We start from the raw sequence: 259,068 nt of genomic DNA, 5'->3' as shown, positions 1-259,068 counted from the left end.
ATGTCTAGTTTATGAACTTTTAGCCTTGCTAAATTAGAAGCAAGGCTTCAAAATAGCTGGTGACTGCTTTTTCTAGGGCTGAAAAAGATATTTTTGGGGACACTGTTTCTGATACTGAAAATGACAGTGTTCATCCTAAGGCTAGTACATACTTCAGTTTTTCACGTCTGCTACAGTCCTCTTCAAAACTATAAGAATGATTTCTTTTGTGCTATCAATACAACACTGAGACATTTTCCTCCTTGCTTTTCAGTGAAACCTAAATAAAAGTAGCAGAGTCAATTTCAAAAAGCCACTTGGATACATTTTGTAAACACTGTGTTTTAAATTAACTTCAGCATATGTACTGGTACTCTTTGAGCATATTAACAAAAGCTGAATCAGTATCTAAGAGAGTCCCACCGCTTTTTCCTTTCTGCAGCCAGGATCAAAAGCCACAGAAGTTCTTGAGGAACTTTCTATTTGACGTCAAAGGATTTAGTATACAAACTAATTTTGAGATGTGGTTAATCTTTACCAATTCTGATACAGATTTTAGCCAATTTTGCAGTTTCAGTTAGTATGTGGCAGTGTTCAGGGCTCTTGTACTTCCATTGGCATAATTGTCTTGCAAACGGTTTAACCCTTTTGCTATTGTGAGCATCTTAATTTCACGTACTTGGCTTCCAGTGCAGGCAGGAACCACCATGAGCTTCGGCCTTCCCTGGCTGGCCAGACCCATCCAAATGCAGCAGTTGATATAACTGGCAGCCTGGTATAACCTGTGTTGAGCATCATGCCTGAAATCCTGGGCTGCCAGGTCCTGGGGTGAAATCCAGGCTGCCACGACTCTGGTGCTGGCATGGAGCATCACATCACAGCTGACAGTGCTGCTGCACAGAGGGATCTGTCCAGAGAGAGTGGCACGGCCCTGCTTCTGCTTCTCTCCCTGCCCTGACAGGTTATAGTTACAGCCATCTCTTAGGTATTTGAGGGTTGTCTGTGCAGATGGGTCAGTTGTCCTTGTATGGCCTTTGCTCTGCCATTCACAAGCAGTGCAGGTTATTCCCTGCCCCCTGACCATGCCAGCACCTGTGCCTGCTCAGTGTTGCTATCATGCAACACAGGCTTTAGAACAGGGATAAAATTTAAAGAAAATGAGAGATAACAACCTATCCATAACTGCTTTAGGAATAGATGTTGTGTTTTAGATTTGTAATTCCAGGCTCTTACAACTATCATTTTAAAAGGAAAAGAAAAATCCCAATGAACAGCAAAACTGAACCTAACATATATAAGGTGCATTATCATATAGTGTAGTAACAGTACTATATATTATTAGTATAGTATATATTGCTCCCAATGCTTAAATATTGTTCACATCTGCACATTCAACATCACTTTTAAAGCTTTCTTTTAATACTTTGCATCAAAGGAAGAAAGAAAATAAATTCCACCTTTTTACACCTCTCTGGCAAAGGCTATAAATCAATTTTTCTTTGGAGACAAATAGGTAATCTCCTATATAATCTCTGACCTTAATAAGGAGACAGAACAACCAAAAGCAATTTCTCCTGTTGTAAAACTGTGCATATATAAACATTTTAGAGAACCTGGTGACTCTTGATAGGAGTATCTGAAGAAAAGCAGAATTCTCAGAGAGACAATGAATTTCTATTACTAGGCACAAGAGAAAACTGCTTTGAGTGTTTTCAGAGATAAATTAATAGGATGTGGAATTAGTATATTTGGAGTCCTGTGCATTTCCCTACTGGTTACTGATTTCCTAAGGAAAAAAAAAATTCTGTATCATACATATGGTAAATTACATAAGGTAATCCATACCTTATTTCTGTATAGAATGCCTCCTTCAAATAAGAAATTGAAGAGGAGAAAGTTTCTAATCCTGGCCATACATTACAGGACCTGAAGAACGGTAAGTTCATACTCAGTGCAGAGCTCTGAGCTCAAAGTAAGCACAAAAACTCTTTGTATGTCAGCTCTACCCTGCTCCTCTGAAATGTGCATTAATAAAATGAACTGCATGACATAGTGCCAGTGATGACAAAGAAGGAAATAATAACAGTATAATTGATAATGCCTTCTTTCCCCCATGTAAATGATAACTTTGAGTTTTGGAATATTTTGTAGTCTAATTCCATGTTGCTGTGGTCCATGTTCAAAATGCAGGGCTTCAGTAATTTAAGGTAGATAATAGACACATTAGCCTTGAATTTTTTTATCATTTTACTCTTAAAATTCCTTTTCCTCCTTTGTTTTCTCTATTGGTAGTGAATTCCCAAGTCTGAGGCTTGCATAGGATACCTTTTGGTATTTTTCACTTAACAGAAGGACTCCATGAATAAAACAGATTTGCCACATGATCACAGAATACTCTGAGTTGGAAGGGACACAGAAGGATCATAAGTTTGGATCCTTGTACGGGCCATTCACTTAAGCTGATCATAAGATCGTCATCTTAAGTGAATGGCCCATACAAGGATCAAACCCAGCACCTTGGTGTTGCTAGCACTGTGCTCTAAGTAACTGAGCTAATAATGCACTGTGAAACCTCTTTAGCAACACTCTCAAATTCATCAAATTTGATTAATGACTCACTTGTGTCAGTGCAAATTAAGCAGGATTGACCTAAATTTAAGCAAGGGGAAAAGTTGGCCATCATGGGCCATTAAAGGCTGTGGACCAGGGTGCTCAGCAAGATTTCAACTTCAAAGCAGGCTTTCTCCCCTGAGCCAGCCCACAGCTATGTAGTGACACAAAATAAATAAAAGGTCTGCTACAACATGATGGTGTTGGTGGCCTTATCCTTCACCTCTACAGACTGCAGCATTCAGGATGAGGAGCAGAGGGTGAGTCCCAGGAGGAATTACATGAAAGAGGACAGGATGCTAAGGGGAGGTTTTAAGGGGCAGTGTGTTACAGCCAGAAAGCATGGCAGAACATGGAGATGGGCTGGAGTCACAGGACTCTGGGGAGAGGGAAGATCTGTGTGTCACCCCTCACTCATATGTGTTACCTTCTCTGCAGGCGTGTTCTTCCAGCCCAGCTGCAGGTCATTCTCCCTGTTGGAGATGAGGACAGGGTTGGAAGCTGCCCTCCTTCCTTTAGCAAACCATGCACTGCCGCCAGGGTGAGGAGTAGCATGTGGATGCTGACAGCCTGGTCAGGGAGGACAGCAGCAGCTCTGTGTGAAAGAAAGTCTAATAACTTTCCCACACTGGGCTGCGAAAAGAACCCAAACATTCCTGCACCTGTTGTTTGGGCACTTGTTTACTTGCAGAGATGTTTACGAAGAGGTGGTGTTTTGAATGACCAATCATGTCCAATTGTGTCTGTACAGTGTATAAAGAGAGTGTGCTTTTAATAAACGTTGCTATATGTCCTCCAAGAAGACTTGGAGTATTATATCATTATTTGCCATCCCAACTACAGAACAATAGTAGCAGAGGTTGTTCAAGCAGCATTGACCCTGCTGTCCTCAGGTTTTTGAATGTCCTCTGCAGCCACCTACTCCTTTTGCAATTATAAAGATTTTCTACTCTCAAATTGTCTATTTCATACCTGAGTGGTTCTAATCTTATTTTACAAGAATAACTGTGATTGCAGTGCTTTTCTTGGTTTCATCTACAGTATCATTATGCAGAGCAAAAGATTGGATTCAGCAACCAGGAGTGTTAAAAAGACCGAGGGTTTCGGGCAGAACTCTGTGAAAATGTGAATATGATATAAGCATGGAATTATTTGATTTTATTTTCAAGAATTTGGTTAGATTCTTATTTCACTTTTAATGATCATGTCTCCCGGACTCTCGATATTTCTTGTTTATAAGTCAAGGAAGCTTTTCTCCATAGGATGACACATAGAAAAAATGCATCTAGAAGAAATAGATACATTTGGTTTGTTAGAAGTATGATAGGAAGAATAAAAGATTTGATAAATCCAGCCTCAAACTTCAGAATAAATGAAAGCAAATTATATTAGCTGTTTTACATAGCAAGAAATCAAAGATATTGTATTTATAACAATATATCAATCTAATCCCAAAAATTTGCTTATTACTTAAACCTGTTCAAGTAAGGCCTCACATGTTAAAGCAAAAGATGATAAAGCAGTGGCCATAATTTTAAAAGCCAAAATACGATTTCATTTCATTATTCATAACAGATAAATTCAGTTTTGCATCATGTATCTAAATTATTTTTCTGAATAACTCTTTCATAATATCAGATGATGATATCTGTCTGATGGTAACAAATATTTTAAAGCAGTTAGTATAGAAAGAATATATTTATTATACATATTGCACTCTGAAAATTCATGGGAGTGATCAAAGCAACAATGAGAAGGGAAGAAAAGGAGATGTTATTTTAATTTTTTCTTTTGGCTGTGGTATCCTCTATTTAACAGCTCTCAGCATGAAATTCATGTGAAACACAGTATAGGCAAGCATCACTTAGACCCCCTGATGAAACTCCTGGCTGGTATCTTAGAAAAACCGCCATCTTTGGTCTTTCAAGTCTTATGCTACATTGCAAAAATATCCTGTATCTTTTCTCAAGATATTTTCCAGGGTGTTACAGATGCCAGTCTGTCATGCCTGAAAAGCTCTTGTCTTGTTCTTATCTGAGTTGGCTCTCCAAAAGAATAGTGATTGTGTCAGACACAAAACCTGATCCTTGGTTTGTGCAATGGTGTGGCTTGCCTTCAGTGTTTACAGACATTGCTATAATATTTTTGACATTTCATAAAGGCTCACATCATCCAGATCAATACTGAGCTTCCACAACAGCCAGAAATAGCTGTAATTATAAACATGATCAGATATTGAAAAGTGAACATACTCTTCTCAACATGTCAGCTTCTTTAATATGAGTGTCTTGAGTTATGTAACCAAAAAAAAGTTTATTCTATTCCATCTGTTGAAACCCTCTTGGGGTGTTTTTTTTTCTTTATCTGTTGTAACTCCAGAAGGGAGGGGGTGACTGCCATTCTGATAACAATCCAGCTGTTAAAACTGGATGGGGCATTGTTTCTTATCTCTGTTCAGTCTTTCACTATCACCATGGGGATATCTTCTGTTAATGGGCCATTAAAGCCCACCAATGACATGATAAATTACATCATCCCATTGTGAGGGAGGAGGAGCCAAACCATTTCCACTTTGATAAAAAGGAGCCACAAGTGTCACCAGACATTCAGTGTTCCCACGGGACTCCCAAAGGAAGACTGGACCCATCTCTGAACCCTTTTCTCTACAGGACTATCTCTACTTCCAGCAGGACCACATCTGCCATTTCAGGAGGGCTTACTTTTGGACTGCTTCCAACACCCTGACCAACAGGGTGTCAGGTTGTATTTCTGACTCTGTCAGGGTTTTCTAGGATTTCTTTGTTTGTTTGCTTATTCTTTTGTACTATAACATTTGTATTTCTAATATCCCTAGTAAAGAGCTGCTATACCTATTCCCAAAATCTTTGCCTGACAGCCTTTAATTGAAAATTTATAATAATTTAGAAAAGGAGGAAGGGGGGAAGGGGCTTACATTCTCAATTCCAAGGGAGACTCCAATCTTCCTTGGCAGATACCTGTCTATCTAAACCAAGACAATGAGGAATTTTGTTTGCATGCTTGGCAAGACAGAAAGGGTTCTTTTGGCCAGTAGCCACTTTCTCGATATGTAGCTCAATCTTAAATACTTAAATCTTAAAAAAAAAATGTACTTATATCTTTCTGTCATTTGATATAAATCCGGAATACTTCAGTTCCCATTCTCTATTGCTGTTGTTGCTGTGCTCTGAGATTGATGCTACGTTCCAACTGAACTGTGGATGTACTTCACTAGAAAACAGTGTGACTAAAAATGAGTAAACACAGAGTTTGTTAAAGTGGTTGGGGATCATTCATGATAAAAGTACTGTGATGCAAGTGTATATTTGCTGGCCTGGATAAACACTACTTCCTGATTTGACCAGCTGAAAGATACAGCTAAATTGACTAGAGCTTGGGTGGAAAAGACTAGACCTCTGAAGATTACTCAAACAGATATGAGACCAGATACTTAGACTTTAGATTTTTCATCACATTAAATTAAAAAAGGAAGGAGGATAATTAAAATTCCTATCTGGACACAAGTGTAGAAGCTCATGTTCATCCTACTATTCAGTTTATTCAACAGTTCTCCAGACTAATGTGGCCTTTTCAGTATTCTTTTGAAAAAAAAAAAAAAAAAAGAATGTGGAAAGTTCATATTTTATTGCTTTAGCTTGAATTCCCATGTTTGAAGAGATTGATAACACAAGGCAAACAGTCAGTGCTACTCTGTGATTTAGAATGGCCTTTTCCTTTGCCAAAATGCTGATTAAGAGAGTTCTGACCCATATTGTTTTTTATAACAGTGACCTTTCACATACACAAAAAAATGTAAGTGCTGATAATTAACCTCAATGAAATGTGACTTAAACAGATTTCTCTGATTTCCCAAGTAAAATATTCTTTTCTTCTTAGAATACCTGTGGTTGATCCTGTGTGTAGCATTGTAATTCCAAAGGTTCAGGCTAAAGACTAAACTCGGAGATGCAATTTTCAGAGACAAAGCAGGTAACTGTAAATATTTTACTGAGTATCTCCAGATTTATGTTTAAAAAACAAGTGCTTCAAGACACTTTCAACCAAACAATTCTATGATTTTATGATTCTAAGTCCATGAGTTTCGTCTTTCTTGCGTCATTAGTCTGTAAGTGTACTGACTACAGAAGTGCCCAAATTAAGTCAACATAACTAATTACTTATAGGCCTGGGTGAGCCTGGAGTTTCACCCAAGAACCAAATTTGCAAATCATCCTTTATTATTATTTAAAAAAAAAACCAAAAAAAGATCATCTGCATCTGAACCCTATGAAATTTGTCTTTGGGCATTAAAATGTGAAAATTAATTTTGTAGTATGGGTTGAACAGCCAATATTTGTGCTGGCTGATGAAAGCACCAGCTGTGAACAATCAAATCAAAATAATAAATACCTGTTTTCTCTATTGTGTTTCTGGGGGAGAAGCAGTTTATTGTACTAGCTTTTGCAGGTGGCCTTTTATTTTACATGAAATGGTTGTGGGGAATGAATTAATCAGTTTGTAGAGTTAGCTCTTGCAGAAAAAAGATACCCACTAAAAAGTATATTATTATAAAAAATATTTGTCAATTTTTTTTGTCTGTTGGATAAAGTAGGAAAAAAAATTGTAAAATTGACTCAGAGATAAACTGATGATTTTGGATGTGTCAAATTGACAGAAGAGATTAGGACCATTAATATTGTGACCATTATCACAATTATGACTGTGCTGAAGTCTGCAATTGAAAAAGGATGAACATTTGTAGCTAGATATGAATTCATGTCCAACATCTGTGAAATAACAGCCTAATCCAGGAAGAAATATTTTTTTCTGTCTAGTTGAGATGTCAAGTGTGAACAGTTAACTAAACTTATGTAAAAGCCAAGGTATTTCTTTGTATATTGAAAATAGGAAATTGGAATACTCTCAGGAGGTTCTGCATGAAGTTTACAAAAATTATAGAGAGGATGGCTATTTTTTGGGGTGTTTTCCTTCCATGTTTATTTTTTCTTTTTTATTTCATCTTTCCCGCAACAGTCCTCTTCCACTTGAAAAACAGACTGAAAAGTTTTATTGCATTACATGGAGACCCCAAAAAAATTTCAATGAAGCAAAATAACTGAGCTACCAGAGTTCAATGAGAAGCAAGTGTAGTAAGACAGGTACAGGTGAGTGCTCTTGTTATCTTCTGGATTTTTTTGATTTCTGTTTAGTGTCAGAGCAAATTGGAGAGCTTCTTCCTGGATCTCCACAGTGAATACATTTTAATGAAACTGAATGCAGATTGTGATGATTTTAGAATCTGTGCAGAGTTTATTAATTAATTAATTTTTAACTATATTGTATGTTTATTACTTGCATCAGATGCTGTTTCTTGGTAAGTCCTAAGAAAATTATTTCATAACACATAATGTTATTCCCACTCATTGCCTAAGAAGTTTTCTATAGTAGTACCTACAATATCTTGTACCTGAAGAATTGTTTCACTTGAAGCCAGCAGTTCTTTACTCTTAGTGGTTGTAGCTGCTGCCATCCAATTTTATTGCAGATGAATAAGATTTGATTATGGTAAATTGTCTGTCCATATCTGTTGGCCCTTGTGCGTAGCAATCCGCAAAAGTATGACAGTTTTGCAGGTGACAGAAATGCCTCATACACATCACATGGAGTAACACGTTTCCCTTTGTAGAAGGACATCTGCTACCCTCTGGTGCATGGTTTCAAAACCCAGATGGGCCAAAGAGGTTTCAGCTCAGATGCATGTCAGCATAATTCCCCCTGCTCTGTACATCATCACTCTGTTATAGGTGATTTTTCTGAGGTTTGCTTGTTTGGGTACTACTGCATTATCAAAAACTAAGTACAACAGTTCTGCTCCATTTGCCCTCTCGTAGTTTTTTTATTATTTCAAAGAGGAGCTGATGGCACTAATTCTACAAATCTGAGGACTTCTGAACAACTTTCAGAAAGAGATAAATATATCAAACAAGGATAATACCTTGATTCTCCTTTCCTTACTTCCCTGGAAAAGGTCTGAGTTGGACTGGGTCTTTCTGAGCATAAAAATGTAGTATGGGAAGAGATCATGGATTCACATCTTCCAAGGAAAGCGGCCCTCTACTCCACTTGTCACTGACAGTGAGCTCTGAGCTTACCAAGCAGAATCTTCCTTAAACAGATTTGGGAAAGAGAATCTGATTCATATCCAACAACATTTCATGATCACGTTATAAAGACATGATGTTTGATCAATATCTGCTACTGAAGATGCTAATGCTGAAAGCAGAATGTTGTTATTTTTGCCTGTGAGTTTTATTTGACTGGTCCTTAATCCAACACTTGATTTTATCCATTCCCAGACACTGTGACATGTGTTGCATAGCTTGATCTTCAAAATCAGTCTTACTATACAGTAAAGTTTGAAAGTCAGGCAACTTCTCTAAACAGTGACTTTAACAACCAATAAAACTTTCTTTAAGTAGCCTCTTGACAAAGTACTAGCATGTTTCACAGACTCAAATAGTAACAAACTGTTAAGTCAGAAAAACACAGCTGTGGTAATCTAATCTTTCTTGGATAACATGAATTGCAATATGGATAATTATCTGGAATAATTCATACAAAGTACAAATCCATCCAAAGTATGAATTATTGTTGAAATTAGGGAAATTATTAGGTTGCTGTTACAAAAACTGCTCCTCAGTAATCAGTTTGGTGCTGTATTTTCCAGTCATGTTGCCAAAAATTCTTTTGTGTCTCATCCCAATGTGATGAGCAAAGTTTGCTGACAGAAACAGCATAAGACAATGAAGAAGCCTGTTAGATGCTTTCTGAACTAATCTGAACTATGGAACAGGACCAAATTAGCAGGGTCTGAACGGTGAAACCAGGAGAAGTGAGGAATCCAGCTCAGAGGTGGGCAAAGTTTCATAAGGGTTTGTCTTTTGGTTTTCTTATACAAGGCCAAATAAAACACCTCAATTAAAAGCAAATTATAGATAAAGAAAAAAAAAAAAAACTGACCTATTTCAAAAAAAGATACAGGTGGAACAGGAGGAGACTGAGGAAAGGGATAAACTTCTAGGTAGGAGAAGCAAATGCTTGAAATTCTCTGAACAAAAATTTTGCTGCATTGAGAGAAGATGGTGTGTTGACAGAAAAAGAGATCTTTTAACGTTAAGAGGACATCAGTACATGGATGAAGTAAAGTTATATCAACGTCATTAACTTTTTGAGCCAAACTTGAAAGGTTGTTAAACTTCAGAGATTAGTTCTACCAGATTTGCACCAGTCTAAGAAGCAGAAAAATAGTTGACAGATAAATAAAGCTTAGGAATCAAAAAGCCTTTTATCAGGTTCCCTCATTTCCCAAAGTCAAGACCTATATGTTCTTAAATAAACGTAATTTGAGTTAACTACTTAATTTTAAATTAGACAAAGAACTGTGCTCTCATGATCCACAGAATTCATTAAACTCCAAAGCGCAGAATTTATTTCCTTATTATCCAGTTAAAATACCAATTAAACACTTCACCTTGTTGATCTTAAATCAAGAAAATGAGTGCTACTTTTAAACTCTTATTCAAGTGTCGAATCATAGCATAACAACAGCAATTCCTCTCATTTATGAGGGCTTTGATGTTGCATCCAGCGGTGCTGATAATGTAACAGCCATGCAGTAGTCCCTGGTTATTTGCATTCTTGTTTATGGAATTTATATGGTAGTAGAGATGACTGAAATATCTTGCCTAAATTATTAAAATAATTTGATAGATTTTGTTATCTATTTGACATAAGCACCTAGCATTTTCCATCACTTTTCTTTGTAAGAGTTTTTTTTTTTTTTTTTGCCACATGTATGTCAAGCTTTTCTGGCTAATGGATCCTGAGAGGATTTTTGTTTATTTCTTAGTTTTTTATTTTCTTATTTATTTTTTAAATTTATTTTCTTATTTTTTTCCTTGTTTTGTATTATTTTGTCTTTTAATTTTCTGAGCAGTGAGTGACTCAATCAGACAAACTACTGCCACATGTGCCTATCATACCCCTCTGTCTATGGTGTGGTATTTGCTTCACCCATAACTTTTACATGGTACATGTCCCTGGGCCAGTGTGAGCTACGTGCTGGGAGGCCTTATTTGTAAAAGTGGTAAGGGATAAGCACCTCCAGAGAGCCAGAGCCAAAGACCTGCAGGATAAATCAAGGTCTCTGTCAAAGGCAGACCAGGTATTTGACTAAGATTAAATACTGTTTGTGTTTGATGTGGAGATGGAGGCACATGGTGACAACCATTTAGGGATTAGCTCTTGAGAATTTGCCAAAGCAAATTGGTTGGTCTCAGTTTTAAGACTTTAAACAGTAAGTTTCCACCTAAGTTGTACCCATACCAATGTCACACAAACTTAAGTCTCCTCTCATTCTCACTACTCACACCCTGCCACAGGAAGTTTTAGTTCTGAGGCCAGGACTTAAAGGACATGGGAATGGTTTGCATCAACAGAGTAGTAACACAGTCGTGGCTATGTGCAAAATAGACTAAATAACAATTGGATTTTCTCTAGTAGAAATAATTTATAACTAGAAAAATTAATTTAAGCTATGCTCTACACTAAAAATGTCAATATAACCAGGGGTATAGTTTTCTTCTACAACTAGATGTCACAGCTGTGAATATAATTTTACACTGGAAAAGTGGTCTGCAAGATGTGTGGTATATTTTTAGTGATCAAGATTTTGTTACCATGCTATTCTGAGTATGTAAATTAGGAAGGATTTGAAATGAGGAGTAATTCCTTATATAAAAACGGCAACTAAGCTTTTAGACATATGAGCATTCTTTCAGGTATACATTTTGCCTTCATCTTTTAGAGGGAGAATGGCTTTCCTGTGAAAGTACAAAATTGTATCTTTTTGCTGAAAGGTATTTTCAGTGAGAGTTGAATTTACTTTGATAGGACAAAATGAACGTTCTTTTCTAAAATTTGCTTCTGAGATAATAGTTTCTTTGTTTTTTATTATTTCCAGATTTCTCAGTGGAGGAACAAAGAGGAGACAGTAGAAAATCATATCAGGAACAGCCTTAATAAGTTTGGGTTGTGAGTTTTTTAAATTGTTGTTTTTAAATGATTTTTTTTTTTAATTTCAGCATTTTATACTAGAGTTCTTAACTCATATTCTGTCTCCTGAAACCTTCATTAAGGACGCTGTGTTTTATGACACCCTCTTGCTCTTTAAAATTGAAAATGCATTTTTCTCATTTGTTGCTATAAACTACAAAAAAATCTGCCAAAAAATTTACCAGCTAAATCATTCCTTCTTGTTATGTATTATCCAAATAGCTTGTAGAATATTTGCCATTAATTCATTAAACATTCATTAAAGTGCATGAAGTGGGCTAACAAATATACAGTGAAAATATGCCGTGGCATTTTTTCTAGGAGTTTTCTTCTGATACCATAGATGATCTGGAATCTGGCAAGAGATATTGCATTTTAAGGTAGTTTGCTTCCTCTCATTTATTTTTCCATTTCTGAAAAAGCTAGCACTGTTCTCATTCCTATGTTATTAATGAACACTGAAGAAAATTTCTGTTTATTATCTCTGACTAATACTGTTTTACAGCTTTCAAAGATCCTTTACATCCTTTCAATTTGGTGCATTGTAGAATGGTGTTTTTTATGTTATCAGGCTTCACTCTTAGCAGGCCAGGCATTTATGGCTGAGAAGTATGCCACATCAATTGATAAAGAAAAGATAATGAAGTATAATCAGCTTTTTCAATAAATGGCAAACCTTCCAATCACTGACAGGCTCTGTATTTAATACTGTTATATTTTTCATGAGCTCACTTTGCAAAAGCTTCATGCAGCCTTTGTTTCTAATTCTACTCTGTGTGCAGTATTCTTTCAGGCCAAGTTCAGCCCTCTGGGCATGCATGCTCTCAGCCTTAGCTGACCTCTTCAGAATTTTAACTTTATTTACTTCTTGGCCAAAAAAGCTTAATATCCACTTTGAGGCACTTGTGTTTGTCTCCTCTTCTTCTGTAACTTGATTTTATCTTTGCCGTTTAAGGACTCATTTTGCCGAAGAATTGACTTTTTGTTTCAAAAGTACTCAAAACAACTCAGAACAATGTTTGGCTTTATAAAGGAAACAGAATTCCTCATAAGAAAAAAACTGAGATTTTTCAGACAGTCTGGAAGAATTTGCGGATTTTCCTCTCCTGTATTTAACTCTGGTGAAGCTCCTTTTATTGATTTAGATAAGAAGTTGTATTTGCAGTCAGAACTGTCAGAAAAAGCTGATCCCCGTGAAAATAGGCCAGAAAACAGTGTGCCAGGCATGAATCCTATTGCTGTGCAGCTCATCAGTGTGTCCAGTAAGAGCTTTGTCACAAGTACACCAAGTCCCTGAAGTCTCTCTGGCCCTTCTGATGATAATAGATGGCAAATTATACTACCATAAGGTCGTTTGGATGGCTTATATGCAAGGGAATACATTGACCCAATCCTGATTCAGAATCAAAGCCAGACCCTGGCTGAGCATCAGGCCCTGCTCTTGTGCTTGTCCTGTGCCAGAGACAGAAGCCTCAGTCCCAAGGACACAGAGAACATGTGCATTAGCTGGTGCTGTAATGTTTCACAAGCTGGGAAAGCATCGGAATGAATGTACTGCTCTGTTTTAGGATACGTGAGAAGAGTAGGAGACCACACTTGTAAAATTACCTAATTACAAGAACTCTTCTGGCCCTCAAATTTTGATGAGGCATTCATTGGGATTCAGCTCTAACTTTAGGTACATTTTCCACTTTATTGTCTTGGATGCAAGAGGATTCTTCATTTGGACAAATATCTTTTCATAAATGGAGAAAATACATAACTTACTGTGATACATAATTTACTGTAGTAGAAGCCATTTTTTAACTCTCAGTTTCCTTTACAAGCCTACAAACCACTGAATAACTTCTCAACTATATTTACTGTAAAGAGCCAATATGACTCTAAAGCAAAAGGATCATCTTGCATTCTCTTAATTTCCCACATATTTTTACTGAAATTTGCTGTTACATTTTTAAAAGCATTGATAATCTGATATTAGCTAGGAATATTCTAAACTACATGATAATTACTAGTGTACATTTATTATAAATCAGAATCTAGATATTTAATAATTAATGAAAGTTTCACACTTTTAACAAAACCTTAAAGGTTTGTAAATGCCAGTAATTAATGAGGTAACATTGACTTCTATTTGTCCAGGATTTTGTCCCACATATGTCTGTTTTACTCTGTTTCTCAAGTAAACATGGATTATATATTTTTGTGAATAAACCAGACTGGAATCTAGGCCTGAGGCATTATGCTACTGGTTTTCAACAAAATAAGACTTCTCCAGAAAGCTTTAGCTACTGCTAAGTGAAAGAACAATACTGAAGTATCAGTGTTTCTGTTTAAGGAGGTCATCTTGGGGGAAAATATTTGTCTCACTAGCTTGTATTCCATGCATTTATTTATTATATTCTGTTATAAATAACACAAATGTGTGTTTGAACAACAGTTTCAAAATTTTCAATTAAACAGAAGAATTAAACAACTGATAGATACTTTTGACACAAATTACTAAAATGAAGTTCTGTTGAAAAGAAAGGCTTATAAGTACTCAAATACAAACTTCACTATGATTTTCCCAAAGAAGAATATTTGTGTTCATTCTTTCAGAGATAATTCTTTTAGGGTCCCCATCCAACAAGATTTTAATTGCCATGGTTCCAACTGAACACTTCAGAATCTGTAATATAGTTTATTGAAACAAGACTTTTGTCAGTTTAATACAGCAATTTTTATGTTATAGTTTTCATCAAACTTTGTATTGTTTTCACTCAAAGTTTGATGAAAACTATTTAATTACTCAAAACAATATCTCCCTGGTCTTTTGTCTTAGTTCCTCTCATGGTATCCCATGCAACATGAACAGCTAAGCAGGAGTTTCCATGCTTGATGCTTATGTGAAGGCCATGAATTAAATTTTACCAAAAGCATCCCATCTTCTACTCTGTGGTGCACTTTTCTATCAAGGAGTTGATAGGAGAGCAGGTGTACAAAAGGTGAAAAACAGATTGCCCAGTTTTCTGCTTAGAGTTGCTCATGTCATTGGAATTAGTGGGGTTAGAAGAAGCTTTATAAAGAAAGGAAATTATATTTCTAATTTTCATGCTGACTTCTCTGTACAGTTCCTCACACTGGATTGCACAGTGTGCATGAGGTTGACCACTGATGAGGCTGCACAGATCCTGAGGGGTGCAGAGCTCACCCAGTGTATGGCTGTGAATTTGAGCTGGTGTCCCCAGAAATGTGCTACTCCTGGCAGGGAAGGTCTCTCACTCTTTTGTCCTTGTTCAGAGCCAATAACTGATAAGAGCTTCTGCAGAACAAGACTTATCTACAGAAAAATAGATCTGCCCACTGTGGCATCAACACAACTGAATACTTCACTGTCTGCTAGCTGCTGGGCATGTCTTTAGCTTGGAGATCTCATAAAATCACAGAATGGTTCGTGTTGGAAAGGAACTTTGAAAGATCATTTGGTTCGAGATCTGCTGCCATGGGCAGCTACAGCTTTCACTAAACCAGGCTGCTCAAAGCCCCATCCAGCCTGGCCTTAAACACTTTCAGCGATGGGACACCCACATCTTCTCTGGGCTACCATTTCCAAGTGCCTCACCACTTGACAGTTTTCATTTGGACTTTCCTGCTACAGAGTAGGCATTTTGAGAATGCCTTTGAATTTTTTTCAAGAATTTTGTCTGGGGATCACTTTTGTATTCAGTACAAAGAAGAACTTGCTTTGTCCTTGCTAGGTGCAGACTGTTCACATGCATTTGTGTGATTTGAGTTGTCCATTTCTTTATCACTTTGTGGATCATTAAGATGTGGTGATAAAATTGAAAATAGTAAGAGCTGATCTTTTAAAATGGATTTCAGTGGCCTCAGATTTCTTATTGACCCTTTGTGCTAACTCTTTTTTAAAGAATACCCATAGATGTGATAACTTAGAGAAACAAAGCAATAAGCTAAGAACTGTGACAATTTAACTGTATTTAATCTCAATGATGCAGCACACTCATCTTGAGGCGAAAATGAATCTCTGAATTTACAAGTTCTTTATATATGGTCAGAACTTAAAAACATTTTACAACCTGTTTTTAAAGTATATTTCAAAATAATGCTTTCACTATCCTTAAAGAGGAAGCAGCCTTGGCAAAAATGTTCAGGAAACCTCAAGCACTGACATTTTGAAATGACAGATTAAATTATTTCAGTGGAGGCTGGGGACAATACAGTCTTGGGCCAGTTTTATGGTGAAACTACAGTGAAACTATTCTGCATCATTGCCAACTATCAGCCAGTTAGTTGGCCTGAACCAATTGTGTAATTTCTTTAAATTGGACGTAGGTTATTCATCAAAATATCAAACCAAAATATTTCCAAAATACCCCAAGATTTTTTGTGATTTTTTTTAGGCATTTCTATAAGGCAAATTATATTTGATGGCATAGTGATATGTAAAGCTAGTGCTTTTTGCCCAGTGTGTCATGAAACACTCAGACCAGAAGCATTCCTTGCAGTTAAGAGACATATTGAGGAAATTTGTAACTGACAATTGTTTTAATTAAGAGCTCTATATAGAGTTCTAGTTTGTTTTTCAGAAAGAAAATCATTATACTTGGCAACTTTGACAAACAGAAGGTTACTATTTGAAATACAAGAGATGTTAATAAATTCTGTCATATTTACAACCTCACTGAATTTAACTTATTGTTATTTAAAATTTTACTGATAGGATTTTGAATAAGATGTCATGAGATGTGCTATGTGAAATGGGCACAGAATTAGTCTTCCAAAGGGAGAGATTTTTTAATTCACAATATATTCTCCATTTGAAAACATACTATATGCTAAAGATCAAGAATGAGCACTGGGTATTGTTTATCTGTTAAAATATTTCTCAAATTCAGAAACAGAAGTAATACAGTCTGGCTTAGATGATCTTTCATAGAGATGCAGAACAAATAGATGCTAAAACAGTATGTCGTTTGTAGAAGGTATTTGGCAAATACTCATGATTGTATAATATGTAAAATCAAGGCTTGTTTATGACTGATGTGTACAGAAAAGAAAGTCTTCCAGTGTATTAATAGTTAGACCTGTTGTAATCTATAGTTACTTGTTTTACCATTTCTTGTAAACTGCAATCAAGCATGGCACACAATTTGCTGAAAATACTGCTGACCACTGGATCTTGGAAGAATATGTCACCCAGCCTAATAAAGCATAAAATAACTTTTTCTCCTATTGTTCTGTACAGCAAAAAAATTATGCAGAAAGAAAAGAAAAGAAACATATAAAACCCAAACAAAGAATTTTTGTTCTCTTGTATAGGGAAAAGAATTTAAAAGAAATGTAAGAACCCAAACCTTAATAAACTTACAAACTGTTATTATAAACTATTGCAAAACTAAAAGACATGTTTCAGAGAAAGTTAGAAAAACTTTTGACAATCTGCGAAGTATAACAGAGCAAAGACATCTGCATAAGCACATACTTCCATTAAGCTTAAGTATGCATATAGTTCTAAATTAATAAATAGATTGTTAACTTTTTTGTGGGAATCATAGCATGACTGTATTCCTTCAGAAGATCCAAATCTCCTTCAGCTTTTTCTAATGAGCACAGAAAATGTTCACTACATTGTAAATGCAGATCTTCAAAGTTTAGATTACACCAAATTATTGAATAAAAGAGGAACCCTTGTGACATTTTCCCAGAGAAATTGCAGCATGTCTTTGAATGCTTGTTAATTCAAGAGCTACATTCCCTAATTCAGTTATGCAACAGTCCATTAGTTTTCCTTTATCAATTATATCAGACCATATAAGTAGTTTTATCTAGTGCAGAACAGATTTTTTTAGTACACACAGTGTGTCATAGTGTTGTGCAAAATAGCAGATAACCCCACAGAATCACTGAACTTAGGAAATAGAATTAGACAGTATTCAGTTAAAATTTTGGACAATTTGACACTGTCTGTCCATTCCTCTCATCTTCTGTCCCTGATTCATTTTGCAGTATTGACAACATTCCAGAGAAAGTGTCAACTGCAAGTCCATAAATTCAGGAAGAAATGTTTTCTACAATTCTTCTGCTCCTATATACATGTGCCATGTGAACATATTTAGGGGAACAAAGCTTGTCTTAATAAATACTTTGTAATATTTGCAAACATTGTGATGGCACACATTTGTCATCAAAGGTGAAAACTGACATGCTTATTTGAAGGAAGAATGTTACCTCTATAAATAAGAAGGTATCCTAGTAAATATCTTGAGTGAGTCATCTGCAGGTGCACCTATTAGTCTCTATATAGCAGAAGTCTAAACAGAATTTTTTTTTTCTTCCTGTGGCTTATATGCTTTGACAAACTGCTGAAGTTGAGCTCCTCTTTTTGTACCAGGCTAGAGGAAAAAATTAGCAGCTGTGTCAAACCTTAATGTCCAGTCAGCCCAGGTAATTGCTACTCTGAATGCTATAAAGATTTTTTCATTCTCAAGGAAAGCAGAGATGAAGTCCTTGCCACTCAGAGTCTTCTGCAAAAAGCTTTTCTTGATTGCATTAGAATGTTGAACAAAAATGCTTCCTACTCCCACAGTATTTCTGTTTGTTTACATGACTAATATTTTTGAAACTTTAAATGCAGCATAAAGGGAAGGTCAAGGCACATCATCTACTGTCTGGACTGTTTGCATAATCCAAAATGCTGCAGGCAGAGGGCTGGGAGCTCTCATTTTAGAGTTTGGCCAAAGATTCTGATTACTTCTAATACTATTTTCTAAATGTTACTTTTAATAGTCTGATCAATTTTATGGACTTTTCTCTACGTTATGTGTGTGCCATATGTGACACAAATCAGTATCTAGTCACCACAACATCCTTAAGTGAGTACAAACTTTAAGTGAAGCTGTGTAACTATCCACTCAGATGTTTCTCAAATAATTCAGTATCTTCCTCAGAAATACTTCCTCAGAAATATACTGTGGTTATTAGCTGGCTGAATAATGTAAGAAGTTATTAATGGGCAATTATTCTATAAGAAATGGTCAAATTTACAACATGTTTTTTCACAATAGATTATTTGACCAGTTTCACTGTTGTGAATCAAATTTTCTAGGCAGACAGGCTATCTCCTGTTTGAAATACACAACACAATGCTATTAAACGAAATTAAGTATTTCTGCAATATTATTCATGGTTCACTGTAGCCAAAGAAATACCTTATACTCTGCAGAAGTTTTTATGGTGATATAAAATACGTCAAATACCCTTAAAACTATCAGAGTATTGTCTTGGGGTTGTCTGCAGTTAAATATCTTCTTTTCTACATCACCATTTCTATGTCATTTGAATATTTGTATTTTACAATGCTTGCATGTTGGCAGTCAATACACTGGGGTTCATGAATAAATCATTTCTTTGCAGACTGCTCTCTGCAGTCTGCAGATTAAATACCTGTGAAATCCAAGGAACTTATTGGACTTCAGTAGTGTATAGTAAATTTTATTATTATTTACTTATATCTTCTAAGTAGTTTTCTTACAGTAGGAAAACTTCTGTGATGATGAGAAACAGAGATTGCAGTTGATAAAACGTGTGGGGGATTTTTCAAGGGCAGGTAAGTTACCTGAGAAATGTCAGGGCTTGCCTGAACTGCAAAAAAACTGCCTTGTGCCCTCAGTGAACTCATGGAGAGGTGTGAGGAAGGGTGTGGTAACAATTTTAAACAAAGGCAGAAACTGCATATTTTAAAGAAAATTAAATTGATTCCATCTGCTGATGAGGAATGATTCCTTGAACTGCAGCTTAAGATGAAAGATTACTCTCCAAACTTACTTATCCTTGACTCCTTTATCACTACAATTTAAAAGGCAATGAAAATCATTACATAACCTTTCCTAGCTTGAAGGAAAATATATAATACTATGACTGAATAGGTTTCTTACCTGATACCTATAGAAAAAATACATTCAAATATTAATTGCAGAAGATCATTTACATATTAACCAAGAGGAAGGTTAGTGTTTCTCTAAGTTGGAAAGAGTTTACATCAAATAAAAATAAAGCTCTGAAAATCCAAGAAACCCAAATCTCTGTTCCTTCTTTTTAATTGTCTTTGATTTCCAGTTTCATAATCACTGTCTTTGTGTAAATGAGAACATTGACTTCATTTCTCTAATTGACTATATTTTGATTTTTAGTCTTGGACTTTATCATAGAGCAATCTTTAGTTAGTCCTTATTGGTGCTCTATTTTACTTAAGAATTACTATGTTTCTAGTGTTGAAAATAAAATTCCTTTTTTTGGTTTCTGTCTTTGTAAAGGCCAAGGTAGTAAATTTTCCAGATCACTGGCAATTCCTTACTTGTCCTTTACCTTCCACAACTGGCATAATTTCCTGGAGCATCAGAACTTTGAAGGTATAAGACAGAAAAGTATTATATATGCACCTTTCCCTCTTGACAACCAAGGAAATTGCTTATCTGTTTAATATGAATATAAGACAGACAATTTCTACATGCAGAATCTTAAAATAGATGCATGGCAATATTTTGGTGTTTGGTTTAGGGGTTATTTTTGGATGAAATGTCTTTGCTGGCTCACTGCACTTACCAGGACTGTGGTTCAGCAGAAGTTTCAGAGCACTATGGTGAAACCTTCACATCTTATAGCTGAGTAATTATTGCCATTTTTGTGGGCTGTGGGAAAGAATGGGCTAAGAGCCTTCAGCTGATGCCTTGCTGAATTTGTTGTCTGTTCTCTGCACTCAATACAATCTGAGTTTTAACCCCATCTCCTAAAATTACAGAGCTCATGGATTGAGGCACTCTCTTGAGTGTCAAGGGCCTTGATTTGTGTCCTCAAGGAGAAGAACAGATCTTCTGTGAAAAATTAGGTGGGAAATTAATCACAGTATGTTTAGAAAAAAACGTGGTTTTTTATTTATTTTAACTTGGGGAGGAAAGCTTACTTCTTACACGTGCAGCAATGATTTCATGGATGTCCACTAATAGGAAAAGCAGACATCAAAACATAGCTTAATCAAATCGAAATTTTTAGCTTTTCTCAGAGAAAGTTTTCAGTCCAATTTCAAGAAAGAAGGAAAAAACCCCACTTGTTACTATAGGAAATTAAAGGCCATTGGTAAACGGGATGTTATTTTCTTGTGTTAGACATTTGTGTATGTTTAGTTCATTTGAATGAATTACTTAGTGCTGGTTAAAAATATTTGAAAGTGAAATGGAGAAAGAATTGAGTAGAGTGTAATAGGAAACTAAATAATTATTGCTGCTTTTTTCCAAAACTCATTGGGATGCAAAGGTATAAGAAGCAGAAAAGGAGACAATGGAAGTTGATTTTTACTGTTCCAAAAGGTGTCTTGTGATAATGAAGGTAATAAGTGAGAAAAAAAAGTAGAACCAATGGGTGTCTTCATTTCATTGATGATCAGCACAGATCAATTCATAGTGAAGACTGATGTATTTCTCCTATATCTCATTCTCAATGCAATCTACTTCATTCCAGAGAAAATATGGTATAAAAGATCTGAAAGAACACAAGAGTGAAGCTTGTGTATGTGCTTCATAGGAGGCTCTGCCATTTTAAACTTTTTTATGGGACCATTCAGTGACAGTAACAAGTATCACTGTGAGTGGAGTCATACATAGACAGTCACTACAGTTCTACTCTGTAAACCTGGTCATTCCTCTTACCTGTGTAATTTATGAGCAAAAAGAGAGACTCAGAAACCTCAAAAGACCCCTCCAGGCCATGGAAATGAGGTTGTATGATTGATTATGTGGCTTGTAATGACTGAGCAGCCAGTCAGACACAGCTAATCCACAGAACAGAACTTATGTTAAAAACTTGATATTTTAGGCCATTCACTGAAGAACTGTGTCAAACAGTGTATTAAGAGCTCCTAAAATGAACCAGAAGCCCATTTGAGGATGTTTGACTGAAGAGTGTAAGTTGTAGCTAAGTTTCATTTGCACCCTTGCTGAAGCATTGCTAAAAATAAGACTCCATGAGTGTTGCTGTGTCACATAATGCCTCTGGATGCAGCTGGACACCTTTTTCTGGCATGCTGATCATGCTTCCAAATAAATGGCTCTTTATTGCTCCATGCTCTGAGAGGCTAAAAAGGGTAACTAAGAAAAATAACTTTTTCTCTGACAAACTGGAGGGAGAGAGCTCAAAGGATGGCAGAGGCATGAGAGTTTCAGACAATGGCTGTGATTTGCAAGTGAATAAGCAAGCAGAAAGAACCATTCTCCTCTTCACCAGATTGGATTTTTGAAAGTTGTATTTTGGCCTGTCCATCTGACTTCACTAGCTCTTGGCTTGTCTATCTGACTTCACTAACTCTTTCCTGCTTGTGCTAGCAAGAGAAATGGGTCTTGGATTTCCTGTATGTTTTAAAGTTCCCTGCAAAGTGGGAAATATAGGTAAACCGGGGAGTGTGAGTTGTAGTCTGGCTTGATTCTCTCCTATTTAAGGCATTTTCTAGAGAAATTATGATTCTCTGAGTAAAACTACTTGTAGATGAGTTAAATTACTCATAGACTTTCTTCAGTACAATCACATAGACTTTTGCCTAGAAGCCATTTGGTCTTCTTATTAATATTTAGTAAAGCATTTTATGAAAACAGTAACACACTCAGTATTCACATACAAAGCGTGTTTTAAAATTAAACTCTTAGATCTTTCATGTAGAAATGAGTGCAGTCCTAGAAAATTATGAGACGTATCTCAGGGAATAAATTCTTCTGAATGAGACAAGCAGCATACACTATATTGAAAGTGTCATTGTAATGCATATAATTTCAAAAAAATTATAGCTAATCATAGTGAAGTGATGGGGGGGAGTTGTTCACTTTCTTCAGTAATTTGAATAATTAACAGAGGTTTCAATTGTCAGCTTTGTGTCTGCTGTGTTTCATATTATTCATGCCATGATCTGTGAGTTGGAAGTGAAATTTCTTTAAAAATCTGGTAACAACTCTTGCTGAGATAAAAGATAAAGGTAGCAATATTGACACTCAAGGTATCAGGTTTTCTGTCAAAACAATAACGCAGAGAAAGAGAGAAAGGCACTGAAATATGATTGTTTTGAATGTGAGACTGGAAAAAGAAGTTATATGATTTTGATATTCTAAAGACCAAAAAGAGCAAAATTTAGGTTAAATCAGCATTTGAAATCTAATTTTTTTAGTAGCTATTTTGCTCTAATTTACTCATGAATGTCGGTGAATGTTTATGAACCTCATCAGAAAGTGTCTTAAAAAAATTCTTATTAAGTGCAAGATGTGAAAACTGGAGGAGGGTTTACTAAGCTGGATCATAATTTTTCAAAACCCTTGCATACATGTGCAAGCATATGTATACATATGTCAGCCTGACATCCTGGATGCCAAAGTGACTACTCAGGATATTGGGGTTGACCTTAGAGTTGAGCCCTGAAGTGTGTTTTGGGGTTATGGACCATTGGTCTGGGGCACAGGAGTACAGAGGCATTTCAGATAAAATATATATAAATAATATTATTGAGAATAATATATAATTATGAATATTTTCCTGACTAATCAGTGTTCCTAATCTACTTAAAATAAACCAAACTAGTGTAATATTTTCTGTTAAAACTGATGTTAAGTTTGCTGAGGAAAATGGGATTACTTTATGTTAATAGACATAATACCATTTTCAGAGCATGTGTTATTATACCTTTCCTTATAAAGTAATAGCAGCTTTCAGAGGTTCTCAAGTAAGTCCCAAGATCAGAGAACACACAGGTTCTCCAATTACACACAGGTAATGTAATAATCATTTACTTGTTATCTCTCCTGTAACAATCATTCTCTTCAAACCATGTTAGAGATTTAACACTAGAAAAAGATGAAATTATAAAAAAGTAGCAGTTTTCAAAATTATGGAGGAAGTGACATATAGTATAAACCCAGAACATAAAAATACAAGAAAAATAGGTGCATTCTTGCCTTGTCTAAAGTAACTGCAGCTACTTTCCTCTCAGCTTTACTGGCTTAATGATCCATAAATTTTGCTGCTTCTCCTGGTATAGGAGAAATATGAGTATTGCCTTAAAAACTAATTGGAAGCCTTGCTAGGTAAAGTCTGATATAATCCTATTTTAAATCTCTCAGCCACGGTTAAGATTGTGGAGGATTTAGAGAAAGAAGAATTAAAATAGAGAGTTTTTTCCTTTAAAGTGTAGTATGCAGGAGGCCTGTATCAGTGTCTCTTTTTAGTTAAATGTGAATCAATGTCACTTTAAAAGAGGATGAATGAATCAGGACCTTCATTTCTTGATAAAGCAGACTATTTCATGTCAGCATATGCAAAAACCTTAAGCCATAAGCCTTTTGCTTACATACCACCTAATTATTATGACCTGTAACTTCAATTGATGTAAATCAGCATACATCCTGATCCCAGTGATTCCAGGTCAGTCTGTATCTGATGGGGATGGTCTGGTTGCATTCCCTGCTTTTGGGTCTACATACCTGTATTAAAGAGCAATAGTAAATTTTACTGACCTACTGTTTGAATCACAGCTAAAACACTGTAAAATTCAAGAGTGTCTATCAATCTGTCATACCAGCCAAGTACACGTAATTTATTTCTTGTATTACCAAAAATACCATGATTTATTCCTTATGTTTTCAGTGTCACAAGTACCTCTAAAATTTAAAATAGACAGGAAGAAGAAATCTCTGTGAATGGGCATATGCTACTGATTTTTATTTTGTCCCAGAAGAAAAATTAAAATATTTGAGGTATTTAGTCTTCATAATAGGAGAAAATAACGGACTGCAGTTACTTCACTTCAATGATTTAAGTTCTTGTGTAATAATTGTTAATTCCAATAACTTACATTATTGCAGATCTTAGCAGGAACTCACCAAAAGATTAGAGAATTGCAGCAGAGAAATTATGTTTCAAAGCATGAGCCAGCCATTGGCAGATGAGTCTTCAGAAGGACTGTCTCTATGAGGAGTTTATTCCAGAGGGAACTACCCTGAAACATTCTGAGGTTGTCTTGGAACACTGAAGTGATCACTTAAGGGTGCTTCTGATACACAGTTTACTTTCTCCATTGGAACACATTAAAAATTAGAAGCATAGATTGTGAGGTATTATTTACCCCAAAACAGAGAAAAAAAAAATCTTTTTTACTGTGCTAGATTTCAGAGATGCCCAGCACAGACTCCCACAGTAGGACATCAGCTCGTTAGCTTTTCCTCTCTCTGTAGGCACAGCTGGGTGGCATTTCAGCTCCAAAAAGCAGGTTCTACACAACTGATGCTCCCTCTTTCTCTATGAGGTTAGACTTACACTGCAGAATTTCAACTGCATTTCTTTCTACACATCACCTTCTTCTCTGTCCTTCACAGCTGGAAGAGCATTCTGTTTCACAAATTATGAAAGAGAAGGGGGAATTATTGTAGACCACAGATTTTAGGTACATAGGTAAGTCAGCCAGTCTGACTTCCCCTCTACACCAGCCAGATGTTCTATTCACATTGCACATATGTGTTGCTAAGGGCTGCAGTCCAGACTGAAAAACAAAATGAGAACATAAAAAGAACTCTGTCACTGCATGCTTTCCTTCTGTTAATTAAAACAAGCAAAACAATACTAGCCAAGAAATGAGCAGCCCTTCTGTGAAGAATGACAGATGAGGCATTGATAGAGCTGTCAGGAGACTCTGCCTGGACAGGAGAGACACCCTGAGGATGGGAAGGCAATGTTGGAGCAGCAAGAGGGCACCCATCCAGTGGGGTGTAAATCTGTGACTTCTGGCAGTAGGAGGAGGGCTCCATTTCAACCTGCAACTATTTAATATTAAATGTGCTCCAGTTGCCTTGTAGCAGAGGAGAAGTAAGTCCTGTTGGGGAAACATCCTGGGTCAAATATCTCAGCTTTTACAATTAGGATCAGTACTAAAAAGAGATAAGTGCGAGTGGAAGAGAGGATATGAAAAAGGAGCCCTGGCATGGATGAAGCAGGCCATTCAGCATAGACACAAGTGCAGAAAAAGGGAGGAATAATTGCAATTTCTCTTGAGGAGACCTTTGAATGTTGAAAAACTGCAGGAAGAAACAAGAGTCCAAAGTGAGATGGGATATATTTTGTTGTGGTGTGGTGGAGGTCAGTAACAGATTGCCTGGGCAGAGAAGGAGGAGTATGGGCCTTAAATAGGTATTTCTTGTCCTCATGGGAGACTTTCATACATCTGGAGGGAGGGCACCACGGCACTGAGCAAATCAGGAAGCTGAAATATTCAAGGTGTTCTTTTGTGTCAGTTCTTACAGACAAAGCCCTTTTCTGGGACTACTGCTTCTGTTAATGTGGCCAGGAAAGAGAGAAGTAGATGACTTTTGAGGAGCAAAAGCTTCAGGGGACTATTTAGAGCAGCTGAGTGTCTTCAGGTCTGTGGGACTGAATGAGATACATGTGGAGTGTGCTGAAGAAGTTCTCTGAAATAATGGTGAGATTAATCTAAGAAAACTCATGTTGATCAGAGGAGATTCCTGCTGACTGGAAAAAAGCCAACACTACATCCTTGTTTGAGACAGGTGAGGAGGAGGTGGAGAATTGCAACATTCTCGCTGTGAACTCAATGGAGCCCAGGCTGGATAAATGTCAAATTTTAAACTCAACAGTCTAGAGTTTTTTGCTGAAATGGAGTGTTGAGAAACATGTAGAAACACCCATTCCTGGTTGCTTTGAAGGCTCAGCTATTGCTATAGTTCATCTGATGTAGTTGTGGGAATAGCCTTGCTGGGGGCAGGATGATGTACTAGACAACTTTCAGAAGTGCCTCCCTCCAACATTTCTAAGGGTCTGTGACCACCACAATAGAAAGACAAAAATTGGTAGCGCAATTTTGTGTGGACTAGCAGAACAGCTTACATTCGTATTTTCTAAAACCTTCTGCCATTTAGGTTTGGTATCTGACTTAATGCATGGATTCCATTGTCTTTTTTGTATAGGGGTAGTATTTTCACCAAGGACACCCAAGACTAATAAATAGCACTTGAAACTATCTTATCGCTAATGCCTTGGAGTCTGTTGGATGAAACTGACGATGTGATTTTCTGTAATATAATAGATGTCAGAATTCCTGGCTCTTTTTCCTGCTCCAAGGTCAGAGAGAATAAAACTCAGGAGAGGTTGTTTTTGAAGTCTCACTCTGAAGTTTATTATCCTTATCTATTACAAACTCACGAGATGTGAGTTGTCTCTAACAAGTCAAGAAAGTGATCCCAAATGGTGTCTGTTCAAGGTTATTTAAGTCTCTATTATCCAATAAAATGTTGACATCTCTATTATTTACGCTTCTAATCCAATTGCGATCACCCGAAACCTACAATGCCAACCTCTTTCACCCAATTACAGAAAGCCACTCAGATTCATGAAGAAAAAGAAAGAAGAAGGTGCAAAAAAGGCAATTAAGCCATACTCAAAGTTCTCCATCTTGGCTCCCGTGTATCACCCTATGCTAAAACTGCAAATTTAAGTTTTTCACCCTGTGAGATTACACAATGCTATCCAAACTACATCCCCATGGTCTCAGTTCTGTCACTCATTTTTGGAAGCCTGTTTTAAGGCCTCGGGTGAAATGCAGTGCTTCCCTAAAGGTCTGTGCCTGTCCAAAATTCTCAGCATCTAGAGTTCCCACAAGAAGATACTGGGTTCTAAGAAATGTACACTGATATTATCAGCTGCACTGGAGAGCATTAGCTGATATTAATTGTACAAGAAGTTGTCTGGCTATGATTGTTCTGTTTGGTTTATGCATTTTTATACACCTGGAAGATTAGCTTTAAATTTATCCTTCAGACTGAGAAAAAAATACTTTATCTTTTAAACGTTCCTGGGGAACAAAAGAACTTTACTTCATAAAAGACCCTATTTAGTTTTATAAGAATAGCTTTTTTATTCTTGCAGATCTGAATTATGCATTTCTCTGTAGCCTATGATAGTAAATTCAGTCAGTCCTTCAGATAATGATGTTGACTACAGAGTAAACATATAAATAGCCCAAATATTCCCTTTATAAAAGCAGGCTCTGCAGTATAATTAGGTCAGTAACAGTAACATGTTGATTATACTCACTAGAAAAGGAGCAATAGGCTTTTAAAATTATTTGTTGTAAAGTTCCTTGAGTCATATATACAGTTAAAGAAACAGACTTTAGGAAAATGGAAGCATTTCTCTAACTCAGAGAACTTTTGTAATTTTAGTATGTATCCATATATTTAAATTGAATTTTAGTCAACTATTCATGATTCCAATAACTGCTTTTGCAAGATCAACCATTATGGTTGAATTGTATTCTAATTTTACCCTCTTTATTTTATAATTTATTTAATTTAGAAAAAGATAGGTATAATTTTATTATACAGCACCAAAAGATATTGTTATAGGAAAAGAATTTGGAGTAGGGTCAACATTGTTCTTCAAATATATCTTTCCAGGAATGGGCATGTTGCATGCAGCAACAAATCAACTACTACTTTTGCTATGTTCTTTCCTTTCTCAGGTGGGTAATAAGAAATGAAATTTAGATTCTACGAACATGTATGGATAGAAATTTGGTGGTTGTAGAGGACAAACACATGTGATTAACCTTGCCAAAGTCAGAACTATTCTTTCCCATCACTATCTCTGGGATTCAGAATCTATCCCCAAAAGATCACAAGTCAAAGAAGAACAACCCCGTTATTTCAGATTGACTTAAATATTTTTCATTTTTTCAAACTCTATCTGTAGTGTGATTTGGCACTCCACTCAAATCCCTCAAAGACAAAATAAAATATCAGTGTTACAGCAGAGGTTTATCTTCAATCACTGTCTCTTTCTTTCTGTGAGATCTGTAAGGATAGTGTAAAGCAATAGAAAAACCAATATATTTAAGGGTCTGGCTCAAAGAAAAGACTAAAAATATGTGCAACAAAAATCTCTCTGAAGCAATGCCATGGATCAAAATGAATTTCTAGAGAAAATGTCTCCCTATTAGAGGGCCAGCTGGGTTCCAGGATGCATCAGGCACAGCATCACCAGCAGTCAAGTGAGGGAATTGTCCTGCTCTGCTCTGCACTAATGTGGCTTCATCCTGAGTACTGTGTGCAGTTTTGGGTACCACAATATAAGAAAGATATTAAACTATTAGAGAGTGTCCAAGGAGGACTGTGAGGATAAAAGGACTAGAGCAGAAGCTGTATGAGGAGCAACTGAGGTAATTTGGTCCATTCAGCTTGGAGGAGGCTGAGGGGAGACCTCACTGCAGTCTGGAACTTCCTCATGAGGGAAAGAGGAGGGGCAGGCACTGGTCTCTTCACATTTGTGACCAGCAGCAGTTCTCAAGGAATGGCATGAAGCTGCATTGGGAAGTTCATGTTGGATATCAGGAAAAGCTTTTTCACCCAGAGGGTGGTTGGACACTGAACAGGCTCCCCATGGAAGAGCTTACAGCACTAAGCCTGACAGAGTTCAAGTTTTTGGACAATGCTTTCAGGCACATGGTACATTTGATTTTGGGAATGATCTTGATGTGTCCCTTCCCACTCACCATATTCTGTGATTCTATAATTCTAGTTGTTTAAAATATGTGTCAGGGCCAACAACGTGCCAGGCAAATTTGGAAGCATTTTTCTGCAGTGCAAATCTGGTGCTGATGCAAGTGATTTCTAAAATGGCATGAGATCTTGGCATGACATATTTTGCAGACTAAAGACTGTATTGAAGAACACAGTAGAGTGCAAACTGTCTAAGGTGGCACCACTGTTGTATTTCACCAGCTGTGTCAATAATGCAACATCTCTGCCAACCCAGCCCATAGTTCTTCTTTCAAAGGAAAGATGAACTCTCTGAAATTCTCTGGGTGTATACTGAGACAAAAGAAAATTATGAAAATCAATCAGATTTTACTTCCAAAATTTATCAAATTGCCGTAATCTATTTTTACCCACTACCCACATTATCTTTTTTTTTTTTTTCTCATCCAGATCATAAATTGCAGAAAAGTTACGTAATTTTCATTCTATTCTGTATCCCTCATACAAAGAAATTTGAGGTACATGGGTCTGAAGAGAAGATACTTTTTTAAGGATGTAAAATTTATCTGTCTCAGAGAAAATCAACTACTATGAGTAAATATTTTAAAATAAGTAAACTAGTATCTGTGCTTCAGCCTGTCCTGGATATTCCTCTATCTGGCAAGAATACATTCTTATTATGCCAAATATTACAGTAAGAAAGCTTAATTGTTTTGAAAGAAGCAAGACTGAAAGAAGCAAAATGCAGTACAAGCAAAAATTGTGTTTAGATGAAGGTGAGTGCCTTGTGAAGGTCAAGAGGTAGCAATTGTTCAACAGGATATCTAGTTTTAAAATACACTAAATACCTATATTTCTACTACTATTCACACTTTGGGTTTTATCTTCATAATTATGTAAATTTTTAAAATCTTATACATAACTACATTGAAAAGATCTGATTTCTTTATACTCTGATATGGTGTGGTTTTGCCAGAGAAAGATACTTTCTATCGCTCTTCATAGCTTAAAATGCATCATTATTTGCAGCTTCTTAAAGCAATATGAGAATATTCCTAGACGTATTTCTCAGCTGGGTGTGGCATTTTCAGAAACTGGATGATTTCAGGTGCATCACTGAGTATCACTTATTGTCCACTTCTTACCTATGGTCACTATAGAACCTTTGCAAAGTCTAACAATTGATCCTCCGTTGTAACAAGTTCACCCGCTTCCCCAGCCCAAGATTTTCTACAGATCTTCAAGAATAATCTTCTGTGTCAAGGGTTGTTCAAAAACATTGTCAAACCTGTACAGCTAAATTGCAGTGATGCCTCTGCCTGGGCAAAAGGAGAAGTTGAAGCCATAAGCAGATTTTCTGGAATCTCCAGCACTGACCACTCTTAGAAACTAGATGCTAAATGAACAGGCTGCTGGTGAGCCCTGAACTTGCAGATCCACCTTTGTAACCATCAGTGAGGATTCAGCATCACCTTGTTTTGAACCCTTTGCTTCACCTGCACACAGCACACCAGCTGATGTAACACTGTTGGAAAAATTCACTTAAAATGGACTGATAAATAATGAAAGAAAAAAAAATCACTTTCTGCAGTATAAAAGCAGATTCACACTTTTAATTTAATCAGCTAAGCTTCAGGTGTATTTTTCTGTCTTTTCAAGGCTGGTCAAAATCCTGGTAGCAGAGACAACAGTCAGATATAAATACACGAGTCAGTCAGTCCCAATCTTTTGATTTTTGTGATTGAAGTTCAATTTCTATACTCTGTGAAGGAATAACACAGCAGTAGACCCTGAAGTGTCTGTCTGACTGGAAACTCAAGATCAGTTGGTTCACTCAGCCAACTGACTGAGAAACTGCTGTATTTATATATTTTAATCTGAGAAGCAACCTCTCTTGTGGCCTCCAGGGAATGCCCAAGAAGTAAAAAAAACAACCCATTCTTGTTCTCCTGGTAATTGAAGCAAGGCCACTGAACCTTAAAGATCTGTATTAATGAATAGGAGCAAAGGAGTTTATACTGGTGCAATTAACCAATCTACATGTCTGAGGGCTGGTTCACAGGTGAGCTGTGTAACTCACTAGAAAGCAGTCAGTACCTAACTTTTTAGGTACTGAATCTGCTAAGCTGATTTTGGGTAACAGTAACATGTTAAAGTGTACTAATTGGTCAAAATATTACACTGAAACTTCATTAAAACCTCAAAATAAACAGTATCAAACTCTAAAGATTAAAGGAGCTGCAGATGTCTCTCCTGAGAAAACTGTCTCCACTTTCCAGATGTCCTCATGCACAGACTGATAAGAAATAATTCAAGTTCGTGCCACTTCCAAGAGAACCCTTAGGAGATAAAGACTATTCTGTATTTTCAGATGCTATTTCAGATGGTGCAGCTGTAAAGCTGCTTAAATTTGATCTAGATCCAGAGAGAAAATCAGTGAACATACCAACTCTCCCATTTGGCAAAGCTGGCATAGTCTAATTCAGTTTTCTTATTCCTGAAATTACACAAGCCTAGTGAATATCATTTCCAGTTCTTGGTCTTAGGCATGTTTTTCTATTTCACAAAAGCTGAAAAATTAAAAGTTTAAAAATATCACTACTGGCATTATTTTCCTTCTTCGTGCTGTGGTGTGAATTTTGTCAATCACTTATGTTTGATTTTTTTTCTCCTTTTTATTTTCCTTTAAATGAATTGGGAAAGGTAATTTTGTAGCTTTTCACACTTTCTCAGGTCTGAAGAGCAAGAACACATTCACATAAAGAGAGAAAAATGCATGAAAAAGCATCCTGGTTATCAGGTTAGATATATATCTTTTGTAGAATTCGAATTTGCCACTAAATTCTACAAGGAAAGAAGAAACAGCAGCAAAGTACCACAGAAGAGCAAAAATTTGTTTATAAATATGCAACCAGAATGGTTATAATTTAAATGTGTAACAATAACACTTTCTTCTCTTATTGTTCAGAAGGCAATATAGCTACTTTTTTGGTACTGGATAGTATAAGGGTCACAAAAAATTCTGCAAAAAATATGCAAAAAATGCAAATATCAATTCACTAGCTTCAGAGAATGTTGAAATATTTCTAGGTTTAATTCAGATACATATGCTGAAAGAGAAGATAACATTGCATAAAGCAGCACTTCAGTGTGTTATTTTGCCTGGAACCATAGCTTTGACTTTATGCAACTTTCTCCTTGGGAAACTCATTTCACCCTTCTTTGTGAAATTAGTACTTAAAAGCCCCTGGAAAGAGCAGCTATTTATTATTCTGATAACAACAAGAAATGCACAGGAAAGGAAGAAGAAAAACCTATTTACGTTGTTCTTGTTTGCCTGTATTGTTATTACAAGCTGAAGAGACAGTGTTGTCTTCAGTTCCACCAATTCACATGTGCACACATTTTACGAGCTAGGGAATCAAATCTGATATTTGTACTTTCAATCTGCATTCATGTCTATGTATAAAATAATGATACATTTACAGCTCCAGTGTCTGTTTGAATTCTGTGTCCAGTTCTAAGCCCCTCTATTCAGTAGGGACGTTGAGGTGCTGGAGCATTTCCAAAGAAAGAAAAAGAGGCTGATGAAGGGTCTGGAGCACAGGTCCTGTGAGGAGCAGCTGAAGCAGCTGGGGTTGTTTAGCCTGAGAAAAGAACGCTCAAGGGAGATCTTACTGCTCGGTACAACTCCCTGAAAGGATGGGGTTGGTTTCTTCTCCCAGGCAATCAGCAAAAGGACAAGAGGACATAGTCTTATGGGCATATACTCCAGAGCAGATTTAGGTTAGACATTAGGAAGAAATACTTCATAGAAAGGGTGATTAGACAATGGAATGGTGGTGGAGTCACTGTCCCTGGAGGTGTTTAAGGACAGACTGTGGCACTCAGTACCGTGCTCTTGTTGACATAGTGGTGTTTGGTCATGGGTTGGACTCAATGATCTCAGAGGTCTTTTACAACCTGATTGATTCTGTGACTACCTGGGTACCATGGAATGATCCCTGCCCTAGTCCAGCTTCCACAGTATTGCTGCCACAGGCCAGGATGCCATTGGCTTTCTGGTCACTTTGCTGGCTTATGCTCATCTGCTGTTGACCACCACTCTGAGGTCCTTTTCCACTGAGGAGCTTTCCGGCCACTCTGCCTCAGCCTGTGGCATTGCTTGGGGTTGTTGTGACCCGTGTGCACGACCTGGCACCTGGCCTTATTGATCCTCACACAACTGGCCTTGGCCCATTGATCCAGCCTGTTCAGACGCCTCTGCAGGGCCCTCCTGCAGATCAACACTCCCACCCAAACTGGTGTCATCTGCAAAATGGCTGAGGGGGCACTCGATTCCCTCAGCCAGATCATTGATGAAGATATTAAACAGGAGCTGCCCCAATACTGAGCCCTGGGAAACACCACTTGTGACCTACATTAATCTATGTGTATTAATTATTGGAAAACCCAGTAATGCTGCTGCTCTCTTTAAATATAAATTTAATAATTTAGGAATTCTCCTCTGGGATTGTTTTATGGAAGCTGTCAGATACTTGAAAGTAGCAGAAGCTAGCAATACAGAAAACCTACCTAGAGGTAAAACATGACCTCTGAATTTTCAAGTATATGCAATGTTGTGTGGAGGACAGAGGGAGAAGGGATATATTTTACTTTATAGCACCTTTGAGACGCAGACTTTGCTGCTTGGTTTTTTCAAGTCAAGTCAACAATTTTCCCAGAAAAACAGCTATCATAACGTAGATAAGATTTGTTAAGATATTATGTATTGACATGATACTATTAAGATAAATTAGTTGTATTTTCAGGACTGCATATCAGCAGTAAAAGCAGAATAGTTGTAAATATGACTCCCTGTGACTGAATAAATATTCTTAGCACTCCTTCAGTGCAGAGATTTAGGCAAAGGTTTTTTCATACAGGTCTAAGTGCACAATCAGGTGTCTCTATGTGTTTTTTTCCTTCAGTGCACTAGAGGAAAAAGAGAAGTAGTATTGTGCCTGCGATTTTTGCTATAAATTACATACTTCAAAGACAGCTTCAGACTTCAAATTGCAAGCTGAATATGAAATTGAAAGGATACTGCACATAGAAAAGTGAATGAGACTGAAAGGAGAAATCCAAATATTTTAGAAAATTATTTCACATAACTACTTCTCACTGTTTCATACTTCCTTTCAAATAGTTTCACTTTGGTCTAAACAGTCTGTAATTTTCAAAGGCATGATATTAAACTTCCATTTGCTATAAGTCTTCACTTAGATAAAAAATAATTTTTATATGGGAAAGAAATAATTGTTCAGCTTTCTCAGTTATAAACACAACAGATATTTTGGTGATTTCTTTCCAAATAAAGTGATGCTTATAAATGCCATTTAATAGTGTGTTTATATCTGGTATAGTCAAAGACTATCAATTTTTCCATAGTGGAAAATATGCAAAATCAAGAAGAATTAAAAAGAGTGAGAGAAAATGAAGTTGTGTATTGAAAAATCAAGCTGTTCATAAGCAACATTCTGTCCCCATAAATGCCTCACAAATACCCAGAGTCAATATTAAGGCAATTGTGATTGCATCAGATTTTTGTTTGTTTGTTTGTTTATTAAATGGAGAAGAGATTGAACTCATTTTAGCAAGTAAATAGGTGTCTGAGAGGAAAGTTTGATTTTTTTTTAAGAGTAGCCCAAACCTGTCTCAGACGTGATGTTTTTCTAAAGGGAGATAAAAGAATTGCTCATCTGCTCCAATGTGTCAGGAAGAATCAAAATTTTCTGGGCTTCTCTAAAAATTGAGCTTGAAGAGTTGCAAGAGTTGAGTGATGTTTTGTTTATGGAAGTATTAGATTTTAGTGTAGTGTATTACAAATAGCAAGAAAGGACAGGACCTGAGAAGATTCAGGATTAAAAATTAGGTGTATCTAACTAGCTGAAGGGTTTGCAGGGTCTTATAATCCAAAAGGTTTCAAATATATTTTTATGTACATTTTTTGAACATTAAAATTTTATTAACAGTCAATACTGTGGCAAAACTGCTTTCACATTCAAGTATGAAAATACAGGCCTATCAACACTAAGCAGAAGGGGTGTATATGCAAAGCATGTAATTGAAATTGCAGATAAAGAATATGAACACAATTTTAAAAAATATTCTTGGCTGTTGGCTCCCTGGTGGCATCATCTTCGTAGCAAGCCCAGGAAAACCAGATAGGTTAACCTATGATCCATACTACTAATTACTGAATAGTTGTCTGCATCTGATTGAGGTAACCTATTTGAATTAAGCTGGAAAGGAAATAAAAAGCTCTGGCAGATCATCTTCACCTCATGTCAGATCAGAAAAATTCCAAAGAACTTTTTCTGCTTTTCTTCTCTTTCCTGGCCTCACATTCCTGCTTTCTTTGTGTCATATGCTGTGACTGTGCACTTGAACTGTGAGCAGGCTCGAAGTCTGACCTTGCAAAAATGCCAAACAATGTCATCCATCAATGCCATCCACTCCTAAAATTGGAAGAGTCTTTCCATTAACTCAGTCAGTTAATTTAACACATTCCACAAGATCAAATGTGGTGGATGCAAAGCACTGCACAACACTGCTGCCTGGGATAGTCCTCAGCTGGGGAACTTCCTCTCACTTGCAGGTATCAGATTGATCTAGTTTGAGCTAATGGTTTTTATTTTACCCTAAGAAACCCCTAGAGGATTGATACCTGACACTAACAGTTCTAGCTCTTAACTCTCATCCTTTCATATACTCCTCACTAGGTGATGGTCACTCGATAAAGTCAACTGCCTTAAAGAAAAATATCATGTAGCCTCACTGTTGTGGTTCAACAGCTTTCTCTTAAGAATAATATAAGACTTCCTTTGGACAAAAACCTTCACTTTTATTGAACTGGTGACATACATTCCTCAAACCCAACATTCAATGAAGAGAAGAAATCTAGTTGGAATGTCTCAAGTTCCCTTCCTTTGCTGGGCTTGCCAATGGGCAGATAATTTGGAATAGAGCAAAGGTCTGAAACATTGCCTTTCCTTTACACTTTCATCACTGTATAAATGCGAAACATGACGTGATTAACACTTTCTCTTGAAACTTCTTGCAAAGTTACATAAATACAGTAATTCCACTTACAATTTAGTGAATTCTTTATACATAAAAATAGGATGAATCACTTCAAAACTGAGTGCAAAACTAGGCAGTTTCAACCAGAAATCTCTCATTTTCATGCTGATAATAAGAGCTATATCATATTATTCCTAATCACAGCAGGCCAGAAGCCTCTGGTGTGCCCAGTCTAATAGCAATATACAGAACAGCTAGGAATTATCACTAGATTAATTGTAACTATAAGAAACCCGACTGCAGTGCTGTGGTATGGATAACAGTCTTTTAGCTAAGTCTGAGCTTTTGAGATACTCTTGTGCCTTTCTGTCTTCCAAAGAAGCAGGAAATGCTGGTGTAGTTTCACCTCCTGAGTTACCAGCAGTGTATTTGTATTTCTCAGAAGCATGGGAAGTTCAATGTTGGCAGAAACACAATAGCATTCTCTCACTTATGCTGGGAAGGAGTCATTACAGAACAATTTTGCTCGGTAACATTAAAAATATACAGTTCTAACGCATCTATCTTTCCTTCATATCTTTTGAACTTCAACTTGGCTCTATCAAGTCCTATTATAGTCTCTGATCATGTTTTACTTCAAGGGTGCAGAGAGGTGTTCAAAATCCCCTGGTTAATATTAATGGAATAACCTGTTTCCACATTCCCTTTGTGCTGCCAGTGTTTAGTTTATGCAATGGAGAAAAAAAAAAAGTGTATGCCTTTCTTAAAAGAAGAACTATTACTGTTCAAAATACTCTTGAAGTTTTCATTGTCCTACCTTTCTGAACACCTTTCTCAATGCTATTCCAGCTCTTAGGTTTTTGTTACCTAACTCACAAAGAAACAAACAACTTTGTAATTATAACTCAGGGAAGGTAGTTTGGATACTGTTGTTCTAACCCTCAGTTTTAGACAAGAAGGACTCTGTGAAACTGAGAGCTGAGGAATAGCTTTTAAGGAAATGCAAGGCCTCTCCTTTTCTGCATTTTTTTGCTTTTTACTCAAATTATATAGCTGGATGTATTTCCAAATCTGTTATATCCTTCTCAAAACTGGTCTTCCTAATTCTGTTTTAGCTGATGGTGGTCTGAACAGAAACTTTTGCAGTAGATATATGAGTATATAAGCATGAATACACATTGCAACAGAAGTTTGGCAAGGCAATATACAAAACAAGAACATTACCAGTCATAATTAGTGCACAGTAGCACTAATATAAGAATAGGTCTTTGGAAAAAAAAAGGCCATTATCTTACAGAAAACCTTGTACCTTTCTCCTACCTGCTCCTTTTCCTGCTCTTCCACATGGATGTCCCTGTGACACCCAGAGAAAGACCCAGAGTACTACTTCACAACAGAAAGAATGCACAGGATCTTCATACATTAAAAAAGAAACTCATTAGGTTTCACGCACAACAAATTTGCATGAAACCATAGTTATCTCCTTTGCCTTATTTTGCTGCTATTGAAACAGAAGGACAAAGAAATGTGTTTGTAAGGATGCCATAGCCTTTGTGGTAAGAATTGCCCCCGGGACTCAGCCCTCCTATCCCTGAAAATGACTGTGCTGACCAGAGCTGAGTGCTTTTCAGCCAGGTTTGCAGCTGGGTTGCAGGGCTGCTTTGGTGTAACTACTGAGAAAAGTGTCTCTAACTCTGAACCAGAGGTGAACCTATAATTCAAAGGGAGAAAAAAAAGAAGTCTACAGCACTTTTATGTTCATTTCACAGTTCATGGTGAGAAATTATTCTTACTTTTCAAGTTCCTACCGTGCTAAGCTGAGAAAATGGGCTTTCAGTAGTTTTCTTTTAATTGGGAGACCAGCAGTACAAAGTCAGCACAGGTTGGGGTATATTTTGAAATCACCTGCTGCAACTTGCACTGTGGCAATAATTGAGACTTGGTGTGACTAAAGTATAGTTCATCTAATGATAGTAATAGGTGCCACAGTCTGATGTTCTTTCATAGGTGATAAAAGGATAATTTAGCACATGCTACATCTAATTCTTTTTTTCACTGGGTAACACAAGACTGGGGGTTCAGTTCCTACCTTACTTAACTATTACCGGACTTACCAATAACTGTATTTTTGACGTATTTTTGCTGCCAACTTACATTTTTTGTAAGCTTTGTCCAACCTAGTTTCTAGTTTTTCATGAGTTCCTACAAGAAATTTTCTGTTATATGAGCAGATTTTTGGAAACTGTTGTTGACATGAATCCGAAGAACGCAGTTACAGACTCTAGTTTGAAAATTTATTCAAGACTTTCGTTTGCCTACCTTGGCCCTTTTTTTACTGGCATCTCCTCCCAGTTATCCTATGAAAATTGTAAATCTCATTCAGCAATATAAACATATATAAATATTGAAACGGTTCAAAAACTTACATCCTTCTCAAAACTGAAGTTTTGAGAGTCTGAGTAAGTCCTGAGTAACTGAAACATCCTCCTGGAACTGGCAGGTATGGTCAGGACTATGTGAGCCTTATTTCTTTGTGGAGAGTCTGAAGGAGGATCTAAAATGGCACTAGACATCTGTGTTAGTCGTCTAAATTGCTTCCGTGGTGTTTCTGTTTTGGGATCCTGAAGCAGGCTTCCTTAGGACTTGAATGTGTGGTGTTGCCATTGACTCCAGCAGGACTTGTGATCTCTCAGTATTTCTCTAAGCCATGAAAAGACTACAACCACTGGAAAACTTGTTTACAGATGTCTCAGTTCAATCTCGCAGTCCTTGGAGCCTGCCCTCAGTGTTGTCCTGCCCACACTGCTTTGGTTTAAGAAGCAAGAAAATGCTCAGTCTGGATCTGGGCTAAGTTGCTTAATAAGACTTAATAACTTTGTTTGCTGTGGTCACACAGCTCATGCCCACACTTCACCCATATGCACACAGTAACTCTCCTCACCTCCTACTTGGTATGATTATCTCATGTGTGTATTTAGGTATTCTAATTTGAATCCTGCACAAAACCTAGATTTTCATCCAGTGGCATTTTTGGCAACAGGATGTCTTCTCACTCTGTATTTCAACAACTCTGCTGTCCTTCCTGAGACATTTAATTCTATATTTTGTTCTTTGGGCCAAACAATGGCTCCTTGGCAACGTCTTTTTGGTCTCTCTCTCTGGGTTTTCCCTTTGATCTTTTTTCTGCAGTGCCTTTCAGTTACTACGATTTTCTTCCCTGAAGCAATGTATGACCTGTTCCTTGGGATTCATCTGACAACGGATCACAGGAATAATTCTCCTCTGTGGGAAGAGCTGGGATCAATGCTTGCCCAATCCCACCCTTCTGGTAGCTCTTTATCCAGCAGCTTATTACACAGCACAGATAGTTCAGAGATGGAATAGACAGGACCAGCTCCCCTCAGCGCATCAGAGACCTTGACTCTATAACTACAGACTCACTGATGAAAGCCTGCAGAAATTTCTGAGATAGCCCTTTCTTATCCTTTCCAGCTGAAACTGTTCCTCTGTGCATGAACTAAGTGCTCAATGGCTGTTAATGAACATCCATCCTGAATAGGATGACAGAAAGCAAGCTGAGCATGACTTCAGCAACTGCAAGGCTCTACTGAGATAAAAGGTTCTTGCTTCAAAAACTGGTCATGATGAGAATATTTTAAATAGACAAGAGATTCTTGTGATGGAGAATATACATAAGATGGGTGTTACATGCTGATTCTGGCATGCTCCTTATGCACCTTCAGCTTTTTTTTTTTTAATGTGGACATTATGTATGTCATTTTATGACAACATGGAATCACAGAATTTCTGAGGCAGGAAGGGACCTCTGGATATCCTCCTGTCCACCTGTGTCATGTGCAGCTGAGGTACATCTGTACCAGTAGACACAGAGAAAGTCTTGGCCCTACTTGGAATTGTGGATAGACTGAAAACCTGAGCTGGCAGCACACGTGCTCATATAGGCCAATACTAATTTTGGTGAGAGTGTTGATCTGCTGGAAGGCAGGAAGGCTCTTCAGAGATTTTTACTGACTGGATCTATATTCTGAGGACAACTGCACAAGGTTCAATAAGGCAGAGTGCCAGGTCCTGCCCGTGGGCCATAACAGCTCCCTGCACTGTTAGAGGAAGGGGGAAGAGTAGCTGAAACACAAAGGGACCTGGGAGTGCTGGTCAACAGCAGTTGAACATGAGCCAAGCAGCCAAGAAGGCAAATGGCATCCTGGCTTGTGTCAAAACTTGTGGCCAGGAGGACCAGAGAAGTGATTGTCGTGCTATACTTGGCACTGGTGAGATCACATCTCAAGTGCTTTGTCCAGTTCTGGGCCTGTCACTTCCAAAAGGACACTGAGTGCTGGAGCATACCCAGAGAAGGGCAACAAAGTTGATGAAAGGTTCTATGAGGAGTAACTGAGGGAACTAGGGTTGTTTAGTCAGAAGGAGACTCAGGGTGGCACCTCATTGCTCTCTACAATGACCTGAAAGGAGATTGCAGTGAGGTAGGGGTTGGACTGTTCTGCCTTATCACAGGTGAAAAAGGACAAGAGAAAATGGCCTTAAAGTGCACGAGGGGACGTTCAGATCAGATATCAGAAAAAAAAAAATCACTGGAAGAGTGGTCAGGCATTGCAATAAGTTACTCAGGGAGGCAGGGGCCTCATCTCTGAAAGTGTTCAAGAGGCACCTGGATGTGGCACTTGGGAATACAGAGGTAATTATGATGATGCTGTGTTGACATTGGACAGATGGTCTTTCCGACCTTGTTGATTCTGTGATTCTATAGGCTTCAGTTTTAGATTAATTGGCTCACATCTTTACTAGCTTATGTGTCTCCCTCATACTCTCTGGTATTCTGTGTAAATGTGCTTAGTCTTTCAGCCAGGTGATTTGGAGATTCTTATGCATTAAAGCATACAATATTGCCTAAATTAAAGCAGAAAATATACTAAAATTCACAGTTTAGTAATTTTATATTTTTTTAAATCAAAAATATCTGCAATGAATATGGAAGTAGAAATATGTTTCCTGAGAGGCAACATGCTACAGTAGCATGATTCTCACTCAGTTATAGTGATTCATGGTAAGTAAACTCTATACTTTTCAATCACAAATGTAAGCATAACTTTCTCAGCATCCCTGAGAACCAATCATCAGTGGGATACATTCTTAATTTTATGAATTTCTGTATTTGCTGCTGAATGCTTTTCTGAATTTCCACCTGCATTGCTATGGAGACCACTCAAACCTTATTATCAAGTTAAGACACCATCTTAACTTGAAGAGATTAAATAATTTTGCTTTTACATACTACTTGCTCCAAAACCTGGTTAATACGGTCCAACTTAGAACCACCCCTACTGGGGAATTTGCTGGAAAGGAAAATGTGATTTATGATTTAAACTCCATTACTATGCTGAATATTCACAGCAGTGAAAACTTATACCCAGCTTGATGTGAAATATTTAGTTTAAGAATTTTGTCCATAAGGAAACACAAAGAAATGATAGGCTGTAACACCAAAGTCTTTGAATTTGTAAAGATTTTACTAGGCCAACGTCCTATGTAGTCCTCTGAGCTTCTTGCTGTTACCAACAGGAGAAGCCTGCGAGACAGCTAAATGACCTCTCCATGTCCTACATCCTTTCTCTGTAGCTAAGAAATAATTCAAACTACTTCTTCTGTGGCTACTTGAGGTTTGCAGATGAAAACAGTCCCTAAAACTGTATTTAAAGAGGAGCTCATAAACTCTCTGAGAGTTTTAGTCCTCTAAACTCAGCCTCTTGCAACTTCAGCCCTCCAGGAATTAGCCCTGAACATGGAGATGGGATCTCCTCCACCTGCAGGCCCATGGGTTGTGTGTCTGTAGGTGTGCACATACCCACTCAGTCATACTCTTCATTCCTGGGAGACCACTAAACTGCTTTTGTTCTCTCTGAAAAACTCATAGTTTAATGTATCAGACAAACCGCCCGTAAAAATGGGAGTTAAAGTGTTGGGAAAACAGTTTGAACTTGTCCCCTGAAAAGACATCTTTGAAAAGTGTTGCCTGAGGAAGCTGAGGAAATCTGATATCTGCTTGGATTATTCACTCCCTTAAGTGAGCAGGAGCAGCAGATGTGTTTCCTTTGTAGCTCTGCACTGCATGGAGTTTTACAGACCTTCTCTGGAACCTAAGTTTTACATCTGATAGAAAATTCAGCAATGCCATTTGTCTACATTGATGTCCCCATGCAATTCCTTGAGCACTGATTTTTTGCTATTTTTTCTTGTTGCTGTTGTTAACTGCTTCTATCACATTATCTTGTGACATGACTTAAATCATCCAAATCCAGTGTGGAACAAATTGACCAGAATGAGACCCATGTAAACTGGAAGAACTCCTGGATTACTGTTTCTCCACCTCGTTAGCTTACAAAAGAAATAACTCAGGACTTACGATTCCCTTACAAATGATCCTCATGTAATTGCAGAAGTACCCAAATTTCAAAGGTCATTCATCCTTGAAATCAATACACTTGATTTTTTATAGCTTGGTGTCAAAAACCATTTTAATGTTTCTGAGGCAGGACCTGATAAACTTTCTCTCTGAAGCCTGCTGTCTTAAATAATAGTGCTCAATGAATAGATTTGCAAAACACAACTTCATAAACTGGTACTTTGATTACAAGTAATGCAACATATCATCACAAACACAATAAAATTTCTGACATGTATCACTGAAAGTTGTCTTGTATAGAACTAAGAGGTGTGTCAATGTTGATTCACTTGATATCACATGTTACATAAAAATATGCTCTCTTTATAATGTAGATTACTGATGGAGACTAGAATGTTAAACATTGTCTGGTGAAAAAAAAAAAAAAAGGAAAGAAAAAAAGAATCCAGATAATAGGAGGAAGTTCTTTAATGTGAGGATGGTGAGGCACTGAGAGGGGTTTCACAGAGGAGTTGTGGATGTCTCATGTGTTTGAGGTCATCTTGGATGGTCTCATAAAAAGTCTGTGCAGGGCAGGGGGCTTGGAACTGGGTGATCATTAGGGTCTCTTCCAACTAAAACTATGGTTCTGTGATCTTTAGTTTTTCCATCAATGAAAGCATAGATTTGCAATTAATGTGACCACTCAAGTACACAGATATTTATGAAATCCCTCCCTTGCCTTGTGGATTAAGCACCAAGGCCAACATTCTGAAGAAGGGGTAAATGTTTAATGTGATTGACTACTTATTGCTAAGTGTTGAATTCTCACTAAGTTTGACCTAAATCACAAGTAAATTTTGAGGCTTACCCCTTGAAAGAATCATCAAAATCCTGACATGCTGACAGATGTGTGAAAATAAATAAGTATATAGGGGAGGTTTCTTCCAATGTAGAATGAATACAAGTGCAATACATGCCCTTTCAATAATTTCCTGTCATTCTGAGGTAAAATCCTTTCAATGCTCATTCAGATCTCAGCACCAGATTTAAGCTGCAGCCCTGCCATGCTGTATATCTATCCCTTGTTTGTCCATCATGTTCCACTGTCTTGCTGCAGCAGCAATATTATCAGCAGCAATATAATTTCTTCTTTCTTTAAATAATTTTTAAATGCTGTTGTAACAGTGTTCATAGAATGAACACTGACCACAGTTTCTGCTTAAGAATCCAGTTGGAATAGACACTGAAGGTACTCATTTAATGACTATCAACAGGGATGAGTTTAATTCTTATTTTACACAACTTTAGTTGTCTCTAGTTCTAATTTTTTAAAGCACAACTCAATGGAAGGATATTTTTTCCACATATGCATAGCTACATACCGTAGATATATTCACATATAGTAATATACCAGTAGAGTGGTTATGCAAAGTTTTTTCTCCATTACCTTAGGCTGCTAAGTCATGTAGCCAGGACAGTATCAGAAAGATTTAAATGTAACCTTTAGAAATATTTTTGCTTGCTTAGTGGAATTTATATGGGATGGATGCTCTGCAAACTAGTTTTCTTTTAAAATAAAGTATGATGCTTGTGTATTAATTGCACAGATGTGGAGCAGCAGTCTTTCTTTGAGGAGTAAATTGGAAAAAAAGTACTTATGATAGCAGCCACAAAATGTCAAGCACTTTTTGTCTCAAATGATTTATTATTCCACCATCCAATCCCTAACAACTCAACAACTCTGTATTCCCTGTAGCACTCTGTGTTTTTTCTAGCAGTCTCTCAGAGGATTTTCTTACCAGTTTTCCAGAGCTGATTCTTGTAAGGGTATGGATTATAAACACAGGGCTGTAACTGCTGTACACAAGTGCCTTTATTTTCTCTTTCTCTTTCATTCCTGTGGCCAGAACCTTTCATTGCTGAGAAATTCTCGGTGCTACAGCACTAACTTGTCAAATTGTATTTGTTTTACCTTATATTTCAAGTTAATCTTGCTTCCCAACAATACCAACATAATTTAAAATCATTCTCACAGACTTTGTGGGCCAGTTTTCTTTACCTTGCCTGCACAGCAACACCTTGTGAATGGAATATGGAACTATGAATGAAAAATTAATTTGTATATGCAGCAGAAAATGATAACTATTTTTGCATGGTTTTCATAAATTATGTTCATACTGCTTTTGTGATACATGAAACTTAGAAACTTCCAAGATTAATTCCCTCTTTTCAGGAAGTTGGGCATATTTCTTGTCAGTATTTTTTTAATACAGTACTGGTGCTTAAATTTCTTGAACTATTAAAATGATAGCAGGCTTAACATTTCTATCCATTTTACTAAAGTTTAGTACTTAATATTATGACTGCTTTCATCTGCTTGGTCTGCTTTGAAAGGTTGTGAAGGATGGTTGCATTATGGCTTTAAATCGCTTTAAATGCCATTTTTCCAAGAGAAATACATTTTTTGTGGAAAATGTCTTAGAGTCATGTTTTAAGAGAAGAAATTGCAAAATTGAATTAGTGCATAAATCAGAGAAAATATTTATTTACAGACATGTAAAAATTATGTTACAACATTTTAAAGAAAACTGTAATGAACCGTCAATCTGTTCTAATGGGTAAACTCTGAATGTTTCAATTTTAAATTGCAGTGGCACCAATTAAAAATAGGACCGCTAACAAGATTATAGTTACCTACATAATTTAAGTACAGTGATTTTTCAGAACTTAAAATGGGTCTACAGAGAAAACTAATAGGACCTGCAACAATATGTAATACAAGAGTTTACAAAAGTAAAAATATCTTTTTCTTGATCCAAACTTTAAAGCTTTTTAGTAAATATTTTTCCATTCATGCAGCTGCCCATGTTCGAAAGAAATATCTGAAATAGACAGAACATATAGATCTGTGTAGAAAATTAATTGCTTTGATTCAGGACTGTCTGTAACAGATTTTATGACTGTTCACTGTCCATACTGATTGACAAGATCTTTTATGTTTCCTATTCTTCTGTGTTACAAAGGATGAGCAATGTTGAAGAATCCCACAATTGACAAAACTCATGTCAAACAAGTAACAGGTGATGGCAAACAACACCGAGCATACTGCATACATGGACAGCAGAGAACTACTAAGCTCTGTCGAAGCTACCAGCATCCTCTGGAGTGATTTTAAGCAAACATGCCATTGAGAAACCTTGCTAGTAATAGACTGCATGGGGTAACAATCTTCTGGCTTGCAAATGAAATTGTGCCTCATGGTGTTGTCAGAGGTGACTTTCGTGTTCAAAATATATTCAAGACTTAAACTGTGGTGTGAAATGGTGTCAACATTATGAATGTGCAATCATCTCTGTGAGTTTATAATCTATGGGTAACGATTGTAAAGAATGTGAAAAAATCTCAGAGTGCTTTCTGTGTGTTAGCTCATTTGGAATGGAAGTGATGACGAGACAATATACCTAGATGTTTCTCATGTCTGGTTTATTAACACCAATATCAGAACTGATCTCCTTGAATGATATTCTGCATCTTTTAAGTCAGCCAGCAGTTTATGTGATTTAAATGGGACAAATAACCCTTGAGCTGCTGAGATTTGGAGTTGTTATTTTTTTTAACTCTCAGCCAAAGACAGCAATCCCAAAATGGCAATTCTTTTTGCATTTTCACAGTTAAAAATGTTCATAACCTATACTAAGTGATAGAAAATGGAGAAGTATTTCACCCTCTTACTTGACCTAACATTTCACTTACACAGGAGCACTTTTCTCAGAGAGTGAGCCCTGATAAATTCTGAAGCTGCAATTCTTTATGTTCAGGTGTAACTACATACACTAGTCTTTCTTTATTTAAAGACCTAGGTACTACTCAGCACTTATGTAAACCGTGTAACTCCACACACAATAGACAAACGAAATATAAGGTACATAAACATAACTGGGAGTACAATGTCACATAGCTGCCTAGTGAAAAAGTTCTCATTCAGTAATAGGTAACTGAATTCAAATGTATGTTTTTCTTCCAAATTTTTGAAGAATATCTTCAAAAGAGTTCTTCTTTGATGAAGATGCCCATGGCAGAAACCTGACCAGAGATGTTGAGCTCCCACTCACTTACACTGCGCTACTTGAGGTTAACCTGTCATCTCAGGAAATGCTTTTTAAAACAGAAATTTAAAGTTAGATCTTTTAAAAAGTCTCTCTAGTATGTTTTGTTTTCTCTTGTTTCCAGCCAACAGAGAACATTTGAAAGGGCAGGGCAAGTGTTCATCTTTGTAGTTCCGGATGATCCGAAATAGCAAGTACCCCGGTCATGGAGCTCAGTGGTCAGGGGTCAGTGCTGCAGACTGGCACACAGCTGGGTCTGTGCTCCATTCCACTGTGTAAGATACTTCCTAAACTAATGCCTTTACCTCTTGGGAGGTGTAGGTAATAAATAATTTATTTACCCTGCAATCACTTTAAAGACATGTCTCTTTCTATATGGGTACCACTAGCATAAAAATGTAGATGAATGAATATATCTTCCTTGTTTCATGACATCTGCAATGCTAAAGAGGTCTGACTTTGGGATGGTGAACGAGTTGGTACTTTTATAGGGGAAGAAGTCCTTGTGCCCATATGCTTTGATACATTTAATGTCTCAGTAACACAAGAGAAATAATGCATCCATTCTGTTTGGAAGGAAATATGATATATTAAGAGATTCTATCCTGAGAATCCCCCTAAGACATCTGTAATAATTAATTATTCCAACTTCAGGCTTTTAGGAATGCCTTAGGAATTTGTAGGTGGAAAGACTACTGCCAGAAAATAACCCAAAGAGTAATAAGTAGGCTAACTCAGACTGTCAGATATTGGCAGGCAATAAGTAATTTTCCTGGCTAGACAGGAGGCTGACTGACTTTCCATATGGTAGCAAAGCAACAAACTGCCTTTGGGGATTTGCAAGAGCAGCTGTAGCAACTGTCTAAGGAATGGCATCACAGAGAGGGCTTATCTGAAGGAAGGGATTTACAGGAGGATGTAATTTATAGTTTATCAAGGATTACTCTCTTATTTTGACCTTTTCACTTTTTAGAAGCTATTCTATTATTACCGAATGTAATTATTTCCAATGACAAATAAATTGAATAAAATAATGGGAAATACCATACAGTGTATTTAATTGTGGCACTGATCAAAATGGTCTTGTTTGAATTAAGTGGTAAACAAAGAAGTGCAATATCACCTGACTCTAAATATGGTAAAACAGTAAAACGTGCTAATCATAAAAATAGCTTTTAGAAATATACATTTGTATACAGTGTTTTCCACACCTGTTAAATACGTCCTTCATATTATTATGATACAGTACATTGGCCTTTAAGACATCAAAATTAAAAAAATAATACCAATAATTAGCCAGAGAAAACCACATTTACAATCTAAACCATAAAAATCTGACAATTGTACAGCTTAGAACATATAAGAAATGGAAATTCTAATATTTTAACAATAATGTCCATTTTAATAAGTAAATTGAGTTTCATACAAATTGAATCAAAGGTGTTGTCAGCCAGTAAGAAACTGCAGTTCACAATTTTCTGTGGGGAAGTCAGAGTTTCTCTTCTCAGCCTTCAGGGGGTTCAAACATGACATCTCATCACTTGATCTGTAGAAACTGAGAAATGAAATGTTTGCTTTAGTAAGAAAGCATAGAATTTCTTCCAGGAGAACCTCAAAAAGAGACCAAGACAGCTGGGGAAAAGAGCCAAGAGGATCATAATTTGACTTTTTCACAAATCAACCAAATATCAATGTCTATAATGCTTTCCCACCTTAAACCATTGGAGGTGAAAAGAAGAATAGTGTTCCTGCAGCAGTGGACAATCAGGACTGTGCAACAGTCTTGAGTTGACTGTGCGGCTCAAAATTATAACAGCAAATCAAGCAAGAGCTGTTGAAGCTAAAGTATACCTCCCCTCCATAATGCTATGCAAACAACTGCTGAATAATTTCTATTTTAGCAGAAGGAAATGGAATAATGTGTCTTGGCTGCTTTGCAATGAAATGCTTTATTTGCATAATAGCATTCAATCTAAATAAATTGCATGTAGAATTCTTTGCTTTAGTCCCATCACTCTATTTATATACCTTACTCCGTTCCCATTGGCAGTGTGCTTTCAGCAAGACCTATAATTACCAGGTTGATGGATTTTTCCTCAGTTTCCTCAGTTTCCTGATGCCTATTTTGCTATTGTTTTTGTGTACCTGCAATAGGATATAACTGTATATCCTTTGATTTCTTTTGTTGCTTTATCAGCCACACGGTGAAAATGCAAAAATCCAGCGCTAGCCAACACTTTTGAGGTTCATTCTTCCAGCAGAGGCTGGAGGCAGGTTGCAGCTAAATGTCTGAGTCCTGCTATGTGACTCATTAATGCTACCAGCTTCAAGTAGGCATTGAGTGATGCTGCAGTGGAGCATAAGGCATACCAGCTCCACCTACCCACAGAGAAACCACAAAGACAACACTTTCCTAATCGCACCTGTTTGGAAAACTGACAGTAGAAAATCTTAACAGAAGTAGACAGTTTTGGTTTTTTTTTAGAAGTGGAATTTTAAACCTAAGTTTTTTTAAAAAAATTTGACAGGAAAAATATCCTTCAGCCAATATTTTCTTCACTCTTTTTGTGTGTGTGTGTGTGTGGGGAATGGGGAGGTGGAGTCTATCTTCTTTTATAACTGGAAAAAGAAACAGCTGTCAAAACCTGGTGCACTTCTGATCAAAGCTGAAAAAATTTCCAGATATCCTTTTTGGCCAATTTCCACCTCCTTCAATGAAAAGAAGGAAAAAAAGAAAAAAAAAATCTGTTAAAAATTCCATTTACTGAAAACCTGGTTTTCCAGAAACATCCAAGTCACTACAGGACTGGGCTCCTGACCTTTGAAGAAGTCAGGCATTAGATTTCCCCCTCATTGCAAAGAGAGCATCAGGTCTCTGGTTGTAGTCACAGGCAAGCAGGATTAGGGAGAAAAGCTCATGTGAGAGATCCCAGAACTTTCTTCTTTCAGTTAAATCATCCTGAAACTATTATTCTCTACTTGCACAGAGAAAAATCTTCATCTCTCCTGTTTTAGGTCTCATCTCTACAGAGGCTAGCTATGATAAAAACATTCTGTAAATTCTCCCCTTAAGTCTGAGAGAAGCTCAATGGTTTTTAACTAGCTATTCATCTCAGAAGAAGTTAAAAAAAAAAAACAAACCAGAAAAACAACCCTCTGTACATCCCATTAGCTCCAGAGAGTTCCTCTTTTCTAGCCTTTTTTTTTCAACTATGCTTTGCTGTTCCATTATGCCATTATAAAAAGCAATAATTATGAAAGCAATAAGAGCAGATTTTCAAGTTATTTATTGAATCTTTTTTTCTCTTGCCAAAAACCACCTTTCAAGCATTTACCTGTCACCAGCACAAAAAAGCTTCATTAGGTTACCATTGTGAAACATTAATATTGCTAACAATCTGGATCCAAGTCATCAATGTAGCTTTGCTGCTGGTTAGAAACAGTGATAAAAATTTAGCAACCCCACCAGTCCAAAATATTCCAAAATACCTTCAGTCTCTCAGTATAAGAGACTTCTTACTTCTCTCTCACTACAAATGATGGTAAAATCTGAGAGGAAACATTAAAATCTGGGAGAGCCAAGCTTTTATTTTCCCTGGAATGACAGGAATCCAGGGCTATGATTAATCTAGAGTAATTCAATGCTAATTTCATTCTATTTCTTTCTTCTGAATAGTGTGCAGTTTATCATCTGCCTTTATGGCAGTGCTGTTGATATTAAAAAAACCCTCATGATGACTAGTGTGGTTTTTTTTTGTTTTAATTATTTTCATTTCTTTCTCCTTATATATAAAAACATCTCCTGACAAAACAAGGATGAACTGAATTACATTTAAGTCAGTACTAAGGCTTTCATTTGATGTAGATCTAACAGAAAACCACTTTAAAAAATGTGATTTGAACATAATGCATTTTAAGAATTGAATAACTCAGCTGAGCATATAGAATTGGCATCCATAGACAATATCAGAGAAACTCTATATACTGTCCTAATTGCCATCATAATCTCTGAAAAAAGGATGGAGAGAGTTTATGGAATATTTATTGGTTCATTTTCCACCTGAAATTATTTCTGTTGCTTTTTTCACTATCTGAATGGCTTTTTGAGCATGAGCTATTGGAAACACTCTTAGGCATAACACTGTATTTCGGTCTTCCAAAAATGCTATTGCTACTGTTATTGTAGTTTTAGTATAATCCTTCTGGCATTTTTGCCAAGTTCAAGTTCTATTAGATTAAATTAATTTTAACTATACACTATTACATTGTATATAACACTGGAAAGCCAACATTAAATATTAAAAAACCTCCCTAATTGAAAGTGCAATTCTACTTTATGGACCCTTCACTATAATAATTACAAATGACGGAGTAAATCAGATAAAAGTCAGTAAAAATGTAGAGGTTTCCATCTTGCTTTTTAGAAGTTTAATTATTTTATAGCTTACCTTCCCTCAAAGCCTAGCTAATCTCTGTCTTTACATCTGTAGATCATGCAGAATGCTCTGCAATGTGAAGAACATTTTCTTGTGGGAGAACGTGGCCATCAGATCATCTGCCAGGGGCCCATTTCCTCCAAGGTCTGTGCTTTGTAGTCATGAGGCATGACAGAGTATGAATAGCTTGCACTCTGTATTGCTCTTAAAAGCCTTTTATGAGAGGACAAGTCTGACAAATGGTAGGGACCTGCAGGTACCATCCCTTCTAGACTGGGATTTGCCATCCCTGTTTCCCAGGTCTACCTAAGGACCTGGAATGGTGACCTTCCTATGGTAGGAGAGCTACTGACTTTTCTAAACTGGTTTAGATGGGTTTTATTTGTCTGCAGGAGATGGGTTCTCTGCTAGCTGGATCCAAACAGAGCTCAGCCTCCTTCCTCCCCTGAATTATTTGTATTTCCTTACAGTTCTAGAAAAGGGAAAAGAACAGAGATATGTTCCTTCATCCCAGTAATTACTTAGTTTCCTTCTCACAGGGTTAATGGGAAGAGCATTCTGGACTTTGCCATGCTTATCTTTCAGACCTAAATGTACAGGAATAAATCTTACTACATGAGAGTGTAAATTCAGCATATGTTTTTGGGAAGGAGTTTTAGGAATCTGCTATGACTAAATGACACAAAAGCTGTACATGACGAATATCTTACATTGTAGTATATTAAGAAAATGTTTAAAAATAAGTCCCACAGGATATGGTTGTTACAGGCTACACCATATGATTTACCCCTCAGTAATTACAAGCAATGAGAATGTCCAAAGTATATGAAATATATTCATCTGACGAAATGCATCTGTTTTTAAAAAATCCTTTGCTCTGAATGGCTTTTATGGCAACATTAATCTTAGAGACTCTCAGAAAATGCAACTAAAAAGAAGATGGGTGGATGATGGTTCACATATACATGTGAACTTGGAACCCAAAGTCTCAAGTATTGTTCCTCTTACTCTCCTGTTTATTTTTCCTTGCCAGACAAACCCATTCTCAGGACTGGAATTCTCAGCTTAATAAGTGTAGTGGAGGTATCTGAAGCTACTGCTGACCACTGCTTGATAAAATTGCACATTTACATCTCCTGCAGGTGCCCCTTGAGTAGGAGACTTGATGCTTGAAGCCTTTCTACGTTTCTGCTGGTGTCTGACTGTGCTTCGACAGTAGGTTATGTGACTGCCATTCATCACTTTCTGCAAAACAACAGCAAGCCCCGTTTAAATGCAGTAGGTACACTGTCTTTTTACTCCCAGCACTGGCCCCCATACTTGTGCTACCTCCAACTGCAATTGTACCACAACTGTTTCTATTACATCTGATTTTCACTCCTAATACTGTTATCTGTACAACTGAGAATTCTGAATCCAGGTCTACAGGTGCTGTGCTTATGTCCCTGAGGATAACATACCGTGTTTCCTCTCTAATAATCCTTTTGATTATGAAGTGCCTTTTCTGGACAACCAAAGAGATGAAAAATTGAATCTGTCTGCAGAGCAGGCATTAAAAAAAAAAAGCAAAACAAACACAACAAAATAGCCAGAACTTAGTTAGCTATTATTGATCTAGATAATTATGTAAAATGAAAAAAATAATAATGCAATACAGAAAGTAGTAATGCAAATTGCCATTCTGTTTATTTGCTATGTCTTACTCAATCCTCCTTTTCTCCTAAGCAGGCACTCACAACTTAGTGCAAAAAACTGTAATTTATATTTGTAAGGTACCATGGGGACATGCGTCTTTGTTGGTTTTTACACGGTATTCTTCACCATCAGTGGAAAACCACAAGGAACAAGCAGAGCATACTAAGGAACCCTGAATTTGCATTAGCTATCACTATGACTTCACAGCTGTGCTCCTTTGAGGTACATCTTGCATCTTTGTCCCTTGATTTAAAGCATCAAATCTCTAATTCAGTAACAGTCAGGGGGTGGTTCAGTTTAATGTCCCCATGTGAAATGTCAAAGCTCAGTTCATAAGGTGTGAGCAGGGGAATGTGAATGTGTATCACACTTTTGCTGCTGTCAGTTGTAACCCTTGAAAACATGAAAAACAAAATGATGGCGCTAATGCAATTTTTTTTTATAATGAACTAGTGATAAAATATTCTCTGCATTTAAAAAGTAGAAGGATTGTACAGTTAGATAAATATTAATAAAGGATAATTAAAGGAACAAGTTGCACCTTCTTTAAACCTTTCTTCAAATGATGAAACCTAATCATTATGTTTTGGACTCTGCCAATCATACTTTAATTGCTGAAAACATTACAGAATCGTTTTTCTGTTCAGTGAACAGCTTAATTGCTTTGAAGTGTTAGTACTTATGTGAGTACATGTGAAAATGATTGTTTTAGTCATCAATGAAAACAAACTTCGATCTTCTTTGTATTAAAATGCTCTCTTTCACTTGCTTGTCCAATAAAAATCAGGAGGAAGAAAAAGATAACCCTATCAGATACTGATTTTTTCCCCTAGACCAACATATCTTTTCTTTCTTAGAGTCCAGGCAGAATTTTGATAAATGCTTTTGGTTGTAGTGGTGGAGACAGCATCCAATATTTGGAGAATGCTAGCAAGGGCACACTGCAGTTGAGATGATGGTCAGGTGTGAGACTGAAGGAATAACTTTGGGAATAGAGTCACCATGGTCATTTGAGAACTTAGGTGGGGCCATGAAGAAAAGAAGCAGATCTATCCACTTTAATTTAGGTGTTTTTCTCCTGCTAGACTGCTTTTGCAGCAAAACTTTCCTCTCCAAGATCCTTTATAGCAGTAGGAGAAGATTTTAGGGACCAGTAGCACAGTTTCTGGTGACGGTGGGAGGGATCTGTAGCTGGAGGCAGGGGGCCTTCTGCAGAGTGTGGCGTGGGCCACAATCTCTGAGCAGATGTGGAAGAGGTAGGATGGTGGGGAGGCAGTGCTTTTGCAGAAATCCTTGCCCTGAAGTCTTTACCAGAATGCACCCACATTACTGCCCCATGGTAAAACTCTCTTCCCAACAAACTCACTTTCCTGTTCTCTCTTGGCTAAATAAAAACCAATCCAAATGCAGTAAGGCTTCCTTGATGCTGTCCACAGAGTTTCCTCAGCCCATATCAATGCGCCTTGAGAGATGCCCAACACCTTCTTGAGATCCAGTGCCAAATAAATCAGAGAAAAAAATATTCCACCTTCATTTATCCCTGCATATGAGTGGATATTCAGAGCAAATTCACATGGGTATGGCTCTCATTGGAGATTCCTGGGTGTTTTTTGCTTCTTGAGATGGTGCCTGCTCCATGGGAAGCAAGTCCAAATGAGTCCCATCATGAGTCACAGTAAGTACTGTACTTTACCATCCTGAATGCTGCAGAGGAGATGCTTTTAAGTTACAGGGTGGTGAAAAAAAGCTGTAGACTAAAATTCCTACGAATTAATTAACTCCTCTGCTTAATGTGAGGAGTAAGAATTCTCTAGTGTGAGGTGGTGGTCCAATTAGTATTAATGCTGAAGGCAAAAGTTCCTGTCCTACTAATGCCAAGGGTGCAGATTTAAACACACAGTTTAATGCATAAAGGAACTACTAAAATTTGTACCCTGAGGCCATTTAACGTCTACCTTTTAAGAAGTGTGTTTTTGAAATAAAAATTGGAGCTTACAAGAATTACCTTCAAGTAATTATGCAGAAAACACCTAATAAACATTCTCACTATTGCCAATTTAGAGTTTTGATAGATATCAAAAACCAAAGGGCAAAATAATTGTAAGCAATGATGCATTGAGATGATGAGTTTTCTGTCTAATCAGTTGGAGGTTTTTCAGGTACTTGGAGGCAGAAGTTTTATTCAAGTGAACAACCAGGTGGAGTGACATTAAAAAAAAAAAAAAAAAAAAAAAACAAACAAACAAAAAAAACCAAATAGGAACGAGAGAGTGCTGGAAGAAGATGTTGGAAGCATATAGCATGAGACAGATATACTGGGAAAGCCCAGAGTAAACCATAGGAAGCAGGAGTGGAATGAGACAAATAATGCAAAATTAAGATTTGAATGGTAACAGTATAATGAATTAAGATAGTAAATTGAACTCTATATACAGGATGTAGACTTATCTGCTTAAAAATGTCATCTGTGAAAGTCTTGCTATGGGAATGTGATGCAGGTGGGAACAGCAATAAAAGATGGTTCTATTTAAAACATCATTTTATTTGTATTTTCCTACCTAATACTTATTTGAATGCACAGCACACAGTAGTGCGTACTATTTTGGTTTTATGAGGATTTCAAGAGACATTTATTTTAAAATTAAAGTTACAAACCAAAATGTTGGTCTTGGGGTCAAATCATGGTCTGCAAATGGTTCAGAATCTCATAATAGCTGAGAAATTATTATGACTCTGCAAAGAGGAAGCAGAGAAGAATTTAGCCTTTTCGTTCTTTATTTGCTACGTCTGGAAAACACTTTGCTCGTTTTGAAAGACTACAGAAGTGTAGTGTAATTTTAGAAATCAATAGCGGCAACAATTTGGAAACTTCAGACACACATTGCAGCATGACAAGCTGGCTAAGTTGATATTTGATTAACTTCCAAATCTTCATTTTGGCAGACTGAGCTTGTTTTATTATCACTGATTGCTTTTTTTTGTTGAAATGGCAATTGCAGTTCTATCACCTTCTAAATAACTTTCCTTTTTTGAGGTGTGTAAATGCCTATGTATGAATAAATTCAATCTGCCTTTCATGTTTTGATATTAATCATGCAGAAAATCTTCTTAGTAACACATTTATATTTTCTAAAAAAATTGAGACCTTTTGGAATAATTGAGTCACTAGCTGTAGTGGGTCTGCAATTTGTATTGAAAAGAATAAAAACATTTACAATTTCTGCATTTTAGTATGGAGAAATGATAATCTTTTGGCTTTTCAATGTTTGAACTTCTTTACTTAAGTGAAGAATTTCAACAGAATAATGTTTCCTTTGAGGGTTTTCCATTCCTCAGTTTTGATGCTCAGGGTTACTGATAAAGCCTGTGAAATGAGTGTTTTCTAGGGCAACTAAAGCTATTTATTTTTGAAGACTGACACACAAGGAAAAAGTTATGATGCATGACAATTGCTCAATTTCAGTTAAATCTTAGAATTTGATGGTTAAGCCGATAGACTCAAATCTATAGCACAGACCCAATGGCTGGCCTGAGTTTTCCCAGAAGATTTCTGTGTCCCAGTGAATGCCTAGAAAACACCAGTGTCCCCCTTCCTATCCACCACTTTCCCAACATGCCTCCTGCCACTGCTTTGTATCTATAGTAGGTTGCTATGCCAGTGCTGATTCCCCTGTACACAGATGGTTGGTTGTAAATGATGGGTGAACAAAACCCAGTGCAGCACCTTCAAAAAGTCAGCCAAATTTCAATGGAGTCAGCCAAAGTACAGGGATGTAAAAGAAGGGCTGTCTCACCAGAATTACTTAAATCTACCTTGGCAAAAATATTCATGTGTGGAAAGTAAAATCAGTCTTCTTATTCAATTTTTTAGAGTTGCTTCAATTAATTTCTGCTGTTTCATTTTCAGCCATAAGGTACAGCAAAAACTTGTGATGGTTTTTAGAAGTCATCATTGTCCTCACCTGAAAAGGGATCCAGGTTTGCTTCTAAGCAGCAGGTGTTTGGCTGTCCTTGTTTCTGAACTTCACTCAGAGGTTGACTGCATGCTCATAAATTTTGAACCAACAAAACCTGTGGAACTAATTCTGATCTACTTAGACTAAATAAAAATAATGAGGTTACTAATACTGAATATTAAGGTCAACTATGTTATAGCAGAGAAGATTTAATCTCATTTAGGCAAGTATTTTGTTTACATGTCTAAGAGAATTTTTTGCCTGATCTGAGAGCATCGTTTTCCTCTGATTAAAGTCACTGATTCATGTGTGGTGTGGTGCTTTTTTTTTTTTTTTTTTGTTTTGTTTTGTTTTGTTTTGTTTTGTTTTGTTTTTTGTTTTTTTTTTTTTTTTTTAATTGGAGGCAAATGAGTTGTTTTTGATAGAACCTGAGCCATTAAAATTAAATATTTGCTGTCTCAAAATTATCAAGCACCATGACTATCTTATTAAATGATGACTTTAGGCAGGCCACAAGAGATGTCAGGGTGCAACGAAAAAAGTAAAACAGATACACTGAAGAATATATTTCCTGTTGTTCCACAGATATTTTTCTTTACTGGAAAATATTTAATTTTTTATAAGTTTAAATAATTGGGAATGGTCCTTTCTTACATGCCAAAGAAAGGCACCCGTTGGTCTGACCTCAGAAAGAGGTGCTAATTCTACCTGCATTTTCAATCTTCTGAGACACATTGCCTACTACATGGGCTCAGTGTCAAAGCTGAGAACAGGACCCAAAATTCCCAATCCCACATACTTTGTTTAAAAATGAGATAAACAGAGGAGAAAATCCATTATTTTTCAAGCTCTTTTCATCAAATCTCTAAGATTCTAATGTCTGTAAATTAATTATATTATTTACATTACAAAATTTTAAAAGTTTTATGGTTTTACATTTTGAGGCTTTTTAACTCGGAAATAAATAATATAGAGCAGATTCAGAGGAATATATCCAAATTCAATAAAATGAGTTTTCCTACTTGTTTTACAAGTATGCAATTACAGACCGGAAAATTTAGTAGAAAGAGACACAAAATGCATGATAACATTGCCTGCATTTTCTGCAGGTTCCCATGTAATATAAACAGGATAAGATTTAAATAATAATTAGAAAAAACATTATGCAGTCAGTCATAAACCAGTAACCTGGTTAAAACACTGAACACCACTTAGGAAATCTTTGTCTGATAAATTGACTGCCAGGAAAAATGGGGATGAGGGGCAGGTGGCAAGGTCCTTCCAATGACTCATGTAACAGTGGGTGAACAGCAAACACGTCTACTGTGCTACTGCATATATTAAATATAACAAAAGGGCATGTCAGGAAGTTCCTTACAATTTTTGATTTCATGGCATGCTTTTATTACTTTCTCCATTTTTTCAGTCACAGGTTATTAGATTTACTGCAGCTTTGGAAGGCACAAGGAATTAGTATCTGTCGGGTATGGTGCCCCTAATGACTTTCTTAGGTTCCTCAAGTACAAACATCTAGCACTGATATTTATCAAGTAAACACAATCTTTTACCTATTCATTTGTCTTAGGAATGAAGAACTTCATGTTCCCCCAATGCTGAATGCAAGATTTCAATGAATGGTAAAAGCAATAGAAAAGGCAAAATTTTGCATGATCTAAGTGATTTTTAAAGTAAGCTGAATAAGATTTCTGGCACAATATTGCTTCAGCCATTGCCATTAATTAGAAGTTTTTTCCTTTATTTTCTAAGCAATATCCTCTACAAGTGCATTCAGAAAGCTGCAAGTGGTCAGAATGGCTACTGATCTTTTTGACCAGCCTAATCAGCCTAATTTGGCTGATAATAGAAGAGCCAGTCATGTCTGCCCTGATGGTGTGGACTGAAAAAACATGCATCTAAATGGATACTGGAAAATCTAGTTTAATTACAGTGATAAATTAAGTACTATCAACACCATCACACAGTCACCTATTTGATTAATCTTGCTGTATGAAATATGCAAAACTGGGTTTACACTGGATGAAATTCATCCAAAAATTTTTAGTTCTTTTTCCTGTAGATTTTATTTTGCTTTCTGTTGAGTATTTTCATTGTTGAATTCTGCACAAAATAATTAAAGCAAAGAAAGTTTCAAAGTTTCATACAGATTGACTCTTAAATTTATTTCCTATTAAGAACCTATAGGAGGGCTGTGGTACATGTGGTGCATACAATCAATCCCTTAACCAAACTAGTGGTATCCTGGTTCAGACTCCAAAGGAGGTAAAGGCCTGAGCCATAGACCAGACAGCCAAGAACTCCTCAAGTTGCAATCTGTTCTCACAACCCACAAAGCCAAAAAGTGGCACAGGGAGCATTGCTGTGAGTGATGTTGGAGCAGCCATCATGCAAGTAACACATGAGCAGCAGGTAGTTTTCAAAGTCTCATTTATCAAGGAACACAGAAAGTTGTGGGTACAAGGAGTTTCGTGCATACCTTTCCTATTGCATGTAATTTTGACTACAATCCAACCACTTAATTCCACAGATCTGACAGCCTAATTGAGCCTTCTTAGAGCTCTCCCAGCCAGGCCGCCTGGCTGCTTGGTGCTGGTCTCCCCTTAAGCTGGGACGCCTCTCAAGGTCACTTCTTGAAACAGAGAGACATTACCAATGGCAGATGTTCTGGAAAGGGACTGATATTTTAAAAAACCTTTTAGTACGGTAACTACGATTTGTGCCTTGATAACTCTAATTTGTGCCTTGGTGGTTTTGAATCATTGTGCAAATGATTGTGCCATACAGTACTACAGTGAACCTTGCCACTGAACCTTGGCTAAGTTACTCTACAACATCATATTAAAATCACTTCTGCTAATACCTTTGATAGTGTACCTGTCAGCAATCTAAATCACCTATTTGTTGCAAAAAGGAAATGTTTTTGATGAGCTTTGGCCACAAAGTTGGTTTCATTGATTTAAATGGCAATTATATCAATTCCTACAAGAAATATAGCTATTTTTATATCAAAATGATTTTACTTTTGCATAATGAAAATCAGTGCAGCAAGAGGATTATCTTGAGTTTTATGGCAGTTTCTGGTATTAATATTTGAAACATTCTCTATCAGATGTTAAAACAAATTTGATAGACTGAAAACATGCAGTGTGGAGGTGGAGAAAAGGAGAAGAGTAAGAAATCAAATACCCTTGAGAGGTAAATACAACTGAAATATACTTAATAGAAAGGGAACTATAATTGTTGTTGAAATAACTGCTGTAAATCTTGTTACATTGTAACCAGAACCAGGCCTTTTATAGTCTCTGTATGTTTGGTTCTAAAATAATTTAATAAAAATGCCTCTTAAGACATCCCATTAAAGTTGACTCATTATTGTGGAACTCCCATCTAATAATGCTTGTCTGGCTTCATTACTTTTAGCACAGCTACACCAGCATAAAAACAATGCTGTGATTGTGAATATATCCTTCAAATTCCAGCCAAGCACTAACCAGTGTCTGATCTGAGTTATGACACTATAAATCTACTGTATTTGCATCACATACTCTACCAGAAAACTGTTTGCTGTACTGAATGCTCAACTACTGAATCACTACTACCGTGCTATTACTATTATAGTTATTTACTGTGAAAAGTTGACAGTTTGATAGGAACTATTATTCTCAGGCAATGTAATGCAGATATGAGTGCTTGTGTATAATTCATTACAGTTATTTATTTTGTTGGTATTTTATTAACCATTGGCTAATTTTTTTCCCCCAAATCTATAATACTTCAGGCTTTCAGTGAAGTAACTTGTAGCTACTTATTTTATTTAAAAGGGGATTATAATGACTTGATCAGTGCTTCCTCAATGATCGATTAACACCCTTCAGAGAAGATATATTAAATGACCTGGATCTGCACTGGGTTGTCCATGTCCTAAATCAGCAGAATTAGGGAACCACCAGGCACCTAATTCAGGAATGTTTTTCATTCAATCTTTCAGCCAGGCTGCACAATATTTATGCTATTTCTAGTAAGAATGGATCTGTTATAGAGGGACTGAGGACAGTCACTTGCTATCACTGGAGGTTTGTGTTTGGGTAATCTCTGACCTGTTTGTGATTTGAGTGTGAACTTGATTTAGTAAAAATTAAGATCTTTCTTCATGAGACCCTGTTTTCCACAAAATGGGATGACTGTTGCAACAGCGTTTCTTTCTTTACAACACTGTTGAGGGACAGTTTAAATTAAAAGGAATGCAGGAGGAAGGAACACAGAAATTTTAAGCTCGCAGCTACTAGAAACTGCTCAATGTTAGGAGTGGAATGCAAGCCTGAATTATGGGTCCAGTAAAATCTGGGATAATCAACTAATCAACTTTAGGTTTTTTTTACCTAAAAGGAGCAAAGAAAATAGACCTGAAGTTTTAAACCACTCTCACTAACTCTGATGGTCAGTTAAGTGACATGAACTGTAAAGTAAGCTCAGGAGCTACATGATAAACCAGTGAAAATTATATGTATAAAACTAAAATATATGCATGCCTTTGTACAAATGAGAGTGAGAGGCTGTGTGAGAGCACATGGATGAAAGCTTCTGCACACTTCACTGTTCAAGTTGAAGCCGACTCTTTTAACATATTCATACATAGATGGTTCATGTTTTTGAGATCACCTTTTAAAGAACTTTTTAGTATAAAAATGAAGCAAAATGCTTTGGGATTTTTTCTAATGAGATCCTTTAAGCTGGAGTGTCTGGAACACTGGAGACATTTACTGAGAGACACTTTATGGCAAATAGTACAAAAGAGACTTTCTCGAGAGGTGATGTTCGATGGCTGCAGCAGGTGCTTCAAGTGCATCATGTCCTGAATTGGAGTTCAGATGGGCTTGAAATCAACTTATTGCTCCATAAAACCTTTTCACACTTTAGCTGAGCTGTAATGACTGTTTGTAGGCGTGTCTTTAGTCATAGGAAATGACAATGCAAGGTTGAACAACATCCTGGTTTGGATGGTGGATGAAGAAGGTGTGCAGCTGTTGCATATGATGTTCTGTGTGTGCAGCCAGTCAGACCACTGAAGAGGCTGAAGGGTTCTTAAATCCATGTCTAACTTAATTCAGACTGCATCTTTCTTTACAGTTGGTCTAGGCTGAAAGCAGGCTTGAGAACAGCTGCCATCACTCAGTTAATGTTCAGCAACCTGTTCCTTCAAATAGTATGTGAATTTTAAGAACTGATTCTACCACCTAAACCCACAGCAAACATCCTGCGTAGTCATGTTCTCTGAAGTTAGAATTAGAAATATAGAAAAAAAAATTTTTTTGAGTCCTCTGCTGCAAAGGTGGAGACCCACATATGGATTCAGAGGCTCCATTGTGGCAGCTCCTGGACTCTGGCAGTGGGTATGACCTTGTTGAACACCTCCCTTTATTGACAGCCTTAGGAAAACAGAATTCTGTTCAGCAAATCTGCAGCAGATTTTGGCAAATGACCTGACAGAAGATTTACAGATAAATCTGAAGAACTCACTAAAGGGTAAGATCTAAATTTAAGTAATCTTCCTCTTTCCCTCTATTAATATTTTTCATGCTAGTGGACTCACAATTAAATTTTCCTGCTGAAATGACTTCAGGGATTTGTTTTGGCCATTTAAATGTTCTCTATTTCCTCTGCTGGTCTTACTGGTGAAAAAAAATATTTTTTTAGTGATTATCTTAAATTCCTTCAGCTCTATATTTGGAAAACACTATAGATCTCTTTTTTTTTTTTTAAAGCATTTTAGAGGATTTTTTTAAAATTCCAAGTCCAGTGTTACTGTTTTATGCAAAATAGTAACATTTTTCTTAGGTGGAAAGTTTTTGTTACCGTTGGCACATTTATCATGTTTAATTCCTAAACTTTCTTTTCTTTTTTTTTTTTTTTTTTTTTTTTTTTTTTTTTTTTTTTTTTTTTTTTTTTTTTTTTTTTTTTTTCCAAGAGATGTGTAACTGGCTCCAATCCAAAATTCCATATTTGCTCTCAGCTTTCTTTTCTAAATAACTTAGCTTTTATAAAACAGAAAAACAACATCTGTTAGGACATGCTTTATAATAAGCTTATATATCTACTTAATTTTCAAAAAACAGAGGGCCATTTCAGATAAGAGGACACAGAATAGGTAGAAACAGACTGAATTCCCAAATATTTCTACAAGGGTATTTACTATATATTTAGTAGTATTGTTACTGTCATTCCCTTTACAGAACTATTAATGGCTGAAATAGAAAAAAAACTTCTAGAAATTGGCCAGTATATCTACATAAATATATGTCAGTATAAAACAGTCTATGTTACAATATGCATCAAAAACTACCATCATAAGTACAGGCCAATACTGCTTTCTGTTTGGGTAAAAAACTATAGAGGAAAGATACATAATTCAATTCATAATTGCCTTTCTGTGGAAAACAGCCATGCCCTGAGATTTCTTTGAAACATTCCTTTGCTGAGCAATCCTATATCCTATCCATTGCAATTTTGCATTCACTAATCTCCCTAGGCTTTGCAAAAGGAAGAAATTGTTATTATCACATCACAGCAGGCAGGAAGGCTAAGGTGAATTAGCCTCTTCCTATACTTGATGGAACTGGAAAGGGAGGAAAAAAAGGACGGGGATTTTGCATCAGTGACTATCTTAGTTGTAAGCTTTAAAGTCTACAGTATCTCCAGCTTCTGAGCTAGAGGGTCCCAGCCTTTGTGGAGGTGGAAGGCATGAGGCTGACTGGCCCCACTGCCCTGGCATTGCACCAGGCTGCACCTGAAAGAGATGATGCACAGCATTCCTTTCCTTGGCCTTTCCTTGCTACCATTGTGTTGGGATGGGGGGATTCCATCCATGCAATGGAAAGGACATCGGTCTCCACATGCAGTGAGCCATCTCCTCCCAGCACTCATGCACTTTATGATGACATGCTTAGAAACTGGAGCTGGTTCCTCACCATGCTTTAGATGTGTGTGTCAGACCTCTGCGCTGTCTTTGAGCTGTGTCTGTAATTCACTGCACTTCAACTAATTCCATAACATGACTCTTGGAAAGGCCTTTTAACTTGGAAGCAGTGGTGTGCAAACGTGGCTATGCCAATTCCAGACTTTCACTGCTAATGAATTTTTCTTGTGTTGCTTGCTTTATAGAGCCTCTCCTGGTGAGGCTTTTCATAGAGGAAAAAATTCTTCTATATTTTTTGTCATATAGCATGGATATATTCTAAGTATGTCAAATCCACAGAGTGAAATGACAGCATTGAGTGATCAGAGTCTGATGCACTGTATGTTAACATCCCCACTTAATTGTCTATAATGGGGAGTCTGGTGCCAAATAAGTGCAAAACCCACCATTCTTGTTAAACTGTGGTCACGCCTATTGCTAAAATCATTTCAGCTGGTCAGGTATTAACCATGGTAGGAGATTATATTTACAAGTATTAATTGATTATAAAATTTCAACTCCCTAAAAATTCAGAGGGACAGCTTCTTACAGACATCCTTCATATCTGAAGAGGAGAGCCTGTCTCTTTAATAAAAAGGATAATGCCATCCTTCTACACTACATGTAAAAAGATGAAGAAATTCAGATTTTAGTAGCTTCTGGAAATAATGCTATTCAGGAAGTAGAAATTTAAGAGAGTCTTGGGCTGGCTAATAGGACACAAACCTGAAAACTACAAGTAGGTTTAGACTGCATTTGCAGTAAGCAATACAAACCACTGGATATTCACATGCCCCATTACTCCAGATTTGCTGTTGATTCTGCTGGGTCGCTTGCTAACTGACTTCTGTTGCTTCACTAAAAGGTTTTTGGGTTTTTTTCTGTACATACATGATTAAATATTTTTTAAATGCAAGCAATGACAATGAGCAACAAAAGTTCTTTCAGCTCAAAGCAGAATAAGAAAACCAAGAAGAGAGGGAGAGTATTATAGAGGCTAAACCACTGTGACTCTTCCATTCTTATTAGAAATGCATAGAAAGGTATAAATATGACTTTCCAAATATTTTTTAATGTTGCTCTAAAAGAACTTAGGAGTTTAGCACCATAACGGATTTTCATAAAAGGTGCAGCCTCAGGCTGAAACCCCAAACATTTCTTTGCAAACATTTCTTAAGGAAAAATCCTTCCATCTAAAACCCTGTATCTGCCAATACAGCCTACAGAGTATACACATGGAAGATAGAGACTCAGGATTGTGGAAAGCATGTGTTTAATAATGAAAAAATTCATCAGTTTAGAATTTTATTTAGTTTTAAAAAGTAGTGGTTAAAAAAGGAAATGAAAAAATAGCACACTACATTTTTACATAAGTAAAATAATAAATGTAAATCAATTTAATCTACATTTTTTATTTCCTTTCTAAAATTACAACATGTAGTAAAATATATTTTTCTTGCTTATTCTCAGAGGTTCCTATGCTTAATTGGTATTACAGTGTATGAGGAGTGTAGGTCTAAGCACTAGTTGCAGAACATCACAGTGCTGCTGTGAGCTTATTTTGTTAATTCAAACTGTTGGTTCTCTGTGGTTACTTGCAGGAGCCATATAGACAGACATCTCATGATTATTCCTTACCAGCTCATTGCTGCCATCCTCATCAAAATCCTCCTCTATCCCATCAGTCATATCTTCTCCATCCCCATCTGCATCTGGCCCTCCTTCAATTGGCTCTTCCGTAGAGTTATCTGCATTCTCTGATATGCATTCCTCTTGGATCAAATCAGCATTATCTTCCATTTGTTTCTTTTGGGCTTCTGTAAGGAAAACATACTCTATAGAGATTCAGTGACCTTTCCTATTGGTGCCAAAGGAAAGGGCTCTGCAGAAGAAACCTAAGCTTCTATCTCCAGATGTGCTAGCTTTGTAAAATTCTGTGTGATAGTGTCTATCAGGCAAATATGATTGAAAACTTTTCTTCCAAAGATTAGTGCATAAATAAATCACAGTATCAATGTGGCCATCTACCCCGTCTATGCCATGCAGTAGATGAAGGCTTGAAGTACCAATAGATCCAGCTTTTTCCTTTTCTATACTTGACTTCCCTTGGAATTCCATTGGCATAATCAACAGATGTTTATTCATGTGCAGCCAATGAGAAGTACATAAATATCTATACTCTGAGAAGCAGAAGGCTGTTAATAGTCAGTCAATTAACAAGAATTCATGTGAACTTACTGTGGATATATCTTAACAGCCTTGTAGGTAATGAACAAATCCTTCTAGACAGGTAAACACATTTTTATGGAGTAAAGTATCCATTACTCCTCATTGGTATAATGTGTTGGAGTAACTGGAGAATGCCCCCCTCCAATCAACCAAATATTGGCTTCTTATATTTTCTCCCAAGTGGTGAAAAGAAAGACCTTTTCCATGGAGGCCTGAAAAATCTCTTCTTTTTGACTTTATGAGGGTAGCTGCATTGTTGTGACTAGGTATTGGGAAACTCTTGGATATGCTGGGTAACTTCATCCAAATAGCAGAAATCCAGAGGAAGATTGATGGAAGAATAACAGAGGCAGACTGACTAGAAGAGTGTTTGGAGGGATCAGAGTCTTATTCCTATGCATGTCAGGAACTTATATGTAAACTTTATGTACTCAGAGTGAATCAGGTCAGAGAAGTGATTGCATGCAGCTAGAAGAACAATGTCTTTTCAGCTTGAGGCTGATCAATAACAGAATTTCTGGAAGAAAATATATCTTCCTTTGTAAGACTGACTGCTCTGTAACACTAGTAGTTCATTACTTATCTTGTTGGACAACCAATGAATCAAGTATTTCCTTGAATCTCTATTTTTTGAAGCTCTATGAACACATTATTTTTTTAACATAAATTATTACCAGCTACACATACTACTCAAATCTGATTGCATTTTTCTGTTCCATAGTCTTAAACCAAGACATTTGTTTTACCTTTTGACTTTGCACACTTTTTTTGACACTTACATTCATCTCTTTAGTCTTCATTAGTCTTTAGTCTCTCATTTTCAACTTTGCTTACTGAAGAAACAAGAAAAACCTAAGCTTTCCTCCTTCAGTCACCTTGTGTCTTCAGAAAGATTCTTAGGTTTAAAAAATACAAAGTCATCTTAGACAGGTGCTTCAACAGTACTGTAGTCACAGGTATTAGCAGAAGATTCAGCCTATGGAGCTTCATCTTCTCTTGGTAAGGTGCTCCACACAATGCCACTCTAGTTCTAAGTGGTTGTGTTTCTTCTGCACAAGGTAATGTGGATTGAATCACCCATGCCTTTTATGTCTAGCCCTACCACCACTTCCTGTCTCAAGCCACTTCTGAGATCACTCAGCTCTGACAATGACAACTGAATCAATTTTGGTTAAGGCTTTTGAAAATAAAGTTGCTGAATTGATAGACAACACATTTAAATGGGAAACATTCTAAGATACAGCTGCTAAAAAAATTACACCACTTACTTAATTGTCTGAATGAGAACTTGGACTGGGTTCTTTAGAGGAGGCTAAAATAGCATCTTAGCGCCCATCTCTTTTGGGCTCCTCTGAGAAGCTAAACTAAGTTTCTAACTTTCAGCCTAATTAGAGCCTAATCTCTAATATTACAGGAGAAATATTCTCTAAAAAGTTTTTCCCTTCAGAATATCTTATTCCTGGCTTCGCAGTACAGAGTTTTGCAAAGGAGTTATTTCTACAGTTTTCCTATGTACAGGAAATCCTATTTTTGATAATCCTTACTATTGGAAAGGTTAGAGGTTGGTAATAGAAAAAGCCAGAACAGCAGCTATTACTGTAAGAGTTTTCATGCAGCAGTAGAGCAGTAACCACGGTATGCACTGAGCTTGTCCAGCCTGTAACATCACATTCCTCCAAATGTAACAACTTTTTGGATTAAAAATTAAATGTTCTTAAGGACACTGAGTCAAACTCAGAAAAACAAAGGGCAAGATAATGGCTTGATTTTTGCTTTATGTAAATGGGACACAGATCCTCTCTCTGATCCCATCTTAGTGAGGCCATACCTTCTGGCAGAGGAAAATAAGAAATAACATTGCCAAACCATAGAGAAGGAACAAAATCATCACATCATCTCCCATGTGACACTCTAAGTGGAATAGTTCAGCTACTAATGTAGCTTACACAAATCTTTTTGGATCAGCAGGCTAATTACCCAGGCTGCATAACCCTCCTCATCAGCTCAGGAAACTTAAATAGGGCTCCATGCTTACTTGTATATTTGAGATGTTTTTCTCCTCACACCCTCCAAGGGGAGGCAGAGAATACGAGGGATGGGTTCTGCACCTGATGTTTTAAAACATCAATATTTTGAAAAAGCTTTTTAATATCTGAGGATATTCATTGCTTCTCTTCAGAAGGCAAAAGACTATGATTGAATACAAATCAACATTTTCCTCTTTGACCTGATTTCTATTTAAATGAGATCACTACAGTCCTTTAGTAAAAGTGAAAACGGGATATCAAAGTACAATGATCTGCAGATTATTTTGTATAGTAATGGATTTTTAATCAAAGCTCCCTGGGGATGCATGCACAGTCAGAGTATTTCAGTGCACAAGGGATTCAGTGGAGTACCTTGCAATTACATCTTCACCAATTATACCAACTTTTATCCAACTTGCATAAAGAACAAAATAGAATCTAATGAATACATGTTGTGCACAGTTCTCCTGAAAGAGATAATCATACTCTCTACTAATGGTTTACCTTAAGCTTGAAAAAAAGCCCTCAACTGTGTGAGATAAACTGCAACAGCTGGGGGACTGTCTGTCAACTTAAAAAATGTTTGTGAATAAAAGATAGGTTATTTTTCATGGATTTTTTTTTTTTTTTGGGTGGGGGGGGTTAAAGTTACTTGGGAACTGGAGGGATTCAGATCTAAATTCTTGTTTTGACTGTGTCAGGTATGTAACCCTCACCCTCTAATTCCCAGTAGTGTTTTAGACAGTCTTGGTGGAATTCTCTTTATGTGTCCTGATGGGGTTTTGGCTTCATGTAACTGAATACTGTCCAGGCTAACCCAGGAAGTTGTGGGTTCTGAGATAGAATTTCTTTCACACATTTCACACAAAATTCTTAAAAAGGTTTTATCACAGAATGGAGGGGTGAAAATAATAATTGAGTTTTTCATGAGATAAGACTTCCATTTTCTTGCTGACTCTTAGAAAGATCAACTCACTAGTATAAAACTCCTTTAAAATGTATATGCGATCTATAAGGAAATAGCAAAGAAAATACCATAGACAAGCATAAGAACTGAGATTTTTTTTATGTATATCATGGTGAAAATACAATCCTATAACTCTCAGAATAACTTTAAAGTGCTGCCAGGTGAGATAATTCATCTAACAAAATGAACACTGGAATCACTTAATTAAATTATAGTGTTGGATTTTTTTCATTCCCGAGGTGTGCACAAACCCAAAATTTTCTAAGCCAGAAAAAAGCTAAACTGGAAGTGTAACCACTTTCAAAAAGAGGCCAGAGCTTCTCTCAATAACTGAGATTGCAAATTATCTCTGGACTCTCCAATCCAATTCCTCTTCAAAACATGGACAAACTCAAATTTTGGCCCAGGCCTGTGGGTCCTGAGCCCAATGAGTTTTGAATGTCTCCAAGGATGGAGCCACTATGGGCTCTCTGGACAATTCATTACACTGCTTAGCTGCATCTCTTTTCCTTATATCAAACAGATATTTTTTCCTTGCTTCGACTAGTGACTATTGCCTATTGCCCAGGCAAGAATTCTTGATATACACCATCTATTAATCCTTAATGTGCCTAGCACAAGCATCCCATGGTTAAAAACTTCTAGCTTAATTCTGTTCAGTCAGTTTTTAGTGATGTTTTGTTTCCAGAAAAACTAGAAAGATTATCTTTTCCTACTACACTATAAAAAACAATTCTTAAATCATGATGCATATTCTATGAAGAAGGGAATCTATCCTCCCAGTAGTTCTGCCTGAGAGTTAATTTGCTTTGCTTCAGGCCTCCATTGAGTACCAAAATTTCAGAAACCTTCTGTTCTCTTTGGTCTGCTTGAATGGTAATGAGGTTCTAATTTAATTAATTTCACCAAAAATGGCTTTTACCTACCTGCTTCAGCTTTTTGCTGCTTTTCAATCTTTTCCAGTCTCCCTAGCAAGGAGTCAATTTTTGTTTTGATTTGAGTTAATTCTTTCTTGATTGTTTGCAGCTCATCTGATTTCACTGTAGAAAGAGAGCAAAATGCAAAACATGAAATAAATTATATTTGTGGTAACAGTCCCTCCCCCCAAGCAAAACATGTTCTTTTTTTCTTTTCTGTCTAGTAGAAATTCTACTCCCTCATTTTTGTCTATATTTTCAGAGATTTATCTTTTAAAATTAACATTATTGTTTCAAAATGCTGAATCTACAAGATTCTAAGCCTTAATGGCAAGAGTTCATGTAAGATGTGTTGCTCGGTAATAATAATTTCAGGAAAAACACCTCAAAAACATCATCATAAATCCAAGTAACTTATACTTAAAAACAGCCTATAGCAAAAGAATAATTCAAATATAATAGACACATCACATTCTTGCAATGTTATTTTGCTGGATTGTTTTGTAATAATACTGATAATAATAAAAAGATCCCTTACAGTCGCAGTATGTATTCCTCAGCAGGAGGGAATGGTAATATAAGTGCTAGGGCAGCCAGGAATGCAAGGTTTTGTTCCAGTCAAAAACTCATTGCAAGAGGTGTTATGTTTTGTTTCTTCAAAAGCTTTCAGTTGGCAATTTCTTGTACTTTTCCCAGCTATGGATAATATAAAAATATTTAATTTTATGATCACATCCAAGGATGTGAAGGCATCACCTATAAATTATTAGCTGAAGTTTCCCAATCTTTTTTGCACTACTTTACTCTTAATTTCTGTTTATTATTGTGCTCCCATTATCTAACCCAAGAAGGAGTAACTGCTTTGGAGGTGTTTTGGCTTCAAAAGAAACAACTCTGCAGCCCTCATAAATTACATCATTATTTTGGCCTTATCAGAAGACGTGTTTTATACTCAGAAGGTTCACTTGACCTGCTTCTGCTAGGATATCATGTGCAGAGGGTTAAGAGGAGGAAATGGCAATCTTGTGCTAGCATGGGAGTATAAAGCCATTTATAAAGGGCCAGAGTAGGCAACAGAGCTGTCACTCTTACAGCTCATATAGGGAGAAATGGACCATCACCATGAGGGACAGGCAGTGGAAGAGCACTGAGCTGTGTTTCTCTTGCACCACTGCTGTGGGAGGACATGCATTGACTTTGGTGTGTGTATGGAGAGCATGAATGCACACAACAGGAGGGTCCTTGTTGAGCCTGGTAAAAGGGATGTTCTGCTATGAAGAAGAACACGTTCCCTTTCTGTCAAAAGGGTCTTCTGGTTGCATCTTGCTACGTCAGTCCCATTCGTTGATCCTTGGCCATGTCTGTTATTGTGGTGTCTCAGGTAATTTGTATTGGGCAGTCAATCTGATGATGAAGTGTGAAGACAAGCTACTGCCTACTTCAGTGATAGTTGATGAGTATGTGTTTGCTTCAACTTAGCCTTATTCCAAAGTTGTAGCATATTTACTGAGGTTGAGACCAAAGATTTTTATCTTTGGACTGTGTGCATTATAGTATAGCCAGTCAGCTAAAGGCAGTAGATTGCTATATGTGATAATGCACTTCTTTAATTGTGTTCATACAGAGACATTGCATTACCTCACAATATAGGCTGAAACCTCTGATCTCACACTGAATGAACAGAAGGACTTAAAGAAAAAAGCATAGAACGAACCTTTGTGCTAGACTCTTACATGCTATACAGTATTTGATGGAATTATTTTGTATATTTATAGAGTGAGTGTTTAAAATGTTCTTAGAGAAACAACTCCAATCCCACACATCTGAAGCAAAGTGTTAAGATTCTGACAACTATATATTTAGAAGGTTACGGATTCCCCAGGGGGAGTGGCTGGCCCATGTTGGAGTAGCAAGGTAGCTCAGAATCCAGAGTAAAATCGTGTGAACAACTCCGATGGGGAATGCTAAGTGCTGGCAGAAACCCGCTATGAAGCCTGTTGGCAGCACATTCCGTGCAGCCAAGCTGTGCCAGGGATGCTCCCTTGACTGGCAAACTGTAGGCTGGCCAAGCCCAAAAGGTCAGACTCAGAAGTGACACTGCAAGGACTTAATGGTATTTGTTTCTAGTCTACTAAGCAAAGCAGAAAACATCTGCGTATCTGAGTTTGACAAGGAAACAGGCACATGCATAGTGCTGCTGCTCTACTCAGGTCTGCTGCACAGGTGGCTTCCATGTGATGTCTCTGGAAAAACTAGACTGGGAATAACATGGCACCAGAAGGAGCAATATAACAATGAGGATTCAACGAACAAACCCCAGTGGAAAAGGAGAAGGTGGTGCTGGGCAACAGCTGACTGAACTTGAGCCAGTGTGTGCTCGGGTGGCCAAGAAGGCCAATGGCATCCTGGCCCGTATCAGCAATAATGTGGCCAGAAGGATCAAGGCAGGGATTTTTCTGCTGTACTCAGCAGTGGTAAGACACCTTGAGTGATGTGTCCAGTTCTAAGCACCTCAGCTGAAGAAAGACTGAGGTGCTGGGGAGTGTCCAGAGAAGGGCAATGAAGCCAATGAGGCTGGTGAAAGGTCTAGGAGGTAATTGATATGAGTAGTGTTTGAGGGAGTTGGGGTTGTTTAGCCTGGAGAAAAGGAGGCTCAGGGGACACCTTATCACTCTCTACAACAATCTGAAAGGAGGTTGTAGATAGGTGGGAGGTATCTCCTTCTCCTAGATAACTAGTGATAGGACAAGAGGACATAGCCTCAAGCTGCACCTGAGGAGATTCAGGTTGAATGTTAGAAGTAATTTCTTTATGGAAATGGTTGTTAAACACTGGAAATGACTGCCTAGGGAGTCACCATCCATCCCTGGAGGTGTTCAGGGAACCACTGTCTGGGATTTGGTGCTATGATCTAGTTGGCAAGGTGGTGATCAGTTAACGACTGAACTGGACGATCTGGAGTCTTTTCCAATCTAAATGATTCTATGATTCTGTGATCATAGAGCCATTTGCTTCAAGTAAGCACTAAAAAGGACTGAAAGAAAAAAGAAAAAAATCTCAACCAGTCTGCACAAGTTCCAAACTTTCACTCGATTTCCAGCATTGTGATGGTGTAATTATTTGAATTGCTTATTGTTTTACCTTGCAGAGGATTGTGCAAGTCTTCAAAATTATTTTCCTAGAGAAATTCCACTCTCAATTATAGTGTAGTGGGTATTTCTGTAGTAAGCAGCAACTACCAGAGACAAATTATGAAGGACCCTGATGGAAAATAAGTTGAGCATGAGCCAGAACTTTTCCTTGTCACAGGTTAACTGCACCCAGCAACTAAGCACCACACAGTTGCTCGCTTCCCTTCAACACCCAGAAGGATGAGGGGAAGAAAATAAGGAGGGTAAAAGTGAGAAAACTCATAGGTTGAGATAAGAACAGCTTAATAATTGAAATACAATATAATGATAATTATAATAATTATAGTAATTATAGTAATAGTATTAATAATAATAGTAGTAGTAATAATAATAATGATAATAACGATAATGATAATAATAATAATTAAAAGGGAAACAGCAGAGAAAGAAATAAAGTCCAAGAAATAAAAGCAATGCAAATGAAAACGCCAACTGATAGGTGCCCTGAAGCCCTGGCCAACCTTCCCCTTAATTTATTTCTGAAGATGATACCATGGTCTTGAACATCCCTTTGGCCTTCTGGCATCACCTGTCCCAGGTGTGCCCCCTCCCAGTTCCTTGTGCACCCCCATCCTGCTCATTGGTGGGGTGGGGTGAAGGAGAGAAGGACTTGATTCTGTGTAAGCTCAGCAGTAACTGAAACATCCCTGTGTCATCAACACTCTTTCCAGCACAAATTCACAACACAGCTCCACAGTAGCTACTGAGAAGAAAATTGACTGTGCCCCAGCTAAACCCTGCACACCTCTCTAGGTAAGACTTGTGAGGCCACATCTGGAGTGTTGTGTCCACCTCTGGGCTACCCAGTACAACAGGGAATGAAGAAGACAAAGTCAGACTCTTTTCAGTAGACCCCATTGATGCACTGAAGACCCTTGACATAAATTAAACCATGTGAAATTTAATCTAAATACAGGAATTTTATTTTTGATTCCCATGGGTGTGGTTAGATACAGTCCTGGGAAATTTGCTTTGCAGGGCGCTTGCACCAGAGGAGCTCCAGAGGCCCTTCCAAACTCTGATATTGGGTGAGTATATGATAGCACTTGGGAAGAACTTCAGGCTTTTAAGGCAATGTTATGACAAAGATAAAACGTGAAGATTATGAATTCTGTGCTTCAAGAGTCCTGCTTTGAGCATATAAATCCTCCTTTAAAACATTATGTATTTTTTTTTAATTTATCTCAGGCAAGAAATAAAGCCATTGGTAAACAACACCAGAGCTGCATGTATCCAAAATATCTGTTCATCTGCTTTTGAGCAGTAGAGTACGAAAATAAAGTAATTTACAGTTTGGGATTTTTTTCCTAATTAACAGACAAATAAAGGACAGCAGATAACAGAAATGCACACATTGAAAGGGAGAATTATTACTAATGAAATGAATAATGGCTAAATATCTTTAACAACTCTGATGCAAAAATGTAAATAAATGGGTGAAATTTGCTGACAACATGAAATTTAAAGATGTCATCTGTTCAGAGTAAACTGGATTGGAAGAAGAGGTCAGGTGCTTCTAAGGAATATTACATTAGAAAAAATTATGAGATTTCACTGAAAAAAATCTACATAACAGCAGAAGTCCTACTCTTAGCACCAAGGCTCATCAGCAGAAGAAGACAGTGACAAAACTATCCTTGGGTTGATAATAGGCTATCGCTATATGCAACCATGAGAAGGAAAATTCAGTGCTAGGATGTGTCAAATGATGTATTGCTAAAGATGGAGAAGTGTATTGTCTTTGTTTGAGGACCTGGTGAGTACAGGTAGAACCACTGAATTCTAGCAGGTACGCGTGGACAACTGCTGTGAAGATGACCATAAAAATGGGAAGCCTTTAGTGTGACAGAAGCCTTTTTCTTTTTTGCTGGAGACAAAAAGAGGTTAAAAGAAATCACACTTCTATTCTATGCTAAGACAGCTTTGGAACAAAAAAAGAATAGGAACGAAGGAAAAACAAACTAAGCTGGAAATTATAAGAAAAAGAACAATAACAAACCCTAACTAATTTTAGGATGTATCTTAAAGGATTAGATGGTGCTGCCACTTGCAAGAATAAGGAATTTGATTCAGTGACCTTTTCTAGCCCTTTGTGGCCTTCTAGAATGCATCTTTCATTGAAGTGTCTGACACCAAAGGAGACAACCACATCCAGCAAGTAATAAGAGGTATAAAATTAAGGTCAATCGCATTTTTAAAAATGCAATTGTTTGTGAAGATATACTCGTGAAACAATTTTCTGCTGTAACTGCAAATTGATTCATCCACAAAGCATGATTCAGATTTCTTTGGGAGAAATGTCCTGTATTTTTACCCAAGTCCTTAATGTTTAGTATAAAATACTTTATCATATTTTATTACTTTAGATATCACTGAAAAATTGATCAGTTGATGAAGCTAAATATAATCTATGAGTCAAAATTGATCCATTTAAAGACTTAATACAATACATATTTGTTCTGGGTTGACCTGCCTCCTATCCCATATATCCATCCCATATCTTGGATACATTGTTGTGTCTGGCAGCTGCCCCTCCATCTCTGGTTTGAGGCCTGCAGCTTTGTGCTTTCGCTTTTGCTGCAGCTGTCGGCTTTTCTGCTTCAGCTTTTTGCTAGCTTGGCTGCCTTGCTTCACTGCTGTTGTTTTTCTGTTGCTTTCTTTCCCTTTCTTTGTTTTTTTCCCTCCCTCTCTCTCTCTCTCTCTCTCCTGCCGCCCCTGCCGCTGGCTTTTCTGCTGCTTCTGTTTAGTTTTTTTCCTTCCTTCCTTCCTTCCCGACCCCCGCCCCCAAGGTTTGAACCGGCTCCGGACCTGACCTGACCTGACCTGAGAAGTTGGAGAAGTGCCGGGGCTTGCAACAGACGCGTCGCACCCTCCTCATCACAGTAACCCGTCTTTTCCCACTTTCCGTGTTGGGGAGTGTTCTTTTTTTTATTGTCAATAAACCGGTTTTTTCCGCTTTTCCTCCAAAGTATTTTTCCTTCCCGAACCCAGGGCTGGGGGGGAAGGGGTGGTGGAGGTTTTGGTTTAAGGGACTCCTTTTCGAGGTTCTTCCCTAATTTATTCCAAACCAGGACATTTGATCCATTTAAAGACTTAATACAATACATATTTTAACCTCTTAAGTGTCCACTCATTAATTTCAAGCACACAGAGTATAAAAGATTTGATTAATATTTTCCTCCTGATTTCAGATGTGTAAAATTAAAGTGCACACTCTGAGAGCTTCAGTTTCCACATTGTAATGAAAAGTGAGCTCTTCCTAGTTCTAAATATCAATATAAATGTATGACTTCATACCATTAACATGAAGAACTACTATGTGTGAGTTACCCATCAACATGTTTAATTTTGTGAGTTACTTCTGTCAATTTGGAAATGCTGATTTATGTTTTTCTAGTCTTTGGAGTAAAAAAGAAAACAAAATATTGATAACTGTTCCTGGAAAAATTATGATTTTAGGAAAAATAATCTTTCTAATGCGTTTTATGTTTTGGAAGCAAATTTAAAACACATATTGTCACTTTTTAGTAAAATAGGAATTTACAGTCCTGGCAGATATTTTTGCAGATGTGCTCATCAAAGAGCAAGGCATGTTTGATACTATGTTTCTTGCAATATTTGTGCACAAAATTAAACTTCTGCCTTCGGATTTCTATTTTCCGGAAGTGAGTCCTTTTGATTCCAGTGATTTCACTTAGGAGTCTCCTGTGTTCTGACCTTTAATATGACATGTATGGGTTCATTTTCTGGATCCAGTCTGGGTATGAACAGTTATATCTATGATATTTCTACTTACATCTTTAAGGTCTGTTAGGGAAAGTGATCTCATGAGAGTTTTGCTCTATGGGGGTGAAATCTTCCAAGCATAGCCAATACTATTTCGATGTTGTTAATTCTAAACTTGCAATTAAGATGTTTTATTGTCTTATATTTCATTAAAACTCAAAATAGCTTCCTTCCCATGAACTGTTTCTCCTTATTGAAGAAATCCTTTATTTACCTAACAATAAGTTAATGTTAGAATCAACAGTGCATTAGTTCAAGGGGTTCAGATTAGCAGTGTAGAATAGGGGGCTACAAAATATTAAATTGTGTCCTCCCACAATTTAATATAACCAACTTTTCCAAGAAAATGGCAAAGGAAGTTGCAAAACATACCTTCTCTACTTTCCAAATTGAAGTTCTAAGCGAGTGGATCTGCTATTTCTCTGATAAAGGTCTTACAATAAGCTGATTACATTCCTGTCCAAGTAAAAAAAAAAATATCCTGCTTCTACGTTTATGATGGGTTGACAGGAACCAACAAAAAAAGAAGTAATTCTATGGGAAAAAGAGGTATGAAATACTGTGTGTCTGACTCCTTTTAAAGATGTGCTGCATGCAGAAAGAATATTTTGTGCAATTTATTTAATCACAATAAAAAGTCTCTGCATTTTTTTCCAATTGTCATTACAATGAACTGAGGATAGAAACATAATTGAGGTCAAAACGTCAGTCCATGTTTTCAGTGATGCATCTTGCAGCTCTCTCTTCAGCTACAGAGTTGGATCCAAGGATGATCTTGTCACCTGGAGCTCTGAGACTGACACTTCTAGAATTCAGATCATACCTGTATTCATTGAAGGATACCTCCACTGGATCATAAGACTGTCTGTTTGGATCTGGACACTCCTGATTGCACTTCCATTAAATAATTTAGAGTTTCTGCAATATTCGCCATAATTTGCAGACAGTGTTTTGGAAATCTTACAGTAAGTGCCTATGGATACTTGGACTAGAGTTGAATCCTATAACCTATGCTACACATTATTTACATTCCTGACACAGAATTACAAAGCCTTTTTTGAAATGCAGAAGAAATAAAGCAAATTTTGCAGTAGTTCTAAGAATGTTAATGGAATATTCTCTGCGTCATTCATTACAATAGAAATTCAGATTTCTGGATGAGAGTTTTTCTTGACATCTTTTGGGATACAAACTCTAACATCCTCAGCTCTCTAGAAGAATTTTATAGTTATTCTTCTGGATAATGAGAAAAATATATTAAAAATTATCTGGAAAGAAACTCTTTTCATGGCAAAGTGAATGAAAAAAGCCCATTCTTATTAATGTGTACTTTAGGACAATTAGTAATTTTAATGCACCGATACTACAAAGTATTCATATAGATAAGAAATAGTAAATGATGAAATGAGATCTAATTAAAACTTTGATTCACTGTGTAAAAAACCTGAAGACCCAAGAACTGAAAAGGACTAACAAAGGTATTTAAGTTCTAAGTTTCCTAAAATGAAGAGCTTGAGCTGCATCCTTTCTTTTAAGGTAATATAAGAAAACATAATTCATAACTTAAAGTATTGAGGAAAGGGTTACTTCAAGGTGAGTATGAAAATGTCTAGACTCATGTTTATCCTCCAGAAAACAAAGCAAGTGTTGCTACTTCCAGACGTCCTCTTAGGGTCTGAGTGAGCTTCATAACATGACACCTAAATTTAGATGTCTTCCTGTGTCTTAGGCATCAAAGCTCTTGTTAGTGGTAATGGACATCCAGCCCATTCATTTCCTGGAGACTTGGAAGTGATTTAACTGTACACGAAACAGATTCTCTCTGTCAGAACAGCATCCTTTCCAAAGAATGGCATGAGCTCCTTGTTCCTGAGTTTACATTACCTTTAGCTGAGTTTACCACATGTCCATTTTTCAGTCACATGCATTCACATGTTTAATACATGTTTTTGCTTCAAGGTCTCTGATTCAAGGTCATACAATAGGATCAAGAATGGATCCTAATGGGCTCATGAGATCCATGCTCTTTGACACTAGCATGTAAGATTTGAATATGTTATTCAAACAGAATATATGACTGGGTCCTGTTAATGCCATCATTATCTCCTCTGGCAGTAAGATGTATTGTTGATGGGTTTACTTATTTCACGGTAAGACAGCATGACTTTTTGCTGGCCACTCTAGTACTGCAAAAGACTTACTGAAGTTCCTTCATTCTTTCTAATACCTGATCCCTACCTGATCTTTCTCTTCCTCTTCCAGTGACGCTTCCAAGGACAGTATCACTCCACATAAGGGGCAGGGGAAGACAGGTGGGTGCTGAAAGATGCACGAAGAGGAAGATGAAGTTCCCAGGACATACGGGGGACTGGGCAGTTTGATGAGCTTGGAGGAGGGAATGCCTATTGTTCATCAGCTCTTCTAGGGCCAACTCACTAAAGAAGGGTTAAATAGGCCCAAATTGCCAACCCTGTTTTGAACTTCCTTTAAAAGAGACAAAGACACTTTGCCTCTTTCTACACTCAAAGCAATCTGGCAAAAAAATACACATAACCCAACCTCCCCTGCCCATCCCAGTCCACCCCCATCAGCTGACATACAACCCTAGAGTCTCCACAGAAATCAGTGTGCCTCTGTCTGTCTATAACAAGATTTTTTACCTTTTTTTATTACTAGCAGTTCATGAGATCTCATGGTGTATGAGTATTCAGGTTGGAGGAGATTTAAAAAGGCTTTTCCTCAGGCCAAGGGAGCAGGCCAAATGTTGAAAGAATTTCCTTCAAAAATGTCATTGGTGTGCTCCTTGACTAGCAGGAAAGGCATGGAAGTTTTGGTAATCAAACCAGTTTTTTAAACTAGAGATTTAGGGTAGGAAATGACTGCAATACAGCTATATAGTGGAAGCTGTCTGCAGAAATTTCTAGGATCATTTCTTCTGATAATATTCAACTGATATGAGCAACTCACATTTGGATCCTGAGGAAGAAGCCCCACTTGAAGTGGATCGTGATGCTCCCTTCATGGAGAAAACCCCTTTGCCTCTACGAGTTGTTGTCACAGCCACACGAGGACGTTTGAGTGGAATCACTGCACGGGGAGGTGGGGGGACACGGCCATGGTAATCAAACAACCTAGAAAAGATTAAGTCAGCTGGACTCCATAAAACCCTCTGTGATTTCATAACATGGGAGCTCTGTCAACTAAATTTGCATGTTATCTTTGAGAAAATTACCCTTTGAAACCGTAATCACTTTATATAAAGTCAAATTAGATTTCAAGGACCTATGCACATTAAGTGCCTTATTCAGATTTCAGTCACACACTGGTGCACAGACCAGCTCAGATTTTTTGTGTGTCATTTAAATGAAGGATGTATTATGGGACTCTGCTATTTGCTGTATAGAAAATCCATAACCTGCTTTCCACAGGTCCACTTCATTTCATTGTTCACAGCCAACGGCAGTACATTTTGTTGTGACATTTCAGCTCCTTTATTACATGCATGGCTTCAATTCTAGTTTTCTACCTGCTATTCTTAAAGATGTAAAAGTAAAATACAAAAGAAAACTTTCCTGAACAACCATCACCATAAAGAAATATCCTGCAGTTTGTGAAATAACAAGAGTCTTTGCATATGTTCTTCTTATTGAAGAATGAATTAATGAAGAAATACTAAAATACCCATGCATGCTTAATAAAAAAAAAAAAAAAATGTTCAAACCAAAATCATTAAAGCAGGCAGATACTCAAACTTTTACCACTACAGTCAATAAAAGATATTCCATGACAAAAATGAACTTTTGTTCCCAGACAGAATAACGTAATCCTAAAAATGCAGTTACCAATAGCAGATAACTAACTTGTGTAGAGGGAAATAAAGGCAGCAGAAAAGGTAATCAAAGCTACAGATATATTTAGAACATAAAATATATGTGTTCTGGATATGATACATCAGGAGAAATAAGTTCAGAAAATGAAGATTACCAGTTCAGAGTCTGAAGTAGTGGCATAAGCAACATCCTCATGAAAAATTCTCAAATTTACTTACAACTAGTAATTATGGAAATTTATAACTGCATGTTTAATTTTCACAGTTGTGAGTACTGTCACCCAGCTGGGGAGATGGTTGCATATTTGAAAACAGACACACAAGAAACAGTAATTCACTCACCACAGCATCTAACAGTATGCTGAACAGGAAGCAGAGTCAAACTTAGATCTTCTAACCCATTTTCTGGCAAGTACATAGATAGTGCTTAAATCAAACTACACTTCTGTCTGTACTGTAATACTACAGACAGTGTAACCACCTCCCTCCTTTTCCATAGTTGTCTACAAAATGTGACACAGAGGTCCTGTCACATTCACTGACTGAAATTCATGACCTCAAATATTCCCACAAATGAGCAGCTTCTAGCCATTCTTAGCATAACTAAAGAATTGTTAAGATGAACACTAAACTGTTTTTTTTCTACTTTTAACAAAAATATTAGTGCTTGTAGTCATTCATCATTTATCATATTAAATGATCTGTAGGTTAGTCCCAAACTTCTTTTTGATATTACTGGGAAAAAATATTTCTGAAGCTCAAGAAGCTGTCATGCAGAAGTTTATAATGTGATTATTAGCCCAAAGATGATATTTTTTAACTTCCTATAGTTTGTGTTTAGATAGAGGGAAATGCAAAACTATGCTTCCTTATCTCAGAACACATAAAACAATGGTTATAGAAGTGGCTATTATCTATTTTTACTTTTGTTTGTGAAATTATGCAAGGCTTTTGGGCTAGGTATACAGTTTCATCACATAATTTTATCTAATAATATCCTTTCTTTTAAAAAACAATGCTTCCATTTATGGTTTTGAAGTACCATGCCTGTTTTTCTTGTGCTTGTAATATGAGAATGATAACGAGAAATGCTTAGTTCCAAACTAGTTATTGGCCCATGTCCTGGGGTGACTTTGTGATGCTTGTATCCTAATGACCTGCTTTGTTTATACTGAATATTGAGTTCTGTGCCTTTAGAATGGTCCTGAGAGTCAAGTGGGGAAAAGCAGCATGAGGTTTGTTTTCAGAAACTGCACCTGGTCCCCCATATTCTCTCTCACAGACTGTGTTGTCTGCAGCATGGGCAGCAGGAGAGTGCTCTCTTTTGCTTTATTTAGTTTTTGTGGCTAGTTGAGGCAGTAAAATTCCCTGGGCTGTGGGTTTTCTGTTTCTTGGAACTGATTCGTCCTGCTCTGGACTGAAAACCCAGAAGAGCACCAGGAGCTCCCACCTGTGCTCCACTAGGGCCTGGGATGGGGCATTTTCCAGAGCCAGAGGGACTGATAAGAGACTGAGAGAGCTGCGCTATACCTCATGAAAACACCTTTCTGAATTTGCCATCTCTTCAGAACAGTGAGAGGTTTTATTGTTTAATATAATTCATTTTCTTAATGCTTGTGAATACTTTACTCGTTAAATAAACATTTTTTTCCCACTTTTCTCCAAGGAAATCTTTTCCCAAAGCAGGTGGGGGGAGAGGCCGCTTGAATTTTGATTTCTAGAGGGACCCCATTCAAAGGTTTCCTCCCAAATTTGCCCTAAACCAGGACACCCCAGTAACTCCTACTGGGTATACAACTATGCATTTTCTTTCAGTCACCCTTCTAAATTTACAATTCTGCTCTTGCTAATCTGTCTTTATATTGATTTTACTTTAAAGAGCTATCCATTCCTGACACCCTTTTTTGACTCCATCACTGCTTTAGTCATGGTAAGAAAGACATATTCTCCCTTCAGGGAGGCTGGAAAGTTAATAATATAATTGGTTGAAATATTAGAAAACAAGATCTATGGTTTAGGATAAAACAGATAAATTCAGAATGTTCAGAAGTTCAAAAATCCAAAGAATTATGACTATATTTCTTATTTTGTATTTCTTATAAATAGTTTGTACAAAAAATTCTCCATGGAATTTTCTTTTCCATGACTACTATATTGAGATTTTGATCTTTTCCTTCCATCAACTTGTATCTTAAAGAGACTGTTCACCTAGTACAGTTTTAATTTTCAGAAGATCAGCACGTCCAGCCTTAGGAGAGCAACCTCATATTCCGGTTTTCTACAATACAAGTTCTTCCGTCTTAATGCTGAAAGACTTCTAAATTAAAAATTATACAATTGGATAGATCTATGGGTACATTTCACTGTCAATAGTTTTGCATAACAACACAATTATCAAGAGAGACACCAAGTTCCACAGAAACAATCCTTAACATCAAATAAGTTGTTAGGGGTTTTTTTGGTGAAAATGTTACAATTACAGTTAATAAGTTCTGCTAACCATAACATACAGAATTAAGGAAAGAAACCTAGACTTATAACTTTAATATTCATGTGACATAGATGAGAAACACTATTCTGTTTAAAAACATACAGTTCCACAGATGATATTCAAAGCTGTAACCTTGGAAAAAATGAATAAAAGTCCATGGAAGTTAAATTTTTACAGGACATGTGCTACTCCTGCTGAAAGGCTGGACTGAGCCAGATTAAACTCCTTTGATAGCTTTTTCTTCATATGTTTATATCTCACTATTTTGAGCTTTGACCAAAGGGGGACACGGTGATTTACTTGCAAAACCAAAACTAGTGGTTCAAATTGCACCCACATCAGGAGAAATCAAACATGAAGACATTATTTCTACATTTTCCTACGGTTCTCCCAAGCAGAAAGTTACATTGCACATGTTAACTTCTGTGTGTGAACTTTCCCCCTGCTACTGTCCATTGCTTTACATAAAAAAATATCCGATTAGAACAGGTTGGTGGAGCAAGGCTTTGTTCCTCTCTGACTCACTTGTCCTGTGCCAAACCAAACTGCTGTCATCCAAAGACAGAGCACTGCTGGATAATATGTTGGTTATCTGTGATCATTCATGCTGCTCCTGTGTTGTGGGGATTCTGCTTCATCTCAAGGCAAGATCTCCAGTTGCTCAGACATCCAAATTCTTTTTGTCCTGTGGGAATACACTGCTCAGCTTGCACTTTTGCTTCTCTCAAGGTTCTTCTGGACTTTGAAATGCTCTTGGAACATTCTTGAGGAGATGTTGTATCTTTTTGTACACATGGATGAAATGACAAAGCCAGGAACATCATACTGCAGAAATTCACAGTCACTATACATGGCTGTGAAAGTAAGCCTGGAAGAACTCTATTGAACTATCATTAAACTGTCCAGCACAGCAAATGTCCCAAAAGCTCTTAGAGAAGGGTAAAATCAAAAGACATTTTTCGTAAGCATACATTGGTGGTGGTAATCTTCTCTGAAATATTAAAAATAGTCATCTGATACATGATAGAAATAATGCAATGAATAATAGATAAAATCAGAACTGGCCTGTTTAACCCAATGATGGGATTATATTATCAACAAACATTAGAAATTATGTAGGATGCACAAAAATATAAGCACACATACCGATTGTAGAAATCATCTCTGTAGTAATCATAATCAAAGACATAACCACTGTGGAAAAACACAGAAAAAAGAGAATGAACTGGTTTATAGGAAAGTGCACACTGATTAAACTTTCTGTAGTAATAATGGCTAACTCTCAAATTTCTATCTCGTCTTCAAAGTCCTTCCACTTCTTTTGTACAATGTACAATGTACATTATGGTTGTCAATGCTGTTGTCAGCTATCACTGTCTATTTGGAAATGTGAAGTCTGGGGCATGCAGAACTGCATAAATGGTTGACAGCACATACAGAAAGGATTTAACACAGTGAGACAGCTCTGTAATTAGGGAATAATTTTAGTATAATTCTTTGAGTGATCAAATGAAGTTAACATTCCAAAACTGACACCTTCTTTTTTTTTGGTCTAACATAGCATCATCAGTGGAGTAGAAAGACAGTTAAATACATGAAAGTGTGGGAAATGAGTGAGAAGGTGAGCTAAGACAGTTACTTTGATTTAGAGAAACATGAAAAGGACTGGATGTCTTGCTGGTCCTCGAGTCCACCAAATTATTTTCATCAAAAAGAGAAAAAGTAAAAGGTTTCTAAAAAAAAAGTGTTTACAAAACAAAACAAAACAAAACAAAAAAACAACACCTGCTAAATAAGTGTTACAGGGCTGCATTTCCTCTCAGGTTCAGGAAGGAATACATATATCAATCCGGGAAAAAACAGGAACCATCAAGAGAAACAAGCACATGTGAAATTGCACAAGTCCACGAGAAAATTTTTGAGCTGTCAATAAAAAAATCAATCCCAGACTGATTTTCCTGGTTTTGCATTAGCAACTTTCTACTTTTGTGGTGAAGAAAACCAACCGACAAACCATTGAGTCAATAAAGGCTCTGCATGGAAAAGTCACAAGAATATATTACTCTGCCTAGTAACATATACTCTAAGTTTTTCACTGTCTTGAGAAGGACAATTATGAATAGTGAGGGTAAGAAGTGTGAAGGAAGTATCACAAAAGAAGGTGAGGCTTTAAGTGAGAAAGGAAAAAAGTAGAAAAGAAAGAGGTAGAAAGGACAAAGCACAGAAGAAAACTTTCCCTGAAAATAAAGGGACATTATAGAATGATAGCATGATACAGGTTGAAAAACATCTTAAAGATCAGCTACATATTTAAGAAGCTTTTCTTCTCAGGGAATGAACTTGGGGGTAATTTCTGCTCTTGAGTATTGAGCAAAATGGGGTTTTTAGGGCATAATTTGAAGAATGTGTCAAGAATTCCACCAAAGCAGATCAGGGCACTGTTTCCATCTCTGCCACACCTCTTTCATGTGCAAGTGTCCAATTCCAAATAGTATAATAACTTGTACTCTGCACAATATTGCAGTTGAAGATCATGATAGCTGCCCATGACTGTGGCTTGTTTTGTGATATATTTGAGAAAAGAAATCCTAAGGTGCATTTCATGTGAAACACTTACTAAATTAAACAGCCTTGAGACACTAGAACCCAGCTGCAGGTAAGTTGTGTGTAGCAGAGGATGCAAAATGTCATTTAATAATGGTAGACTGTGTATAGTGATCATGTTTCTGTATCTTAATGCAAAACTAGAATTTTTTTCCCTAAACTATGTGACAGCTCTTATTTTGTCTTTCACTCCAGTCTCCATGGAACTAAGAAGTCGCAGGTATCAAAGCTATTATTTTATTTACAGTTATTCACAGCTTCCTAGTGGCTTTATTTAGCTGAATGATTAATAGCTTCAATAAGCCCATACTTAATATTCAATGTGTGGTTCTTTAAGCAGAAGATAACAGACAATTTGAAGAAAAAATATTAAATTTAAAAGCCCTGTCACATGAAACCTTTTGCCTGGAGTTGAAATTTATTTAATTTGCATAAAGATGGGACAAATTCACTTTTTTAAGGTTAAAGACCATGAAGCTGGTGAAGAATAATTCACTGGCACTGAGTAACGCTGAAGGACGACTATGTTTGTAGTAACTCAGCTCTGCCTCGCAGGACAGAGCAAGGACTGCTGGCCCCTCAATGGGTATGAAAATTTAAAGTTGAATGATGATGTTTCATCTGTAATAATATGTTGAAGACATTATAGTGTGAAAGCAACGAACACATGTCTCCATCTACATCCATAATTGTTCCTACTTCTGCATGTCAAGGGACAGCCATAAGATTTGGTCAGTGCTGCAGTATAATACCAAGCAGAAAATCAGCACAGATAATCACTGGCGCTGAGATCAAGGTGACTGCAAGGCTCTTAACCTCTTGAGAGCTATTCCTTAGCAACCCAACAGCCTGTGTAATGGAGGCAGCAGGTAATCACTCACACAGTGTTGAATACCAAATACTCAGCAGGTCAGAAGGCAGAGAAAGGTTTAAATGAGCCTGTGACCTGGTGGAGTCAGCAGTTTCCTAATGGCACTGTAAGCAGGCAGATTACTTACCCACAAACATGTGCCATCTCTACAATATTAACAATAGAACGGCCTGCAAGATGCTGATATTAATGCAGCAGACAGTAAAAGACACTGCTTTATGTGTCTCACAATAAGGCAAAGAAAACTCATAAAAACAAAGTGGTTCTACTAAGCAAAATCATGGTTCCTTTTCCTAACTTAGTACCACCAAGACAATCTTGCACAAGTTGTCTTTTTTAAGTTCCACTTTGCACTCTGCATATCTTTAAAACTGAGTATGCCTGAAGAATAAATGATTCCCCCATGACCATGATCTTGGAGCTACGATGCTGTATGTATTCAAAGTTCCTGTCCACGTCAGCAGTTGCACACGTGCCAAGTGGGCAAAGAGAGTGTTATGCTTCTGCATCCCTGAAATAAACTTATGGATGTTATTATGTGTTTATATACTTGATGTTGAAAACATATTAATACAAAAATACAATGTTTTTTCCATTCTCTAGGCTATGCCCTCAAAAGATGTTTTTTGATAAACAAGTGATCACATACTGTTTTGACTTACCTCCAAATATTGGTGTTATAACTGACTTTTCTGAAGCTGTTCTAAGTTTTGGAGAGTTAATGGAGAACAGAGCAGAAATATCTTTTGTTATTTTCCTGTCAATAAGACTTTTGTCTTCCACGTATATCAGCCTTAGCTAATATCACTTTTTCTTTCCACAGGTACAAAGACATATTTAAATTACAAATGTTGACAAACCAGGCATAATGTATCTTAATTTAATTGACAGTGCTATCACCATTTATACTGTCAGTTGCTTCTCTGTTGTCAGGCCTGAATAAAAATATTAAATATAAAAGCAATATTCCTTCAATCAAGCTCTTTTTGGGAAGCACATATAAACCTAATGGTTGAAACTAGTATTCCAGTTATTTGTGAAATCATTTCTCATGTCATGTGAAAAGAGTGTTAAAAATTTTTCCTGTTGAATGCAAAAGAGAATCCATCTAAACTGATATAATGTTAAAAAGGAAGTCAGTGAGGATAACTAGATGATTTAGAGAAGAAGCATTGAGAGATGGAAACATTCCCTGCTACAAAATCAATCAGATGGAAGTCACTTTCATAAGCTGTTGAAAAAACAGCGGAGATTTCAGGCCACTTTTCAGTGGATGGTTATCTACACTCAGAATGAATCAAATTGGTGGGCTGAATCCCACCTTCACTTTAAAGAAAATTCGATTTTAGGTAAGGATGAGAATGCTGATAGAAGTGGAGGGACACTGTTGTTTTGCAGTTCAGGCTGTATATTCTGCAGTGAAAGAGAGCATTCTCCAGAGCCTGCTTTTTTGCTGACAGACTTACTGTCAACAGGCAATTTTTTTTCAGTGATTCCTTCAACTTACAGGAAAAAAGAGGGGGCTAGAGGACAAAAAGTAGTTGCAAAGAAGCATTTTACATTCATTTCCATAACGAAGTTATAAGGGCAAGTAGGTATAGTTAAAAAGAACAGCTTAACAGCAAAATCCCAAATCACTTGTCCCAAAATGCCAAACAATTGAACATAAACTACTGTTTGTATATTTCAATTAAGGATTAATTCGCATAGCAATTTTGTAACCATAAGTTAATAAAGATTTTTTTGTGTTTTTTTTTTTTTTTTTTTTTTTTTTTCCCTAATTCTGCACATTTATTCAATTAATAGGAGCAAGATATATTTTTTTAGAGTGGGGAAAAAATAAGGAATTAAGTTTCAAATAGTCCAGCATGGAATGTAATACTGTAAATGTGCTTTTTTTTTTTTCTGCAAACCGAAATTTTTTTGCAATTCCAATCTGAAGAGGTGCATTTTGTCCAAGGAGGACATGTATACATAGAAAAGCTGACACACAGTACTCCATTTTCTATTAAAGTATCTTTCTGAAGGCACTAAGCAGAATTTATTTGCAATATGATTAGGTTGTATTTTTTCTGTCTCTAGATATTTTCCTTCTCTACTCTCATCCTCTCTTCCAAGAACTCTTATCTCAGTGAAGTGTATTTTGGGAAAACAGTTGAATTCACTGTGAAACCTCAATTTTAGGCAAAACCTGGGCAAATATTTTAAGTTGCATATACACAGTCAGGTAATTAAAACACCAGGACATTTTTCTGTAGAGGATTAGGCAAAGCTTGTGAAGCAGACAAGAACAAAGACATTGAGATCAATATTCAGCTGGATCAGCTGGTTTCAGAGCTGTTTATGGAAGCAAGACAGACAATAGTGATGCAGGCAAAACTAAAACTCAACGGCTTTCTGTACAGCTAAGTATCAGAATTCCTAATTTAAGCTACTTACTGTGGCTGATGGCACAGCCTATGCTTAACAATGTTATCCTGATGCTCTTTAGAAACAAAATACTTCTTAATATCTTCCTGACCTTTCTTCTCCTGTTGCAAAACTATTTTTCTGTCATCTAAAATAATGTCCAATTATATATGTTTCCCATGGGAACATTTCATAGTAAGGCAAAGAAGAAGATTTCCAGTGGCCCAACCATTTCCCAAGGTGTCTTTTAATTGTATAGTCTGATTGGGGAGTTTGTAATGTCTATACAGTATTTTTTCTTCCCTGGTATGAGAGAGATGGGTCCTGCCTCTTAAAAATCTGTTTTAAATTCAGTGTTTTCAAGGTACGACTGTCAGACCATACACGTGATTGATTATCCAATTTGTTAATAATATGATATACATTGAAGGAGTGTCATTTGACTTGGTTTGACAACTACAGCAGACTCTTGTTGAACAGCAGATTAAATTAAAATCATAGTGGTAGTACTTGAGTTGAAAGACTAACCATTTAAGATCACAAGAACAGAACTCTGAAACTTTATTTACTTTTCAGAGAAGCTGTCTCAGAAGCACTGAATGAAATGCAAAAGCACGGTTCACAAAAAATTAATCAAGTGAAATGTGGCAATGTCAGAGTTAATGTAAAAGAAAAAAAATCTAGAAAATTGCATCTTTCAAACTGTCAAAATACTTAAGTTAAATTTGTGTTCTCATTTACAGTAAGTTTACTGATGTAATTTAATTATTTTGGATTGAGCAACTCAGGGTTTAAAGCAACAAAACAGAAACATGAAAGAGTCAGAACTTTCAATGTCCTGAGTACAGCTTGTGAAGTCAAGACATAATGATTGTTTTTCCAAGATGATGCTTTGCAAGTGCACTTACAATTTAAATGAAAATGCCTGATTCTGTGAATCTGCAAAAGCATTCTTTTACTCCTGACCCACTGTGTAATAGTTTCCACAGCAAGTGCATCTGATAAAGACACTCTTCCATAATTGAGCACAGAACTGGATTTCTATTCCAGTCTGGTCAGAGATGAATGGAAAGGGCAGTTTTGCATTACACAACCAGCTGTGTATCCTCTAGACTAAAGCTAGGCTGACTACATTTTCCTTGATTTCTGGAAAATATTCCTAATGCTTCAGTGCTTTGGAAGAACTTGTGTTCATTCACTTTCTGCATACACTGTGAAGAGAACAAGATTTATTTTGTGTAAGGGAACAAAAAATCCCAAACCAAGGGAATTCTGAGAATATCAGAAGAAAGACCTTTTAATTTAGAGAAGGATATTCTAGAGTTATCACTCCAAATTATCTCAATCTAAATCCAGAATAAAGCTGTTGAAATCAAGGGATCTTTTTTTTTTTTTTTTTTTTTTTTTTTTTTTTTTTGGTGTTATATATGTCTGGATATTTTTATTATACTCATAAGTAAAAGGATTTCTGTCCCAGATGACTCATCTGAGTGTACCATGTGGCTAAGGGAATGGTGGCTTGTCATGACACCAGTATGGCAGTTTCCTTATACAGTGCTGGACTATATAAGGAAAGAAGAGCTGCTGATTTCTTGTCATGCAGGTATGAGGCAAGTATGTACTTAGCTGAAAATTTTCTGCACATTTTCTAATTTACAAGAAGCATTGTTTTGCACTAACTGAGAGACCTTTTTTCCCTTAGGGAACCCTCATAATGGTTTCTTTTACTTACCTTTCTAACGTCTCAGCCAACTCAAGAACTGAGGGTCTGTGCCCATCTCTTATGAGTAATGTCTTTTGATTAGGATGGGATGTTTCCCATGTTTCCTCAGTCAGTTGTGTTCCTAACTTCCATAGAATGGAAGACTGCAGTCTTGATAGTCTTCTGCTTTATTCTGCCTGGCATATTTCTTTATGGTTAGCTCCAAATTCTAGGGGCATCTAACAATATGGGAATCATCATTAACCATCATTAGTCTCTCTCTCTCACTGATGATCTTTGAGGAGCATATTCAATGTAGATTTTAATCAGGTTACATCTTTGGCTTTAGGTTTTACCTGATTTTCCCATGTCTAGGTTATTTTAAAATACAAAAAAATCATGTTTTTAAAATCACGTGTTGTAGACTCTGTCAAAGATTTTGCTAGCAGAGTTGATTATAAACTGATATTCCACTCTGGCTGCTGTATCTTAAAAAAAAAAAAAAAAAAAAAAGAGTCAACTCACAGTAAAGTTGGGGGACAAGAGGACAGTTGCATAGTTTGAAATTTTGACAACTTGCTTGCAGCAGATGGGCAAATTTCATTGGATGATTGTTATGATCTGTTAAGAACATAATAAAATACTTGAGCAACCTGGTCTAGGGGAAGTTGCCCCTATCTATGTCAGGGGACATTGGAACAAGATGGATCTTCAAGCTCCTTACCAAGCCAAAGTGATTCTATGATTCTCACAAAATAGGACTCATGGAACTTTATGCTTCCCTTATTGCCATTTTCTGTAACATTTTTCCCCGGATTATGTTGTCACAGTCCCTGACAGATGAGGGCTCTGCTTGCACTTTTATGCACCATGTCTAGTAAACACTTAAAGAAAGTTTCATTTCAAGTGGTTTACTACTGTGGGAAATGCACATTAGAATTAAGCAATTGAAGCATACCTTTAACTAAATTTCATTTTATATAGTCTATTGAATGAAGCTACCAAAGCAATTTGGTTCTAAGAATTGCTTCCAGCATCGCTTCCCAAACCACAAGATTCTATGAAGGAATAAACACTGAGTTTTCTCTCTCTGACTCCTCCTTCCCACTCTGTTACCTTCTTGCTGAACTTCCCTTGCATGATTTTTGCCTTCTCCCAGCAAAACCACTTTACCATTACTCATTCTTACACAATTACATGGCTGGAATTTTACTTTTCCATGAGTGCTCTACACAGAAAGACAGTTTTAGTTTTATAGCGTATAAAGAGTGGTCCAGAACATGAAATACAACTTACTACTGACGCCTAGACAAGGTCGGCTGGAAACCAAATCATACTTGATTCCAGATTTAATGTATAATCATGATTAATATGTGTGTGTGTATAAGTGAAGAGATTCATTTTGCCAGGAAACAGAGCCTTATTCAATACTTCTTAAGGCCCTCTATCTCTGCTAAAGAAATGGGAACACTTTGGCAAAGTACTGCTATATAAGCCACAATAACGAGCTCCAGTTTTGTTTCAATAACTTCACTGTCTCAGAAGATGTGACTTCCATTTCCATCCCATATCCATTTGTACACCAAAAAAGGATAGATCTGCAGTATGAACTAGATTATTTGAGAAATGCTTCAGTTTTCCTCTTTTGTATATTGATCATAACTACTGTGAAGTTGTTAGCTGCTTTCAAATAGTTCAGAACAAACAGTTCATGTGAAAAATGCAGTCTGAAAGCTGGTAACTTTCCATTTTGACTATTTATCGTCATACTTTGCTTGAAACTCTTTACTTTCTGTCCCTTGATTTAGATGGCAAGAAAATAAACAAGGCCATTTCTAGTAGTTACTTTCTGCTAAATAACTGCTTCTGGCAAAAGGCACTGAGAGTGTTGGTTGAAAAGAATCTCTATATGAGTCAGCAGTGTGTTCTCAGACACCATAAAGCCAGTTTTATTCTGGGCTTCATCAAAACAGGTCCAGCAGGTGAGGGAGGTGATTCTCCCCTCTATTCTGCTCTCCTGAGACCCCATGTGGGGCACTGCATCCAGCTCTGCTGTTCCAAACATAAGAAGGATGTGGACCTGTTGGAGCAAGTCCAGGAGAGGGCCATGAAGATGATCACAGGGATGGAACATCTCTCCCAAGAAGACAGGATGAGAGAGTTGAGACTGTAGAACCTCAAGAAAAAAAGATTCTGAGGAGAATTTATAGCAGCTTTCAAGTGGCTAAAAGTGCCTACAAGACGCTGGAGAGCAACTTTTTACAAAGGCATGTCCCTACATGATGTGACAAGAGGGAATAGCTTTAAACTGAAAGAGGGTAGATTCAAATCAAATGTTAATTATTAAATAATTAAATATTCCTAAATTATTAGGAATATATTTGCTGTGAGTATGGTGAGACACTGGAATTGGCTGCCCAGAGAAGTTGTGGGTGCTTCATCTTTGCAAGTGTTCAAGGCCAAATTAGATGGGGCTTTGAACAACCTGGTCTAGTGGGTGGCACAAGTTGTAAATAGATGATCTTTAAGGTCCATTCTAACCCAAATATTTCTGTCATCCTAGGAAAATTTATAGTCTTTGGGACTTAGAACTACTTTCTGGTGTCTATCTGTGTGGTTATCAAAATATTTGGTAAAAGTAGCTGGCTACAGGATGACAGCTGATTCAACTTTTCATCTTTATTCTTAAGAATAAAAACTACAGGATTCAAGTGTGGAGAGCACAGAATGTTTGTTGCATTTTGGAATTTTTTATTTTAATTTTTTAATTTTTTTTTTTAAATTTTGAAAGTTTTTTTGTCTACAAGATTAGAGGCAACTGAGAAGAAAAAAACCCCAAAACCTCTATATTTGCTGGAAAACAGTTTCTACCTTTCAAATTAAACAAATATTTGGCATTAGCAAAAGAGTCACTATCATAACAATGTCAACTATCAGCTCCTGTTCATGCATGAGAGATTCACTCTGTTATTTCTACTTTGCATTTAAGGCTTATTCTCCAACTTTTAATTATGCTCTAATATGTAGTGAAGGATTTCATTTTATTGAGCAAAACTGATCCTTAAATGATTTCAGAACCAAAGCTGAAGACTTTAGAAATGAAAGAATTTGAAAGACAATAATTAAACTGTTAGCAATAAAACTCTTTTCCTCCTATTGATAACGCAGAGTATGACCTAATTCCCATTTTTTTTGAGCTACATCAACACTGAAGTTGTTACACCTGTGCATGCACATAAAGCATGTATGGCTGATGTGGAAAAAGTTGAACTTTGGCTTGAAAAATGGTGAGAATTATAAGAATCTGGCCTGAACCTGAGATTAAAAAACAAAAATCCCTGAACTCAATGGATAGCTACATAGTGCTTTTGAACTGTAGTTCATCATTAAAACTAAGCAAAAAATTACCCCAAAGAAACTCAAACAAAACCAACTAAAATAAAGACTCTTGAAATTAACATCAGTTTGGACCAAACAAGGGCTATTGAAGATGATCATAAATACCCCTGGCACAGTTGGGCTTCTTTCCAAATTATGGTGTGTAAGGCATTATACCAAAGTAGTTGGAAAGTGGTTTGTAAACAAGGTCAAATCTCAGACCAAGCTAAATTTGTAGAAAACAATCTATGATCTAATTAATTTTATTAGTTGAAAGCTTGCCTAATATCAGGACATACTGTGATTTTATTTCAAATTAGGGTTCTACCACATATATATGCGAATGCACAGCTGAATGACCCAGTAAAGCAAGATCTGAGTAGTTTTTTCCTTGGTATCACACAAAAAGTTATTAACAGAGCAACATTAAAGACAACAAGTCCTAGCCTGAAGCTCTTTATCTTTTTAAAAATCTTTAAAAGACACTGGAAAGTTCTAATTTGCTCTGCATAAGCAATATTTCTCTCTGGTATGCCTCTTTCTGCACTGCCTCCTCTCTTGCTCCTGAATTTACTGTTTAGAAAGCCAATGAATACACAGACTGGTGTGGAGGGAAAACTTTTGATGCAAGTCTACTGACTGATTGCTGTGATCACAGCTGGTTGAACTCCAAAGAAGAAACCTCTTTATCAAGGAGCTGCCAGATATATTTTGACAGAAGGGTGGGAAGGGGACTGTAAAGTAAAAGTTCACATAGCAGCATTGGCTGTCTTTCTGGTGTTTACTCTTTTAAGGCTATCTTTCTCTTGTAGCTCAACTGCAGGCAAGAGGTTAGATGGATCAAATTTCCATTTCTAGTGAAAAAGCTCAAACTGATTTCAAGCATGGAATCAGAGGGATCAGCCATCAGATTCACTCTGAATATTTGTTTAAGGCCTAGTGTGCTAATACCTTAATATTAAGAAGAGTTTAAATTGCTATTATTGTACAAAAGTAGTTACAGAAATGAATAAGAGCATGGGGAAGACGCAGGCTGACTGGTTTGTACAGCATTATAGGGAATTTGAAACTCAAAATATAAAACTTCAGAATTCTATCTTTGAATATACGTATCAAGCGGAAGAAATTGAAATAAAACTTCTTTGTAATGATCTGGAAGCTTGAGAGAATAAATAAAATCTTTCATGTGCAATAGCTATAAGGATGAAAAACAGTCTCAATTTTCAGATGTGTTTTTAGAGGGGAGATAGGTCTCACGTTATTTCTGCACATGACTGCCACAGTAAGTTTATTCATACTGAATACTCACAGAAGCCCATATAGATTCCTGTGGCAAGATGCTGTGTTGGTACCTGAGAAACAGGAAACAGGAATACTGCTAACATAGACCTTTTCAAACATTACTTTCTGTAAGTCATGGGTCAGTCACTGCTGTTTGGGAAAAAAAGAAAAAAATAAAAAGTAAATTAGGTGTAAATTGTTTTGTTCCACAGTGAGGGCATGTGCCCAGCAAATATTGTCCCTCCATCTTCCATTGTAAGACAATATCTCTCTTTTTTGTTTCTTAATGTTGTCCTTTTCTCTTGAGTTTCCTCTCCATTATGTTTCCAGATTTCTTTTCTTTCCTGCACTCCCTGAATATTACAGTCTCCTGAACTCCCCTCAGAAACATTCTTCTGCATATAATTTTCCCTTCTCTAGAAAACCTCTTGACTATCTGCTTACATAGGTGAGAGTACAAATATTCAGTGTTTAGGAATTGTTCAACATTAAAATAGCACATAAATTATATGGATATGTATTGTTTTTCTAGAATTGCTAGGGAAAGGGAAACCTTGGAAGACATTAAAATAAAGAGAAACAGCAATAGAATAACCAGAAGAGAAAAAGAGTGACCCTTTTCTCTTGACTTTCCCAATTATGAAAAACATTGCTACTGATATTATTAAGATCAGAGAGGGGAAAAAGAATTTATTGAGATTAATATCTCTTGAGTTTGTTTCAAATGAAAGCTAATTTAGGAATTATGAATTAGGAAAATAACTTATTTTTTTGCTAAATTCATTAGTCTTTTTAAAAATGTAATATACATATTGCTTTGTGTGTGAAAGTGGAAGTGATGCAGAATGAAGAAATCAGGCAAATATGGAAACTATAAAATAATTAGATTTAGATTGCAGATCAACAGAAAAAATATCACTGAGTAGTGTCACAAAATCACAGAAAAATTCAGTCACAGCAATGGCCCAATATTATTATTACTGTAGCTTTGTAACCATTTATTGTGAGAGAGTTACAAGAAAAAAAGTTACAAATGTATAAAATATTCATGCTTGTTTCAGAGTCTTAAAATAATGGTAAGTAGGCAGTTATAGAAAAGCTTAAGCTCTGTGGGCTTTGGAAAACTGGAAGAGAACTATTTCACTACTACCACCTGAAATTAAATAGTATAGATTCTCAGTGTCTTCCACAGGTATCCATACGTGCTGTCAAATCCCAAATCCCTCCTGTCTCTCTGAGACTACCCTGGAAGTCCTCCCCAGTAATGAGCCTTTGCAAAACCCTGACATGTGCCTCTTGCCTCCAGGCTAAACCTCACACATAATCAAAGAGTCATTGCTTTAAAGGATACTCTCTGTAAAAGCAAAAGGTCTGCTACTGCCTGCCTAAGTCAGAAAGCCCAAGTTGTTTCAAGCACAAGAAATTACTGCCTGGATCTAAACAATGAGTTTAAATAATTGTCAGCTGTGTTCAGTCCTCCTGTGATTTTCATGAAAACAGCTCCTGAATACCTGGCCAGCTCCTGAATATGAATGATAGTTATGAGATTATGTTCTGGTTGGTAGTCAGAGCAAAAGGAGTCTAATATCTCCACTTTTTATATATTTCCTCTGCTGAAGGAAAGTAATTTTCTTAGCTCTCTCTCTTCAGAAGTTGAGTAGGAACAGTTGGAACAGTGTTTGCTCCTTCCACAGGTGCTACCTGATAACCAGGATGAGGAACAAGAGGGATGGAATTTGTTACAGAAGATGCTCTGTGGCTATTTTGTGCCTTACAACCAACCTATTGTCCATTAAAAAATCAATAACAAACCAAACCAACACAAAAACTGACTGTGAATTGAAAAACTTGCATATTTTGGAACTTCACTGAGTTATCCTAGCAGACCCTGCAAGGACTAGGCCTTTATTTAAGCCATCTCATTTCTGCAGAATGGGATCCCTCAAACCAACATATGAGAGCAGAATTTTCTATAGATCTGCAAAAAGGCCTTGGAAGAAAGAAAATACTACTGAGCAAGAGGAAGAAATGTGAGTGACAAATTCAAGTTATTTGATGTATCTTAGAACTATTCTTCTGGAAGAATATTAGTTAAATTTACTTTTTGTGTTTTAGAAGCTTTTCCAAATTTTTCAAAGGACCTGAGCCCACCAAAATTACTCTGTCTCTTGTAGAAGTAAGTTGCTATGTTTGAAAGTTACTGTGATTAGGATATTATTTGGAAAAAGCACGGCTTTTCAGTATTTTCTACTATCAAATATTTTCTAGAAAGAGGACCTTGGTAAGGAAAGTAATAGTTTATACAGACCTCTAGTGTTTTCATTAAGAATGTAAAAAAATGCTTTAACAGCTTTAACTAATGCTAATTTTACTTGTATGTCTCTTCTTTTGTCTATGAAAGACCATGATTCATCCTTAAATAAATATATTAAATGCATTAATTTTCACTTATGTTTCATTTCTCTCTGAATTTTCCACATAAAATTAGACCACTAACAGAAAACAATCTCTCAAAAAAAAATTGAAAAAATTGGAGAATAGGTTGAATCTCAGCTGATAATCAGATGTATATAACACATGCATATTCAAAGACCATTTCAATGGAGAGCTATTGCCTGCTTATCCAGAAATAATCCCATTCTCAGCAGTTGGCAGTAAATGAATCTCTTTTCACAAGATTCAGGAAAAGTCAGTTGTTTCTCTCTCTCTCTTCTGAATTCAACAATATGGGACATATTATTAAATGACATCTAAGAGAGAAGACAAATATTTTTACATGTTTTACAAAATTATCAGTTGCTCTGATGGAATTTTCTGCCTCTACATGTGTTGAAGTTATATTGACCACATGTTATTTTGGAAGTTATATACTATTCCAGTTAGAAACCAACAGTAATTAATTCAAAGAATTTACTATACAGCATAGTTACAAAATAATTATGGCCTCTATTCACTATGTAATACTAAAACAGGCCTTAAATGATGCTGCATTGGCTGTGTCTTACGAAATGAGATTTTTATTTTAAGGCTCAGACCAATGACCAGTTACAAATCTGCTTGCAGTATTAGCTGAAATTTATCAAGTGCTAAACTCTTACATGCAGATAGCTACGATAAATCAGCTGCCAAGAAATAGCTGGCGATTAATAACTGGATAATCAATCTAATTATCTAGAGAGAATGATAACAGTTTTGTTGAAGTGATAATTATGCATCATCATTATTAATAAATTTCCAACTATGTAGAGCTGATGTAGATAACTAAATGATGTTGGCATTTTAAAAATATTTTGCTTTAAAAATATAATACATCCTTTGCACAAAGCAGGATGAACTTAATGAGCTGGCACTTAGTTGTTCTTTCTGCAGTGTCCATTTTGCAGTATCTGTATCTTTTTTATCAAGACTCTTGACTTTCCTTGTCTATTTTAGACTGAACCTTTCAAACTTTTCTGCATGAAGCTAATTTGATACATTTTCGGTGGTGGATTTTTACCAAACCTCTTGCCGCTAGTATTAAAGTATTCCAGGCACTCTGAGCATCTGTACGACTTCTTTTTTATACTAAACATACATGAACATGAATGCTATAGAACATGAAAAGGAAGGGAAGTCCAGAACACCTCTTGGTCTTCCTTTTGTAGAATTTGAACACAAACCCCAAAAAGTGTGGAAATAACATTCTGGAAAGAAGTATCCTGTGTCCTTATAGGCTGTCACTCAGCATTCTGCACTAGCAAATATCTCATCCTTCCCTTAGGATTTTATCTTCATCTCCAAGAGGCAAAGGAAGACAACAGAAATATCAAATTCAACAGTGAATTTTAGCCCAAAATCATAATATTGCATTCAGATACTCTTATCTGAATGAATTGAACTTGATGAATTTTTGCTCCTAAGTGCTACCATTAGAGACTTTCATTAAAGACATTACTATGGCTTTAGCACCAAATTACATCCCTACCTTGCACACAGAGTAAAGGAGAGTGGATTTTCTTCTTTGCTTTGCATAGAAAGAATGATAAAGGGAACTGCTTTTACTAAAGGAGTACAGGAGGTGCTTTCTCCCTTCACTTGGGACACAAATTACAACAGCAAAAGCTTCTCTCTGGCTGCTTTCTGAGGGTGGGGAAAAATTTTTTTATTTTTTATTTTATCAACTAATTTTCCTCCATGGGATTTTTTATGGGGTTATTGCAACCCTGCACATACACACAGAGCTCAAAAACCTGGAGGCACTCTAAAGGTCTTAGGTTGCCTCACTTCATGTTCCTTTCCCCTGCCAAAACAATTAGCAATGGAAAAGCACCAAGAAGTCATATGCTTAGGCACAGCAGAATGAAAGAGCTTAATTAGATCCTGCAGGCAGCATCATGAAAATGTGGAAACAAATCTCTGTTACAGAAGATAGATGAATGGGAGGCTGGTGTGCAGAATCAAACCATCTGTAGGCAGCCAAAAGTAATTTATATTGGTGTTTTGACCAAGTCTGACTGCAAGAGCCATTAAGGGCACCCATGTATTTGTTTAATTGTGGTTAAGTCAGCATTTCTTCTGCAAACATTACTGTATTTTAAAAGCCTGGTGGCTGTAGCTTGCTGGGCTAAAACTTCAGGTACAGATCCTGGCACAAGAACTCATTCTCTGTAAAAAAGAACTCCCCAGTTTTTGTAGGACTAGGAGGAGAATCTCTTTTATGTAGTCCCAAGGAAGTGAATGTTGGCTTGGACTCCTCCTTAGAACATGGTGTCTAACCTTCTGATGACCTCCTTGGAGGTGGAGGAAATAAAGTAAAAGACAAAAGTAGCACACAGGGAATAATTTTGGGAGGTTTTATCTATCTTCATTATAATGAGCTTGCATAAAATAATTCAAGTACATTACAGACAAACTTTTGAGAGGTTCTGGAAAAAAGCTAAGTCTATCTGAGCAGATTAGAATTACCAAGAGGAATCAATTTTAGAGACAAAGCCACATACAACAACTATGTGGACATAATGTGAATTTACACAGTGGCCACCAATCTGCTCATATGGAAACAAACCCAAAGCAAAACCACAATACTTTTTCCTAGGCAAATAAGCTAAAATTTCCAGTATGGTTCTTAAGATCATGATAGGAAAAAGTATTTACTATTTTGTGGCAAATAATATAAATGTTAACATTGTATTTTTATTAGTTTCCTCGTTTTTTGTATTTAGAACTTTGGTCCTCAACCACAATGGCAAACTTCTTTTTTTTATTCTTACAGTTGATATTTTCAGATGATCACTTCATTATAAGAGTGGAGGCCCCAAAAGGCCAACTCAACAGCATAAGTTACAAACTGGAGTAATGAAAATTATTAACAGAAGGGACTGAATTTGATAATAAATTTGAACACTTCAAAGCATGCAAAACAAGAGCATGTGTACCCTCCACACCCCCTCCAAATATTTTCCAATGATTTTGAATTGGTAGAAACTAGAAACGGCAAACAATTAATCCAAAATATACTCAAACAAACCAGAATTACTTTCTGCTACAGAAACCAAGACATATCTCAGTCCTGTTTATGCTAATTTGTTAAGTTCTTCTGATCAAAATTTACATGCTTTCTTGCTTTTTAACTTTACTTTGCACTTCAGAATTTGAAGTTGACTTCTAGTTCTGCAGTTAGTACAAAAATCCTGAAGCTACTGATAATTACATGGTACAGAGAATTTTTGTATGAGATCTTTTGTCTGCAGTTTATATTCTTGATAGTGCAAATTATGTTGTGAAGAGAGGAAAATGAGAGTAAAGACACATTAAAAAAGATACTGCTCTGCAGGAAAACAGGGAGGGAGACTGTCAGGACACTTTGGAAAGTTTTAAAGAAAGAAGCTGAAAGGAAAATTGTGCATGAAAAGTAAAAGTCAGACTCAGAGGTAAAATAATTTCTCAGAGGTAAGATGATTACCACTAATACGTATATTAGTCTACATTTTATAAAATAATGGTCCTTTTTATAATATGAAACATTTAAAAATAACCTTTAGCATAATGAGTTATTATTTTAATATAGAGAACATATAAATGGCTATGACACTATGAAGGCTATGGCTGAAACATGCAAATAAGTGCAATGATTTATAGTCAGGCTAAATTTTTTTTTCTATTCCATAAATTTGATTTTATTATTATTGAAGTATCACTTTTTTTAAAAGGCCATTATCAATTATTTGTTCATGGTTTAGATGAGTGGTATAGATGATTTTTAGAATGGTTTCTGAATAAACTCAGATAATAAATTAATAAACCAGCTGCCTTTTAATGCAACATTTCACTCCATGTATTTTAGTGTTTTATTTATTCAATAAAGGCAAAACATACTTAGTTTCTTTTTGAGAAGGAAAATATCCCTGACCTCTGACTTTATTGACTAAAACCTCCATTTCATAAGCTTAAGTACAGTAAATAGCTATAATGTTGAAACAGGATGTTTATGCTCAACATAATCTCATAAATTATATTGTATGGTTGTGGAATATATAAATATCCATGAAAATGTACATATTCTTACTTACCCAACTGACAGAAAAGGCTCCTTTGATTCAAGTCTGTCAAGCAAATAACAAAAGTTTTAAATATAGGTATATATTGTGTTTAAGAACAATTAAAATGTTGAATTTAAAACAGCCATTCTCAGTGTTGAGTTTATTTAATGACAAAATTTAACATAAATAGAAGGGCCTGATTCATTTTAGTAGACACTTAACTCCAAAAAAATCCCATTTGCCTAATGGAACTTTGGTCTAGAAATCAAATATTTACAAAGCAGCACATCTAGGCCCTTTGAATTTCACAGATTCAGATGACTTGTGTAGATATTTGCATGGAACCGCTAGAGTGAACAAAAAATACTTCTTTCTTTTTGTAGGGTTTTGTTTTGTTTTTGGTTTTTAATTGGTTTCCAGCATCCTATGCTCATATGACATGATCACTTCATCATTATTAGCACTTCTGTCCCATTTTCCTGGGTTTGTGCTGGATCTGGGTGTCACTGTTTTGGTAAATCCAGAATCATGCCCAGGTCTAAACCCAGTGGTTTAAAGTGTCTCTCTCCCACTCCCTACTGTGGCTGCTGTTGCTGTGAGGAGATGCACCACCTGCACAAAGGCAGAAGCCTCTTCTACTGGTAGTTTCCATCCAACCAGGACAAATGTGAGTCCTCATCTATGTTATCAGGCAGTGTTCCTGCTCTAGTGTCTCCAACTGGCTACCTTTATTTTTTAGTGTGTTCTGGCTTCAGTGAGTTTACTGATATCAGCTGCTTGACAGGACCCTCAGTATGTGATTTTACGATCTTTTATAATTATGTTTAAAGCATATTTACAGCTGAGTAATTTTGAGTGGTTATATGATATGCAAAAATGTTCTGTTGTGACAATTGCCACTGAGTATATTGTGTTAGGAAGAGCAGAAAATAAATGCCCAGGTCATTAATATCTCTATGTAGCCCTTATTAAAAGTGTTTATAGTGAAGCAAAGCATATCATATGTGGAACTGACATTTAATTTATTAATCTGAAACCAATTTAGTCCCAAAATAAAATATTTGAAATAGAATTAATTTTAAACAATTATAATTAACTGTAAACAAAAGTACTGTAAAAATATTTGAACAGAAAAGTTTCATGAAAGTCATTTTTGTAAAAAACACTGAGTACTGTTGCATTCATTCAGCAATGAAAGCAAAGGTTTTGTGCAAAAACCTCACAATTCAATAGACCAGTTTAGTTATTATCATCATTTAAAATCCAAAACTTAATAAAAACACATTCCCTTTTCATAGTCCTAATGACTATAGCTCATCATTCCATTTCTTTCTAGGGTTGAAATCCACATTGAACTAGAATAGATCAAGAAACACTGATAGTTTTGCATATACCTGGAACCACCTGGAAGTAGAAACCCAAAGCTTCATGTCCTTGTGGCCAGGGAAGTCCCAAGAAAATCTGAGCTTGGCATTCCCTGTGCTCAGGCAGGGCTGCCAGAGAGCAATAAAATGTCAGGGCCCTTCATGGGGAGTTTCATCCTTCCCCTGCAAGTTCTGTGCACTAGTGTCATGTTTTTGTTTCCTCTTTTTCTGCTTAATGAAATGAATCAGTCAAGGGAAGCACTAAGTGTTTGGCTAGATAGATTAATTATAAGCAAGATAACCAAAGAATGAAAGCCCTAGAACATACTCAGAGACCTCATACTTAGAGACCACAGAAATTTCGTAATCAAGAGAGACCTAGCACTATCCTGATGGAGAACATTCAGGTGGATTTTACCTGAAAACAGTGTGTGATAGAATGCCCTGTGGACAAAATACTGCGATTAAATATCTATTTGAAGCCCATTCTCAAGCTGGAATTCAATTTGATTTAAATAGTGCTGCCCTAGGTTTGACCTCTCTCTCTATTTGACTAAATGGTTTTAGATAATTTGCTGCATGACTTTTAATTAGTTCAAGTGTTCCTCATAGTAAAGAAATATGATTATCTGTTGGCCTTTTATTTGGTAATTTAGTATATGGCAAATTAATATAAAGGTTTAAAACTGAAGCACAATATGAAATAACATCCTATATCATCTTTACTGGTGACATTTTTCAATGCAAAGTGATTTTTACCTTTCTTTTCAACCTAATGTACACTGAATTTTCTATAGTTTTGTGGAATTCTCGAAAAATTAAATATGATATTGCAAAAACACTAATCCTGATAAGTTTAGAGACGGACTGTCACTGACCTCCAGGAAAAACCTTAAAGCAGAAACTGTCTTCTTTGAAAAGTATATTTTTGTGTCCAAGAAATACTAAGCTAGACAGTAAACAAAGGGAATCATATTTAAATTATGTAGGAATGGTAATGAAGCAGGAGAGAATAGATTTTTCCTTTCTTTCAGATGGTTTTCCCATCAGAAAAGACCAGTTTGTCAATATGCGAAGACAATATATCTGTTTGAATAGGAGGGGGGAGGCTAATTGGTAGCATGACTGGGACGTGGCAGACTGAGGTGATGTTATTGCTTTGATTCTCAGCTAAGTTTTTTTCAGCTAAGATTTTCCTTATCTACATATAATAGATAAGTTTTGCAAGAAGAAAAAGAATTTTTATACTATATAAGTTGCTCATTTTAAACCAGTCACTGTAAATTGAACAGACATAGACAATTGATTACTACCCATTGATATGCTACAGTACTGTCACACTGTGCATAAAATAAGGGCCCTACACATTTCCCATGTAGTGTTATTCCACTTGCAAGCTGTCTTGGAGGGATATTTTATAAGGTCTGATTAGCCCAACTGTGCATTTTATTATTTTCTTTGCTACTAAGATTCCTTTTATAAATTACAATTATCTAAATTCCATCTCTGATATGGACTGAACATCCCGATGGACAAATTTTCAGGGTTTGCAGACAAACATACATGGAAATGTGACTAGACTAAGGATATGTGAATTCCTCTTTGACTTGTAAACAAATCATGGAACAACAGCAAGATCTCAAAGTAAATTCTACTTTTCTTACATAATTGTCCCATTAAGATTACAGGCAAGACTTTTTCTGCATTTGAGGCCTGACCCAAGACATATATCTATAGAATTACTTCTTAAAGAATCCTCTCCTCTCCTTCCCAAAACTGTGTACAAGGCAAAGTGAATACCATTTCTCACAATATCAATGCAGTACACAAACAAATGGATTTTAGCCAAGGATTCTCCAAGGTAATTAATTATGAATTAATATATTCTTCCTCGTGGTAGTCACATAATTTCTTCTTTAAGTGCTTAGTAGGAAAAAACACACGGAATTTAATGAAATGAATTTGTTTAATTTCATTTAATGAAATGAAATTGTTAAGATTCATATTCTGAAATGTTGAAAAAACAAAACCATCTGCTCTGAATCAGAGAAAGGGGTCAGGAACCAATATTTTTTTTTAGATGAGTCATCATTTTAGGTTACAACCTTCATATCAGAATTCCTGAGGAGGATTAGCTGAGTTGTGTTGCTGACATCACGTATTTTCTGTTTGACTATAAAATGCATGAATAGTGGCTGCAGTTTTCAAGGGAATTTGAAACATTTTTGTTCAAGCGAGATAGGAAAGTCAGGAAAACAGAAAAACATTTTGGACTTCAGTATAGTGTTAATGTATATTTAGACTGACTGATGTGGCTGACTTATCTACCTGCCAAGTATGTCTTTTTTGCACAGTGCAGCTTTAGAATTAGCTGTACCAAAGATTTAGCAGAAATATGTGTAATGAAAGAATATTCAGATTTGTGGCTCACCCTGTTTATCAATGCATTAAATTTTAAAATGACAAGAACAACTCAAGGGACCTTTCAAAAGAAACTTATGTTTCTATTCACAATAATCAAACATGGGTGCATTTTTTCTCTGAATGTTGACTTTGTGGTTTGAAGTGATCAAAAAACATCTTTCTTCAAAACAGTTTAAGCAGTGTTATATATTGCAGTCTAATTTTTTTTTAAAGCATGTGTATTATAACTTTTGCTACTTCCAAATATTTCTATTCAATGCAAGCAAGCCTAGTACAAGCATGTCTCAATTTACAGAAGAAATATAATTTCATATAATTTCTGCAGTCCATTGACTTTGAAAGGACAATTGCTGGTGTACACTAGGTAATCCTTCCTTTCTGGTTTCTGTGACTTAATTTCAATCCAAGATCATTTTCCTGGACATTGTCAGTAGCCATTGCCAAATAGAATAGGGTAAGAAGCTCGTTTTGTCTTCTGAAGTTTCCATAAATATCTCTATAAATGTTGACAAGTTTTATCAAGAAACTCTGTCATATTCTGGAAGAAATAAATGGTAAAATGACTGTATAGAAGATGTAATCTATCAGAAGTGTTTCAGAAGCAGAGGAAGTGGAAGAATAATTTACAGATTTATATAAACTTTTACAATTGTCCCTAACAAATTTAGTAAGTTCTGCTCCCATCTGGCGTTTAACATTGCAATTGATAGCCCTTAGTAGAAAAACAACAACCAACTGTTGTTTTCATGAATATTGCATAATGTCAAATACTATGTATTAGTTTTCACAGTGCCTCAAGAAGTTGTCTTCCACAGAGCCGAGCACTTCTGTTATTTATTGTAAAATAAAGATTTTAGAACACAATAAAATGCATCACTCGAGCCATGGGTGGAAACTAACGTACTGTGAGCTCAAAGTGTCATTTTTCAGTGCAAACTTAGTTCTTTGATGTGATAACTGACTTGGTGGATAAATGATAAGACAAATGACAGGTAAGACTTTGTCTCATTTTAAAAGCTCTTGATATTGCATGATATGGGAGTCTCATAATCAAGCTGAGAAAATGAAATCTAACCCAAACATAACCATGAACAAAGAATTATGTCAATGGGAAAGAGAGCCACATTAAATAATAGGAACACTCTAGTGGTATGCTTTATTTAACTTTGATTTGCATAAAATATTTTATGTAAACACAAAAGTGTTATGGCATGTGATATAGGTACCAAAAAGCTGCGTTTTAATCATCCAGTGAAGAAGTTAAAATCTGATTTTTTTTTAATTGAAGAATAGGTTTGAATTCAATGTAATGAAATTTAAAAAAAAGAAAAGCAGAGTGAGAATTTGAGAACAAGAACTATTTTATACATATATGAAAAGAAGGAAAACTGGCTGAGTGTTGCAAAAAAACTTTTCAAGAGAGGAAGAACTGAGTAACAGAAGACTGCTAGTTATGGGGACATATTAAAACATCTTTCCTCAGAACTGATTGAGAAGTGTCCTTTAATGAGCATATGCTTCCTCTCTTCTAGTCTCAGATCATAGTTAATCAAAGTTCCCAACTGAAATATTCAAGTGAACTAAAACAAAATTTTACTAATTACTGAAGAATTTATTCAATAAGAAAGCTACTACACTAGTAAGCACTCTAGGGATAAACAGATTATCAAACAAGATTATCCCTTTGGTTACCAGATCTTTATGCAGATCTATACATAATCCTTAATAGATGTATAATACATATTTAGTCCCTTATGAAAGTATCACAACACATTACCCATTCCGACTGATTAAAAAAGATACGTATTTTCTAATGTTTTTTGATTTTTGACTAGGTTAATTATTTAAGATTGAGAATAACTTAAATCACTTCTTGAAGCATCAACTTTTCCCCAAGTCCATGAGGAAAAAGTTGTACTCAGAAGAAGTTAACTTCCCAAGGCAACTGTAGGTGATGTGCATCTTACACAGCTTAATTTCTTGTGATAGAGGAAACTGAAATTATAGTTGCATGAGACATCTTGATTTTCTATCTAAAAATGCTTCTGCTCACCTTTGGGTTTGGTTTGCACTCATGTACTTACTCTGTGTTTAATCTGTTGGAAGATGGAGGTGCCTTTAGTCTTTTCAGTGTTTTGAAGTGAAAGAAATGGAACATTTGAATATGTTCCATATTCCATATGTGTACGGAATATATACGTACATATTCCATATGTGTACGGAATATATATGTATATATAAACACAAACATGATTTTTAAGCATTTTATACGTCTGGACCACAAAAATAAGTTCAAGGTTTTCTAAATTAATTGAAATAAATTTAATTCTATTTTATTCTATTTTTTACAAACCCTGCGAAAGTCACTGACTATGATACAGTGCAGTTTATGTAGCCAGTTTGACCCAGCATCTAACCCCATGATAAGGTAGTGCCATAGCACTATCTGCAGGAGAAGGTTTTGAGGGGACACTTAGCTCCACACAGGATGCTCTTGGAAATACCTGACATCAGTCTGTACTGATGTGTAGCATCAGTAGCACCAGATGTAACAGATCTACAAAGCACATGACCAAATTTACCTAGTTTCCTATAAAAATCTGTGTCTTACATCACTTATAAACATGAAATTCTTGTCATAATACAGATTTCAGGAGCCTCTAGGATTTTTTTAGCCCATGGGTAGTTAGGATAGATGACCTTTTCACCATTAGTTAGTAGAATGTAATTAATAATCTCTTTGGAGTTGTATTTGAAGTTTGACAGTTGAAAAACTGAATAAAAAGTATCTTTACATGCAGGGAGGAAATGCTTTAAAAGAATGCCTCTTCTCTGTACTAACTTTGTCAGCAGCAAGAGGCTAGGATGAGACATAAATCAACACATGAAAAAGTTTATTTTAATATACCAATACAAATATATACTGTCAAATTGGATACTGAAGGCATTACTGTTATAACATGTGATGGAAGTGTTTTGGGGATGTGGCAGGAAAGGGTGGCATGCAGAACTAAGGGGAACTAAAGCAAAAAAAGTAAGTAGTTTCCAATAATACTCATAAATAGATGACCTAAATTTTAGGCAGGAAGAAGACAGGGAAACCTAAAATCTCTAAGTAATTTAAAAGCTGTATCTTATCTGATTTTACAGGTTAGATTTTGCTGTATCTTCCTTTATGAATCCAAAACTTGCAAAGATAACATAAACAGTGGCACAGATTCTCGTAGTTGGCTAAATCTTGGTAGTATGTCTGAAGAAAACTAAGTTGTGACTTGAGTGAAATTGATTCTTTAAAATCCTTGAAAACCATTTTAGATAGCAATGGATTCCAGTTTCCTCCCATGGCACCCAAGAGAAGTCTTCTGTTGCCAATCAGAGTGATAAACTAAACTGTGTTTAACCCATACATCATATCTATGTGATGTTTTCAGTCGTGAAACAATTCGCTCTCAGATTCATAGTGAGATTCTTGCAAGTTTCCCAAGCTCAAAACATGCTCAATTTGGTACCTTTGTTCAAGAAAGAAAAGGAAAAAAACCCAGAAGAATGAAAATAACTCCATGCCACTGTCAACTTTTATTTACTTATTCCTTTATTCCTGTGTTTTCTACTGGTTGCTTAATTTTTAAAAAAAAAAAAAAAAAAAAAAAAAAAAGCTCCAAACAAAAGATGAAATTTTGAGAAATATATAGTGATCTAAATAGTGAGCCTTAGAGTTCTCTTCCTCACAGGTTCAATCATTCTTTGCGTGAGGTTGATTTCACCTGACCCTCTTCTGCTCTAAAGCAGAGCAAGAACACTCAGGTCAATATGTACTGATCTAAAACCCTCTAGAATGGGTTCTTCAGGGTGGGTTGAACAAAACAGTGTTGACTGATCTAATGTACACAATCAATATTACTTTGCTGCATGGCTATTTGCAGTCAAAAATAGATGAAGGTTAATGCAGGCAATGCCTTTGAGGATCCCAAGGGTAGAGACTTAATATCCTTTTTCCCTCAATGACACTGCTACACTTTAAAGCAGTTACAGGAGGGTCACTTCTCTAACAATGCAAGATTCATGTTCGTCATGCTGTTTCTTAGAATAATCTCGCTCATGCAAAACTGAAAAATGCGACAGACATTTTTATGGCAATAGATATTAGAAAATGCTCATTTCTTAGGAGTCAAATCACATATGATTATGAAACATATTTTTTACTTTTCTATAAAATAGACAATGCTTTTGCCAGAAGTTTTGGGAATACTGGCATGCAATACCGAAAAGGCATGCAATTTGTAACCTATTCTTTAAAAAAGAAAATTACGTTAGACATTATGCATCAACAGCACTAAGTATCACTTCTGGCAGGGTGGATAACATATTTTCAGACAGTATGCTCCAAGACAGAATTCGACTAAAAATAAACCTGCATGATAACTTTATTTTTATAATTCACTGCATAGTAATATGTTCCTATTGTCCCTCTCTGTTGCATGTAGTCTTCCATGCTATTTGTAATCTTACTTAACAATCCATTTTCTTTCAAACTAAGTATACTTTAAGTTTCTTCTTCTGGTATCATTCATAAGACTTTAAAATGTGTTACATCTCTCATTTATTCAACTTTCGTTATTTATCACAGAGTACTAAATTTACAACCCAGCATTATATTTCTGTTGATCTCTGTAAGCCTCTTAAACGGTGCCCTTGCAGTACACCAGCAGCTCCCAGACCAAATTACAGCCTTCTACATAATTAGAAGTGTTACATTATGTGAGAACTGATGCCTAATTGCAAGTCCACTAAGTGGTTCTCTGAAGCACAGAGTTCTGCATCTCCGATTACTGCAGCAATTAAGGGTTTACTAAATTCCTGAAAGTGAAGAATTCCTCTGTTCATTTGCAATGCTGGGAGAGGCCTTTCTCTATTCTATGTCACGAAACTTATGTCCTTACTTTCAAGACCTAATAAGACAGTCTCTGAACAGCAGTGTCTGCAAATCTTGATACTGTTTCCATGATGCCTTCTTCACTAAAAGTCAAATGTAGAAAAAATAATATGTCAGTTTCTGATTTCTTTAACGTGTTGAAGGCATTAATCTTTTTAGCCTAATTGAAACACAGCAGAATACCTACAGAAGACATCATTTTCATATGGAAGACAACATGTCAAGTCCAAACTGTTTTGTTTCTTAAATTAAATGCAGGAATTTATGCAGCAATAAAGGGTAGAAATCTCAAATGTAATAAGGGATAGGAATAGGGCTCAGGCTGGTAAGATTTAAAGCAAATGCATGACTAAAACTACTATTTCTGTTTGCCTGCAGGCAAACCCATCAATATTCTGGATGTTTTAGGAATTTACTTTTTGATTTATAAGCAAAAGTTTTTTTATTTGTATTAGCAGCCAAAATTCTTGGGTAAGAAAAAGTAACAATAATTTCAATTGGATAAGAAAGGAGTCATAATAATTTCAATGCAATCAGAAATTGTGGATCTGTTCCACTGTGGTATATACAATAATTAAAAAACATGGAAAATAATAAGTTTACAGTTGCATACTTTATTTGTAGTATATTGATTCAGGTTTTGCAGCAGAAGGAAAAAGCAAGAAAGAAAATTAAACATTGGGAAAAAACCCAACAATAACAAGTGAACAGACTATTCTCCAAATTTGCTACTCTCTGAGCATGAATGGGGTTATGGTGTCTGGGCTGTTGTGGAAGAAGACAATATAATTCATACGATTCTATATATCACGTTATGCAAGAATAAGAGTACTAAGATAAGAAGAGTGGTGCAGCTTCTGTGCAGATGTAAGTTGGAGTCACTTCTTTTAACACAGGGAAAAAAAATCCTGAGGAAAGAGTGTATAAGTCTAAGGAATAACAAGCACTAGTCTTTATACAGGACCTACTTCTAAACAGATCCATGTCAAGACCATAGTTTAAAAACTGATGTGAATAAAAGCAAACAAACATGAGAAAAAATGTAAGATTTACCATCTAGTGATGATCTGAGAGACAAAACCTGCCCTCGTCCCCTTTTCAAGGGGAGTAAGCAGTATTTTTAAAATAGTGAATAGGAAGATTAAAAAAAATAAACGAATTTTGTCATCCTTATTGTTGTCATAGTTGCCACACAGATTAGGAATAATATCACAGAATGAAGAAATCAGGATGCCACTTGCATTTGGTCTTTAGATCTATTTCTTTATCTGTGATTTATTTCAAAATAAAAAAAAAATATTTTCCTGGATGTTGTGAGAGCCTGAGATATCTTTCTCTCCTCTGTTTGCCCCTTCTCTAAAGCTATGAAGTGCTGCACATTCATACTGGGATCATGTGAAAGGGCAAACTTAAATTTTTGTCTGCCTGTCCCAGTCCATCTGAGCACAAGTACTGTTTTAAAAATTTATGGGACTAGACTGATTGCAATTACACCACCCTAATTCAGAAATTAAGCCCTGGATGTGCTGCTTTAACCTCAGCAGATATTTTTTTTTATTATTCCTATAATATCAGTTATTTTGGATGGGGATCTTTTCTTGAAAGGAAATGAATAAACAAACAAAGAAAAGGTGATTTAAATCACATTGAATCACAGGATCTGTTTAGCCTTTTATTTATACTTTAAAAGATTTTTAATGCAATTGAGAATACTATTCAAATTCTCAACACATGCAAAATTTATACTGTAGAAGTAGGAATTTGAAACTAAATTATATTTTTTCTGTTACAGTAATGACTGTTTCAAATGTGACCACTGGCAACATTCTTTGATGAAATGAATGTAAATAGTATCCTACTGGACTTAAACTTCTCTCTACTTAAACATGCATAGAAATATGGGGAATTTTTTTATGGAAGCTAAATCCTTTTTCAGAAGAGCTGCAGAGCAATATTTATCTTATATCCAATCCACTGCACTGAAATAAAATAACTTTTTTCATGAAGAAAGATAATAAAAAACATTATCAGGACACATTTCTGTAGAAAAAGAATCACTTTGATTCAAAAGAAATATCACACTATATAATCTTAATATGTTGTAGTCATATAAAATTATGTTCCATAAGCATAATATTTTTTTCATTCAGTGTATTGAATAAAGTTGGAATTGTAACCACTATTTGGTGCAAAAGTAAATTTCAGAAAATACTTGATCAAGTTTGTTTTCTGTTTTCTGGACTGTGTCTTTAGTGTCTTGTAGGTCAGTTCTCCTGATGTACACACAACTTCATTAAGAAGAAGAAAGTATAAAGAAAAAATTTTTGGAAATCTAGGACAGTATTCAATTAAGAAAGATGCTTATACCTGCAGTTATTTTTATTATATGCCAGGTTTAAAAAGATTGATAATACAGTAACAGTGACACACTATGACAGTAATTATGCAAAATGCTGCAGTATTCTAATAGAATAGTAATGCTTGTTTGGCACAGAACCTCTTGAGATTATGTTAACGCTTTCAATTGGGAAAAGTGATCTTAAGAATATTCCTATGCTAGAAGACACAATCCAGTTGCCCATCAGTGTCTTTTTCATACTTTCTCCTGAAATGAAAGGTGCTCAAGAGTGCCCAGAAAAGCAACTCAAAATAATGGGTGGCTCTGAGGCAAACCAAACCACACCAAACTCTACCAATGATAGCTACAATAAATGTACAAAGCAGAGAACAAGTAGAGAATGACTGCAAGCAATTCTTTCAGCCTCTGCTATAAGACTAAAACACCAAAGGAAATGCAAATTGTGCAACATAATTCAATCAGTTTTGTGACAGAGATTATAAAAGTAAAATGTACTGAGGAAATTGATAAAATATTTGTGTAAAAAAAATAACACTGACATAAAAATAATCATACCATGTAAATAAAAGAAACATCCCTTTCCAGTATACTAATATTAGACTTTCAAATAAAATAATTTGTTCCAGAGGCCATGAGAGTTATGAAATTGTAAAGTAAATGTTGTTTGATACAGGTAATTAGTAGCATGTTAAATCGAGCGTGTTGAATATACATTTCAATTGCATTATGTAGAGAAATGATTGGTAAAGGGAAAAGACTGTGCTATCTAATATCACTCAGAGTGCTCAACTGTACACCTGAAAGTTCAGAGAGCAGCTGGGAAAAAACTTGTCCTGGAGGGAAGCCTTTGCAGGGTCACTGCACACTACATCTGGCCATTGCTGTGGGAACTCAACACCAGTGGGTGGTTCTGGTTGCAGCCAACCCAACGCAGTGAGAGGCTATTTCATGCACTTATTCCTGGATTTCTTAATCTATTCACTAAATCCATGCTGTTAATTGTCTCAGTCCAGAAGGTGCCTCAGCAGGATGGATCTAAGGCTAGGCAGTTTTTGTGCCGAGACAGCAATAGGAATGCTGAAGAACTGGGGATTGAATAACTCCCCACTGATACAACACTGGGGCCAGCTAGTTTTGCTTGTGGACCTCCAAAGAAGCTTGGAATTTGCCAAGAGTGAAAATAATCCATATGGGTATTATTTTTCTTAGACAAAACAGTCTTGAAAAAGTTTATAGGTCCAGTAAACTGTGTGGAGCATAGAGGTCGACTAGATACCCTGGCAGTGTCCAGTAACTTGTCTTTCCATTTTTCTTCCAAATCTTAGACCCCTGCTTTCCCACATTGTACAAATATCACTTTGACACTGGGGATTTTTCTTTGGTCAGGTAACTAGTTTTCTCAGAAGGCAGACTTGGATATGATCTGGGACACTGTGCTCTCAGTTGTACCAGTACCACTACACTGGTTTTGACATCCCATGACCCATGTGGTCTCCAGCAGATCCCCACCACCACCTCATGCAGCAGAGCCTGCAGTAGTTGTGCTCATTTTCATGGCAATACAAATGGTACCGTTATGCCAGCCTGTAGCACACTGGGGTTTTTTTCAAAAAATTCAAAAGTAGGTGGCCTTGTCACCCTTCTCAAACCCTCTCAACTTTGTTGCTACCAGAGGGGTGCCAGAGAATACTTTTAGCCAGCTGCCAAGCTCACAGCCACTGAGAAAGAACACGCTGCATGTCCTGAGGGAAGGCAGCTTGTGCATGGTGGCTCTGCTCCACCTTTCCCTGGGCTTGGGTCCACTCCTTGAGCAAATGAGAATGGTTGCCCACCATCAGCAGCCTCCACAGTCAGCAGCTCAAAGAGTCTCATCCAATTTTAATAACTGAAACAAAGGCTTCTGAAATGGAGAAAAAGCTTTCAGGCACGTATTTAATATGCCATATAACATGGTAGTGGGCTGAAATGAACAACAAATAATTAAAACATTTTATGATGTAGAGAAGCAGAATAATAGTCCATCAGAGTACTTATGGTTGATTGTTCTTTGGTATGCTGGAGAAAAAAACAAAGGAAAAAAACAGTAAATGAGCTTTCATATACTGATACAGAACTACCTTAGTGAAATACTGATCAAAGCATCACTAAATTAAAAAGAAAAAGTGTGATGTTTTATTTTACCAAAACATTGCTCCCAAAGAGTGCTTTAACACATTTGTGTCAGCACCTTTATTCTTCACCTTGAGTTTCAAAGATAATAAGATGTGCCAGTACAATTAATTTTTGCTGGATGTTAGACCAATACAACAAGATGCAAAAAATTTTAAGATCCAGATTTTTTTAAAGCATGTGATTTTCTGCAGAAATGGTGTGTTAAAAATAAAATTCAGAACAATTTTGAAGCTTCTGGGATTTAGGCCCCCCTCAAATACTGAGCAGCAATATAAATTAGGATGGATGCTGATGGAGTGTACAGTTATGTTAGAATTTAACTGATTCCTGAGCACTACTCTTAAGTACAATTTAAGATATTCAGTGAGAATGCTTAAAATTAATAATGTGTTTAACAGGTTTCTGAAGCAAAGACTAAATGTTCTCAAAATATTTTAAGGTCTAAAAGAATGTGAAAGTAATTTTATTATTTACTTATCTGTCTTGCACCTAAAAGAAGTTGTGCGTCTCACATTAAGGCTCATGCAATATTTCACATAGGTAGGATTAAATGAAAATCTGATTTTCACACAGATCATAAAACTAGGAAAGATAAAATAAAGGAATGTAAATCCTGCATGGAGCTATTAAAGGGTATTAAAGCATTACAGGAAAAAAGTGAGCCTTGGACACACAAGCAAATTATGAGGATATAACACATCATAGACATCAGTTGCTCTGTATTAATGATTCATGTGTATATCCACCTATAAATGTACTACAAACTTCTTTTCAGAGATGCAAAGTTCTTTGAACATTTTTGAAGCCTCAAGTACTTCAAAGTAAATAAAATCCTGAAAGCCAGTGCAGCAGTCCTGCTTGCTTATCTTAAAATTGTTTTTTATGTTGTCTCACACAGAAAAAATGTCAATTAAAAATCTGTAACAAAGGAACCCAAACAATTAACAGTTTTTATCCTTAATACTTCATTGTACACAGTTATTGTTTTTCGATGGGATGTTTACCTTAAGACAGTTTCTTCCAGACAAGTTTCCTGAACATTCTTATGAAAACTGAAAGGTGTCAAATCTTGTTTAAATGACTGTCCCAGTTTTGTCTAGGACAGAGTTATTATTTTACAGTAGCCAAGTGTGGTGGTGTGTGCCTGTGGTCCCAAGCTCCCACAGCTACCCCAGCTACTGGGACACTGTGCCCACAGATCAGATTGCTGAGCCCAGGAGTTGTGGGCAGCTGTGTGCTCTGCTGAGTGGGGCTGGCCATGACCCGACTATTGCTGAATACCATTTTACGTTATTGCCCATTATTTCACATGGGAAAAGGAATTTTTCTCTGATTTCTGGAAGCAAAGGCATTGCTTTTCCAGTTGTGAGAAAATATGATGTGGCGTGGAAAAGTTGTTTGGTATTGTCATGGACTTTCCATGTAAATAGTTTTTTTGTCTTATGCCTTTTGTTATTAATGTTTTTGCTGTTTCTGTTCCCTTTTTTTAAATCTCATTGCTGTTTCCAGCAAATTGCTCTTGTCTCAAACTACAATTTTCACCCCTTTCTGCCTCCAATTCTCAACTCTGTCCCTGGAGTGTAAAGGGGGAAGGAAAGAAGTGGGAGTGAGCAAGAAGAATCATGTTTGGGAGATTCTCAGAGGGCACTAAATTGGAATTGTCATTGCTAAACCATGACAATGATCATATAGCACATCTCTTTCTATACTATATTTGTTGTCAAAGAAGGAAATTATATTTCTTCAGCATAATATACTCCTGATTTTTTAAATCAATTTATTAACTTCTTGGTCTTGATAAATTGATTTCTAATAATGTGTTCTAGTACATTTTTTAGAATCAAAGCTAGTCTGACCTAATAATTTTCTGGATATCTTCTTCTTAAAAATAGAGTATTTCCATGCCCATTCCCATACCCACTGTTTCTTTACCTTACAAGACCTCCATAAGTTTTTGGAAAGAATCACAAATAGTCCACACACAGATTCAGCTATTCCTTTGAATACACTACAGTGAATGCTATCAGATAATTTCCATCAAAATCACTTCACCAAACACTGGTTAGACTTAGTGCATACTCTCTAGCAAAAAAATTGATTTTCCTTAATAGCTGGTCAGCTAACCATTTTTGATGAAGTAAAAAAAGCCTTTTCTGTATGATCTAGTATCTGCTCTTTTTTCATCCTAACTAAAAATCAGAAGATGTTTCTCTAATGACAATCTTTTTGTTACCTTTTATACTGTTATGTGCTTTAGCCTTTCCAACATCCTGTAGGATGACTCTGCTCTTCTTTTCTGCTTCCAATCATGAGGTTTTGATTCCACATTCTGTACAATTCCTTTTCAATTTTTAGAATGTTAGAGAAAGTTGATGATGTCTTATTATTCTCTTGTTTGATTTTTTCTGCTTCAGGAGAATTTTTCTGTTATACCTTAAGCACAGTCAGTGCAAGATTTTCTGCACTTCTTTTGTCCCTCAAATTTCTTTCTGAGAATCTTTCTACTTACCAAGACTCAGAGCTCAATTAATTCTGTCTTTTCTGAAATCCATTACCCTCTTTCTACTTAAATTCCTTCCTTTTAACAGTGACTATTATGTGACAACTAAATTTTTAACCAATTACTCTCTTAGTGCAAATCAAATCTAATGCAACCTCTTCCCTCTTAACTGTCTCAGTCTTGTGGGTGGATCCTGGCCAGCAGCTAAGCACCCACATAGTCACTGTCTCACTCCCCTACCATTGTCCTCTAGAGGGATGAAGGAGAGGCAAAAAGTTACAAAGTCTCATGGATTGAGATATTTGCACTGTAATAGTGGGAGGGAGAAGGGAAAAAAATCCAGGTGATGCAAAGGCAATAACTTTCCACCTCCCAGAAGCAGTCCAAGCAATCTCCAAGCAGTAGCTACTTTGGAAGAAAAACCTTCCCAATTTTTATTTCTGACTATATGAGAGAATATCTCTCTGGCCATGTTGGGTCAGTTGTCTCAGGTATATTTCTTCATAATGTCTTGCCCACACCAAGCCTATTAATTGCAAAAGCAGAATAGGAAAATGAGAAAACCATGAGGCTGTGGAAACACCATTCAGCAAGAGCCAAAACACTGGTGTGTTTTAGCAACAAATCCAAAACACATATAGGATCCTATGGAGAAAGTTAACTCCATCCCAGTGAGAGACAGTTACAGCATTCTGAAACAGTAAATGTTCTCAGTGTTGCCAAAATTTTGTCATTGATCTTCTCACATATTAGGTTAACTGATACTGAGATAATAAAAGTTCCTTGTTATCACACAATCATAGAATGGTTTGGGTTGGAAGAGACCATATTACATAAGGATTGAGTGAGTAGGAAGGAACCTTAAAGGTCATCTCGTTACAACCATGGCACCATGGGCCCCCATCTGCCATCCACCAGCTAAGATTGCTCAGGACCCCATCCAACCTGGCCCTGAATATTTACAGTGGGACACCCACAGCTACCCTGGGCAATCTGTTCCAGAGTTTCACTATCCTCTGAGCATAGGATTTCTTCCTAACACCTAATCTAAGTCCTTCCTTTATCAGTTGAAAATTGTTCCCATTTTTCCCATCACTCTCTGCCCATTCTATAATCCCCCCTGTAAGTTCTTTCTTGTACTTAGTACTCTGGAGCAGGACACTGTATTCCAGGTGGGATCTTACAAGGTCAGAGCAGAGAAGGAGAATTAAGATGAAGGGGAAAATGAAGGATTCTCTTGGTTGCTCATAAAAGCCTCATGATCATCTAGAGAAATAGTTTGCACCATATTCATGAAAACACACAGTTTAAGGTATTTTTTTCTCTTTAAAATTCCTTTAGAACTTTCCACAGGTCTCTCTTATCCCTATCTTTTCTGTAGAACAAGTATTTATGAGAAAGCCTTCAAAAGCTCAAAGGTGGAAATGTGTATAACTGCCAGAAATCACAGAACATTTTTCAAAATCTTTTGAAATGGTGGCACAGGGACAGAGCAAATCAAGGTTACCAGGAACACCTACAGAGTTCAGTAGCTTGCAGTTGAGAGTAATGATGAAATAGGGATTCTCTTCTCCAAAAATAATATTTCTATCACTTCAGCTAAGGACAGCTATACGATAAAACTTCAAATTTCTTCTATGTAACATGGAGGCTCAGACCTAAAATGCTTCTGGTTGTCTTATTCTGAGATTCCACCCTTGAATTTCCATCTGAAGATTTCAGACCAGACAAGGCATGGAAAAGTATTGCTCAAGTGTGTCTGATTGCACTCCTGAGGTGATGCTCTCAGAGTCGGCCTACCTGCATTTCAGCTACAGTAGAAATCAGCCCTAATTCCTTCCATGGATCTGGAGAATACATTCTGTAGTACTTTTATGAGAATCGAAGTTTATTGAGCAGAAATACATATGGGCATGATAGCCCTAACAATCTGTAATGCTTCACTAAACATAATTGATTTTGAAAAAAATCTGTATGTTTCCTGAAGTTTCTAAAAGCTCTGTGACAAAAGGCACCTGGGAATAGAAAAGAGATGCTATCAATGCCCTCCTGAAAAGCTGAGGAAGAAGTCTAGTTTTGTCAGAACTTGGTTCTGACAAAAAAATCCACGAGAAACCAATTTTGTTGCTCTGAAATTGTTATTTCACTGATCATTGATCACATAATCAAATAAAAAAAGTCACAAAAAATGAGGCCACATTCAAGCACTGAAACATAAGGACTAAAGTTGAAGTAGCACTCAATTACAGAAAAAAAAAAAAAAAAAAAAAAGCATTACTAGGAGTGGGAGCATTAATAAGTACCAAGATTTAATTATAATTTTGGTAAACATTGCACAGCGCCATTGGTAGAAACATTTTTGGTTACCATAATTTTTCTGATAAAAATTGTGTTGGGTTAAGTTAAGGTGAAACCTCACTTACCTATAAAGTGCTGAAAGTGGCCGCTTGTTGCCGGGTTTTGGTCTGTATGGTTTTGGTTCTCCTGCCATGTTGATATCTGAAAGCAAACATTTGATATCAGTAAGTCAAACATCTGGAAGTTTGCAAATGCACCTTAAAGTCACTGAAAATGAGTAACACGCAGTGAAAATGGACAGCATACCTAAAACACGTGTCTAGTTTTCACCCCTTCTGAATTGATGCTGTATTTTTTTCCAAAATTTTTTTACTGTAATGCATGAAGATTTTAGGCAAAATACCAGTTATTGTTAACAGAGAGAAATTACACTTTTAAAACACACAAGTTTCTACTTGGTGAAAGAAATAATGCATTTCTAATACAGAAGATTTGGATGGTAACGTAGATGGTCAAATAAACTGTGATCTCAAGTCAAATTCCATTGAGGAGGACTGCAATTATCCTAAGTTTTTCTTTAGTGTCTAAAGAAATGCACACTGATCATTAACTGCTACTTCATCACCCACTCAGAAAGTAGCTCTTCAAAAACAAACACGAACATCTATTTCCCATCCCAAATGTATCACTCCTAGTAGAATGAGAAAATCTGGATTTGCAAATGTTTTCTCTTTATTCTTCTCATCAAGTTCAGAAATCTTGTGAACACTTTGAAAGTTCACTCATATTCTACCTGTAAATTTATGTTTGAAATATAAAAGACAGTCAATCTTATATACATATAAGCTTGATATAGATATGTAGATATATAACTTCTATGGACATGATTTATGTTCTCAAATTTGTCTCAGCATTTGAATCATACTCAAAGACACAGCAGGAGATAGATGTCTCTCATGACTGCTAGAACAGTTATACACGGAGAAAGAAGCACAGACCCTTCTACAAAGAGTGCCTTCTGGAGCTTAGGAAGCTGTCTCTGTAAAAACATATCTATATCAAAAAACTCCTCCATTCTGATTGATTGTTGCAAAGTCAACACTACAATGAACCACATGGATAAAATGTGTTTAGGAAACAAATTTCATGCAATTTGGGATGCTACAACTAAATCTCTTCTCTGCTTCAATAATATATTTAAAAAAAAGAGTAACAGTCAACAAAAGCAGAATTAGTTCAGTGTAAAATTGCTGTGACAGAACTTCATATCCCATTAAATGTGGAATCTCATGGCGGCCGAGACTTTCAAGAAAACACATGTTTTCAGTAAAGTTTATTTTAACCTGAAATTGAGTGTAGTGGAGGGAGAAGTAGAAAGATAAGGTTTAGGAGGGGGAATAAATACTGTCCAATGCAGTCATGGTAGAAGGTCAAACATTTTTATTGATTATTCTTGACCTCAAAAGATGCAGTAAAAGCCCAAGACTTATTGACTGAGTAATTTTATTTCACACAAAATTAATAAAAACTCCCAATATGACCTTTTAACAATCAGGATTATTGAAAATATATGTCCCTTTGACCTCTTTTTGACAGAAAATATTTTGCCCATGGAAAATTCATACTTCAAATATTTAAAAAAAAATTAAAAGAATTTTACAGTTATTTTTGATGTTTTGAGCTCAGTCAACATTCATTTAAAATTATACAAGAACCTGATAGAAAAAGCTTTTATGTAAAACTATATAACATAAAATATTTAAATCACATTTTCCTTATATAAAGTATTTTGATATTAAATCTGACTGCAGTTTCTTCTCCAGGAGTTGTATTACTATTAAATCATAATTTTTCATAAAATTATAATTTTCTTGTTTCACCTAACACTCTGAAATTGGAGGAACATTTGTAGATAGTTTTCATGCCTCCTTGAAATGCTTTCCTTCCCTTCATTTTAACAAGTGATTTGTTATATATATGTATTTTTTGTCCTCCATTTTTGTTGTAAGTTCAGCTATGATGTCCTTATTTAAAGATATATAAATTCTACAATGCTGAATCAAATAAAGTAAACACCAAAATTTTCTGAAAGCCACTGAGGAATTTTGATAGCTCTGTTGCATTTCCATTGGCTCCTGGAAACAACAAAATTGGAACAAAATTTTTGTCCTGTGACCTTTGTGATAATTAGACCTTTTCACACTATTTTTATATGTTAGTTTAAGGCTATTGACTGTGTTGTCTTTCATCATCTCCTAGTACAAGTTGGACAGATTTTAAGGAAAAAAGAGTAGAATTATAATCTGTTCTTCGGAAACACCTGAGGCTTTGGTATCCTCTTCACAATACCATGATCTTCACTTTTTTCTTTTTTTTCTCTCATCTGCCACTATTTCAGAATTACATCTTAAATGTTCTCCTTAAAACCTTAGTTACAGGTTTTAAAAACTTTTTCATATCCTCCTGAGCCAGATCAATACTATCTTGATGATTGTTCTTATAGACCTACATTTGCAGCTCTACAAGTCACTTCTAAAAAGAGTGAGTAGGGCAGAAGGCTAAGGGCTTCTTAGTTATGTGTTCTCTTTATTTCAATCAAAAATGTCAGAAAGGTGACGCTGTAAGAGGCACAGTGGCAAAGCTGTTCCGAATCAGTTAAGGTTCCCTCCCATTTAAATAAAACTCTAAACAGTGAGCTACTTTATACAGATAGTAACAGCCCAAGATTCTCTTTAGTGCAGGAAATAGTTCATAGAAAAGCTGTGCACATGGGGCTTTTCTGTTTGTATGAAAGTGATTGAATAGCTCTGCAACTCCCTAAGCCCTTTATAGCAAGTTAAGAATGGATGTAGGGAATGCTTTGAAAAGTTAGAACAGATTTTCACCCCATTATTTTTTTAGCACTATCTCTTCCAGCCTCAATTTTCTAACTAAGATTAGAAGTGAACTTGTCAACATTTTGCAAGATAGATTTTTTCTATCCCAACTGGAAATCTTGTGAGATAAGTTGTTCTCTTCCTTCATCCATCATTGGTTTCACAGCAGACATTTACATCTACTAGATCATAAACTCTATGTCAAATAAATTTGCTGTCAGCAGCACAGAGATTTACCTGTACTAATGATTCCACCCCAAGGAATGCAGAAACATATCACTCCTTATGCTGTCAAATTAGCTACTGCACTTGTACATGAAGATGCACCAGACAACTTCACAAGGGGCACAGACATTCACATTGCTTCTGGAGAGGCATGGATGTGATGAAATGGCACTGGTGGATAAAGAAATTGCTCATGGTCACACTCAAAAATGTATTAAATGGGTAGATTTTCTAGTGAAGACCACTGAGGAGTGACATTCCTTGGGGATCACTGCTGGGACTGGTGGATTTAACATCTTTCTTGGCAACATAGGCAGTAGCATTGAGTGCACCCTCAGCAGGTTTGCCAATGACGCCAAGCTGTGTGGACACTGGAGGCAAGGTATGCCATCTAAAGAGGCCTAAATAGGCAAGAGAACTGGATCTCATGAAGTTCAACAAGATCAAGTTAAAGATCCTGCACCTGGGTCTGGGCAATCCTGAGCGCTAACACAGACTGGGAGGAGAATAGACTGAGAACAGGATTTGAGGATGAGGATAAGAAGCTTGATGTGACCTGGTAATGTGCACTTGCAGACCAGAAAGCCAACTGTAACCTGGGCTGCATCAAAAGCAGTGTGGCCACCAGGGCAAGGGAGAGGATTCTGCCTCTCTGCTCTGCTCTCAGAGCACTGTGTCCAGCTCTGGGTTCCCCAGCATAAGGATGTGGGCCTTTTTAAGCAAGTCCAAGAGAAGACAACCAAAATAATCAGAGGGATAGAGCAGCTCCCATATGAAGACAGGCTGAGAGAGTTGGGGTTGCTCAGCCTGGAGAAGAGAAGGCTTCAGAGACACCTTTCAGAAGCCTGCAGGGAGCCTACAAGAAAACTAAAGAGGGTCTTTTTACAAGAGCCTGTAATGATGGGACTAGGTATAACGGCTTCAAACTGAGAGAAGGCTTAGATTAGACATTAGGAAGAAATTCTTTGCTGTGAGGGTGGTGAAATACTACAACATGTTGCCCTGGAACCTCATCTCTGCAAGTGTTCAAGGTTAGGTAGGAGGAGGCTCTAAACAACCTGGTCTGGTGGAAGGTGTCCCTGCCCACAGCAGGGAGGTTTGAACTAGATGGTCTTTAAGGTCCATTCCAACCCAAACCATTCTATGATTGTATAATTCTATGCGAGAATGGAGCAGCCCAGGGACTCACATTAATTTCTCTGCTCGTATACTAGAAATGTTCATTTAGATAACAATACCAAGATAAATTCATCACTGAAATTCAAAATACTATGGAAACATTAGGAATATAAAAGTGAATAAGCAGAAAAGAACACATTATAATGCAGCATCTTGGTCTTATGTACTTTCAGAATCAAATGAAATTACTTTCTTTATCAAAAGAAATGCATTTTTAGTTCTATGCCTTCCTGTTATCATGGCAGATCTTAGTCAAAGACTGAGATTTAGATTTCATTCAAGGTTGTGTGTCATCGGCAGAATAGGTCTGATTTTGAGCATGGTATTTTTATTTGTAATTATACTTAAAATGCCTAGTGATTAATGACAAAACATAGAAATAATTAAAAAAAGAGCATGATTACCATTTTAGAGGAGCACTCGTATTCACTGGCTACATAAAATTGTTTGAAAAGACAACTCAACACAGCATGATCTACATTTGTCCTATCATTGCTTCCTACTATTGACTGCCTACCTCCTCCAGATGTGAACATCCTATTTTTGGAGAGGCAGTATCTGCTAGTCCTTGTGCTTTGCTCACAGATTCCCTGATAATCTGAGAATCTGATCCTGAAGACAACAGCTGACTTTAAACAGGCTTTGTAAGTGCAAGCAATCATAACTAAAGAGCATTCATACCCTAGAAGTATTTCAGTATTTCTTAGTATTCCTCCCCTTCAGATTCTTTAAAAAGTGTTGTTTAAAAAAAAACAAAACCAAAATAATTTTGGTTCATATAAAAAAAAAAAAAAAAAAGACACAAACAAGAAGCTTCAACAGGCACTAACTCAATTAATGAAAACTGGGATTTTGAAGCTTTCTGCTGCCAATCCAGAGCCCACGTCTTGGGCTACATCTAACCTATAAAATTAAATTGAGTCCTTTCAAGGCACTAGTACTCTTTTATCTGTTGCATTAAATTATTAAATTGTTTCTTTGCTTGACTTTTAGCCACAGTTTACAAGTACTGTCCCATGCAATTTTTAGGTATAGGTAGAAAATGAACATGACCTAGAGACCACTGCGGGCACTTCACCCTGTGAAAGAGAACAGATCCACTTACCTATAATTACTACCTGTAATTTAATATTAAGGATGTGGCCTCTGAGTGTGGGGTCCATGGTAGAAAGACTGGAAACCAAAACCTGGAGCTAAGAAAACTCCAGGTACCTTTAAAGCTCAAAAGCTGATTTTTTAAGGCATGTTTCATCTGGTGTTCTTCCACACATTCTTGTGATTGGTTCCAGAAGCGGAGATATTCCTTGAAAATTCTACACTTATTTGACTTAAATTTTGGATTAAAAAGTGCATTATTGTGTATTTCCAGACCAGCTACGCTTTGGACCAACATTTAATGGAAATGATGGCAATTTAAATTATGATTTAAGAAAGAATTCACATAGTGAATGTACAATCTATACACAGTGGAAAATATTGATAGAGACCAGTCAGGATGCATTTTCTCCTCTTTCAGATGACAAAAAGTGTATGGGATAGAAGAGAAAGACCAAGAGATAGATTCAATTTAGAGAAAGCCTATGTAAACCATATGGTTTATAGCATAACTGTACACCAGCAAAGCTAAGACAAATCTATCTTTCTTTTATACTCTTCCATCTTCTAGTCTTATAAATGTCCCTGCTGCCTGCTAAAGAAATTTTAACAAAGTCATATGACAATTTTTTATATCATAAACTTATTTTTTTTCTTTACATGTTCCATTGATTACATGTCATCTCCTCCCTTTCCCCCATCTCTAGCATGTGAAAAAAGCAGAGAGGAAAGGACAGTTCTCTGTTCTCTTCCATTATGTGCCCAAATTGCTCAGCTGTAAAGACAAGCCTTTCCAGAAAATTGAACACAAGCTCAAACTAATTCTCAAGGCTAGTAAAATATTAAATGGAGTTCTGGGTTACACCTTTTCCTTTTCCATAATGGTATTAAAAATTCTTATGGGCTTTTCAGTATTTGGATTTTCTCTTAGCATTGAAGTAATTGGGAGTCTTTTTTTGTACAAAGATGACAGCTATTGTTAATGCTTCATACAGAAAGAGCTGCTCGTTGAATAGTATATGAAATTGCTTTGTTCAACCACTTCTTCTTTCATTAAATACTGCTAAAATGAGACAAGGCTATAGAATTATACAAGCTATCATTCTTAAAAACCATTCAGTAGCAAAAGTGTCAGGAGTTGTCTTGCAGGAAATTTTTTTCTGTTCCCCAGGGAATTAGGTTGGTGTGAGGACAAGCAACAGCTAAAAGGGGAAATCCTGCCCTGCCTGTATACCCATCACACATCACTCCTTCTGAGCCCTGGAGATAGCAGTCTCTCAGCTCCAGAATGGATGCCAATGTACTTCACAGCTGAGGTCGAGCATTGGTATGTCTTGGGTTTTGTCTGTTTGCTGCTTCCACTTCCTACCCCAAGTAACACCACAATCTGGGCCAAACTTCCTGGCTCTACTGGCTGTGATCCATGTCCATGCCTAGGGAGAGGCATCACTTCTGCCACGGGAAGGGGAGACTGCTTATTTGTGACCCTGAACTGACTGTCCATGGATGCCACTGTGATTGGAAAGTCTGTGGCCAAGACCCTACAAACTGCTTCTCTTCTGGTGTTCAAATCTCTGCAGAGGAATTGCTGTGATGTGGCAGGAGTCACCTTGGGGTACTGGGCTGCAGGGGAAGGAAAACCACAGAGAATATAGTATGCTTTGTGAAGGGATTCCTATGGGAAGGAGAGCAGCCCTGTTGCTGAAAATCCCACCCATCCCTCGTCCTCAGCACGGGAATTGTGCTTTCCTCTACAGGAAGTTCCACATTTGCAGATGCAAGAGAATCAAATTCAGCTTAAAGGGACTATATGGCCATAGCCATACCCACTTATCTGCAGACCAGCTCTCTAAGAGCTATGGGAGTTCGGGTGTTAACTGTGGAAACACAACCTGGTTTGTGCCATGGTAGCCATGAAACAGTCTGTCACATGTGTTTCATCCCACCAGAGACAAACTATAGATGCAGGCAAGTATATTCTTCCCGTAAGAAGGTTCTTTTAATTTCGTCAGGCTTGAAGCTTGCAGCTTCTTATTCTCACCCAGAGAATAAGATTTCTACCTGCGAGGTACTTGTTTAACACATGGACTGGTAAATTATGGAAACTGGAAGATTAATGTTGCCATGTGGGTAAAAGAAAGAAATGGAAAAGTACATCAGGAACTTTCTGCTGTCTTCAGGAAAAAAAGAAACAGTTTTAATGTAAGGTTAGCTAGCAAGAAAATGAACCAACAAAAGGAGTTCAAACAGGGACTCTCATATGATTGCAATCCCTGCTTGCACTTTTATCTTCTCACTGATGTTGTTAATGGGAAACAGAGCTGGTCCTTGATTTACAGGATTTTTTTTTTCTAGACAGTGAGGAGTGCAAGGACTACCTTTGCTTTCTCTTGATCACAGTAAAGACGCTGTTTACAAATAAAAAAATAGAGCATCTGTCTTCTTTCAGATCAAACACAATCATTACAAGGCAGCAGCCAACAAAACCTCTGCTGCTTTTCTCTGATAACAAAAGATAGTTATTACCATGAGACTCAGACAAAGCTTCATGTTGACTAGATGTCTGAGTTTCTCAGCACTGCAATTAGCCCCAAGCAGAAACATTAAACAGTGTAGTGGGGATAGAGTATGAAAGTCCCCTATCTACTTCTTTAAGATATCAATATGATTTATTTTAAGGAACATGCCCTGAACCTTGGTAATTTTCAGCTTGTCCTCAGACTACATTTTTTTTCTCTCTCTCTCTTCTAATACTTGGCTACTTTCTCTGCCCCATGGCCTTTCATCTGATTCTCTTACTGATGTTAACTTTGTGCTCCTAGCAATAGTTTTTCATGACAATTGAAATCTGTAGTGTTAAAAAAGTTCAAAATACCCATTGCCCCAATCCTTTTGTCTTACTCACTATTTCTCCTGCAGATGGTCAACTTTATTAACTTAAGCACGAAGAATTTCTTTTTCCTAAAATAGCCATCACAATAACTACATGTTGCAAAAAATTAACATTATCTGTATTTGTTAATCATATTTCTTGAACATTAAAACAAAATTTGCTTACATGAGAAGTGCATTTTCTCATAGTCTTGCAAATTGAATGTAGCCAAGGCTCTCTGGGCATCACAGGCAGAGTGGCTTGATGAGAAATACTTTGCAATACTCATGTCATTCTGCATGTTGCAGCCTGAGGCCTTTCCTGGTTTGGGCAGGAGGTTTCAGCAAGCCCAGGACCAGAAATCAGAGGCAATAGGTGATGGTTTGGGGCAGAAAACGTTGATGGACACCTTCAAAGTGATGTTAGATGTGAGGGCAGTGTGTCTCTCTGAAATACTGGCTGGGATTGGCATTACAGTCATCACTGAAAGGTAGATATATTTGACACCATGAACTTTACTGTCAGAACCTTCAAAATGAGGTCAGACCTTGGGGGAATTCCCACAGGCTAGAGGCTTTCATCCAGGCTCACCACAGATCAGAAAGGAATCATGCTGTGGGTTTCACTGAGTCTTGAACAATGGTGTTCACTGATTAAGGAAGCTGGTGAGGGAGACAGAAATGGTGGGAGAGACCTCTGCAGCCTCAAATGCATCTCCACCACTTTCCAATAATATTCTTCTCCAAAACATGTCTGGTTTTACCCTCATTCTCTGACCTGAAATCTTTCCTTTAATCTTCATCGTTCTTGGCTTCTCAGATGATCTAAGATGCAGACTTTCCTGTTGGTGTCACATCACTTGAAAACATCCATTGCCCCAAAACAATTAGTCTCAACTAATTTTGTTCTGTTCAATTCTCCTTTCCACATACTCTCTTTCTGCTCATGATTCTCATTTTCCAGGTTTTGGATTTAGAGATCTATAGAGGAGGATTTTTCAAGCTCTAGGTTTACTTTGGAATTACATAGCGTGTCTTCTAATATTTTCTTTGAGGTACAGTAGTATTTTCAGTGTCAGCTTTATGAAAAGTTGTGCCCCGTATTATAGATTCATAGAATTACGGAATAATGTGTGTTAGAAGGGAGCTTTAAACATCAGGTAGTCCAACTCTTCTGCCATGGGAAAGGACATCTTTCACTAGATCCAGTTGCTCAAAGTCTTGTCCAAGTTAGCCTTGACCACTTCCAGCAGTGGGATACCTACAGCCTCGCTGGGGAACCTGTGCACTGCTTCACCAACATCATTGAGAAAAAAATTTCTTATATCCAGTATATCACATAATACAGTCCTGAAAATTTTGTAATACAAACATTGTAAATCATATAATGGACAGCTACAGAAGTAGCTCATATTTTATCAAGAAAAACTATAAATATTACCTTAATGCTATTATAGTTTTAGTATTATAAAACAATATAGCAGTGACATAAAGAAAAATGGTCTCACTAACTCAATAATGTAAAGCCTACCATTTTTATTAAAATGTTATGGCTGTGTTGAATGAAATGACATCAGAAGTGGAGATAATTCAATTGAAATTTGGCACATGGAATGAAATTATTGTGGAGGTGATATGCAAAAAAAGCTATGCCAAATCAAATATTTACTTAACAGCAATGCTTCGATTCTAACCATGTTCTAACTCTCTTTCATTGGCATCTTTTGAAGTTGTCCAATGGATTCCGTTTGGTAACCAGACTGCAAAACCATGGAAGTCTATTGCAAAAGCAAGGCATTTACAAATTGCAAAAATCTTCAAAATTAATGATATGCACTATTGTTTTATTTTTATCTCTGTGGCATTCCCACAAGGGAAAAAGAATAGTTGATAGGAATAGAGAAAATGCAATATCTTGTCAGATTCCTAGTTGATATACTGTAATTTTCTGCCTTCAGCAATCCCAGATGCTTTGGAAGGAGACACAAGAACCAAGAACTAGGTACAAATAAGATTATTTTCCCTCCATTCTCTTATCATCTCAGCATGATTTTCCTCCTAAAATGCTTAGCAGTTTAGGATTACTTTAAGTCCCAAAGCATGATGTTTTATCTTTCTTCCCATACTGATTTTGTCAGTACCTAACTGTTAGGAGCTGGAACCAGAAATCACTACAATTTCAAACAGCTGACTACAGAAGTGTCCTATTACTCTTTTCTTGCTGATATAACATATTGACGCATTTTTTTAATGAAAAACTGCTTCTCACTTTAAAGTGAGCGTTGTTTTTGCCTTATAATCCCACTACTCGTCACTGCCTCAAACCCTTTTTCAAACACTATTTATTCCCCTTATCAGTATTAACAAAAAAATCATAAAAGTCATGTCAGAAGCCCTTTCTTGAAACATAAAACATAATCCTACTTCATGCATTTTGTTGGACTTCTGACGTTTACTTTTGTATTTCTACATTTGGGTTTGCATGCAAACATATTTTATGTGCTGTTTCAGAGGTTCTCTCACAAATGTTTTAAGGTACTACATATTATCAATGACATAAATTTGCATATATAAAGAATCAATAACAGGAAAAATGAAATAGCTTATTAAAAATCCTATTAGGAAATAAAATAATTATTTTGAACCTCATTAAGTTGTCTCACACCAAAAGTATTACCAAAAGGACTGCTTGACATATTTCAGTTGAATTTTAAAGAAGACAAGGTATAATTACCATGCGCATTAGTATACAGTGCTTGTGAAGCTCTCATTGAACATTTACTACCTCTTATGTTAATTGGGTTCATGTTCTTCTGTGCTTCCCAGTAACATTTTCTGCCTAAGCCAGCTTTGCCATAAAACTGTCTATTTTTATTACCCACAAAGCAAATATGTAATCTGGCTCAGAAATCATAGGAACCAAGAACTCCTTCACTCTGAGTTAATTTTTTTCCCCAAAAATCTGTGGGACCATAAGGCAAATATTTTTTCAGACTGTGATAATTTTGAGTAAGCTGCACAGAAATACACAACACAAATGTTTGTAAAAGGGCTTTGGAAACTAATCTTTATTGCAGTTGGGATAAGAAATACATAAAGCTAGACAAGATAGTAAACACCAGTAGGACATTCACTTCCTTGAAGGCATTTTGGATTTATATCAGAATCCTGTAAGGAGTTCAGAATCCTTATCTCTGCATTTGGTCTCATTGGAAGCCATAATATTTCTGTTTTATTATGAAGTGAAAATATGCACAAGCCTCACCCCCAATCAAATTTTCACCCATGTTACAACCCCCTGCCCAAAGTTCCTGCATTTTCCTTTTCCTTTATATATTTGTATGTGTATAGTTGTGTATTGAAACATTTGCAATAGAAGCCTGTATTTTCTCACCTCGAAATTTTTTTTGTTATGTTTTGCATATCACCTTTAGCACAGTTTCTGATAATTGAAGATTACAAAGGAACACTAAGGAATATTTAATTCCTGAATCTAGTGTCAAACTATTGTGTTGAAGTAGATGCTGAAACCAATTGCTTTTATATAGAAAGGAAAACACTCCTCAGCAGCAGAAATAACAAATCTGAAATTCTTATCTAGTATTATTGCTAAAGGAAGGCACCAAGGATCTATCTTAAATCTCAGTACCTGCAGCTTTTAGATGGTTAGATTTTTTTTTTTTGTTTTTGTTTTGTTTTTGTTTTTGTTTTTGTTTTTGTTTTTGTTTTTGTTTCTTGTTTTTTGTTGGTGTTTTGGGGTTTTTTTCCTACTCTATGCAATAAGAAATTCTGGCAACTGTTCAGATGAAACAGCTCTCAAAGTTCACCTGGAAACATTAATCTTCTGGACATACTGCATAAACCACTAATCTCATGCCTGTCATTTAAAATGAGGAAGGGAGTACAAGGAGACATGAAAGATGTAGGCAGATTTTTAAAGCTTTAGCAATGCTATTTTAATTAATTTTAGGAATAAATATGATTCCTAAATCTTACATTGCAACAAACAGAATGGCCAGAGGAAAACAAGGGGCTGAATGATCCCTCTGAATAAAAATGAATGTGATTCAACATAACACTTCAGGATACTGTCTACTAGTCTCTTGCTTCCTCATGTTCAACTCCTTATCAGACACTGCTGTTAACATCATGATTTTTTTTTTTTTTTTACTTGCAAGCAGACCCAAAGACACAATAAAACCTTTAGAAATATTTATTCTGGTCTGATGTATATTGTATCTAATAGCCTACAAACAGCTGTGCTAACCTGTGCTCTGCTGTAATCTCAACCTTACAACCTTTTCATGTTGCCAGACAGTACTTATGAATCTTAAAAGAATTTACAATTCAATACTTAAAAATATTTTTAGCTGTTTTCCAAGCAGTTAGGTCAGTACGGAAAAGCAGTGGTAATATAAGAGAGGATGCAACTTTGGATGAGAGCTTAAGTTCTTAGTATTAGTGTAACCTTCCCCTCAAGTCTTCAATTAAATCAAGTTTAGGTCAGTATTGTTGCTTTTCACTATTTAATCATATATTTTATAATAATCTGAACACAAAGTATTTCTTTTCTTCTGTATGTTTGTTTTTGTTTTTAACTTATTGACTTGGAGTTGGTAAACTCCAGTAAGAAGGAAGGTTTTCACATTTTTCTTTTGCTTCTTGCTCATTCATGTGATCACTGTCAACCCAAGCTGCTTTATTTTAGGGAAAAGGAAAATATGCACCCAGCAATAAAGCCTCCCAGAGATTCAGGATACTGTGGCATGTAATGAACATGTTCCAAAAGTGACAATGGGAAATTATATTGGATTGTGTGATATTTGCACTGTATCTATGGAAAATATATATATAATATTTATACAGAGCATGGCTGTGCTTGAGCACATGGCACTTTGTTATCTGTACAGTGCAGTCAGTCTGGCTCATGCAGGACTGCCTTGCTGTCCTGGCAACATCTGCCTCCCATCCCCAGCTCAACCTCCTCTTATACAGTGATCCACAGAGGCATAAAGTAACTCTGGGTAACAATAAATTGTAGTACATTTCTTCATTCATTTCTTTATTATATGCCATTCACTACAGAACTGAGTCACTACCATAAAGGCTCCAGGATCAATGGAAAATTAGCCCTTTAATGACAACTAACCATTTTTTGATGCAAATTATGCCCTTTAGTTTGGTTTTAACCCTTAAAAGCCTCTTCCCCCCCCACACTTTAAGGAGTTCAAAAGGTTTATTAGAAAAAAAAAGTCATGAACCAGTACATGGAAAAGCTTCTTAGCTTCAGCTCATACAAGAGGATTAGGCCGAGATCAAGAATCAGATAACCACTAGACCTAGTGCTCATTTCAAAGTATCCCCATGTTCTGTGAGGGATGCAATACAGTTTGGAGTCTATTCATGCTTTCTTACAGTTTTTCATTTAAGTTGGTCTGGAAATAAGAGTCTGTTCTAACTCTTGTTCTGTTTGCAGTAAGTAACAGAGAAAGGTCCATATTTGCTTTACTTACATTCAAATAATTAGTTCAATATTTGACACCTCTCCTAAATTAAAACAGTGCCCAAACCTACTTCATTTAAGAGATCACAGGTCTTCAAATCCAGTTCAGATATTGAAAGTCTGTAAATTCTTCAGTCCAAGACATGCAAAATAAACATGCCAAAAGATTAATTATTGTCTGGCTGTACTTTCTAAATCAAAATCTCTGTGTTTTGTTTCTCTGATACACGCACTGTTTGGGGAGGTGAGTGACACTGCTGCATTATGAAGGTCTATCCCCAAAGGAAGACAAAACCCATTTGTAGATGACAGTGGCTCAGTTTTAGGTTCAGCAGGCTCTTCAGGATATGCTACCCCTGGTGACACATGCTTACAAGGACTGCCATGCTGGATGGTGCACAGCACATTTTTGTCTCCTAGGATGCCAACCAGAAGTGAAATGGCATTGCTGCCATGTCAGAACAATGAGTGAGGGCAGGCGTGGCAGGGATTAGACCTGTCACTGACACAGGCTTCAGCTGTCAGACAGGGACACAGCCTGTTCAGAGTAGATGGGAACAGGAGGGCAAGAGAAATAAGAGTATCCCATTAAGAATATAAATATTCCACTCAGGTCTGATAATGTTCATAAACAGGCTACATCCTGCTTTACTTCTGCCTTTCTGGGTGCTTCTCAGGCAGCTCACATACAAGTCTGTGAAAAAAATTCTGGCATGTGTGACAGAGTATCACAGCAGCGTGGATGCAGAAATTATCTAGCCTGGCACAGGCATCCCCTAGGACTCTGAGGACAAAACTGAGGTCTTGATTTTCACAGAGCAGTATAACAAAGTTTTATGGTGTGTGCATGCAATCTTGCATTTGTAAATACCTGAATGTATTTTTCATGCATTATCAAGAGAGCTAGCTGCTAGAGAATTTGCATATGGAAAGTCTCCCACTTATGCAGACTACCAGGTTCCAAGTTTTTCGAATTGAGGAAAAGTTCTAACTATCACAAAAAATTAAATTTTATTTAATTCTTTTTAAAATGAAAGAAATAGTAAAAAAGGAATTAGGGTACAAAAAGGAGAAAATACTGGAAAATCTACTGTGTTAGAGGTGTAAATATGCTTAATATACTAATATAGCTTAAATATTAATATTTTAAATTTTATATTTGATTTCAGAAAAATTTTGCAGTTTTACAGAATGCAGTCTCTGTAGAATAGTGTGGGAGATTTTACTACTGTTTGCTTCTGTTAGTCTACTAAAAGTATGAATCTCTATTCTGATGCAGAATGATACTGGGGGAGAGGTGGATCACAGAGTTGATAATTTTTGCTTCTGTAATCACTTCTGTAGTTCAGTCACTGACATCACAGTAATGAAAGGAATCTGTTCAAAGGTCAGATACAATTTTAATTTAGATATCTTAGAAAATACTCCTCAGCACCAATTTTTAAAGTTTAATATTAGTTAAATATACAGTATTTATGATAAAAATAATAAAATATTTTATTCTATTTTTACTAGGCATATTAATGTTTTCTTACTCAATAAATTACTCAATAAATTATTTCACTGTTTCATAAAAAGATAAAATCCACACAAGAAACTTTCGGTGCTAAATCCCTGTACTGTCAACAGAGGTAGGAAGTTAAAGATCTGCAGTTTCATCAAACATGCAATGGGGAAGACACAGCCCTGCTAACTAGTGGGTAGCACAGCCCAAAGACTGAGTTTTGGAAAAAAATTCTTTCAGTCATTAATCTGCGAATCAATTTATATGCCAGTATTAAAAAAAAAAACAAACCCAACAAAACAACAAATAAAACCCCAAAACTACAGAACTACTCGTATTTTAGAAGAGTGCAGCTTTTATTTACTTTCAAAATTCATCTCTTTCTCCCCTTCTTTCTCCTACAGACACACCTGCAGATGTCAGCACCCTTGACTTCCTTTTTTATTCCCAAGAACAGGACTCATTGTATGCAATCACTCCTGAAAAACTGGTCTTTTTAAGTGAGCTACACAAAAACTAAGCTTTCATGAAGTCAATCCATATGGTGAAAACCAAACCTGTTTGGCAGGCTGCCCTGGAAATCGCTGCACCCACGACTGTCAGAAACAGGGTTGTATTGGGCCATGAGATTACATGTTTATTGTTCCACCTTGAAGCACATGGTGCCTCCTTGTCATGTGTGGGGCTCCACCTTTCATACCCCACAGCCCCTTTGGCAGGCAGACAATGGAATCACAGAGAGAGCCCTGGCAGCCCCATTCAGGTGTCACCCATCCCTTGGGCTCCAGACACTGCCATGGCTGGTGTCTGCTTCATCCAGCAGAAACATGTGTTGGCACAGTGGCAGTGGCACCCTGGGAAAGTGCCAATGTGTTCACAAAGCCAAGAACATTTCATACAGGTGTCTCCAATGCCAATTCAAATATTGACTTATTGATATTGTCACTGCCTAGCAGAGTTGGGTAGGAAACCCAGCACATCAAAACTAGCAGCAGCTTCCTTTTACTGGCATGGCCACACCTGAGTTACAATGTGAAACCGTGAGATGAAAATATAAGCTGTTTTAAAATATAACACCAGAGCTATCTCTCTACAACTAGGTTGTAGCTTTGTCAAAACTACAAATACTTTTAGCAATGCAACCGTTTTTATTTGCCCCACTGGCTTCTCCTACTGAGCAGTGAAAAACAGACCTATGATTTAATTTATCAGGTATGCATGTTTCTGTGTTGACTACTCCAAAAGACTAATTGCAAAGCCATAAAAAAAAAAAAAAACCCAAAATCAGGACCTCCATAAAACACCCCCCACCATTTCATCTTTTTCTTTTTCTATTGCTCCACATGAAACTGAAAAAGAATAATTGGCAAAAATTGGAATATTACAAATAAAATTGAGTTTTTCCACAAACTGTTGTTGTCTGTTCTATCATACAGCAATGAGCACAGGAATCAAAGTGACTTTTATCCCTGGGGTGTATCTGCAGTGAGCTTGTGCTACCATGTGAGGGCTGGATAGTCAAATTCTAGGTAGGGAAAGAGAGGACTAACCAAAAATGCTGTTCTAGTTCAACTTGCCGTCCACAGCTGGAGTAAGAAGGACATACATGGAGTTGCTCCTGCTGTCCATTTCTGAACCTCATGACACTACCCTTCAGATTTGTGAGATATGTCAAAGGTGTCACATGGCTTTATTCCAACAAAAATGTCCAAGCACTTGACTGTATTCACATATTTAGTGCTTTTGGATTTAGGCTCTCTCACAGTAATCAAGAGAAAGAGACCAGCTTTTCTTTCAGCTTTAACTAATTCCAGTGAAATGAAATAAATTATTGAATCTATTTGTATTTTATTTTTTTTAAATTATGATTGAAACAAGAATATATTTTAGGAAAAAGATCTGTAAACACTTTGGAAAGAAAATGGCCATTGGGTTAAGGGCTTTAATAATTAACATTGAGGAGTTTCTCTTTTTGCACAGTTTCTTTAAATTCTTCATAAAGATATAATTTCTTGAAACTGCATTTTGCTATTTCTGCCATTTTTACTAGCACATAAAGTAAGGGTTTGTTAACTTTCTTCTGTGAAAGTACAAAAAAGAGCTCACTGCTGTTCAGGAATCTTAACCTATGACACACATATAAGTCTTCCTGACATTTTGAAAAAAGATTAGAAACAAGATAATAAACTGAAGGCCTTGTGAACAGGTGATTATAAAGGAAAAGTAAGGAACCACCAGCTCACTCTATCCTTTTTAATCATGAGCCTGTTGCTGACAGCATTTATTTTCATCATCTTTACACCACTAAATTCCCTCCTGAACATACTTTTACTTCATTTGTAACCTTAGATAATAATTGTTAGCATGGTGACCAAAGAAAAGGACAGTGTCTTCCCAAATGGCACCCTGAAAGCAATAAAAATACCAAATAATAGGTGTGCATTTGAAAAAATCACAGATATTAGAACTGTAAAAGTTGAAGAGAAAATCCATTTGGCATAGGAAGTGTGGGCAGTGAAGCATGTCATTTAGTTATACTAGAAACAGAATTAGTTCAAAAGAAGAAAACCGGTTCTTCATTTATTCCTGATATCTAAAATGCTTGTACCTGTGAAATTGAAATTTAGCTAAGAGAGTTTTGCTGTTCCTTGCTTTTATCGAGTTTAGGGATTTATTCTTGTGTTAATAGCTCTGCTTAAAGAAACAGTAATCAACCAAAGGATGACTATATGTAAGGTTGACATAGAATTTTGAATATTATTACTTTAAATAGCAAGAAACAGGAAAAAAACACTCAGAATTTTGATAGTAGCCTAAAGGCTGTGATGGTGGAGGGAAGAGACAGAGACACTCAAGAGAAAGACATTTCGAATGAAAACTAATCCACCCTATTGTACACACAAGTTAATAAAATTGACAAAAATTGCCTTACCTGATCTAAAATATCATAATTTAGGAACACAAAAATGTCCTTTATGTGCTTTGTATATCTGTGGTCTTACCAAAAAAACAAATTTGTGAGTACTGTGCTAAAGGAAGAGCAATTACACCCCTACACTCCAATGATTACCTCTTTCTGCTACCTCAGCAGTGAAGTGGTGTATCACGAAGAAAGAAAAAGAAAATGAGTTATCATATATGCTCTAAATAAACTCCATAAAGGTAAACAAGAAGGAGCTGTTAGCAACCACAGATAATGAGAAGTTACACAGGAACAAAGACAGGAATAAAATATATGTATTTTTATTACTGAGCTGTATCCAACTGCTCTAGTAAAGGAGCTATGAATAGCCAACACAATGTCATGCTGTGATAAATTGCCTCAGCAACATAGATACACAATAAAGTTTTAATTTGTCAAGTGTTAAAACATGGATTTTGCAGCTTAGTGATCAGTAATGCACTGCCTTTGACTTGTGTCACTTTTTTCTAAATGTTGCCTTTTCACACCCTGACTCTGTACCCAGTCCTGTCAGACCCACTCACATCATGCTTAGGCTGAGCTCTGGGCATGTTCCTCCTGACTGCCTGGGTGCCCCCTGTGCTATGACTTAGCATATTTACCAGTTGATCTTCTTTTAGCATCCTGCAAGATACAGCCACTGACATGAAAAAAACAAACATGACTTATGTTCTCATGAGACAAATGTCAGGAATTATGTGTTTCCCTGTAGCTTTCTGACAATAAATGAATAATTATAGCAATCCTTAACATGTTTCTGCTGAAAATACCAAGATTTCAAAATAGATGCATACATACATTCAAAATTTGCATGTTTTACTTTGTGCATAGCAACAATGGTGTTTAAATCATTATCTGGACCTTGTTTATACTTTTCCCAAATTTTTTCTGAAAATGTTTACATTTGAATTAATTTTCTCATGCTTAGCAGCTGCTATTGTGCACGTTTCACTAGCTGTGAGTGCAGCAGTATTATATCCATCTCTGATTAATATTCAATATAAAGAAAACAAAATTGATGTAGGAAGATAATGGCTCTTGTCTCTCTAAAAGCAAGTTTATCAGGGTGAACACTTACCTTCATCTATCACTAATGCAATCATCAAAAATATGTCAGTTTGGAATGACTAAGTGCTCTGAGGATTTTGCTGGAAATTATTATTAATAATTTTGATAATATTGCCCAAATAAGTATCTCTTGGGAAAGCAGAAGCCAACAGACTTGGACTGCTGAGATTGTTTGTATGAAAGGCTTTGACCAGTAACTGTTCTTTTGTAATTATTGCTTGCATATTCGAGTGCTCCTTATTAGTGGCAATTAATGACAGAGTATAAATATAATGTTTGGGGAATTCAGTCTGTCATTTTTTGCTATAACATTAAAAAACATAATGGCTAGGTATTCAGGGTAATCATAACTAGCTATAGTAATGGCAGAAGTTGTAATGTAGAATTCAGATGGCAGAATTCAGCTGTTTAAGCCATTGTATTGAACAAAGCTCATGCTGCTACTGTAGCTCAACTACATTACTTCAAAAAAAGTAAAAATTGAATGATTTTTTTTTAAATGAATGATATTACCTTGTTAGGTGTATATATTAAAAATATACTGCAAACCTTTAAGAGTCACTTAGCATATCAACTTTCTTCAATAATTTCATTTGCAAAGAACATCATAAAAGTAAATTTCAGCAATTTTTTATTGTTCAAATACAATGTTAAAACAGGAAATAAAACGTAGTAAGAATTAATCATAGTTGCAAAACAATTTCTTGAGAAAAAGAATCAATCTAATGGATGAAATGATGACTGGGAGAAATTTCTCCCAGCATGTGAAAGTATTCTATTGATAGATTCTGCCCTCAGGAAAACTTGATTTTGTAATGTTATTGTAACTGGAAAGGATGGCAAAAAATTGTCAGAACACAAGCATTCTCTTTTAAAGAAAATAATTTGAAGAAAGCCACATCACATTCAATTTCTTAGTCAAACCTGTTTATATCTGATTTCAAATTTCTAGCATGATAATTAACAAAAAATGTTGCACTTTTATCTCTCAATCCAAGTTGTTATGATAAATGAGATATGTACCTTCTAATCACAGAAATAACAATTGTACAGCACAGACAGGAAGAAAGCCTTTGCATAGTTTAATTCCCATGCTGGTATCAAATTGTATGACTAATGTAATTATGGTGTTATTTCTAAGCAATTTGGATCTGTTGGTAGGATTAAGTAAGCCAGAGGGACCTTCTGAGGCCATGAAGACTGCATCGACTAAAGGCAGAGCTCCCTGGAAAAGGAAAGCTGTGATGTGTGGGATACATGTGAGCCTCTGTCAATTCTCACCTGGGGACTGAGAGCAACACTTTCCCCTCCCACCTGAGGTAGGGAGTGATGCAGAGGTCTTACTTTCTCATCTTTCTTCTTCCTCTTATACATTTCTAATACTTCCTAATAGTGTAATGAGGTTCTCAAAGGAGGAAACAAATAGTCTTCCATACCCAAGAACAAATGCATAGAAAATTCCTTGCCTCTGCTGCTACACTGTCCCTGATTAAATTCACAGCTGACCCAGATCACCTGTCAGTAAACACTGGAGAACTGGTAAACACTTTTCTCTTGACATGGAGACTCCTTTACCTCAAATGAACTCCCCATAGAAGCTTGTCAGCTTGCCCCAGAAAAACTTCTGTTCTCAGAGTTACAGTGGAACTCCAGACAAGGAGAATATTTGTCCAGAAGGAGCAACTGAGCTTATCTGCTTTGAAATCCAACAGAGGAGTTTTTTTTCCTTCTGTATTGGGTATGTTTATCACAGGCAGCTATGGTAAAAATTGTATTAGCCTGGAAGCACATGGCCCACAAGAAACACGTTCTGAGGGGATTCTGATGAGAAATACTGGCAGCACATATCTGCTACAATGGGACTATCTTCTTAAGCCTCAGCTAGCAATCAGCTTAGTTCTGATACAGAGGGATTAATACATTCACAGGATTTTGTAGCAGCCAATGTGACAAGAAATGGCACAAACTGGAACAGAAATCAGCCACAAAACATAGAGATATATAGCTATATGGAGCTTCGCTCATTTAAAGATGTATAAAACAAAAAGAAAATTTCTGATCTTATTTTGAATTAACAAACCCCATGCATTTTGCTTTTAAAAATTTCTGTCTAAAAATGCATACAAGTGTCTGGAAGTATGGAAAAGATTTTTTAGTAATCTACTGTGGTTTTTCCAAACTTCATTTGCATCTAACCTCTGAGGTGCTAGTTTTTTTGGTGCTGACCAATTTAGCACTTGTATCCCAAAAGTATTGGGATTTTTCAGCTTGAAAAATACATGGCTTATGTGGCCTTCAGTATTTGAAGAAAGTCTGCAAGAAAGCTGGAGAGGGATTTTTTATAAGGGTCTGTAGTGATGGGACAAGGTTTAATGGCCTCAAACTGAAAGAGAGTAGGTTTAGATTTGATATTATGAAGAAATTCTTTACTGTGAGGGTGGTGAGGCACTGGAACAAGGTGTCTAGAAAAGTTGTGGATGACTCACCTCTTCAGGTGTTCAAGGCCAGCTTGGATGGAGCTCTGAGCAAACTGGTGTAGTGGAAGATGTCCCTGCCCATGGCAGGGGTTTGAAACTAGATCATCTTTTATGTCCTTTTAAACCCAAACCATTCTATGATTCTGTGATTTCAGGGTGCATCCACAATAAGCTGCAGAAAATTCATGCTAAATAATTTTAAAAGGAATTTAAAATTTTTGAAGCATAATTCTTTAGTTCACATGAACATAAGTGAGATCTGGCTAAGGCCACACTGCATTTAGTTTTGAGTAAAACACGCATCAAACTAATTATTCTTTCACAGAGGAACATCTCGAGCTTATTGTCATCTACTCTGTTTTCCTGACTAGAATGAATCAATGATCAAACTAATCATCTTTGTGACAAATAAATTTCTACAGCTGTGGAAATGAAACAGGTGTGGCTGACACCTGTATTCTTTGCTGGCCTTTTGTCATGGAACTATGCCTCATTTTTATTTAAGGACTTAGTCAGTAGTTATACATTACAAGATAAGGCTAGAGTTTGTGTGCCAATGAAAAATAAAAAATCTTTTTATGTACCAAACCTGAACAATATTGCGGCACTCAAAGAAAGAAAGGTGCCAGAAGGAGTAGCCCATGTGTCTTGATGAAATAAAGGAGCCTTAATTACACACACATTATTTAAAACTATGTAGCAGCTTAACATGCCATAAAATTAAGGGCATGACAAATAGCAGGTTGGTTGCACATCAGGAAAAACAACTGATGAAGTTATGGCCCATAATTAACAAATGCCTTCGCAATACAGCTTTCCTAGGCCTTATAAATATCACCTGAATTACTGACGTGGCTTTCAAACTGTCCCACTGGGGAAATTAATTAAATTTGATGAAAGGCATATAGGAGATATAGCTATCTTTAGTATTTCTGGGTTCATTGCAACCTGCTGAGTTTCCAGCTGCTTGAGCTATATTTACAGTAGAAAATCCTTGCAGACAGAGCTGCGAGCTGAAAAGGAACATAGAATAATATATATAATTTTTCATTAAGTCAGTTTGTGCTGGTTTTTTTTTTTTTTTTTTTTTTTTTTTTTTTTTTTTTTTTTTTTTTTTTTTTTTTTTCCTTACAAGAAGAGAAAAAGAGCACTCAGTGTAGATTAATCTCAAATCCTCTCAGGGAGGACATCGATAGAGCTTCAAGTGTGTGATCTTCTTCCAAGGAAAAATGGGATGCTGATTCTTTTTCCAAGACTGAATTCACCTTCATTTTTACGGAGTCAAGAAGGGAACTGTTACTTCTCCAGAATTCAATCTTCTAGTCACAACAGCACAAAGCTTTTAGTACTGAGCTCTATTTGCTCACTTTTTCACCATTTTCTCCTTTTCCTTACACGATTCCTTATTTCGAGAGACAGATTATGAAACGCAAATTAATGCATAAATGTGCAAATGACATTTAATTATGCAGGAGAGTTTTGAAGAAGTAAGTAACAAATTGTTGCTTTCAAGTGACAAATGGTTGGTTTCTAGTATAAATAGAAACAAGTTGTTACTGAGAGAGTAAAATAAAAGCATATTTGAGATATGTGCCCTATATCTAACTGGAGTTATAGGAAAGTTGTGAATGATGTAATTGAAAGGGAGGGATCTGAGATTCTGAGTCTTTAATAAGCCTTTTCTACCATGAACTTTCTACCATAAACTACCATGAATATAAGTTCATTAGAGTTTATATTCAAACTCAGAGATCACAGCATCAGACACAATTTTATTTATATAGCCTACAATTGCGTGCCTCTCTACAGACCCTTTCGGTGAGCTTTATTATTATTATTGTTGGTGTTATTTTTAACTGTTCGTAAGGACATCACAAGAATTTCTCTAGTTTTTACAACTTTCGCTTCTCATAGATCAAATCCTTCAATCAAACTGACTCTGTAATGACAGCATTAAATGGAAAGATTACTAGTACGATTTGGGTCTCCATCAAAAGGCCATTAAATGTTCTTTTCTAAAATTTTCATCTTGATTGGATGGTATTAAAATCTTTGAACTTCAGTACAGACACAAATTCTATTATAAACCACTTTTTTCTTATCTTTCTCTGGAGGCCAAAGCATCATGTTAATGACTGTCATATAAAGTGTTAAATTACATTAATGTCCTAATATTTCTGATTAATTTATGTTTAGAAAATTTATAATGGAATAGTGAACAGTGTGAGTGTACTCCAAATGCATTATACTTTCCCTTAAAAAAATACACTTATGGTAGGGTTTATAAATTGGCTGTTTAATTTGCATTTGCTTGAAGCACAGCCAAATATGTCATTATTAAAAGCAAAACCCTGAATTTCTTCTTCCTTTACTAAATGTATTTTTAAACTGATTCGGCTGGTGGTTTTTTCAGAAATGAGAGACTGAAAATACATACACAAGTTTTTTCTGCTGTTTTTAAATGCCTGTCTGATACAAGACTTACAAAACTGTCTTGCAATTTCTTTTGCCTCTACTGCGTGAAGAGAAACCAAACCAGCAGAAGGATCTCTGAAGATACAGTTAATGCCCAACAACAACCATCTATGCCTGTTAAAATGCATCAATCTTGTGTGGAGTCCATTCTTAAGGTCTGACTAAATAATTTTCCAAGGATTGCCTAAAATATTGTGTCTTAATATACTAATTCCATAATTTTCTGTTGTAATTAAAATTGACTGCAAACTATATAAATACAACTTGTCTTTTGCTGCTATGCATGACAAGATAATTATATGGCCTCAATTAAAAGATTCAGGTGTGCTTTTGAGCAAAAGATGTATTTACTTTCTTGTCAGTATCCCAAACCCTTGATAGCAAGAACTCCAGTGACATCCTCACTTTTATCCATTACTAAACTCTGCTCTCTACAGAGGAGGACTTGAGTATGGAATTGGGTGAGACAGTGATGTGCCTAACTAACCTAGAGTCGGTGGAGAAATTACTTAAAAAATACGTTTAATTTCTGGCTCAATGTGTATTTATATGTATATATATGAACAATAATTAGCTGGAAGATTGTTTTACATACAAAATAGACCTGGACTTTGAAAAGTCACAGATCGGAAAATGAGATTCCTTGCAAGACTAAAGTACATTTTGATAGTGTAACATTTATTTTTCTAAAAACTCCAAACTTCAATGGCTTTGTGTTTGTATTAATTTTCTCAACCAAAAACTACAGAAATTGTGGTAAATTGGACACTTGCAGTTTCAACAGATGCTCTAACAAAGCAGCTGAAGAAACAGAATAAAAAGACATTCAGTTGTAAGTCATTCTTTCAAATCTTTAAGTCCCAGAGTAGGGGCTCCTGAGGCACGTTACATGGCTGTTTTCTGTGACTGCAGTATGAAAGAAAACATAATTGTCACACTTTTCTAAATAATAAACCTTGATTCAGTGTTAATGTCAGTCAATGTGAAGGTTGCCATTGGTTTCAGTATTTCATGACCAAAACTTTCATAATCAATAGAACTAAAAGAATGCTTGGGGGAGATGCTCAGAGACAAAAATATGCTGGTAAAAACCCAGTCACTGCATGGACTTTTAACAGAGGTTAATTGGAAAATGTTCATTGAACATTTTTCTCTTTTAGTCTCTGATACACGTCCCAGGTTTTACAGTCAGCCATGGCTTTTAATGAATATCACTTACATGTAACCTGACTATTCACAGAATTACTTTATTTTTCATTAAATGAGGGTAATAGGTATGGGTTTTTTTCTTCCCATAGCCATAGGTCTGCATTTCTGTTTATATACTTACAAATTCCTTAGCAAGCAAAATTTTTTACTAGACACTTTACATGCTTCAGGATGCTTTTTTGAGCTAACACGATCTGTGCAGAGTAACTGACCAGTTAGCAAAATATAGCTAATTCTGTAGCAGATCTCTTTTGTTTGAATACATACAGTACATTCTGTGGAAGCAGGTTTTAAGTTTAAATTTAAACATGTTCTCCAACATAATTATTAACATACTTTACCTAGTGCATTTAAATATTTTTGAAAGGGAATTGTAATGGGCAGTCTTAGTTAATGTAAAAATGTGCATATATATTCAGGAAAAGGTAAAAAAAAAAAAAAAAAGATGTAAATGTACATGGACATGTATTTTTAGGAAGAGGAAGAATGAAATCAGATTTCACAGTGACTGCACAAACATTTGCAGTAGGGAAATTCAAGCAGCACTTATGGGCAGGTCCATCCAAATGACCCTGAATTTCATGAGATATTGTCCTTCTAATATTTCTTGATATTTACTGCTTAAAACACATCTAATAAAAATGAAATATAAAAGGATTTGTGTTTACTTTCAAACATTTCTAGTATTGCTCCAGCAGTATCAGTCGGGACAAAATGCTTTCAATTAATCACAGAAGGGATTATTGTCATATATAGGACATACTTTATAAAACCAATATATTAATACTTTGTAAATTAGAAATAAATAATTTTTCCACTGTTTGAGGTTGTTTCAAAAGTATCAACAAAATATGTGCAAGAAGCATCAAAATATTTTCTTTTTGACAAGCATAAAAAGTACCCTAAGAGGCTCATTTTGAACAGAGGTGTTACAGCTTTTGTGTGACACTCAAAATTTGCTAAATATTCACTCAGTATATCTCAAAATATACAATAATTTTTGCAAGATACTCGGAATGTTTTTTTATCTGAGATTATATTAAAAAATTCAAATAATTGCATGACTGCTCTCAAACTGTTTGAGAAGGCACTGATAGCTCTCTGTTATCTACTCATTGCCTGCCTCTGGCTACTCGTTTATGAACCTAGTTCAGAAAAATTCCTTTATTTCCTGCTTGTGGAAAACTTGGCTTATCACTTCCAAGTGCAATGCATCACGTGTGGCACATCCCAGACTGCTTATATGTCTTACAATGCACATTACTGGGGGCTGGTACTGTAGAAGCTTCCATGTAAAAAGCTGATCTTGGAGAACCAAGGATGTAAGGACAAGTTTGACAGATTTTTCTGCTCTCATGAAAGTGATTTGTAGACAAACACATCTTAATGATTGAAAAAAACCCCCTAATTTTAACAAGTATTGGAGTTAGGAAAAGTATGTTAAAATTAGATCCATACCAGCAGTGTCCATCTTTATAAGGCTTAATCTTAACAATGTCTTGAATTGAAAATATAAAATTATACCCTATGAATACTCATCAAATCAAAGTATCTGACTTTAAATCATAACATATATTTCTGTTCTCAAGTCAGGCATCCTATTTTACATGTGACCAGTACTAAGCCACTGATATTTTCTTTGGTTTTTAGTTCAGCCACTGAGGGCAAGCAGGATGGTACCTCTCTTACCCTACCACCTCTCTATCCATTTTTTTAAATTAGAAACTTCATGTTTGACAGGAACATTTTCCCTTCAAGAAAGATGATGGAAAGCCAGGTTGGAAGGGGTTCTGAGCAATCTGGTCTAGTGGAAGGTTGTCCCTACCTGTGGAGAGGCTGAGGTCAGAACCAGATGATCTTAAAGGTTCTGTCCAACCTCAAATCATTCTGCGACTCCACGAGAATTGAAAGACCATTTTAAAAATATTATCTTTGATTATTGATGATTTTGAGACTCTCTGACATTAGTTTTCAGCTCGGTGATGATAGTACATTTTGCCCTGCAGTTGCAACAGTAAAAATAAAGCAAAATCAAAGTGTGGTAAATAGCTGTGCTAAACCTTCAGTGAGCCCTAAGTAAATAATACCTAAATTCAAGCAGTAAAACAGGCTAGAGGTCCACTTAGAGCCAGCTTTATGACAGACCTGAGGTAAACCATATAAACCAAGCAACAGAATGATCTTTAGACACTATTAATAAGACAGATACCAGCAATTTGGAGAAAAATAGTGTTGTATTTGAAGAATTGCACTTGGATGAATGTCTAAGGCATTTCTAATTCACCCGGGTCAAAAAAAGCTTAAAGGGTTTAAAATACAACATGTTTCTTTATTTCTTTATTATTTAAATGTGAGAAGTAGCCATTTGGCAAACTTTATTTTGTGGCAAATTAAAGTAATTTAGAGATCACTGCTGTCTTCTGAAAAGGACATGTGGAGAGATGCTATCTTAGTTACAAAACTGGACAGAAAAATCTATAACCATAATCTATGACACAAACTTACAATGCAGCCAATTTTTCAGAATGCTTAATAATTGAAAAAATTAAAAGAAATTAGCTAGAATGAGAAAAAATAGACATTTATGGCCAAAAAATTAAAAAGTTTTAGAAAATAAAAATGCAACATGGAATGCTTAGATAGAAGCTAGAGACTAAATATTGGCCTTTTGTCTCAACAGTCTTATTGTAATGTCATTTTAATGTATCTGAGATCTCTCTCCCTTTGGGGAAGTGCCTGGAGGAAAGAGGGGGAATGTTTCAAAGGTACCCTCCAGAAATATTTCTGGATTTACTGTCAAAGGATCTCAGAGATATAAACTGCCAAAAAATTACAGACTTTATGCATCATTTAGGTCTTGGCTGATATTTCACAACCGGTAAATATCCCTTTAATGATTTATCAGATTTTGGATAATATTTTGAGGCAATTGCAAGGTGTTTACTAAAACTTAATGGGTGTTTTTTCCCTCCTGCAGGTGTCACTAGACACATACTGTGCTTGGCTTTATGACTGGTCAAAGCTGGAGGTATGTAATTGAAATACGTAGTTCTTTGTTTTTTAATTTTTAGTAAAAATTTCAGTCATTTATTGAAAAAAAGATTGAATCTCTGAGAAAAATTGGAATTTTCATCCTCTCTTTATTATGAAAAGAGGCAGAGACAGATGTTTTGTCTGATATTAGACTTGAACTGGAGGTCAGATCAAAGTTATTCTTTCCTGTGCTGCTCTTACAGAGGAAGTAAATTGAATGCAATATGAAAAAAACTGGGTCAGCTATGAAAATAAAAACCAAAAAGATCTGTTCATTAAAATCAGGATTTCCACTGCTCACGTACACAGTCATAAATTTTAATCTTTTCTTTTTAAACCAGAACTTTATATGGAAATCAACAGCTGATTTTCCCTTACAAGAACAGATTCTCTATGGTCTGAAACTCTTAAAGGTTCCCTCTTTTCTGAATAGGCAGGTAAGTGGCATGCTACAGCATTGTATACAGTTCTTATAGAGGGAAGGCTGTAGTTCCTTCGAGATCTCCAGAAGTTTTATAGGTTTTAGACATTTTATGACAGTAATACTCTTTTCAACTTGCATACAAACTCTACCATTTGAATAAGTACTTTGCAATCAGGTTGATAGTACTTCTTTAAAAGAGACTTTTGAAAATACATGAGCAATCTGTATTCAAAAAAAACGATGGAGAGGAGAAATTGCAAATTCCTTTAGTATTTTGTGACTGATTACGCTCAGAAAATTTATATCATAAATCAGCCTGCAGTAATAGAAATTTAGGTTCTAACAACCAGAATCGTCTTTCAATAAAGATTTCTTCAGGTTATGATCTTCAACCTAATTATTCTTATTTTAATACAACTCAATTTTAAAAAACTTTTTATTGATTTTGCCGGCTGCCTGGTCTTTACTGGAGAAATTAATAGAAATTATAAAATTTTATTCCCTATAGAAGGCCAACCAACACACAGTAAGTGTTGTTTCACTAATGAGAAATTGTGTTGTTGATGAACATAGCAGCATTTGGTTCCAGACTGTGAAGGCTGGAATTTTATATGTACATGAAAACCAGCAGTACACTTGTATTTCTGGTACCTTCTTAGTTTTCAATGACCTTTCAAACATAAATGTTCAGTGGTGTGGAACATTCATTGCTAATTCCCCTAATGCACTTCCAATCCCATAATGCAAATAATATTATTTGCATATGTTCATACTTTTTAATAATCTCCTTTTTATGATCCTTAATAATAATAGCTGATACATTTCTGTGAGATGTCCCTAGCATTCTAATTTTTTCTTTCTGTTGAATTGTTGTATATTATCCACTATTCTACTAAATTACACAAAAGATAGAAACCCCTCCAAACATTTAAAGCATAAACATTTAATGAAGTCAAAGCTATTACTAAGCTCTTTTACTGCCCCAGATACCTCCTCATAAAACTGAAGTGACTGGCTGAATTCTTTTGGTATCTTCTCCACTTGCATTTCAGGTGTTCTGACTTTTGCTCTCAGACAATTCTTTTAAAGTCGCTTTGGAATCTGTACCTACACTGTTTATTCCTTTCTCTCCTCTTTTTAAGACAGATTGTAAGCTTTTGATTTATAAAAGTTTTCTCCACACTTTCAGCATTTCCTCTACAGGGATAAAAATTCTAGTTTTCTTCCTGAGGCAGACTCCTGCCAAGCAGTTGGAAACATCATGTAAGTTGTGTGTGTTGAGTTTGGTCAGACTACTAATCTCCCAAAAGATGCATTTTGAAACAGTTCTCATTCAATATTTTTTATTTATTTGTACTGTCTAGAAGCAGAAAAAACCCGTGTCTGCTTTAGAAGTCTACAAAGATACTTGAAAAAGTGTCAAAGAAAAAATTGTAGCTCATTTACACAACATGCTTCAGTCAGGGACATATGTCTTCAGTTTTACTGCTTAGTAACATTGGAATAATGAGCATGAATAATTTTAAATAAGCCAACCATCTCGGCTCACTATGAGCTCCCTTCAAAGCTAAAAGAAGAATTATTCTAACCCTGAAGCCCTTGATTTATTGAGTTGCAATTGTATTTTTTATTTGTATAAAATTTTATCCATGTGAGGTGAATATTCAAAGATATTTGCATTCCTGCAGATCATGTGTTTGTTCTTGCTCAGCCATATTACTGATACACTTAATTGTGTTGAACTCTACTTTCTCAAAAGGTATGCAGCAGCAGGAATATCCTGGGGCTATTCGAGGATAGCTTTACATGAAGAAAGCTGTCTCTATACCATGCTGAAGAGATATTCCCTTGTTGTCTAAGTCTCTGATGTTTTAAGGAAAGAGGCAGAGTTTTCTTATATGTATCTGGGTCAGTAACTACACTTGTTTTCCCCAATGAGATTTGGTTTTCCAGTCACTTTACCTCCTAGCACACACTGCTTTAAATGCTGCTGTTTGAGCAGCAACAGCCTCAGTACTGAGGCCTTTTTATTGCCCTAAGAGGCAAATAGAAGATTGTAGTAATCATGAGCTGATCAAGCTGTAATATAAAATGACTCAACAGGTGCCAACTCAGTTCTTTAAGCCTGAAAGTGATTACTCCATCTGTAAGAGGGGGCAAAGAAGATAAGAACAGCAAATCCATGATAAAAAGTTTTGCAAGAGGAGCCTTATCAATAAAAGAAAATATATCAGGCAATGCAATAGGCCAAAGAATTCAGATAGTACATAATACTCCTTCAAACTGGAATTTCACAGAATTTTTGATCTTTATCAGTATACACAAAATTCTTGCTTCAGCAAGACAAGAATTGTTCAAAAATATACATTAGGTAGCACCTGTGGAGATTACATGGTCATCTAGCCTTGGCAGAAGTAATTAATACATTTGGAGCACAATTTCAGGGATATTTGATGTTGACAGAATTCTTCATATTGTCATGGACAAGTTTGGAAATTCAGCTTGAAAAGTTAACACCTTGGAAAGGGGCAGTATCTGTGGCTGGGCTTATGATAGCTGTTGACTTTATTGATGGTTTCCCAAATTCAAAAGTAATTGATCTTTGCCTCAGCTGCAATTGTGCTCTGACTGTCATTGCTGATGTGTGAGAGGGCCCATGATACACTGAAAACAAGAAGCTGAAGAAATCAAGAGATAAGTTCTATTTTTTCTCCTTAATTTTTCCATCCTTGCTTTACCTTTCCAATCCCCAGTTCAGCACTCTGTTAGAACTGGCATCTCTCTGGCAGCACTTCCATCTCCTCCTGGGTGCTGCTGCACACCTTCCCCAAAACCCATCTGCCTGCCACACTAGCCACTGTCCTCTTCTTCTCCTCTTATATTTCTTCTGAGTCACATTTATGGTGTTACACAAAAAAAAAAGAAAAAAAAAAAAAAAAAAAAAAAAAAAAAAAAAAAAAAAAAAAAGTAAGGATCATCTTTTCATATAGAGCCCTTCACAAGGTTGTGGTGATTTATCTTGTGAATGTACACGAACCACCAATAAATAAGAATAATGAGAATTTCCTAAAGTTGCTTTATAGGTAGGTAAGTTTTTTTTCCTATATTAATTTTCATGGATAGTGGCCTTCCTTGATTCCTGTAATAGCCTTCCTGTGAAGGCTACAAGAAAGATTGCTGTGAAAAATGGGATGTCGGCTGCTGATTTTGTGAGAGGAAGCCTGGAGGCATGGCATCGCCAGAAGGTGTGACTGTGGATGGCTGCCTCTCCATACAGAAAACCTTCATGTGCACTTCAGCCTACTGCAATACTTTTCCTGACCATTCTCCCCAGCAGCCCCAAAGCAGGACAGTCTAAGATTCCAGCCTTTAATTTCAGAAAAGCCCTACCATCACACATTTACTAGTGCCCAGTACCACATCATTGGTTATGATGGGTTGCCCTCACTCAGTCATTACGTCCATGCAGTGAAATGAGAAACCAGCCTATGACCTAGATAACATCCTGAATCAAGCATCCTGAAGGATCAAGCATTATGTCATCAGGTTGTGCAGAGAAATGTATGCATGGACATTGTGTATATGTCTGTAGGTAGGTACACACAATCATACAGAAATAATTTATCTGAATTTTATTTATTTAGTGAGGCAAGTTTTACAAATAGTTGTGTTTGTTAATTTTAATTCTCATAAATAACAATGTTTATGGAAAAAATATCTTAAGTATTTAATATAAGGGCAACTTTACTACAATCTAAATCAAAGTTACAATGAAAGAAAACCATTAAGATTAGCTTAGAACTTAGAAGATTTATGTATGACGTTGTAGCTGAAAATATGTATGGGAAACCTTCATCCCATTCTTACAGACAGGTAGGTAAGCATTTTTTTTGCATGTATTCCTCTAGGTACAGTTTTGTACCTGAGGCAGAAATTGGATATGGAGATTAGTTCTATTTTGCATCAGAAAAAGTCCATCATGTTCTCTATCCTCCTCTCTAATCTGACATGCTTTTGAATTAAGTACAGAATGCATTTCTACATTTTTAAGACATTAAAAATGGGGTTGGAAAGCAATGGTTATAACGCTCCGAGAAGTGTTTGAAATCCAGAAGCAGAATTTCAGTGAATAGGAAAAAGCCACAAAGTTCACTTTCATTTTATGCCACAAGTTCAAGCATGGTAGTGAGAGGTAGTGAGGAGACAGAGATCCCAAGGTTTACCCCACATACTATATACTCAACATCATTTCTTATGTCTTATTAAGGGGCACCAGAAAGGCACAGAGAATGTAGTACCTGCCTGCTGTTTAATGCAGCTGCTACAATAATCTCTCGTATTTCAGAATGAAAATGGCTTAGATGAAATCTATCCTTCAAAAAGCCTTTGAATGATATAAACAGGAGCATTATCAAAATTACTCAAATTTTTTTGTTTGTTAGGGATTTTGCAGTTTCGAATTAACTAAGGTGTTAAAGAAGCATCCATGTATACAGTACTGGAACCTGTATATTTATAATGTATATGCTTGCATATGTAATTTGTATCATATATATGTAATATTGAGATATTTTCTAGATTTGGATCTTAATATTAAAGATAGTTTTAAATCAGAAAACGTTGCAGCATCCACCTTCATAATTACTGTGTGAATTCTGATCATGTTTCATTATTAGTGGGTTTTTTGCCTCTGGAAAAATCATAGATTTTCCTTGGGGTCAGCAGGAGTGAAAGCCAGATTCTCTTCAAAAAAGCATTCTTAGAAGCATTCTGTGCCATGTTAATGAATTACTGTAGCCTTGCAACACAAAACCCTTGCAACTCATCTACCCCAGCATAAATTATTTTATTGTACACTATAACCAGGCTTGGACAGGAGAGATTGCAAGAATGCAGCTGGTTATAGAAAGAGCTCCTGGTTTACATAATAATAGTGACAGTAATTAATACATTAAAAAGAACTAGATTAACTATAATTTGCTGGTATATAAATAATTTTCTTTCATTGCTGCTATGGGAACAAAATTTATGAAAATCTATTTTGTTGAATGTGATTCAGATGATTGATTTCTGTTTCAGAGATTTTAGCAGAGATCTGTTCTGCCAAAGTTTCCACATTCAGCACATTCATTTCTTTTGAGCAAGACAAACTGAAGGACATCTATACTAATTAATCTACAAGGACAAGACACTGAGGTTAGTTATATAGCTGTATATATCCCTCTGAACATTAACAATGCTCTTGTCCAAAAGAATTCCAAACTGATCTGGTTTTGAATTGATATTCCTCCCCTCCTGCTCTTTTCCCCCCAAACACAGGGTGTATATGACATATTTTTTTAGATGAATATATTTTTTACAGCTCCTGACATGCTCTCCATTCATAAATCGGCCTTTTACTAGATTTTCTTAAGGCAACAAATACTTCATGGCCTGACCCATAGCCCATTTTCACTTGCCTCAGTCACCTGTTCCATAAGATTCCAGAGGAGGCAATATTGATACTGAAACTCCCCCATCTGATACCATAGCAATTTAAAAAGTCAAAGAGGTGCTTGTCAGGAAAGTCATACGTTTAGAAGCCAAGTGAATTTTCAGGGCTGGGGTGCTGTAAATGCACAGCAGAGATATGCAAGCTTTTCTTCCCCTCCTGCTAGCAAACTAGTTAACTCTGAAAGTTGTGATGTAGGAAAATAAAATAAATGCCCTTGGAGTTCTGCTGTCACTGGCTTCTTAATGCAAACCACACAAAAAAGTCCAGCAGGGAAAAGCATGTCAGCCTCATCAAATCTAAGGTTACAGCTAGCCACTCATTAAGCCCTGAATAAAGGATGCTGTTCTGAACTAAACTTATATTTGATCTTTGTTTCTTTGTTGATGCCATCAAGCAATCACTTTCTGAGGGTTTCCATAGTAACAAGTGAGGCTTTGCTTTTTTTTTTTTTTTTTTTTCTTTCATTTTCAAGCTCTTTCATGCACCTAATACAGAGAAACAGTGGGATGATTGGCATGGAATACTGTTCCTGGTTTCCTGGTATAATTCAAGGAAAGCAGAGTAAAGTAAAACATGGTTTTCTATGAAACTGGAGACTTATTTTCCCTCCTCTGTAAGAATATTAAAAAAACTATAGTTTACTTACATCTGTGGTTTCTGCGTTTGCTCTTGTACATAGTCATTGTGAAGAAATTCCACTTTCTAAGAAATAATTGCCTTGATCACAGACAAAAGAGATTGTGCTCCTGCCTTGCAGTGAGACAGTTGCTCACTGACAGAAGGTAACCAGCAATCTCTCGGAGAAAGGCAGGGTAATACCATTCTCCTAAAATCCAGGGGAGATGCTACTGGCTCTGACTATTTTCTCTATTACAAAGCTCAGAGACAAAACATATTTATTTTCATACTTTTTTTTCAAATGTGTTTGATACCAGCTAATAAAATCCAGAGCACAGACAGAATCATGTAATCAAAGTGGGGTAATGTGCTATGCAATGGTCTGAAATCAGGATTCTTTAAAAAAGCCCTGACATAACCAAAATCATATAAATGACCTCATGAACTAACAAAAACTAACTTTCCATTGAGAGATCTTAGAATTATGCATATGAGTATTTAAAATAGTTTGGGTTACATTTTTGAATTTCAATTACAGTTTTAAATTACTATTAAAAGAAAATCAACACATGTTGATCAATAGAATCCTTCTGCAGGTTTGAGCTCATGAATAGATTATTCAGGAAATATATAAAATTAAATATTTTTTCATGTCTATATTTGCTACTGCATCACCTTCCAATGACATAATTTGGAGAAAGCTATTTAAATAACATTTTGCTGATGGCTTATTTATATGGCTACTTCACTGCGCTCTAGTCTTTTTAAGCACAAGGTCATAGGGATAAAGTGACAGCATTTTATGATCATCCACATGTATTTATATCACCATTTCAAAGAATCCTGATATCTTCCTAAAGGGAACAGGGGAAGGAGGAGAAAATTTTTGCCATGTTGGGGAGATGGATCTACTCAAGCTGGGTAGATGAAAATCAAGAAGATACCAGTGACGATAATGGGGTTGAAAAGAAGTAGAATTTCCAGCTCATTCAGCAATAAATCTGCCTTTATAAAATTATGTGAAAATATTTTTCAAAGTTTTAAGAAATTCATATTATGAGCCACCTGCCATCTTGATCCCAGATACTGCAAACACAGAAGTGTCAAAGGAAAAAAATAAGTATATTGACTGAAATGTCCTGAAAACTGGTAATAGTACCCTTATTCCTGGTTAAAATGCATATTTAAACAGCAGCTCTCTAAACTATTCAAATAAATAAAAATAATATCTTTGGCTTACACAAAAACAACAACACCTGGTGCTCATGGATCATTCATGTTGCAGTCAAAGAGGAACAATACAGTAGCATTCATCTAAAACATTGACCTACAGTTACTTTCCTAATGAAAAACAATTAAAAGGAATTCAAAGAAAAGTCTATCTCAATCTGCCTACCCTAAATTTATATTTTTCCCATAATTTTTTCATCTCTCAGATATATCTGATATATTTTTTATAGCTCCAGTTTAGCCACGTTTAGCTTTGTGACCATTTAACTCTCTTGGTTGTTCAGTCACAATTCCTCATATTGACACCTCTAGTTACTGAAGTGAAGTCTCTACTTTATATTGCTTTATTTTTCTAATTTCCTCATTCTGTCAAAATCTGACCACCTACTTTGTCATTTGCTTTGGATTTGTATCAGCAAAGATGAGGATAAAGTGTAGCCTGATGAAAGGGAAAGCAATGGATAATTTTTTTTAGATTTCTTTAGTATTTCATCTACAGTTTTCTCAAAATACCACACTTGAGACTCCAGCATATCTATTGCTGAGGTCAGCAGAAAGGTAGGAGATTGCAAAACAAACCAAAAGTGACAAGAAGGAAAAAATTAGGATAATTTCTAAGCATAGCAGAAGACAAAATATCTGCACCATATAGAAGGACCCTGGAGGCCTTGTGTTCAAATAGCATTGTAGTTAATATCCATTGGAGTCAATATTTTTGCACCAATTTATGTGAACCCAGGATAATTCCACAGTTGCCCTGCTCTATTTTCCCTCTGAGTTAATTTGCAGCTGAATCGGATCTCTGAACAGACTTAGACCTCAGAGATTTGTGGCCTCACTTTAAATTTACTGCTTCGTGTAGCCATCTTTTCTTTTCCTGCTCTCTTCCTTCTTCTACCTGAAGGCTCTCAACCATATTATTCAGCTCAAATTTTCCTTATTTCATTGATTTGGCAAGATTTTTTCAAATTTTTCTCAGCCCACATTATATTGTAACTAAATAGCTCAGTTCTCTCATTGTCATTAATAACTATCTTTTTTCCCCAACTTTTATCCTGTATTTAACCCAGCCATATACTACTACTCGCCATGTTGTATTATGTACAGAACCTACAACAACGTGCTTTTTTTTTTTTTATTATTAGTCTTTCGTGCACTATTCTATTACAACATGTACTTAAATAGAAATATTTTGGCAATTGTATAATAGAAAAAAAATTAAACTAAATGGAAATTTCATGGGCTAGGGATTAATTTATTTTAAATTAATGATCCCCGAAAGGACAGCCTTTATTGGTTTTTCTTTGTTTTAATTGGAGCTCTGATTCTTCAGTGCAGTGAAAGGCATTTGCTAAAAATAACTTAATATAACCTGTCTGGCAAATCACTGTAGATCTCTTCACGAAAAAATATTCCAAAAAACTCCACACCTTGTAAGTGCTGGCTAGTTTTGAGTAGGCACAGCATCCTCCTGATTTTCTGTATTACTGTTTTCACAGCATCCTCTTGATTTTCTGTATTACTGTTTTCTGTTAAGAGAGTTTAAAATTCACTTTCACAGTGTTGCAGCTTCAAAAAAGTCAGGATCTGGCATACGGCTGGTTAAATGTAACCAGCTAAGTGAGGTGGGAAGAAATGAATGGAACATACGAGCAATAAAAAGTCACCTGGTCACATTAAGCTTATTGCTTTTTCCCAAGGATGCAGCTTACATGACTGAAATACTTTAAAACGTTATTTAAACAGAATTCATATTGAAATGAATTTTGTCAGTCATTGTTGCTAAAAGAATTAGTTGTAAAAGAATTAATAATGCCCACATCTGCACATCCCTCTTTCCTTTCTCTCCTCCCCATAATATAGATCCCAAAAAGGAGCTTTTCTTTGAACACTGCAATAGATTTCTCAAACTCACTTTTTTAAAAAAGAAGAAAAGAACAAAAATGGAGATATTTTAAAAATATAACTGCTGACATGAATTTCACATATTACTCATCAATAAACACTTTGCCTGGGTGGTATGCTCAATTTTATTTTTAATGAGCATATCTTAGGCAGAAAAGGAAGGTGGAGGAAGCTTCTTAATACACCCAAAGAGTATTCTCAGATAATAATCTTTTATTGCTTCCAATACAGTTTTTTTATGATGTCATCTAAGAAAATATTACATCTATGAATATGAATTATTTTTTCCTTGAATAAAGGATATATGTAAGCATCAGTGTTTAACCTCTTCCAAGTAATAACCCCTCCTTGATAAAATTATTGGTGCATTAAGATCATGTATGTGCACCTTTTACTGGTAAATATTTATATAGATATCCTACAATATTGCTGTTTAACATGTTGTAATATTAGATAAATAAAATTCACTTTAGCAAGAAATGTCACTTAGCTAATAAAGCAGATTTATGATAAGATATTCTTTTCATGATGTAATGAGGATAGAGCTTAAAATATTGCCCAAACCAACCCTGCCTAAAACGGATAAAATACTGCACAAACTGTGGCAAGTTGGATGAGAAAGAATAAAATCTGTACATCTTGCGCCTACAACTGTAAGTTAGAATCAAGTTAGAATCAAGTTTTCAGGATGCAAAAAACCTGTCTAGAATTCCTGAAAATACCAGAAATAAGGACCATTGACAGTGCAAAAGAAGGAAAAGGTTTATTAATAGGTTAGCTGTACATTAAAAGGCTCAATTCCACTGCCTAAACATACATGTCTAACACTACTTTGATAATTTATGGCATCTGAGACATTCACACAGTGCCAGAAAATATGGCACAGCACCTGTGGGAAACCTACAACCTTCTGGAGCACGTGCTGAAGCCAAGACCATCTTATGTGGCTCTAGGCAAATATCTGGGCAAGTTAACCCTGCACAAAAGTTTATATTCAAACCTCTCTCTGATGACTGTCATTGTTCTCTAGCATTTTTACTTTTAGGGTCATTGTTTCTAAATATTCCCAACTTTAACTCTCAGGTCTTGACCCTGCAAGACTGTGTTTGACTGCAGTAAGAATTCTATGGAGATAGAAAGTGATGAGTGACTAAATTCGTAAATATGCACAAAAAGGCCACTATTTGTTAGTACATAATCACAGCTGTGCATATTAAGAAGTTGTCTGGATAAAAGAGAAATAATGTATCATAATACTTTCAAATCAGCGATCCTTCTCTTTGCTAAAGACAAAATGCAGTTAAAGTGTTTTATAAGTCTTCCATTATTTCTGTTCATTTTTACTCTGCTCAAGTGTTTTTACTCTGCTCAGGAATATAGTTTGCAAGATTTGGTGAAGACCTCATGTATTCACCAAATGCTGCATTAGGATAAAATTTGCAGCATTCACAACATTTGCATCATCCAATAAATTAGAAAAAAAAAATCAAAAGAATTTATTTTTTCTGGAGGTGTTTGATTTTACGAAAACTATTTGGCTGCTTCTTTTCGCTATTATCTTCTACATTTTTGCTGACCTGTTTTACTTTTCTTCAGCAGTATCAGACATTAATGACATTTCACCACAAAAGATTCTTTTTTAGATAGCAGGAGAAATCCCCTATGGTACTGCTCCTACTTTCACCATGGGTAACTTTATCTTTTTCAATGAAGCTTTTTCACTAGAATTTCATTTGTCTCATTGTTATAGCAGCATTTATCTTTAGTCTTTAAGGAATTCACTGTCAAGCTTCCCTCATTAGATTGTGCTCTTTTTATAAGATGTCACTATAAGAATGTAACAATATGATCACAGAGGTATTAAACAAAGCCTGACACCTTCTTTCTCAGGTAGGAGCCCAAACTGGCTGTTCCTCATGGCCATTGCCCAGTTCCCAGCATGTTCTCATTCCTCCAACAAGGACACTACAAATACATTTTGATATTTTTCTGTGACTAATAATTTCCCAAGGTTTAATGTGTCACTTCCTATGAATATAAGATTGGAATCAAAATGTGCTTGTCTAAAAGTAAAATTGTTATCTATTATTAAAGAGAGGAGTTTCAAAACATGAAAAAGGTTTAGAGGAAAAGCCCCTAAGTCAACCAAGTAGAGTTACTTTATAACTGTCCTTGAACATGTGAAATTTTGATGGAAAGAAAGCCAGGAACAAGACACTTTCTCTGTCTCAATGTTAATAGAGTCATGGATATACATTGGTAATATTAAGTATGGTAGTAACAGAGATTTAAATCAGTTTCTTGGAAACCAAGTTTGTTACTGGTAAGCATGAGAAGGCTTGCTAAAGGATTTATAACAGGTTAGGTAACTCAGAGGAGCCCTCCTAGGAGATGGATAAGATGATAACTTGTAGGGTTTTTTTCCTTATTTGTGATCACATATGCCCAGATTAAATACCAATTGTCATAAAACTCAGCACTGACCAAGATTTGGTCAATGTAAGTCCTTCAGCCCTCCTAATATTAACAGAATATTTCAGGCAGGGAGAGTCTGGGATGTCATGGGGTACTTAACACCAGCAAGCATGAAGCATGTAATGTCCTGTACCTACTTTTAAGGAATCCTTAAAAATGACCCTCTGCTCTTAACACTGGAGCAGCTTTTTCCACTGGGAATGAATGAGATCACCAGTGGTTGAACCCTGCTCTGTACCTTTTGAGCTACAGACCCTGGTCTGATAAGTCAGGCACCTATAGATACACATTATGAACATCTTTCAGAATTACACTGTGCCCTCAATTACATTTGAGTAACTTCCACAAATTCAGAGCAGCTACAATACCTCTATATGCTGTAAGCCTGAACCTTCACTTTACAGCGCAGAATGATGGCTTTGTACCAAGAGTTTCACAGCATTCTTAGCAGTTCCAAAGATTGACCGGAGCTCTAAAGCTTGATACTTTCACAACTTTTACTCCCTTCATATTGTCCACACTGTCTTATATAACCCTTAAGTGAAACTTGGCCAATTCTATTATTTCCTCAATTCAAAAAGCAAATAATACAGTTATGAATACCTGATAGTTCTTCCTTATTTTCAAAAAAGCAGTGTACACAGTAAGTACAGGTCCCTTTAGACTGGCAGAGATAACATGAAGCTTTCTGTTCCTTCATCTGAGGAGTATTTAGCTGTTATTTGAAACCAGGTAAAAAGATATTCCTCACCGAAATGTCTGAAAAAATCAATTAAAGTTCGGGGTCAGAGTTAGGTATTATATAAGGTAGTTTTTACAGTGGAAAAAACATCTTCCTTTCTGCTTTGGCAAGTGGAAAAGATAGCAAATCATCAAAAAGATGAATGTTATTCTGACCCGTTTCACTTTACTTTACACATTCCTTAGATCCAAGTGTGTCCTCCCATCTTGGATTAGTTTCTTTCCTAATCCATCTCAGCTCTTGACAGGTTTGTTCTTGGCCAGTTTCCTTTGGTTTTGAGCAATTTGAATGTTTTGGTTTGTTTTTCCTAAGTCCAAGCTTCTTTTCATCTTAGCTTTAATTTTATTTTATCCAGGTTATTTTTATTTTATCCATCTTAACTAGCCCTGACGAGTTTTAATTAGTTCTTCTAAATGCTTTGCCTGCTAGTTTGGCTGGGGCTTTGAGCCTCTTGTATTTGATCTTGATGAGGTTTTCGCCTTCCAGTAACAATACTTAGTTACTTTCACACTATTTCTAAGCCTCTGTTTAATGATTGAGACAGTCTTAAGAGGTGGTCTGCTTTGGATTTCACAGATTATGGACTAAGCACACCTCCTTTCCATTAAAAAGGGTTAGAGCTGCATTTTCTTTAGAATGCACATTATTATTGTGAAGAATGCAAATGATGTACAAAAAGGTGATGCCATTTTTTCTGATTGTTAAACAATGTCTTGGCAATTCAATTTATGAGCGTAATACTATTGAACATTCCTTATATTTTACCTCACAGTAATTGTTCAAATGATCATAATCTTCAATATATTGCACAACATGCCAAAGTTAGAGTACAAAGAATTTCCTTAGTAGAAGACAAATACAAAACCCTCTAGCTGTAACCATATTCACTAAATATCAAATTTTAGAAAAAATGTCTATTGGAGACATAAGAGAATTTTTTTAATCAATTATCAATTGACAATTAATAATTTTATCAATGTCATTATGAGCACACTAAGAATATTAAGTAGGTCTTTGAAACAAACCTAATGTGTCTAGAATTAACATTTCAAAATGAAATACTTTTTATTCCTTTGTTAATTTTTTAATTCTTGTGGAAAACTGTCAGAAAGACACTAAGTGTTAGAAGTTTTTTTTCCTTGTTGTTAAATCTGAAATAAGTCATGGTGCCTCTAACAGGCACTGGTTTATGTCATCTCAGAGCTGATAAATCATCAAGATACTGAAAATATAGAACAGTAGACAAATACTAGATGACGGGTCAAAGCAGCTGTACTAAATTTAAAAAAAAAATAGGCTTTTAACAGACTACCAAGTGCTTAATTGTGTATCAAGTACTAATTGTGGATTTAATACAAAACTTTCATACATATAATTTCCAGAGGAATGAAGTGCTGAATATTGAGTTTTCATGAGAAATTTAAGAAAGTTCTGACTATCAATCATCTTGATTCTGCTTAAGTTACAAAATCATTCCACGTCAATAAAGAAAGTTGTTCTTAATGAGAATTACACACACAGTGTCATATTTTACAAACAGATGATATGTGTTTCAGTTTGACTGGAATGCCATGCAATGAAATGCTGCCCTGTTTTCCTTTTCACATTGGTTTTAGTAATCATACTGATGGAACACTTGAACATGCTGAATTCAATAGGATAAACTTTCAGAACAGAATCCATTCTTACCCAACCGATGAATATTTCAAAAATACACCTCAAATTCATGTACCTTGATTCTGTTCAAGCACAAAGCATTTGAATACTTCAAGCAAGTTTTTCAGGCATAATCATTTGAAGAATGGTGAATTTGTTGTCATCATCATTGCACTATGACTTCCTATTTTTAAGTTTTTATGTGTTTATTGGAACAGATTTAACTCACATTCAAAATGAATTTTCAGTTCTTCAGTGCAGTGAATATTCTCTCCCTCTGTGTCCAAAAGAGAATAGGGAGAACTTGAAAAGGAGCCTCTTGTGAATACACTGGTGCCTTAAATTGTCAATTTAAGGCTCAAAGCAACGCAAACTGATGATGTTTTATGGCATAGCCAATGAACAGTTGCTGCTTCAACCTTTCATTTCAGACTAATGCTTTTTCTAAAGCAGTCAAGAGAAAGATGAAAATGTTCTTCTTTCTTTTCTCATTTTCTGGCGTCTTCCTCAGTGTGGGGGACTCAGGTCAATTTTAGTCGTAATAAATCAGTACAATCCCTGGCTTGAGAGGGCAAATAAGGCTTTTAAAAGAGATGAAAATTAGAAGAAGATTGATTGTTGGAGTGATGGAAAAAGCTGTATTGTAGCAATTCACCACCAGACCATGCTAAATGACAGACTATTGGCACACATACAACATCCTTTAAATTACAGGGAATTGCAAAATACCAGAATGATTCCAGCTTCACAAGTACTCAAACATTTTGTTGTCTTTTTTTTAAGGATTCATGTGCTTGCATCTGTGGTTCATGGGCTTGTGAGGTGGCAGTGTGGGGAAAGGGATAACGAGGAGCTGTAAAATTAAATTAGAGTTGTTAAATTAAAATTATTAATGCATCTAATTTAATGTCTTTATTAGATTGGTCGATGGCAAGAGTGGGGACATCTTTTCCACAGACTAAATTAGACTGCAGGTCTTTGGTGGGATTATGTAAATTTTGAGTGTGTTAAATTAATAGATTCAGATTTTAGAATTTTACAGCCATATGTCAACTTCTCTAAAAATTATAACTAATCGAAAGACAGTTTCTGAGACAATTGAATCCTATATGGAAAGTATGATTTTTCCACTATGCTTATAGTAAGTCAAATTATTAGGTTTTGTTTTAAGCTCAAATCAAAGCTAACATAATAACACAACAGTGCTATATATATAGCACTTAATATTTTTCCATTGAAATGCTTTAAATATGTCCTCTTGTTTTGGTAAGGATGTCATACATTTGAAATGCATTTTGCATTTCTAAAAATCTGTCAAATACCTACAAAATATTGCAGAAATTTTAAAAAATCATGTTTAGTTGTAGTGAGCATCAGAGTATGCCTTTGCACATAATGATAAGGTACTGTCAGATGAAACACATTGTCTAGTAAGGAATATTTCAAAATCAAAAGAAGACAATTAGAAAGACTACTACTTCTCACCTTAAATATCACATAATATTATGAATTAATTGCAAATGCACAGAACACTCTATTCAATGTTCAAACCCACAAAACAGAATTGTGTTCTCAGTGACCTGAAAACTAATTAAAAAGAGATGTCTGTACAGTAGAGGAGATAAAGAGTGCTTTTATCCTTTTGTGGATTTAGCAGGAAAAATGCTTTCTCATCCAGATAAAGAGTTAAGAAGCCAAGTGAAAATGTGAAGCTAAGGTGTCCAGGATGTATTAAACTGTACTCTAAAATATACAATGAAAAATTAAGGGACAGGTTTTTTATTCTCTGTTCTATAGCACCTTGGAAAGGTAAAACCATTTCTGATCGTATGAGAATAGCCGCTTTTGTAGATAGTCTGTTCAGAGAAGGTACCAAAACTATAGGGGTATCTAGAGTAATTTTTGAGAAATCTGTCCCCAGATCACTATCATTCTTGAAATCTTTGTTCTTGGTTCATCTATACCAGTTGAAATATGCTGATATTTCTAAATGAAGTTTAATTTTTATGTATAAGAAAAAATCCCTTTGTGATGCTGCAGCAAAATAAGAGAGGGATTTAAGAAAGGAAATGTTACTGCTCACATTTAATCCCTAAACTGAAATTCCTGCTCGAGTCTTAGCATATGAAAGGTGTAGTGGATTATTTTGAGACTAATATTCATAGGATTCAGTTTAACTGATGCTGCACTGAGCATGTAGGTCCCTCCTGCCATTACCGGAAGAGTAAGGTGGCTTCTGAAGCTTGCACAATGTTGGTCATAAATGTTGTCTGTACTTACATCTAAACAATAGAGGTAAGGAATGCTCCAAATCCTTTTAAAAAATGTTTCCTCCCTCCTGCAGCACAGTAATAGAGAAAGAAGAATTACAGTTAGAATACCTTAAAATAGGAACCTTTGCTCTGAAGTATGAACACAAAATTTGATGGGAGGCTAATTAATATCAGATATTAATCCACCAGGTTTTTTTGCACATCATAAAAAATGCTATGACTAGTCCACATCTCTCATTTAAGGCCACTTACATAATATCATTTGGAAGAAACCTGAACCAGTCCAGATTCAATTTACTTTGAATCTGGATACCATGCAACTTTGAAATATTTTAATACCATGCAACTTTGAAATATTTTAAATCCAACATCTGGACTATTCCTCTAAGAAAATTAAAGTGATGAATCCAGATTGTTATTTATTATGGATGGACACTATACTTATGGCCCAAATATTTACAATATGAGGTTTGGAGAGTAAACATCCTTCTGTACTTGGAATCAAATGCTACTAAAAAGAGAAAATAAAAATATTTCATTTGATTTGATGATGAAATTGAACTTTGACCCAGTCACATTTGGTGGTGGTTTGACATTTTCATAGTGGTTTTACTGCTGTCATCTGATTGAAGAATTTGGCAGTGTTAGATTTACAGTTGAACTTGATGATGGTACAGGTCTTTTCAAACTAAACTATTCTGTGATTCTATAATTCTTTGACTGAATGAAAAATAGTGATGCTTTCATTTTTCCAGGAAGCAAGAAAATTGACTGAACCTGACAAAGATTCATAGGTGCTTGCAAAAACCAAAACAGAAAAAAACCAAGATCATGTTAAGTATATGATGAAATCAACTCGTTCCAACTTTAACTTAAAACATATAATGGAATTATGATTGACATTTTCAGCAACTTCCAGTAAATATAGAAATAAAATAATGTGAAAAACTGAGGCAGGTTTAACTGATATAAAGTTATAGCAGAAAGCATTGCACTTTCTCTGAGCTGTAATGTAAAGAGAGTTTTCTTTTCTGAGAGTTTCATATGGCTTCTGCCAACACTACAACTGAATATTTTGAACACCAATCAAAATGCATCAGGTTTGACTAAATGGGAAGAGAAAGTGTGGGAAAGCAATACACTGGGTGGAAGGGTCCAGTGTAGAAATATTGTCCTGCCAAGAGGATTTTTGACAGATTTTCTAAGTTGTATACTACCCCCTGTAGAACAGTGCCACAAACCCTGCAGTGTTCCGACAGCAGCAGAACATGTGACAATTGTTATTAAAGAGATTATGATTTTTAAAGAGTCTAGCAAGACACAGATCTATTCAGTAACCCTCATTCAGGATAATAAATGTTAATGAAATACTTTTTCAAATGTTAATGGTAGCATTGCTTCTGAATAGTACCAAATTAATAACGTTTGAAACACCTGACCTCAGGGAAGAGGAAATAAGATTATGTTTCTTATAATTTATCATGCAGAAAACACACAGTGAAGTTCAAGAATGCAGTATTTTTTTATCACTGAGTTCAATATGAAGAAAATAATAAAATTATCAGCTGTTGTAAATTAGAAGTTATTACACAACTTAGTGTCCTGGATTCAAGGATGACTGAGTTTCATGATATGGGATGTTCTATGTTATGCAAAAATAAATCCAGGGAAATCATCAAGATTATTTTAATGTAAATTAAATGAACATTTGGCTCACAATTCTTAATTTTCCAATTCAGTGAACTTAATAACATAATCTTTTCAATAGGAGTTGGAATTTGATGTCTAAATGGTATTTCTGGCTGAACATATGACTGATCATGCCATTTCACTGCCCAGTTTTATCTCTTTTGGTAAGATCATCATACTGGAAGTAGTCTTGAAATTTTCAATGGCCTCAGTATTTCTAAGGATGACTGAACTAGAATATGTAGGCCTTCTAATACGTAGATCTTCAGAAAAATGCTGAAAATTGATGGTTTAATTGAAACAAAGAAGTTTTTAGGAGTTTACTTAGCAATTGCACCTAAAAAGTTATCTACCCTTAAACTGCCATCTAGGATCTGTCCTGAACACCAGTAAATTTAGGGCATCATGTGTTAAGCAAAATAAAATATTGCAATGGAAAGCAGAATTATTCAGGCATATTATTTATTATTATATTCATTATTCAGGCATATTTTCTTGCAATCTAAAGTTAGAGATAATGAAAATAATGGCTTTAGCATTTGAAAATAGACCACACATACTGAAACATCATTATCACAGTCTATTATATACCAAGATTGCTCCATTTCACCAGAACAAAATTGTCATTGCATCTTAAAAGCTCACCTCACTACAAGTCTTGGCAGCATTCTGTAACAATCCAATTTAAAAAACAGCAATTTAAAACAAATACAAGAATTTGTCTGTAAAGGCACCATTAAAAACAAACAAAAAATTCCATCAGGCTGAACAGATAAAGTTCATCTCTTCTAGTAAATGTTAAGTAATCTAAACAAATGGAAAATTTATTATTTAAAAATTATCTTTTTTATAACAAAGTTTCTTGTAACAGACAAGTATCAGAACCAGATGCTACATTAAAAAATACATGTTTCTTCCAATCTCCAAGCTTCCCTTTCAAACTTGATGCTACATATAAGTAGGACCTATTCTGTAAAAACTGGAAAACACAGAGAGGTAGCCTATGCTAAACTATTCTCTGCATAACTGATCTGTATAATCTAGACAAAGAAACTAGAAGAACATAAGTGGTATTGGCCCAAGTATTATAACCTGATCTTTGTGAATGAATGAACAAATTCCTTTACACAATTAGATGTAAGATTTAAAAGTTATTTTTTATTGAAAACAAAAAAAAACAACATGGTAATTCAACATTTATATGAAAAATGGGACTATATTTGAAATGGTGACATGAGTTGCAAATTAAAACCTGGTCATGACCAAGATGATAATGTTCTTCCCTTAAATTTTAAGCTCTGTGCGTTGACAGATTTCAGACAATTACAGAGACTTATCACCAACATACTCATAATTTCCTTCCCAAATTAACAATTAATTGCACTTCAGTGGGCCTCAAAGTCTGGAACATGAGAAATCTGTGCTGATCATGCTAACAGCAACCTGAGACAAATCAACCAAAAGGAAAGTAATGATGAAAGGTGATTTTTGACCATTGGCTATTTTGTTTGGATTTGATTTATAATGTCTTTTATAATTTGTGGCTCATGGCCTGTTGTACAAAACCCCTCAGGAATTTTCAATAATAATTTCTCTACAGCAGATTCTTTTCCATTGTATTTGTCTCCTCTTCACAGAGATGCTATATTGTGCTCATTCTTCTACAAGTTGGGTCTGCTTTTCAACTCTAACACCAAAGAAATTTCTTGCTTCTTTACATTAAGTTGTCATTCCTACTCATTACACCAATTTGCTAGGATGGGCAAGATAGATGGGCCCATCTGCGTTTAGTAAGTGAGCTTACTTTTCCCCAGTTTTTACACAAGACTGTTATTCATATCTGTGCCTGTTTTCTCAGGGATTAGATTTCATTTTGCTCCCATATAATTTTCAAAATTCTGCTTTTTACCCCCCACTTATTCCTATTATCAAAGTAAAAATTGACACAAAAGGCTATTTTGTCAGTTTGCTCATCAAAGAAAATTTGTCTTACATAACACTTTGTCTGGTAACTGCACAGCAAATTTGACCTTCTTTTCTTTTTCATTTTCCTCTCAGTAATGTTGCAAATCTATATCTTATAGTTTTCAATAACGAATTCCTAGTCTAGCCTTTACATTTAATGTTACTAATCACTAGTTGCCTATTGCCCCCTTTTTTTTTTTTTTTTTTTTTGGTAGGAATTTTGATTGGGAAACATTTTCATGTAGCCAAATATGTAAAACTTCAATTCCTTATTTCTATTGCCTTCCATCTCTTTAGAGAACCTCTTCTTTTTTAAAGGAAATGTCTCTATTTCCCCAGTGAGCACGCTTTAGCAGATCAAAAGGTGACAAAACACTTTGCTTTTGCAACTTGCCTGAACTGCATGTATGGAAAAGAGATCATGGGGCTTCATCAGTGGCTTTTACACAAGTGATGGCACAGACTTAGTACAGAAATTTATAACACAAGGCAGAGGGGGTTGAGTTGAGCCCTTGAGTTATGGTATTTTATCAAAGGAAAAAAGAAGATAAAATATTTGAGCCTCTGGACCTTGTTGAGAGGACTAGTTCAGCCTCACATCTTTGTCTCCAGTGCCATCTGCTGACACGAGCTTCCATTGAAGCTCCCGAAAGGAAGGGCTCCTCCAGAGTGAATTCTGTTAAGTTTTGCGCCTGCCAGAGATCTCACCAGAAATTTCTTTTTGAAGTGATTAATTTCACTTACTTTTCAGATACTATGTTTATGGAGCTTATGGAGGCTTTCATTAAAGCTATTTGTCTTATTGTCATCACAAATTACAAATGAAGATGCTTAGAAGATTCTTAGTGCATTCAAATGAAGAAAAGGAGGAGTTATGCAAAAATCTTTAAACTACTCCAGACACAGAACAATCAAGTTGCTTAAATTCAAATGAATTATGCCCTGAAGTTGTAATTTGACATTGTAATTTTTTATCTACTGGTGTTTAGGTAAGATAATTCTTGTCTCTCTGAAAACCTTTTTTTTACTCCTAAGAAAGATCTTGGCTTTTAATCCCAATGCAATGGAAGTGGTTTGTCTTCTTAAGGTGGCACCTTGAAGGGGAAGAGCATAAAATGCAAATACTGAATTTTTCTAGTATGAAAAAAACAGACAACACTTACGTAAAAAAGAATATGTCTGGCAAGCATCAGGAAAAAACTAGCAAATATATTACTTTTGTTCAAACACTTTGTCATCTCACCAGAATTTTAACACTGATCTTATTTTTATGTGCTTATTTGTGAAATTGGAAATACAGTTGTAAGAGAAATCTGAGTCCTTACGTGTGTTTCTTCCTTTGACCCTCTTTCCTCATTGTTGTGTCCTTCTCCCTTTTCCTTTTTGTAGCTTCTTGTCACAGAAAAGTGAAGAAACCTTGCCATCTTGTGGTCAATTATAGTACTCAAACAAAAACTCAGACTGCAAATACTATGGTGATCACCATGTGGAGAGCTGCAAATTCTTACAAATTCAATTAAATTCAGTGAATTTAAGGGGAAAAAAAATTAAAAAATTGTTAAGTTTAAAGAAAGTGTATTACACTTTTCACAGTTTTTTTAGAGACTACAAGAACAGAAATGGCTCAGATCAAGAAATAATAGAGTAGGGTATGATGTACCTTTTTTTTCTCAGCTGACAGACTCTGTTAACCAGTACAGACACAAAATATTTTCTTTTGACAAATAACTGACGTTTACTAAGCAAACCTATGATCAAATTCACAAGTTTTCATCAAAAGTTTTAACTTAGATACTAAAACTGTTTAGTCTGCTATAGATCAAAAAAATATCTGGTTTTTGTTTTGCCTGAAACCCCAAACATGAAATGTTAAAAAGTTTCAGCTTCCAAGGAGAACACAGAAGATGCAAGCAGCAGATTTTACTTCCAGGTGCGTGTCACAAGATATGGTCAAGTTTTAGTGGCCACCTCCCTGCTTCAGAGTGGTCCACAAGGAGAGAAAATGTCCAGATGGTGTACACTTGATGAAGGAGATCATCTCTCTGCCTTTCCACTTACACAATGAACAGATATAAAGGTCATACATATCTGTTCTGTGGTGATTTGTGTCTGCTAAAAAGTTAGTCAAAATTACATATCTAATTTATGCAAGCAGTCAGTCTAATATTCCCCTGGCCATCCACAATAAAGACGGAGACATAAATTCACAGTCATATGCCTTAATCATAGTTCTTTTGCGCTTGAAGAAGTTCAAGTTTTCTCCACTGCTATGACATTGTGTAGTGGTTTAGCATGGATTGTGATTGACAGGTTAGTTGCCAAATGGGAGTGTTTCTACGTTTCTGGAAACACAGTCTTAAATCACAACTTTTCAGGTGACTCTTCTTTTTCCTTTTCCAGTCATCAAGAAGGTAACATCTTTTGTGAGTCTGCCGGGCCTCGGGGGTGCCCTGCCTGGGACAGTGGGACAGTGGGTGAGACTGGCCATGATCCCTCTGTCCCCTCCCAGCTCCTCTGATGGGGAGAGAGAGGAGGAGGAGGAGGACTGCAGATCAGCAGTCTGGCCCTGCGCCAGCACCACGGTGGCCGTGCTCTGGGCCTTGGCTGCCAGAGCCACTGGTCAAAGGAGAAAAGACTTTTTAAGAACTTTTCTTTGGAGCTCCAGGGAGCTGATCCAAATTTGAGTGCTTTAGATCTGACCAGGGTGGAGGAGATTTCGTCCATCAGTGTTCCTGAGCCTGTGCTTTTCTCTCCCCCTTCCCCCCCACCATCACCTGTGGCCTTGAAGTTCTGAGAGTCCGCTGGAGAGAAAAACTCTGGGCAAAGACTTTAACTCTTTTCCCTCCTCGTGGAAGACAGAAGGATTTGAAATGTAGAGAGAGAGCATTAAAACAAAGTCAGTGAAAAAATTGAGAAAGACTTTAGAAGATGATAGAGGAAGTGGACATTTCTGACCGGACTTCTCTAATGAATTATGGAGAAATGGACTGTTTTTGTAATATCCTAATGGTGCTTGGGGGAATGCAAGTTCTAGCCAAAGGGTTGTGTGTATTGATTACAGGGTTTTAATTTAGAATTTTGATTAGAATGTCCCCGGCTCCTGGGAAAGAACAAGGAGATCTCTATTTCTTTGGATAGAAGAGATGGATAAGTGAGATAGAATTGAGATAGAGATGGACAAGAGATGGATAAGAATCCTGTTTTGTACTAGAAAAGCATTCTTAAAATGATACCCCAAACATATGGAAGCCCATAAACAGCTTGGGAAACTGTTATATGGGTGAGACTGCACAGAATCTGCAAAAATTCCGGGTAGTTGCAGATCTGTGAAAGCCACCAGACTTTTTTCTTGTGGTGTGTTCTCCATAACCCTAGAGAGGCTCCTCACCCAAGGTGATGTAGGATGTGTTCAGATGGTGATGACTGACTGAAAATCATAGTTTTCTCTCTGTAGTGAGTGAGAAAGCAAACAATTTAGAGGGAGGGGAAGGTGTTTGAATGTCTCAAAATGTCCCAATTTTTTTTCTCTCTTTTTCTTCAGTGTATATTAATAAAATCTATCTGTTTTACCTTTAAGTTGTGCCTGTTTTTGCCTTTTTCTCCCAAGTCCTATCTCTCATTGATAAACGTAATTTGGTGAATGTAAAACCATGACACATTGTAATTTTTTTCTCCAAGGCTTGCAACAAATTCAGTGAGGATTTGCATACAAACCCATTCAGGTACTGTCACTGTTCTGTTAAGAGAGAAAAATTCTCAAAAAAAAAATTTTTTTTTCTTGTGCTCTTCAAATGACAAGTGTCATCCAAGCCTCTGGAATATTGAAGTTTACTGGCATGATATGTAATTGAGAATTTTTGGGTGTTGAAGACCCCTTAACAACCCATAGAGAGTATCTGAAACTCACTTAGGAATTTTCTCTTGTATCAAGATTATAATGGAATAGCCCATGTAAATATAATTAAACACTTTTATACCAGCACAAGGTAGCTGCAATCAGAGCACCTATAAAAATGGCCTTGACTCAAGTTTTTTTCCAAAATGCCTTTGTGTTGCCAGATAGGTGATAAGACTAAACCATTCCAGGATGATTCTAAAACTTGTTTCTGGATGATTCAGGTCCTGAGCCTGGGAACATTCCGTGGTTCAGCTTAATTACCATTAGATGTGGCCAAACATTTTTACCTCCATTTTATAACAGTGGTTTTGGCTCTGAATCCTGAAGGCAAGTATTTAGTTATGAATTATTTTCTTATTAATAAAAACTGCATTATGCCCATTAATTGTAATGAAATTTCTGTCTCAAATAATAACAACAAAAATTCTACTTGTTCTGTTACCTACTTGACAAAAAGAAAAAATGTCTGAGGAGAATTTCTTGAGGAGAATTCAGAGAATTCAAGTTCTATTGAATTAGGAAAAGAAATATGTATATGGCATGACTCAAAAAGTTCTGAGGTTTTTTTATATTTCCATTATTTCTATTTCTATTATATCTTTTATTTCTATTTGTATATTTCCATTTGTATTTCCATTTCTAATTCTGTTCCTATTTCTCCTTCTATTGCTCTTGTTTATCATAGCACTGTAGCTAAAAGTAGGACATGAAAGCCTAAACTTGATATGCAACATTTGAGTTCTCCTCAGGTGAGATAGAAAAAAGATTAAAACTCTATATTTGTTAACATAGAGAACATCTATATAATTAAAAAGAAGAAAAACACATTGTCAGTAAAATGTTGAAATATTCACAAAAAACCAAGTCCATTCTATCCTACCTGGGACAATGGGCACAAAGGACAAGACAGCAGATTTATTTCTAGGAAATTTACATGATTCATGAAATTTCTTAACAAATTAAAAGCACAGTGTGGAAACTGAAGTATGGGCAATTAGTTTGCAATCAGAGGAAACAATCATCGTAATGAAGGAAGTAGTAACGATGACAAGGGTTATCTTTGAATTAATGGTTTAACTTAATATTGATCCTAGCAATTAGTTTCTTTGCATGAATATTAAGTTAGGTAGACTGAACCTAAGCAGTAATATTCAAGCTTCAAGACCTGTTTAGCTGCTCCACCAGTGACATATCTTAAGAATTGTTTTGAAAACTGTGATGCCTAATTTCTTAAGAAAAAAGTTAATAAGATAGTAACAACCATGAACAGAAATATAAATAAAAGTGTATTTGTTTATGACTCTTTTATAGCCATATTTGCTGCATTAAAAAAATGCCAGACAGGTTCAAACAGTATCTCAGGGGCAGCAATGTCTCTGTGACCTTGGCTACTGAAAAATTACTTATCATGAGAAGGATTGAACAAGGAGGTGGCAGATTCTGCCAGGCTTCTTCATGCCTGGAACAGAGCAGGGTAGGTGGAATAGAAAAAAACTGATTGTGGTTCTGGACTCCTCTTCTTCCTTACCTCACTGGGTCCCCAGGGAGTCATAGAGCATCAGAGGTGCACTAATTTTAATTTCTTCTGTCTCTGGGGAAGAGCTTAGTGCCCATTTACTGTGGAAGCTAGAGTATTTACAGCAGTATATGCTAGAAGTACGGATCCAAAATCTCTGTTCAAGGCATGTGTATAAAAGGTTCTTAACCGTAGGAAAAAGATGAGGTCCCCAAGTTTTCATCTAAAAAAATATAATTGTAGTACAGAAATGTTTCCTGACACATTACATCAGGTTTGCTATTTCAATGATCAGGATCATTGTGAAATAACAAGCAAGCTATGGAACTTGCCTAGACCATATGCAAACTCACAGCCTAGCCTGAAGATAGCTTTTGATTATATACCCGTGTACAATTACTCTTGCCAAGAAATTGAGAAAAATTCTCTATTTCCACTAGTCTCAATGTATTTTAAGAAGTCTTCATTCAAAGACCATTTTCAGTAACTAAAAAGCTATGCTGACACATGAATAACTTAAAGTTCTTTAAACAGAATCATTACATCTGTCTGTTGGGCTAGAAAGTGTTTTGCTTTCTGCTAAGATGGAAAGTGTCCTAAAGAAATGCATTTTATGAAAGCTCAGAAAATTTTCCTGAATATTACATAGGACAAAGTTGCTTAAGCACAAGGAAAGTAAAATATGAATTCTGACGGACTAAAAATTGCCATATTACTACAAAATATTTTGCTCCCTGGTTTAGAACATATATTGCAGAATACTAGCAGTATCTCAAGAAAACCACTGTCTTGGAGTAGCACAAGGAAATTGAGCATAACATACTAATAGAAACTTTTGATTAAGTCTCTGTGCTTTCTGTAAAGTAATTTCCTAACTCAGTTAAGATATTTACCCACCTGGAGGAAGTCACTTGGGCAATATACAGTGAAGCAATCTAAACTACAATCACTAAAATTAACAGACTTATTCCTCATTCAAGAACTTCTTCACAGCAACTTTAAGTATTTTACTTTTATTATATCTATGGGTTATCTATGTATTTCTCTCTCTCTTCTGTATCTCTGTCTTCAGGGTTCTTCTGTACATGGACCTCCAAAATGCTTGTCCAGTCCCTTGCTGCAATGATGCAGGCTGAACATCTGTAGAGCTTGATTTTATGTATGGGAGTGCACAAAGGTAGACCAAACACAGACAGCTGCAAGCCTCTGTACAAAATAATAAAGTTTGTGGCTGACATGAGAGTAAAACTGAAAGACTGGAAGAGATTCAGCCATCAGACAGATCTTCATGTTTCTGCCTGTTCCATTCTCTGTAAACTTTACCTTAGCGTAAAACATAAACAACAAAAATCTGAAATATTCAGTTCTAGGGCACCATCCTCTGCGTTTTAATGGCAGTTGAACTGTGATGCTGAGGCTATTCTCAAATAAATGTCCATCTAATGTCCTCTGGAAGAGGTAAAGCTTCAGAACAGACAGAAAGGATTGCCTGTTTTATAAAGTTTTGAAGGATGGAATCAGTGGATTACATAGATTCGTAGGATTTTGGTAGATGACCTTAAAGATGTAGTTCCAACTCACCTGCCATAGGCAGAGATGCCTTCCACTTTGAGAAACCAGGTTGCTCAAAGCCTCAGCCAACCTGACCTTGAACACTTCCAGGGATGGGGAATTGACAGCTTCTCCGGACAATCTGTTCCAGTGCCATCACCTTCATAGTATAAATTTCCTCCTAACATCTAATTTAAATCTACCTCTTTCAGTTCAAAGCCATTGCATGCGGGCAGACAGTGTCAAAATAATAAATTCTGCTGACCTGACAGAAATTAAGTCATCTATTCTTCCTTTTAGGTGATATCTTATATACATTTTGAGTGTCATTGTTAAAGAACCTGTGAAAAGATTGCTGCAAAAGATACTATTAGAGTTAATGGGTGTCACTGTGTGTCACCGAACCTGTCCATTGAGAGCAATGGGGGAAAAGATGGCAAAAAAGAGATCTCAAATAACAATTACTGGAGAGGGTGGTCAGCAATGCATAAAATTAATCCAATAAATAATAGAAAAAAAAAAAAAAGGTACTTTTCCTTCTCTCCCAGCTTTGTAAATATCATAATTGAGCTTACACATGCCATGGCTGGAATTTGCTACTGAATTCACCCTGTCACATATAAGCACTCTGGAATGTCAACTTATTTTTGAAAATAAGTCGTCTGACTCATCTAACTGCAGAGGGATAGCTAATATACTCGGTTGACTTTTCAGAGAGCCTGGAACAATGGTTCTGATAGGGCTAATTGCCTCGATCACCACATTCACAGCTCTCTGAACCTGCTGCTCTACAAGTTAATTATTTTTCAGTGCAAGACAAATACAGAATTCAGTGTGGAGAGAGTTCATTCCACTATGGCCAGATGCCAAACATCTGCTTCACTGCTGTTTCATCCTGTTATTTTCTCTGTTCCTTTTCTTTTTTTCTACCCTCTTGAATTTTATTTCCTCTTTTAATTTTTTCCCCCACAACCAAAACATGGTACAAAAAGAGGGCACAAATATCCATTTTTAAGCATAATATAAGTAGAAACAGAACTTCAGATTTGGCCTGTACACAGCCTAGCAAATAGAGCTGCAAGAAGGGGTCTGGCTGAGATGCTGAGACACCAAAGATCAATATAATGTCTCTTTCATGTCACACAGCATAAGGAAAGACATGACTTATGGGTAAAGTTATGTGTCCTGTGATAGTAAGATTGTGTTGATGTTTTAAAGTGACAAACTATTCTTATTTGGAATTAAAAAGCAAAAAACTACTGTGGGATGCATAAGCATTTTGACTGTTATACTTGAGTGCTGAAGACTTAACACAGAGGATACCTCTTTCCTACCTTAGGATTTCTTAGGTGTCCAATATGCCTGAAAAATTCTTTGCATAACTAGACAATAATTCAAGAGGTTATTTTTAACCCTGACTTGTAAAGATCACAGGCCATGTTAAAAGATGTGAGTGGAAGAGCTGGTGGACTACTTGAAGCTACTTGGACTACTTACCTCTGAAGATTTAACACAAATTATGTCAATTGCTTCAACCACTGCGAAACAGTTCTTGCTGCAATTTGCTTCAGGAATGCCTCATTTTTTTCCTGAAAACTTCAGGACAAGCGTCCCTTTCTGAATGCTGTCCCGGGATCCCTTTCTGACAAACTAGGCTATTAATTGTGACGGGATCTATCTTGGGAATCAATTACAAATTTAATTTTTGAAACTCACTTCCAGATACATTAGTAGTTACAAATCATCCATAGATTCTTTCACAAGTCGGGGCTTTCTCAACCCTCGAAGCTCTCGATGCAGATACATGAGCAAATGCAGCTGAACCTTCTATCAGATGGTGGCAGCAAAGCACCTTACAAGGTTTGGGCTTCAGTGGTGTGTGCGCATCCAGCAGTCTCGCTGCTCACTGTGTGTTTTGCCTTCAAGTACCACCTATGCTTAGGAGTAAATATTGCACTGCATTTGTTATAGCAGGAGGAAAAATAGCGAGCACATGGTTTATTGCTTGTTTCTCAGACAAAAAAAACCCTGTTGATATCCGGTGTAACTCATAACACAGTAAAGTAAAACACAAGGGGAAAAAAAGGGTAAATAAAAGCAAACAAAACACACAAGTAAATTTACAAGTGGTAAAATAAGTCTGTAATCCCCAGAGAGTGAGAAATTTCTTAGATATTTTTGTCTAGGTTTTAGAATGAATTCTAACATAGACTGAGATAATATGATATTTTCATAACTAACACTTTCTCAATATCATTGACATAAAAATGATTGCGCTGACAAAAGAGCAGGTCAATTTTTGTGCACTTGCTAAGGCTCAGCTGCAAGTCAAGAATCATATCTGAATCAGAACCTGTAGGGCATAGAAAATTTTCATTATTTGTAGATGAGTTTCATACTTTAAGAGGCTGAAGATGGATGGCCCTGTTTGGTACTGTTGCTCTGCACTATGCTACAGCTCCACAACTGTGGGCAAATAATTAACAGCAAGGTCATATATTGCCTAGGAGAGACTTGAAAATGGATTCACCAGAAAAGCAAAGCAAAGAAAAATAGTATTAAATTATAGTCAAAAATAAATAGAAAAGAAGAAAAATATTAAAATAAAGAAAATTAAGAGAAAAAGAAAAAAAGAGAGAGAGAGAGAGAGGGTGGGAAAAGGAAAACAGCACTGAAAACAGCTAGATAGCCTGAAAACAGAATACATGATACATACATATTGCACTAACACGGACCAAACTACTTTTTAGTGTTTCTTTCCAGTTACTATGAAGGCAATTGGCTTACCAGTAGCTGAGATTATTTGAATTTCTATTGGATATAAGAGTGAAGTTTAGAATTGAACTTTGGAAAAAATCTCTGATTCTGCTAACAAATTTCCTGTGACTGCACATATGCTTTGATACAAAGTTTTAAGGGGCTCAAGGGAAGTGTGTGAGATCCCATTGGTCATGCAGAAGGAATTGGATGTCTAAGACAGCCTACTAATTAATCAAGAAAATGTGTAATATACTTTCCCAATTACACTGTCCGTTCACCTGCACTCAGTAAATTTCACTGTGTTGTCAAAAAAGGATCAAAAGGCCTTGTCACCTCCATGAAGTGAACTCATTGAATCCACCAGGTGTTGCCTGTATCCCTCTGTCTCTTAATTTTTCATACCAAGCACGCACACTGTCTCCTTCCTGACTCTCATCCATGCATTTTAAGGACACACTGACAATCTTCACATGCACTTTTGATGAAGGGTTTGTGCCATCTTCTTCCCAAGGCATCTGCTCTAATACTACCAGTACCCATTTCTAGGATCACCGTTTATCTTGCTTTCCCTTCTTTACCTCATGAATGTTTCTGCTGATCAGTTCCTAGCATAATATTGTCCCTACCTCCTCCAGAATATGGTATCTCAGTCTCTGACAGGATTTCAGTGGGTTTCTGCAATTCTTTTAGTTCCTTTTTTTAATCTCATGTGGAAAATGTCATATCATTACAGACAACTTCTCTGAGACCACTGAGATGATGGGAAGTACAAATTACCTTCTATATGCAGAACTGCATCAGTTCATTCCTTGGTCTATGGGCAATTACATCAAACCAGCTATTTACAAAAGTCACAAGGTCTGGTGAGCCAATTCAAAAAAAAAAAAAAAAAAAGGTTCCTTGTGGTCTTCTGGTCTGTGCTTCAGATTTCTTTTCCAGTTGAGCAAGGTCCTTCTGACTGTAGCTCAGGTCACTTCCGTGTGCCTTGGTGTTGATGAGGCACACGAATATGCAAAAACGGCATACAAACAATGATACATTTAAAATCACAAAAACTGACTTTGGTTGTCTACTGATGAAACTCTCCTATATCTGAAAGTCTGCTAGAGGTGTTTGAATAGATCCATTCAATTGTATATAACTAAATATTATCTCTCTGTAGGTGGCCCACTTTAAACTCTCACCATGCAGTTCCCTCCATGAAAAAGGCTGCCTTGAGTTGTGAACTCAGACACTGTGTTTTCTTTGTGCTCTAAACATTTATACAAAGAAATTAGTTTTCCCTTTAAACTACTGTAGCTTTGATAGCCTCTGCACCATGACTTTAAATATCAATACGCCAAGAGAAATATCCCCATCCTCTATTTCTCCACTGCTTCTGCACCTGCTCAGGTATCAGCCACGATCCCTGCACAGCCACCTCTGACATCAAGGGCATCTGGGGTAGCTGTCACCTAAGCTTAGTATAAGTCATCTCTGCTGAAAAAATCAATAAAATAGTGAGGAAAAAAGCACTCTGAGCACAAATAGTAAGTTTAAAAGCAGAGGAGTAAAATATGTCAATCTTTCTTTCATCATTATTATGTCTAACTGCAAAACAAGCATTTGAAAATCAAGCTAAAAGCATACTATTCTACCCTACTGATTTACCAAAGATCTCAGGAAATCCAAGAAATCTTCAAAAATTATAGTAACAGGGCATTTCATATGATTTTATTAAGAATGTATACATGTACAATTTCATATAGGATAATAATACATCCAGACACAGGGAAAATCCATAACCACCAAGGACAATATGCTTTAAACCTTAATGTTCCTTATTTCACTAGTTTATATAATTTCATTTTATATGTACTTATAGATTAATCTGTTCAAGGGATCACAACTTTTCTTAAATTCTAAATGTAGAATATGCATACATAGTTCATATAATGAAAAAATCAAGATTAAATAAATTGTAAAGTAGCTATGAATAAATTATAACTACACTAAAATAAAATACACATCTATTTTTAAATAGAGGTGGCAGAAAATAATTCTAAAGTATAATAAAAAGAAACCAGAATTGGACATTGGCAATGCATTCAGTCAGTACCTGGAACAACTCAGACAGAAAAGAACCAAAGTGTTTCAGATAGCTACAGTTAAAACACTCCAGATACCCTGGAGAAATCCCAGAACACAGCCACAACTAATGAAGCTCAATGATGCAATTTACATGGTTCAAAAAAATGTCACATTTGGGATCTTTGAAGTCTTGCACCTGGATGATGCAGTATAACCTATTACTGTACTGACTCCTTCATGTGCCGTGGGGAGGAGGCTGAAAATCGGACAGATACCTAAAATAGAACTAGTCTAGATTAGGCCATACAGCTTTAGAAATAATTAGGCTAATTATTGTCTTAAACACCGTGCAAAATGTACAAGTCTTCATGTCACTTAGAGTTGTCAACAGAAATTGGTAAAGATTTACAAGGTAACAATTAAATTCCAAACTGAGAATGACTTGCAAGTCATTAAATGCTTCACAGCAATAGGAACTGCTGAGAACCTTTCCAGATAGTGAATAATAGGGATTTAAAAAAAAAAAATTGTAAGAATCTAGGATGAATTCAAGCTGCCCTCAACAGAAAAGAAAGGAAGGAAGAGAACAGCATTCCTTTTTTCTCTTTGAAAGCTGTCATGCTCTCAGTAAACATAGCTGTTTTTTTTTTCTTAGAACTGCTTGTTCCATCTTTCTCAATCTCAGCATCATTGTGGAGAAAATTCACACACAGAAAGCATTTTCTACACAGGAAAGAAAAGACTTGTTTTCTATGGGCAAAGACAGACAACTGAGTGGTGTGGCATAATTATAGCAGCCTATTTGTGAAGATTTGAAGGAAATGACAGATTTTTTTCTTATTTAAGGAGCAGTCTGCTGTAGGACTGTGACAAATTTCCGCAGCTGCAATGAGGAAAATATGCATAGCTCTGATGTATTACAGACCAAATGTTGTGAATGATTTCAAGGTCATATGTTGAGTGATACTTAGCCTTTGACACAGTGCATGTGTATGGATAGGAACAGAGCAAAAGAATTGTAAGCTGAATTGCTGTGGTGAGAAATTGATATAAATATTTCTGATGTGTAAACATTAAAATTGTTAAAGGAGGTATTATTAAAATTATTATAGAAGTGAGAAACTTATATGGTGCTTTCTGTCAGGTGATTGAAACACTCAGTACTTCTTTCAAACTTTGCTATTAGTTCTTACCAGAATAATATCCCCTTAAGGTCTCCTTATTTGTTAACAAAGTCTTAACACTAGTTGAATTTCGAAGGGCAAACTATTTATGTATTTAATTAGCTATTTTTTAGTCCTCAGCTTCAGGAGTCCTGTGGTTATAGGCAAGGTAAACTTAAAATGATACTAAGGAAGGTTTGACCTTCAGTGAAATCCTGAAGGTCCTAAAACAGAACACAGTACTGTGTGTGTTGTTTTCAGATCAAAGTAACACCTTATGATTCTAAGAGTTGTATTAGTGATATTTATTCCTTTGAGACTGGAAGGCTCTTTGCTTTTCTGCCTACTGCCTAAGAGACTACCAAATACAGACTTGTGGTCATGAGTGGGACATACATGAGACATTATTATCAGCAATGAATGTAAATAATACTCCATGCAATAGCAGCGTTCCAAGATTTACATAAAATAATTTCTGTTATTGTACAAAATACATTAATTCTATTATACTTTTATAAATCTAAAAGGTTTCTGCAGAGGTGTTCATGATTTTAAACTTGATTCAATCCTACACAGTTAAATAACGTGTTCTCTGTTCTCATCAAAATAGCAAAAAGCCCAGGGTGGCACTGGAAATTACTATCTCTACACAGCATTGATATTGCAACCTTAATCTGGTAGATAAGGTGTGAAGAAAGGATGTTCCTTCCTCTAACAATGTTCCAAGAGGGACCCTGACCTTTATTTGGTTGAGACAGAAACCAGGGTGCAGAAGGATGGAATCCTTCCTGGAGGAAATGCCTTTGGTAACTCTGAACAAAGTACCAAATCTTCCATGAGGGGCAGATTTAAAACCTGTACTTGTATTAACAGTGGGTTAACTTAGACATTTCCCAGCACAGGATACCTGCTGCTATTAAATCTCTTTGCAATACATTTTGAGTTGTAGAGGAATGTTAGGTGACAGCACTATGGGACCCCATGGGAGCTGAAATGCAGATATTACAAACTTTCCTTGTATCTCTTCTGGCTCCTACACTGTCTATGTCTGATTCATCCATTTTTGAAGGTAGTTGCATTCTTGTTTCCCCAAATAAGAAACTAAATGTATTGAAATTTGCAGAAGTTTTGAATGCCAGGGTCATATAAGTTGTTTTTCTAGAAAAAAAAAAAAAAAAAAGGAAAAGGTCCCTACCTTTTAGGGAAAAGCTATCAGTTCCTGATTCAAAGACTACCCATTCAAATGTGGTAAGATATGAAGTGTTTTATGCTAAACAATTCAGCAGGAGAATGTGTGGGGCAAGAAAGCATTCTACTAATTAGTGAGTAATTAATTCAGAGTATAATTTTCTCCCACTGAGAACAATGTACTTGTCTCAGTTGGACCTTTAGAAAAATAGGAATAATAGGCTCTCATAATTGCAATAGGCAGGTATCCACTTTGGTGTTCAAATGCTTAATTACTTTCTTGCTTTCCTGGAGTTAAATCTATACTTAGACAGCTCCAAAACTTCTCCATTCTGAAACCATTACTGCAAATGTCAGTACTCAATAGGCAGTCCTGGCATGTGGGGGTCTGCCTTGCATCATGAGGGAGGCTTTCTTTCAAGCCAAAATTTGTTTTAATGTGAAGAAGCAACTTATAAAAGTTTTGTCATTGAGAGAGGCAAAGAATATCCAACAGCAGTGGTAGGAACCACTGCTGATATCCCTGCTTTTTCTTTCAGAGAGGAGTAGAAATTCTAGAAAAGGATGACTGTTCACAACTGAATGGAAAGTGAATAGAGTCTGGATACATACATACATATTCTGGGCATCTTTGGACAAAAAAATACTTGGAGATGCAAGAGTTTACTACTGTGAGACAACTGTGGCAAGTGGACTCACACATAAACACACTGAAATCATGTTATCAGTAAGTCTTAGCCAATTATTCTGCAGGTTTCTAGTGCCATTGTATTGATATATATGTAGGTCCCAGGCTTATAAGTTTGTTTCCTTTCAGAACTTAACTTTACCAGGAAATTCTTACAAGTCTGGAGGGATGTTGGTATGACTATGAACTGTAATATGAATTTTTTTTCCTGTAAAAACTGCTGATAGTTTATATTGATCAAAGGTGATGAAACCATACATTTGGAGGTCATGTATTACATGATATGATAGAACTACACAAGGTGCCTGTGAGCTGTCCCACCTTGCACTTCAGTTCTCCCCAGGAATACACTATAGTAAGAGCTTTGCAACATTTCACAGGAACAAAAATTCCATCTAGAATAATTATGCATCCATTAAAAAATTTGAGCCTATTTAGTAGGGTCATGGATTGAGCATCCCACTTCATGAGAGGCTTTGCATACAGTTTCTATACAGGAACTCTCAGAATATTGAAGAAAAAGTATTTCCTTGGAAATAGAAGTGTACACATGAATATGATACTGAGCAAAACAAATATCTGATACTAAGGATATGAACAACGGTAAATGGGAAAGGCCGTGGAGTTTTCTTTGGGAGAAATGGTTGAATGGTAACCTAGTTTCATATTCTTCAGAAGTAGTCTACAATTTCTCCAGTTGTGCCTCATAGAGCTGTTTGAGGAGCATTTAACTGGACTCCTGCTGACTTGTGGCTTTGAAATGCCCTAAATGTGAAAGCTCTTTATGAGTCACAAAAAAACACCTTCATGAGAAAGGAGGTCAGGCTGAGGCAACCTAGCGATAGGTTCGTCAGACTGAGCTGAAATATGTTATTGTAGTCATTTAACAGGTTGTGTTTTATTTCTGCCCTTCTGGTTTAGGTTAAGTGTAATGCTTCTCTAATAAAGTCAGCAAAGGTCACCTTGAAGCTATTATTGTGACAGGAAAAGTACAAGAAGCAACAACGTGCCTGAGCTTGCTAAAGCTGTCTGCTTTGGTGAATCATGGTACTTACTTGGGCCTATTCAGTATTTCCAAGTACTAATCCATAGGTGTTTTCAGACCACCAAGAATTGGTTTTTTCCTTGTTATTGTGGTACTTCTCAGAATTAAACTAATTTGCTATATATTATTCTATGTATGACAGTAAGTTTATAAAGAAAGTACCAGCTCTCACAGCGTGGTGCCATGCTTGCATATTCTGTTTCCTTTTAAAGCAAGATTGAAAAAAGGCGTTCACAAGGAACACAGTTACCCAAAGTACTTTCTCCTGTAGTGAAAGGTGCTTTAACAGTACATTGATGGGCTCTTAAATATAAGTGCTAAAATTTTCATTATTTTTAATAGGCCCAAACTTTGAAGTGACAAGAACTGACAGTTGATACAGATTCAGCTGCAATTATTGGACTGACTAGAAAAGGTTGACTTCTGTGAAGCAGGAAAGTATAGATTAAAATAAGATAGTAATTTTAAAAGAAATTACCTTTTCTGCTAAGAACTACAACCCCATAGCCAAATCAGTGGGGAATAATGGCATCCTTGGCACACTGAAATGCACAGAATATAGAGAAAAAAATAATGGAAGGTCATGAGGTCTCTTTCACATACTCGTTAACACAGTCTCATCATCAGGATGTTATTGGCTTGATGTTATTGCACACAAGAACTGAATTGGCCTGGTTTTGACCCTGCAAGTAAATGCAAAGGTTTTGTTATTACAGTATCCTTCAACTCATCATGGAATTCTAAGTGAACATTATATTTTTCTTCATGAACCAGGCTCTTTTTTGTTTTTTCTTCTCTGAAATAATTAATTGTTTTCAACACAGAGAGACTGATAAGGTTTTCACTGTCTCTCTCTTACTGCAATGAATGTTAACATACAAGAGCCAGATATATAACGATTATTGCTTACTGTTTCAGCTGTGTCATCTACTTATAAAATTTGGGTTAATAAGAACACCTGCATGTAAGGTCATGTTCCAAACAAAGACACTTAATCTATTTGGAAAGCTAGATTTAATGATTTATTTCTGTGTGAATGAAACACATTGATTAGAGTCTGTAGTTTTGGATCTGGAGTCAAGGTAAAACTTAGGTAAAAAGGATTGAAGGAGTAACTAAAAGACAAAATTCTTAATGCTGCAGTGTTACCTGCAGTGAAGCCCTATCAATGTCACATTCTCTTGATTAAATTGGTATCTGTGACAGGCCCTGAGACATGTGGTTTTGGTTACAGTAATTTTATTGTCTTCACTTTCAAACTCCATTCCATTTTGCCAATTGATTTATGCTGTTAATGTACATTGCTAAGCAACAAACAGGCATAAAAATATAGCTCTTGAAGGCACTAAGAAATTTAATACTAAATAAAAAATTCTGCTCTGGAAAGCTAAGGCTTATATAGAGATTAATTTTAATGCAAACCTCCAACAATTTGGTTATGATATGGTTAAATATTTGTCAATTTGTTGTCTGCATTCAAATCCATGAGCACATTATGCAAGGCTGTATTTATGAAGTATGTAATAGAGTGTTATACTATGCATTTATTTTGGTTAACATTGGATAGACATATACTGAAGGTAATACAGTTTCTAGATTTGAAGATTACATCAAAGAAATAAATGTTAGCTAATGTTGCATATTTTTTCTTAAGACAATGCAAACAGGTTTAAGTATTCATTGCATTGTAACAGTACACTGCTATAGCTGAGCTCTTTATTACTCTTTCAAAAGAAAAAATATCCTTTTTTGATAAACAATAGTTAGTCAGTTGTGGTCAAACTGCTGAAATGAAAGGATTTCTTTTTTTTTTTTTTTCCTTTTAGAACAAAACATCTGTTTGAGATGTACTTACAAATTCATCAGAGATCATTACAGGCTTAAATGACACACACTTGGTACAAGCAGTTTTAGAAACTCACAACTTAACCGAAAAGATTTCAGATCTTGTTCTAAATTCCCAGTTGCTGTTTGTATCGAAACTCTTCTAATGTTTCAGATTGGTTGTCATTTACAGATTTGTGTTTCATACCTAGAAAAACTTCTGTATGCTCATGGAGAGGTGCCTTCCTGTCTCATGAAAAGGTCCCTTCCTGCACTGTGTGGTGGCATCACCTAAGCCCTTTTGTAAATTAATCCAGGTACTGAAGATCAATGTAAATTACCAGGGGCCATAAAATCCCAGATAAAGAAGCCTCAGGACTGAAGCTTCTGCTTGAGTCGAGAGTAGCAGATTTACAGAGTGTCATCCTTTGGCAATTTTGATTGTTTAGGTTCTTTAAATTTCAGTTTAAATTTCATACTCTTCCTATGAGAAGTCACATAGTGAATCCTATGCAGATCCTCTACAAACAAAGAGGTATTTTAAGGCCAGGGCTGATTTATTTTATTTTCTTTTTGCGGACAGGACTATACATGCATTATTGAGTTTCTGGCCTCCTTAATAGGTTCAAGTTAACCAAAAAGTGCTCTGCTTTTACATCTGAAGAGTTATAGTACAAATTCACTTTTAACAGTAGAAAGCTGTGTCAATTTTTCTTGCAATCTTTTGTTTAATTAGCAAGATTCATTACAAATGCAGGGTTTTTTTTGTCTAATGAAAAGCAAATAAGTGCATATTTCTTATTTCTTGGGATAGCAGCTCTTCTCTCCTAGTTCATTCTTGCACAAACTTCCGTATCAGAAAATGCATATTGTCTTAGAATCGACTCTATGGTGTAGGCATTCACTAGTTATAGTGTTCTATATATCTTTATTCTCAAATGTCATGTAATACTTGAAAAATAACAATACACTTTAATAAAAACTCTGAACCGCAAAAAACATTTAAAGTGTGTTAGGGAAAACTGTGTTTGGGACTACATAATCCAGAAGTGAGTGTTTTTATAAAAACTCTGAACTGAATATTGCTGAGTTTTGCAGTTGAAAGAGAAATACTGTTGATATACTGCTACATCTTATATTTCTAAAGTAACACATCAGCAAAGCATTAGTATATTAATGAGGGTTTCACAGCTGCAGTATTATAGCTGAAGAGGCAAGAAATACATTAGAAAGACACATGGGGCACATGGTTGAATAAAGATATCTTCTGTAAGGAGACTTTTAGCTATGTGAGAATTCAGTTCTCCTATACTTAATATGTACAGTTTTTGAGGAAGTTACGACAGAAATTAGGGTTTATACTTATAATTAAATATGTTTTGAAACATGTCTACATGGATTTTGAGGAAAAATATTTTCCTCAAATGTAAAAGCAAATCTTTTTTTAGATAACATTTGCTTTTTTGATATGAGTATTTTTAATTTCCTCTCTCCTGAAAATTATTTCTTTTTTTTTTTTCAGGTCAGGGTCTAAGACACCAGATGACCTCACCCAAATTGAATGACAGCTATTTAGTTTGGAGTTTTTAAATTTAAAATTTAACACAGCCTTAAATACACTGAAGAAACAATGTAAAGTCACAAATTAATTCTGAAAGTTAGAAATATAAATAAAGATATTTTGTTAAATACCCTTTTGAGTTTTTTATTGATTACTCACTTCTACTGCTGTTCAGTGTCCAGATAACTCTGTCACTCTGCCTTCTTTCCTCTCCATTCCCACCCAAGTGTCTCTGCCCATTGCACCCCTTTAGAAAATTGTTCCTTTTCTTTTTGTACTGGATGATCTTACTTCCCTCCAATTGGACCATAATGGAATTCTAAACATAACAATTGGCATTTCTTTTAATGGCTATAGTTATCTAGTTATAACTACTGCTGAAAGAGTTTATAATTTGTAACATTTTTAGAAGTACCTCACTTTTTCATCTAGCAGGCAAGTAACATAATGCATAATAATTTGCTATAGATATGTGTTAGATAGTTTACAAATAATCTAAGTAGGATCAACCTTTCTGTTCTTAACCTTTGTTTTTACTTCTGCTGCCACATTACCAGGGATGAAAAATAAATGGACTGTCCTAGGTAATTTAGAGAAATCCACCTAAGCTGATTCCAAGTTGCCTAATATTTTTTAAAGTTTTTCTGCTTTTTTGTGGTAATTTTATTAAGAATAAAAAAATAAAAATAAATCTGACCTTCTCTCAAAATCATGATTGCAAAAAGGCATGTGTACAAATGAAGTGCAGAAGCTTCCAAATTGGAGAAAAATGTATAATATTAATAATAATCTATAGCTTTTGAATCCAAAGCTTTTATGCTGTGTGCCCTCTCATTTCTCTATGTGATTAAATTCTCTCATTAGAATGAAAGCCATTTATCATCCTCAATGTACAGATAATGTGATGATTGATGGCTTTGCAACCAGCTGTATAATATGCAAATATGTGACTTTTTAATATTTTACAAAACACAGCGTGCACGCATGGTTGTTTTAATCTCTTTAACTCTCACATTATGAGCACGCGGTGTAACATTATCGCAGTAGGGCCACTGGACCCTCCCTTATCAAAACAGACATGATTCCAATAACAATCCAGCATAAAGCTTTTAGGGGTTTTTTTCTATTGGAATTTTTGTAGTACACTTCAGTAGATGTTCTATAAATTGAATGCATCTCCAGCACAGATGCGAAAACATCATCATTACCATGAGTATGTTGATTAAAATGTTCCATGTTATTAAGACCCTACGTTCTTAACATTTACTAAAGACCTGAAAAATCCTGCTGCCAGATAGGGGAGTTATATTTCCTTCTCACCTTATTTCTGCTGCTGATTTTTATCTCCTAGAGCAATGTGAGGAACAGATGCAAGGACTGCATAGAGCCAGTAAAGTGAAGCCCATGGCTAGTGGGAAGCAGCCATTGCCTCCACCACAGAGAAGGGCAATAGATAAAGCTTCACTCGCAAAAAGGGAAAGAAGAGGAAGAAGACTTTTTGGACCTCAACCCTTTCAGAAACTTGAGATTTTCATTTGGATTGGGAACTTATAAGAAAACAAGAAGGTAGAAAAGCTGGAGAGTTCTTGTTCACATTTGTCACATCTCTGAGGTCCAGGAGAGGAGCCACAAAGTGAACGATCTTGTGAGGAAATGCCTCTTATGACAGACAAAAACATGTGCCATAACCCAGCAGTCCTTCATCTTTGGAACAAGAACTATGGACATTCATCCTAGTTTCCTCCATTTTATCTTTCATAGTTCATTCCAGTAGCTTCAAGAAAAAAAATTAGGAGACAAATTAACACCATAGACTAAATGTAATCATGGCTGTTAATGAATTATTCCCTTCCCCTCTTTCATCTCCTATTTTTTTTTATTTTTTATTCAAACTCAGCAGCCCTTGACACACATATTCAAAGTGGTTTTCTTTTATAGAAATAACAAGAATTTTATGAATTAATTTTACTGAGCTTTACTATAGAGCTCCCTCTGAGATTTCAGGAATCTCTATGTATTTTTAAGTATTTTTCACTCCCCTTTCCTACAAGGAATTCTTCATGACTTCTAGCTTTCTGTTGAAGAGGGAAATATTAGTCTCTTACTAGATGATGAAACCTGCTTTTTATAGACATAGACATTTTGCCTTTGACTGATACTGCAAACTTCACTGTGACATTATTTGAACATCCATTTCTTGTGATGGATACAGACTTTCAGTTACAAGAGAGCAGGGGACTGGTGGGACTCCCATGTGACAGAGCACTCTCAGAGGCCTGTTCTCTCACTGCAGCAAGATCTACTTGAAAAGATATTTTGACACAAACATATCCCCAAATGTATATGTCGTACAAGAACACCTTGAAATTCCTTCTACTCAGTATGAATACGACTTTCAAAGCTGTCAGTTATGTTCTCAGAGAAGAATCTGCCTCACATTCCCTGTTGTTCCTGTCAGAGCACACACAGGGCAGACAGGATGATAGTGCGCTGGAGACCATTTCACTCCTCAAGGCGATGACTCAAGCACCTTGTTCTCCTGTTCAGTGGCCATAGAGCTGCATTCAACCAAAGCTTTGAAATGTTTTTGCCCAGATTCCTCCAGATAATGTCTGGCTGGAGCCTTCTCTTAAGAGAAGGCTAAACAGGGATCTGCCTGTCACCAGAAGTTGGGTTGAGATGGCTCCAGCCACCTCTGCTCACTGAGAAAACCTTAGTCCTTGCATGTGCAATGAATAGCTAGCTTTGATATCAAAGGATTATTCAGTGGCACTGGATACTTTGTGAAGCTTGTGGTGGATGGTTATCACACCTGTTACTTCAGCATCTCGCAGTTTTGTGGAGGGTCTGCACGCCTGAGCCTGTAACTTCCCACGCTTACCCTGATGTCATACCCCTTCTTACCTTTCACCAACACTGTCTTTATCTGCTGCTTTCTGAAGAGGGTGAAAAAGTGAAGAGTGAAGAACATAGAAATTCTCATATTTTTCCAAGTCAAATATCTACATTCACCATAAGGACAGTGACATTAAAAGGCTGTCAATCTTTCATGATTTGTAGAGTCTCTTTCTTAAGTGTGATTTTACCGCTAGGTGGACAATGTGTAATATTCAATACTGTCTTTTTCTTAGAGGGTTAATCTAGTCTTCTTGAAGAAAAAAAAAAAAAAAAAAAGTAAAAAGGCTCATGAACAGGCAAAATAACTTAGGGTTGAACACTAACTAATCATTTACTTTTCTGCAAAATATTCAGCAATTATGATTTGTCTATGTTGCAAGGAAAGGCTTTTCTACACTTCCTCTTCACTTTCAAATTTAGCATGTAAGTTGTACACTGCACTTCTTACAGTCTGAGAATTACATCATCCAAACATTCATTCTTCTATGCTGATTCTGTACTAAAACCATTCTAAATCATTCTAAAACCAAGAAGAGCAATGTGACATCTTTATATATTTCTTGTTCCTCTCACTGACCTTGTGAGAGTGGTGATAAATTAGTAAAGTCTTGCAATCTTTTTTGTTTTGCTTAGCCCTGCCCATAAGTGCACTTAGCACTACCTATTTTACTTAGCACTATCTATGACATCTATAGTCTTATGAGGTCAGTAGATTTTTTATTTATTCTCTTTTTTCCTTACAAAAGCAAATGCCATATATGCTTGCTAAGAAAAAAACAAAAACAAACCCAAACAACAAAAAACCCAAACCAACTCATCAAACAATGAAATAATAAATGGGAAAAAAACCCAAAATGAAACACAAACCAAGAAAACACCAACCTTCTAATTTTTTTAATTTTCACTGGAACATTTGTGAATAATTATGCAACTGTATCCTTATAATTTAGAAAGTACAGCAGAACCCCTTCATCCTTTGGTAGAGAATTAAAAACTAAGCATATATATATTTTTTTGTTTGTTTGTTTATTTATTTATTCTATTTTATCATTCAGTGACTGTTGCCCAAGGGATGGCACACTGAAAGAATGCTGATTAGACTGACTAAGGGTAACAGACAAATGACTGTGTGCTTTCTCCCTTTTTATATAAAACAGAAATCTAGCTTTTAGGCTTTTTGTAAAATACACTGCATCATAAGGCAAAGAAGCATATAAACTCCATTTTCTTATTCAGGCATCACTACAGATTAAACTGATTTCAGAATATTGTTTTCCTAGTTAGGTCATTTCACTTTTATGATACAAGATCATGAACAGCATTTACTTGCATTACAACAGTTTTCCCCGCACTGAAAGAACAGAGTTTCCTCCTTTCTGCAAGAAGTATGTTTATAACACATATATCTAAAATAGGGCTTTCCTAGAATAGTATTGTTTTAGAATACTGAACATTGATTTGCATTACTGTTATTCAAATGACAGCTCTGAACTAATTGATAGTTATAATGAGGGTGGCAGCACAAAGTCGGGTATGAATAATTGAGATAAGATAAAGCTACAGAAACTTTCCTGGAGACAGAAGAGTACCAAAGATGATGAGTAAAGGCTGGACTCTAAACTCATAGATAGGAAGCTGCGATGCAGCTCTTTTCTCTGCTCCTTGTACACAGGAGACAGAAGACAGCAGTAGCACCAAGGTACTGAGAACAAGGCCAGGAGATAAAAGAGCTGAAAGAGAAAGTTTTAGGGGAAACAAAACCAACGGAGGACAGCACTATCTGAAGTTCTGCAAGTGACAAAACCTATTCAGAAGTCTTACAAAGATTGAAGTCTTTCATATGGAAGATGTCTAAAACTTTTTGAGACAAATATTGATTAAAAAAAATTGAACTCAAACCATATAATGACTTAAAGTATTGATTGATAAAGATAAATTCAGAATTTGCCTTCTTTATAGCCCAATTTAAATATCATTAATTAATTACATACTAACAGATTATTTGTAATAACATAACAATTTAAAGCCTGATAAAAGAAGGATGAATTTTCCCTTCTAAGTCATTAACATTATAGAACTCTGTCACCCTCCTGTATCTTTTCCACATGCTCCATCTTCTTGATCATAAACGAAAAACAACTACTTCCTTTAAACTAAAAAGTGAAGGTAAAACATTCAGGAATGTAAAACTAGATTTTTAGAGTGTAAAACTAGATTTTTATTAAGATAATTTTCTCTGTGAACTTTAAGTCATGAAATTGAAAAATATTTCAATATTATGGCTCAAAGCCCATTTTATTTACTAATATTATCTTGTTAAGTGTGCCTTTCTTAATTGTCCTGATAAAAATGACAATTACAATAAATGCATTTACTTTTGACCACCATTTGAGAACATTCATTTACCTATATACATTGCTCACTTTAAGCTGAGACTAGATTTTCAATTCAGCTGTTGTTTTAGTACATGTAACATTTAAATTTTTTTCAGAGTTCCTTTATTTAGTAACTACCAATGCAAGACTTTGCCTCTTGCTTGAGCTTCAGAACACCCAGTTTCTTAATTCATTATTATTTCTAGTTGGATTTTTTATGTTAATAACAGCTGAGTCTTAAGTTCTCTCAAGTTTTATGTAGGTAGTCTAGAATGATGTGACCTTCTTTGTTTATCCATCGGTTTACATTGTAAAACACCAGATGCTAAAGAGAGCTCAAGGCAACTCAGAAATACATGTAACTTTAAGTTTAAATAAAATTCTGAACTTAAGATATGCCATGTTTACTTTTTAAACAGCTCCCACTCTTCCTCTCTTTCTTAAAGTGGATAAATTCGCTTTCAGCACCAAGTGACCTGATGTGATCTATTATTAGTCAAAATATCTTCGTGTATATAGGGAGATATCTTCAGGAAGCACATTCAACATGGTGGTGTTTGGAGATCATTGAACACATATTTTAAATTCTTGTCTGTGTTTTTAAGCATATATTAATCTGTTAGATTTCACTCAATATCTTTATTAGTCTGTCAGTCTGCATTAATGATGAAAAACCAGTATAACAATATGAAAACTGGCCTGCAAAGTACCTTGTTCAGATTGGATTAGACTAACTGTAATCTAAAAATTTGGCACAAACCAATTATTCAGTAATTCAGGCCACTTCTATCTTTAGTTGGGTGCAGCCATGATAGTATTTAACGTTATAATAAACCTTCACTACTTGTATATAGAATTTAAAATCTGTGTGAGTTTAAAGAGATTTAGTTAATCCATAATTAAATAGTGAAAGAGATGAAAACATGACTTTTGTTTTTTTTAAACACAACTTATGTATTAATCAGATTTTGTAAGGCTATGCCTTCTCAGAAATTTTAAATTCTAGCTGCAAAGTTATTTGGGGAAGAATGATAACCAGTAGAATTTATCACTCTTGTCTCAAAGTTCAAAAATGAAGTATGTGTTGGGTATTCACACTGTGTTAGGTGAAGTATTTCTGTTCTGCATCCTAGAAACCAGCCTATCAATATGAAATTTTCAAGTTGTGTTTTATTTCAAATTATAGGATTATATTATCTTTTCATCTTTTATTCTTAATACTGCCATCTTCCACTCCTAGGGAAAGTCACTGAAGTTCATGAAATTTTTATAATGAGTAAGGTTTATTCTTTAAGGGAGAAAATCTCTAAATCATTAGTTCTCCAAGTGCTAATTTCTTATTCTACTTTTTACTTCCTCTCTTTTTCTGGTGCTTCTGATGCTCTTTCAACTTAAAGAACAGGTCTACAAGATATATTAAAATGTTTGAAGATAATACTACAGAAAAAGCTGTAGGAGCGTAGATAAAAATTGCAACCTGAAAACAGAATAAGAAAGAAAGGCTGCTTGCATTCCTATAACTGGAGTTGTTGGTATCGGCACTGACAAGTCTGCTTGAGGCTTCTGAAAATCAGCCCAACCATTTATGTTGTAACATAAAAGCACTTAAGCTGCTTGGTGCCTTGTTCAGTCATGAGGCCTCTGCCATGGCACTGCTCCATGGTGTGCATGTCCATCAGAATATCAGCCCTGGCCTGTAGCGAATCAACCCCCTCAGATCAGCAGTTTTGTGCCACCTGCAAGCTGCTGAGAGGACACTCCACTCCATCTGTGTCAAAACTAAGCATGAGCCCTGGGGATTCCTGAGATACATCAATAGTAACCAAGCATCAGCTGAACTTTGTACCACTGTTCACCATCCTTTGAGCCTGGCAGTTTAGGCAATTTTCCACCCACTTTATACCTCGTTTGTGCAGATGTCACCAATTTGGATATATATACATATGCTGTGGGAGATTGTGCTGTAAGACTTGTGAATATATCACATCTCCTGTGCATTTTCCTGCATGTTACTATAAAATGTGGCCCATCCATGCAACTCAGATTTCTCCTAACATTGAACTGCTGTTGAAATCGCCTTCCCCTCTGTTCAAAAAGGCTAAAAATCTTCTGTAGAGAGAACCAACTGTACAGGTCCTATTCTGTAAAAATTGCAAAAGCTCTCAATGTTTTAATAAAATTCAACAATGTTTATCATAGCAATTAATTTAATGGCTGATTTTAAAAGCAGAATTGATTCAAACTAGTATAAAAGTTTTGAAAAATAATCCTTTGCAGCACTACCACCATCCTGCTTCCTGGTTTCCGTCACTCTCTTGTCATTCTCCATTCCTGACTTCACTTCATCTGCCAAGATCTTACAGAGCTCCCACAAAGAGCCTGACATTTTGCCTTTTCTGCTCGGCTTTTGCCAGTCAACCCTATTCCTTGTCTGAACACTCTGAATGTGCCTTGCAAATAGTTGGGTAGTGTCAGACAGAGTGCAATCGTGAGATTGACTGTTCCTTCCCCTCCAGAAAAGCCTGCAATTGTGCCGAGTGTAACTGTTTGCCTACTTGTCTTATAGCCCATCTATCACTCCCTTGGTGTGGGGCAGCCTGAAAACTGTCAGATAATGACTGAGCCAGGGCTTTTTTATCACCCCTGGGAAAACACCTGTCAGCTGTTATGTACAACCCAAAGTTCAGTAAGCAAGACGACAAGGAAGGCAAGAGAATGAAGAGAGTCAAGCTAGTTTGTGGCTGTCAGAAAGCAGATTGGCCAGAAATCACTGCTAACTGTGCCAATCAGTGTCTCAATTGGCAGTTGTTTAATGTTTGGACTGTTCAGATGCATCTTGCTGGTAGACTCGGATATGTTCACTGAGTCGAGTGACTTCAATCACATTTTTTCTGCTGTACTGTCATTTGGAGGAGCATCATTTCCAAGAACTGATGGGTGGGAAATGACAAAGCATTATTTGGGCAGTTTGGAAATCCTAACAAGCAGATGGGTATTTTGTTAGCTGCATAACTAAACACTCCATCTTTATTAAAAAAGAGCAGAAAGCCTTTAAATGAAAACAAAACCTAGGTTAAAATTGTAGGAAATAGAAAAAAGAAAGACTACATATTCAAAAATTCAGAAAATTAAGATACACTTTTCCTGGGAAGACAAAGAAATAGTTCAAATGTTGTTTTCTCTTTTCCTCTAAAATATTTTTTAAAAAATCCATGATGTAGAATTGATATTTAGTACTTCTGGAAAAGTTTTATCTAGAATTAAACTTTGAATGGGGTCCTATTTCTGAAGAATATTTTCTATATGAGAAAGTTATTCACTAGACATGGCCTGCGTGAAGAACACACATTGAATAAAACCTTTCCAGTTCATTACAAGATCATCTAGGGCTCTGCAGAACCACTTATGCAGAGACAATAAGACAACTATATTGCTAAGCAATTCTCACCAAAAAATAATTTTCATCTGAGGTTGACTACCCACTTAGGTAGGCTACAGGAACAAATAAAATGATGGTCCTTACTCAGAGCAGTTCAGCATCGATTAAGGGCATGCAAAAGATAGAACAGAGAGACAGACTTTTCCCCAGAATCACCCCAGATAAGAGACAGAGGGAGGATTATAAGCATACCTTAAACAGCCTTTTAAGTCGCTAAAACTACTTCCCAGAACAGTCACAATCTGGAGTACAACACTTAGCCAGATGTTGGGGAAGCATGGATAATGACCGTAAAAATGGGCTGCTAATAAGCTGAGCATGAGCTTTTCCTGACAAATGAGCTGTTAGGAAGCAGTAAGCTTGCAGCAAGTGAAGTTTTTTTTTAAATGAAATTTGAAGTAGCCAAAGTGCTCTGTGTAGTACAGGAGGCTACCTGGGGAGCTGCAGACAGCACAGCCTCTTTTTCTGACAACCTCATCAAAAGAAAAAAAATAAAAAAATCCCATGACCAAACATTAGGATAGTAAAACAAACATTTGTTTCTGCTTTAAATTTTAGACTTTTATATTTTAGGCTTTCTTTTCTTCTTATCTTAGGCTTTCTTATGTTCTACAGTGCAGAGGATTTCTGGTTGCAGCTGTGTTTGGTACAGTGATATGTTGGATTGATGGCCCCCACTAGCCATGTGGTGGCTCAGTCCACAGACTGGCTTTTTGTTTTTGGTAACCAAGCCTCTTTGGGAGAAAGAGGAAATGTGAGCTCTGCTCCGAACATACATCAAGTGTTTTCCCCATACCTAATGAAGACAGAGGCTGAAAAAAGAAGAATTCTTCAGATGGCTCCAATCATGTGTTGTCTAGTTGCAAACTAAATTGTGGCTGGAGTAAATTCCCAAATTTCGGATACAGAAAATGCAAGAATTATAGTGCCAACTCCTTTGATTAGTGGTGCATTTCTGTTATGCCAAATGCTTCCTAATATAGATGATACTTTAATATATAGATATAAAAAATTATCTTTTCTAAAGTTTTAAGTCTGCTAAATTTTGAGTAAGGGATAAGAGAGAGTGGGATACAGAAATATGCTATGGAGAGACCTTTTGCAATCTGGGAACTATTTTTCCTCCTGATGGCCAAATAAGTTCTCCTTACAGATGCAGCTAGCAAAACTATAACAATTGGCATTTCCTTTACTATTACATTAAAGATTAAAAAATGGATTTTATGTTTGGGACTTTATGTGTATTAATAGACTCTCATACTTGTTATCTTGTGCCTGCAAGAGCCTTTTGTACTTAGATTCATTTTAACACTTGTCCAGCAGCAATATACAAACCCCAGCTTGTTCACTCGGTAGAAGAATGCAGCTTCCATGCCTAAGGTTATTTTGGGGAGAGTAACTTCCTTTTTCTGCCAACAGGGAGCTTATTATGATGAAAAGTGAGTACATGATTAAATTCTTGGTAGACTCCTTTGGAGCAACAGCAAACAGAAAGGTTACTTAAGTATCACTTCTTTGAGATTTGTTTTCCATGCACATATTTATGTTGTGGTTTGTGCAGAGCCAGGCTGTGAAAGAGTTTTGTTTTAATCATGTATATATCCCTCTCTCTATTTCAAATGCAGATTTTGTAAAAGAGTGAAAAAAGTCATCCCTGGAATCTTCTATTCTGATGCAATTATTATCTAGTTAGATTATCTAGTTAGATTATCTAGTAGCAATTATGTCCAGACAAGAACATAGGACAGTGTAACAATGTCCTTGACAGAGAAAGAGATGCACAGGAAGGTAACATGTCTGTACATTCCCAAATTCTATGTGGTGTGTAACAAAAACTTAAAACTGAGTTTAATGAGGCTCTCTGAGTTTAATATCAGCCTAAGTCTCTGCAGTTGCTTCAACCTGTCTGCACTTCTTTTTTTTTTTTTTTTTTTTTTTTTTTTTTCCCATCTGGCTGAGCTCTAACAGAAGTTACTATTTTAGTGATTTTACTTTTTTTTAACCTTTTTTTTTACCCTTTTTAATTTTAATTCTGTTCATTTTTGTATAGCCCAACCACTGTTTTATGCAGTTATAGGAATGAACTAGTTACTGTGTGTAGAACAAGATACCCAGGACTAATGAAATTAAATGTATTGGTTATTGTAGGCTGCATAAGATAGGAGAGGCTTTGACAATTGGCTTAGGAATCTATGCAGAATATGAAGAAGACTCTAGGCACAGGATTATAAGAGATAAGGCACAGGCTAGATGAAGAAATGTACACCTGGAGCTGCACAAGTCTCAATTTAGTGGGATCAAAGAGAACAAAGAAAGGTGTTTAACATATTTGAAAGGTAGCCATGTGGTACATTTGTACGCAACACGGAGTTGTAACCTAACAAAGGGATAACAAAGGTGTGAAAATGTTTTATCAAACATAAAAATGGTCTACAATGAAAACAAAAAAATGATACAATGATTAGACTGTTGAGATTTCTGTTCAGTTAAACTAACAATTGTAGGGGCATCTGTGGACGCCAGGGACAAAGGAACTCTGCAGACCTGAGATATTCTAGAATATGTGGTTTTATTGCAGGGGTGGTGGGTAAAGAGGGCTGCTTTCAGCCACCAGCCTCAGCTGAAGGGAAGCCCCAAAGAGAGAGGGAGAGAGAGAGGGGGTATGAGGTAAGGGAGGTAAGAAGAGTGCCGGGGTCAGGGCGGGAGGAGAGAGGGAGGTAGGAGAAGCAGAGGGAGAGAGTGGGCAAGAGAAGGGACGAAGTGGCAAGAGTGCAGGGAGAAGAGATGAAGGGGTAAGAGGTAAGAGGCAAGAGAATGAAGACCTTGTTACAACCCATTATATCTCCTTTTGTGTTGAATATTCTAATTTACAGTGATCAACCAGTGCAAGATACAAAACCTACAAACTTTGCATGCAACCTATGAGAACTACCAAATTGTCATATTACCCTATATTCTAAGCTCTAAAAACTACTCTTATCTACTTTTTCCTTGATGCCTTGGCAGGGTGGAGAGGGACTGCATTCTTGGGTCCTTTTGTTTTCTGTCCTTCAACCTATCTCAAGTTAATCACCGTCTTCCTGCCTGCCATGCCTACATCACAAAGCTGGCTTTCATTTCTATTTCACTCACAGATTTTATATCTCCAGTATTTCTTACCAGACAATCATATCCATAAGCCCTTCCTGTCCCATCTTTCCCAACAAACAATAAGTTCTCGTCTTCATAAACAAGATGTGCAGGGATTTTTACCCATAAATAATGTTGAGCAAAGAGTTGAGCAATGGAAGCCCTAAGTATCCCTAAAGTCTCAGGATTTCAGTCAAACACCATTTTCTTTTATGTGTTTCTTTCCTGAAAAAATAACAGCACTTAAGACTGTGTCCTGGCATCAGCCAAGTTCAGAAACAACATTTCACCTATCCCTGTTGGGAATTTGGCCATAAATAGGAGAACGCTCACAAGTTGGTCAGGACATTAAATTTAGTAGGCTTCACTGGGATGCCATTAGAAATCAGTCTATCACAAAACCCCAATGTATGCTATGATCAAGACAAACCAGAAGACTTCAAATCAAATACCACCACTTCTATATCTAAGTGAATAAAGAGCAGTAAATTACACAACAATCCCCATGGAGTCATCCTTTTATTATGTTTTTTTTAGAACTGGAAGAAAAAAAATAGTATTTTTTCTCTTGAAGCCACTTCTGGTGAACAGATTTCACCCGAAGGTGACATAAATATGCATCACCCTTTTTATGTTCAAATAAGCCCATGGAAAATCCCCCAAAAGGAGAGAAACTCATAGCCATCATTTCTTTGCTGTCTGAGGGCTCCTAGGAGCTGAACTTTACCATACACCCCTTCAAATTTTGCCAAATTCACATGCTACAATGCCCTATGAAGAAATAATTATGAGAACCTTCAGCAAGTAAGGACAGCCAGCTGGATGTGACTGAGGAGCTACACATTATAACCTGGTGGGAAGAGTTCGAAACTCTGTACCCTAAACAACACTGTTGTTTGCCTTCAGACTTGCATCCAAACACAGCTATTAGAAGCTGCTGATTAACTTTGAAACTGTTAATATTTGAGCATAATCCTGTATTTTATTTTCCCTTAGCTATCAAATATTTTGGTGTATTTCTCTTTCTCTCTCTCTGAAACAGTCAACATATTTCAGGCTGTAGAACTCACTTTCACTTCCCTCAATCATCAACTTGCACAGGCCTGTCACAAACTTCCCTATCAGCCCCATGACTGATTAATGGGAAGGAGCAGATGTCCAAGTCTGTACCTATCATGGAAGACAGCTCTCTCTGTTATTTACCTCTGTGATAAGCATGACCCTTCCTCCTGCTGGAGAACCCAGTGCTGGAAGGGAAAGCCTGGTACTGACTGAGCCATCTCCCTGCATCTGAGTGCAGAAAACTGCACATACATCCATTGCTGCAGCTGCAAGGAAGTAACTAATTATAGACTGGTGCTACTGCCTGGAACAGCACAGAAAATCTGCCATTATGATAAAGGATGATGGGTTCTTGTAGAAGGAAATTCAAGTTTCCTTTTCTTTTCAGAAATATTCTGTATCTTGTATAGACATTTACATATGCTTCAGACTAAATTGATCAGGAAGTCCCTTGTACTTGTAGATAGTTTCCACAGACCTTTAAACATTCCAAACCTGAAAATGTACTGTAAATTGGTGAGAGATGATAATCAAAAAAAGGGGCAGTTGCAACCACTTACAGGCTGGGGAGAAGTAAGCAAACCCAAGAAAATTATATGCTGGAAACCCATATGTTGGATTATCATTCTATAAACTCTAATGGTTGCAATTACAACTAATTTGGCAGGAACCAGTTTATGTCCTTCACTTTTCTGACTATTCAGGACCAACAGAGCTCAGAAGTTTCACTACTGAAGACAAGATATTCATCTGGTTGCCAGAAGTTTCACTACTGAAGACAAGATATTCATCTGGCATGGCATTAATCTAGTTCTAATAGGGATAACCCCTCTTGTTCAACCATGTCTGGAACATACCTTAACAACAAAAGTATCTGCAGGACTTGTTTTTAAGATTTATTAAGAAAGTGAAGGCAACTCTTGCTAATATAAAAACAAATTACCAAAGTAATTGCTGCACCCCAATAAGATAAATACTCATGTTTAAATTTTCCTTTAATCCAAATTTTTGGTTTCACTTTTTTTTCATTTATTTTAATGGAGATTTTATTCAACCACTTTCAGAAAAAGTGCACGTGTAGAGCTGAAAAGTTCAAGGACTTGTTTACAATTTTCTCTGAGACTCATTTTAACTGATTAAGGATCAAAATTTAAGAACCTGTCCTTTGACCCAGCAGATGCAGAGATTTGAAATGGGATCTTCTGGTATTTTTTATAAACCTTTTTGCACTAAACTAGACATGCCCTTGTGATGCTTTCACTCCTTATTGTATCTTTCAGCTCTTTAAAACTGTCTCCTCTTCAGATTCTCTGTTTTGGTAATAACTATTGGTATACAGCTTTTAGTGTAATCCAGTGGTGAAGATGGGGCCTGCTATGTGACTTAAAAAGAAACTGTATGGCATTTGGAACTAAACCTGAAAGTTCCCTAATTAAATGCTTTCTCAATTCTAACCCAGTATAGTTAAAGATATTGTGCTGCAGAAAGCATACTTCTAAGCTCATGAATCCTTCTAAAAGTCAAAAGAATGCTGATTTTTTTTTTTTCCAAAGTCAGAAAATTTTACCCTAATCAGTGTTTAGTGTGTTTAGGGAGGAATTTAGGTCAACTGGAGGAACTAGATAAGGCAAAGACTCACCTTTGCTTGCTAATAAAATTTTGACCCAAAATGCAGGATATATCAACTTGTGTAGGAGCCTCTTCTATCAGTACTTTAAGTTTAAGCCAGAGTCTTTTGCTGTACTTTTCCTGTTACTTCTCAGTGCTAAGTTTTACTGTTCTGTAGCACCTGCTGCACATCTCTGTGCAGACAGCTCAGTGCTGCTACAAGATCTTCAAGCAGACTCAGTGATGGTAGAATCAAGAAGTTTCCTGCATCAGGAGCAGTGAAATGAGCTGAAGAGCAGACCTCCTCATCAGGCAAGGAAAGCATTCATCCAACTCTAATAAAGGAATATCCTGCATGTAAGCTATTCAGTACAACAGCTTAGCAGGACACCTGCGATGTATAAGCTGTTGATGAGGTCTGAAAGCAGTAACTGAGTTTTTAAAGTGACCTTTCTCAATAAATTGACTTGCTGCTCATTTGGCCAGACACTTAATATCTAATTCATTTGGCTTTCAGTCATTTGTTAATGATCCTACCCTTCTTTAGAACTTAAAGTGCAATTCAGAATTAGTCAATAGGCACAATGATATTGCCTTAGTTTAGAAACATTCTAAAGTAGCTGGTCAGTCATTAATTCATGAGGTCTTCACTGTCATTAATTCATGTGGTTTTCACTGTCATTAATCATGATAAATTAATTCACTTTACAGTTATATGTGATATGTAACTTAATTTGGAAAAGTTGTTTGGTAATTTTGCATTAAAAATGCAATTATCTTAAAATGCTACCTAGTTTCTACTATCTACTTTTTTCAGACTTTGTTGCAATATTTTTTTCATCAATATAAAGAGATCAGCAAAATTCTTAGTTAAAAATGCCTTATAAGCAAAAGCACTTGTGCTAGGGACTGTTAATCAAATTCTAAGAGCAGCAGCCACAGAAACTGTTTTGCAAAGGCAAGTCAATATCCAAGCAAATATAAAAGCATTTAAAGAAACTATTCCTTAATGCTCACCCAATGCAGTATTAGCATATATTTTTCACAGTACAGTTCTCCTATTCTGAGGTGCAGGAGGAAAGTGGAAAAAATATACAATTGAATATGTAGCAAAACATTTATTTAAAAATATTTCATATAAGAGGAAGATAAATATGAAGCTTTTGATTAATCTCCATGGCTGTTGAAGTCATATCTGTATTCATTTTTTACGAACTCACCATTTAATACTTGATAAAAATAAATTATGAACACCACTTAAAACATGATCTAAATTCATATCCTATATACTACTAGAGTCTGGCTGGGTGATTTTTCTTATTTCCTGCCATAAATTTATATTTCATGAGTCTTACCTCTAGTCACCCAGGTTTACAACGTAAGTAATGAAATTTCAAGTAATAGAATTATAGAAGTAATATATAAGCATACAGGAAATGCATATACTAATTCTGCATTGTATGTGTGTGCAAATTGATTGTCTTCATACCTAATCATAAATTTTAAGAAACACAGAGCAAAAATTTGAGAAGAAGGAATTTTTAACACAACTAATTTCATGACGAGGAAAAAGTGGGGTTTCCTGTTTGGTTTGTTCTTTTGTTTTGTTTTGCTTTGCCTTTTTTTTTTAAAGTGATATCAGACTGCATCTGGCAACAAAGGAAAGTAAGTATTCACTTTTGAATTGAGTAAGAGGCTAGAGTGAGACAGTCAGTAAGATCAGTACTGCTTAATTTCCTGGTTAAAGCTATTGCTATCAGTGCCCCAAGAGAACTTTGTCTTCTCTTAAGGCTGCAGTTACTCTTTATAAAAAATGTACAATGGTTGACTCACACATGCCTACACATGAATGACAGAAAGAAATGCTATCCATCCTCTCCTGTCCAAGGAATTATAACAAGTCTTGAGCTGATATTACCTAGAGTAGTAACCTTAGTTCAGATCCTCATGAAAACAAATTCCTCCCTGTTCAAAAGAGTTCTTGAACTAAAGACTAAGAAAATCTCATTTAAAATTAGTAATTCACTTTGAGCTGCAATTTTGTATAGTTCTATACCAATAGTATAGACTGTGTGCTAAGGAAATTTTGGAAGGTTAATAACGATGTGTTGAGATAATAACAAAGGTGGGGACAGGAGACAGAGCAACCACCCTTGCAAGCCCTAAACATCAAACTCATTTTCTGATAGTTTCTTCTCATTCATTAAAATACCCTATACCAAAACCAAACCAACCAACCAATCAACCCCTGCCCAACCCCCCACTCCTCCTGAGTCCCTAAAGCTAGAAACCGAAGTAAAAAGACTAATAAAAGATCAAACAGGTATGAAGATCTTTCCCATGGAAAGAGATATTTCCTTCACTAGAAAAGCAGGTAAGAAGACAGAGTAACCAAAGTCAACTACGTGGCTAAGTTCTGAGTAGCAAAATATTTCTGTCCCAAACCTTTATAATCATGTTTTTAGGAAGTTAAATGAACATAGTATCTTCCAAATGAAGGGCACATGTGCATAAGAATCTGTCCAGGCTTTCTTTTTTTGTCTGTCCTCTCCCTGGATTAGTGTGAAGGTTTTTTGTATTCTTTTCCTCCTTTTCAGTTTATCAGCTGAATATTTCTACTTCTTATACCCTAAATCTTCAAGATGCTGGCAATCTATTGTATGAAATGGAAGTTCAAAACTGGATAGTATTTTAATGGTGTTTGATTTAAATGCTGGACTATAATACCAAAGCAAGTCAGATACACAATCAAAGCAAACCAAAAAGAACTTAAAAGCTTCCAATGAAGGATACTGAACTTTAATGGTAGAAAAGATAAAAAGTAAGTTTTTTTCCTCTACCTTTCTTTCATATTAGAAGTTTTAGTATTTTGCTGTTTCTATTTTATTTAATTATCTTTTTTTCTATTGACTGAAAAACGTCATTCCGTTTCAATATTGTAAAAAAATATTTGCATTTCAAAGTCCATAATGGAGATCCATCACTCACTTTCATTCAAAAGAGGAACAATTCTGATCACAGAAAATCTTACAGCCTTGTAATTAGGGCATTCACTTAAAAATTGAGGAAGTCAGATTCAGGTATCTCTTGTATCAGCCTGATCTGCAACTTAATCCAGGTCAGTGCTGTAAATAGGAGATTCTTGTGCTTGTACTGAGAATACCTTTTTCAAAAAATGTGTTTTTCTTGTTTTAGAGAAAATGGAGAAAGTGGGGTGGTAGAAGAGACCCCATCTAGATCTAGGATGATCATTGTGGGAAAGGCTTCATTTCAGTACTTACAATTCTGCAGTAAAGCCTCATCTTAAATGAGCGGTTTACAATTAAAAACAAATGAACAAAGGAAACACTCCCCCCAAAAAACACAAAAAAACAACCACAAACCTGAACAAACCCTTCCAAATATTTCTTGTAGTAGCTTGTCAGATGAAACTTTCTACAGTGTCTTCTGTTTTATATGACTGTGGGCAATTACAACCTAAGAGCAATATGGTATTTTAACTAGAGAGCTTGGTATAAAGCACACTGAGCCTTTACATGCTCTTTTATTCAAGTGTGTTTCTTATACAGGTAAAATGCGTATCTCTGTAAACATGCAAAAATATAAAAAAAAGTCCTTATTTTTTTAATCTGCAAATCCATGTTTAAATATCTAGAGAAAATAAGTTTTATTTATAAAACTGTTCTACTCTACAAATATGCAAGCAAGCTGTCTACTAAAATATTGGCAATTTCCAAATCAACTGCTATACTGAAAACATTCAGCATACAGCTTGATTGGCAACCTTTCTTCCTGCTTCCCAGGATATAGCTCTTTAGCATCTTTAAATGTGAGCTCTGTGGAGTTATAGCTCTCAGTATAGAAAAAAATATGTTGATCAGTAGTCAATTTTCATAACAAATGGCATATAAAGGTCATAAAGCTGCTTCCATCTAAGTAAAGATCTGAATCAAATGCAGTCAAATTAAACCGTTGGCAGCGCAAGTGCATTAAGATGTTTCACTCAGAATTACTTTGACAAATATTCATTTTAACTCTTATGGATGATCTAATTGCACTTATTTTTGTCTAATCATGTCAAAATACCTCTCAAAAGTTAAATTTCTCTATTTAACTGCAAAAGCATCCTGCAAGATTGTGTCAATCCAATGGCGGTATAATTTGGTTCACGATCAGGGGCACGGCTTTGCAGAGAGGCTGAGCTCCAGACATGGTTCAGTGAAATTTCAAGGTGTACAAGGGTTTGTGTGTGGCTGTCCTTACTGCTGGCATAAAGAGCTAGGTGGTATAGCTATTCCAAAGAAGAAAAGCCATGGAGATGTGTGAAAGGCATTACAGCTCCTGAGTGATTTCAACCATTTCTCCTTTTTTCATTTGTGTGGTAAAGTGACGTGATACCTGAGAGTGTTTGGTGTAATAAGGTTTATTCTTGAACTCCCAGAAATCAAATGTGATTCTGCTGATGAGAATGGCTTGTTAAATCTAAAATACATTCTGAGGGCATAAAAGAAATATTGATCCTCATGTGAATGAGTTTTGTAACCCAGAGATACCTTCTACTAAAAGAAAACTTATTTAAAGAAAACAGATGTACTAAGATGTAGAAAATAAACATTAGCAAGCGTCATCTCTAGATGTAATTTAAAGAGAAAATTAATTTTCTAGAACAAGTAGCAGATTTTGTGTGTTTATTTGGTTGAAATTATTTACCAGTCAAATAATGTTACTGGTTTAATTTCTGTAGTTGTTATTTCTAATAACAATCAGAATTGATTCATTTTGATAGAAAATTTTTGCTATTTTTCACTCAGCAGCAGTGGTTGAGAGGTTCAAAGTATCCAAAAAAATTGTTTAATTTGCTACATTATTTGCCACCTTTAAAAGAACAGCTGAATTGACTGCATTAGTGTAATGTTGTAGAGAGTTAACTGGTAAGACTTTCTAAATCTCAGGCAACAATCTTATGTGGGCTCCTGAAAAATTTCAAACATCAGCAAAATAAGTTTGCAATCTGCCTGACACAGTTTTTTTATGATTCAGGAAAATAAAAATACTTGCTTGCTGATAATAATGGAAGAAATCCTACTCATTATTCCTGAATCATAGCTCCTTAATTAAGGAATAGAGGCAATTATAATTTTTGCAGTAGATTCATAAACATAATTGCATAAAAATAATAAATATCAGCAATAAACCATAGTTGTTGCACCAGCTGAAAAAAAAAAAAGTAAAAATTTATATTAAGTTTAAGAAAAAATAAAATCCAGCACCGAGTGCTTTCAGAAAAAAAAAAAAAAAAAAAAAATTATTAAACCTGCCCAATCCTATGCTTATTTAATGTCATCAAATTAAAAGTTTCATGAGATCCATAGTTACTCTGTCAAGGTGTCTGCAAGTTCAACTGGGCCAGATTTATTCCTAGGAGAGAGCATATGCAATGAGTCTGATGCGTGTGGGATGTATAAGCCCACCTTTACTTGTGTTTCACAGAAGGTCCTACAATAAACCCGAATGATTCAGTAATTTTGCCTTTCAAGAAGAATGTGCCTTGCAGGGTTTGTGTGTAAATCTGAATATTCCCAGATGTGTTGGACTTAGTGCACTCATGCTGGCAAATTAGGCCTTGACAATGCTTTGAGTAGGTAGGGAAAACTAATACAACAGCAACATTGACAAGAGCAAACACTGCTAAGGCAATAATCTGAAGCAAAGCTAGCAAGTAAAGCAAGTAACATCTATTGTAAAAGGAGAAACAAAATAAAATTTGGGCAGACAAGAGCATTAGGCCTGAACATGATGGTAGCACACTGTGTAACTGGTCAAATTTGACAGGCTAAGTAGATGGTCTTGTTTTAACCTATTACTTATCTATCTATTTATCTACCTATAGTAATATTCTAAGCATTATCTAATCTTTTTTACTTTTTTTCAAGTGTCTCCAAATTAATAAAAAAAAATTATTTTTTAAGGCATTCTTGATCAGGGAAGTTGGAGTAAATGATGTCACAGCAATCTTGTGACCCTGTGATTCACTGTAATACTCTGACCATGATGTGATATTTGAATTCTGCCCTGTAGGAGAATCACTGCTAACCAGATCAGCTCTCCAGCGAGTCTCATCAGACAGTCTTTGAAACACCCACTTACCAAATATATATATGCCTCTTGAATAAATCAGCCTGTTGCTTCTGTGAACTTTAATATTCTCAGAAGGATGAAGTCACTTTAAAATGAGGAAATGGTGCTAAAGAAAACCCTGATGAGGACAAATCTTCTTCTCTTTGTGAGTAACATGAACAAAGAGCATGGCCTCACTATGATGTGCTCTTTGTGAACTCTGAACTAGCTAGAACACCTTTTTTTGCATAGTGATTTCATTCACAGGTGCTGCATGTAATCATACCTGCAGGTCACAGAGGTGTGCATCACTGTGGATAAGTTTAAATCTAATGTGACAATGTAGAGCACCCTTCCAAGCTTAGCGGGAAATAAGTTCTTTTTGGATCCTTGCCTACTTTTGTGTCCAAAAACAGCAGTAACTCTCAAAGCAGCAGAAGTTCAGTATAATAGCAAGTCTGCCAAACGTCCCTATCTAAGCATAGATGTGTTCAGTAGAGAATGAAATCTCAAGGTTATGAATTTTTAAAAGTTTTCCTTTTTGCTCACGTCAAACCTCTCCTCAACTGTTAAAAAGTTAATATTCACTCACTCCCTGGTCTTTCATAAGACCTTGAACCGAGGAGAAAGACTAATTAGTGCAATTTGAGAGAAATATTTGGTGCAGTAACAATAGATATTTGCCACACATCTTTGGTAGTACTCTCATTCAGCAATATTTCTGGACTTTTTGTAAAGAATGAAGAAGGGAGACAGGTCCAGCTGTGAAAACAGAGGTTTGGAAGAAGTTACTGTGTTTTAATATGACAAAACATGTTTGGATGAGTCATAGGAACCTTGTGAAACCTTAAAACCTCTTTGAGACCAAAGTATTCCTAGACTTAAAAGTTTTAAGCATTACCTATCATCATTAAGCTTTATGCCTGTTGTCCTGGATCCCCTCAATTGCCTGAAATTCAGTAAGGAAAGGCAGATAACAACACTATTGAGATGTAGTTAGTGCCTGCCAGCTGTTCAGTTATCTTTTATAAAGTGCATCATTCTGAACTTATATCCCTGTCAGTTTCATCGCAGATTGAATGTTTGCTGTTCCATGCCATGTTCTCAGAAATATCCTCTGGTTCCTTCTGCAGTTACCTTTTAGTGATCCATGCAATCCCACAGCTTCCTTGAGGACAGCCTTGCTTCATTCCTGTTCCCATTTCAGAAAGAAACCAAGGTTTGAGATCTGTGAACATTTCCCCCAGATGCATCCTCATCTCCTTCTTAGCACTCAGGTTCCCAACTTGCCCAGTTTTTCTTTGCTTCACTCTTCTCCAAGCATGACTTCTCATCCACCCCATCTCACACATCTCACTCCCCTGCTCTAGCCATACACCTCTCACCCATTCTTCACCTCCCAGGATGTCTGAGATGCTGCTTTCCTAATGACTTCACTCCAGCTTTTCCAAGATTCCATCGCAGGAGGGAAAGGACCAATTTTCAGCTATAAACTTCCAGAAGCTGCCCTCATTGTATCTTACCATTTTCCTTGGAAGCCATGTCTGGTTTGCACACAAAACACTAGTTTCAGGACAGCCTCCAGAAACCAGTAAGACCTCCTCTGCTCCCAGCTTATATGACAAAAATGGCCTCTTGATCTCACAATGCTATTCTATATTTTCCTGTACTGTCAAAAATAGTAATTTATTTCAGCTTCATGGACTAGAGGTGATTCAAAAGCCACATTCTGAACAGGCCACGGTTTAAACATTGTTCATGGGGAATCTAAAGAAATCTAGCACGCTTAAGTGAAATAAGCTTTCTGGAAGGACACCTAAGGGAAATAAAAGATCTGTTTATGGTTTTGGGAGTCAAGGATAGTTATAACTTGAGTTATTTTTCCATCTTAAAGGAGAGACCATCATTGATACTGTAGTAGACTACAAAGAGATGAAAAGGGGAAACAGAATCTTAATAAAGCTTTCAAGAATTCTATCTAGTAGCAACTCTTGAAACATTATAATACCTCCTTATTGATGATTAAGAAAAAAAAAATTTTCTGAGAAAGAAAATAAGCAATCAATTTCCTGTGAAGCCTACAGATTTAGCAAAGCACTGCACAGTATTGATGGAGCTGAATGTGTATATATTTCAGGTCTGTTTTTATGACAGTGTGTAAGGAGTAAAGAGATAAAAAAGAGGCAGATTATCCAGCTAAGGCAGAAAAATATCTGTTCTCTCCCATTCTCACCAAATTGTCTTGATATAGCATTCAACATATATTTTCTTTACTCTTTAAAAATAGCTCCATGACCTGTCCTGTCTGTTAAAGTCATGGCTAAATACTGTTCCTGCTGTGCTTCTTTGGGGCTCATCTCTCAGTGAGGGGCAGAGGAATGCTTTAAAGGTGCTGATTCAGCTCTGGGGACATAAGGACAGAAGAACAGCAATTGGTAGCAGTTAATATAAAAACTTATCTAAGGTACTTTTTTAAAGCTTGAGTTTATAGTCACAATGGGACTTTTGGCAGGCCTAAACTTATGTCAGAAAAGACACAAATGGGTATAAATATTCAACATATAAAGAGTGTTGCAAGGAAGAAGAAAGTATATTCCCCTTGCAAACTTAAAACCCATAGTTATTTTATGGCATGCACATTTTAAATTTAATGAAGAGAACTGAAAGATGATGTACAGTGCACCTAATGGGGCCCAGAAATGCCATACAAGTAACAGATATCATGGAGAAGGATTTAAAGTTATTCTAGAAGCTAGAGTAAAAAGAAAGGAGAGAAGAAAGGTTTAATTTTTTCAGTCAGGTCAGAGTGCTTCCTTAGTGTATTGACCTTACTCAGCCAAGAGAGGTCTTGGGAAGGAAGGCAGAGTTTTAATTCCCTCCTACTCCTCTCCTGCAACCATGAACTTCATCTTTGTACTGAAATTAAAGGGAAAATGAAAAATCTTTGGAAGCCTCACCTTTCCTCACCTCTACTCTTGAATAAGGTTATTAACTAAAATTTGTAATCTAATCCAAGAACACTCAGATAAATACGGGACAATAATTTATCTTTTCATCCGAAGGGCAAAGGATGTAGTTTCATACAGACTATGAATAATAAGTAAATGATAGACAGATATACAAGTAAATTCTGCAAAGAGATTGATACAAAATAGTTCCTCATCCAGCATTTTTCTCAAGCTACTGCTTAAAGTCTGTGTTTTCTCTAGCTACTACTTATATTCCCTTTTAAAATTTTCATTCCCTACACTTATCCAATGTCTGGATAGTGGTTTATATGGTTGGATCATTTCAGGTTGACTGCAGTTTTTGCTCCCAAGTGTAGCTGCAGCAATAGGCACTCACTTCTATTCAGTTCACAAAAAGAGATGGGGAAAAAAGGGAAGGAGACAAAAAATGAGTTGCACTCCTCTTCCAGTCCTCAGATATACAGTAGTATGGCTGCTGAGGTTTTGCTGTACCAGTCCTAAAGCTTCAGACCTTGATGGACAGCAAGAAGGACAGCGAGCTCCTAGAGCTCTCTGCTGACTGGCAAAATTGCACAAGGCCTCTTCATCCATGGAAAAAGAGGAGGGTGTGTTTCCATCCAGATGTGGGGCTAGGAGAGGTGCAAAGCTGTCTGGAGGGTGCATAATGATTGATGTGGGGCTAGGAAGCATATAATTAATTGCTGTTTCTATAGTAAGAATGCATAATAAATTGTTTAAGTCTGGAGGGACACAGATTAATTAATTGGGGCTTAGGGAGAAACTGGTGCTCTTAGTACCACTGGGCAATATTTTATGCAAATATGTGTAATGTTATGCAAATTAAAAATCTACTGGGTTTTTTGTGCCATAAGATATTGCTAGAGATGTGCCTGCATTGCAAAACAAATTCCCTCTGCAGCTACAGCCTGACTAGAATTGTGTGAAGAAGGTAAAATATATTTTCAAATATTATACTGTTTGTAGAATTTCATATTAAATATACATTTTATTTAGATTCATACAAGAGCACCTCATTTTCCATATATACTTTTATAAACGTGTATTGAGCTACATAGGTCACTGTAAAAAGTACAGTAATGAAACTTCAAATTATTTTAAGACCTCTGTTTGGCTGAGCTCATATCTGGAAAGATGAGTTACTTGGGAAGAGAAATTGCAGAATGCCCATGAGGGGAACAGTATTTCAAGGTCATGTGAGAGGATGATAATTGCTACACCCTGATACAAGAGAAAGAATCCTGGCTGCAGCTACTGAAATAAGGATCTGAAATATGAGCGCAGTAAAATCTTAATCTTTCCTTAACTGGTATCGGCCCAGACACAAAATAAAGAACCATCAGGGATTAATCATTTGAGGAAAGAATTCGAGAAGTGTTAACATATTCTCTGTTAAATTTTGCAAGATTTCTCTGGAGAGAAAACATTCAGGAATGTGGTGGATGTGTGATCACCATTTGACATACTACTGCAATGTAGAAGATAACAGCTAGAGAAGATGAATGAGATCACTAATCGAAGTTTCAAGAAACAGTGATTCCAGCAAGAACAGTGCACTTTCTCCAAACAAATTTGATTGGAGCCCTTTGCACCAGTGTTAATTTAATCCTAAGGAAAAAAAAAAAAAAAACGGTTTAGACATTAGGGTGGTATTAAGCTAATAGCATTATTATGTTGTCTGTCTTTTTTTTCTAAAGGACAAATAACATTATGCCTGTGATGTCAGAAAGGTGGGTGCAAATACATCTCTGCTGTCTGGAATAAAAAAGAGAGTTGTGATGTAAAAGAAGTTATGGACTTGATAGGGAAATCTTTTGGTTCTGTAGCAAAGAAAGATAAAATAATCCTGATTCACAGGTTCACTTTATTCGTACAGATTATTACAAGTTTTGTTAATATTTAGATAAATGTAAAGAAGATTTTGTAAGAAATATATAAAAAAAATCTGTGGTTTAGAATGCTTTTAAATCCCATTCCCTCTCCTTTATTTGACTGGAAATGTCATTGAAAAAAACCCACTTTTTCCTGTTGGCTAAATTAAGACATGCTTGTCATTAGGAGAGTATTGATAATCTAATTTCCAAAGGTGCTGACAAAATCAGACCTTTTGTGTAATTTCTATAGATTTATTACTAATATCAGACATAAACCCTTAGGGACCTTACTAAAATTAAAAGGTGGGGGGTTTTGTTTGTTTGGTTGGTTGGTTGGTTTTTGTTTTGTTTTTAATTTATCCAAGAGTCTGCAAATCTCTGTCTTTGGAAGATTTTGCAGCTGGACCAGAAAAAAAATTCCAGTCTGGTTTGCTATAACAGACCACAAAATTTCCTTGAATTAAGTCTGGGCAGAGCTAGAACATATCCTTTATGACAACATCCAAGGCTTACTTTAGAGATTTTGACTGAAACTTTGGTGCACTGTTCCTAATGGCCTCACTGTAGAAAATATTCTCTATTTTGAGGTTTGCTTTTTCTCACTTAAGCTTCCAGCCTTCAGATTTTGTTACACCTTTTTCTCCCATGCTGAAGAGCTGATTATACATGTGTTAGATATGGTTATAACTAGAGGAGTCACATTTTGACTCTTATTTTGGTATTTCTTTTCTATTTTAATGTCAGTGTCTTGTTTTATTCTACATTCATGAGTTGTGGCATTTTTGTACCATCTACAGAATTTATCAGTGTTTTCTGCTGTCTCTTCAACTGGATAAAAGTATGATTAAAAAACTTATTCTATCAGGGGCTGCACAAAAGTCACACACCTGCTGGATGATTACTTCCCATTTACCAGTCTTTTGAGACTAGTTTTTAATCCATTTGGCGTGTACCATAACCATGTTATAAGACAGTTTCTTAATCGAATTTTCACTTGGAGTGAATCAATGTCTTGCAAAACTATGTTCCATCAGTTCAGCCTTATTATATGGTGTTAAATTATAAAAGACAATACATATTTAATTTCTCAAACCCTGTTTTCTGTAAAGCCATGCTGAGATGAGTAACATTATCCCCATGTTAATTCTTGATTATTCAAGTCCTGCACCAGCAATTTCATTATTTTTTCCTACAATTTAAGATAATTACAAAAGAACTCTTTTCATGCAACTTGGCCCTTTTACCATTTTAAATTATTTATATTATGTTATTTATTTTTTGTAGCAGGTGTGTACAGCCTTGGCAGATAGTCCAGGATAACTGCAGCTAACAAGACAGAAGTGAGTGTAAGACTGTGGTTAGGTGGGATGTCCAAACTGGCTGACATGGCACTTGCCCAAAGATGATGAAGGTAAAGAGGAAAAACAACCATTTACCAAATTAAAGAGCAATTACCAGAATTACCAGAAGACACTTAGGGGAAAAAAAAAAAGTCAGCTTAACAGAAATGTAGATTTGTAGTGAGCAGGAGAGCAGGGCAGCAGGGTGGTGACCCTTCTAGATACTGTTGCATGACCTGGGGGCTCTGCTTCTCCATGGTCACTCCCAGCTGCTGCATCCAGTTTGTGAAATGTCAGCACCAGGACATCCCAAAACCTCCACCTCTGGGGGTATTAATTACCTCTCCTGGCTGCCACTTACACTTTGAGAATGGAGGTGGGGGAAACCTGGGCATGCATCTCCCACAGAGCAGGGATGTGCTCTGCTGAGATTAATATTACGAAGGGATTTAAAAAATTTGGAATAATTTCATAAAAATTTGCAAGTATCTAGAATTGTATATGATGTCTTGTTATTAGATATGGGTAATGAGTTCCAATTAATTTGGTGTTATTATTAAATCAATAAACCACTTTGATATTGGTTTGATTTAAATTATACAGACTGAAAAATTTCTCCCTGTAAAAACTCTACACTTTTGAAACTGTTACTCCAGTTCAAGACTTACTGAATATAACTCTCCAAATGTTAGCAGCTGAGAATCACCCTGGAGAACAATCCTGCTAGTTCTTCAGAAATTCTGGGATTAAAATTAATTTTAAGCATTGAAAGATAGTTTATTTTGTAGCCATGTAAAGAATTCTGGAATGGATAGCATGTCATCATCATTCTGTCATCTGGGTGTGTCTGTCAACTTCTAAATTCCAAAAAGAACCAAAAAATCCTTGCAGATTTATCTATATTGAAATGAAAACAAAATTGTTCCGTGTTTCTCACCAGAAACACATTGAAACCTTTTTCAAAAATCTCTTTGCTCTTTATACTTAAAGTACTTGTAAATCTAATATAACCAATTTTTTCTATATTTTCTAATTTGTAGTTATCTTCATCCTTTTTAGATTAAGACTTCCAAGGTGTGTTTTTAAGCAGACCATATTCTTTTCCTAATTATTTTGCCTTTTATTTTGGCAACAATTAAAATATTCTAATTTTTCCTGATCATATTTCTACTTGTCTACTTCATCATTCTCCAAACTGAGCTTGCTCATATCTAACTTTCAAGGTTTATCCAACTGGGCATTATAAGCAGTGTGCATATTAAGCAAGAGCAGCTTGTGGCCATTTGTACCTAAGCAACCAGAGCATATTTGTTCCATAATTGGTTCATCTTTACCTATCAATACTGATTTCTTCTGCAACAGGTATTTAAATTAGAAAATCGCATTTTGTAATAGATAGACATTTGGTTTGAGTCCAAATTAGGCACAAGACACCTCAGTGAAGTATCTATTTTCTGTCTTTTTACACAGACTTGGTACAGGTTTTGCTTTTTCATTAACATATCTATTTTATTTAAAAAAAATCCAAGTTAAATTTCTAGGTTATGGAAGAACTGTAGCACATTCTCTTCTTATCAAGATTCAAGAGCATAATGGCATGTAGACTGAAGGCAGCTTTATTGAAGGATAAACTGGAATTGGGATGTCATACTATAGAACTTGCTGTAATTTTTTTCTGTTCTCATTCTAGATATATTAGGATGAGTGCCAAGCAATCATTAATAAGCACTTTTCCTGTCTTTGTATTTCAGAAAATGCTGACTTGATGAAAGGGTAGGTGACTAGCCTTCATTTCTGTAGACATAAAAAAATGATATGCCAAAATGAATACAATATATGGTAGCCATCAATTCTTCAGGATTTTCATTGTCTCAGCTCATGAATTTTATACCTTCTTATAAATTCTAAGAACAATTTGACATTTTCTGGTAGTATCACAGAGCCAGAGGATCCCTGTGAATACTAATGAACTTTTACTGGAACAAATATATGATGTACAGTGATGATGCAGTTCACTGTCAGGGTGTCTCACTGTAGATATACTGCATACCATCAGAATTTAAAACAGATGGCCTGGAAGTCTACTGGTAATTTTACATAACCACTAAAAATAAAAGATTACATTTCCTGTGAATTACTATCCCTGGATTGCCCTTTCACAGAATTCATGGAGCACATGGATCAGGACAGGGAGGATGCTTAATGCTTGCAGGATTAACATCATGCTCCTGAGACTGGGGTTTGATCTGTGAGTGCCTGGGACAGAGGGCCAGATGCTGAACCTTTTTTTCTTTCAGGCACTGCTATCACAAAATTTCAGAGAGAAAAGATGTGAAATGACATGAAATTTTAATATTTCACATTCTGTCCTGTTCCAGTTAACTAAATAGGAATAAAATTGAGGTAAACTTCTGTGGTTCAGTGTTTTATGAAACTTTTCTGTCCAGTAGCTTATGCCCTTTAGTTGTGCTGTCTGAACATAACTGAGCAAATCACCCCTTTAATGTTTTGGTAAAATGGTAGTACTTGTGACAATGTTACTCCAAGAAAACTGGTTTTAATGAGGGGTTTTGCCATGGAAGTAAAGTCAAGTAAGGAAGACAGAAATGAACTCCCTATCTTTTTGGTCCCTTGCCAAAACATTGGGGGCTTTTGTACTAGAGCTTTTGCTACACCTGGTATGACCATGCAGTTCTGCACCCCCATCCTTACCAGGATGCTGGTCTCTCACTGGGAACTGAAAGTGCATAGAATTACTAAAGCTTCCCATTAGAGCCTGAAGGGAACAGTTCTGAGGAAAAAGGCAAGTAGCAAGGCAGCAAGAGCTGTTGGTTAAACAGGCACTTGATATAAGAAAAATGAGAAAGTAGATTTTTCCGGGAGAGGTTAATAAAAACTAGAAATAGAGGAATTTTATTGAAAGGGTGAAAATATGACTGACTGTATGACAATGAACAGATACCAGTGTAAAGAAAAACAAAGTTATTCTTTCTAAGTGTGGTAAATATTAGTAATAATCAAGAGTTTCAGGATGGAGACCAAAGGATAAAGAGCAAAAGTGATATAATAGGAACAATAGATAATTGCTTCTATTAATGTGTTTCTGTTCTACTATTGGTAGAAAAAGAAAGCAGAATTTTGTGCTAAAGCTGGTATATTACTACTGTCCACTGTGTTCTGGTCAATATGCTCTTAATGCAATTGGTGTCTTTCTTTTTTTCTTATTATTTTCTTATACACAGAAAATTAGTCTTGGACCAGTATATTGTCTTGGACCAAGTTTCATCAGATTAGATTGAAATTGGTACCTCATTATACATACTAGACTAAAAAATCCCAACATAACCACTTTTATTACTCATATCTAAAAAATGCAGTTTTCTTCTGCCTTTTCTTCCTTGTCTGCTGTGGATTCGAATACATCAAAACCAAAATTTACGAAGAGGAAATAAATAAAGCAGCCATAATTGCTAATTAAAATAAAGATCTCTAAAGTCAAGCTGTAAAAATTCACAACTGTTTTTCCAGATGCTGCAATGCTAGTATGAGTGCTCATTTTATCTTGTAATTTGATCATTTGCATTTAAATTTTCTCTAAAAGTTTTCAATGAAGTCTGACCAAGAAACAAAATGAACCCTAGAAAGAAAAAAAAAAAAAAACAAACCCTAGAAAAACTGCCACCTTACTCACAAAACTAGCCTGTGTTTCACAAGAGTGTTAGTATTTCCATAAACTCAGTTTTCACACTCTTGAGAACATTATTAGAATTTACTTTTAACTAAGATCAGAATGGCTGAAGCCTCATCACAGTTCACTTTGAGGTATTCATACATATACATGGATTAGACAGGGAAGCTACATTAAGTTGCATATTTTAGATTTTTTAATACAATTTTAAAATTAACAATTCTAAAAATAATGACTCCTTTAAGTTTGAGATAAAAGAAAAAGTGGTTTATTTTTTTTTCCCACGTAAAAATACCCCGAAACAACCCAACATAATCTTATGAGCTCTATAACTTCAAGAATTTGCTTTAGACATGGATCTGGTATTATTTACACAATTATAAAACATAATTTCTGTAAGTCAAGTAATAACTAGAACTTTTCAAACTTTGTCAATTAGAATTTCTAGGACTGCAGCAAGAACATTTAGTACCAGACTTGATTTTTAAAGTTGGACAATGGTAAGTAGTAATTTTCACTCTAGATATATCAATTAAGAGTGACTCTGTAACTCTGGGATGTAAATTTGTCCTATTTGTCACATGCACTCAAGTATATTAGGAAAAGCTAAACAAAACAAAGCTCTAAGGAATAAACAAAAAGCCCAAACAGAAAAAATAAGCCAAAAAACCTTTTCCTATCATTCTGAATTTTTAAAACTGCATGTGTTTAAAGTATCCTCTTAGTTGTTCAAATCAATATGGCATTTTGTTCTTAAAAGAGTTCCAAATCTAAAAAAAATCTTTCACCTTCCCTAAATATTAATTTTTTCCTAACCTGTCTAACCAATGATTCTTGCTGCTATATGATGCTGTTTAATTTCTTTTAGCCCAAATGTTTTACTAGTGGAGAAAATTAACATCCTACCTATTACCCTACAACCCAATCCCCTAAGGTTTCAAAACACCAGCCTGAACTTTGCCAGATTTGCAGAGCACTACGCCTTTTATAAATTTTCTGCCATCATTTGCAAGAGAACTGTCACCTTTATGGATACCATCTGGATCAGCTTCTGGACTAACTATAACCTGCATTTACAAAGCAAGAACCTTTTGGAATAAGATTTAAATTCAAAATCCTTTACTAATCTGGAGTAAAAAGATATAAGAAAGCAATATTCTTATTGTGAAAAAGAGAAATTGCCAAGAAATTCACTGACTTTTTTAGGAATTAATGTGGTGTTTGCTTTTCTTTGAATGTTAAGCTTTCATAATGATATATTGAAATATAAATTCTTAATATTAAAATAAATATGAGACTTGATAAAATCATCCAGGGACAGTAAAAGAGCTGGTTAATATTACTGTGAGGCTGCTCTCTGCCGCCTTTGAATGGCTGGAGAAATCAGGAGGGCTCCCTGATGACTGAGAAAAGGCAAATGTCACACCCATCTTCAAAGACAAGAAATAGGCTCTGGGGAATTACAGGCATGATCAGTGTTATCTCACTCAATTGAAAACATTAAGGTTTGCATGCAGATGATTAATCCCAACCTCTGACATCACCAAAAAGTAGCAGCTTGAGTCTAGCAAAACACTACACATTTAAAAAATAAGGGCAGTGTGGCATGACAGAAGTCATGAATAAGAGAGACATTTCTGGGACAAGCCCTTATAAATACCAAATAAATTTGTCAAGCTAACAAAACCGGGAAAATAGGCTAGGGGAAGACAGCAGTAGAATATTTTAAGAGGAAATAATGTGATAAAGGGACAGAACTTGGAAGAAGTTGAGGAGGGGGGGAAAAAAGGAATATAAGAAAAAGCAAATCATGTCCTCAAATGTTTTGGGAACTGTCTGTGTATGATCCACGCAGCTTGGAGGAGGATGGGGAATCTGCTGCTGACCAACACGTATGTAAGGCCTGCTTCTGTCATCTGGATGAGCGTCAGTATTGAAGGTGGAAAACCCCAACAAAACAAACTGGACAAATACAAGTGAACCACCCTAGGAGCTGTGTCCAGACTCATGAAGGATAAGGTAATGAGGAGCAGTCAGCACATTTAGAGAGGCAAGCTCTGACCAGCCCAGTGAGCTCTCTATGATGGGATGAATAACCTAATGGATAGGGGAAGAGGTAGCTTAAGTGCTCGTCATCTTTAGCAAGGTCTTTGACACAATGTCATTTGGCACCCTCACGGCCAAGATTGGAAGTGTTGCTTGGGTAAATTGGAAAGAGGCTGACAAATCTTTTGGACTGTTCACTGCTTTGTCAACCTTGCTTGAAGTAGGTGGTTGGACTAGATGAGGTCTCTCCCAACACAAACTATTCTACAATTTAACAAAAAAACTGACTGTATAAAATCAAGGGATAAAGTTTCCCTTAAGAAATCATTAAAAAGAATTATTTTAAACTGTGTCTTTAAAATTTAAGATGATGAATTATCATACAGCATAGAAGTGAATCACAGCTTGAAATGGCTTCAGATTTTCCAAATACAGGTTTTCTTGTCATCTACTGTCTATTTGTTGGTTATCTACTCTTTGTTTCTACTACTCACTTGCTATTTTCAGTAAAATATTATTTTCCTCATGTGAAACACTAAGTAAATAAACATAGATTCCATGAAGTGAGTCCAGAAATCTTACAGTTGTAGAAGAACTAGAAGATATTATACACTTCCCATATTTATTTCAAGATCTGAAAGTCAATTCCACACTCCAAAATCATTACATTCTGTTCCTCTTTCTCATGATTGTGTGAAGCATTAGAAGCAGAATGAACCAAAGCACAGGAGGATTAGAATTTGACATTTAACTGCAAACAGTAGGATAGGTGGGACAGGTGTCTACAACAAATTACCACAGCAGTCAACTGGATATGTTTTTTAAATAAGGTTTTAACAATGTGTACGAATAAGTGCGCTTTAAAAAAAAGCGTTTTGATAACATCAAGTCACTGCACATTTACACTGAGGAGACTGGGTAAACAAGCTACAGAGCTGACTAAAAGAAAAAGGTATTAAAATGGTGAGACTGCTACAAAAGAAAACAGTTGTTCTTCAAGCACACCATTTCACACCTAAAAAAATTCAATAATAATAATAATAATAACAGTAATAATAACATCTTAATCATGGCAGCAAAGACTTTCAAGCAACTATTTTCTACCTTTAGTCTTTAGTTGTGGAAATTATTGTACCTCCTTTGGGGGTAAGGTAGTGGATATCCACAGCTTTTAGCTCCCTGACTGTTATCATTTAGTGCGAGAAAGCTGAAGAACTCACATATCTGAACTTCCATTTACGTCAAATTAGAAATTCTGTGCTGGGTTGGAACAGAGACAATGTCTTCTTAAAGATGCATTATAATTTTGTAAGCAATACGAGGTATTCTCCAAGGTAAACTAAAACCCAACTGAATTATTTTCAAAAGTTAGCCTTTTAAAAATTATAGGTCTTGACATGAAAAACATCTGATTCAGTTTCCATTATTTTTTTAGGAGGTACTGAAGTAACTTAAAGGGTTATAACAATCAAGGATATGAATAGTGTTCGGTTCTGATTCATTAAAATACCTAGAAAATTACTTTTACTTGAAATAACTTTAGGTGGAGCTCATAATACTTATATTTCTCCTAGAGAAGGGAGAAGTAGTATAGAATAAAAGTATCTAATTTGATGAATTTATCTTTTTTTTGGCCTGTGAATTTCAGTATGATGTTCTGAAAAATAACTGAATTATTCAAAAGTTATAACAACTAAGTTGGGCTTTTTTCCCCAATAAACGTGACTTACACAGTTTTGCTGATGAGGCTGTCTACTATTCAAAGAATTGTAGGATTAAGTGTGAAATCTGAGAAAGAAACAGATTTCCTTCACTGTATTTTCCTTAGGTGTGAAATGCAAGTAGGCTTAACACATGAAATCAAACCTGAGATCGCAAATGTGCCCTCAAAGCATTTCTTGTCTCAGTTAAGCTAAACAGAGAAAAAGAGCACTTGCATTTTAGCTGAGCTTGCTGTTAAGAAAGGAAAGAAACAGGAAGAGTGATCCTAAAAGTTCATCACACTAAAGACCAGCTTCCATGAATTTAGACTGTGATTAGGAGAATTTTTTATGCTACATCAGTATTCCGGCAGGAGAAATATTTGTTATACTTTCTCCTCCAAACAGCAGAGCTATATCTTGGGAGGCAAACCTATTTCATGGCTGTAGCAATCATAGTCCAAAGACAAATAGCAGGGCTGGGACTTAGCCAGACTCTTCAGTACACTAAAGTAGCATTATTCAGTCCTGTCACCACTCAGTATTGAACACCTGTTAAAACCCCCAATACGTCAAATTGCAGATTAGAAAGATAAATACTGTCTTGTCAGATTTAGATGAGAGATCTTCTGATTCTCAGCTCTTTCCATACAACCTGTAGCAGAAGTGAATTTCTCCATGTACCTTTTGGAACAAGGTCTCCAAAATAAATGTTTTAACAAAAGAATGAGAAAACAAGTACATACATATGCAGGCACACACACACACAAAAAACCCCAGTTGGCAAGACATTAACAACTGTAACAGCATCAGAGCAAGTGAAATAGCAGAGTATTGTCAAATGATCAAGAAGAAAATGTCAGACTCATTCTTGATGAGATTCTATTTGAAGTGAAAGAAGCCAAATGCACAGAAAATAGCCTATAAAATTAAATCAAGCTTGATCGAGCAAAAAAGGGAAGCTGTAGACTTCAAGACTTCCCAGCATACTAAACCAAAAATTGCAGAGCATCCTAGATTTCGTTCTTGTTTCTGTACAGTACATTCCACAGGAGACACAGAGACAAATATCATGAGGGAACCTATCATAACAAAATTTTTATCACTGCATGACATTATGATGGTTCAGAACTTAACATTATGGAATAGCTTTACATTTTTAGTGATCCCAGCAGTCACTAATCAAAGCAAGTATATTTAAGAAAAGGTACAGAATTCTGTCTGCCACAAAGGAAAACACATTTTTGTCACTTCTTACAGACCTGCAACAGAAATAAAAAAGCATTAAATTCAAATCCAAAACGACCTACTAGATACAATTTGCTAAAAAACCCACAAACAACAAAACTCTAATTAAGATATACACATAATAAAGGCTTAGTTCTGAGATCTTTGAAATAGCATAATCTAAATGTTTTGAAAAGCTCTTACAAAATTACTAAGGATATATGAGACGCATCTTGCAAGAAGATATAGTGTTTATGAAACCCAAGGAAGAAATTATGAAAAAAGTAACATTTCATGCAAATGGACACTGTGCTGTATACAGACATGTCAAACAGCAGAGAAGGACATAGGAAGATCCAATAATAACACCTTGTCTATGATTTTAAGGATGAGCTGGCCATGCAGAAGACTAAATGTACCTTTTATGTGAATCTCTCTAAAGCCTTGAAGGAAAGGTTTTCTTTCAACAACATCTTTTGACGGCAAGTAATCAGGGCATCATTTTTGGAATTATGATGGCGGGCATACTTAACATTTGCAAGAGCTGACATCAGGCTGCTCAAAGTACAAAACCTTATTACAGGAAAAGCTTTGCAAACTTTCACTTTGTGATAATATAAAGAATTTCACAGAAAGAGACCCCAAGCAGCCAATAAGGAAAACTTCGCCCTCATAAATTAACCTCATAACTAAACTGTTTTCTTGATATGTGCTTTTCTGAACATGAAAAATAGATTTAAATTGCAGTTTCATTTGGAATTGGCCAAGTCTCACTAAGAGAGAAATAGAAAGTTTTTTGAAATATAGGGGAAATAAAACTCTCTCATTCTTATTCCAGGTATTCTTAATCTAAGGAAATGAGTCATTCTCCTAAAATATGGATTTTTCTTTTATGATGAAGCATTCAGCCTGCTCTTCTGGAATAAGCATACATCAACTGTGCAATTGTGCCCTGACCTGAACTGCTGAGGGATGATTGTTAGAATCACCCCTCCATCCTACCTTTATGTGAGTTGCTTTACATGCATGGATAGTACATGGAATAGTACTGGTTTGTGTCAATGTGACTATAGGATGAGGAAATATTGATTACAGAAGTGTACAAAAAATAGGACTGTGGAGTGACAACAAGATTTAATCATGTTTTGTGTTCAAGGGTATGAAACAACTGGCTTATAATCTTCTGCTACAGCTGCGGGATCTTACTGCAACAATAGAAGGTATAAAGTATTGGGAGACACCAAATTGTGTAACAGTAAAGGACGTATGAAAATCATCCACTATTAGAAGATCCTGTGAACAGTGATTGTTGTATCCAAGGTCCTCTACAGTGAGACTTGACACTTGTATGTTGCTGCACAGGCTTCACCAAGACCACAAGAGCATGGGTAGGCAGCAAAAATGCTGAGATCTTTGAGATAGCTTTGGACAGGATCCCTGTGCCTGCACTGAGTAGCATGAAACAGGATTACAATGGTTCTCAAATACAGATACAGATCATGACAGAATAAAAGAGTCAGTTCTAGTGGGTAAAATTTAGCTCCTCTGAACTAAGCTGTGGAAATACAATTAATGATTTTCAGATGTTCTGTAACAATCTGTGTGTGCCTGAGAGCTTGATAATGGAGACATTGACTAAGATGGGATTTAGTGGGAAAGACAGCAAAGACAGCACAAGCTTGGGTTGATATCCCTAGTCTCACTCTAGGTTCCTGTGACATTAGGCATTATGTTCATCTCAGATAAGAATGCACTATCCTTCTGGGTTTTGTTTCTGGAAGAAGACCACGTGGTCTTTTTGCTCTATCATTATTTTATGTTTAGTTTGGCATAAAAAAATATTGGCGCAAATAAACTTCCGCAAAACATGGCCTGGATGTTGACAGCTATTTTACAAAAAGAAATTGGTACCACTTTTTGAAGTAATTAAAAAATAATTATATGAGTTCAGAAAATCCCAAATCTCCCTAATAAACTAACACTCAAAACATCCCACAAGTTTTATAGATTTATGGATATTTTTTTTCTACAGATTGAAGTATTTGCTTATTAAACTTTTTTATTTTAAAACTTACATAATAATGCTAATTCCTTATACAGCATTTCACAAGCATATTTTTGCTTTTGCTTAAACACTATTCATTTAAAAGTGGATTATTTTGCCAAAAGAATACAATATTCTTTGAAGAACAACATTCAAGCATTGAAAACCATATGCTATAAAGTTATCATCCTTTATCAGAACTTTAATACTTTGCTTTCTAAGTCTCACTTGGTTAGAAAGCTACCTGTGTATTACTGAGTTACTGTTCTCAGATTATTTACTTCATGGTGCAATGCCCTATGGTGTAAAAGTACAATATATCAGAATGTGAGCCTGCAGATGTTACAACGGACCAGAGGATTTTCTGTGAAGTGCACTGCCCTTTCTGGTCCAGTAGTGTGAAAATGCAATATACAGTCTCTTAATGCTATATGACTTAAAATACAATTTGAATATATGATTAATCCCTATGTGTACATATTTTTTCTATTTTTAATATTTCATCAAAATATGCATCAAAATATCAAAACATTACCACTTTTTAATTATATCAGTATGGTTTCTGGGGTTTCTCTAAGGTAGTCATTGTCCTTGCCTGGAATGTTTTGTCCTACATTAAAACTTGAGTCTTTACAAATTTGTCAGAAGCAAAGCAAGAAACCTTTTCAGTTGCTGCTCCACTATAGCATTTAAAAAGAGATAACCTTGCTTTCCTGATAAATCTTGCCATTACGTTAGTGGGAGGTAGGTGGGTAAGAGTACCAAGATTGCTCTAATAAAACATGAGTTATGTTTGAACAAATAAAAGATTGGTATACTTCTGTGCTACTGACTGCAGAAGTGGAAAAACAATAACCACCAATTCAGATTTGACTTTCTTATCTTAGCCTACAATTGGCTTAGGTAAAGATTTGTCATCCAGAAAATTCATGTAAATTTTTCATTTTTTTAAGCCAAAGTGCTTTTTTTTCACAAATTAGTTCACTAAAACAGCTTGAGTATTTATTCCTTTTAAGGCAGAAACTTTCATGACATAATTAAGGTTTTCTGTAGCTCAGATTGAGGTGAAAAAGTGATTCAGTCTGTAGAGTCCTCATTCTGCAAATACACGTTAGTCTCTCAGTGTTGTTAGACATTACAAACATAAAATAGAAAAGATATGTCTTGAGTAGAGGCAAGGGAAACAAAAGATAAAACAACTGTATTATCACATCTGTTCAATTTGCAGCAAAGGTACATGTTGAGTCTCTCTAAAGTCTCCCTTTATTACCTGCTATTCTCCTTGGATATTTTCTACTGGGTAGTTATAATTTGGAAAGCCCCTTCAGGGCTCTTGTGTTTCTCAAAAGGATCTACAAGAGTATGTCTCTCAAAATAAATATCTGCAACCAGCATCTTATCTTAGACTCCACGTCAATGTGCACTCACTTGGTACTCAGAGACTGCATCTAATTTGGACTCAAAGGCAGACACAAGTGAACAATATTTGCAGCAACAAAAAAGGATTCAAGCTACAGAGGAACAATTTATTAATTAAAAAGGGCATCAACTGGAAAACGACAGCATCTCTTGTAGTCTAGTTATTGCAATCTTTCCTTTTCCTAAGAACAAAAGAATGAAACTCCATGTATCTTCCATGAAAAAGAACTGAAGTACGAGCCTTATACCATTTAACTTATTTTGCTAAGTTACCTGTTAGATAACCTGGCTTACACTCAGGCACAAATGAAAAAAATTCTCCAGTAAAAGGTATCCTGGTTTGAAAATGTGCATGAAAACTGACAAAAATCAGGTATAATAATTAAAGTATTATAAAGTAAAATGCTATGAACTATAAACCAAGAATAATCAAAAGGACATTATAATTTAGAAGCTGCTATGATAGCTACACCAGACTTTTAGACAGAAGCTGCTATGAATATCTTTATCTTAAAATCTTTATTTATTATTTGGGTGAGGGAATGGAGTGCACCCTCAACCAAGTTTGCAGACAACACCAAGTTGGGTGGGAAGCACTACAGAGGGCTCTGGATGGATTGGATCAATAGGTTAAGGCCATTGATGAGGCTCAATTAGATCACGTGTTGAGTCCTGCACCTGGCTCACAAGAAGCCCATGCAGAGCTACAGAGTGAGGGAAGAATGGCTGGAAATCTGCCTGGAGGAAAAGAACTTGGTGGTGTTGGTTAACAGCTGCTAAGTATGATCTGGAGTGTGCCCAGGTGGCCAAAAAAAGCCAATGGCATCCTGGCCAGCAGGACCAGGGCAGTGATCGTCCTGTTGCACTTGGCATTGGTGAGGCTGCTCCTCAGATCCTGTGCTCAGGCTTTGGTTCCTCACTTTGAGAAAGGCTCATTTTCTCAGCCCACAGCTGCAATGAGGGATTTGCACCATTCGCCATTCGTTTTCAAGCAAGCAGGTGTCTCTAATCCTTCTCTCACGAGAGAAGGATGAAATCATCCTTGGTAAAGTTCATAGACAGACTCACTATTTCCTCTGAATAATTTCTATTCACCCTGTTTCCTTGTCCTATTTGGAAAGGAAGTGGACATGCACAAATATTCCACAACTCACAGGTGTGCTGAAATGGGTGAAAAACTTGTAAGAAGAGTTGATAATGTGGATGTGTTCCCACAACTAAGAACATAATTTAGAGTTTTGTCCTAGAACAACTTCAATATTTTCTCAGCTCCAGCCTGAAGCAATTTACAAAATAATCATTGTGAAGCAGACTCCTGTTCCTTACAAAGACCTGTCTCTGTCCTGTGGGCAGGAAAACACGCTATTCCCATGAAGATATAATATTACTTCAAGAAACTACATTGAACTCCACAATAATACCAATAAATTTCCCAAACATATCTTTTGTGTTCTGTTATGATCTCTATCCCAAAGCTTTTTAGTGTGCTGCACTTTATGAAACAGAAAGCTTGGAAATAATCTTACAGCTCATTAAATCCTCTTCTGTCAAGCTGCAGTATCCATGGCACCACCATTACTGACCACTAAACACATCAGTAGGAGCTTCAGAGTTGATGTATGAGACCAACAGGCCAATAATAATGACCCACAGGAAGCTGGCAAGACTGAGGGCAATACCAGTGTTTTAGATTTGTACATCTAATTTGAGGAATTTGCTAAAATGCTCAGTTATATACCTACTGAGCATAATATTTTGTGACTCCACCTTAGAGGAAGCATTTAGACAGGATACCGAGTGAATTGTGTGCCACTCTAAAAAGCTATAAGAATTGACAGGTTCAGTTTTCAATTTCAAATACATACATGTGAATGGTTTCTCTGTCATGGATAAAGCTGAATAATTTTGAATGATATTAGTCCATAAAAGGCTGGAGCTAATATGAATGGTTCAGTTGGCTATACCATGAAAGAGCTAATGTACATTAATAATGCAATCAAAATGAAGTTATGCTTTCTTTTGTGAGGTACTGAGTACTAGAGTGTATGGTAGTATAAGGCATATACTATGGGATAATATTTTTCAAATATTCCTTTGTTTAAATAACTCTCCATAACTGACTATCATCCAGCCCTCATATTGCTAATATATTCTAATACAACTTAAAAGAAAATTAAGCTATGTTAATGAAATTTTTTTGTGCAATTGTAACAGGATTTTCTCGTCCCTTTCCACAACTTGACAGTTGATATAAATTTTTTAGCTCTATTTATTTCAAAATACAAAGCTCTCAGGACAGAGAAAAAAGTAATTTTTATCAAGAAGTTTTGCAATAATGTACTATTTGTGCATAAGATGTTCTGGGTCATAATCCCAAGTAAATTTTCTCAGTCATCTACTCATTAATGTGGGGTGACTGTTAATGTCTTCTGCCAACTAAAAGAATTAATAGAAACAATTTCTTTAATGTGAAGTATCACCTTTACAAATTAATTTTTTTTTCTCAAACTATGCTGATAACAACTAGATCTCACATATAAAAAAGAGCAAATTAGGAACAGCTAAAAGAGAATTTCACCTTGCTTATTCTTTATATTCCTTAATACATTAAGAACTAAGGCATGAATATACCATTAGGAGAGTGCATAAAAATCAAAGTATTTTGAGATTAAACAGTTGAAACTTAATATTGAATAAACCATTTCTGTTATTATTAAAAGATTCAAACATTTCAAGTAATTATTCAAGTAAGTATTCAAGTAATTTTCTCTGCAACAAATTCACTTCCCTGCTACTTAAAGCACAAAAGTACACAGAGTAGAGCAAGGGTATTTCCTTATACAAAATGCTTGGCATATTATAGATGCCACAAGAGATACTTAAAGAGTCTAGCAACAGTAATCATAGTAATAACAGATCTATTGCCTTAGGAAAACACAGTTTAAAAAAATCTGGTCAGACCAGTGTGCAAGAAGCTGTAAATAATGCACTGATGGCATTACATGGCCTATTGCTTGGAGAACACTGCTCCAGGAAATGTCTTCTAATAATGCCATCCCACAGACTGACTTTGTTGCCTCGTTTTTATCACTTGAGTTCTTTTATTTCACTCATCTATATGACTTTTTCTAATGAAGTTTGAAAGCAATCTCCCCTTGAATACAACTGAAATTATTTAATCTGTTTTCCTCTTGAACCCAAAAGGTAGGAGTTAAAAAACTTAAAGTAACTGTTCAATGACTGTGATGAAAGAAGAAAAAATCTAACAAAAATGCTTCAGTTTCTGCAAACAATCAGAAAAACAGATTCCCACAGCCCATAACACTGAAAATGAACGAGCCATATCCATTCTTTATGTCTTGTTACAGCCAAAACACTGGCTACACTGCATCATTTCCTGACATAGCCGTTACATACACACTTGGGGTTGGATATGAGCAATACAGTTCAGAGGTCTAGTGAAAGATTTCAGAATCTCACCAAACATCTTACTGTACTGCTCATTACAACTGCATAGATATGACAGGTGAGGCTAGTACTGGGCTCCAGAACTTGTCATTGGCAGCCTACATATGTAATTAAAGACATTGGGGTAAAAGAGGTAAAAGCTGCATTATGTAACAACTAGATTTTACTTGGGAATTTGTGACAAAGCACTAGAAGACAAAAAAAAAAATTACTTTATCATCTTTTGTTTACTTGGAATTCAGATGAAAAATGTTTACAGTATTATGTGGCAAATCTCCAACCTTAGTTTTTAATAATAGACTTCTCTAATAACACTGTTACAGTTTGATTTGGTATAATTTCAAGGACAAATAAAAACTATTGTTTTGTTTCGGTATAATATCTGACACATAACTGGGCTAGGTATCACTTTAGGTTCATTCTGTGAAAGATAACCTCATGTATTAGATGAGCCCTGTTATATTATACTAAATTTATTAACTAGAGTTTAAGAAAAAATAGTTATTTTTCCTCACAAGAGTAATCATGTTCACCACAGTGGAATTACAAAGAGAATTATAAAATTGTCAGAAGTGATCTGTTTAATAAATAAGCAGTGTATAGGGCTAAATATTTTGTAACACCTAGGTAACGCACCGTACGCCAAAAATTCTGTCAGTTCCAATAGCCTGGAAAAATGCTAAGATGGAACATCAGCAAAACAAACTCATTGCAGGTACCAGCAGCAGATGATATTTCCAATAGAAAGGGAAGAGGAAGCAGTATTTTAATGGCATTAAGAAATCCTTACCTAGTGGCTGCCCTGCAATGATCCTGGAGTTCTCTCCTGCCACCGCAGCCCTCGCGTGCCTCTCGCTCATGTACTGTACGAAGGCATAGCCTTTGTGCACTGAGCAGCCCACTATTTTCCCATACTTTGCAAAGATTGCTTCTATGTCACCTTTTTTGACAATAGCTGTGTTCAGATTACCAATGAAGACTCTGGAGTTGATGGATTTTGGGTCGTTCTTATTGGTGACATTGCTGGTCTGTGTTTTGCCAGTCATGGTTGGATCACTTGGCTTTAAACCTTAAATAAAGAACAAAGAGAATTATGTTTCTAAGTGTACAGTTACTCTGACTTTGCATGATTTTTCCAGCAATAATTCACTTTTCATTTTTTTACTTTGGGTGAATCTTGACTCAGAAGAATCAAACTATCTAAAACAGATTATCAATAAAATCAAGATAGCACATTTTAAAATACTGCTCAAAAGTAAAATTTAAACTTCTTATTTTTATAGATGTGAAATATACCAATACATCACTTAATATAATGCTGTGGTAGAGGAGCTTTACTGTAATCATATGTGGATTTCTACTTAGAAATTCAATATTGACTTTTTAAGTACTTAGCCATCTAGAAACTGCAAAGCAAGAGAATAAATCATTATCTACTCTCAAAGAAATGAACATTCAAGGCCATGTAGAGAGCAAACTCTTAAAATGAAAAACAACTCCTCTTTTGTTTGGTGTCAGTTAGAGCACATTTCTCACCAGTTAAATATCGCTGTGAGGTGTGCAAGGCAGGTAACATACAATTCTTTACTGCAATCAATATGTTTCTATCAGAACAATTTTCCCCTGTAAATTCAGTACAAAAAGAGAAGTGAGAAAAGGCAGTGGCTTATGTTCTGAGAATTAAAAAGTAAGAAAAGAAACCACTTTAACTCTTGGGATACAGCTTTTCTTGTTTCTTTGCTCTTTTATCTGAGGTCACAAGTCGAAATGCATTCTGGTAAATCTGATGGGAATAACTACGTTATTTCTGGGAAAGATTTGGTAAAAAAAAGAAAAAGAAACCAACACTTCTTGTGTTCATCTACCCTCACCACTGTGAAGTACATGTGATTTTCATAATTTGCATGAAAATTCCACATGCCAGCAGGACCCTTTATTTACATCAATTTACTTATATAGAAATGAAATTAAAGAAATTGTCCTAACACTGTACTGGGTTTTCTTTAGCTTTAGTAGACCACAGAAATGTAAAAAATATGCATAACTTTAAGTAGAGAAAACTTATTTTGTAAGAAGAAAGTCATTCAGGCAGCAGTCAAATATAGGTCATATCTTGCAGCCAAGAACTATGTTACTATTTTCTAACCTGTTCATACTTTTGACTAGATCAGAGTAACTCAGGCAAGAAGAGAATCCAGTTAAATACTTTTCACAGCTAAAACTCAGTTCATTCCTCAGAATGAAAAAGTACAATAACCTCTATTCTGAACATCTAAATCTGAAGTTTCATATTTTAAATCAGTAGCTACCATACATGAAACTAGCAAAAGAAACCTTTGTCAATGAACTCTGCAGAATATCTGGTGAACAAAACAGCCACTGTCGCAGTCATCAGCACTTTTTTTTGCCTCCATCCCAGAGGATCCAAACCCCACCTTTCAGACAAGAACACACAATGGGGAAGTGTGGACAGTCCTCCTGAGTCTCAGCAAAGAAGTGAATATTTTCACTTTATTAAATAAATGTATGCCGTAGAGCTGCCAGTCAAATAGCTTTCACTTGATTAACAGCTCTGCATGGCAACTTACTTCATATTACAGCATTTAGAGAAAACGCTGAAGAAAATAAGGAAAAGGATGTTTTCCTCTAAGTTTATTGATTTTTAAATACATTGTGGAAACATGACATACTTTATACATGCACAAATTCCATCATGGAAAACCAGGAAAATTACCTTGAATGGAAGCCTATGACCTTTATCATAAGACAAATTCAAGACTGTATATTTCTAGATTGCTGTGCAGACTGTGTATGTTTGAAGTCATGTCTATATACAGCTAAACTGAATATCGTGAATATTCAAAGTAGTATGCTTAGTACCGTAACATTATGAAGGCAAATAATTTACAAAATGTAAATATATAATGTACACTAAGATCCATATCGGCATAAAGTAGACTGCTGATGTTTTCTGAGACCCAGGCAGTTTAACCCTGTCTCAGATACGCCTGTATTAATTACACAGGAGTCAAAATGGCAATAGTAGATCCATGATAGCTTAAAGAGCCCTGATGAACCGAACCAAGGAGGTATCAGGGCACAGGAGTAACAAGGTATAAGAGTAACAAGGTATAAGAGAAAAAAGGTACATAAGTAACAAAATTACTGGTGATGCACAGGGAACAACTGATATCCCCTGTGGTGCAGAATTGCACAATAGTTTAAATAACACTCTATTGGGAAAACATACCATGGAGGGTATTGTGTTTATCTTTGCAAAGATCCAGGGGAAAAAAAATCTGTATCTGTTCTTAAAAAATTCTTTACATCTTGTTGATATTATATACATTTATTGAGTGTGTAGCCGAACTTATTTTACTAAACTCATAGAGGCAGTTTATCACAAGTGTGATCACTGGTCTAGAAAGCCTAGCCTGGGCTGCTAGACCTGTCTCTTCCACTAAACTGCTGTATGACTCTCAGTAAGATGACTTTAGTGCCTCCATTTCCACTTTTTAATCTTTTTAATCTTCAGATGGGTCTTTTTTGACTAAGGGCTATGTCTCAATGTATTTTTATATGATATTCCTCCACTGGAATGTTTAAGAATGATGAACAATTAAAAAAAATATATATATATATATATCTCCAAGGAGAGAAAAGCTGCAGAAAATCTGCAAGAAGTCAAGTTTTGCATGAAAATTATATGCAACAAAACTCTTTATTTATTACCACCAAAATTGTTTTCTAAACACTAGAGTACTACACCCTGTATTTCCTCTATTGTTTAACCATTTAACATGGGATTTGGTGAACTATTCTTATTTCATAAAAATCCTCATTTTATTTTTGCCCAGTTTTTCTATGTAATAATTCAAATTGACTTTGAATAGGACACTGAATGCAACTCTCTTGTAGTTGTTCTTTGCAATGCAAATTTACAATATTTCTATAACAAAAAGAAAAGCAGTTGTCTGGTGGGTTCTCTCATATTCAAATGAGTAGTCAGGAAAACGTGCAGCAGAAATTCAAAGGGTGAGAATAATACTAACATGAATGACTGAGATTTGCTTGCCTTGCTGGTCACAAAACTACTGTGAATATTTCATGAAAACCAAAGATCTGTGGGATCTTCATTACAATGTGAAAGAATTTATGGCAACTTCTGCTCTTCACTTCCAATATACATCTGTGGATACTGAATTATATTCATATTCTCTGAGCTATGAGTAAAATCACAAACATTGTACCCCATACAAATGCAGAAAGAAATTAAATAGTGAGAGAAACATATCTGAAATAATTTCATTTCCTTGCAGTCTTTAATAAGGTATCTTTCTAATTTCCTACTATTGAAGTGATCCTTTCTGGTAATAAATACCTCCTATAAGCCAAGCATTGATTTTAAAAAATGCTTTACAAATATCATTTAGCTGTCAGTGGACTTCATCATAGTTATTTATTCAATGCACTTCATTATATACAGCATTGTTCTATGCAGTACCTGATTTAATTATTCTCCTAAGAAGTAACTGCTTTGATTTAATTATTCTACCAAGAATCTGACTTGATATACTTAAAAAAAAAAGTTATGAATTAGACGACTTATTTTATTACATAGACCTCTAAAATTCTTTCTTAAACATTAGCATGTCTAATATGTCAAACTAATGAAAATGCAAATTACTGAAATGTGCCAGATATGTTTGTCTAGGGAATAAGAATGGAAACTTTTCGTATTGGGATGCATTGCTTTTCTGTGCTGTCAGACAGGTTCTTGGAGAAGGAAATAAACAAGTTTGGGGTCCTTTGTTTGGTTTTTTTTAAGCAAAATGTAAACTTCACTTCAACTTCCTTCAGTTCCAATATTTTGAACAGATCTATTTGTAGCCAGTTATCTCGTCTAAGTCATCATTTCTCATTTATACAGCAAGTTATTTTAATCTTCTCTAATCACTCATTCCTGCTGAATTTTTAATAATCTTTAAAGCACATCTGACTTTCTATGATGGTCAAAATCTGTTTTCAGTCTTCAGTTTTGAGTGCAGTAACAGTAAAATCTGCAGGACTGCTGTCTTTCTCTTCATTTGGTGACTTAGTGGTACTATTGATCACCTAAAAACATATCTGCTATATTTGCTGTCATATGACATTTCAAGTTAATCTTGTGCTCAGTAGAAATGTTTGGTGTCATTTGGCACTGTTCCTCCCTCTGTGTTTGTGCTTTCTCTTCAGCTCCATATCCCTGTGAGGATTAAATGAGCCTTGGCAAGTAAGACAGTCTCCTACTATTATTTCTTATATTTCTAACCTTCCTAATAAACTCCATCAATTTTCTCTGCCCTCAAGGGAGTTTACAGTCCCAATGTACAACATCTGAAATTTTAAATAATGAGTTGTTTTAATGATTTAGAATCTAAAGCTATTATTTAAAACTGGCTGTAATAAGGGTACCAATGTCATGGTTAGACGTTTCCCCAGCATCACAGATCTTATTTCAATCCTTCTCTGTTTCATAAAAAGCTGGGTTTGGGATACATGACATTAAATATAGTAAGGCTCATATGAAGAAATTTTTCAAATTATGCTTAAGGGAAGATTATTTTAGAAAAAATTGTCATGCATTTTTTTAAGGAAAATCTGATATTTATTGCTCATGGATATGATATAATCAGCTCATAGATAGATGAATTTTGTGCTATTGAAGTACCTGACAAAACTTTTGGTAGCGTTATTTTGACTTACATTTTGCTCCCTTGTGTTTCCTCTATTACTTTATAAGAGTTTGAAATTGGATTTGAGGAATGCCATGGTCTAGGCTGTTGAATACCGAACAAGAAGTCAAGAGCTTCCAAATTGTAATCCTAGCTCTGGTACAGACTTGATAAGAGACCCTGTGCAAGTCACTTAATATCTCCACCTTGTCCTCTTTCTTTGGAAGCTGGCAATAATACTGACGATATTCCAGCTCAGTGAGTTGTTGCATGAATGAAATTTAAAAATGCAAAACACCGGAAACATGCTGCAGCACTAGTAAGTGTAATAGAAAATACACAGTTTAACTGAAAACATAGGAATTTGCTTTCAGGATTAGTGGTATTCTTGTTTTTCTGTATTGTCTCTATATTTTTGTATATTTCTTAGTGTTTTCTATTAATGGGTATTTTTTGTTTTATCCCCATATTAGTTGATCAAAATAATTACTTGATCTTTCGTAATGGTGAGAGGTATTTAGGAATAGTTGGATTTCATAATCAGTGTTAAATTGGAATTTTCTGTTGTATTCACTCCACATTGTCCCTCTCACAATCATGTCTTTGGGATTTATGCCAGATGACCACACCGTGCATCTGACTTACAGGAAGACAAGCTATTACTGACAACAAAGTAATTCTGACATCTGACTCTGCCAGTAACTTTCCAAACATTACGCAGTAAGTCACTGACATATTGTGCTTTTGGCTTTTCCATTTCATTCTTTTACCCCTTTTATTCAGCCTGGCTAGATTTTTGTAGTGGCTGGGTGTCAACTGCATCTTTGAAATAAAAAGACATCTGCAGACAACATCTGGTAAACCGCTACATTCCTGTACAGCCTTGCTTTTATCCTTTAGCCTGTACAGCACATCTTGAGTCAGGGACCCGAGGTGATATGGTACCATTCACCACGAAACAGCTGAATGCTTTTTTTAGTCTATCTACAAAGTCCGTTCTGTTCTTTCACACCTTAAATATCATGTGCACATATCAAAGTTAAAAAAATTAGTTTTCAAGTTTAAAATTACAGAGGTAGTCAAGAAACAAGAAATCTCTCACCACTGAGGATATACAACAAGACATCTGGTATTTCTTTTGATAAACTTTGGAGTACATTGTGTGAAATGAATATGAAAATGTGATTTTGAAATGCAAAATATAAAAATGGGATTTTCTATGTGGGGTAATGAGAATTTCCATCATCTATACACATAATATGCAGGAAGAAAAACTCATAAAATATGAATATTATTTTTTTAGAGTCTTAAATCTTGTATTTGAATCTGATTCAGCTCTTTTTTCCATCACAATCATGGAACCATATTCGAGGTTCTTATAAACTAGATCCATAGACTCTCCAGGGCATTTCAGAAAAACAAATTCAAAGCTATCTGTGAAACAAATTGTCTTCTATCTTCTGAACATAAAGGCATCTGAAGTTTAATTGCACTTTGGTTTCTGAAACTTAGAAACAACCTAATGTTCTGCAGAAGTGTTTTCAAGACTTAGTGGCTTGACATATATAGAATGCTTAAGCCTGCCCCAATGAATATATTAACGAGTCTTGCCTACAGACTATTTCAGTAATTTTCCTCTGCTGTGAATATTAAGGACACAATATCCAACTGCAGTACCTTTCTCAGTGTTTTAACTGATAGTTAAATATTTAGGATTTTCTCTGGGACAATGGAAAGTTTCCTTTGATTCTCTACTGCTGAAAATTAGAATTTGCAGTCTTGGTCTCCTGAGATTGTGCCTTGGCTATTTTAGCAATCACTGTAGCATGGCTGCTTCAGGCTCATAGCTCTGTATCTCACTTCCTAGACTACCTTCAAGAACATTTGACATTTACTTTGTAATTAAATCTACATGAATATTCATGCCAAAGTCTTAGTAGGTACTTTTAATTAGAAAAAGTAGTAATTTTAATATTTGTCTGCTTGTTTTTGAGTTGCATACTAAGACACGGAAATTAAATGAAACCTAACATAATAATATTTTCATTGCTACTAAGAGATCACAAATCCTGCAGTTCCTACACTGTGCCCCATAGCACATAAAATTTCTTCTAGATAGCTTAAGAAATGTGTTAAAAGCAATGTGTTCTGCTACTGTGTATCATCAAGATTCCCTGAAATGAAGTTTTCTTTCTAAAATAAATTGTATATACACACAAAAATTCTTACCTGCTGCCTCTTTAGCTTTTTACGAGAAGCCACATAAAAATTGGATGAGAAGCTTTTTTCCCAATATTTCTACAGTTTTGTAGTCTCAGCAATAACTTTCTGCTGCAGCAAATAGATGCAAGTAAGATTTTAATTTAGTTTGGGATAATAACCATTCTTAGTGGAGTTATGATTTTACTCTAGAAGACGTCTATGATCATTGTCCCTCTTCAGCTAACTATTTTCTTTATTTTATGCTCTTTTAGAGACTTGTTTAAGCAAACACCATAGAATAGGAATATACCAAAGATGTTCCCCTAAAAAGATTAACCAAACATCAGTCAGCCAGATTAAAGTGGACTTTTTCATGCAAACCATACAAACCCTGATGTTGGTATAGCTTTCCTAGGAAAATATTTGAGCAAATTGTGATTTTCCAGGACAGTGTCTAATTATTTTATTTCAGGAGGTACCTTGGCCTTTGGGATCCAAACCTGTGTAAATTTAAATGTTCTATAATTTAGTGCTGGCTGCATATTTCTGGGCTTGGTTAATATTTGGCAAAGAGATAGCTCAGAAAATAAATCAATTTCTATTCAGATATGTCTAAAGCATCACGCTCTTTTCTCGTACAGAATTCTTGTATTATAAGAGTCATCACCATACCTCTAAAACCCTTCTCATACATTCTTTGCTTCTCCCCATGTTTCAGTCCATTCACACTATTTCTTACTCGAGTCCACTTTATTTTTTCCATGCCACCCAGTCCTTCCCGACAATATTCTTCCTCCTTGAACCTGAAGGAGGAACACTGGTGTGTGGGTTGTCATAAAGCTTATATATCTGTTTTTTTCTCTCCTAATGTGCTTTGTAAAAAAGAATACTGAGTCTTTCAGCTGCATAGTATTTTTAAAGGATACAAAAGAATTATTCTAGTAACACTGAGCATGCAGGACATTGGTTTTTTTCTTTGTTTTCATACTGTGTGTGTATATGAGAAGGACCATAAACAAGGAAAATATTTCCACTAAAGTTTTGGATTGCAAAGTGGATTAGGAGTGGGGTTTTTTTTAAGACAAAAAAATGCAAGCCTGGAAAGAAAATTCTTAGAAACCTCAGTAAAAATCATAAAAATCCAAAATGTTTAACATAAATAGAATTCATTTTAGCTCTCCACTGTCACAGAAGATAGGAAAAAATTAAGTGCAAAGAAACATCCCTATGAATCTTACATTTAAGTAATTTATATTATTGATTATACTTGATCTCCAGCATCATGCTGTAGAGCTGTAAAGTATCTGATAAGAGTGCAGTAAAAGCTGGTTAGAGCAAATAATTTAGAATGAATAATTTATCTCTCAAATTTTCTACCCTTTAAAGATTTTCCCGTAGCTCATGCTGTCATAATACCTTATCTCTGGTCTAATGGATTATATTATTAGAAGGATTCATTATTAAAGTGACTCTGCTTTAAACCACAGTAAAGCTTTCATTGATTTAATTGGGACAGAAATAGGTGTCAATTGAAACAAGATGTGTTTTTCTACTGCTTTTATATTATTCTCTTGAAGCAAATCTGAACAGATGCACATTAAGTTTTGATATTCAACAGCTTGAAATGAGTTAGAATCTTTTTCTTGTAAATACAGATCAGTTGTGAACAGCTATTTTTAGCACTTGTATTTCAATATTTTAAATATTTAAATGTATTTAAATATTTTAAATATTTCTTAATTTTATCTAGTTTACCTAGATTTAGTTTTATCTAGCATGTTTATTGTTATAATTTACTTCCAATTGATTCTTAGTGTGTTTCTTCCACCAAATTTTCTCAGGGAGCTTGCAAATAAACACTCAAAAGCACTTACACCATTGAAACTTGTCTACTTAGAGCTGAAATATAAAAAGACCAAAGAAGCAGGCAAAGTTAATTATAAGTGTTCATGAAATCCATGGAAGAATGTAGCTTGTGTTTTTTCACTTGGCTTCAGTTATCAACTTTGGCAGCTCAAATTGATTATTTTCAGTCTGTATTATCTTATCATCCCAATTAATTAGAAGACATGTGATGTTGCATGCACTTGATTGATCTCGTCAGCAAATACTAATTATTTGACAGAGTTAATTGTTTTTGGAATTAAAACACACTCAGCAGGAACTACTGCTTGTTTTTTTACATGGAAGTCTCAGTTCCATTATACACAAAAATCCTGGATTTCCATTAGTTTTGTTAGTTATTCTTCTAATGTGGTTTGTGGTTGGATAGGGACAGGCGCTCGGAAGATTCCGGTTGTAACGGGAAGAGCAGAGAACACTCCAACCCCCAAAGATAAGCTATCACCACAAGAATGTAAGCTCTACTAACATGTGCCAGTACTTTTCCATTCTCCCTTCTAACCCAGGAAATGTAGCAAGACCCCTCTGACGTAGTGAAAGACCCCAGAGTATATAAACTGCATGTTTGAGATATTAAAGGCTTTTGTAACCGTCCACCAAATTGGTGTAAGCGTTGTTGCTAAGCTCGGCGACACCAGCAGAATGTGCATGCCGTGCTGTCGGTCCTGAAGACCAAGCCGCCACCATTGCAGAAAAGAAACAGCAACAGTGGTTACGCATTCTTACAGTCAATTCAGAAAAAAAAGCAAAACAGCAACAACAAAAGTCTTACTAAAAAGCACCTTTTTGCTTTTCAAAAGTTTATAACTGCTTTGATAGAAACACATAATTTCCTACATATCTTATTCATGAAAGTGATGAAAACTATCAAATAAGGAAGAGTGAGCTGTAGTCAAGTAACATAAATGTCATCATCTTTGTGTCATTTAAAATAGACTTCTCTTATTTTAACCCATGCCAGTTTATGTAAGAATAGCTTCTAAAATTATCTGAATCATCTGTATATTTACAGCAAAATGATACTGATTCCATCCCTTTTACTGTTCTATTATTACGTTTTTCATCATAGAAAGGAGCTAGAATCCTTAAGAGAAGGATGTTTGAGAAAATGGTTACTAGTCACTTATTTCTTTCACTTTAATCAGTATGTGATTTTCACCCTCATCTTTAATATTTATATAAGGAAACTAAGTGCTGTCATCTTCTATAAAATAAGTACCTTCACGATGGAAAAGTTCACCATGATTAGGAGAAAGATCAGAATGAAATTTTATCACAGAAGTATTTATTTCTCAAAAGTTATTTCCTTAGATGTTTCTGGTAGTTTTTATTGAGCTATTTCTTTTCTGTCAACTCCTCTAAAGTGTATAATAAAAAAGAGTGTAGAGAAATGCATTTAAGAAAGAGTGGAAAATTGCTGTTATCTCCTTTTTTTTCTATATTGATAATCTTAAGACAGCAAATTACTATTTGGTGCATTTTCCCTCCTTCCTGAATATTTGGAAAGTTCTCCAAACAACCCACTCATTCTGAAAGGATAAAACTTTTTCAGAAATTGAGGTCTTTACTACTTGTCCAACACAAATTGAGAGCTCTATGTGCAAACATATTCAGAAAAGTAACAAATTATGTAGATCTGCACTAATTCTAGCTTTCCTTGCTGCAACAGTATACTAGAGATCTGTGAAATGCTTGACAAATTTCGAAGTTAAGTAGCCTCCAAGGAAAGTAAAGATGTCTAATGGAATAAAAACCTTGTTCTCCTGTTTGTTGCTGTATGATCTATAAATTCTCAGTCAAGTAACTTACACATTTGGACTTCTTGACATGATTATGAAGGAGTACATTGATCTGCACAAAACTATGGGGTAATACAGGCAATCTAGTTGCAAAAGCAGATATTTGAAACAACCTTGTCATGAGTAACATTTGCTTTGCAAAGCATAAAAAGTCAGACAGGTTTCGTCACAGTTCTCCCTCTACCAAGACAATCCCTTCAAGGAGTTCCTTAGAAAAATGAGAAAATATGTTACATAAAGTTGTCAATCTATTCAAACTTCTGTTGGTGGAATTTGTTACGAAATAGAGAGCGAACCTTTTCATAAGGCGTCATTGACAAAAGCATGCCATATATTTAATAAAACTCGTCTCCTGGTTCATAGTATTAGTGCTACCATAAATATTTTCACAGCTTTTTCTTTCATCTTACACTTCAGTAAGTAAAAATGAAGAAAGATATCCACATAGAGTCATAATTTTCTGTAATCAAAACTTTGTCCAAAAATAAGAAATCATATTTCCATGCCATCTATCCAAACAATTATCTAGCTAATTTTCAGAAAGATCTTGACACTCTTTTTTCATTCTCTGTGCTAGAAATTCACTAAATGTTTAAGGTGAATAGCAGAACAATTCTGCTGATAATCTGAAAGTACTAACGCTCTCTCAGGCCACTCAGCTGTAAGGATTATTAAGAAACTGCTTCAATCTTGGTTAATGTTCGTCTAAATTCAAGTATACAGCCTTCTTCTCTCTTTATGTTTATGAAGCTGGTACACTTTAAAGAGTATACTATTAAAATGTTGAATGCTGAAGTGCTGTTTTACAATTTTTTTCCAGCTCATAACACCTAAAGAATCTTTAGACAGTAACAATTTGCAAATAGAGGTATATTTTTAATTAATCTGAAATTACAGAATCAATGAAATGACATAAAGGATGCCGCAGAATGCCTATTCCAACTCCTAACAGAGTCTGCTCCAGGAAAATGCTTTGGAGGGCAGATTGTTGACTGAATTAAAAAGAAGAAAGTTTCCAGGTCAATTTAAAACAAAAATATTTTCTTACTCTAAAGCCATAACAACAACCAGAAGGAAATATACTGTTTTGGATAAAAGGTAGAAGACACAATGAGACAGGAAGACAGGTATTTTAAAATACCAGTATATGGTAGAATTCAGTGTTATTTTGGAAGACTTTTATTCTCTCTCCATTTTCATGCTGAAAGAACATGATAAATTTGACATAAGATTAAGCGCATCTGCTTGAAAATTTTTGCACTTTTTTGATAGTAATTTCTCATGTGCCAAGTGGTAGCACCTCAAAAACATTAACAAATTTGCTTTCACAACGTCTCCTGATGGGAAGGAGGTTTTCTCAGCATAACAAATACTTAATAAATTTCTTGTCTCAAAATATCTCTATAAACTCATGAATTCAACCTTAAGTCCCAATCAACTATTATATATAGTCCCAATATACATATGTAATTCCATTTGAAGTGTAGCCAAAGTGGTTGACAGAAAGACTTGAATGATAGACTAGAGAACACCAATGACAGTATTCCATTATATCTTTCCACAAACGCTCTCTTAAGAATATTTTGTTTTACTCTATCATAATATCTCCTAATGTTCTAATCAAGATTTTATGTCATTATATTTCAAAGAACAAGAATGTCTACAGTGACAGGGCAATTTTAAAAGGATGCACACAATTTTACCTATTCTTGGGTGAACCTTAATCCTTTCTGGTCTTGCTTCTGCAAATTTCAACAGCAGCAACAACAACAGCAAAAGGAAGTGTCTGTTGAATCTTCCCTAACATTTATATAGTTTGTGGTTGCACAGTATATATTGAGGGTATTCCCAGATGCTGTGGGTTATACAGCATTTCAAAATAAATACTGCAGGCACCATACCAATTGGAAGCTTACAGATGGCTGACTGTGAAAAGCCATTAGAAAGTCTAAGTCCATGTGGCAGCAATTTCTGACTGAAATAGTGCAGTGAATTGTATCGACTGCTTCTTTCCTTTTGGCTTTTTTTTTTTTTTTTCCTTTTAACAGCACTCAGTATAGCAAAATCCCTTTCTGTCCCCATCACAAACTTTCATGAGAAACAAGAGGGGAAAAAACATAAAATGTAAAATCTTATCTACATGACTTTCCTCTTTGTCCTGTTTCTCCTGAGTTCCAAGTGAATTATTTTCCTGCCAATGTTTCCACTAATGTTTTCATAAAATTTTTGTGATTGCATGAGGCTGGTATCACCAAATATGTCATTTAGAAGAAATAAGAAAGACAAAATAATGAAAATGAGTCTACTAGAGCTTATACCTAGAGTGCAGAAGAAAGCCCTAGTGAAATTGCTGCATTGTATCTCACCGCTTGCATTTTGAGTGCTCATTCCCTCTTTTCTTTTTTCTCAAGTGGAGCAGGAGGTCTTTGTAACTTTAAAACCACAGGGTCACCCATGGATACCAAGAGGAAAAAGGTTGATTTTTAAAGTTATGATGGAGCAGTCTTCCTATGCTCAAAGCTTGTATTAATTTCTGTGAGCACTTAGGATGCTTACTGGCAAGTATGAAAGAATTAAACACCAATAGACATAACATATAAAAAAAAAATATATTGGCTTAACAGGATTCCTGGAAGTGACATAAGATTAAAAGTTTGATCTCCTGTGTCTGTTCTCCCATTGGAATCAGGCAGAACCTTTTCATCTCAAGAAATGTCTCTCACAACAAATTTCTTGGGTGCTCTTTCCCTGGCCAAGACAAATTTATTTCAACAGGCTCAAAAGCTTCACTTTACATTTATGGTGAGAAATAGGACTCACTTGTAAATGTTCATTATGTACAAATAAAATCCTAAACTACAAAACTAGTAAAGAAACACTGCTTCATTTACATGAAGAGCATTGTATGCATCTGTGGTTAAGTGAATCAAGTTTTACAATAAAAATCACTGCTTCCATGATTTTTATCTTCCATGTTGAAGACAGCAAGGAAAATAAGAGGCTTCAGAATGAGTGCAGACAATAAGATGCAAAGTAATACCAAACCAGAAATCTATATTTTTCTTCCCTCTTCCAATTCTATTATGATGCAAGATCATAGAATCACAGAATCACGGAATATCTCGAGTTAGAAGGTACCAAGAAGGATCATCGAGTCCAACTCCTGGTCCTGCACAGGATATTAAACCCCCCATGGTTTAATATCCTTCTTATGTTGTGGCCCCCAAAACTTCCCCCAGGCCTCAAGATATGGAGGGCAGTGCAAAGGTGCAGTACAGAGTGGGACAATCCCCTCCCTTGCCCAGCTGGCGATGCTGTGCCTGGTGCCCCCAGGACATGACTGGCCCTTCTGGCTGCCAGAGCACTGCTAACTCATGTTCAGCAGTCATGTTACCAGGACCCTCAGGTCCCCTTCCATGCCACTGCTTTCCAGTATCTCATTCCACATCTGCACATCCAGGGTTCCCCTATCCCATGGGCAGAATCCAGCACTTTCCCTTGTTGAACTTCACGTGATTGCTGATTGTCCAGTCCTCGTTTATTGAGGTCTCTCTGCAGGGCCTCGCTGCCTCTGAGGGAGTCAACAACTCCTCCCAGTTTTGTATCTGCAGTCTTGGTCAGTGTCTTCCAGTCCTACATCCAGATCAGCCATGAAATTGTTAAAGAGCACAGGGCCTAAGATGGAGCCCTGTGGAGCCCCACTGGTGACAGGTCCCCAGTCTGGTGTCACCCCATTCCCTGTAACCTTTTGTGCCTGACCCATGGGCCAACTGCTCATCCATCACATGATGTGTTTATCCAGCTGTGAGCTGGATATTTTATCCAGAAGAATTCTATGAGACAGCATTGAAAGCTTTACTGAAATCCATAAAGATCAACTGGCTCCCCTTGAACAACAAGGTGGGTTACCTTGTCATAAAAGGAAAAAGGTTTGACAAGCAGCAGTATGCTTCTCATGAAGGTGTGCTGACTATGATCAATGGCTGCCTTGACTTTCAGGTGTATTAATGTACTTCTCCATAACTACTAGGCACTGAAAGTGAGATTGACAAGCCTGTAGTTTCTGGGGTCCTCCTTCTTGCTCTTCTTGAAAACTGGGGCAATATTCACCAGTTTACAGTCACTTGGCACCTCTCCAGACTCCCAAGACAACACAAAAATCATCAATAGAGGTTTTGCAATGATATCAGCCACCTCTTTAAGGATTCTTGGATTAATATCATGAGGACCCATAGATGGAGCAGCATATCTCTCACAATTTAATTGTTGATGGAGAGATCATTATTGCAGTCATAGGCTTTTCTCCAGATCAGATCAGTGAGACACTCTTGGTCCATCATTCACGTTGAAGACAGAGGCAAACAATTAGTTAGACACTTCTGCTTTGTCTCTGTCCCTGTTTGTGAGGTGGCCATCTTCACCTGGTACTGGGCCAATATTATTTTTATATTGCCTTTTGCCAGTAGCATAAGATTATATATTTTGTGGTACTTAGGCCAAATTTCTGTCTAAACAAAATCTCCATTTATCTTCACCTTTTAAATATAGTAAAATTAAGGCTTATCCTAATTTGCTGGTGAGTTGGTAGACTTTTGTGCTAAAGAGTTTTTTCCTCCTTGTCTAGGTCAAACACAATGACACCACTTTTTTGAATGCACAAAACTATGTATAATATTATGTACCTTGAAAAATCTAGTCCTGAAGTGCCTCAAATTTTGCTACAAAATCAGTATATGATTCTGTTCTCTTGCATTTCTGCAACTCTGTTTTCTTAAGAAAACAGCATAATATCTGCCCCAGCAATATGGCGTAACAATTCACTTAATATAGTGGTCATTGCCAAGGAAACTCTTGAGGAATTCTGTATGAAAAACGTGATTAAGATTCAAATGAAATACTTTTAGAATAAATGAGAAAAAGCTGTTGATTACTGATAATAAATGAATGCTGTCATCTATCCTGGGCAGTGAATGAAGAGTGATCTTGTGGAAAAATCACTATATGTAATAGTCTAACCCAAACTCTATCTGATGAGACACTGCCCAAAACAGAGCAAATTAGAAATCAAGAGTAAAGTGAAAAGTTATCATTTCCCTGATGCTGACCTTACATCATATCAAAAAAACCCAACAATCTCAAAAAACCCCAAACAAAACCAGTAAACTTCTGTTTGCAAACACACAGTAATGAAACAAATCAATCCATGCTCCTGTACCCTCTCAAAATAACCCAAAACCTTTTTGTCACTCATATGAATACCCAAAAGTATAAATCCATCACACTTGCCAGGAGAACATTTTGTGCCATGGTCCTCTTCTGTGATAGATCTCTGAAGGCACAATTCAAACAGTATCATTGAAGCACTCATAGCAATTCCTTATGAAACAGTTATGTTCTCAGAACTTCTCAATGATGACTGTACTTAATTTATTCTAAGTATTTTTTATAGTCATACATGATTAGTAAATTTAAAGGTTTTTGTCAGCATAAAAAAATGCTTTGAATTTTTTCCTGAGACTGTAGCTGGGCAGGTTTTGTTAAAAGTGATCCTGTTTAAACGTTAATCTAGATACCACTATCTCTGACAGCCAAAGATGAGTGACATGAGCATGTCTGCAGACACTGAAATTAGCTCAGTCAGTTACAGCATGGTATGAACAGCACCCAGGGTCATGGGTTTCATCCTCACTTTAGAGTTGGACTTGATGATCCTTGTGGGTTCCCTCCAACACCAAATACACAGCTACTGATGGATAGTTGACACATATCATCCCTGAAAGAAAATTCTGTATTTCTGAAATCAAATGAATTTTTTTCTGTTTATATTAATATGATTTAGGATAGGCTTTTTTTTTTTTTTAACAGAAATTAAAAGCTAAGAAAACTGAAAGAATTTAATGTTTCCTAAAAGGAAATTATTTGAGTATGGAAGGGTCTTTAAATATTTTTAAATGTCTCTTGCATGTGTTCCCCAAAGTATGAAAATTTATAATTTGCAATTTAAGTGCTGGCTGGTATTGTGGTGGGATTTTGCTTGTTTATTTATTTGTTTGTTTTCTCCATAATATGTAGGACTAGGAACATATCAAGGTGAAAAACTTAAAAAGAAGAAAAAATGTTTTCATATAGATAGTCATACTGTAAGTTGAAATACAAAAGAAAAAAGACTAACAAAGTATTATTAAAATTTAGATGAATTTTGTATTTCTCAGCTAGAGGAGACAAACACAGAAAGACCTAGAGCAATTAAATCTTTCATGCCTTTGCCTTTGTATGTTACTAAGTGACGAAATTAACCTGACTTGATAAAAAAAACTATCTAGTGGACTTCAGAATGTCCCTGGTAATTAAAACCTAAGTAAATTTTGAGTTCACAATAGATGTAATAAAAGATTCTACAAATTTTATAGTACTTTCGCAGAAGGCAGAAGAGCTGTACTGAGCCTAGTTGTGGATTTGAGGAATTAACTCACAAAGTAAAAGAATTTATTTAAATCTTCATTTAAAGATTAAATCTTCTGCCTAAATCTCTCTGAGATTCTTTTCAGAAGCTCAGTCTATAACACCTTCCACCTTCCTCTTCCACCTCTTTTTCCACAGAGAAAAAATGGAACATCTATCCAGCATTTAAAAAGCAGTGTTCATGAAACATTTTTAGTTAATATTTTTTTCTAGTTTATATCTCTGGAAAATTAGTCACATCTGGAAAGATACTCTTCGGAGATTCTATGTCAGCATATTGGGGAGAAGCATGTGAAAAGAAGAAATTCTAGTGTGTTTGGGAGAAGGATATCTTCAGGAAAGTATCAGACAAATTTTGACCATATAGGTAGATGTTTTACAAACATGTGATTATAGGTCTCAAATAAATTCCATCAAATCTTGATAGTACTCAAATATTTTATCTCCTGAAAAAATGTTCTTGATTTTTTTCCATACTCAAACTTCTTTTTCTAGACTTACATCACTGAAAAAGTAGCAAAATACAGAAATAATTATTAAAAGCAGTTCAAAAACCTCTTCTACTTCCTGAGTTTATTCTTCTAAAATGGCCAACAAAAGCAAAGCACAATCAGAGAAGACTCTGCAATATGCCTTCTACATATGTGGCCCTCATTAATCATCAGATGGCTTCTGACATAAATTCAAAATTCTGAATAAAGCCAAATTCAGAGGACATTCAAGTCTGAAATGGGTGAATGTATTTAAATGTACATAGTAAAATGAAATTTATCCACGTTGATCTGCACCTCTTTGAAAAGGAAAGTGGAAAAATTAAAGATTCCACCTTCATTATTATTTTTATTTTTGATAAATTTACCGTCCAAAAAAGGGAAAGTAGAAATTAGGAAAGAATGAAACCCATACACTCTCTAACTGGTTTGTAAGAATTGATAGAGCTGATAGAGCTTCTAATCTGCAATTGGAAGAAAGTTCAGTTCTTTATATGGTTTCATCTCTGAAGTTAAGCTAGAATTACTTATATATACCTAGATGATACAAACATGACTGCGTAAGTATTTGCCAAAATTACAGAAATCATAATGGAAAGAACCTTGCATTTCATCTATCCTAATTTTATGCTCCAAAAAGAAGAAAACTAGTTTCTCTTTCCCAGTCTCATTGTTTGTGTCAGAAAAATAGGAATCATTTGGTTTTTAGTGTCAAAAAATGTAATAATGGACACACACATATATTTGTGGTATGCAGTATGGTGCTTGCAAATCTGTAGAAGGGCTATTGGAATGCTTTTGTAAAAAATGAGCAGAGCAAAAGCTACAAAAGCATAGCTGTTCCATTGCAAAAAAAAAAAAAAAAAACCAAAAAAAATCTTGACCTCCAGCAGTGCCTTCTCTGGAGCAGTGGGTGCCTGCCTCATGCTGTGATCACAGCATGAACCAGGAGTGGCACAATGACTAAACCAGATGATATGCTATTGCTGATGCCTCCATTTCTTTGAGCAACAGGGTGTGGGTTATGGCCCTCTTTCAAGAGACCCAGTTTACAGTGTCTCCTCAGTCTGTAGACGAGAAAAGTGGCACAGTGCCCTAATCACTAGGGTGATGGCCATGCTACCCTCCCCAGATTTCAACTCAGTCGCAGGTTAAGTTGCAAATGGATATTGCAAGTACCAAACTCAACCTGCAAATAGCAAGGGGTAATAATAACTTCTATAGGCTAATAGGATGCTAATAGGATGCACTAAATCCAGTGCATCCATAGATGAATTTGTCTTTGTTAGAAAAAGTAGCAGATCAGTTCTGCTAACTTCAGCTGAGCTGAATGAAAGCTCGCTGCACCAATAATCCTTGTAATTTCAATGAGACCATGGAGTAGGGCAGTGCTTAAAAGTGCAAGCTGTGGGATTTAGACAAATCACTTAAAAATTAGGCTGGGTAGTGGAAAGTAAAAGGAAGATATTTTTTTATTATTAAAAGATACAACTTCTTAGGTTGCTGCGTGGAGGTATGGTAACAAAAAGTACCAAATAGTCATAACATACTGACAATTAATCCAGATGTTCTTTCTTAAAAATATATTCATATTATTTTGCTTTTCAAAACTGGATGAAATCCAATTTTCTTTTAGTGATCACTGGCCACAAAAAAGCTTTCATAAATAGCTGTATGAATGTGCACTGGTCTGAGGATCTGTGCTAGTGCTCTGCTCAGATATTGCCCAGGGAACTGGAAGATCCCATCAAACAAAACATGATGTGACTACAGTAGCCAATTGAAAAAGTAAAGCCAGTTACAAACAGCAAACTTGAAGCTGCATTCACAAACTGCAATAAAAAATTTGGACAGTTCTGTATCATACATAAGCAAAGAGATCAAAGCAAAAGTACAGTGTTTCTGACAGACTTTACTTTAGAGATGAAGACAGAGATGGAATCATCACAATGGTATCTATAAATATAGAAATAAAAACTTCAAAGCCAAAGCAATATGTTATTTGTAGCAAATGGGATACTTAGTCAGGACATGTAGTTTAGACATAGATCTGAAAAGAACTGGCAAATTGGTATAACATTCTGTTCTGTGCTGCTTTTATTAGAAGGAGCCTTCTGTTGCTTACTTTTAAACAGACATTTAAATCACATTTAATCATAATCATACAACTAGTAGTGCTAATTATTCTGGATAATGTTTTTTTAACTCATATTGCATAAGCCGCTCAAATTTTTGGTTCTCGCAAAGAATGGAGAAAATTAGTTCACATATTCCCATTTTGAGTAGAAAAGCCAATGGGTTTGAGCAGAAGGACTAAATTGTTTTAGCTATGTCTACCTGCATATATATAAATATGTTGACACTATAATAGAAATAAATTTAAAAATATAATCTCGAAAACAAAGATCTGGCTAATATACTGAATTAGCATGTTTTAAATTTTCCATAGTGTCAATTAAATACTTATTTGATTACTGCAATAAAGAAAACTAAAATATGGCTACATATAATCTTAGGAAAAAAAATCATCGAAATTCTCCTAAAAACTACTTTTTCTTACTTCTACACAGTAAAATGATACCAGACAGAAGGGCATTTCAGTCCCAAAGTTTAGCATTGCACTGGGTATACAGTTTCTGGTTTTGGACTTTATTTTTCTGTAAGCAGTAATGACTGTAAGCAAGATGGCACAGCCACCAAACAAACAAAAAGATATGAGACATAGTGTGGTCTGTACAAGTGTCTTGTGTTTGTTTTCTGGCTGGCCAAATTTAAACAACCAGTGTAGAAGATATTTCACATACTATTCCTGTTTTCTGATTTGTTCTGTACATCTCATTTTAATGCTTATTTGTAAGTCCTACTCAAGACAATATTTTGCTTTCAGCTTCACTTTCACAATCTAGATATGAAATCTTTCTGTTCATAAACACAATCTTCAGAAAATCTCATCCACTCTTTAATATACTATACTATATTGTACTGTGCTATACTCTACTCTACTCTGCTATGCTATACTATACCTTTATTATTTTCCTACTATTGAAATACTTTACTAAAGTTTATAGTTCTAATGCTAGAGCTATTGGTACGGCTTGTTGTACTGCTCTCCAATCTACATCTCAGATATCATCTTAAAATGAATATGCTCTTGAAAAATCAGTATCCAAAAATTTGTATGACTTCCAAAACTGCAACAAATTAAGTATCCCCAAAAAATGCACATAATAATTTTTATCACTCTGACACTTCTTCTAATACCATATAGTTCATCTTTCCATGCTTCAGCAATGGAATATGTGCACAATGACACCAAGGAGCCCATGGGCCCTGGCTGCAGGCAGTCCTCTCACAGAGATCTATTTCTGCTTCCTAATTATGTCATCATTAGAATATAACCAGTAGCATGTCTTCCAGAGGGGTAACCATTCATTAATGCAGACAGATCAGACTGTGGTCCATTGAAAGTAATGAAGTGGAAACATCCACATTAGTTCTAAAGCCCTTGAGACCATCCCTGTGATATCCTCTGTAGTCCACAAAGCACTGTCAGGCATCTTCTATTTTAACTGTGCAAGTGAAACAATTATCCACACAGTTTATGTTTCTGTAGTTTTCTGGGTCAGAAGAAACTCTCGGCATCTCATCTAACGTCTTTGTACTGCCTAGCCCTAAGTTTAACTCTCATGTTTTGGTTCTGGGTGTTTTTTATAGCAACATGGGGTCTTTTGTTTGTCATCTTCACTTAATTCATAGTCAGGGGAAAATCACAAAGTGCGAAAATGGCCAGACTTCAAATACATAAAAGGTTTCTGCTGTAAAAGGAAATAATGTACTCTCCATATACCTGACTGAAAGAGAAAAAAATGTTAAGGTAAACTACAGAAAGTAATTCAGATAAAAACATTAGCAAAATATGTGTAGTAAATAAGGTGTAAATGTACACTTAAAGCTCTGAATATACATATCTTGTGAGGTTCTGGGACCTCTGTTTCTGGAGCTATATAAGTTTGGACATATATCAATTTCATTTTTGACAGACATATTTAAAGCTTGTTTCAGAGCAGGAAACAGATTATACAGTGTCTTAAAATGCCTTCTGGATCTGTTTTTCATACTTCAGTGATTATCTACTACTTTAGGGCAAGATCAGAAAACACCATTAAAGTTCAGCAAGCCAAAAATTCATATTTGCTGTACATGTTCTATTTTAAGAGACAGATCCTTCCTTGGAGAATTTATGATCTCGTTTCAGATAAGACACAAGGAGATGTTACAACAATCAAAAGAATGGATGTTACAACAGTGTCAGAAAACAACTTTAGAATTTGTTATTTTCAAAGAGCAATTTTTGCTTTCAATCACATAAAAGATGTTAAAAAAAGATTGTTTCATGAAATAGACAGCTATTGTTCTGCCAACCACATGCCTCTGAGTGATGGGTTACTCTGGAAGTAGCAGCATCTATTAGGACAAATAGACATGTTAGCTTGTGGAGTATGGTGAACCAGGAGGGGGCAATTTCCATTGCTATGGTATCACAACAGTCAGAAATGTGCCTGCTGTTCCCACACATGTGCACCTTGCATATCTCACTGGTCTCCCTAAACTCCTCACCAAGTCCTGAGGGCAGCTTGGATCACAAGCTCAATTTTAATGTTCTGAATTGCTCTCTGGAGGAGTCTCTCCCTCTCCACAGAATCCTAAAACTGTTAAGGTTAGAAAAGACCTTTAAGATTATCAAGTCCAACCAATATTATAAAACCTGTTATCGAATGGACAGACTAAGAGAATGTAAGACTAAGTAGGACTTTCAACATTAGTTGAAGTTCAACTTCTAGAATATTGCTCCTGTCTGTATTATAATAAAAATCTTTACATTTTGTTAAAAATATATTTTTTACCTATTAAACACCTGTTCCTTTGAAAATTGAAAAGTTATATAAGACTTGCCACTGTGACTCACAAAGCTTGTGTAGAAAGGATTCTGCAGCAATTACTGCATAAAAGGTGCCCAGTTCCAGAAAGCTTGGTCAAAACATTTTCCACTACATAAACCTCCACATCAAAACATAATCTGGGGGTAGTCTGCTTTCATTTCGCTAAGCTTTGAATTTTGTTTTCATTAAGTTAAATCTAATAATTTTCTGTGGTTGGAAAACCTTTTCCATGGATGTTCATAAATCAAGATTAAAAAGAACCTTTTGCATGCTTATAGACTGTGATTTCCACCAATTTGTTATAATCTACCTTTTCCTCCTTCAATATCTTCAATTTTTTGACTCTAAAAGGTACAAGTAGTGTTTGCTTTCTTTTCCCAGCTGATTTAACCTTTTCTGCTGAAATTATCTTTGGCTAGGAACCCACTTTATTATGAAATTTCCACTTTTTAAAGCCCTAGTTCTTTTAATCATCTTTATGGTTGCACTGGTAGAATGGGTAATAATTCAGTTAGCCATGAAGCAAAATAAAACATTCCTTCATGCTTCTAAGAACACCCACAATAAAACATTTTGATGATGTAACCCATAATATCACAACCTTTAATTTCCCAAAAATAGGTTAGTCCCCTGAGATGACAGTAACAAGAATTTCTTGTGACAAGATCCAATTCTTCTCTCATACTATCCAATAACAAGCTTTCACATTATTTTTTTCTTAATATAAAAAGCCTAAAAACTTTCCTGAGAAACAGACTGGTTTGCATAATATGCAGATTATTTCAGTTGCCTGATCACTGTAATAAATGCCAGAGAAGATAAACAAGCACTCTTTGCAAATGAAGCGTTGCATACAAATTTCATTTTTATTGGAATGACACTTGGTGACCTATTCTGGAACCTTAAATTGATGAGATTTTCCTAACCAGGCATGGTTTCTAATATTAAGTTAATGAATATAAAAAGGAAAACCTCTGCAATTCTTATTTTAAAAATACATACATAAGAAACCTCATTAAAAACTTGGGATGGAGAATATCACATTTAAAATGCTTGAACAGTCAGAGATTATTACAAAGCACAGAAGAGCAATATTTCATGAATAAATCAAAAGGTATTAAGATTAAACAAACACATAAAGTTTGAAAATTAAAGGAGGTCAATTAATGAAAGCAACAAATTAATTCAATTTTCATTCAAGCACTTGACATTAATCTTGCTGCTGTAAAAATAAACTCAATTTCAAGGTGTTCGAGGCAGAAGAGTGTTTTGCAAGGAGGTCAGAATTTGTCTCAAAGCTTCAATTCCCTGATTGCTGAGTTAAGACAAGCTTTACATTTGTATAGTGCTGTAAGAGTGTTGGATTAAAGTCATATGAATATATTATATTCAAATCACACCTCATTTCAAATCAAAGAAATCAAGTTGAACATGGAGGACAACAGAGAAATGATGTGTTTATTTGCAAGTGGACAAGCTGCAATATATGACACGCAGTATGTTATCTTTAGATATCAGTGTGGGTAGTACACCTCATTTGAACTGGAACGAAGGTGTACTTCTGATGGATGATATGAAGAAAGATCTGAAAGCATATCAGCCCTGGGAAACAAGAGAAGGATGTTTATATGCATTGACCTGTGCCACTGTATTGAGACAAGGCTTCTGAGGCACATATATAAAATGGCTGGATATGCATTTCCTTAGTAAGGTCCCTGTGAAAACTTTTTAACATTTTCCACTGCCACTGAAGAATTACATGATTCAGAACCAGGAACCACAGCTCCACACAGTAAACACGATTTTTTACTGCACACATAATTTGTCCAAAAACAAATAGACAATTGGTTTTTGTGCCTATGGAACAAACCCTAATAATTACTCTATCACAGACCTAGCATGTATTTCTTCCAGTGCTTGTCCATAGAAACTTCCTCATGGACAATTCATGTTTAACTCTTCAAGATGAAGGACAAGGGAGAGATGGCATCTGATCTTGAAATCTTTGCAAAGAAATTACTTAGATATATATAAAATATATTAATTAAAACTTGAGGAGGAATTTCATTGATATTAATATCAATTCCATCGGTATTTTGAAAAATGGCTAATAACACAGAAAGACTGCTTTGGAAACACAATTTACCTTAGTCTTCACTGCTTTTTGTGCTAAGTGTAAATTATGTCTCTGACATTTTAAGTGCTGAAGGAGCTAATCATGAGAATTAAATTTTCTCCCATTCTTGCAGCAGAGATGCCACCTACTAGAACACGTCTGGTCAATGACAAAAAGATATATCTAGCTCTAGATACTGGTTCAAACCTTCTCTGCCTACTCAAACTAAGCAGTATCCTTTCAGGAAACATACGTAAAAGATTCAGTTGGCAGAAGGAAATTGAGTATGAGAAGAGATTAGTTACCTTTTATCTAACTACGTGTCCAAAGAAATACAGGAATCATCACTTTTTTTTTTTAAATAAAATTTCTTATTTTATAAGCTAGTATTTCATCATGGAATGGAATTTATGTAGGAAAAAAACAACAGGGTACAAGGTAAGGAGAAAAGCCTTTTTCATTTCACAAACAAAACATCTAATACATGGCTGAGCCTTCAGGTAGGATTGTGTTTCTTGGTGAATTCTATGTACTCACAGCACCCTTGGAGATACAAAATAAAAGTGCTTCTGCACTAGAGCACACACATCCAGATGTCTGAGCTTTCAGCTTGGTGCATACTAATGAAAAGTCATGCACAGTTAGTTACAGTTAAATAATATATTCTTCCACTGAGAATTGTTCTTTTTTTTTTTTTTCCTATTCGCCAGAGTTTATCTAGAAAAATGGATTTTTTTTCCCAAAACAGCAACTCAATTTCCAAAGGTATCTACTCCATAAGGCATTTTTGATCTCTATTTTATTGATAGGGTAGCTTTTGAAAGGAGACAGGGTGATGGACAAGCACATACTGAATCTGCAGGAGCAAAAGCCTTCATCAGTCTCCTGTCTTTTGCTCACAACACAGCACCCTGGCCTTTCAGATAATCCTCTTCTACAGTGAAAGACTAAAACTTTTCTAGGTGTAGTTATTTTAAACCTTTTCAAAACACATGTTTTTGAAGAAATACAGTGTTTTATGAAGTGGATTGTCATATTGCATCAGGCATTTAATAATTCTTATTAAAAACCCTTGCTTGAGGCCTTGGAACTGATGATACTCCTAGATATACAGTATTTGAGCTTTTGTGTCAAAAGCACTGGAAAAATTATTTACCTATTTATTTCATGGCTTGCTGAAAATCACCAGACCTCAGAAATCTCACGGGATCATGGGACTCTCTCTATTACCATTACTGATCAAGCTTACCAATGATTTCTTAAGTCATATATGCACATATTTTAAATTTCTAGTTTTAATCAAGATAACTGCTTATTTATACTGGGGTTTTGATTCATAGAGCTTCTTTTTGCATTCATTCTGTGTTGTTGTATGGTTGAATTTTACATTTTGAGTCAAAAAAATTATGCATTTTTATTTGCATGAGATGCTACAGCTGTACAATATTTCTGTGCTCCTCCTTAGTTTTTGAGAGAGTATCAAATCCAGCAGATACCGTTCAGCATCACAGAAGAGAAGCAGAACTTAAAAGCATAACAAAGTCCTCTCTAGGAACGTGAGCTGAGTAGCTTGAAATGTTAACAACATGCCATCTGTGTTTCAGTGAGGGTTAGCTGCTGTTTAAATGATTGTGATTAACAGTCAGAGCTTTATACACTAACAAGCCAAGTTTGATTGTAAATCTTTGGAGAGTAATCATCGTTCTATCCTGCAATTATACACAATGAGTGTTGAATTAGAAGTAAAGACAAAGAACATGAAATAACTTTCTGACTTGGAAAAGCAGACTATTGAACACAAATCAGAGGTGAGATGGTTGGTGAGAACTGTGATTCAATGTAATATTGGTAGTATAAAGCTAAAAGATCTAAAGACATGATGATTTCAAGAGTTACTGGGAAAAAATAAGGAACATGTCAAGAACATATATCAAATGTGCATAAAAGCATCCTATAAAGAAAAAACAAAAATCCCAAGCCCATGAGCAAAGGATTTTGCAACAGAATTATGAACTGTAGAAAAAATTTTTACTCTCCTTTGTGCTTATTTTTTTTGCTGACAGCTAAGTGCTGAATCAACACTTTCACTTGTGCCCACTCACAAGAGGTATGCTCTTGCCTTTACTTTCAACTTGACCTGAAACTGTAAAAAGCAAGGTTTACAGACTATATAAAGTTCCATCAAGATCTTTGAGTCAAGCTTATTTGTTCTCAACAATTTTGTTGAGAAAGGAGGAAGACTGTTAATGTCTAAGAGCAGAGTTACAGCAGGAAACTAGTCTTATTTACAATAAAGACACAAGGAAATGTTTTTAAGATGTGAGACATAACAAAAAAAAATAATTATTAAATTAACACATGATTCATCTGTTTAAGGCATGTTTAAGAAACAGATGTCAATATCTTAGAATTGTTAATAATTTCTATTCTTTTGTGACAAGCAGTCTATTAGCTAATGTTGCACCACACAGGAATTAGAAACCATACATGTAACTCCTGGAGGTGATATGAAAGGATTAGTGAAATATGTTTATCAATTCCCTTCCAAACTCTGAAAGCAAACAGTACAGTCAAACTTGTGTTTGAAGGATTTAGGGAAAGACTGGAACGTTTAGCTTA

The 259,068-nt window shown here is 35.9% G+C and overlaps 1 protein-coding gene across 1 annotated transcript; it reads right to left on the bottom strand.

The window, feature by feature from the left end:
• Positions 1 to 46,855: 46,855 nt before the first annotated feature.
• On the bottom strand, positions 46,856 to 231,886 carry RALYL (RALY RNA binding protein like). The gene is made up of 9 exons (XM_066335464.1): positions 231,614 to 231,886; positions 120,316 to 120,391; positions 102,171 to 102,203; positions 84,524 to 84,571; positions 80,025 to 80,188; positions 79,296 to 79,418; positions 70,090 to 70,203; positions 65,579 to 65,757; positions 46,856 to 48,438 (listed from the first exon to the last, which is right to left on the bottom strand). The coding sequence occupies exons 1-9, from the start codon at positions 231,867 to 231,869 to the stop codon at positions 48,421 to 48,423; spliced, it is 1,011 nt and encodes a 336-aa protein (XP_066191561.1). The 5' UTR covers positions 231,870 to 231,886; the 3' UTR covers positions 46,856 to 48,420.
• Positions 231,887 to 259,068: the final 27,182 nt, after the last annotated feature.

Source organism: Sylvia atricapilla, chromosome 1, assembly GCF_009819655.1.
Source record: "Sylvia atricapilla isolate bSylAtr1 chromosome 1, bSylAtr1.pri, whole genome shotgun sequence".
Taxonomy (NCBI): Eukaryota; Metazoa; Chordata; class Aves; order Passeriformes; family Sylviidae; genus Sylvia; species Sylvia atricapilla.
The sequence above is the reverse complement of the archived record's forward strand: the minus strand, read 5'-3'. Positions and strand labels throughout refer to the sequence as shown.

Coding starts and splice junctions, on each gene's coding strand:
- RALYL (XM_066335464.1), bottom strand. CDS start 231,869: ATGACTGGCAAAACACAGACCAGCAATGTCACCAATAAGAACGACCCA. Junction 102,204..120,315: donor CCACTTTCAGCACTTTATAG/GTAAGTGAGGTT, acceptor TTTGCTTGACAG/ACTTGAATCAAAGGAGCCTT. Junction 80,189..84,523: donor AGAGATGATTTCTACAATCG/GTATGTGTGCTT, acceptor AATCTTTTCTAG/GTTGTTTGATTACCATGGCC.